General features: G+C 42.5%; 1 protein-coding gene across 1 annotated transcript; it reads left to right on the forward strand.

The window, feature by feature from the left end:
- Window positions 1–48,738: 48,738 nt before the first annotated feature.
- Window positions 48,739–212,030, forward strand: LOC126424739 (E3 ubiquitin-protein ligase UHRF1-like). Its single transcript, XM_050087457.1, has 14 exons — window positions 48,739–48,918; window positions 49,019–49,150; window positions 72,378–72,419; window positions 93,084–94,036; window positions 111,160–111,500; window positions 153,045–153,231; window positions 164,212–164,677; window positions 168,870–169,084; window positions 173,728–173,868; window positions 179,223–179,379; window positions 190,478–190,867; window positions 198,150–198,248; window positions 207,517–207,659; window positions 211,233–212,030. Exons 1-14 carry the CDS (start codon window positions 48,772–48,774, stop codon window positions 211,255–211,257), a joined length of 3,438 nt encoding a protein of 1,145 aa, XP_049943414.1. The 5' UTR covers window positions 48,739–48,771; the 3' UTR covers window positions 211,258–212,030.
- The last annotated feature ends 76,328 nt before the right edge of the window (window positions 212,031–288,358 follow it).

The raw sequence follows: 288,358 nt of genomic DNA on the forward strand, positions 1-288,358 counted from the left end.
ATCAGTGAATCTTATCGCTGACATCCTTTCTCCCTGGATTTTAATCCCACTCTTGAAGTATTATTTTATTTCAGTCATTGCTTCTTTCATGTACAGACTTAACAGTACTGGTGAAAGACTGCATCCCTGTCTTACACGAGCAGTTCGTCGGGTTGGGTTGTTGTGGGGGAGGAGACTAGACAGCGAGGTCATCGGTCTCATCGGATTAGGGAAGGACGGGGAAGGAAGTCGACCGTGCCCTGTCGAAGGACCATCCCGGCTTTGCCTGGAGCGATTTAGGAAAATCACGGAAAACCTAAATCAGGATGGCCGGACGCGGGACTGAACCGTCGTCCTCCCGAATGCGAGTCCAGTGTGCTAACCACTGCGCCACCTCGCTCGGTACGAGCAGTTCGTCATCTACATCTACATCTACATCCATACTCCGCAAGCCACCTGACGGTGTGTGGCGGAGGGTACCTTGAGTACCTCTATCGGTTCTCCCTTCTGTTCCATTCTCGTATTGTTCGTGGAAAGAAGGATTGTCGGTATGCCTCTGTGTGGGCTCTAATCTCTCTGATTTTATCCTCATGGTCTCTTCGCGAGATATACGTAGGAGGGAGCAATATACTGCTTGACTCTTCGGTGAAGGTATGTTCTCGAACCTTTGACAAAAGCCCGTACCGAGCTACTGAGCGTCTCTCCTGCAGAGTCTTCCACTGGAGTTTATCTATCATCTCCGTAACGCTTTCGCGATTACTAAATGATTCTGTAACGAAGCGCGCTGCTCTCCGTTGGATCTTCTCTATATCTTCTATCAACCCTATCTGGTACGGATCCCACACTGCTGAGCAGTATTCAAGCAGTGGGCGAACAAGCGTACTGTAACCTACTTCCTTTGTTTTCGGATTGCATTTCCTTAGGATTCTTCCAATGAATCTCAGTCTGGCATCTGCTTTACCGACGATCAACATTAAATGATCATTCCATTTTAAATCACTCCTAATGCGTACTCCCAGATAATTTATGGTATTAACTGCTTCCAGTTGCTGACCTTCTATTTTGTAGCTAATTGATAAAGGATCTATCTTTCTGTGTATTCGCAGCACATTACACTTGTCTACATTGAGATTCAATTGCCATTCCCTGCACCATGCGTCAATTCGCTGCAGATCCTCCTGCATTTCAGTACAGTTTTCCATTGTTACAACCTCTCGATACACCACAGCATCATCCGCAAAAAGCCTCAGTGAACTTCCGATGTCATTCACAAGGTCATTTATGTATATTGTGAATAGCAACGGTCCTATCACACTCCCCTGCGGCACACCTGAAATCACTCTTACTTCGGAAGACTTCTCTCCATTGAGAATGACATGCTGCGTTCTGTTATCTAGGAACTCCTCAATCCAATCACACAATTGGTCTGATAGTCCATATGCTCTTACTTTGTTCATTAAACGACTGTGGGGAACTGTATCGAACGCCTTGCGGAAGTCAAGAAACACGGCATCTACCTGTGAACCCGTATCTATGGCCCTCTGACGAATAGCGCGAGCTGGATTTCACATGACCGTCTTTTTCGAAACCCATGCTGATTCCTACAGAGTAGATTTCTAGTCTCCAGAAAAGTCATTATACTCGAACACAATACGTGTTCCAAAATTCTACAACTGATCGACGTTAGAGATATAGGTCTATAGTTCTGCACATCTGCTCGACGTCCCTTCTTGAAAACGGGGATGACCTGTGCCCTTTTCCAATCCTTTGGAACGCTACGCTCTTCTAGAGACCTACGGTACACCGCTGCAAGAAGGGGGGCAAGTTCCTTCGCGTACTCTGTGTAAAATTGAACTGGTATCCCATCAGGTCCAGAGGCCTTTCCTCTTTTGAGCGATTTTAATTGTTTCTCTATTCCTCGGTCGTCTATTTCGATATCTACCATTTTGTCATCTGTGCGACAATCTAGAGAAGGAACTAGAGTGCAATCTTCCTCTGTGAAACAACTTTGGAAAAAGACATTAAGTATTTCGGCCTTTAGTCTGTCATCATCTGTTTCAGTACCATTTTGGTCACAGAGTGTCTGGACATTTTGTTTTGATCCACCTACCGCTTTGACATAAGACCAAAATTTCTTAGGATTTTCTGCCAAGTCAGTACATAGAACCTTACTTTCGAATTCATTGAACGCCTCTCGCATAGCCCTCCTCACACTACATTTCGCTTCGCGTAATGTTTGTTTGTCTGCAAGGCTTTGGCTATGTTTATGTTTGCTGTGACGTTCCCTTTGCTTCCGCAGCAGTTTTCTAACTCGGTTGTTGTACCACGGTGGCTCTTTTCCATCTCTTACGATCTTGCTTGGCACATACTCATCTAACGCATTATGTACGACGGTTTTGAACTTTGTCCACTGATCCTCAACACTATCATCTGTACTTGAGACAAAACTTTTGTGTTGAGCCAACAGGTACTCTGAAATCTGCTTTTTGTCACTTTTTCTAAACAGAAAAATCTTCCTACCCTTTTTAATATTCCTATTTACGGCTGAAATCATCGATGCCGTAACCGCTTTATGATCGCTGATTCCCTGTTCTGCGTTAACTTTTTCAAATAGTTCGGGTCTGTTTGTTACCAGAAGGTCTAATATGTTATCGCCACTGCTCAAGGTAGTTTTCAGATAAAGCACTTAAAAAAATTTCACTGGATTCTTTGTCCCTGCCACCCGTTATGAACGTCTGAGTCTCCCAGTCTATATCCGGCAAATTAAAATCTCCACCCAGAACTATAACATGGTGGGGAAATCTACTCGAAATATTTTCCAAATTATCCTTCAGGTGCTCAGCCACAACAGCTGCTGAGCCAGGGGGCCTATAGAGACATCCAATTACCATGTCTGAGCCTGCTTTAACCGTGACCTTCACCCAAATCATTTCACATTTCGGATCTCCGTCAATTTCCTTCGATACTATTGCACTTCTTATCGCTATAAACACGCCTCCCGCTTCACTGTCCAGCCTGTCTCTGCGGTATACATTCCAATCTGAGTTTAGGATTTCATTACTATTTACATCTGGTTTCAGCCAACTTTCTGTCCCTAGTACTATATGGGCGTTGTGACCGTTTATTAATGAGAGCAGTTCTGGGACCTTTCTGTAGACACTCCTGCAGTTTACTATTAGCACATTAATATTGTTATTCCCTGTTGCATTTTGCCTACTCCTACCTTGCCGCGTCTCAGGAGGCGTCTTGTCGGGCCTAGGGAGGGGATTCTCTAACCTAAAAAACCCCCATGTGCACTCCACACGTACTCCGCTACCCTTGTAGCCGCTTCCGGCGTGTAGTGCACGCCTGACCTATTCAGGGGGACCCTACATTTCTCCACCCGATAGCGGAGGTCGAGAAATTTGCACCCCAGATCTCCGCAGAATCGTCTGAGCCTCTGGTTTAAGTCTTCCACTCGGCTCCAAACCAGAGGACCGCGATCGGTTCTGGGAACGATACTACAAATAGTTAGCTCTGATTTCACCCCGCGAGCGAGGCTTTCCGCCTTCACCAATTCCGCCAACCGCCTGTACGAACTGAGGATGACCTCTGACCCCAGACGGCAGGAGTCATTGGTGCCGACATGAGCAACAATTTGCAGTCGCGTGCATCCAGTGCTCTCTATCGTCGCCTGCAGGGCCTCCTCCACATCTCGGATGAGACCCCCCGGCAAGCAGACAGAGTGAACACTGGCCTTCTTCCCCGACCTTCCCGCTATTTCCCTAAGGGGCTCCATCACCCGCCTAACGTTGGAGCTCCCAATAACTAATAAACCCCTCCCCCCGTGTGGCTGCTCGGACCTTGCAGAAGGAGCAGCCACATGTCCACTCACAGGCAGAGCGGGCGATGCCACACGGCCAGCCTCCACATTGACCTTGCAATCTTATCGTTCTTTTGGTTATCACACATGTATATTACTCGCCTTTCCCGACAGCTTACTCCTATTTGTCTCAGAATTTCGAAAATCTTGCACAATTTTACACTGTCGAACGCTTTTTCTAGGCTGGAGATTCCTATGAGTGTGTCTTAATTTTTCTTCAGTCTTGCTTCCATTATCAAGCATAACGTCTGAACTGGCTCCCTGGGGCATTTACCTTTCCTAAATCCAAACTGATTGCCATCTAATAGATCCTCAATTTTCTTTTCCAATGTTCGATATATTATTTTTGTCAGCAGCTTGGATGCATGAGCTGTTTTTCGCACTTATCTGCCCTTGCCATCTTTGGAATCCTGTAAATAATATTTTTCCGGAAGTCTGATAGTACGTTGCCCGTCTCATATATTCTACCCACTGACCAAAGTAGTCGTTTGGTTGCCATTTCCCCCACTGACTTCAGAAATTCCGATGTAAAGTAATCTATTCCTTCTGCCTTATTTGATACCAAGTCTTCCACAGTTTTAAATTCCGACTCTAATACTGTATTCCCTATCTCTTCCATACAGACCCCAATATTTTTTCTTAATCCACATCATCAGACAAGTACTTCCTTTCATAGAGGCCTTGAATGATACTTCTACATCTTCATCTACACTTTTATATCTGCTCTGAAAATCACACATAAGTGCCTGTCAGAGGATTAATCGAACCACATTCACAATAATTCTCTGTTATTCCACTCTCGAAAAGCATGCGGAAAAAGAACACTTAAATCTTTCAGTGCGCGCTCTGATCTCCGTTATTTTGTTATGACGATCATTTCTCCCTGTCTAGGTCGATGTCAACAAAATATTTTCGGATACAGAGGAGAAATTTGGTAATTGAAATTTCGCGAGGTCTTGCGACAACGAAGAATGCCTTTGTTTTAATGACGACCACTCCAAATTCTGTATCATGTCCGTGACACATTCTCCCCTGTTTCTCGATAGAACAAAACCTGCTGCCCTTCCTTGAACTTTCTCGACGTACTCCGGCAATTCTGTATGGTAAAGATCCCACACCAAGCAGCAGTTCTAAAAAAGAGGGCAGACAAGCGTAGTGCAGGCAATCTCTTTAGTATATCTGTTGCATCTCCGGAGTGTTCTGCCAATAAAACGCAGTCTGTGTGTTCTTTCCAATTTAAGTTGTTGATGACTGCAATTCCCAGCTATGCAGTTGAATTTACGGCCTTTAGATTAGATTGATTTATCGTGTGACCGAAATTTAACGGATTCCTTTTAGCAAGCATGTGGATGACCCCACACCTAGCTGGCAGTGGAGCTTGTGGCAATATACACATGAAGTGTTGAGTGCTATTGACAAAGGATTTCAGATCGATTCCGTATTTCTGGATTTCCGGAAGGCTTTTGACACTGTACCACACAAGCGGCCTGTAGTGGAATTGCGTGCTTATGGGATATCGTCTCAGTTATGTGACTGGATTTGTGATATCCACCGGCCGGGGTGGCCAAGCGGTTAAAGGCGCTACAGTCTGGAACCGCGCGACCGCTGCGGTCGCAGGTTCGAATCCTGCCTCGGGCATGGATGTGTGTGATGTCCTTAGGTTAGTTAGGTTTAAGTAGTTCTAAGTTCTAGGGGACTGATGGCCTTAGAAGTTAAGTCCCATAGTGCTCAGAGCCATTTGTGATAACCTGTCAGAGCGGCCACAGTCCATAGTAATAGACGGCAAGTCATCGAGTAAAACAGAAGTGGTTTATGGCGTTCCCCAAGGTAGTGTTATAGACCCTTTGCTGTTCCTTATCTATTTAAACGATTTGGGAGACAATCTGAACAGTCGTCTTAGGTTGTTTGCAGATGACGCTGTAGTTTATCGACTAATAAAGTCATCATAAGATCAAATTGCAATGCTTATAATTATTTCGACAACGAAACTCAGTCTCGGAATCTGGCAGAAATCCCAAAGAGATTCTGGTCATACATAAAGCACACCAGTGGTAAGACGCAATCAATACCGTCAACTGCGCGATAACAACGGTGAAGTCACTGATGACAGTGCCACTAAAGCAGAGTTGTTAAACACGGTTTTCCGAAACTCCTTCACCAAAGAAGACGAAGTAAATATTCCCGAATTCCAATCAAGAACAACTGCCAAGATGAGAAACATACAAGTAGATCCCCTCGGTATAGCAAAGCAACTTAAATCACTAAATAAAGGCAAGGTCTCCGGTCCGGATTGTATACCAATCAGGTTCCTTTCAGAGTATGCTGATACAATAGCTCCATATTTAGCAGTTATATACAACAGCTCGCCCACAGAAAGATCCGCACCCGAAAGACTGGAAAATTGCTCAAGTCACACCAATACCCAAAAAGGGAAATAGGAGTAATCTGCTGAATTACATGCTCATATGACGCTATCGTTTATCGACTAATAAAGTCATTGGAAGTTCAAAAACTGCAAAACGATTTAGAAAAGATATCGGAATGGTGCGAAAGTTGGCAACTGACCCTAAATAACGAAAGTTTGAGGCCATCCACATGAGTGCTAAAACGAATTCGTTAAACTTCGGTTACACGATAAATCAGTCTAATCTAAAAGCCGTAAATTCAACTAAATACCTAGGTATTACAATTACGAACAACTTAAATTGGAAGGAATTCATAGAAAATTTTGTGGGGAACGCTAACCAAATACTGTGTTTTATTGGCAGGACTCTTAAGAAATGTAACAGATCTACTAAAGAGACTGCCTACACTACGCTTGTCCGTCCTCTTTCAGAATACTGCTGCGTGATGTGGGATCCTTACCACATAGGACTGACGGAGAACATCGAAAAAGTTCAAAGACGGGCAGCACGTTTTGTATTATCGCGAAATATGGGAGAGATTGTCACAGAAATGATACAGGATTTGGGCTGGACATCATTAAAAGAAAGGGGTTTTTCGTTGCGACGGAATCTTCTCACGAAATTCCAATGACCAACTTTCTCCTCCGAATGCGAAAATATTTTGTTGACACCGACATACACAGGGAGGAACGATCACGGAAATCAGAGCTCGTACGGAAAGGTATAGGTGTTCGTTCTTTCCGCGCGCTATACGAGATTGGAATAATAGAGAATTGTGAAGGTGGTTCGATGAACCCTCAACCAGGCACTTAAATGTGATTTGCAGAGTATTCATGTAGATCCAGATGTAGATGTATATTATAGGCCATAGTGACGTTATCTTCCAACAAGATAACAGAAGACCGCATGTTGTCCTTTCTGCCCTGATGTACCTCAATACAGACGGTGTAGTAGTGTTTGGCCTGGTGAGAACGCTACCCAGATACCTTACCAAGTGGAGATATCTGTTCATGGTTTCTTGAGATACTGGCACGACAACACTCAGCAGCCACGACAATTGATGAAATGTGGCATACGGTTGAAGCAGCAGGGAATCAGGGACCTGTATTTATCATCCAAGCTCAGTTCTACTCGATGTCCTACTGGGTTAGACTCGCTTTTGCTGCCAGAAGTAGCAGTTCGGCGTATTAAATTTGGCGTTCCATATACACTGAAGTAACAAATGCGATATACACATATACAGATGGCAGTAGTATCGCGTACACAAATTACAAAAGGGTAGTGCATTGTCGGAGCTGTTATTTCTACTCAGGTGATCCATGTGAAAAGTATTCACAGCGTCAAGAGTGGCCAAGAATACCAAATATCAGGCATTACCTCTCACCATGGACAACGCAGTAGCCGACGGCCTTCACTTGACCGAGAGGAGAGACAATTGCGTAGACTTATCAGTGCTAACAGACAAGCAACACTGCGGGAAATACCAGCAGAAATCTATGTGGGACGTACGACGCTTGTATTAGTTAGGACAATGCGGCGAAATTTGGCGTTATTGGGCTACGATAGCAACGATCAACCCAAGGGCCATTGCTAACAGCACTTGACATCGCCTGGAGCGCCTTTTCTGGGCTCGCGACCTTACCAGTTGGACCCTAGACGACTGGAAAACCGTGGCCTGGTCAGATGAGTTCCAATTTCAGTTGGTAAGAGCTTATGGTAGGGGCAGAATGTGGCACAGATTCCAAGAAACCATGGACCCACGATGTCAACGAGAGAATTTGTAAGCTGTTGGTGGAGCATACGAGGGGCGTTTGAAAAGTCCGTGCAAAAATAAAAACTATTTACGTGTTTGGGGTAAACCTTTTTTATTTTTCGACATAGTGTCCTTTTAGACTTATACACTTCGTCCAACGCTGTTCTAATTTGTTGATCCATACTGAACAATAGGAATTGTCCAGGTCTACAAAATAGCTATTAGTTGCTGCAATCACCTCCTTGTTTGAATAAAATCTTTGTCCCGCCAGCCATTTCTTCAAATTGAGGAACAAATAGTAGTCTGAGGGAGCCAAGCCTGGAGAACAGGGCGGATTTGAAACGAATTGAAATCCTATTTCCATTAACTTTGCGACCACAACTGCTGAGGTGTGTGCTGGTGCATTGTCGTGATGGAAAAAGACATTTTTGCGGTCCAATTACCGGCGTTTTTCTTGCAGCTCAGTTTTCAAACGGTCCAATAGCGATGAATAATATGCACCTGTAATAGTTTTACCGCTTTCCAGATAGTAGATGAGGATTATCCCTTGCGAATCGCAAAAGACAGTCGCCATACCCTTTCTGGCTGAAGGAATGGTCTTCGCCTTTTTTGGTGCAGATTCTCCCTTGGTAGCCCATTGTTTGGAATGATTTTTGTTTGGTCTCAGGAGTATAGTAATACTGAACAGCCGCAAACCACCCTTGCAACACTTCACATGATTCCGTTTTTGGTCAAGCGTGAGCAATCACGGAACCCATCTTGCACATAGCTTTCACATGACCAAATGTTTATGCAAAATATTATGCACCCATTCAATCGATATGCCCACAGCACTAGCAATCTCACGCACCTTAACTCTTCTGTAATCCATTACCATATCATGGATTTTGTCAATGATCTCTGGAGTCGAACCTCCACAGGGAGTCCAGAACGTCCAGCATCACTTGTGCCCATATGGCCACTCCGAAATTTTTGAAACCACTTACTTATAAACTGTTCTAATCGAAGGTCCAGAGTCACCATAATGTTTATCAAGCTTCTCTCAAGTCTCCTGGGGCGTTTTGACTTTCATAAAGTAATGTTTAATCACCACACGAAATTCTTTTTCGTCCATTTTTTGACAATAACTCGTTTTCCTTGATTCACAAGAATGCCAAACACAAAGAAATAGACCAATATGGCTGAAACTTGGTGTGCGTTCTTTCGAAAGATGCTACTAACTAAACATGATCTCGATATGCGCCAGTGGTTCCATTTCTCGGACTTTGCACGGACTTTTCAAATACCCCTCGTAATGGTGTGGGCTGTATTTACATTTAATAGACTTGATCTTCTGGTCCCACTGAACCGATCATTGATTGTAAATGGTGATGTTTGGCTACGTGGACAACATTTGCAGCAATTCATGGATTTCATATTTCCAAAAAAAGATGGAATTTTTATGGATGACAGTGCACCGTGTCATCGGACCCTACTGTTCGTGACTGGTTCGAAGAATATTCTGGACAATTCGAGCAAATGGTTTGGTCAGCTGTCCAACATTTACATAATTGAGAATTCAATTCGTGCACAAAATCCTGCACCGGCAACGCTTTTGCAGTTGTGGTCGGTTATAGAGGCAGCATGGATGAATATTTCGTACGACTTGTTGGGTCGATGTCATGTCGAGATGCCACACTACGCTGGAAGTAAAGAGACTCGTCAGATATTAGGAGGTATCCCATGAGTTTTGTTTCCTCAGTGTAAATGTGTGCCAGCCGGAGTGGCCATGCGGTTCTAGGCGCTACAATCTGGAACCGAGCGACCGCTACGGTCGCAGGTTCGAATCCTGCCTCGGGCATGGATGTGTGTGATGTCCTTAGGTTACTTAGGTTTAATTAGTTATAAGTTCTAGGCAGGCGACTGATGACCTCAGAAGTTAAGTCGCATAGGGCTCAGAGCCATTTGAACCATTTTTTGTAAATGTGTAAATAACAAGTTCCATATACAGTACGGTTTGTTACTAAGTCACGAGTATGGGACTCTGGGTTCAGTTCTTGGCTGGGTTGGGGATTTCCTCCGACGGGGCTAGGTATGTGTTTTGTCATCATTATTTCCTCAGTATTGGCACGCAAGTCGCCGAAGTGGAGTCAAATAAAAAGAGTTGCACTGGGGGCCAAACACCACACATGTGGTCTCCCAGCCTAAAATGGCCTACGAGGGGGGACCCAAAGGCAACCTGAATTTTTGTTATTTTGCATTTTTATTGAACAGTTCACAGTGCTGTAGTCTCCTTAAAAGTATTGTCCATGTGCATTAATGGATATTGTAATATTAATAATTTTCGCCTCACAAACATTAATATACGCTCAATAGTAAACGCCTGATGGCCTAAAGTTATCGAACAATTGTAAAGTAAAAGAAATGAATCATCGCATAGCAGCGACAGAATCTATTATTCTTTATCTTTGCCGTTCTTGCGCGGTGCGAGTAAATCTCTATGTACATGTATCGATTAATGGTATAAAAAAGAATTCTGTTGTTTCAAGACAAATGAGGCTTTTGGCGCCTCACCTTTTACTGTTTGTATTCCATGAGAGGCGGACGCGGACTTGCTGCGTTCCACAACTGTATTTTATATTTGATGTGAAAATATTGAGTGAATATGCTAATTGTTATTTTTTCCAATCAGAAAAGATGTAGTTTCTTGTAACTGATATCGAACAGACAGCATCAAGAGGACATTTTGACTGTTATGTATAAAGTATTTAACCACAATGGTCGTCTGTTGTAATTTAATATGAAAAGGTACGTAGCATTAAAAAAAAAAAAACGTGTGTTAAAGATAAGTGTGCTTATTTTCGTAAATTAACCTTGATGAGTCCATCTCCTTATTTACTTAACTGTTAATTATTTTGTGTTACTTCATCATCAGAAATTACGATCACGCTGATGGGCCGAACGCAGCATGAGGCAGAAGGAACATTATCGTTTTCCTATTATTTCTGAACCAATTTTTTTTTAATTGTGTAGTGTTGCATTTCTTTTAAAGTCTATAAATCTTCTGGTCCCTTAGTGTTGATCCGGGTATGACTACATCGCGACTATAAAAATGCACAGAAATGATAATGTTTCTTTCGAGCGATCTCAAATATATATATCAATATGCTGCTCTTATTCAGGTATTTAATGGTCAACGTATGTTATTATAATAGCGTAATAAATCCCTGATTCTGTTGCCAAGTGGCCCACCAAAATATTCACTTTTTCGACATTAAAAAAAAAGTAACAGTTCTTTTTATTTTCGTCCCCCAAGAACAAAGCTACACTTGGCGCCCGAACAGGGACTTGATCAAAAATCATTTCATGTATGTGTTTATTAATTTTTCAGTGCTTGTTCTAGTAATTGTTTCATTTTTTCATGTGGATGCAATTCAACCGAGAAAGAGAAGTGGGAAAACCTTTTAATTAATTCAGAAGAACGATTGATGAAATTACCAAAAAACGCGAGTATCCAGCTGTATCATTATCAAGACAGCCATAGTAAGTCAAATTTTTATACGCAGCAGCCAAGCTTTCGTAGTGACGTAGCATCTTTCGAGTTGATCAGAACGTAAACCTGTCTTTCCTTGCCTTGAAACAGCTGTATTTCAATTTGTCCATAGTCCATTCTTATGTAGTTAAATTCAGTGAAAGTGTACCATTGTTGTCAGTGCATAAAAAAAAATTACGATATGGCGGATAACTACGCTCAAAACTGGTAAAACGTGTGATATTTCATTTGTTTGTAATTAGTACGAACCATCTTGTCTTCTTGGCGTAAATGAACGTCAGTTGTCACCCAGAGTTAAAATTTTATCTTAGGTCCCAGTAAGCCATAGCACTACGTCACAGACAAATGACTGACGACAGTGACAAACAATATCTGTAGCATTTTGACGTTTGACAAATAATTCATGAACATGGCTGACGGTAAACAGCGGACACAAACAAAAGCAGACGACAGCGGTGATGCGAATGGACCTCACTATCCATTACGATCACGTGCGATAGGTACACGAGCGGAGGCAGAAGCAATTTCGACCGAAGTTTTAGAAGCCGGTCCTAGTGTGCAAACTATTCCCGCTTTTGAAAAAAATGACTTGCCTGCAATGATCGAAGCAATAATGGAACGCAAGTTCGAATGTCAAAGACAGAGAGAGGCGCAAAGACAGGAACGTGAAAAGCAGGAAAAATTAGATGAAAAGGCCCGCGAAGAAAAAGAGAAGGCCGAAAGACGGCATAATAAAAATCAGGTCCTTACAAATCTGTGCAACTCAGTAAAAGCAGACATAAATTCAGTAAAAACAGATGTGCAAACGGAGATAAATGACCTAAATACACGGTTAAATTCGGTAAAGGCCGAACTAAAGGCAGACATAACAGCTGATTTAAATACCCTGTTGGGTAAGGTCCAAAGACAAATCAGTAGTCAGATCACGATCATGAGGCTAGAAATTGACACACAAGTAGAGTCAAAAATAGAGGATATTTCAAAACGGTTAGATGAAAAAATCGAAGCAGCCAAGGGAGAGATAAATTCGAAAGTGATGGAATATCAAAAACAAGCTGCGACCTTAAAAGAAGATTATACTGCAATCTCTGATGAGGTCAAAGGAGTTAAAACCGCAGTAGACACGATCGAGAATGTTGTTGATGATCTTTCCAAACAGATTGAGACTCTTAATGTAGAGGATCAAATAAAGAATACTGTTAAGGCACATGCTGAAGCATTGTCCGACCACTACCAAGAGTGGATTAAAAACAAAAACGGATTCATAGAAAACAAGGTCAAGAACGAACTCAGGGAAACGGTCAAAAACGTGACCTTTGAAATATTGGCAGCCCCTGGAAAAACAGGAGACACGGTGATGTCAGAATTAGGCCAGATAAGACGAACGTTAGCTCAAGATTTACCTGAATGGCGTCAACAGATCGTTGATGAAGTTCGTACACTAAAATGTCAAGTTGAAAATTCCCCACCTCCTGTGTCAGGAGACTGGAATAATTCACCACGAAGTAATGAACAACAGAGGGTACATTACCGTTCACCATTTGATAACGCTCAAACTCATAGTTCTATAGAAGCACAAGTTAACCAGGGTACCAGCCCACCCACTTTTGTCAGTTTGATGCAGGAGGAAAGCGTGATCAAACATCGTATTTTTCCGACCTTTCACCCACAGAAAAGAGAAATTCATCCTATAGTGTTCCTCCGAAATTTTTCAGGAATTTTCCCGAATAGCTGGAGTGACCGCCAGCGAATTCAATTCGTTAGTGGATTTATCGTAGGCGATGCTGCCTTATGGGGAACCGAAATGGTCGACTCTTGTAAAAGTTACAAAGAGTTTGAACAGATGTTTTTAGCTAAATTCTGGAGTTCTGGTGTGCAGCAGCGCCTGAGAAAAGAGGTTTACAACGCCGAAGTGTTTAACAGTAAGCGCGCTAGTTTGAGAAGATATTTTGAAAAGTATTTAGCGAAAATCAAGTTCTGGGATTCGCCGATCACCGCCAAAGACGTTATTATGATTCTAAAAACTAAGCTACCGATTGCGATCAGAGAAAAGTTAGTAAACGTGTCTGAGGACGATACGGACACTTTCCTATCTGTGTTAGACTCGTTAGATCTGATTTACGAGGACGCTAGAGTTGATGTTGGCAACGCCCACTTCAGTGCAGGCGGCCAGCACAATACAGAATACGCAGGCAACAATGGTGGCCGAGCGAAAGCGCGTCACAGAGACGGCCAGTACCAACCCCACAACGGTTTCAAAAATAAACACACTACGTACTCCAACAGCAAATACAAAAATAAGTACAATAACGGCCAGAGATACAATCCAATATATAATTCGTCACCACCTCAGTACGAAAATGCACATTATAACACACAGCCCCAGCAATATGGAAACACGCAACCGATCGACGGGAATTATCAAAACGATCAGTCTTACGATTCAAATCGTCAGTGGAAAAGAAATAAATGGCATAATCAAGGTGGAGACCAATGTACACCTTTCAGTAACGGTTACAATCAACACAAGCCACAGCAAAATACCTTTCAGCCACAACATATACACTTCACGCAACAAGCGAACGGACCTGCGGGAACTCTGAAGCCTAAACGCCCGCATAATACGCAAATTTATTATGCGCAAGCAAATACGCCAGGACAACAAGATCCGTTTCCACCCGAGTTCGTACCACAAAACCAACACCAGTTCCAGACAGAAGAAACATTAAGAAATATAAATCAGCAGGAAAGTAAGCGTCGAGCGGAAAATTAAAAGCCTCCTAGAGGATGCTGCAAGTTTGAATGGGGGCACCCTGTCCCTTAGTCCACACGAAATTAAAGCAATTAGGTATGACAAAGAGACAAACTTACGGGATGATCTAGTAGCAGACACTGAGACGAAAGACAATGATGACGTATGGGACGAACAAGTTCAAGCTTCCATAAGAGTATCAATTGCCAACATACCAGTAACAGCCATTGTAGATACAGGAGCTAATATAAATGTCTTATCTTTATGTTTATTTAAGCAAATATCCTCTGTATGCAAAGTTTTATCACTTCTAATTCAAGGTTGCTCCGTATCGGGAGCAATTGGTCCACTAACACAACGTGTAAATCTTCAGACTCAGCTTCAAATCCAGATAGAGTCTATTTCAGTAACGTGCATTTTTCTTATTGTTAAAAACCTATCAGTGCCATGTATCCTGAGTATGGAATTCTTGAGGCAGACGAAAGCTAAAATTGACATCGAGTGTGGAATCTGTACTCTAGTAGCGAGCCAGCAACAAGTAACTGTAAATTTGTTAAGAAGTAAGGTGAAGACAAACTTTGGGGTGCTTCAAATAGCAGTACGGCCATGGACTAAAAGACAACAGTACAGTCAGACAGAAGACATGACAGATCTTGAAAGTGTTAATGACGATGAGTATAAAGACCTAATTCCCGGTCAGAATGAATTATACGGTAAAGCTAGTGAGTCCATTGAATTATCCAAACAACAGAAGAATGAGCTTTACACTTTGTTAACAGATTACGTTCAAGTATTTTCTAAGAAACCTGGACTAATAAAAGGCTTTGAATATCGAATGGATGTCCTGCCCCATTCAACCTACTGTAGAACAAGCTATTCCATTCCATATGCGCGACGCGAAGCTGTCAAATGCGAGATCAAGAAAATGTTACGCTGGAATGTGATAGATGTATCTCATTCACCTTATTCGAGTCCTTTATTGTCTGTGCTAAAATCAGATGGTAGCGTAAGGCTAGTCCTAGATGCAAGATTAATCAATAAAATTATAGTACTCATAAGAACGAGACCAGAGGCTCTTGAAGAGCATCTGCAGAAGTTTCTTGGAGTTAGTTATTAGTCAGGACTCACTTTAAACCATCCCTGTTATTAAAGAAGAATCGTAAGTGGCAACACATTTATGAAGGTCCCTTTGTGATAATGAGGAAACCACACATTGGTAGCTATTTGTGATCTGACCCTGCCACGAATAAAATCAAAGGATTGTTCCACCATCAAGATTTAAGAAAATTTTATAACGCCAGGAATTAAGTTAATTTAAGCTGTAAGAAAATTCTAAGGTATTGGAGATCAGGATTAACCAATGAGTAACAAGAACGGAACTGAACTGACTACGGACGTTAACCGGTGCTGAAAGGAAACCTTATGTATAAAAACAACGCGTCTGGAAAATAAAATACAGAATAAGTTGTAGACAAGTATTTACATGAATAATCTTTATGCAAACAGGAGGACATGTCCTAGAGGCGATTTTCAATTTTAGTTATAAGTTAGTATGTAAAAAAAAAAATGGTGTACTCGAGAGGTATTAATTAGCCCCGAGGTACTAAAATGAGGAAAGAGGAAGGAGCGAATAATGCACTTCTCTCGCTAAATAGTAATTTGAGAATGAGCAGGAAGGAGCGAATAATGCACTTCTCTCACTAAATAGTAATATGAAAATGATGATTATATGTGCTTAGTATTAGTAAGTGAAATTTAATCGAGGACAAATTAATGACCTGTTTTAAAAGGAAATACTTAAACGTCCAGACAAAAGAGGAAAGTTGTAAGAAAAGATTCGATTCCATGAGGTTATTCCCTATTTTCAAATGTGACGTAAATAAGGCACCACCTGTTAGCGCAAAACAGTCGGTAGATTTAACTTGTAAATTCCAGCACAGTTCTGTGCCAGCGATAAAGTAACATCTCTTTGAAGTGAACAGATACCTAGGATTAAGCATGAACAGATTGATAACGCAGTGCAATTGTTCTAAAAAGGCCTGACGTTAACCTTAAGGAAAAGCGTGATGGAATAAAAAGGAAGTTTATTATATAACGCAAAGTAAGATGAGTCCAGACTATAAACAAGCTGAGTAAAAGAAGATATGAGTAACATGGTTTATTATGCCAACTTCACGGTACTATTGAGCATTAGCGATACTGCAAATTCACAAGCTAGCAGCACATAGAATAAGGATCTCGCCCAAGCTTCACAGGTAGTGACAGCAGCAAACAACAACACTCTAGTGAGAGGCTTATATATACAAATGATAATTAATACCCAAATGCGTAATGCATGAACTTGACTTAGTCTAAGAAATGAGCAAAGAGTAGTAAGCAAGCTGCAGCAAGATACATATTAGATATACATGCTTGAAGTGATAGATTTTATTTTAAGTGTGCACTGCAATATTTATTGTTTTCTCTGTGATTATGTGATTATTGAATCCCTTTCCTAAGTGCAAATCCTTTAAGATCCTTGATCCTATCCACTCCTCAGGATCAACTTGTAAAGATGCACGTGTGCTTAGAAAGTGAGGCACTACATATAAAAATGAGTAGGTTCGCGACGCGCATATTGCTTTTGTAATGCGCAAGCTAAATTAAATTTTCGACCTGGTTGAGGAGTAATTTAAATTCTGTCGACGATCAGCGAGTAGGCCCGCTTTTCCCACCTTTCTTTTTTCGACTGTTTGTATTTCTACACGAAACTCAGAGGCGGAATTGCTATTTTCAAATCTGTCCTCGAACTTTCTTTAAATACAAGCACATACGAGAAAAACTTTTGACATAAATGAAGCTTCCCTCACAAGTCACTAAATAAGACGAGCACTAAAAAAAAGTATTGGTCCTACAAAACGAATAAGCAAGCGTGATAAAGATTACTATGAATGAAATTAATTTGAAAAGGAGATTGGAATGGATTTGGTCAAAGAAAAAGGACTTATAATAGCCTACCTGTGACCGTAGGCTTAAATAAAAAAAAAGACTAATTAAGAAACAATTGTTTTGATTCAAAGTGGTCAATTAGATTATTTCTCGATTTAAATGAACTCTTGTAAATATTAGTATGTAAATCAACTTGTAAACACCGTGTGATGTTATGACGCGAGAATTTCTGTTAATACACCGTTCACGCAGACGCTCACCACAGTGCAAGTGAAGTTTTAAAGTTCGACGATTTTCAGTGGCAGTATTCTACTGCACCATATGTGTGAAAATTTCGTTGATGTGTGCAGTGTGTAATAATCAGTGTCATTCCACACATGCAGTTGCAGCGGTAGCTACCACTTACCTGTGAATCCGTAACTGGATAGTGGACAGGAAGTGATGTGAGGCAGTTTCGGTGGCAGAAGCTCCCTCCAGCAATCTAAAAAGCACAAAGCCACGATCCGCCGAACAGAAGCGACGCACGGCACCTCAAGCGCGAAATCAACGCTCTGCAAGAAAGCTCCGGTCACGTGCGCGCGCACAGACTGAATTTCAAGATTGCTCGCAACAGTGGAGGCGGACAGCCACCACGTGACGAAATAATGTAAACGTTCAACCGCCAACACAGTTGCTGTGCGCTACATTCTGTAGCAAAAACATTCACACCCAGTACTGAAAACATTTTGTATGTATCATAAACCTTCCGAGAGACTCTAAGATAGAGAAGTTAACGTAATTATTATAATGACTGATTGTACACAGAGACAAGTCACAAGGTCACCTCTGAACACTGTTCAAATGTAAACTTTAATGAGAGGTCACGATACGAATGAAAATAAGCACACGAAAATACGTCAAAGGATCCGATCCTTCCTATATCCCATCCCACATGTATATAAAATTAGTTTTGTAAGCTATTCTAATATAAGATATTTTATCTGTTTCATATGTGAAATAATTCGGAGAGCCACACTCGTGCCCTGAAAGTGAAAGATATGGACTTCCTTGTCGAAGCCATCACCAGTGGCCGCTCTACAATCCAAGTCTATCATAAATAGTGTATGTGCGACGAAAATAAATGTATAATTAAGTGCGACGACGGACAAGGCAATCAATCGACAAGACGATGACAATATAATGAATACTGTCAAAACAGAAAGTTGTGTACCAGTTGTGATAGTCAAATTACTTTTGCAACGATGAAAAATGAAGTGTGACTCTATTTCCTTATAAATTTTGTAAATATGTGTACTTATAGCCTTAATTTTAAGAATCATCAAGATAGACTGAATCCATACAAACACTGATAGAAACACAGAACAAATTCACAATGATCCACCGTCAGTAATTACAAATTGAAACGTTAATTCTTTTATTATGGAATGAATATGAAATGAAACTTTTAATAACCTGTATGTTACATCCGAAAATTACAAATATTCCAATGGGCATAAGGATGAAAGTAATACCTTCGGTATTCCTTCCCTCCTCATGGGAGGCAGTGTAATATTAGTAATTTTCGCCTCACAAACATTAATATACGCTCAATAGTAAACGCCTGATGGCCTAAAGTTATCGAACAATTGTAAAGTAAAAGAAATGAATCATCGCATAGCAGCGACAGAATCTATTATTCTTTATCTTTGCCGTTCTTGCGCGGTGCCAGTAAATCTCTATGTACATGTATCGATTAATGGTATAAAAAAGAATTCTGTTGTTTCAAGACAAACGAGGCTTTTGGCGCCTCACCTTTTACTGTTTGTATTCCGTGAGAGGCGGACGCGGACTTGCTGCGTTCCACAACTGTATTTTATATTTGATGTGAAAATACTGAGTGAATATGCTAATTGTTAATTTTTCCAATCAGAAAAGATGTAGTTTCTCGTAACTGATATCGAACAGACAGCATCAAGAGGACATTTTGACTGTTATGTATAAAGTATTTAACCACAATGGTCATCTATTGTAATTTAATATGAAAAGGTGCGTAGCATTAAAAAAAAAAAACGTGTGTTACAGATAAGTGTGCTTATTTTCGTAAATTAACCTTGATGAGTCCATCTCCTTATTTACTTAACTGTTAATTATTTTGTGTTACTTCATCATCAGAAATTACGATCACGCTGATGGGCCGAACGCAGCTAGAGGCAGAAGGAACATTATCGTTTTCCTATTATTTCTGAACCAATTTATTTTTAAATTGTGTAGTGTTGCATTTCTTTTAAAGTCTATAAATCTTCTGGTCCCTAAAGCCGTCGGCACACGGACCGTGCTGTCGAACGTTAACGTTGAGCGTGCCAAGTTCAGCGTGCTGCTGAACGCTTAGGAACGATGCGACTTGTGCATACGGTACGTGGGCCCCAACGTGGTATACGCGATCGCAGCGCACTCCAGCGGCAGTTTGAGGGATGTTTCTAGTTCGTAAATCACACTGTTTACTCAACAGGCGCGCGTAAAATTCCCACGTTAGCTCTATTAAAACGCACATTTCCTCTATCGTCCACGAAAAGGAAAGTGCCATGTCCAATTAATAAGTACACAGGCTTGTAAAAGTTCCATCACAAACAGTGCGGTACAAATTTAGAATACTTCTCCGAATAAGATAAACATTATTTCATCATTCCCACATTTTAGTAAAACCCCAAGGTCAGTCTTACTTGATCACTGTTCCTACCCAGCAGCAGAATCTCTGCAACATGTGAATTACGAAGCGTAAAAGAAAAAGGAGCAAAATATCTTTATACAATTAGCGCAAGCTGTCCTGTAGATTAAGCCAATCCAACAGTCACCCCTCATAAAAAGGTGACCTTATATTTACATAACATCAAATATTGTAGCATATTCTTATATTAAACTAATAATAAAGTATCAGAACCTAATAAAAACGCGAATGTTGGGAAACAAAATTTGGAACTGTTCAGACGCGAACCACCACCCCAACAAAAATTCATTAACGGACAGATACGCTACTCATTACACTAAACATGCAACACAGTTCTGTGACTTAAACATATTCTATTACCCCTTGCTAAAAACGTTAATAGTAGATAATTATGTTACTAATTGAAATTTAATTATAACAAATTGTACGAAGAACAATGCGCTTTGGATGGATCTTCAGTGAGTCGCTGCCTTCAAATGGCCTACTCTCATAATACGCTCGTTACAATAATTCTTTTGCCACGACTATGATGTTTCTCATTATTTTATTGGAACGAATCACACAGCTAACAACGGGGTTTCCAATGATTCTCACTTCGCTGGTGCTCAGAAACGGCATATACATGTATAGACTTGAAATGAATGCCAATATGGCGCCTCACAACTCTGTGCTGAAGGGAGACGGCGTGCCTGTGACGTAGGTGGCGTTGTGCCATCTCATTGGTCAACGCTCAGACGCACGCTCAGAATATCTGACACGGCAGATATCGCTCTGCACGTTCGGAAAGACTCCCGAACGTGCTATTCCACGCTATGACGTCAGAAACTGGGCACGCTCAACGCTCAACGTTCGGATGCACGGTCCGTGTGCCGACGGCTTTAGTGTTGATCCGGGTATGACTACATCGCGACTATAAAAATGCACAGAAATGATAATGTTTCTTCCGAGCGATCTCAAATATATATATCAATATGCTGCTCTTATTCAGGTATTTAATGGTCAACGTATGTTATTATAATAGCGTAATAAATCCCTGATTCTGTTGCCAAGTGGCCCACCAAAATATTCACTTTTTCGACATTAAAAAAAAGTAACAGTTATTTTTATTTTTGTCCCCCAAGAACAACGCTACAATATGTCTGAATGCTTTGCAACTGCTGGAAACACTAATGGAACTCGAGGCAGGATACTGTTAAACGCTGTTGGTGTGTTTTCTTTGACATTATCCACATCACTCAATAGTTTTCCCTTCAAAGTTTGCTTCATCCGTGGAAACAAAAAAAGTCAGATGAAGCAAAATTGGGTGAGTAGAATGGATGAGGTGGAAGCATCGTGTTGTTTTTTGCCATGAACTGTTGGACTGTCAAAGCTGTGCGGGCTGGAGCATCGTTTTGGTGGAGCGACCAGTTCCCATTTCTCCACATTTCTGGTCATTTTCGTCTCACACTTTCTCATAATTTTCATAACACAGCCACATAAAAATGTTGGTTCTCTGTTAGGAGCGAACTCCTTGTGGGCAAAGCCATTGACATCAAAAAAAACAAATCAACATTGTTTTCACATTGAATCCCACCTGATGTGCTTTCTTGGGTCTTGGTGATGTTTGACTTTCCCACTGACTCGACACTTACTTTGACTCTGGATTCCACCCACAGCAACTGGATTCCACCCACAGCAACTCTCATCTCCAGTCACATGTCTTTTAAGGAAACTTCTACACATCACTCTTCCAACTCGCATCACTCTTCAAGTCGTGGCAAACATCCATGCAGTTTCCTCTTTGGTCATCTGTGAGCAAGCGAGGAACAATTTTTGCAGGCACCTGTCTCATGTGTAAATCTTTGCTGGAACGTGCTCCACGCCACTTTCGTTTTGTCAGAAATTTACTCAATGATCTTTCGACGATCTTCATCAATTGTATGTTTGGCTGTGGCTATGTTTTCGCTATTTCTTCCTGTTGAAGGAGGACATGGGCGTGGCATGTCTTCAGTTGACATGTTGCTAGATGCGAAACGAGAAAACCACCCTAAGGCTAGTTATTTTCCCAAAGTATCATCACTAAAGGCTTGCCGACGCATCCCAGTAGTATCGGCTGCAGTTTTCCCTAACAGAAAACAAAATTTCACACAGATACTTTGCTCTTTATTGTCGGCCGTGTCATTAATCGCCGAAGGGTCGAAACAGGAATATAAACAACGGATCACCACAACCAAATCACTTAACTCTGACAGACGTAAGCATACTCAGCAAAGCAGGAGACTGTATACTAATACCACATAGCAGCACGACGTGTAACTACAATGACTTCGCGCGCAGCAGTTCCATTCTGATTATTTTTGGGCCCCCCTTCGTACACAAAAAAAAAGTGGTTCAAATGGCTCTGAGCACTATGGAACTTAACTTCTGAGGTCCTTAGTCCCCTAGAACTTAGGACTACTTAAACCTAGCTAACCTAAGGACATCACACACATCCATTCCCGAGGCAGGATTCGAACCTGCGACCGTAGGGGTCGTGCGGTTCGTACACACATTTCGTATTAGTTGTTATGCATCGTTACAATGACCACTGTTATTTGTCACGTAGCTAACAGAATTTTGGATCTAAATATTCAAGAAATTTGTGAAAAGAGTGGCGAATGACGAATGTGGCATGTTTTTTTACTTTCTTTTGAAATGTTTGGGATTCCCAAGGTCTTATATTATGTTACATAGGAGATTGTTTAATATCTTCGCATCAGAATCCATAAATATAGTCCGTATTGTAGACAAGGAGGGAAAATCTACATGATTATTATTTTTATGTCCACTTTTGTGTTTCAGCTGAAACTGATTTCTATCATCAGCAACATAAACCATTAAGGAGTAAATGCGTTGTTAAGTAAGTGAAGTACGCCGTCCAGTGACATTAATGTCGTTATTGCCTGTGTTCGCTGTGTAATAACTACTAAAGGACGGCATGTGGAAGCACCAGCAATGGAGGGTATAAAGCGTTTTGGAAGATGCGGAAAACAGGGCAGTCGTTGTTGTAATGCAGAAACAGAGTGATCTGTCTAACATTCGAAAGGGCATAATCATTGCCTTTCGAAGCAAAGGTGGAAGCGTTTCCAAAACGCATTCCACTGTGGTTAGACACTGTGCCCGGTAAAAAAAAAACGCTATCCGAAACTGACACCAAGGCAATTGTGTAGCATGGGTCATAGATGACAGGGGTGAAAGACAGCTGCGGAGACGTTTACGGGCGAATAGATGTGCAACTGTTGAGCAACCGACCGCCCATATCAACCAAGGGACTATCAACAGTTTCTCCTTACCGTCCATTCAGCAAACGTTGCAGAGTATGGGCATCCACAGCAGGCATTTACTTTATTTATTTTATTTATTTATTTATTTATTGGTCCATTTGATTCATTACATACTTAAACAGTACATTGAATATAGGACAAATCAAAATTGCGAAAGGAACAGAAACACACACACACACAGAGAGAGAGAGAGAGGGGGGGAGAGAGAGAGAGAGAGAGAGAGAGAGAGAGAGAGCACGACAAAATTAATTACAGATAACAATCATAAATTACAAGTGACAAAGATAGCAATTTGAATTTAACCATTATTAAATAATCATTGTTTATAAGGCTGTTTTTTGTAATTTAAAAATTCTTTTACAGAGTAAATACATTTTTCCACTAGAAATGACTTAAGATTATGTTTAAAAAAAATTTATGTTGCTGCGATTTTGTCACTGGGTAGGCTGTTACATAGCTGAACTGTTATCTGTGATACACGCTTTTGGTACAGTGCTGTTCTACACTGTGACATGTGGATATTATTTGTGTTTCTTGTGTTGTGACAGTGTATACGCTTATTTTGTTGAAGATGTCCAGTTTGGTTTAAAAGATACTCATTTGCGAACAGGATACACTCATATATGTAAAGGCTCAGTAGGCTCATTGTTTTCTTCTGGATGAAATGTGGTCTTCATGTTTCCAGTTTTCTTGGGCTGCGGATAGCCCTGATTCCTCTTTTCTGCATCCTAAAGATCTTTATGCTGGTGACTGAATTTCCCCAGAAGATTAGCCCATATTGAAGTAGTGCAGGGAAGTATGCATAATACGCCTGAATAACTGTTGACTTGCTTGCACCTTAACACACGCAGAGCATAACAAGCTTTTGAAAGTTTTTTCTCAAGTTCTTTTATATGACAGTCCCATTTTAAATTATCTTGTACCCATAGGCCTAGAACCTTAGTGTCAGTAACCGAGTTCAGTAACGTATTTTCAAGGTATGGTACTGTAACGAAGTTTTTCACATGTGGGGAAGAGTGGAAATTCATAAGACAGTTTTTTCTTTATTTATTATTATTTTATTTTTTTGAAACCAGCTAGTAATTTGGGACATTACAGTATCTATTGCTATTTCCAATGAGATTTTGTCAGCAGCTGTTATTAATATGCTGGTGTCATCAGCAAATAAGATTAGTTTTCCCAATTTAATAAAGCCATTTATATCATCAATATAAAGGAGGAACAGTCGTGCATCCATGCTGACTGATGTTCATCGGCGACGATGGCCAGAATTTGCACTCCAGTACCGCAACTGGACATGGCGAAAGGTGATCTTTTCAGATGAATCATGTTTTACGTTCCATCGGATACCGATGGCTTTTGACATGTATGGCGTGGAATGTCTGGAAGCTGACACCCTGCCACAGCAATGCGGTCTGGGCAATGTTTTAGTGGTATTCCCTGGTCCATCTCGCCATTCTGGAAGGCACAAGGGATCAAATTTCAAAGGTATGCATCTGTCCTTGGGGACTATGTCCATCCCTTCATGCAGTTTATTTTTCCTTGACACAATGGCATCTACCAGCAGACCCGTATCTCTCCACTCATGCTTTATGGCGGATAGTGGAGAGACACGGAGAGCTACAAGGTGATCTGCATATGGCTTTCATTGATTTGGAGAAAGCATATGAGAGAGTCACAAGGGACGAAATATGGAGAAGCATGAGAGAGCAGTGCGTACCAGAGAAGTATGTGAGGCTAGTAACGGAAATGTACAGAGGAGCAATGACAAAGGTGAGAGGTAGTGTGGGCATGACAAAGGAGTTTACCTAATGAGATTTCCACTCAGCAGCGGAGTGTGCGCTGATATGAAACTTCCTGGCAGATTAAAACTGTGTGCCGGACCGAGACTCGAACTCGGGATCTTTGCCTTTCGTGGGCAAGTGCTCTACCAACAGCTACCCAAGCACGACTCACTCCCCGTCCTCACCGCTTTACTTCTGCCAGTACCTCGTCTGCTACCTTCCAAATTTTGCAGAAGCTCTCCTGCGAACCTTGCAGAACTTTCTTTCAGCAGTGCCTGCGTAGCTCAGTTGGTAGAGCACTTGCCCGCGAAAGGCAAAGGTCCCGAGTTCGAGTCTCGGTCCGGCACACAGTTTGAATCTGCCAGGAAGTTTTTTTTTTTTCAAAGGAGTTTCCATTAAAAGTAGGGATGCAACAAGGGTCTGCGCTTAGTCCCTACCTCTTTGACCTGATTATGAATGTGCTGGTGAAAGATGTGAAGAAGGAAGCACCGGGGAATATGACGTTTGCAGATGATGTGGTTCTTTGTGAGCAGAGCATCGACAGACTTGAGGAAAAGCTGGAGGATTGGAGGAAGGCACTAGAAGAAAGAGGGATGAAAATTAGCAGGACAAAGTCAGAGTATTTAGCACTGAAGAATTTGCAGATGAGGTCTTGCAAGACCCAGGATGGTGAGCTGAAATCGGTCTGCAAATTTAAATACCCAGGGTCGTACATACAGAGGGATGGAGGACTGGAAAGCGAGATACAACAACGAATAAATTGCGGTTGGAACAACGGAGGAAAATGAGTGGAGTGTTGTATGACAAGAAGGTGAGCATTGGGTTGAAAGGGAAAGTGTACAAGTCGGTGGTAAGGCCTGCTATGATATATGGGGCAGAGACATGGCCAATCACAGTAGCCCAGGAAAGGAAGATGGAAGTGGCGGAAATGAGGATGCTGAAGTGGATGTGTGGGAAAACAAGGGAGGACAGGATTAGAAATGAATTTGTTAGAGGAGCTGTGAAAGTGGGACCCATGGGGTAAAGGATACAAAAGAGCAGACTAAGGTGGTACGGACACTTACAGAGAAAAGGGGAAGAGTATATTGGAAACAGAGTTGAAGATATAAAGATTGAAGGAGCGAAAAGGAGAGGAAGACCGAAGATGAGGTGGAAGGATAAGATATCCGGGGACCTAAGGGACAAAGGATGGAAGAAGAAAGAGGCCATGTGTAGAGAACTATGGAGGAGAAGGATCCGGAAGAGCAACGCCGACCCTACATGACGTGGGACAAGGCGACGATAAAGAAGAAGAAGAAGAATGGCATCTACCAGCAGGACAAAGTAACGTGTCACTGAGATCACAGTGTATGTGCGTGTTTCAAAGACTATTAGTTTACAGTATTCCCCTGGCACCTTCGATTTAAACTGAATCGAGAATCTTTGGGACCACCTCAGTTGGGATTTTCGTGCCACGGATCCTCAACCGAGAAACCTCATGAAGCTGGCCCGGCGCTGGAGTCGGCATGGCTCCACATCCCACTTCTTGCACGTCTCGCAGTGCTCCGCACTACAAATATCGATCATTCAGGCTTTTCACTGGTGGTCACGTTAATGTGACTGGACAGTGTAATTCCAAGATTATTAAAGAAGACTTCTCTTCAATGTGTTTGGTTCCCTACTTAATACGATGTTCCCTTATAGAAGACACGAAATTGTTGACAAACTGGAAATGTGAGGAATGTAGGACAAGATCTAATGCTATAAGCCAACAGGAAGTTTACCATGGAGAATTTACAACAGCAATGGATACTCTAAATAACGAAACACCGTCCCAGTCCACAGGGCAAATACATTTTCAGACAAGCAGCACAGGATGGATTATGCCTCGACTGCCTCGTAAAGTAACAAACAACACAAAAGTGAATAGTTATCTTGATCTTTGTAAATCCCTAAACATGAGAATAGATACTGAGCTCTAACTCATGTAAACAATGACAGTGATCATCAAGTGACAGTCCAAAGAAGACATACCCCAGACAAAACTATGATAAATCTCATCAAACGAACACAAAGGTACTATGAAAAAATAAACACTAAAAGTTTTCTCAGACAGTTTCGGAAGAGGGTTAGCTATAAAACTGAAAACAGAAGATGCAGCAGGAAGGTTCAAAATTCAGGGACTAGTAAAACCTAATGCAAGATTAAGCCAAGTTGTTGACAATGTTGAAGAAGAATGCAAGAATCTATCACCAAACGACTATGCAGTAATTATAGGAGGTGCTAATGATGTGTATCACAATGAAACAGTTCCACCAATAAAAGCGCTGAAAGAGTCACTGCATGAGCTAACACATACCAATGTAATAGTGGCTAAAATACCTCAATGTTATGATTTAATAGAACAATCATGCGTGATCAACGAAATTAAAAAAGCAGATAACCTCTATGATTCATGTAAACATTTCAAAAATGTAACAGTGATTGACATGAATGATATTTCAGACTGCTGCCACACCACAATTGTCCCCCTTTGCAAACATTGTCACTGTAACAGAGCTTGTCATACAAGTCATGCTCAGCATCTAAATGGCTTAGGAAAGTCACTTCTAAGCAAAAACTACTTGGGATTGTAAGAGAAAACTTAAGATCTGTTAATAAATCAATTTATAGGCTTCAATTCAAAGATATGATACAGGGAAATTCTGAGTAGTGACCAAATCTAACACAAGTTGGATTTGGTCACAACAGTTTGCAAGGGACAGTAAAGATAACGCAACTGAAAAAGCAACAAGTATTTCTCCCAGTAACAAAAACGATTTAATGTTATTTCATGTTAATGTACAATCCCTAAGACATAAGGTTAATGAATTACAGTACTTGGCATGCAAAATTAACTGTAGCATACTGTGTATTAATGAGCATTGGTTGCATGACTCAGAAATAGATTTGTGTGTGCCTTATGGCTACATATTAGCCACAAAATATTGTAGAACAAATATTGCACATGGTGGAGTTGCAACCTACATCAAAGAAAACTTAAATCTACAGCATTCAGTGATAGACCTACACAAACATTGCATTGAAGATGTATTTGAAGTAGCAGCCCTAGTATTGCATACCCAAAAAACTATCATTGCTTCTGTGTACCGTGCACCAGCCTCTGATGAGGAAGTTCTTACAGATAAACTAAATTCACTAATCAAATTATTCACTAAACACAAAAACTACAACATTTTATTGCTGATGACTTCAATATAGATATAATGAAAAGTAGAAAAAACGTAAATGACATGGTTAACAGCCTAAAGGCACTAAACTGCTACTGTATAAGTGAAAAACCTACTAGACCAGATGCATGCCTTGACAATGTAATTAGTAATGTAAAACAGCATGAACTAAAGCATGATGTGATTAAGTTAGAGTTATCTGATCATGATGGGATATGGGTCAGAATAGCCAGTATGAGCCCAGACAGAACTAAACAGCTAGTCACTTTCAGAATACTAAAAGAGAGCAATATTCTACAATTGAAACATGAACTAAAGGTGGTAGATTCGCCAAATACACTACACAATTTAAAAAGTCTTGATGAATGTTTCTCCATGTTTTTATGTATCATTAAAAATGCAGTAGATAGTCACTGTCCACTTATCACAAAAAGATGCACCCCTAACAACAGAAAAAACCTCAGCACTCTAACAAGTGGTACACTCCAGACCTCAAGCAAATGAGGACACTGCTACTTCTAGTAAAAGATAACAGTGATAAAAACGAGATAGCCAGGAAACATTATGTGACCCTTAAGAAGTTGTACAAATATGAAAGAAAATCAGCTAAATGTAAAGTAAATGATGAATATATTGCAAGCTCAAAAAATGCCTGCCAAGGAGCTTGGAATATAATAAGAAATGAAATCAATATGGGCAAACAGGAAGCCACAGTGCCTATAGATCGCAACAATATTTTATAAATTGTGCCAGTTCTCATTCTTCTTCTTCTTCTTCTTCTTCTTCTTCTTCTTTTGGTAAAAATTATTCTGATAATATTTCAGCTGCTGCAACCCTTCTTAAACAACAAGCACCAGCAACCAAGAAATTCTCTTCGTCAAAAATCACCTCTGGCCACATTATCAAATCTATAAAGAAACTTAAAAAATCAAAAACAGAGGACTATTATGGGCTTAGTAACAGTATTGTTAAACACATAGCCACTGCTATCTTAATGCCAGTAACATATCTGACGAATCACATACTTGAAGAAGGAGTATTTCCTGAATGTCTGAAAATGACAATTACACTCCCAATCTTCAAAAAGGTGACAGAAAAATGCCAAACAATTATAGACCTATATCAATAGTTCCCATTATATCGAAAATAATAGAAAACTGCATACATATTCAAATTTACAATTTTTTGAAAGCAATAAATTATTGAGTAAGAACCAGTTCAATGCCTCCTTAGTAATCTATATGAAGGATATGAAAACAAGGAACTCACTTGTGCTACACTGTTAGATTTAACAAAAGCCTTTGACTCAGTCACACATGAAATAATGATAAAAAACTAGAACATTATGGTATTGTAGAAAAACCATTACAATTTTTTCAATCATACTTAAGCAATAGGTTACAATTAGTAAAAACAAACTATCAAAAGTCAACACCCATCAAAGAAAAGAGAGGAATTCCACAGGGCTTAGTGCTTGGCCCTTTCCTGTTCCTGTTTACATCAATGACTTCTCAAATTATATGCCATGCAACAATGTGCTGTAAGCTGATTATATGATGCTAACAACAGATGGAGAAAATCTGCAAGATGTCATAGAATACAACAAAGTAGTAACTGAAATGAGCAGTGACTGGTGTAGAGCCAACCTTTTATCAATAAACAAACTGGAAACTGAAGAAATTTACTTCGCCCTGAAACCAAATGCACAGAATATAAAAAATGTGAAATTACTAGTTTTACATACAGATCAGAAACTTACATGGAACAGACACACAAATTATCTATGTGGCAAATTTGCTCGAACTCTCTTTCTATTACACAAGCTGAGACACGTTATCAGTAAAAATCTGCTAATCTCCACATACTTTGCTTTTTTTCATTCACAACTGCAATATGGGGTACTTCTTTGGGGTAACTCAGTGGGTTCAAGCACTATCATCAAGTGGCAGAAGAAAGCAGTAAGGTGCATTTTAGGACTAGCACCAAGACAAAGTTGCAAAAATCATTTTAAAGAACTAAGCATGATGACACTACCAGGTATATACATTAATATATGCTAAAAAGAATGTAAAGAACTTTAAATCTGAAGTGCATGTTCATAATACTCGAAATAATAGTAACATAGACCTACCATACACAAGGCTGAAATTATCACAAAAGAGCCATAAACACCTTAGCTTGAAATTTTATAACAATCTCTCAAAGGCTCTAAGTGAACTACTGATGAATAACTTTAAGCAAACAATAGAAGTCTGGCTCAGACGTACGCCGTATTACTCACTTGATGAGTTTGTAATTAGTGACACAAAAGAGATATGCTACATGAAACAAAAAACTGCCAGATGAATTATACCTGTATGTTTGTGACAGTAATGTACCAACAAAGAGTTGTTACATGGATACACAAGATGTACCATGAATATATCTTGATACTATTGTATATTTAACTGTTATGATGTATTATTATTATTATTATTATTATTACTATTGAGAATGAATAATTGTTGTATTATCAATATTACTTTAGCATGTGTATCTGCTTGCCCTGCACAGGCACAATTATATACAATAATAATTATTGTAATTTTTAAAAAATGTATTGAACACACTGACAATGCCAACTGTATGGAAAACATACTGAAGGGCAAATAAAGATTCCATTCTATTCTATTCTTACTAAACATATATTTTTGGGTGGGGTCCGCCTTTAGCAAAACACAATTTTGTTTTTTGTCCCAGACATGTTTCACTGCTGTTGCAGCATCATCAGTGAGTTTTTTATTTTATGGCTGTTAAACATAAGGAATGTTCTTTACTATATATATATATATATATATATATATCGTAATTACAGATTGTTGAAGAGCACATAAAATTATGTAATCATACCATCTCACCACATGGTGTGGTTTTCTTGCTGTATTACGTTTTTATAGTGTCTGTTTTTCTTCATAGTTTGTCATCTGCAACCATACACTACTTAATGTAGATAAAGTATTTACGCAAAAATTACGACTTCTAAACTGTTCTGACTAATCCTGCAATTAATTAGATTTATGTGTAAGGTTTTGTGTGTGTGTGTGTGTGTGTGAGAGTGAGTGAGTGTGTCTATTTACATTATGTTTCACTAACATTTTCTTTTTTCTCATGCTCTTTACTATCAAGTTATACGTATTGAGTTTACACTTACATTTTCTTTTTTCTTATTTTCTTCACTATCAAGTTATATGTATTGAGTTGTCACTGTCACTGTTCACCAGCTGTGAAAACAAGATGGCGAAGGTGGAACAGTTGAAGGTGTGAAAACAAGATGGCGGGCAGTGTAACAGTTGAAGACATCATTGGTGGTTGTTTTGAATCTCTCAGAGGTGTGTGTGTGTGTGTGTGTGTGTGTGTGTGTGTGTGTGTGTGTGTGTGTGTGTGTGTGTGTGTGTGAGTGAGAAAGAGAGAGAGAGAGAGAGAGAGAGAGAGAGAGAGAGAGAGAGAGAGAGAGAAAGGGAGAGTAGGTTTGAGAATTTATCATTATTATTGTAATTATACATATATATTTTAGAGAGTGGCATCTGTTCGAAGTCCCTCAAATTTCACATGTCCAAATTGCAGTAGGGACTGCCACTCTCGAGTGGGGCATTTTAGCCACAGCAGATGCTGCAGACTCTGAACCAAGAATGTTACATCATCATCCCTCAAGGATGGATGGATGCCATATACATTTATTGATTTTTAGTTTTATGTGTGTGTACCTATGTATGTATGTATGTTTCTGTATGGTATGTTTCAGTATGGGGTGGGGGGAGTGGGGTCTATAGGTTGGTATTATCTAATCATTATTTGAGGGCAGAGAACTAATTGATTTCAGGCATAGCCATAACAGTTTAGTAGTCGTAATTTCTGCATAAATATTTTGTAAAAAAGTGACAGAGCAAGAAAACCACACCATGTGGTAGGAAGGTATGATTACATAATTTTATGTGTTCTTCAAATATCTGTAATTACGATTTAAAAACTAATATTTACATATTTATAAACAGTAAAGAACATTTCTTTTGTTTCACAGCCAAAAAAATAAAAAACCCTCTGATGATGTAGCTACAGCAGTGAAACACGTCTGGGACAAAATACAGAATTGTGTTTTGCTAAAGGTGGACCCCACCCAAAAACATATGTATTGTTAAAGCAAACACAGACAAAAGAGCTTCAACCTCAAAAACGTTCTTACTGTTTACTTCTGCTGAATAAACATCTTATTTACTCTGCTTGCACTGCTCCAGAGGATAATTACATAAGGCGACAAGGACAAAAAATATGCAAGCTAAGCCAATACTCTCACCTTGAAATCAGCACTAGATAGATGCTTCCGAGGGCAAAACATGCTGAGTTGAAGTTATTGTTTAGTTTATCTATGTGCCGACTCCATTTTAATTTGTAATCCAATTGGAGCCTGAAGAAATTGACACATTCTGCATTATTTAATATGTGATTATTAATGTCTACTTGCGTGACTACAAGTTGTTTGAAACTGAATATGAATCTTTGTGAGATTAAGACTTAATATTTTAAGCCTTGCACCACATACAGGGAATGATGGTGTACTCATGTAATTCGGGCCACTGGAAGACCTTTGTGTGGGAAAGATCTGTAGATCAACTACATATTCGGTCATTTTGTGAGCCCTACCCTGGAATGACTCAGCTGGCAGTATGGAGAATTTCGATGCGAGACACTTCTGGAGTTACGAGAAGCTGAACTTACAAATCCTTGAGAAACCAAAGCAATAGCTTGGTTACCTATCATCTGCTAAGACTGCATTTGTTTATGTCATTATTACATCTCTTGAACGATACTCTAAATTCATTGTAACATCATGTAGGTTAAGGATAAGAGTGAGCCAATTACCCCATGTGTCATGTTTCCTCTTTCCGAGTTTAGTTTCATGCTTGTACAATACACATTACATGGCTGAAGCGAGAAATAAAGAGCATGGAAGTAAGAAGAGTGGAGTAGAAATAGTTTTTTTCTAAGGTACCTTCCCCTAAGAACAGTTTGCAAATTTGAGACTGTGCAGATCACTAAGTTAACGCATTTTCATTCAATGATAATCTCAAGAAAAATATTTTTGAAAAACTTTTAAATTAAATTAAATCTTACATATTATACCACAAGATACAAAAACTGTTTAAGCAGTTGAGATATTAACTACAGCTGCACTGCAGATTTATTGACTGATGAAATTCGTTGTGGGAAAGACTAACAGTTGGCCTAACAGATTGCTCCACTAATAGAATAATGGAAGGAAAAATTATTTGCATCACCCTCTGGGGCAGTGGCTCCCAACCTTTCTCAGGCCATTATGTCAGGTGTAAACAGACATTAGCCAGGACACTCTTGTCCCCAGCATTCATTTAAAATGAAAAAAAAAATTTCTTTGAACATTTTTGTTTTTAAAGTGACAAAAGGTAAATGAAATTTAATTTTTTGCAGCTTCCTCCCCTTCTTAGAAAAGAAACCTAACTATCCAGATTGAGGGCAGACATTTACTACAAAATATGCATGAATCCTCTAGACAGCAACACTTGCTTCACCGATATCCTGCATTCCCATTTAAAAATAACCATGTTAAAATGTTTGCACAACACTTATTGTGTGTGAATCACTAGTTTACTGGACTCCTTACTTCTGACCTAGCGGAAACTGGAAGACTTCAGACTGCCAATGATTTGGACTGACAACTGCTGCTCTTGGTTATAATAATGACAATAATAAATAATGTTGTGTAGGTCCTACAACAATGTAATACCCATTAAATGGTTACTGTTGTGCTGTCTATTAGTTTATCTACTGTACAGTGAAAAATGAAGCAATTTGTGGTCCATTGCGGGAGCTACCTATAACTTGAAGGAGACATTTTCATGAGATATTTAAGCATATGTGACATTTATGTCTCAGTTTTACTGTCATAGATGCATGCTACAAAATACAATGAGTGGGGTGGGTGGGTTATATAAAGAAGATATTGTTCATACTTCTGTTTCACAAAAAGTAGCCTCCATCACATGTGTCATGTGTTAATGCCTTGTATTTGGAAAAATGTAATTGTTGGTAACTTACGTAATCAGTATTATAGTCTTATAAAATAGTGATAATAGTAATGATTTTTAAAACATAATTTAATTTCAGGGTGGAAACACGGTAAAACACTTTTGTTTTTACCACTCAGAGAATCCCATTTAACCCTCAGGGGCGCAATTACCCCGATGTTGGAAATCGCTGCTCTACGGTATCTAGTTTTGCCACAAATTCTGTTTGACAATCAACTTACTGAAATTAAATGTCTGCAGATAGCAGCAGTGCTGTTAAGTGCAGAATACAGTTGCTTCCCCTTGGAAACTTTATTTGTAGTGTATAAGAATTCTTATACAAATTATAGAAGTTAATTCTGAAACTGTACATTGAAGCCATATATCTTGAACACCCCAGTTATTTTATAAAAAAAAAAAGAAATTAAATACTTTAACTGCCAGTGGGCATTGCCTTATATCCATGGAGCAAGTTAAAAAATTGCGTCGAACCGGGTTTCGAACCCCGATCTCCTGCTTACTAGACAGATGCACTGACTACTACACTATCCAGACACAGTGGTCATAGTCACATGGACTACCCTAGCACGCCTCCCACCAGACCCAAAACTCAAGTCACGACGCACTACTGATGTAGTGCCCCCGCAAATTGACCTTCAAGAGAACACACACCACAGATATACAATTAAGGCAATGGTGGCCATTGATCCCTTCAATGAAGATGAGCAGCAAGTTGAAACTCTTGTTGGAATTGGCGAGATGCTGCAAGTAATGAGGCTAATGAACAAGGGCACTACATCAGTAGTGCGTGGTATAAGTTGAAAATTTGGATCTGACAGGAATGTGCTAGGGTAATATGCCAAAAATCCGCCTCAGCTGCGAAATGTTACTGGTCTTTACCCAGGTTTTGCCTAGAGTAATCTAGCCTTCTTCAGAAGCACAAAGTAAACTAATACATGCCAGAATAAGGCACGATCAATGTAGCGTCCGCGGCTAACCGACCGCATTCCATGGAGTGGGGCTGGGGCTGTTCCTCAGCTAAGTAACGTAGCTTGACATGGTACCTCGGTACTTTAGTTTTTTAAGTTTTACTGTGCCTTATTCTGGCATGTATTAGTTCATTTTATGCTCCTGAAGAAGGCTAGATTACTGTAGCTGAAAATTGAGTAAAGACCAGTAACATTTCGCAACTGAGGTGGATTTTTGACATATTAATTTTTCACAGTTGCTGACAGGGCTGTAACATGTTAAAAATTCTTATATGTGCTAGGGTAGTCTGTGTTGTTATGTTGACCACTGTGTCTGGATGGAACAGACGTCAGTGTGTCTGCCTAGTAAGTACAAGATGCAAGTTCAAATCCCAACGTGGTACAAATTTTCAACTTACCCCACTGATATAAACCAGTGCCCATGGGCAGATAATATCTTTGATTCCTTTGTGTCTTGACTCATAGAAGCTGCAGGATAAAAAATGGTGCTCATCCATTTGGACATGTCTTTTTAACCACATTCAAAAACTCTTGCAATAATTTCAAAATCTGCAGCGAAATTTTTGCAAAAATAGCTGGGTAATTTTTTGAACAGAAGTGCATAGATATATGGCAAAATGTGTTCATCCTGTGTTGAAATAGTCTCAGACCAGTGATAGAAATGGGACTTCACAGGTTAGAGATTTTTAAAAATATGTATTTCAAGTAGTTTTCATTTTTCAATTACAAGCTGAGAGCAGAGCAGATGGAATCCCAGCTAGAAATATTTGAGAGAGTATTTCCAGTTCTTACATTTGCCACACAACTGTGGAAAACCACGGGATTTGAACGATTTTTAATTTATTTCTTGGATGATAAATCTTATACAAAAAACAGAAGACTTGGTGAGTATCCATATATGTGTTTAAGACAGGACTTGCTTGTCATGTGCATTGATCTGATGAGGGACTTATTTTTCTCTATTGTTATTACAACTCCCCGTGAGGGCATGGCTTGACACTGGATAAAATTGCTCTTCTGCTAAAGGTTTTACATGTTAAACAAAAGTTTCAATTACAGTGCCTGACAAAAAAATTGAAGTACCAAGAAGACACAGACAGATGTCAATACATGTGCAGTTCATTTGGACATATGTAAATAGATAGAGTTGCAGTTCTCTGTGACAGGTAGAATGGCCACTGGAGCATTGTTAATCTTTAGCGTTGTTACCAGCCCTGGAAGGGTATACGGGAAATGAACAGTGTCAGATCTTGAGTGATCACAGTGTAGGAAACTGTGATGTTATTTACTCCTGTGAGACAGTACATGACAGAGTATGAAAGGGGCCTCATTGTCTATCTCCATTTGACTGTCTGGTTGAATGGTACAGTATCTACATTAATCTGGCATTGAAATGGGACAGTGGCCCAATATTGGAGAGCATGAGAATGTGAGGACAAACATATTTGTCATCAAGTTTCCGATCGTGTCTGAGAACTAGAAGGGACTCGCCACATTGTGCATGAAGCATATCACAACCCCTTTACATCTGTGCCAATCGACCAAGAACAATTAATGGACTCCCTGCAACATTTTGTATCATCCTGCATGACTGGTTGTTGACTAGCAGCAGCCGTACTAGCAAACTAATGTCCCATGGCATAGCCTGCCATTAACATAACAACACAAATGACTGTATTTGAAGTAGATATTGACTGGGAAGCATGGACTGTTGGTGAATGGCATCACATTATGTTCAGGAATGAAACATAATTCTGCACTATCCCAGATGACTACTGTTGGCAAGTATTTACATGGTCTGTGGGGAGGTCCCATTTTACAGTATTCCAGAGAGGTACTGTGGTGTACTCCTGGCATCATGGTGGAAGGAGCCATTGGGTATGCTTTCAGGTCATGGCTGGTAATGACTGCCAACAGTTCATCACAGACATCCTGCATCCTTATGTGTTAACTCTCATGAGACAGAACAACAGCACCATTTTTCAAAAGGATCACGCCCATTCACACATGGTATGGTCTCTACGGACTGTCTTCATGATGTTGAAGTACTCTCATTGCCAGCAAGATTGCCAGGTCTATCCCCGATAGAATACCTGTGGCACCAGCTCGGACACCAATTCCATACCAGTGCCAGCATTGAGGATATCAAGGACCAGTAGCAACAGCTGTGTGACAGCCTACCTCAGGAGATGATACAATACCTTTATTATAGCATTCGTGAGCAAATTGGTGTGTGTGCCCAGACCAGAGGGGGTGTGGCATGATAATGATGAGCAGACTCATACTGCAAGGTTTTTTGTAAATATCATTAATTTTTTTATAATCACTGAAATAACATCACATATCGTTTCAATCAGTGCTTTTTTTCTAAAAAAAAAGTTTGAGGGTACTCCGACATTGGATATAATGCAGCGAAAATTACTTATAACTGAAGCATGGGATACCACCCATCTGCTTTTAGCCATGATGTCATCAACATGTCAAACTACAAAAAAAATGGTATTGGACTCTTCAATTGACTTTACTACAGCTCAAATGAAGCAGGCGGTACCCAGAAACACCCAAACATACAAGAGAACATGGTATCGAACGCTTCAGTTTCCATCACCTCAAATGAACCATGCGATTCCCATCAACCCCTGAACAATAAAAGAAAATGGTATCGTATACTTCAATTGACCTATAATACAACTCAAATGAAACAGGTGAGTCCAATCAATCAGTGCTCAGGTCTACTGTTTCACCTTCATAATCCACTGATGAACTTCCTGGCTTTTCACTCGCACACGAATTACTGACAGTTTTTGGTTTTTTATGTGCAGGAGAACAAGTAAAATAGTTTGTTAGTTTTCTGCTCATCTCTCACCTCCAACTTAATTTTCAAGTTGCAACGAAAGACAGGACATATTGTAAAACTTTGCACAACTGACAAGCATGGAACAGCAAACGCAAATGAATAAAGAACAACAAAAAAAGATGGCAATGAGTCTAGCAGGATCATGGTAGTGGGACCATAGAGACCTTTATCGGTAGCTCGGCATTTGAGCGTACGCATATACGTTCAGCACTACCATCACCAACTATTAGCGGGTGAGGGCACTACATGCTTGTCGAACTGGCTGCCAGCGTTTCAGTTGTCGAGAATGGTTGCCGCAGCTTCGAAATGCTTGAAACAGTCAATGACATCGCTTTTCCCACCAAAAACTGCACTAGTATCGTTCGTATTGCAATTACTAACACGAAAAAATGAAATAAAACATTTACGTCTGTGAAATGGCACTCGTCTAAGTTCTCAACATCGTAAAAAAATTACTTTGTCGACGAAAACGTTTAGGGGCACGCATCCCCCAGCGTTCCCCCAGAAAAACAGCACTGCTTTCAATCCATAAACTTTCATTTCATTTCCTCCTCCCCTTCTGCATGCTTCACTTTTTTGTCATGCAGGGTATACAAAAAATATGAAATAAATTCTTTTTGTGAAGACATAGATTGGTGAACATTTTTACAGTTTTCAATTTTTAGATGATTTTACATATCACTTAAAATGATGGAGATGATGATAGTGACACTACTATGATATAACGGTGATGAATGAAAATGATAACGTTGGTGTGACAATTGTGTGAAATCAGTAGTGGGGAAGGCAAATAGAAGATTTAGATTTATTGGGGAAAAGCAATCAATCTTTAAAGAAATCTCATACAAGACTCCACCGCAACAAATTTTAGAGAATTCATCCAATATTTGGAGTCACTATCAAGTAGACTACACAAGAGGTAGCCAACAAATTTAGAGACAAGCTTTTAGATCATCACGGAGTGGGACAGCACACACAAAAGTGTAATAGGAATGCCAGAGAGCTTAAAAGGTAATCCTTTAAAATGTGAAATTCTGCACTGCAAAAACAAGAAAGCATGATACTCTTGTCTACGATATCAAAGAGTCTAAATTGGAATTAGTCAAGTCATACAAACTCCTGACTGTAAAAATTTCTAGACTTGCTCAAGTGTGTAGGACCCATGCCAAATGGGACTAACAGGGAATACTGAACATATGCAAAGAAGAGCAGATGTGGAAGGTACTGAAAATTAAACATGGCAAACACTTGAAAATGGACATAAACAACAGACAGTGAAAGCGTAATTAGAAAGTTTCAAGAATCAGTTTTAAGAGACGAACTTAGGAATATACTAAAACCCCCTAACCTTCTATTTATCACTCCCAAACAGATCGTGAAGACAAGTGTAATTTAATTAAGGTGTGCATGCAGATGTTTAAGTAATAATTCTTCCTGCACTCCCTATGTGAAGGGAATGGGAAGAAGCCTTAATAAATTGTACAATAGGAAGTACTTGTGGTGTCACCGCCAGACACCACACTTGCTAGGTGGTAGCCTTTAAATCGGCCGCGGTCCGTTAGTATACGTCGGACCCGCGTGTCGCCACTGTCAGTGATTGCAGACCGAGCGCCACCACACGGCAGGTCTAGAGAGAGACTTACTAGCACTCGCGCCAGTTGTACAGCCGACTTTGCTAGCGATAGTTCACTGCCTACATACGCTCTCATTTGCCGAGACGATAGTTAGCTTAGCCTTCAGCTACGTCATTTGCTACGACCTAGCGAGGCGCCATTACCAGTTTATATTCAGTGTCATAATGTCTAAACAAGAGCGATGTTCTCCAATTGTGGATTAAAGTTAAGTATTCCAAGAACTACGTTCTTTTCTTTATAGGATAATTACTTTACCTTGTTCCAGACCTCACGCCAATCTGCGTGAGCTTAACGCGTGCCTTTCGGCTACCTCCGAGTGGCTTGGCTGTCTTGCCACGCCACTGCAGTACTCTCTGTTGTGCAATTTACCGTGGTTTCCAGAGTATATATGTATATGTAATGTGCCAATCTCAATGCTATTTAGCTTGCAAGTAATTGTAAACTTGTTACTGGAGCTGTTGGTGGCATGTGAGAGTGTCTGTCCTGTATATAAAGGTATTCCTCTGTAGAGACAATGGGATTCTTGGAAGACATAAAGAGCACTTGGAGAAGCAGGAGATGTTCATGGTAGGTAGTTCAGAATGGGATATGATTGGTATTTGATTTGTGATGATGTGTTGTTGGAAAGCAGCCTTAGACTAAAATCATGCCTTTCAATTAGGTTGCAGATTTGAGCACAGTAGGTAATCCGGTCAGCATGTGTATGTCGCCGATTAGTCAGAGTGGATAATGAAGTGGAGGTTATGGGTGGGATCTGGAGAGGGAAAGATAGGTGACCACTCCAAGTAGGCTCCCGGTCTTGTGTTTTGCATGAAGAGGTTTACTATGAGGTTTACTATCAGGAGTGGTATGTACGTCAGGTATGGTGTGGGCATGGATTTGGATTTCATAGCCAGTGAGGATATCAGTCAACTGATACCACCATTGTTTCGCAGCAGGGGGCTGAGAATGCAGGCCAAGATCAGTATCAATAATGAACGTGAAGGTATGTTCTGGAGACTGGGTTTGTGTTATCCGAGGGTTTTGCTAAGGAGTAATTTGTTGGAGTGAAGAGACCGATGTTTTGGTATAAGATGCCGTCTGTCTCTTGCGCCATTTTCAGTCAACGAGCGGGTTTTTGAATGTTAGATTTAAGTTTGTACTTTGAAATGGTTCAATAAGTGGGCTTGATTTTGACGCAGATGGAGAGGGATTTTTTGCTGTTGGGTGTGCGATTTTTTGAATGGATGGATACTCTGGAGAACTATGGTTGTGAAATGGGTGTTATCTTCTTTGGTAGATGGAACAAAAAGGTTACTGGTACGAAATGACATGTCTACTGTAGTACCGTAACATGGGGTTACTTAAAACACTTTCGAATTTGTAATGTTTAAAGATTTCCCGGCGTACTGATTGTTCCATAAAAACATGGGAGAACTGCCGGATATCAGTAACGTCCTGCCACAAAATGTTTCAGAGTTACTGATGTCCGGCAGTTCTCCTGTGTTTTTATGGAACTTTCGAATTTCCTCAACATCTTGCTTTTTCAATTTCACAAAAATAATGAGTTAATCAACTTTAAAGTGCAGGTGACATTGCAGTGAAGATCTTGCTGGCAGAAAAAAAACTATTTCTTAAATTTCTTTATGCTGATTTTTTACAAAAATGTTGGTGTTTCAAGTTCCCCCATACGTGGGTGTTACTAGAAACACCACTGATTTCATACTGAAAACTTGCAGTTTGAACTACTGTGGGGTACTTGCAACAGTGAACTAACTACAAAAGAAGATATGTGACATATTTTCATATACCAAAAATACAAAACTGGGTACAAATTATAAACAGTCTTATTGATGTAAATTTCAACTGGAATACATGAGGGTGAAATGAAGTATAAAATGCAAAATAATGATAGAAGTACCTCCAAATTAAAGTACAAAGTTATATTTCCAATGGAAAACAGTAACGTCCTCTTCCTTCAAATAACCACATGGATAGCGCTTTTTATGGTAATGGAGCCTATATCCTCTTCTTGAGGAAAAATATACAGGGTTATTACAAATGATTGAAGCGATTTCACAGCTCTACAATAACTTTATTATTTGAGATATTTTCACAATGCTTTGCACACAAATACAAAAACTCAAAAAGTTTTTTTAGGCATTCACAAATGTCCGATATGTGCCCCTTTAGTGATTCGGTAGACATCAAGCCGATAATCAAGTTCCTCATACACTCGGTGCAGCATGTCCCCATCAATGAGTTCGAAAGCAGCGTTGATGCGAGCTCGCAGTTCTGGCACATTTCTTGGTAGAGGAGGTTTAAACACTGAATCTTTCACATAACTCCACAGAAAGAAATTGCATGGGGTTAAGTCAGGAGAGCATGGAGGCCATGACATGAATTGCTGATCATGATCTCCACCACGACCGATCCATCGGTTTTCCAATCTCCTGTTTAAGAAATGCCAAACATCATGATGGAAGTGCGGTGGAGCACCATCCTGTGGTACGTTTAGCTCCCTGCTTGTTTTATTCGTCGACTTCCGCGGGCTACGCCTGAAACTTGCCCGCACGTGTTCAACCGTTTCTTCGCTCACTGCAGGCCGACCCGTTGATTTCCCCTTACAGAGGCATCCAGAAGCTTTAAACTGCGTATACCATCGCCGAATGGAGTTAGCAGTTGGTGGATCTTTGTTGAACTTCGTCCTGAAGTGTCGTTGCACCGTTATGACTGACTGATTTGAGTGCATTTCAAGCACGACATACGCTTTCTCGGCTCCTGTCGCCATTTTGTCTCACTGCGCTCTCGAGCGCTCTGGCGGCAGAAACCTGAAGTGCGGCTTCAGCCGAACAAAACTTTATGAGTTTTTCTACGTATCTGTAGTGTGTCGCGACCATATGTCAATGAATGGAGCCACAGTGAATTTATGAAATCACTTCAATCATTTGTAATAGCCCTGTATATATGTATGTTTGATGCGTTTGTTTATTTTCTCAAGAATTTCACATTATATTTGTCACCATTAATGCTCTGTATTTGAGCCACAAAGTGTTTCAGAGTCTGTTTTTTTGTCCCTTCATCATATATAAGACACGTTAAGATGAAATCATTTGGCTTTAGCTGTCTGTGGTCAATATTTCCAGGGCCTGCAGTTGCATGTGTTGTATGCTGATGAAACTGATTCTCATACTTGTCCTGGTAGTAATATTCTTCAGTTTCATGTTCAGGAGAACTACCAGCAAGGTCTATGACACAGAATAATGAACAGCATCACTGCTGCCGTCACTGACAGTGCAAATCACCTTTGGTCTATTCTGTTCCCTCCTTTTATTAGTGTTCTTGACCTGATGTTGTCCAGATTGCATTTGTTGCTCCCCAGATGGGTTATTCAGTCTCCTCTTCTTCTGTTTGCCAGTACTGGAACCAGAGGCTGCAAGTTTTTCATGTCAGTGTGCTGTAGCTACTCGGGTAGCAGAGTACTTGTGGCGGTGCCCATGGGGGTTTTTTTAGGCTAGGCAGTAGTGCGAGGTGTCCTGATGAACACTCACCAGTCGACATGCAGGCAGGGAAATCAGGACGTGCTCAGTGTAAAGATACTTCAGCTATCAAGATATTAGTAGTAAATTTTCAGAGTGTTCGGAATAAAGTTCCTGAATTTACTGCCCTCCAGGAAGCGTGTGGTGCGCAAATTATTGTCAGGACTGAGACCTGGCTGAACCCTGAGATAGGAAGTTCTGAAATATTTAGTGAGGGTTGGAACGTGTATCGGAAAGACAGATTAGACACCGTATGAGGTGGTGTCTTCATTACAGTTGACAAAAATATTTTGTCTACTGAGGTCGAAGTAGAGTGTGATTGTGAAGTTATCTTGACACGTTTAACAGGGCTAGGAGGAATAAAGTTAATTGTTCGGTGTTATTACCGGCCACCAGGTTCCACCGTGACAGTTCTAGAATCATTCAAAGGGAGTCTACACTCTATATCGCAGAAGTACCCGGATCATGCTATATTAGTCGGAGGCGACGTCAACCTAGCTAGTATAGACTGGGATGTCTATGAATTCGTTACAGGCGGTACAGACAAGCCGTCGCGTGAATTACTTTTGAACACATTATCCGAAAACTGTCTTGAGCAGCTAAATCGACAGCCAACGCGTAATGGAAATATTTTAGATCTGGTAGCCATGAACAGACCAGACCTCATCGACTGTGTCAGTGTTGAGGCAGGGATTAGAGATCATGGTGTTTTCATTAGGACTATGGTTACGAAAGTTAAAAAGTCGGTCAAGGAAGTTGGGAGAGTATTCTTACTAGAAAGAGCAGATAAGCAGTTGTTAGCATCCCACTCAGTAAATGAATCGACTACATTTACTTCCGGTACGATGGACGTGGAAGAATTATGGGCAAATATTAAACACATTGTAAATCACGCACTCGACATGTAAGTGCCAAAAAAGTGGGTTACGGACGGAAAAGACCCACCGTGGTTTAACAGGGCAATTCGGAGAATGCTGAGGAAGCAAAGGCAGTTTCACTAGCGGTACAAGAAAGATCGGGAGAATGAGGACAGGCAAAAGATAGCAGAGATTCGTGCTGCTGTAAAAAGATCGATGTGCAAAGCATACAACCACTACCACTGTCATACCTTAGCAAAAGATCTTGCTGAAAAGCCAAGGAAATTCTGGTCTTACATAAAATCGGTAAGCGGGTCGAAGGCTTCCATCCAGTCACTCACTGATTAGTCTGTCCTGGCAACGGAAGACAGCAAAACGAAAGGTGAAATTTTAAATTTAGCATTTGAGAAATCTTTCACGCAGGAGGATCGTACAAACATACCGCTGTTTGAGTCTCGTACAGATTCCCGTATGGAGGACATAGTGATAGACATCTCTGGGGCTGTGAAGCAGCTGAATGGGTTGAAAATAAATAAATCGCCAGGTCCTGATGGGATTCCAATTCGGTTTTACGGAGAGTACTCTACTGCATTGGCTCCTTACTTAGCTTGCATTTATCGCGAATCTCTTGCCCAATGTAAAGTCCTGAGCGACTGAAAAAAAGCGCAGGTGACGCCTGTATATAGGAAGGGTACAAGGACGGATCCTTAAAATTACAGACCAATATCCTTAACATCGGTTTGTTGCAGAATTCACGAACATATTCTCAGTTCGAATGTAATGAATTTCCTTGAGGCAGAGAAGTTGCTGTCCATGCATCAGCATGGCTTTAGAAAGCATCGCTCCTGCGAAACGCAACTCACCCTTTTTTCACATGATATCTTGCGAACCATGGATGAAGGGTATCACACGGATGCCATATTCCTTGACTTCCGGAAAGCATTTGACTCGGTGCCCCACTGCAGACTCCTAACTAAGGTACGAGCATATGGGATGGTGCGAGTGGCTCGAAGACTTCTTAAGTAATAGAACCCAGTATGTTGTCCTCGATGGTGAGTGTTCATAGGATGTGAGGGTATCATCTGGAATGCCCCAGGGAAGTGTGGTAGGTCCGCTGTTGTTTTCTGTCTGCATAAATGATCTTTTGGATAGGGTGGATAGCAATGTACAGCTGTTTGCTGATGATGCTGTGATGTACGGGAAGGTGTTGTCGTTGAGTGACTCTAGGAGGACTTGGACAGGATTTGTGATTGGTGTAAAGAATGGTAGCTAACTCTAAATATAGATAAATGTAAATTAATACAGATGCATAGGCAAAAGAGTCCCGTAATGTTCGAATACTCCATTAGTAGTGTAGCACTTGACACAGTCACATCGATTAAATATTTGGGCGTAACATTGCAGAGCGATATGAAGTGGGACAAGTATGCAATGGCAGTTGTGGGGAAGGTTCATTGGCAGAATGTTGGGAAGATGTAGTTCATCTGTAAAGGAGACCACTTATAAAACACTAATACGACCTATTCTTGAGTACTGCTCGAGCGTTTGGGATCCCAATCAGGTCGGATTGAGGGAGGACATAGAAGCAATTCAGAGGTGGGTTGCTATATTTGTTACTGGTAAGTTTGATCATCACGCGAGTGTTACGGAAATGCTTCAGGAACTCGGATGGGAGTCTCTAGACGTAAGGACGCGTTCTTTTCGTGAATCGCTACTGAGGAAATTTAGAGAACCAGCATTTGAGGCTGACTGCAGTACAATTTCACTGCCGTCAACTTATATTTCGTGGAAAGACCACAAATATAAGAAAGATTAGGGCTCGTGCAGAGGCATATAGGTAGTCATTTTTCCCTCGTTCTGTTTGGGAGTGGAACAGGGAGAGAAGACGCTAGTTGTGGTACGAGGTACCCTCCGCCACGCATTGTATGGTGGATTGCGGAGTATGTATATAGATGTAGATGTAGTTTCTGAACATCATCCACCGAAACACTTCTTCCTGGTGTTATAGCAAGGCACTTCTTCTTCCTGGACTGGGGTTTGGAGCACTGGCTGACTGAAGGTTTAGCACTGGTTTGTGAGGTTTCAGATCTCTTAAATTCCTCCCAAAACTCTTTTAAGCTGTCAGACCAAGATGCAACATCTTCAGTATCTTCATTTCCTTTTGGTACGTTTTTCAGAACCTAATATTTAGTGGCCTCAAACCCTGCCATCAGGTTTTGCTTAGATGAATCATCTTTTTCTAATTGAGTCAAACACTTCTTCAGCAGATGAGGGAAACAATCTTTTGGAATGGGTCCTCTGTGCTTTGTCTTATATCCATCGAGAACCTTCCACCAAGACCTCTTAAGAGGCCTGAAATATGCTACATCAAGAGGTTGACACAAATGGGTAGTGTTTGGGGGAAGAAGAACAAAACGAATGTTGTTCTATTTGCACTCACTGATAACAGTCAAAGAAATGTGGCTGCTGAGATTATCTCCAGTGAGTACTTTAGCGAGTCTTTATCAAACTTCTTGAAGCATGGCAAGGTAACACTTTGAAACCAGTCCTCAAAAACAATTCAATTGAACCACCCATTTTTAGATCCGCTGTATCGAGAGCCAGTAGGGCCCCCTTCAGTCCATGAATCATACATGTGTTAGCTTTGTAACAAACATTGATTGATAGAAGAACTCCTGAGGCTGAAGCACTAAACATTACAGACACACTAGACTTTGAGTGATCAATTATTCGGTCTGGATGCTTATATCCCCTGTGAGTAGTAACTATTTTTTTTCGTGGGTCATCAGTCATGTTGCTCTCACCATAATTTACAATTGCATCTTGAGCCACCCCATCCAGTGATTTTCTCAGTCCCTCAAAATACTCTACAATCATTTCTGCAGTGAGAGCTGCTCTTGCTTGAGTTATATTCTGGCACAAACACTATGACAGTACTGATCGATGTCTATCAAGGAACCCTCTGACCTAATCAACGTCAGGCATATTTTTTGTTAAGCGATTCTCTACAATGCCTCTTCCATCTAAAAACCCTTTCACAATGAGACGAACGTCTAAATGAATCAACAGAAACCTCAATTCACTTGCCAGACTCTCTGCAAGACCTTTTTCACCCTCAGGTGTCAATATTGTTGGTTGGCCAACATTTTATTGCATGTTTTCCACGTAACTTTTTGCTCAGAGTTCCTGCAGAGATTCTGTACTTCTGTGGTGCCTTATTCAATGAAATAACACCACTCTGTATTTCCTTCAAAGCCTCCTGTAAGGTTTCTTCTGAATAATTTCTGTATTTTCGAGAACCAGGGGTAGTTTTATACACTCTTGACATCTTGGACTGAAATAAACCAAAAGAAAAATATAAAATCACCATATTCTGTCTATCTAGCTATGTAATTACAGGGTGAAAAGGTATTTACATTGCAGCCTGGGGGAGCTTGAAATGTATAGGGATACTTGAAACACCCATTCAAGTTACCCCACTCCTGTCATTAAAAATTAAAATGAAATATATATCAAAAAGATGGAGAGCTATTGAAAGATTGATACTGTAGCCATTTTGACAATAAGTGACGTTAGACAGCTTCAGAGTTTCAATAATCTTATTTCTCTGTATTTCGTTTTACAGCAGAAGTTTACAGAGGTCTATTTTTAGGTTAAGAAATGTCCCTGTGATTAAAATTTCTTAAAAAGTACTTAATGTAGTAGTTTATGACAAATTTATTCCAGAAATCACATACAAAACTTCCTTCAACTGTCTGAACACACAACAAATGAAATACACTACAAATCAGTGTTGCCAAGAATGTAGAAGCAAGATATGACACAAGTATTTCAAGTAACCCCACTATTTCAAGTGACCCCATTTGACGATATATGATTCAAGCTTTTGGGGAGGGCGTTTCGGGTTTTAACTTGTGGGAGTAGCTATGTAGCAGGTAGGTGAGAATTTTTAAGTTTGGGCATTATTTATGAAGGTGATGTTGCTTCAGGAGAAAATAAGTATGCACCTTTGGCATTTGCAATTAGTCCCTGCGTCTACCCGCTTATATGCGGGCAGCCGTAATACACTTCTTGATTTCTACCATACAAGAAACCGCGAAGGATAGAAAACTGTGAAGAAATAAATATACGCTTCACGTCCGTTTGAATCATTATTTCAACAACGTTTTACTTATCGCAATATTTTCACAGAATACCACAACATAGCATCGGAAATACTACTTCCTAAAACAAAAATTTATATTAACTAAAGCATTAATAATAGCGCTGTTGACACAAATGATCACCACTTTAAAGACTAAAGACGAAGTGTTGTTCGGCTTGGCTACTTTACTTTACAAACAATGCGATATACAAAATTATTGGTTATGAAATCAAGTACGTTTCTCTTACTCAAGAAAAAACCCTGAAATATAATCTAATAACTGTCATGCTCTACTCATAATCCGGTACCAACTACATGCGCCTCTTGCGTGTGCAATGAAAATAAATTAATATGAGGGCAGGTTTCTTAAATCCATAAACTTACAGAAACGTTGGCAGTACTGTTGTAGTCACCATGTAGTTTCTACTTTTTTTTGTGCTACTTGAGAACAATTGACGTCTAGCTTGTAAACATAATTTTATACGATGTTTGTGAAAGTTAGAGGACCTGGTAAACGAGTCGAAACTGTTACAACCACTTTGTCGATGCAGATAAAAGAATTGAAAGAAAAACTTGCCAATATTTTCTCTGTGGATCCAGAAGATCAACGTCTGACACATAGACGGAAACAGGTACAATGCAATTCTTTTGTTGTGTGCGTATATACGTGTTCTCGTTTGACAGGTGTGTGGTTTTTTTCTAGTTAAAATAACATACCATTGTCCATTCCAGTTAGAAGACCAATATCAATTATTCGATTATGGTGTGAAAATTGGTGACCTGGTGTTGTTAACTGTAAACCGAATAGTAATTCAGAAAGAAGCTGTGACAGAAACCAAAGAACCTCTCAGTATAGAGAAACGTGTAAGTATAGCTTTTAACAGAACGTTGCTTTCGCTTTATTTCATTTGGCAGCGGCAGTTGCGAAACAGCAAGAGAATTCATAAGCGTTAAAATAAGCCTTCACAGGAAGTACCCCCTCCCCGCCAGTAGCAATAGTTATTTTTCGCTGCCATTACCCTGCTATTTGAACAAAAGCATGGACATGTGCTGCTGAGGACCGAAATGTTGAAGATGTTTGTTTGGATTTCATTTTTGTATCTAATTTATTGATGGGCTATAAGCACTGTTGTAGCCTATGTTTTTAAAATGTTTAGTTCTTTGTATTTTGTAGTTGGTTCAGCTAGAATTTTATATATACTAGACTTTGCCCAGACTTCACTGTTTTTCAATGGCATCAATGGTGATAATTTGTGGGAACATGAAAATAAGGAATTATTCAAACGTTACTGACTGTAATGCCCAATGTACCTTGTAGTGAGTGAATGTTGTTTGTCATGTTTCATAGGTTTTTACATTTATCAGGACCTTTTTTTAAAAGCACATGTTATAATTGTAAAATAATATAACAGTTGTGTTCATAGGCTAGGCATACAGCCAAAGGAAAGCATATAGTGACTTTCTGGTAAGCAAAATTCTTTTATTTAATTATGTACACACATATTATTGTATAGCACAAAGCTGGCCGGAAGAAATTACATTCACATTGAGAAGTTATGTATAGCACTGACATGTACTAACTACCACCTGTCAGTTTATGCTGGAAATAATTGTTTTTTGAATATTTCGCAGAAACGATTCTGTCAGTATGTATGTATATTCCCAGATGACACAGCATGTTTTGTGCAAATGAAATACATATCTGTTGCTTACACGCCATGTTTTATGCAAGTGAAATACATTTTTGTTGCTTATAAATCCTCTCCAATAGTGACTGTATGGGAGTAGTTAGTTGCTAGGTGTTTTCTATAGCTTAGCGATGGATATGCAGACAGACCACACAGACAACCTCTGGATTGACTTGAGACGATGTAAGAATTTTACCTCAAGAGACAGAATCATTGCTATACTTGCCTGTATCTGCATTGCACAACATGAGATATTCTTCAATTACGATTGTATTCTCTTAATTTCCCACATTGGAGATGACAATATTGTGGCTAGATATGGAAGTGTGTTAGCTGAAGCACTTAGAGTGCCAGCAACTCTTGTGTAACATGTTGTATCAGGTGATAGTATAGGTAACCAACTAGAACCACTGGTGCTAGTGATTTCTTTCAACAGATGATACAAATTGATTACATTTGTTTTTAATATGAGGAGCAGCAGAGTAGCTTTTACTGACCTGGCTGTTATGAATTTTGAGGTTGGTTACCGATTTTCATATTTATTTGATGAAGGCGAAAGCAGGATGTGCTGAGAGACTGATCTGTATTGACGCTCAAGGCCTAGGCGAGGCTGGAATGTGAAAATTTGCATTAGAGTTGGTGAAGGCAATGAATCTGAACATGACAGTAAGAGTGCCTGAATAGATTGCTGTGTAGAGCAGTCTGAGATATATGTTTGACTTCGCAATTACCTACTTGAATGCCTTATTTCCGATTTTGTTGAAAATTATGACTCTGTGATTAAATTCTAACATGAAAGAACAAAATATATCTACACTTACATGACTGTTCTGTATGTCGTCACCTGAAGTTTTTAGCAGAGGGTTCAGTAAGTCACCTTCTTGATATTCCTATACCATCCAACTCTTAGTCTGCTGGAAAAATGAATGCTTAAGTATTTCTGTCCTACTCCTGATTTTTCTTATCTTATTATGATTATCATTTCTTCCTATGTAGCTCGGAATCAGAAAAATATCTTTGCATTTGCAGGTGATTGAAATTTCATGAAAAGACCATGCTGCAACAAAAAACACCTTTTTATTAGTGATAAACACCCCAACTCACTTATAGTATCTATGACCCTCTCTCCTACTTCATAATAATACAAAAGGAGCAGCCCTTCTTTGAATTTTTACAATGCCCTCCAGCTAACTTGATTTAAGGACTGCAGAAACTTACAAACGAACGTTTTGATTCTCTACTGACTGCCTTGTTCAGTTCCCATTGTTCATCACACAAATTGTTATCAACATTGACATGAAACACAGCAGCTGCCAACCCCGTAAATGCTCTTTCACCAATTGTGTCACAAACGGTGGCAACTTCTGTAAGGCATAATGCAACCTTTCGAAACTCAGAGGCTACAACTTCCGCTTATCCGTGTGGTGGTTTTCTGGTGGGTAGATACTGCCTTCAACAAGCAATGTGACAATATTGATGAACAATGACAATATTTCTTTCCTGCCCATAATAGTTTTTGAGATGTAGGTTGCAGTGACAGACTGATCTGTAGACTAGCCCGAGGACTAAGTTAGGTTGGAAGGGGACAGTTTGATTGTGAGTAGGTGAAACCAACAAATGTGAGTATGAAATTTCAGATGTGACAACTTACTGGAGTGTAGCATTGTCAGAGGTGTAGGTTAGATTGAAAGGTGACAGTTTGGTTGTGAGTTGGCATACCGGTATCGAATTCTGCTGTTAATTCTTCATTTCAGTGCTGCAGATCAGAAAAAATTCCTTCAAAATCTCTATCGATGGGAATGGACTAAAGTTTGTTGTGAGATATGTCATAGCTCTATATATTGTAGAAAGACCTTAGTTTTACACTCTTAATTGTGTGTCAAATGATTGTTGACCAGCTTTAGTTATATGTAATAATCACCTTTAGATTGAGTGTCCGCCATTGTTGATTGTTGGGAATCTTGTTGTAAGTACCTTGTTTGGACCTGCAATATGAATTGATTGTAATAATGTATAATGTATTTACCAAGGATGTGATGTATTAGACTTATTTCTTGTATAATTTTGGGCTGATTATTTTTACCAGAAGATGTTGACCAGTTGCCAGTGATGAGTGCTCAAATCTGAAGATCAGTCTCTCATTTATGGTACACAACTGTAAAAATAAGCATTTATTAACATTTGTACAGAGTGTTCAGTACCTGTACTGATATGACGTGTTTTTTTTGCAGTAATATGTTGTGTAAAATGCTTTACTCACATTTGAGCGTTTTTACTTTCCATTAGTGGCATCCAATAAATCGTTAGTTAAATGACTATAAGCACAATATGTGCATACGTAACTTAGAAATAGATAACCGTGATGTAACCAAGCAACTTAAGTGACTCAGTATAGATAGATCTTCTGGTCCTGACTTTGTTCCATTTGATTCCTTTCGGAGTATTCTTATGATACAGTTCTATTTTTAGCAACCAAGGTGGGACCACTGGCACAGTGAATGATCTGTACCTAAAGACTGGGAAATTGCTCAGGTGACATCACTACACAAGAAAGGAAATAGGAATAAGCCACTGAATTATTGACCCACATCACTGACATTGATTTGTAGTAGGATTTTTGAACTTATACTGTATTCAAACATTACAACATACACCCCCCCCTCCCCCCCCCCCAAAAAAATAAATCTATTGACATAACCAGGATGGTTTCAGAAAATATCATTCTTGTGAAACTCGGCAGGCTCTTTATTCACACAAATTAATGAGGGCTATCAACCGGGGATCTCAAGTTGATTCAATATTTCTATACTTGCAGAAGACTTTTCCTCAAAAGTGACTTCTAATTGTATTGCTTGCCTATGGGGTATCATCTCAGTTGTCGACCGTATTTGTCATTTCCTGTCATCTGGTGGGATGGATGTTATAAATGCAGGCCACAACAATGTATTGACTGTCATATATGCATTATTGTTAATGTTTACTCACTCTGTGCAGTGTTAGCCACGTTATGTATCTTACATACGTCCTCATTTCATGTAATACGATGATAAATGTTATTTCAATTATGATAATGTGTCATGAGGGTAGGTCGGGCATTTTGACATTTCATCTTGCGCTTGAGAAAGGCTATAAAGATGAAATCGTGATTGCATGAAAGAAATGAATTTGAATTTACAGTCAAATGTCGAAAATTTATTTCAAAATGGAAGGTTACAGTTCGTAGTAATCAACAGGAAGTCATAGAGTGAAAAAATGATGATATCTGGGGGTTCACAAGGAAGTGTTACAGGTGCTCTGCTGTTCTTAATCTATGTCAAAGACTTAGGGGACGATCTGAGCGGTCCTCTTACATTGTTTTCAGATGATGCTGTCAAGTACAATCTACTAAAGTCATAAGAAGATCAAAAGAAATTGCAAAATGATATAGACGAAATATCTTTATGGTGTGAACATTGGCAGTTGACCTGGAAGTAATAAAAAGTGTCAGGTCCTACACGTGAGTACTAAACAGGACCCATTAAATTTCAGTTATATGAGAAATCACAAAAATTTAAAATTTGTTGATTGAATGAAATGTTTAGGGATTAAATTGATGAACAACTTAAATTAGCCAGAATGAGATTTTCACTCTGCAGCGGAGTGTGCCCTGATATGAAACTTCCTGGCAGATTAAAACTGTGTGTCGGACCGAGACTCGAACTCGGGACCTTTGCCTTTCGCAGGCAAGTGCTCTACCAACTGAGCTACCCAAGCACGACTCACGCCCCGCCCCGCCCTCACAGGAGACGAGATACTGGCAGAAGTAAAGCTGTGAGGGCGGAGCACGAGTCATGCTTGGGTAGCTCAGTTGGTAGAGCACTTGGCCGCGAAAGGCAAAGGTCCCGGGTTCGAGTCTCGGTCCGGCACACAGTTTTAATCTGCCAGGAAGTTTCAACTTAAATTAGAACGATCATGTAGATAATGTGGGGAAGGTGAACCACTGACTGTGTTTTATTGGTAGAATACTTAGAAAATGCAACAGATCAACTAAAGAGAGTGCCTTCACTGTGCTTGTCCATCATCTTTTGGAATATCACTATGCCGTATTGGATCCTTACCAGACAGGAATGACACGGGGGGAAGTTCAAAAAAGGGCACAATGTTTTGTATGTTACGAGATGGGAGGGAGTGCGTCACAGATGTGATAAGCGAGTTGGTGTGGCACTCAGTAAAACAATGGCATTTTTTGTTGTGGCAAGATTTTCAATCACAAGCATTACCCTCTGACTAGTATGTAAAAATATTTTATCGACTCCCACCTCCATAGGGCGAAATGACAGTTGTAATAAGAAAAATCAGAGCTTGCACAGAAGAATTTGTGTGTTCATTTTTCCCACGTGCTGTTAGAAAATGGAGTAGTCCAAAAACAATATGGAAGTGGTTCGATGAATCTGCCGCCAAGCTGTTAAGTTTGGATTGTGGAGTAGTTGTGTAGATATAGATGTAGACACAATAGTTAGCATTCTGTGTGGATGCAGATACTTGTGGATATATCAGCAGTAGTAATTACTTTGCAGATAAAATCCAACACAGATGTGGATATCCATAGATATGTTTGTGAATATCTGCAGTGATAATTACTATGTGGTTTTTGGAATGGACAGTTTGTTGGTAAACATAGATGTGTTATATATGCAGTGTCTAAACATGGTGACATGCTCTTCTTCCTGCTTTTCCACACCTTTACACATGAAGGTAAATCTTATTATCAGCTATAGTTTTGATCCACAGAATATCCACACATATCGAGTTCACGTCAATCAAGAGCAATTTTATATATAAAATATGCGCTTAGGTTCTTGTTTACTGACATATTAACTTTAAGATAGCACAGTTTCTAAGTATTTCTTGTCAAAAATAAACCTTGCTATCTTCCTGGAACATATTTTAAAGCAAAATATAGACACTTTAAAAAATTTATCACTGAAACAAACAATAATACGCTGTTATCAGAACCCTTCATTACCCTAGGATTTTCACAGATCATAAAGGGTTTTAATTTGCAATACCCTGCAGCGTTTCCTTCAAAAAGATATGTGCATCTGTCCTTGGTCGTCTTAAACCCAAGTGCTGTGTTTTCTTCTATAGAGCAATAGAAATGAGCATGCGGCTAGGCATTGGATTCCAAAATAAGCCTCTTCTTCAATTCCTTGGCTCCAACTTCATTTGCCACAGCTGCCTCTCTTGTCATTTTAATGTTGTAGAAGTCAGAACTATGCATCAATCAATCAGTCCAATCCAACCTGAGCTGGCCGAGAAAGGTGCTGGATTGTCCTCTTTTTTCATCATATCTGCATACAAGCTCGTGGCTTTAGTTTGAATAGCAGCCCCAGAGAGAGGCATATGCTTTTGTTGTGGTGCTCAGTCCAATGGCTTACATTTTTTCCATTCTACTCATCGCCTCCGAGTGAGATTTGCTATCTCTAGTCACACTTCATTTAGTTGAGATTGAGCATTTTTTCGAACTGATACCACATTATCATGACTAGTTGTTACAGTGGAGTCACTAAGTCCTAAAGCATGCGAATATGCTCATATTTTTCATACTGGTCCAGAAGTTCTATCTTCGTTTCTAATGAGTAGGACCCTCGTACGTGCTTTTTTTTTCTCTTGGCAAGCACACTTTCTTTCCTTTTATGTGACATTTTAAGTATAGACCCTGTCAAGTGCAACTTCACAGCACTACTGACCCGAACTAGTAATTTACATTTCATCAAACACTCCAGAAGATGTGCATCAAGACGCGCTAATGCATTATTGCTTCCACATGTTGTTAACTGATTGCAGCACTGGACTTAAATCTAAAATCACATATATGCCAAAATGTGGTTGACAAATCCACACAGTGCAGTCTGCCTGTACCTCCTGTTTCTGTAGTACTAGTATCTCACATAATACTGGCTACAGAAAGCTGGCTGAAACCTGAAATTGATAACAGTAAGATTTTTGGGTAAAATTTAAGTGTACATCAAAGGGGTAGGCAAATGGGAAATGAGGTGGTGTTTTTATCATAGTAGACAAGAAACTCGAATCCACAGCGATAGAAATTGAAGCTGCATGTCAGACTGATTGGGCAAGGCTCACTATCAGTAGTGGGCATAAAATAATAATTGGAGCCTTCTGTCACCCATCAGGTTCATCTCCTGATGTAACTGAAATTTTTAGAGAAAACCTCAGTTCACTTGTATGTTAAGTTCCCCAATCATACTGTAATCATTGATGGAGACTTTCATCATCCAACAATTAATTAGAAAAATTACAGTTTTGTTGGTGGTGGGCATCCTGTGAAACTTTACTAAATGCCTTCTCTGAAAACAACCTGGAACAGATAGTTGGGAACCTCACTCATAGTGCAAATATATTGGGTCTAAAAGCAGCATCCCTTTGAGGATGTCCAAATCGAAACTAGTATCAGTGACCACGAAGCGGTTGTGGGAACAATTACACTAGACTCTCGCTAATCCGGCCATTTCTTGCACGTATGGGTGCCGGATTAGCGGAAGTGCCGTATTATTCAGAGTGTCTTAAATTTAGTGTAAAATAGGTGTAATACTGATCCAGAGACACATTCATTTTCATAGAAAACAAAGTTTTTGAGAGTGTTCTTATATGGTAATATCCCTCACTATGAAACATGTCCCAAATTTTATTTGTCACAATGAAGACACGCGACGGCAGTATGCTTTACCACGCAATGACTTTACAAGCATTACTTCAGTATTGGACATTGGTAATCAAGGAAGATGTCTGCAGCTTTAGCTCCAACAGTGTGAGATTTCTTCATGGCCTCTCCTCCTGCGTCCCCTCCTTCATCACTTTCATCATAACTTTTCTGCACGCTTTTTATCTTTTTAGTTTTGTCGCAAATAGTTACATCGCAGCATTGTACTCAGCAACAGTGGCTTCCTGTGAAGAACCTCAGTTCACCTTATGTCTGATTTCGAGTTTCTATTTGACATCTAACATAAGGTGCTTTTTTTCTGAAGCCTTGACAATGAACGGTAAAAAAGTGACAATTTCAAACATGTGTAGTATTGTTTAACATTGTATTTAATGATAATGTTGTTACACATTAGAACTCAGTATTGTATGCGTCATCATTTCGGCTTGAGCAACTAGAAGCTGGATGTGAGCCGGATTACTGAGAGGCTGGACTACTGAGGGTCGCATTAGCGAGAGTCTAGGTTATTACCAAAGTACAAAGGACAACTAAAACAAGCTGAATCATATATATGTTCAGTAAATTAAATAAAAATATCAAAAGTGTCGTACCTCAATGAGGAACTTGAAACTATCAGCACAAGTCCGGAGCATTTTGAGCAACTTTGGCTCAACTTTAAAAGAAAAGTTGACCCTGCTCTGGCTAGATATATACCCAGTAGAACAGTTCACAATGGAAGGGAACCTCCATGTTATACAGTCACTATAAAGAAACTTTTAAAGAAAGAGACATTATTGTATAATATGTGTAAAACAAAATGTTGAACTATAGATACAGAAATGCTGGATGAAACTTGTTTAGCTGTCAAGAGAGCAATGTGTGGTGCCTTCAATGACCACTCTAGCAGTAAATTGCCGAATGACATTTCACAAAATCCAAAACAATTCTGGTCTGTGTAAAGGCTGTTAGTGGTACCAAATTTAGTGTCCATTCCCTAACGAACGAGGCAGGAACTGAAATTGAGGATAACAAAGCAAGAAATGAGATGCTGAACTCTTGTTTTCAATCATTCCATTACAAAGGAAAACCCAGAAGAATTGCCCCAATTAAATCCTCATGACACTGAAATGATGACTGAAATAAGTATTAGTGTCATGGTGTTGAAAACAGCTGAAATCGTTAAAATAGAGTAAAGCTCCAGGCCTCGATGTAATCCCTGTCAGATTCTATATTGACTTTGTGGCTGAGTTATCTCCTCTGCTAAATATAATCTATCATAAATCCCTCAAACAAAAAATTGTGCCTAGTTCTTAAAAAAGCACAGGCCACACCCATCTACAAGTAGAAGTGATCCATAAAACTACTGTCCACTATCCTTGTCATCAATATGCTGTAGAATCTTGGAACATATTCTGAGCTTAAACATAATGGGGTATCTTGGAACAGAATGACATTGTCAATAGCAACCAGCACGGATTTCGAAAACATCAATTATGTGAAACCCAACTCACATTTTCTCACATGACATACTGAAAGCTTTGGATCAAGGTAAATATGTAGTGTTTCTTGATTTCCAAAAAGCATTTGACTCAATACCACACCTACACTTATTGTCAAAAGTATGATCATATGGCGTATCAAGAGATATTTGTGACAGGATTGAGGACTTTTTGGTACGGAGGACACAGCATGTTATCATGGATGGAGAGTCAGTGTCAAATGTAGAAATAACTTTGGGTGTGCCCCAGGGAGAGTGCTTGGATGCTTGCTGTTCATGTTGTGTATTAATTACCTTGTAGACAATATTAATAGTAAAATCTGGCTTTTTGCAGGTGATACAATTATCTATAATGAAGTACTATCTGAAAGAAGCTACATAAATATTGAGTCAGATCTTTATAAGATTTCAGCGTGGTGCTGAGTTTGACAGCTGGCTCTAAATCTTCAGAAATGTAAAATTTTGCTCTTCACAAACTGAAGAAACATAGTATGAGCCACTGTTTGAATCAGCCAACTCATGCAAATACCTGGGTGTAACACTTTTTAGGGACATGAAGTGGAATGATCACATAGGTCCAGTCATGGGTCAAGCAGGTGCTAGTCTTCAGTTCCGATCCCTTCTTCTAGTCAAGTTATGCCACAAACTCCTCTTCTCCCCAATTCTATTCAATACCTCCTCATTAGTTATGTGATCTACCCATCTAATCTTCAGCATTCTTCTGTAGCACCACATTTCGAAAGCTTCTATTCTCTTCTTGTCCAAACTATTTATCGTCCATGTTTCACTTCCATACATGGCTACACTCCATACAAATACTTTCAGAAGTGACTTCCTGACACTTAAATCTATACTCGATGTTAATAAATTTCTCTTCTTCAGAAATGCTTTCCTTGCCATTGCCAGTCTACATTTTATATCCTCTCTACTTTGCCCATCATCGGTTATTTTGCTCCCCAAATAGCAAAAGTCATTCACTACTTTAAGTGTCTCATTTCCTAATCTAATTCCCTCAGCATCACCCGACTTAATTTGACTACATTCCATTATCCTCATTTTGCTTTTGTTGATGTTCATCTTATATCCACCTTTCAAGATACTGTCCATTCCGTTCAACTGCTCTTCCAAGTCCTTTGCTGTCTCTGACAGAATTACAATGTCATCAGCAAACCTCAAAGTTTTTATTTCTTCTCCCCGGATTTTAATACCTGCTTCGAACTTTTCTTTTGTTTCCTTTACTGTTTGCTTAATATACAGATTGAATAGCTTCGGGGAGAGGCTACAACCCTGTCTCACTCCCTTCGCAACCACTGCTTCCCTTTCATGCCCCTCGATTCTTATAACTGCCATCTGGTTTCTGTACATATTGTAAATAGCCTTTCGCTCCCTGTATTTTACCCGTGCCACCTTTAGAATTTGAAAGAGACTATTCCAGTCAACGTCGTCAAAAGCATTTCTCTAAGTCTACAAATGCTAGAAACGTAGATTTGCCCTTCTTTAATCTTTCTTCTAAGATAAGTCATAAGATCAGTATTGCCTCACGTGTTCCAACATTTCTAAAGAATATAAACTGATCTTTCCCGAGGTCGGCTTCTACCAGTTTTTCCATTCGTCTGTAAAGAATTCATGTTAGTACTTTGCAGCTGTGGCTTATTAAACTGATAGTTTGGTAATTTTTGTATCTGTCAACACCTGCTTTCTTTGAGATTGGAATTGTTATATTCTTCTTGAAGTCTGAGGGTATTTCACCTGTCTCATGCATGTCGCTCACCAGATGGTAGAGTTTTGTCAGGACTGGCTCTCCCAAGGCAGTCAGTAGTTCTAATGGAATGTTGTCTACTCCGGGGCCCTGTTTCGACTCAGGTCTTTCAGTGCTCTGTCGAACTCTTCACGCAGTATCGTATCTCCCATTTCATCTTCATCTACATCCTCTTCCATTTCTATAATATTATCCTCAAGTACATCATCCTTGTATAGACCCTCTATATACTCCTTCCACCTTTCTGCTTTCCCTTCTTTGCTTAAAACTGGGTTTCCATCTGAGCTCTTGATATTCATACAAGTGGCTCTCTTTTCTCCAAAGGTCTCTTTAATTTTCCTGTAGGCAGTATCTATCTTGCCTCTAGTGAGATAAGCCTCTACATCCTTACATTTGTCCTCTAGCCACCCCTGCTTAGCCATTTTGCACTTCCTGTCGATATCATTTTTGAGACGTTTGTATTCCTTTTTGCCTGCTTCATTTACTGCATTTTTATATTTTCTCCTTTCATAATTAAATTCAATATTTCTTCTGTTACCGAAGGATTTCTACTAGCCCTCATCTTTTTACCTACTTGATCCTCTGCTGCCTTCAGTATTTCATCCCTCAAAGCTACCCATTCTTCTTCTACTGTATTTCTTTCCCCCATTCCTGTCAATTGTTCCCTTATGCTCTCCCTGAAACTCTGTACAACCTCTGGTTTAGCCAGTTTATCCAGGTCCCATCTCCTTAAATTCCCACCTTTTTGCAGTTTCTTCAGTTTTAATCTACAGTTCACAACCAATAGAAGGTGGTGAGAGTCCACATCTGCCCCTGGAAATGTCTTAAAAGTTAAAACCTGGTTGCTAAATCTCTCTCTTACCATTATATAATCTATCTGATACCTACTAGTATCTCCAGGGTTCTTCCATGTATACACCCTTCTTTCATGATTCTTGAACCAAGTGTTAGGTATGATTTAGTTGTGCTCTGTGCAAAATTCTACCAGGTGGCTTCCTCTTTCATTTCTTAGCCCCAATCCATATTCACCTACTATGTTTCCTTCTCTCCCTTTTACTGCACTCGAATTCCAGTCACCCATGACTATTAAATTTTCGTGTCCCTTAACAATCTGAATAATTTCTTTTATTTCATCATACATTTCTTCAATTTCTTCATCATCTGCAGAGCCAGTTGGCATATAAACTTGTACTACTGTAGTAGGTGTGGGCTTCGTATCTATCTTGGCCACAATAATGCGTTCACTATGCTGTTTGTAGTAGCTTACCCGCACTCCTATTTTTTTATTCATTATTGAACCTACTCCTGCATTACCCCTATTTGATTTTGTATTTATAACCCTGTATTCACCTGACCAAAAGTCATGTTCGTCCTGCCACTATATCTAACTTTAACCTATCCATTTCCATTTTTAAATTTTCTAACCTACCTGCCCGATTAAGGGATCTGACATTCCACACTCCAATCTGTAGAATGCCAGTTTTTTTTTTTTTTCCTGATAACGACATCCTCTTGAGTAGTCCCCGCCCGGAGATCTGAATGGGTGGCTATTTTACCTCCGGAATATTTTACCAAAGAGGACACCATCATCATTTAACCATACAGTAAAGCTGCATGCCCTCGGAAAAAATTACGGCTGTAGTTTCCCCTTGCTTTCAGCCGTTCGCAGTACCAGCACAGCGAGGCCCTTTTGGTTAGTGTTACAAGGCCAGATCAGTCAATCATCCAGACTGTTGCCCCTGCAACTACTGAAAAGGCTGCTGCCCCTCGTCAGGAACCACACGTTTGTCTGGCCTTTCAACAGATACCCCTCCGTTGTGGTTGCACCTATGGTATGGCCATCTGTATTGCTGAGGCATGCAAGCCTCTCCACCAACGGCAAGGTCCATGGTTCATGGGGGGGGAGTCGCAGTTAGGTGCAACAAAAATACTGTCTCAAATAATAAAGCTTCCAGTGGTTAAGGCCTTTATCAACAATAGACGTGCATGCTGCGCGTGCGCCCACACACACACACACACACACACACACACACACACACACACACACACACGTGCGCTCAAACGCAACTCTCACACGTAACCGCAATCTCAGGCAACTGAAACCACACTGCGAGCAGCAGGACCAGTGCACAGGGGGCATAAAGGAGCATTCTCCTCGTAACTCAGTACCACCCGTGACTGGAGCAACTGAATTACCTTCTCTGCCAGGGTTTAGACTACCTGTAGTCGTGGCCTAAAATGAGAAATATCCTGCCCACTATCCTTCCCACCACTCCCACAGTGGTATTCTGCCGTCCTCTGAACCTACACAATATACTCGTCCATCCTTACAAACCCCTGCTCCCAACCTGTACCTCATGTCTCATACCGCTGTAATAGACCTAGATTCAAGACCTGTTCCATACATCCTCCCACGACCACCTACTTCAGTCTGGTCACGAACTTCACGTATCCGGTCAAAGGCAGGGCTACCTGTGAAACCAGTCATGTGATCTAAAAGCTAAGCTGCAATCACTGTGCTGCATTCTATGCACAAGCTGTCTGTGTGCATGAATGGCCACCAACAAACTGTGGAAAAGAAATGAGTGGACCACCCTGTTGCGGAACATGCTGCCGGACATGACATCCTTCATTTCAATGACTGCTTCAAAGTCTGTGCCATATGGATCTTTCCCACCAACACCAGCTTCTCTGAATTGCACAGGTGGGAACTCTCCCTGCAGTACATCCCACGTTCCCATAACCGTTCTGGCCTCAACCTTCGTTAGTCACTGTCCTAACTCATCCGGCCCCCTCCCTGTTCCCATTCCAACACTACACAACCATCATTCCACCGTTACACTCAGTCTTTTTACTTCTCTCGTTTCCCACTACTTACTCCTCTTTGGCCCCCCCCCCCCCCTCCCGACCTCTTTCCTACCCTCCGTCTAACCTGCAGCACTTCACTGTCCACTATCCCCACCATACTATCCTCCCTCCCTCCTCTCCGCCCCAGCCTCCTCCTTACCCCCACCCAGTCTCCACTTCCATCGTGCACTGGTGCCGCTGCTTGCAGTGTGGTTTCAGTTTCAGTTGCCTAAGGCTGCAGTTTGTGTTGTGGTGTGTGTGTGTGTGTGTGTGTGTGTGTGTGTGTGTGTGTGTGTGTGTGTGTGTGTGTGTGTGTGTTTGTGTGTCTACTGTTGATGAAGGCCTTAATGGCCAAAAGCTTTATTTATATGTGGCAGTCTTTTTGTTGTGCCCATCTGTGACTCAGCACCTCCACTATATGGTGAGTAACAACTTTACGCTTCATAATATTGTTACATCTAGATACAGATGTAGATAAACTTGTCCTCTTTATGACCCCTCCATATTCCTTCAACCTTGTGTACTGCTTTCTGATAGTTGGATGTTATGGTGGTGTGCTTCAGTAACGTGTCCAGAAGTTCTACTGAACCTTTGTGTCAGATTTGGTCTCTTTCAACTGTTCCACAGTGTTCCATTTGATAGGGAGGAAGGAGGAGACATTTAACCTGTAAAAATAGAAATAAAACCTCAGGAGAGTGTGTGAGGGGGGAGGGAGGGGGGGGGGGGGGGGGGGGGGGGAGAGAGAGAGAGAGAGAGAGAGAGAGAGAGAGAGAGAGAGAGAGAGAGAGAGAGAGGACATTATGCCTCTACCTTTCTATCTATGCCTATTTCTGAAATTTACATGATCAAAGTTGTTACCATACTTACTTTTGTCAGGCATTTATATCTATTGGTTCATAAAGGGCTCCTCTAAATTTCTTATACATTACAGTTTTCACTGATATAAATCCATTGATCACCTGTTAGCCACTTTCCATTATGACATGGTCACAGATTTAAGCTTAAGAATTCACTGCTTAAAATGTCACCTTGCTTTTAACCAGTAAACCCCTATTCCTTAAGAAATCCCATCTATAAAACAGCTTCAAACTTCTGATTACTTTACAAATGAGTTAATGTGTTGAATATTTGACTTTAATCATGTAAGTGAAAACAAAATTATGAAAGATTTCAAATTACGCTTAAAGTTTGTTGGAAGTTGCTAAGTGCTCTCATTATTAAACACTGGAGGAATATAGTCTCGGTAATTTGTTCTCCATCTTAAGCAAAAGCTAGTTTTTCATGCATCTAAATTTTTCTGACTTCATAAGTCCAACACTATGAGGGTCTTTTAATAAGTAATGCAACACATTTTTTCTTTTCTTGGCTTGTTTCGGTTGAAAAAATATGGAATTTGTTGTGGTACATCCTGAAATATTCCCACTTCAGCCCCTATAGTTTCATGAAGTGCTGATAGATGGCAATGCTATATGTAACATTCAAAATGGTGTCTGTAACGGAGGTCCTTTCCAAGCTGTCATTGAGTCTCTTTTGGTGGAAAACCAGAGCATTACTGATATTCTTTGGTGCTTGCAGAATGTCTGCAGAGGCCTGACAGTGAACAAATGCACGGTGAGTCATTGGGCAAGGTGTCTTTCATTATTGCAACAAGGTCACGCAAACCTGTCCGATGTCCCATGTGCTGGCTGGTCACACACAGCTGCCTGCAGTGTTGCAGTTATTCGAGTTAACCGGTGGTTTACAATGGAACACCTTGCTGCTCAACTTCTCCTTCTCCATGGCAATGCAATGTTTCACACAAGTCTGTGCACTCAAGAGGAGTTCACAAAACTTCATACAGCCCAGATCTTACACCGTACGACTTCCATCTGTTTGGCTCAGTGGAGGATACACTCCACAGGAAGCAGTGCATCGATGATGGTGAGGTTATTTATGCAGAAAGATGATGGTTCAGATGTCAACCAACAGGGCGATACCATATGACCATACAGACCTTCCCAGTAATGTGGTGTAAGGCCGTTGATATTGAACGGAGGTTACGTTCAAAAATAGGGTTTTGTAGCCAAAAGAGTGGGGAATAATATGGTGTAATGGAATCCTGAATAAAACCAACATACTTTCAGAAAAAAATGTGTTGCATTATTTATTGAACATACCTCATAAGTATCGTAGTGTATATACTTCTGGAGGTACATTCTGCCTGATATGTAGATACTGTCTACAAACTGCATTGTGAATAAACTTAGCAGTATAGAAGTCATAAATTAAAAATCATGTCTGATGCAGTAGTTTTACTGTGTGAAGAGCAAAAGTGTAGCATGTTATAAACATTTTTCCTTTCATCAATTTGTGTGTGTGTGTGGGGGGGGGGGGGGGGGGGGGGACTGACAATGAGAAAAAGTTTTGAAAAGGTTTGAAATTATGTCTTAAATTTGTTGGGCATCAGTAAGTGCTCTCATTCTCAACTACAGCTGTTTACTTACTGCTGCTTACGCCAAATTTTTCGAGTGTGCATATTTCGCGTTATACCGCAGTTGTAATTGCATTTGCTATAACTGATTAAATATGTCCATTAGGGTGCTTTTGAAGCTCACCATTAAAAGTTTTTCTTTTATTTGCGTATTGTTCCAGTAATCGCGAAAAGTTCTTTTCTTTACATTTCGCGGCTTTGCCTTACTTTCCGAGTGTGCGTACTTAGCGTTATACCGCAATCTTAAGTGAATTTGCTATAGATTAACTGACTAAATACGTTCATTAGTGTGCTCTTCAAGCTTGTCATTAAAGGTTTTTCTTTTATTTTCATATTCTTCCAGTAATTGCAAAAAGTTCATTTTGGTTACATTCGGCTGTTTAGGCCTAGGTTTTGAATGTGCTTATTTAGCATTATACCACAAATTTAAGTGCATTTGCTAATAGTTTACTTACATATTAGTTTCCAAAACATATTTAGTGTCCTTTTACATCCGTATTTAATATATTACCGTTATCACTTAGTAAATCTCTTAACTAATTTCCAAACTACCATGGATACTAAATGTGTGAGCTGCAGTAGGAAAGTTAGTTCAGGGGTTTTGTGCACCTGTTGTGACAGGTGGTTTCATTGGGGAAATTGTAGCGGCATGGGAATTGGGGAAGCAAATGAGACTCTTTCATTATTTTGCAGGGTTTGTTAAAGAGATAGGATTATAGCTGAACAGGAGGAGAAAATTAGAGCTCTTCAGGCTGATTTGGACAGAGTGTGGGAGGAACTGAAGAGGTTAAGGGGGGGAGGAGGGTAAACAGTGGTGGGAAGTGGTAGCTGGGAACAGGGGCCACAGAAAGAGAACAGTGTCTGACAGTTTCCCAATTGGCACAACCAATAGATTTATCTTGCTACCACAGTTAAGTAAGAAAGAGGCTCCAGTAGAAGTAGATGATGATAAGATGCAACAAAATCTCACTAGGAAACCAACTGTATCAAAAAGAGTAGAAAGTAAGAGGAAAGCTCTGTTGCTAGGTAGCAGCCATGGAAGAGGTGTGGGCCAGATTTTGCAGGAAAAATTAGGTGACAGGTACCAGGTCACAAACTTTTTCAAGCCAAGTGCATGTCTTACCCGGGTGGTAGAGAATATAGGTTCCTTGTGCAAGGGTTTCTCAAAGCAGGATCATGTGATGACAGTGGGTGGAGTGGGAAACAGTATTGATAGGGATCAGGGCTACAGTATTGGGTGTGACCTGGTGAAAATAGCCTCTGCAACGACCCATACCAATGTTGTGCTGGTGCCCGCTTTCGTGCGGCATGATAAGCCCCAGTGAACCACTCTGTTAGGAGGGTAAATATGGAGTTGGATCAGTTGTGTAGGGCGGCTACTCTGTCAGACATTGGATCGGTTCCTGTCGAGGCTATTGATAGGGGGGATTTCACAAGGCATGGCCTAAACCTCAGTAGAAAAGGAAAGGGTAAACTGGCAGGGTTGTTAGCGAAATCCATAAGGGGGGATACTATTACTCAAGGATATACCTGTTTTTTAGACTAATATCAGTGTCCAATGAGAAGTTCAGGCAGGCAGGTGCTAAAGAGGTCCAAATCTCACAAGATTCTCATGACAGTAAAGTAAATAATAATGTTCCCATATTTAACCAAAATATTGGTAGATTAAAGAAAAAGTAGATTCTCACAAAAGTAAAGTAAAAAATAATGTTACCATTTTTCACCAAAATATTCCGGGATTGAAGAATAAAGTAGATGAGCTCCTGGTTTGTTTAGATGACATTGAATCTGATAATATAATAGATATACTATGCCTGTCTGAGCATCACATTGTGTCTGATATGGAAAAGGTAAATATCAGTGGTTATAAACTAGCTGCACGTATGTGTAGAGAGAATAAGGTGAGAGGAGGAGTTGCCATGTATGTCAAAAATTATCACTGTGTAAAAAGCTTAGATGCAAAAAAGTTTTGTCTAGAGCAACATATGTAAGCATGTGCTTGTTAACTTAAACTGAAGGAGGGCTCTTTGATAATTGTAACAGTATATAGGTCCCCTTCAAGAAACTTTCATTTATTCCTGGAAAACTTGGATGCCTTGTTGTGCTATTTGTCAGATAGGGGAAAGCAAATTATTATTTGTGGGGACTTCATTGTTGATTCACTGAAAGAGTGTAATAGGAAGAATGACCTGCAAGTCTTGCTCGGTTCTTTCAATTTGACATCTGTCTTGATTTTCCTACTCCGGTAGTAAAGGACAGCAGCACATTGGTAGATAACACTTTTATAGACCAAGATAAGTTTTAAAACATAAATTCATGTCCTGTTGAGAATGGCCTTCCTCATCATGGTGCTCATCTAGTTACAGTATATGACATAGCTCCATTCAGTAATTCAAAACTACTCTCCAAAGTTGTGCTTAATTAATGACTCAACAATTAGAAATTTCAGACAAAATCTTCAGCGGTTAGACTGGGATGAGGTGTACAAGGAACCCAATGCTAATTTAAAATATAACTTATTTCATGATACACTTGTAAGAGAATTTGAAAACTGTTTCCCCAAGAAAGTAGTCGAATCTAATTATAAGAAACCATGCAAAAAACCTTGGCTTACTAAAGAACTAAAAATATATTGTAACCACAAAAGGGAACTGTATCTAACAACAAGAAAGATTAATGACCCAGAACCAGCCAAATATTATAAAAACTACTGTGCTACATAAAGAAAGGTTATTAAAAAGTCCAGAAGCACATGAATCATGTCTGAGATTAATACCCCTGATAACCGAGCGAGGTGGCGCAGTGGTTAGCACACTGGACTCGCATTCGGGAGGACGACGGTTCAATCCCGTCTCCGGCCATCCTGATTTAGGTTTTCCGTGATTTCCCTAAATCGCTTCAGGCAAATGCTGGGATGGTTCCTTTGAAAGGGCACGGCCGATTTCCTTCCCCATCCTTCCCTCACCCGAGCTTGCGCTCCGTCTCTAATGACCTCGTTGTCGACGGGACGTTAAACACTAATATCCATCCATCCAATACCCCTGATAACAAAATCAAAACAATTTGGAATATTATTACAAGGGAGACAGGGCAACCAAGAGTACAGGATGATGGCATTACCATCAAAACGAATGGAAACTTGACAGACAACAAACCGGAAGTCAAAAACATTTTGAATAATCCTCTTTTAAATGTTGTAGGGAAAATAGGATCTAAATATTCATTAGAAGATGCAAGGCAGTTAATGGAAGACGCCTTACCCACACCATTTGATACAGTTGAAATTCCACCCACCTTTTCTTGTGAAATTAGGAAGATAATAAACTCTCTCAAGAATAAGAGCCCACATGGAATTGATGGCATTTCCAGCAGGATAATACAAGCTTGTTCCCAAGAAATAAGTGGGATTCTTAGCCACATATGTAATAGCTCTCTGAAGCAGGGTATTTTCCCAGATAGACTGAAGTATGCCATTGTTCAGTCACTGCATAAAAAAGGGGATATGTCTGATGTCAACAACTATAGTCCAATCTCTCTTCTGGCTGCCTTATCCAAAATTCTTGAAAAAGCTTCACACCTTTGTAAAAATAAAGTTTTAACAAAATGTCAGTTTGGTTTCCAGAAAGGTTTTTCAATGGAAAATGCTATATATATTTTCGCTAATGAAATATTAAATGCTCTGAGTAACTGGAAGTCACCCGTTGGCATTTTTTGTGATCTCTCAAAGGCTTTTGATTGTGTAAATCATGGAATACTTCTAGATAAGCTGAAGTACTATGGTATGAATGGGACAGTGGTCAAATGGTTTAAATCATACCAAACTGGAAGAGTGCAGAAAGTTCACATAATATGCAAAAAACTGGTGATTTCTCAATCTGGGGAACAATCAAGAATGGGGTGCCGCAGGGTTCGGTCTTGGGTCCTCTGCTGTTTTTAATATATATTAATGACTTACCATTCTATGTTCACAAACATGCAAAGCTGGTACTTTTTGCCGATGATAAAAGTATAGCTATCACACCCAACATACAAGAATTAACTGATGAAATTGTAAATGATGTTTTTCAGAAAATCATTAAGTGGTTCTCTGCAAATGGGCTCTCATTAAACTTTGACAAAACACAGTATATACAGTTCCACCCAGTAAATGGAATGACACCATTGATAAATATAGACTTCGATCAGAAATCGGTAGCTAAGGTAGAATATTCAAAATTTCTCGGTGTATGCATTGATGAGGGGTTGAACTGGAAAAAACACACTGAAGATCTGCTGAAACGTCTGAGTTCAGCTACTTATGTTATTAGGGTCATTGCAAATTTTGGCAATATACAGCTCAGTAAATTAGCTTACCACACCTATTTTCATTCTCTGCTTTCGTGTGGCATCATATTCTGGGGTAACTCATCATTGAGTAAAAGTGTGTTCATTGCACAAGAGTGAGTAATCAGAGTAATTGCTGGAGCTCATCCAAGATCATCCTGCAGACACTTATTTAAAGAGCTAGAAATCTTCACTGTAGCCTCACAATATATATATTCACTTATGAAATTTGTTATTGACAATCTAAACGAATTCAAAAGTAATAGGAGTGTACATGGCTACAACACTAGGAGAAAGGATGATCTTCACTACTCAAGGTTAAATCTAACTTTGGCTCAGAAGGGGGAAAATTATGCTGCCACAAAAGTCTTTGGTCACTTACCTAATAGCATCAAAAGTGCGACAGATAGCCATATAACATTTAAAAGGAAATTAAAAGAATTTCTGAATGGCAACTCCTCCTACTCATTAGATGAATTTTTGGATATAGTAAGTGGGTAATCCCCCCCACCCCTCCCAAAAAAAAAGAAATTAAAAAATATTAAGTGTCATGTAATATTTTGTGTAATGTAATATCTTGTATAGACACCTTTTATTAACCTGACACGTTTCACAACATTATGAAGTGTTGTATTCATGATCTATGGAACAAGTACTAATCTAATCTAATCTACTGGATATATCAGGTTTGCCACAAAACAAACACAGTTTCAAACTGTGATATTTGCCTTTTTGTGTTAAACTTTTAATACAAGATTATAGCTGTTAAGGAGTAGATTATAACAGCATTTTTAAATTTGGTCAGTAATCATATGAAATATTGAAAATCAAATTTTTGTTGCCAGTGGAAGCCATTAGATAGATGCCCAGCAACTGGCACTAGATTCTGGGTTCTAGGGTAGTCGCTTAGTAATTACACTGAAGTGCCAAAGAAACTGGTGTAGACATGTGTTTTCAAATACAGAGAGATGAAAACAAGCAGAATACAGCATTCCGGTCAGCAACACCTATATAAGAAAATAAGTGTCTGAAGCAGTTGTTAGATCAGTTACTGCTGCAGCAATGGCAGGTTAATCAAGATTTAAGTGAGTTTGAGTGTGATGTTACAGTAGGTGCATGAGCGATAGGACACATCTTCAAGGTACTGATGAAGTGGGGATTTTTCCGTGTGACCATTTCACGAGTGTATAGTGAATATCAGGAATCTGGAAAACATCTAATCTCTGACATCGCTATGGCTGGAAAAAGATCCTGCAAGAATGGGACCAACAATGATTGAAGAATCGTTGAATGTGACAGAAGTGCAACCCTTCCGTAAATTGCTGCAGATTTCAATGCTGGGCCACCAGCAAGTGTCAACGCCCGAACCATTCAACGAAACATCATCGATATGGGCTTTCGGAGTTGAAGGCCCACTCATGTACCCTTGATGACTGCACGACACAAAGCTTTACACCTCACCTGGACCCATCAACATCGGCATTAGACTATTGATAACATGAAACATGTTGCCTGCTTGAACAAGTCTTGTTTCAAATTGTGTGGGTGTGGAGACAACCTCATGAATTTGAGGACCCTGCATGTCAGCAGGGGATTGTTCAAGCTTGTGGAGGCACAGTAATGGTAATGGTGTGGGGCATGTGTAGTTGGAGTAATATGGGACCCCTGACATGTCTAGATAAGACTCTGACAAGTGACACATATGTAAGCATCCTGTCTGATCACCTACATCCATTCATGTCCATTGTACATTCAGATGGACATGGGCAATCCTAGCAGTTCGATGTGACACCCCATATGTTCAGAATTGCTACAGAGTGGCTTCAAGAACACTCTTCTGAGTTTAAACACTTCAGCTCGCCACCAAACTCCCAAGACATGACCATTATTGAGTATACCTGGGATCCCTTGTAACATGCTGTTCAGAGGAGATCTCCACTCATTCGTACGCTTACAGATTTGTGGACAGCCCTGCAGGATTCATGGTGTCACTTCCCTTCAGCACTACTTCAGACGCCGGCCGGAGTGGCCGAGCGGTTCTAGGCGCTACAGTCTGGAACCGCGCGACCGCTACGGTCGCAGGTTCGAATCCTGCCTCGGGCATGGATGTGTGTGCTGTCCTTCGGTTAGTTAGGTTTAAGTAGTTCTAAGGGACTGATGACCTCTGAAGTTAAGTCCCATAGTGTTCAGAGCCAACCAACCAACTACTTCAGACATTAAGTCGAGTCCATGCCACATCGTGTTGCAGCACTTCTGTGTGCTAGCTAGGGCCCTACGTGATATTAGGCAGGTGTACCAGTTTCTTTGGCTCTTAAGTGTATATGTGATTGATTTAACATTTCCAGCTTTAATAATACAAATTTACACAAGATATCATTCATTTTTGACAAGGTTTATATTTCGGAATAAAAACGGCCTTGGTTGCAAAATGATTTAATATAAGTGACATGTTTCACCCTTTTGGGCATCATCATATTGTGTAAAAATAGCTGGATATGTAACTCATCCATCATAAAGTCATACAAAATGGAGAATGGATGTAACAGTATGTGGATATGTAATCCATCTATCATGAAATACAAGGTCGACCTTGACTACACTGACTGACTGCACCATAGCAGTACAAAATAGGGCCACTCTTACAAAGCACATGCAGTATTAATTGCATGCAGCACAATGTCCATTTATATTACTGAATTTATTGCTTAGTTATAAATAAAAATTTTTATATGGGATATCAAAGCTGTCGCGTATTATTAATTTTTGTGTACCACTTTTAATTCTTACCGTACTTGTTTTGTTGCAGTTGAGGGCTTTGCCTCAGATATCAGAGAGTAAACACTTCAAGGTGAGTGCTGTTACTTGAATTTTGCTAGAATGTATTTTTCTTGTTGTTGCTGTAATTGGTGGTGGTGGTGGTCTGTACATTAATCTGTTCTGTGGAACAGATCCACTTCATCAGTAACTCGAAGATGATGTGTCCTATCACTCGTGCGCCTACTATAACATCACACTCAAACTCGCTTAAATCTTGATAACCTGCCATTTCTGCAGCAGTAACCGATCTAACAACTGTGCCAGACACTTACTGTCTTATATAGGTGTAGCTGACCGCAGTGCCGTCCTATTAACAGCTTCCTTCTTTCAGTCAAGTGTGCTGTAACACTCCTTTTCCCCCAATTTGATTTAGTACCTTTTCATTAGTTACATGATGTACTCATCTAATTTTCAGCTTTCTTCTATAGCACCACATATCAAAAGCATCTGTTCTATTCTTGCCTGAATTACTGACTGTCTGTGTTTCACTTCCATGCAATCCTACACTCCTAACAAATACCTACAGAAATGACTTACAAACACTTAAATTTATAATAGATGTTAAAAATTTTATAGTTTCCACAAATCAAACGATGGAAACTCCAGGGTGGAATATCAGCGGTGTAAGGAAAAGATTGCTGCTTACCATAAAAATGACAAAGTAAGTTGCAGACAGACACAACTAAACGACACATGCATTCATAAAAGCAACCACATCTCACACACATGACTGTCATCTCCATCAGCTCAGTCTGGAGTTAGGTAAGAGCGTAGGGAAGGAGATAGGACAGACAGGTACACTGGAACAGAATGGAACAAAAAAAGAGGATGAGGGAATGTGGAAGGTGTCGGGACAATAGGTTGCAGTGGGTTGAGGCCAGGATAATTTCAAGGGTGGAGAATTTATTCCTAGGACAACTTCCATCTGTGCAGTTCAGGAAAGCTTGTGGTGGAAGGGGGCCACCTGGATCTTCTGCTCCACCACCAGCTTTTCTGAAATGCATAGATGCGAGTTATCCTAAAAAAACATTCTCCACTCCTGATATTATCCCTACCTCACCCTACGGTAATCTACTGCCCCCACACCCTCCACCCAACAGTTTCTGCCCCTTTGTCATATCACCTCCTCCCATCTTGCATTCCCTCATCCTCTTTGTGTGTGTCACCCTCCTCTCCTTTTCTGCTCCAGTCCACTCCACTCCCTGCCCTTCCCCTCCTTTTCCGCTGTCCCCTCCTTTTCCGCTGTCCCCCTCTTTTGCTCCCTGTTCCTTTGTCTTTTTCTTAAATGCTTTTCTTGCTATTGTGAGTCTGCATGCTATATCTACTTCAGTCATCATCTGTTATTTTGCTTCCAAATTTGTAAAAACTCTGTTATTTTAGTGATTAAATTATATATCCTGATATAATGTGACTGTATACTGTTACCTTTCTCGCATTTTATGAGCATTTCATATCCTCTTCTAACTGTTCTTCCAAGTCATTTCCCACATCTGATAAAATTACAAAGTTGTTTGTAAATTTTAAAAGTCGTCCCCCCCTCTACCTACCCCAGTTTCTCCTAGGTTTCTTTCACAGCTTGTCCATTGTAAAGATTGAATAACACCAAGGACTGTCTACAAACCTGTGTCATTCCCCCTCCACTACTTCCCTTTCATGTCCTTGACCCCTTATAACTGTAGTCTTGTTTGTGTACAAGTTGTAAATAATGTTTGACTCCCTGTATTTTATCCATGCTACCTTTACAATTTCAATTAGTGTATTCCAATAAACAATGTTAAAAGCTTTCTCTTAACATACAAATGCTATGCGCATTTGTTTGCATAGAATTCTGCATGCATAACATCTGCGCTGGACAACAACAAAAGAGTGGAATACACTGAAGGGAAGGAGGAAACTAAATTCAACTTCCAGGGTTGAGAGGGTATGGGATGTTATTTCAGTGGTTACAAAATTGAGTCAGTTTGGCAGTGAGCTTGGCAGTATGAGCCCATTTATTAATATAATGTCGCACCCCTCTGTCCTGGATGCACGGGCTGGTTTGGTTGTGAAGGGTCTCATGACGCCATTTTAGCCTCTCGTGAGGCAAGCTGGCCCACAACTGTTGTAACTTTTCCACAATGTCCTGGGGATACTGGTACAGGGATGGAGTTGATGTCCAAGCTGGCCCCACCTCAACATCAAGGAAACAGTCCAAGGCAAAACTTGTCATATGTGGATGAGCATTGTCCTATTGAAAAATATATTATGATACTGTCACACGAGAGGTAAGACGTGAGGATGCGGGATGTACTCGACATACTGCTGTACCATCAGAGTTCCCTTAGTCACTACCAGCCGTGACCTGAGGTCATACCCGATGGCTCCCTACACCGTGATGCCAGGTGCGACTGCAAATCATTGGAACACTGGGACCTCTGCCCGGTGTCACTGTCATACTCACCAACGATGCCGATCTGGGGTAGTGCAGAACCACAATTTCTCACTTAACACAATGTGACACCATTCACTAGCAGTCCTCACTTCCCATACTTCCCGGTCATGACACCGCTCCAAACTCCTGCCATTTGTGTTATGGTGCAACGGGACCTATGCTAGGGATAATAATTAACTAGTCTGATAGTATCTAATGGTGGTGTGGGGTGACACAGAATGTTGTGTGAAGCTTCCAATGACTACCATAGTAGAATATTACCAAATGATCATTCACAAAATCCAAAGAAATTCTAGCTATAGTTAATGGCTGTTAGTGGCATCAAAGTTAGTGTCCAGTCACTCAAAATGTTCCTTTACAAAGCTGTGTTGAGAAACAGCTGAAAGTGTTAAAATTGAACAAAGTCCCAGGGCCTGATAGAATCCCTATCATATTCTACACCCAGTTTGCGGCTGAGTTAGCCCCTGTCTTAACTGTAATCTGTTGTAGATGTGTCGAACGAGAATTTGTGCACAGTAGCTGGAAGAAATGATAGGTTACAACTGTCTACAAGAAGTGTAGCAGAAGTGATCCGCAAAACTAACGCCCAATATCCTTGACAGCTTTGTTGCAGAATCTTAGAACATTTTTAAGGTCAAACACAATGGCCTCATACATGCCAACATCGTGCGAAACCCAACTCACACTTTTCGCACCTGGCATTCTGAAAGCTGTTGGTCAATGCAGTCGGGTAGATGCAGTATTTCTTGATTTCCAAAAGGCATTTGACTCAGTATTGCATCTATGCTTATTATCAAAAGTATGATGATGTGGGTTATCAGATGAAATATGTGAGTGGATTAAGGATTTCTTGGTAGGATGGACACAGCATGTTATCTAGGATGGAAAGTCATTGACAGATGTAGAAGTAATTTCAGCTGTACCCCAGCGAAACATGTTGAGCCCCTTGAGCCCCTTGATGTTTGTGTTATACATAATGATCTTGCCAACAGTATTAATAGTCACTTCAGACTTTTTGCACCTGATGCAGTTATCTAGAATGAAGTGCAGTCAGACTGAAGCTGTACAAATATTCAGTCAAACCTTGATAAGGTTTCAAATTGGTGTAGTGATTAGCAATTTGCTTTAAATGTTCAAAAATGTAAAACTGGGCACTTCGCAAAATGATAACATACAGTAGCCATTGAATATAATATTAATGAGTCAAAGTTGGAATCTGTAAACTCATACCTCATTGTAACACTTGGTATGGACATGAAGTAGAATGATCACATAGGCTCAGTCGTGGGTTTATTGGTAGGTTACTGGGGAAGTGAAATCAGTCTACAAAGGAGATTGCTTACGAATCAGTTGTGCGACACATCCTAAGATATTGCTCGAGCATGTGGGACATGTACTAGGACTAGAAAGGCATATTGAGTGTATACAGAGAAGGGCAGCATGAATGGTCACAAGTCTGTTTGACCCATGTGAGAGTGTCGCTGAGATGTTGAAAGAACTGAACTTGTATACTCTTGAAAATAGACAGAAACTATACCAAGAAAGTGTGCCAACAAAGTTTCGGGCTCCAGCTTTAAATGTTGAGTCCAGGAATATACTAGAAGTTCAACATATGGCTTCCATAGGGATAATGAGGGTAAGATTAGATTAATTACAACATGCACAGAAGCATTTAAACCATCATTTTTCCTGCCCTCCAAATGTGAATGGAACAAGAAAAAGCCCCAATAACTGGTACAGTGGGCTGTACCTTGTGCCATGCACTTCACAGTAGGTCATAGGATGTGGATGTGGATGTGGACATAGATGTAGAGGTAGATATAGAGTCCATTACTGGCTCATGGATGGCAAGCAGATTTGGAGGGGTTACCATGTGCTCAGTGCATAATACAGTGATCTTCCCTTGTGGTGGTCAGGGATATTCTACTGGAACCTCAATGATGAGTTTTCCTGCTGTCAATATCCCACACAATATATCTTAAAGCCACTGTCACATCTGAATCCCCCACAAGTCTGAATATTGCACAGTTAAACCTGCCAGCCAAATGGAGGCCCACAATGAAGTCCTTTTCAAGCTACATCAGCAGTTCTGTCTCACAAGAGTACATGAAATCTCTGTCTCTCTCACAGTAATCACTCGAGGCCTGATGCTGTTCACACCCTGTATATATCCTTATGGGCCTGGTAGCAACACTAAACATGAACACCACTAATATACTCCAATGCTCGTTTTACGTGTTATGGAAAATTGCACTATTTATGGGCATTGGTTGGCTTTACTAGATATACAGGGAGCAGTACCTCACAATAAACTTAGTTTCGGTGCGGGCAGTGGCAAGTTAGACGTAAGCTGTTTTAGCTTCCCTGTTAAAATCAAATCACCGTTCTAGACGGGTCAAGTCCACTTGTACCAGACAACAGACTCAAGTGGTGAGTTTTCCATTACAATGGGGAGGGGAGAGATTCGTGAGTCAAGGCTCCGAGCACCCTGCAACAGTGAGTTCAGAGATAATGTCACAGGACTCTCTGGTAAGTATATGGATCTCACTTATGTATTTATATGATTTAAACACACAATATGACTTAAACACACACACACACACACACACACACACAGCTACTGTCATCTCCGGATGTTGAAGTGGAAATGTGGTGCACAGGTGTCAGGTTTGGGGTGAGTAGTATAGGGTACAGAACAGAGTTGGGGCGGGGAGGGATAGCAGGTAGAGGTTTGGGAAGGCACTGTAGGGCTTGCCTGTAGTAGAGTGCTTGGACATGACAGGGATCTGTGAGAGAGGAGACAACTGGAGAAGAGGTAAGGGCTGTGCAAGTGAGTCAGGGTGATAGCAGGTGTGGGTGAGGCTGGATTGGGAGCAGGGAAGGAGATAGAGGCAGTTGGGTACAGGATCTGGCGAAGTTTGAAGCCAGGAAGGTTACTCGAATGAATCGTGTGTTGTAGGGAGAGTTACAACTGGTGCAGTTCAGAAAAGGTAATGATAGTGGGAAGAATCCGGATGGCACACAGGCTGTGTAGCAATTGTCGAAGTCGTGCCCACCGTGCTGTGCAACATACATCTACATATATACTCCGCAAGCCACTGTGCAGTGCGTGGCGGAGGGTACCCTGTACCACTACAAATAAAAAGAATGTTGGCAGCCTTGGAATTGTTCTGCAGTCAGCTTCAAATGCCAGTTCTCTAAATATTCTCAACAGTGTTTCTCAAAAAGAAAGTCACCTTCCCACCCATTTGAGTTCCCGGAGCATCTCCGTAATACTTATGTGTTGTTCGAACCTACTGGTAACAAATCTAGCAGCCTGTCTCTGAATCGCTTTCATGTGTACCTTTACGAGGTGGCATCCAAAATTTTCGGGACTGGTGCTGCCATCTGGAAAGTAGGAGTAGTAGATCTTTTCACTGCTAAATGGCGCAAGCTGCATATCTGATGGGTCAGTGTGTGGAGTGGTATTCAGCTGGGAGGACGTGTTGCATGTCCACAGTGATTTCTGTAATAATCTGTGTTTGGTGTGTGCGATTTTACAATGGATCTGCGTACAGAACAGCGTGTGTGTATCAAATTCTGTGCGAATCTCGGGAAAAGTGCTACGGAGACCCTTGCAATGACTCAACAAGTGTTTGGGAGACAGAGCATGAACTGTACGTGTGTGTTTGAGTGGCATGCTCAGTTCAGGCCGGCAGTACAGATGTCAAAGATGATGCTCACACTGGAAGGCCCGTTAGCCACACAACACCAGACATTGTTGCCAAATTTCTACAACTGGTTCGTGCGGATCGACTTCGAACGATTCGAGACCTTGCGGATGAAGTGGGTATTTGTTATGGGACATGTCAACGAATGTTGACTGATGAATTGGGTGTGCATCGTGTTGCTGTTTGTGCCAAGGATCTTAACTGCCGATCAGAAGGCACAGCATACTGGAGTGTGCACGGACCTTCGTCAGACCACATCTGATGATCCAACCTTCTTGTCATGGGTTATCACCAGTGACAGGAGCTGGATTTACGGTTATGACCCAGAGACAAAGCAACACCTGGGATCAGTGGAAGAGCCTGGGCTCTCCAAGACCCAAAAAAGTGAGACAGGTGAAGAGCAAAGTGAAGAGCATGATCATAGTTTTCTTTGATACCAAGGGAATTGTGCACAAAGAATTCATCCCACCCAACCAAACGGTGAATTCCGCGTACTACTGTGATGTTTTGCAACAGCTCTGTGAAAATGTGTGGCAATGACGGCTTGAACTTTGGCGTCAAAGGAACTGGCTGCTGCATCACGACAATGTACCCTGTCACAGGTCCTTGCTCACCAGGACCTTTTTGGCAAAAAACAATATGGCGGTTGTACCTCACTCACCGTACTTGCCAGATTTGGCACCTTGCGACTTCGCGCTATTCCCAAAACTGAAACTCAAGTTGAAAGGCCGCCGGTTTGACACTCTAGAGAGGATTCGAGAAGCATCACTGGCAGTGATAAACACCCTCAAAGAACAGGACTTCCAGAAAATGTTTGACCAGTGACAGAAGTGTTGGGACCAATGTGTACGTGCGGATGGGAACTTCTTCGAGGGTGATGGTGACCATTAGTCCAAAGGTAATGTTTTCAACAAATGGCAGCACCAGTCGCGAAAATTTTGGATAGCACTTCGTAATTCTATTGGGCACTGATCCTAAATGCTTGAGCAGTACTCACAAATAGGTCGTAGTACTGTCCTATGTGCTGTCTTCTTTATAGATGAACCACACTTTCCCAAAATTCTCCCAGTAAACCCAAGATCATAAACCATTAGCATTCCCTACCACAATCTTCACATGCTCGTTTCATTTGATATTGCTTTCCAACGTTATGCCCAACTTTGTAAGTGTCATGACTGTGTCAAGCAGCACACTGACAGTGTTGTATTCGATCATTACGGGATTGTTTTCCCTACTCATCTGTATTAACTTACATTTTTCTAGGTTTAGAGCTAGGTGCCATTCGTGACACAAACTAGAAATTTTGTCAAGTCATCTAGTATCCTCCTACAGTCACTCAACTACTAAATGTTCGTGTACACCACAGCATCATCAGCAAACTGCTCCAGATTGCTGCTCACCCTGTCCAGCAGATCATTTATGTTTACAGGAAATAATAGCAGTCCTTTGACATTTCCCTGAAGCACTCCTGATGATAACCTTGTCTCTGATGAACACTTGCCGTTGAGGACAACATTCGAATCACTCACACATCTGGGAACCTAATCCATACACTCACACCTTTGTTAACAGTCTGCAGTTGGGCACTGTATCAAATACGTTTCGGAAGTCTAAAAATATGGGATCTGCCTGTAGCCCTTCATCCATAGTTTGCAGGATATTATAAGAGAAAAGGATAAGCTGTTGGTGGTGGCCATTCTTAAGGACAGATAGGTCGTCGGTGGTTGTGCCCACATAGAATTTCGCACACTGTTTACTGATAAGTTGGTAATGTTGTAGCTGCTTTCACAGGCAGTCTTGCCTTTGATGGCAGTTGTGGAGTTGGTGGTAATGGGAAGATGGCTGGGACAGGTCTTGTATGTAGGTCTCTTGGAGGGATATTAACTGTAGGGGCAGGGTTGAAATAGAGACAGGCAAGGATATTATTTGGGTGTGGTTTGTGGTGGAATGCCACAGTCGAAGGAGTGAGGAGGATATTTCTCATTTCAGGGCATGACGAGAGGTGGTCAAAATGGTGCCAGAGACCATGATTAATTTACTCCGGTCCCAGTTGTACTGAATCGCAGCAAAGGAGTGGGGCTGGGGGACTTCTTTGTGATTTGTGGCTAGAAGAGACAAAGCATGAGACTTCTGTTTCTGGATGAGGTAGGGAGGATAATTGTGACCTGTGAAGGCCTCAAGGAGACCCCCAAAATTTGTACCGTGTAACACATAGGCTAGCATTGATGATGGTCTCAAATCAGCGAATACATGAGTTCACAAGTTTCTCAAGATGTACCACATCCAGCCTGACCCAATCATTATTCTTAGATTGCTTAGGGCCCCACCACACTGGGAACATTAGAGCAACACTGCAGTCTGGTGTTACAAGACACCTGAGGAATTTATAAGTTTGTGCACAGTTGAAGATCTAGTAGCTTTGTGTGTGACTTGGTTCATCCATTAATTGCTGATCATGACGTAAATTGGTTATTTCACACTCTACAATTATTTAAGAAATTACAGTGTTAGATTCTTCATTTTTGTGAGTGTGTCAGTATATTAATTTGACAAATTAATGGAGATCTCCCAAAATGAAGTGAAGAAAAAGGACGCTGTTTTAAGGAAAGTCATCTAATTATTTGTTGTTTGCAGTAATATTTACAGTTTCAGCTGTAGCTGAAAGTTATAGTTAGAAGTGACGTTTCAGTTTTTATTTGAAAAGAACCTTGTTATAAACTCAAATTCAGTTTACATATGTTTTAAACCAAAAGTAGGAAGCCTGCTTCAGATGTTTATTTCTTAAAACAATGCTACCGTATTGGACTCATTAACATCACTTGCTGCAGCAGGAGATGTAGCTGTGTTGTTTCAGTTTGCGAGTAGGTTTTGAGGAAAAATTTTCTGTCACTGATAGTAAAGTGCTTCATCTGTGTTATAAAGTTCTTGTGACTGGAGTGGATCACCCAACCAACTAGTGTCCTGAAAATGCATTATTATAAGTATTTAGAATGTGATAGTAATGTGGAGGGACATGTTCTTGAAACTGGATTTCATTTATATGGCACTCATGATTCCTACTGCATATTACCCCCCCCCCCCCCCCCTCCCCAATTCCCCTCCCAATCCCCATTTGCAATTTGAATAGATGTGAGATGAACTGTCACAAATTTCTAGTGCCCCCCTGCGGGTTCGGGGGTTAGAATAGGTCCGCGGTGTTCCTGCCTGTCGTAAGAGGGGACTAAAAGGAGTCTCAAATGTTTCGGCCTTATGTGATGGTCCCCTCTCGGGTTTGACCTCCATCTTTCTAAATTGTTCCGAAGAGCGAGCCGATTGGGGAAGGGCGCCTTACTTGGTGCATTGTGTCCATCTTGCGTTGAGAACTTTCGCCAACTTATACGTCGTTGCATTGCAGTCCTGCCCGCTATCCATCTCTTGGGCATGGATCCGTTCCTGCGTGCACTTTCCGCCATGCGATGAGCAGTGCCAGTTTCTGCACAGATGAAAACCATGAACGACGTGTCACCTAAAATCCAGCACGGTAGCCAGTCCGTTGTGGTGGGGCCGCCATGTACCCTCTTGGTTGTAGCCCCCTGACAACACAGGGATTGCTCTGCTGATGCCTGCGCTGTTAACTCCCCACGTATGCCAAGGAGTAGATGCCCATCTCCCTGGGGCATCGGGACTCCCGGCAATGGCCATCCTGCCATGTGGCCTTTGCTGTGGCTGGGTGGCGCCTGTGGGGAGGGCTCTTGGTCAGAGTAGGTGGCATCAGGGTGGATGACACGCAATGAAGCGTGGCACATCTTCTCTTGCTGGTGGCCAGCCACCAGCAGTCTCTAAGCGTTCGAGGGCCCATTTTAAAGGTAACGTTTATGACCCCAAATCGTTCCCCTCCCTCGCCACACCATGGGAGGAACGAAAGGCATTACATGCATGTGAGCCGTATTCGCCCAGGTATCTTGTGTGTACTCGAGCTGATGGGGAATCCTTTATATCCGTGAAGCCTCAGTTCTTTGTAGAGCATTTAGAGGACAAGTTTGGGGAGGTGGAGGGCTTGTCCAAGATGCGGTCCGGATCGGTGTTGATAAAAACGGCGTCCTCCGCCCAGTCGCGGGCCTTGCTCGCTTGTAATAAGCTGGGGGATGTATCTGTAACTATCACGCCCCATAAAAGTCTGAATTTGGTCCAGGGCATTATCTTCCACAGTGATCTCCTTTTACAGTCTGATGACGAGCTGCGCGCCAACTTGGAGCGACAAGGTGTCCATTTCGTCCGGCGCGTCCACCGGGGTCCGAGGGATCATGAAGTTGCCACCAGTGCCTTCATCTTGGCCTTCGAGGGTGACACGTTACCTGAGAAGGTCAAGGTGATGGTGTACCGTTGTGATGTCAAGCCATATATCCCTCCCCCGATGCGGTGCTTTAAGTGTTGGAAGTTCGGCCATATGTCTGCACGCTGTGCTTCCGACCTCGCATGTCGCGATTGCGGTCGACCATCCCATCCTGATCATCCCTGTTCCCCGCCTCCCATCTGTGTGAACTGTGGTGAGTACCATCCGCCTTGCTCGCCGGACTGTCCGATTCTGCAGAAGGAGCGGAGAATCATGGAAATCAAGACCCTCGACCGACTGACGTACACTGAGGCGAAGTGAAAATATGATCGGCTTCATCCAGTGCATATGACATCTTCTTATGCCGCAACTGTCACTCCTGCTACAGTTCCATCAGCTCCAGTCAGCTCTCGGAGTCGAAGGCCCACACCTGCCCCTTGATGGTGGGGGGCACTAAACTCCCCGTTACTCCTGCTCCATCTACTTCAGGAGCAACACCCCCCAACCAACGGGGACATCAGTTCCCCCTTCCCAGCCGGCGAAGCATGAGACTTCTTCGGCTACTCTCGCAAGGAAGGGGTCCCTTGGGGACCTCCCTCCGCCAGTTCCGGCCAGCGGCACAGCAGACACCCGCAAGTGGCTTAAACAACCACCAGTCCCTGGTCGTAGGGCCTCACGGTCATCGTCCGTCCCTGAGACTGACCCTGTGAAGCCCTCCAAGCCTGAACCACCAACGGCACACGGAAACAGAAGAACGTCCCCAAGAACACCGACATTGCGGTGGCACCCGTCCCACCGCTTCCTACAAGCTCTGCGTCTGAGGACGAGGTGGAGATTCTGGCGTCCGCTGAGGACCTCGATCTCGCCGGTCCCTCCGACGCCATGGAAAGCACTAGCACAGGTGCTCACTCGGAGGCAGCAGGTGACCCAGCGGCGTAATCTGCCTTCCCAGCCCCGTCACGCCTTTCCCAGCCATGGACAACACCATCCTCCAGTGGAACTGCAGCGGTTTCTTCCACCATCTAGCTGAGCTCCGCCAACTTATCAGCCTTCATCCTTTCCTCTGCATTGCTCTGCAGGAAACTTGGTTTCCAGCAATGCGAACCCCTGCCCTCCGTGGCTATCGGGGTTATTATAAGAACCGAGCGGCTTATGAGAGGGTGTCAGGTGGCGTCTGCATCTATGTCCTTAACTCTCTTCACAGCGAGACTGTCCCTCTACAAACGGCTTTAGAGGCTGTCGCTGTTAGGGTGTGGATGCCGAGGGCTATTACCGTCTGCAGTCTTTACCTTCCACCTGATGGTGATGTCGCACTGCATGTCCTGGCTGCACTGATCGCCCAATTGCCGCCACCTTTCTTGTTGCTGGGCGATTTCAATGCCCACAACCCTCTATGGGGTGGGACTGTCTCCGATGACTGCGGTCGTGCTGTGGAGCATGTGTTGGCTCAGCTCGACCTTAGCCTCTTGAACACCGGTGCTCCCACGCATTTCAGTGTGGCCCATGACTCGTTCTCGGCCATTGATCTCTCTCTTTGCAGCCCCGGACTTGTCCCGTCCCTCCACTGGAGAGTGCATCCTGACCTATGTGGTGGTGACCATTTTCCCATCTATTTGTCACTGCCACAGTGTTGTTCTTCTGGGCTCCTGCCCCGCTGGGCTCTCCACAGGACTGACTGGCTGGCTTTTACTTCCGCTGCAACCATTGAGTCTCCCCCACAGGGTGACATTGCCGAGGTGATCCGTGTCTTAACCACGTCAATCATTTCGGCGGCCGAGGCTGCCATCCTCCGCTCTTCTGGACTCCCTCGGAGGAAGGCTGTCTCCTGGTGGTTGCAGGAGATTGCTGAGGCTATTCGCGACCGTAGGCGGGCTCTCCAGCGTCATAGGCGGCACCCGTCTCTAGAGACCCTCGTCGCCTTTAAGAGGCTCCGTGCCTTGGCCCGTCGCCTTATTGCACGGCGTAAGCAGGAGTGCTGGGAGAGGTATGTCTCATCCTTGGGCTCCCGTGTCTCCCCCTCGCTCGTGTGGTCCCGGATCCGGCGGATTTATGGATACCAGACCCCTATGGGTGTCCCTGGGATCTCCTTGGATGACGCTGTCTGCACAGACGCTGCTGCCATTGCTGAACACCTTGCTGCGCACTTTGCTCAGAGCTCTGCGACTGCAACTTATCCCCCCGCCTTTCGCTCTCTAAAGGAGCGAGCCGAGCAGACGCCATTATCATTCCACATGCATCGTTCTGAAAAATACAATGCTCCTTTCAGCGAGAGGGAATTCCTTGCTGCCCTCGCCGATTGCCCTGATACAGCACCAGGACCAGACTGCATCCATGCGCAGATGCTGAAGCATCTCTGCAGGGACTGCCAGAGACACATCCCCACCATCTTTAACCGCATTTGGAGCGAGGGCGTGTTCCCGTCGCAATGGCGAGAGGGTCTTATTGTCCCGATCTTGAAGCCCGGTGCGGACCCACTGGCGGTGGACAGCTATCGTCCCATTACCCTCACCGTTTTGTGCAAATTGCTCGAACGTATGGTGGGGCGGCGTTTGTGTTGGGTCCTTGAGTCGCGCGGTCTCCTCGCTCCATCCCAGGGTGACTTCCGTCGGGGCCGGTCTGCTGCGGACAATTTGGTGCAGCTGGAATCTGCTATCTGTACAGCCTCTGCCCGACGTCAGCATCTCGTTGCTGTATTTTTTGATCTGCGGAAGGCGTATGACACCACATGGAGGCATCACATCCTTGCTACGTTGCATGAGTGGGGTCTTCGTGGTCGGCTCCCGGCTTTTCTTCAAACTTTTCTATTGCGCCGCACTTTCCGGGTGCAAGTCGGTGCCGCCTCTAGTTCATCTTATACACAGGAAAATGGGGTCCCGCAGGGTTCGGTGTTGAGCGTCTCCTTATTTCTCGTGGCCATTAATGGTCTGGCTGCAGCCGTGGGGTCGTCGGTGTCTCCTTCTTTGTATGCCGACGACTTCTGCATCTCCTTTAGCTCCACGACTACGGGAGTCGCCGAACGCAGGCTGCAAGTAGCCGTTCGCAAGGCAGCATCATGGGCTCTGACTCATGGTTTTCAGTTCTCTGCAGCCAAGACTCGAGTTACGCACTTCTGCAGGCATCGGATGGTCCACCCTCATCCTGAACTTTACCTCGACGGACACCTGCTTGAAGTGGTGGACACTTGCCACTTCTTAGGACTCGTCTTTGATGCCCGGCTCACATGGGTTCCTCATATTTACTCACAAGAGAACCTCCCCATCGCACCCCCCTCAGATTTAGTTATAACTTGGCACAGTGGATAGGCCTTGATAAACCGAACACAGATCAATTGAGAAAACAGGAAGAAGTTGTGTGGAACTGTGAAAAAATAAGCAAAATATACAAACTGAGTAGTCCATGGGTCACATATCCAACATTACGGAGTTCGTGGGTTCAGGAGCGCCGTGGTCTCGTGGTAGCGTGAGCAGCTGCAGATGAAGAGGTCAGAGGTCCTTGGTTCAAGTCTTCCCACAAGTGAAAATTTAACTTTCTTTATTTTTGCGTAGTTATTATCTGTCCGTTCGTTCATTGACGTCTCTGTTCACTGTAATAAGTTTAGTGTCTGTGTTTTGCGACCGCATCGCAAAACCGTGCGATTAGTAGACGAAAGGACGTGCCTCTCCAATGGGAACGGAAAACATTTGATCGCAAGGTCATAGGTCAACCGATTCCTCCACAGGAAAACACATCTGATATATTCTATACGACACTGGTGACGGCATGTGCGTCACATGACAGGAATATGTTGTCGACCGACCTAACTTGTACACTTGGCGAATGGGTAAAAAGACTCTTCTACCTTGCCCGATTTAGGTTTTTTTGTGGATGTGTTAATTACTCCCAAAAAAGTGATGAAAACATAAGAGTTTGTCACATAAACTGGAAATAAAAAATTAAAATTTTCACTCAATTGAAGTTTGAACCAAGGACCTTTCGTTCCGCAGCTGCTCACGTTACCATGAGACCACGGAGCTCCTGCTGTCCCAGCGTCCTTGATGTTATTTATCTTCCCATGAACTACTCAGTTTGTATATTTTGCTTATTTTTTCTCAGTTCCACACAACTTCTTCCTGTTTTCTCAATTGATCTGTGTTCAGTTTTTCAAGGCCTATCCACTGTGCCAACTTATAACTAAATCTGAGGGGGGTGCGATGGGGAGGTTCCCTTGTCAGCTGAAGCAAAAGTGCTGGTAGCACCTCAACGCCCTCCGCTGCCTGAGCCACACATCTTGGGGTGCGGATCGCTGCACGCTGTTGCGATTATACAGAGCCCTTGTGCAGTCCAGGCTTGATTATGGGAGCCTGGCCTATGGGTCTGCATCACCCTCAGTGTTGACGTTGTTAGACCCCATACACCACTGTGGGGTTCGGCTTGCAACTGGCGCTTTTCGTACGAGCCCCGTGGATAGTCTACTGGTGGAGGCCGGGGTTCCCCCGCTGCGGATTCGCCGCCATCGACTGCTCGCCGACTATGCTGTCCACGTGCATTGCTCGCCGGGCCATCCCAATCGTCGCCTGCTTTTCCCTGCCGTGGTCCTCCATCTGCCAGACAGGCGACCTAGGTCTGGGCTTCCCATAGCTGTCCGCTTCCAGTCCCTGCTGTCGGAACTAGGGTCATTCCCTCTTCTGCCTCCCTTCCGGGTCCGTGCACCTACGCCTCCCTGGTGTTTGCCCCAGCCGTCCATCCGTCTGGACTTGGCACAGGGACCCAAGGACTCAGTTCCGCCTGTGGCCCTCCGTCGCCGTTTTCTTGCGCTCCTCGCCTCATTTTCGGGCTGTGAGACTGTCTACACTGATGGTTCCCTGGTTGATGGTCGCACTGCCTACGCTTTTGCTCACGCTGCCCATGTTGAGCAGCACTCCTTGCCGGCTGGCTGCAGTATTTTTACTGCAGAGCTGGTGGCCATATTGCGCGCTCTTGAGCATATGCGTTTCTGCTCAGGTACGTCCATCGTCATCTGTAGTGACTCCCTGAGCAGCCTCCAGGCCATCGACCGCTGCTATACCTCTTCTCCTCTGGTGTCCTCTATTCAGGAGTCTGTTTCCGTCATTACCCGCTCTGGTCGTTCGGTGGTCTTTGTTTGGACGCCAGGTCACGTTGGCATCCCGGGGAATGAATGTGTTGACAGGCTGGCCAAAGGGGCGATCGACGTCCCAGCTTTGGAGATCGGCCTCACGGCTCGCGATCAGCAGCTGGTGTTGCGCCGTAAGGTGCTTGGGATGTGGACTGCTGAGTGGCATGGCATGACATCCCCGAATAAACTGCGGGCTGTCAAGGAGACGACCGATGTGTGGTGCTCCTCCCTGCGGGCTTCTCGCAGGGACTCTGTCATCCTGTGTCGGCTCCGCATCGGCCATACCTACCTGACGCACGGCCATCTTTTGCGTCAGGGGGATCCCCCCCCTGTGTTGGTGTGGGTCCCGGCTGACGGTCGCCCACATTTTGTTGGAGTGTCCCCGACTGCGCACCCTCCGGCAGTCTTTTAATCTCCCGGGCACTTTGCCTTTGGTTTTATGCGACGATGCCTCCATGGCTGATGACGTTTTAAATTTTATCCGTGGTAGTCCTTTTTATGGATCCATTTAGGGAGGTCCTGCACCTTTCCCTTTCTGTGTCTCTTGTCCTCGAGTCTCTCATATTTGGTTGCAGATTTTAGTGTGTCGTAAGATGGTTGACTCTTTCCCTTTTTTTTTTGTTCTCGTGGTCAGTCAACCAGTCTCCGGCCTTCTTCTTTTCTTCTGTTTCTTTCTGTCTGGTGTTTATCTGTACTCTTCTTGTCTGTAGTGTTCGTTGCCTAATTTGTGTTCTTTTAGTGCCTGGGGGGGAGTCTCCTTCCCCTTGGGGTTTTACCTGCTCCGCGAATTTATGTATTGCCTGTTTTTGGAATGGGGGACTGATAACCTTCGCTGTTTAGTCCCCCTTAAATATCCCAACAACCACCACCACCCAAATTTCTAGTCTCATCTCAATCTTACAAATAAAAGATTCAGTGTCAAAACTATCTATAGCACAAATGGAGAAATGGCTTTTGAAAGTGAAATTTTATCAAGGGCACAAGTGTTTCACTGGCAAAAAATGTTTTCTGAAGACAGAGCCGGTGTCTAAGATGAACATCGCAGTGGACAACTGTCAAAAGCATGATCGGATGACAGCAGAACCGGTGCAAGTGAAGCTGTATGAGCTGATCAAATGTTAACCATGAAAATCGTTGCCCCGAGATTAAAAGTCAAAGTTGGCAGTGATGTTTGAAGGAATTGTGGAGACCAAAGAAAGCGTGCATGTCCAAGTCGAAGGTGAAATGTGTGATTGTGTGTTTCTTTGAATCCATGGGCGTTGTGCCCAAAGAGAGGCTACCTCATCTCCAGATAGTAAACCAATACTACAATTGAGAAATTCTCAACAGACTTTGAAAATGGATCTATTGTGTTCGTCGACACATGACTAATGACTGGAACCCAATTCATGATAATGAACTGTCCTATACTGCATTATCTATTGGGCAGTTTTTGACATCAGAGTCCATTGCAGTGCTACCATGGCCCCATGTCATACTTTATTTGTTCCCGAAAGACAGTCGTTAAAGGGCACCATTTTTTGCCAGAAGATGAGTTCTAGAGATGCTACCGACAATGGAAGCACTGGTGGAAAAAGTGTTTGCAGACACAAGGGAATTGCTTTGAAGGTGATAGAAATGTAGTTGGTTGAAAATGTAAGTAAAGGTGTGTTGTGTGTTTTCCTAGCCAGTCTAGTTACTATATTGTTGCATGCCATTCCTCTGTGGTCATTATTGACTCAAATTCAAGTGACAACCTGATGCCAGTTCTGTACCATCTAAACTACCAGTCAAAAGTTTTTGATCACCTATCACAACTCTGGATTTGTGCTTAAAAGAGGGATTTCGTTTTGAAAATTACATCATACCTGCATTCTGATAATAAAATAAGTATAAACATGTAAAGACTAAGCACCCCTGTTGGGTATTTGATGGGCTTTTGCCTAGAGGGGTACTAAAGAGTACCCACAACAACACTGACGTATCTCTATGTAAGTCGGCTCAATTGAAACAAGCCTCATTCATTATACTGTATAAATCAGTTTGCTTTAGTTTACAGTACATTGTATGCATCTGACAGTGTTTGTATACCTGATCAGAATCCTACCATATTACGTCCTAACAGGAGACTGGAACTGAAAAATATGCTGTAATTGTATATTGGCATCAGGAAGGCTATTCTAGTAAGACAATAGGAACAAAAGTTGGCATAGCCCAATCTGCAACCAAATGAGGTGGCTCAGTAGTTAGCACACTGGACTCGCTTTCGGGAAGACGATTATTTAAATCCTCATCCGACCATCCTGGTTTAGGTTTTTTGTGATTTCCCTAAATTGCTTCAGACAAATGCTGGGATAGTTCCTTTGAAAGGGCATGGCCAACTTCCTTCCCCATCCTTCCCTGATTTGATGGGATCAATGACTGCGCTGTTCGGTCCCTCCACCCGAATCGACCAACCATCCAAATCTGCAGGGGTGTGCACATTGCAGCAATTCAAGCAAACTGGTGCCAATGCAAGTGTTTCATGATTTGAAGACAGCGAGTAACACCGTACAATGAAGACCGGTTCATATGTATACAGAGTAAATGTCAGAGGACTTGCACTGCACCTGAAATTCCTGAGGAAGTAAGTAGTATGCAAGCAGTTTCAGTCTCTGTCTCAACAATGCAATGCTGTCTCTGTGAGCAAGGTTTAAAGGGATGGATATTGGAAAAAAAAACTTTGTTATTCAAACAAAATAAGATGAAACAATTGCATTGGCACAGCAACATAAAAACTGGAGTGTACAGCAATGGCCTAAGGTGTTATTCATGGACAAATTTAGGTTAGATATTTGGAAGCCGTCATCAAATGTCTGTCTGTTGACTTTGCAGAGAACGCGTGAAGAATCAGTGTGTGACACCAATGGTGAAGGACGGTGGAGGGCTAGTCACGGTTTAGCGATGTTTTGTGGGTGACAAAGTTGATCTAGTGAGAATTAATGGAACATTAAAGAAGGAAGGGTATCACATGACACTGATCAACAATGGTTTTCCATCTGGTAAGAGAATTATTAGTCATGAGTTTGTTCTGCTTCAGAACAGTGATCCCAAACATGCTTCTAAATTGTACAGTGTGTATGTTGATAGAAAAGGGTCCGAAGAATAGGATTTGGCCAGTTCGGTCACCCGACTTAAATCCCATTGAACTCTTGTGGGCTGAACGTACCAGGAAAGTCGGAAAACTCAGGTCGTCTGATATTTGAAGATCTATGGAATAATTCATTGACGTGTTTGGTTGCAATAGCTACAAAAAATGCTACAAAATCATGTATCCAGAATGCCAAGAGTTCGTGCAGCCGTATTGTACTAGTTGTAGAGGGGGAAAATATTTATTTTGTTGGTCTTTTTAGTTTGTATGATGTGTTTGTATATTGAAATAAAATGTACAGTTTTATTTCGTGGGTGATTGAAAACTTTTGACCAGTAGTGCGTGATGCTGCAATATGATCTTTGTGCTCATTTAGGGACGCGACTCATATTTTGTCCAGTGAGATTTTATTGTTATTTACTAAGACAAGGAATAGCCATACTAATGAAAGGGTAGTATGCAGAGAAATAGGGGAGTCTAAGGCTAGTTGCTGAAATTTTTTTTCTGATAATGTTTTTGTACAAGAAGGTTTTAGAGGTTTTTTTTTTTATGCTCGGCTATCAAGAATATCACTGACTTGATATTATTTTTGGTCATGCACTCTGTAACAGTTTACACACAGTGGGACATGGTGGTACAGTGTGTGGGGTAATTTGTTATACATTGTGTAGCCCATTAAGTATTGATAAAAAGTATTATATAGTTGTTGTTTTCTCTTACAAATAATTTATCAATATCAATGTTTTGTTTTTAGAAATTACTGATGCAGAAAGTTAAAAATTTTCCTTAATAAATTTTTTAATAGTCAATATTGGAATTAAATAATATTATTTACATACTGTTGTTTACTTGTGATCTTGACTATTAAAAGATTTTAAGGACAATTTTTTTAAACTTTTTGTAAAATATTTAGATCATTTGTCCCCATCTTGACTATTTCAGGAATCAACAAGTTACTGATAATCTCAAATGTTCAAGATCGCTTTTTCTGATACACTAACATAAATTTCATCACCACATCGCAACTGCAGTTCTTGCAAATGCAATACTCATCAATATTTGCACAATAATCATGATCCCATTCTTCACTTGTCGTACACTGAAACCATTTTGTTGGTTGCACTGATTTAGTATAAGGCTCAACCAACGAGTTTAAATTTCGTAGAGTGAGTATATATGTCTGCCATGTTTGAAGCAAATCAAATACTCATTCACCACTTTTATCTGTAGTCAGGTATGTCGTTTGCTATGTCACCCCCCGCCCCCATTGAAATTGACTTTAACTAACTTCATATAGCTCATGCTAGCTTTATTTTTTTCTGAAAAAACAGTAAAGGGTCATGATTTGTGTGTACACTGGCAGCAACGAGAAATGTTTAGTAAAAATATGAATAAACTTTTCGATGTAGATAAAACTGCAAAAGACGACTGAAAACATTTTTGTCCATCCACGATAACTTCTTGTTGCTCACAAACTGAATGTAAAGCAATGCAAAATGAGCAGCTACCACCTAAAGATTACATAGTAAACTTTGATATGTTTTGGTTAACTGATAGAATTGGTATTTTTTTTAATGAAAATGTGTATAGCGCTGTAATTATTGAATTACCGGCTTACAGTGCGCTACTGCTGATTGATTAAGAGTATTATTGATCATATTGTTGACAGTTCATTTTCTGGTGGGTTGGTTGGTTTTTGGGGAAGGAGACCAGACAGCATAGTCATGGGTCCCATCGGATTAGGGAAGGATGGGGAAGGAAGTCGGCCGTGCCCTTTCAGAGGAACCATCCCGGCATTTGCCTGGAGTGATTTAGGTAAATCACGGAAAACCTAAATCAGGATGGCCGGACGCGGGATTTAACCGTCGTCCTCCCGAATGCGAGTCCAGTGTCTAACCACTGCGCCACCTCGCTCGGTTCATTTTCTGGGCTGTGGTTGTGTGATCATTGTAGTCTGGTCTCACCTAATATCACTTTGTAGTTCTGTATTCTGAACTTGTTTTCCTCTTTTTGTTTGCAGGTTGGCGAGTACGTTGACTTTCTGGACACACATTTTGGAGCGTGGTTTCAAGGCAAAGTTAAAGTTATTTATGTGGAGGACCAGGCACGTTTAGATGCTATTAGTGAGGAAACTATCCCACCGACCCAGAGGAATGGGGAACGGGAAGCTGACTACAGCAACAAAGGTGTTGGTGACAAAACCAAAGATGCACCAGCTCCAAGTACCTTACATAGAGACTCACCTGTGGAAATCTCTGATGATGAAGTAATAGATGTCGTGACAGTTCGATCGAGTAGCCCCGAATCGGTAATTTACATCCCATCAGAAGAAGAACCGGTAATTTACCTTCCCCCAGAAGATCCAGATGTTCAGGTAATATATGAACCAGAAATTTACGTGCCTCCAGCAATCTATGTTGCTCCATACCCACGTGGTGTAGAAACAGTTGACTCGGTTGCAAATACACCAATGTCAAATGGAAATAAACAAGTAGAACTGCAAGAAATCACTTGTGACCAGTCTTATCATAAAATATGTGCAGTGAGTGATACAGGTGGTAAAAGAACAGTTGACTCCGTTGGTAATACACAGAGGATGAATGGAAGTAAAAAGGGTGTGCCGCAGAAAAAGACGTGTGGCCGACCTTCAAATAAAAAAAAATCAGTGAGTGATACAAATAGTAAGATAACAGGTGACACCATTGGAAATACTCCGAGGCCAAATGAGACTAGACAAGAAGCGCTGCAGAGAGCGCTGCATGAAGCACTGCAAGAAATGACTTATGACTTATCTTCTGATAGAATGAATGGAGTGAGTGATACAGATCATTCTGAAAGTGGTGACAGTGGACATTCTTCTCATATGTCACTCAAGAACACTTCACAAAGCAATGGATGGGCAGAATGTGAGGAAGCTTCCAATCAGCAAGCACTGCCAGATGATGGTTGTTTGTATGAGATAATTAATCTGAAGTTAGTATGAATTATTTTTATTATTATTATTGTTGTTATTATAATCTTTATTTTCATAATGATTAATTACTCACTACACTGTTTGAAATTCTGAAGTTGCAAGGGATGAAATACAGTGAGCAAAAGCTTACCTACTGCTTGTATAGAAATCATACTGAAGTTGCAACAGTTGAAGTAAAAGCAAAAGAAGCAGTAATTGAGAGACTAGTGGGTTAGAGTACCAGCCTATGCCCATGTTATTCAATAAGTACAGAGAGCAAGTAGTACTGGAAACCAAGGAGAAATTAGGAAGAGGAATTAAAGTTCACCGAGAAGAAATAGAAGCTCTGAGGTTTGGCAGTGACATTGTAGTTCTGTCAGAGACAGCAAAGGACATGGAAAAGCAGTTGGTCAGAACAGGTAGTATCTTGATAAAGAGGCTACAAGATGAAAATGAAATTTATGGCCTGTAGTCAAATTAAATTAAGTAATGCTCTGGGGGGAGTAGCTGCTGGATTTTGCTATTTGGGTAGAAAAGGAAGTAATAATAGAAGAAATAAAGGCCAATTTGCACTGGTCTTCACTTCATGTCACATCACCTCTAATCATTCCAGAATGCATTTCAAATGACAGTTTTCACACAATTAGTCAGCCAACATTCATTTCACATCAAGGTTCCTCCGGAAGAAAGTTTGAGCTTTTAGCCCAAAGGCCTTCTTGTAAAGTAGAAAGTGTACACGCACACAGCCACACGACGGTTGTCTCTGGCTGCAGAGGCCGGGTTGCATACAGCGACTGCACTCGATGGAAGAAGCAATGAGTGGTGGGGATTAGTGGCTGTGGCAGGGAGGGGGGGGGGGGGGGGTCGGTATAGATCTGACTGTGGGAGCATGCAGGGACATGGTGGCGATGGGGTAGCACTGCTAGGTGCAGTTGAGTTGCTTGGGAGGGGGGGGGGGGGCAGAAAGGGAGGAAGAGGAAAAGGCTAGTAGGTGTGTTGGTGGAATAGAAGGCTGTGTAATTGAGAAGGGATAGGTGGCTGAAGGACAGGGACTAATGAAGGTGGATTAGGGACTAAGAAGGTGGATGCCAAGGTCGTTCCAGGAACATAGCATATATTTCAGGCAGAATTCCCACCTGTGCAGTTCAGAAAGGCTGGTGTCGATGAGAAGGATCCGGATTGTGCAGGCAGTGATGAAACTGTAGCACATTGTCTAGGGCAGCATGTTCAGCTGCTGGGTGGTTCAGCTGTCAGTGGCCATTCATGCAGATGGACAGCTTGTTGGTTGCCATGTCCACAGAAAATGCAACACAGTGGTTGCAGCTTGGTTTATAGATCACATGATTGCTTTCACATGTAGCCTTTGATGGAATAGATGATGCCTGTGACTGGACTGGAGCAGGTGATGGGAGGATGCATGGGGCAGTCTTGCATGTAGGTCTGTTACAGGAATATGAATCATGAGAAAAGGGGTTGGGAGTGGGGGTGGAGTGGGGATGGACTAGGATATTGTGTAGATTCAGTGGACAGTAGAATACCACTACGGGAAGAGTGGGAAGGATAGTTGGTTGGATATATCTCATTTCAGGGCATGATGAGAGGTGTTTGAAATCCTAGCAAATAATGTGATTCCTTTGCTCCAGTCCTGGGTGGAACTTAGTCATGAGTAGAGTGCACCTTTGTGGGCAGACAGTGGGTGTGTGAGAGGTGGTAGGTGACTGGAGGGAAAGCCACAGGAGATCTGTTTTTGTATATGGTTGTGAGGTAATTTCAGTCAGTGAGAGGGGAACTACTCTTTACTACAATTGCTACAGTCACTAGTGGCTATACTGTATGGAAGGGATGGGTGGCAGCTGTTAAAGTGGAGGTATTGCTGGTGGTTGGTTGGTTTTCTATGGATTGAGGTACTGATATAGCCTTCTTTGAGGTGGAGGTCAGCATCAAGGAAGGTGGCTTGTTGCAATTGAGTGGGACCAGGGGACAAGCAATGACACTGGGGTTCCGGAGGAATGTCGAGAGGGTGTCAGCACCCTCAGCCCAAATCACGAAGGCGTCATCAATGAATCTGAAACTGTTGAGAGTTTTGGGATTCTGAGTGTTTACGAAGGATTCCTCTAGATGGCCCTCGAATAGGTTTGCGCAGGATGCTGCCATGCAGGTGCCATTGCTGCACCGTGGATTTGTTTGTAGGTAATGCCTTCAAAGGTGAAGTAAAAAAAAGTACGTGGAGATATAGTTGGTCACGGTGACCAGGAAAGAGGTTGTAAGTTTGAAATCAGTCAGGCGTTGGGAAACGTAGTGTCTAATAAGGGCAAGGCTGTTGACATTAAGGATGTTAGTGTAGTGGAAGATGGCATCAGTAGTTGTGAACAAGGCACCATATGGTAAAAGAACAGGAATTGTGGAGAGGCAGTGGAGAAAATGGTAGTTGTATTTTATGTAGGAGGGTAGGCTACAGGGAAATTAGCTGAAGGTGCTGCCCCCACAAGAACAGAGATTCTCTTAGAGGGGGCACAATAACTGGACGCAATAGGTTATTCTGGGCAGTTGGGTTTATGAATTTCAGAAAGAATGTAGAAGTTACGAGTGCTGGGAGTGGTATGGGTGAGGAGAGAGATACTTGGGAGAGGTTCTGTGGTGGGACTAAAGATTTAAGGAGAAACTGGGAATGCTGTTGGATTTCGGAATGGGGTCACTATGACAAGGTTTGTAGGAATCTGATAGCTGACAGAGTCCCTCTGCCAGGTAATCCTTGAGGTTCAAAACCACAGTGGTGGAGTCTTTACTGGCAGGCAGGATTGCCATAAGCAATGTGGCCCCAGCAGCCAGAGACAGTGGTCATGTGTGTGTGAGTTGTGCTTGTGTGAATGTGTGTGTTTTCTACTTTAGAAGAAGACCTTTTGGCGGGAAGCTGAAATGTATGACAAGTCTTTCTACTGTTTACAAAATGGTTGTAGGTTGCACAGTACTTTTATTAACTTAAGAACAATGCATTTTGCCTGGATAAGGCATCATCAGGTTGTGTTAAAAAATCAGAAATTTTCTGCCAAAAAGCATCTGTCAAGGAGGCAAGATACTAGATAAAATGTATTGAAAGGCAACTTCGTGGATACAATGACAGGCTTTTAGTATGTTTTATTTGGTGTCTTGTCTTCTTGATGGATGCTTTTTGGCAGAGAATTTTCTGGTTTTATAACAACCTGATGATACCCTATGTGGGTGAAATGCATTGTTCCTAACTTAATAAAGAATACTGTGCAACCTACAAATTTTTTTTTTAAATAATAGCCATAGAAGGTTGCTGTACCACTACACAAGATGTAATGGATAATTTTTATAACAATCTTTTTGTTGTGCCTGTGTGTGACTCAATGTCTCCTTCACACTGAGGTGACAAAAGTCATGGGATGGCAATATGCACGTATACAGATGCCAGTAGTATCGTGTGCACAAGGTATGAAAGGGCAGTGCATCAGCAGAGCTGTCACTTGTACTCGGGTGATTCATGTGGAGAGGTTTCTGATGTGATTATGGCCACACAACGGGAATTAACAGACTTTGAATGCAGAATGGTTGTTGGATCCAGATGCATGGGACATTCCATTTCAGAAATTTTTAGGGAATTTAGTATTCCAAAATCTGCAGTGTCAAGAGTGTTTCGAGAATACTAAATTGCGGGCATTACCTCTCACCAAAGACAACTCTGTGGCCGATGGTCTTCACTTGATGACAGAGCAGTGATGTTTGCATATAGTTGTCAGTGCTAACGGACAAGCAGGACTGCAAGAAATAACCACAGAAATCAATGTAGGATGTACAACAAATGTATCCATTAGGATATTGCAACAAAATTTCATGTTAATGGGCTATGACAACAGATGACTGACGTGAGTGCCTGCAGTGGTTCTCCTTGGCTCTTGACCGATACAGTTGGCCTGGTCAGATGAGTCCCAATTTCAGTTGGCTAGAGCTGATGGTCGAGTTCAAGTGTGGCCAGACCTCACGAAGCTGTGGACCCAAGTTGTGAAAGAGGCACTGTGCAAGCTGGTGGTGGTTCCGTAATGGTGTGTGCTGTGTTTACATGGAGTGAACTGAGTCCTCTGGTCCAACTGAGCCAATATTTGACTGGAAATGTTTACGTTTGGCTACTTGGAGACCATTTCCAGCTGTTTGTGGAGTTTATATCCCCAAACAATGATGGAATTTTTACGAATGACATTTTGTCATTTCACTGAGCCACAATTGTTTATGATTGGTTTCAAGAACATTCTGGATGGTTTGAGCAAATGATCTGGCCACCCAGATCTCCTTACATAAATCCCATCGAACATTCGTGGGACGTAATCGAGGGATCGGTTTGTGTGCAAAATCCTGCACTGACAACACTTCCACAATCATGGACGGCTGTAAAGGCAGCAGGGGATTTCCAACAACTTGTCAGAGTCCATCCCACGTCGAGTTGCTGCACTGTACTGGACTAAAGGAGGTCCAACACAATATTAGGAGATAACCCATGGCTTTTGTTTCCTCAACATGTATGATGAGTAGCAATCTGTCCTTTTTATAATATTATTGTTATTCTGTCCTGGATTTTACATTGTTTGAAAAATTATTTAGGTTTTCCAATAACAAACAGATCTGACATCCATACTGTATACAAATAAGAACACAAGTTAATGAAGCAATTGTCATTGAATAACATTATAAGTGAAAAAGTCAGTGCAAGTGAAGGAGAAAAATACAGTCGTTTGTGACATTATTAGTTATCTAAGGAAGAAAAAGATGTGGATGAGGTAAACAGGCTCTGTTTATTCCCTCATAAGTATTGTTTGTATAAGTTTTTTCCTGCAAATAAATGTTGATGTATTGAAAAGTTGTTTCAATTCTCAGCACTTCACTACGCGAAAAGTTATGGAGGACATATGTTATGAGATTTGCTTTGGTGATTAATAAACTTAATTGTTGTTAGTTCCTCAATTCCGAAACTATACTCTGACGTTGTGTGTCACAGATGATAACTCGTAACAACACTTTCACTGTTCAATAATGGGTTAAGAGAATTAATGTGATTTGACATGATAGACAGTGTGAACACACCGCGATGTGACGGCCAGTGTGAATTGGCGTTAAGGAGTGGCAGGGGTGGAAGTGGAAGAGGGAATGGGGGGGGGGGGGGATTGGGAGGAACACAGCCCGTGAAGGCCCAAGGGATATCTACCAGCTGCCGTATCATCCTCTGCATTGCGGCGTCATGTTGATGAGGTATGGAGGGGTAGGTGCTCAGCGCACCACTCTCTTGGCTGTTTCTCAGATTGTGAGCAGCTGCTACTCAGTCAAGTAGCTCCAGAATTGGTATCACAAGGCCGAGACCAGCAAAATAAGCTCATCTGAAAATAAGAAATATGTTAACAGTAAATATAAATTTAAGTGTTAGGAAGTCTTTTCAGAAGCAGTTTGTCTGGAGTGTAACCTTATAAAGTGAAACATGGATTATAAGCACTACGTACGAAAGGAGAATAGAAGTTTTTGAAATGTGGTGGGACAAAGAATGATGGAGGTAGGTGGATAGGCTGGGTAACGAATGAAGAGGTATTGAAACAAATTGGGGAGGAAATAAATTTGTGGCATAGCTGAAATGAATGAAGGTGTAGGTGCAGAGAACACTACTTGAGGCATCAAGGCATAGTTACGTTGGCGAGGGGAGACCAGGGCTCAAATACAATAAGCAGCTTGGAATAGTTATTTACAAATGAAAAGCGTAGGCTGGCGGGGTTAGCTGCATCAAACCAGTCTTCGCACTCATTTGGACTGGAGGTGGGGGGTGTTTAGGTCCCAACACCTGGAAAGATTATTTGATCTGATGACAGCATATGCTACCTGGGGGATAGTAGATGTACCAATAATGGTTTCAGTGTCATCTGCAAGTGGGCGGCATTTAGCATAATTTTCAAAACATCACCTTCGTCTCTTCCTTGCGGATTAAAATTGTGCCAAACGGAGACTCGAACCTGGGACTTTTGCCTTTTGTGCGCAAGTGTTTTACCAGTTGAGCTATGTGAGCATAATGCGTGATGTGCCCTTACAGCTTTACTTCCACCTATACCTTATCTCCTATCTCAAAAAACTTCACATAAGTTCTCCAGCATACCTTGTGGGACTAGCACTCCTCAAAGAAAGGGTATTGTGGGGACATGGCTTAGCCACAGCCTGAGGTATTGTTTCCAGAATGGGTTTTCACTCTGCAGTGGAGTGTGCAGTGATTTGAAACTTCCTGGCAGATTAAAACAATGCGGTGGAGCTGGACTTGTACACGGCACATTTGCCTTTGCGAGCAGGTGCTTCCTTCCAGGAGTGCTAGTCCCGTGAGGCAGGCCAGAAAACTTCTGCGAAGTCTGGAAGGCTGGAGATGAGGTACTGGCAGAAGTAATGATGTGGGGGCGGGTAACGAGTAGTGCATATTTTGCTGTATAATGAAAATTCCTTTTGCTAGAGGTATAGTCCGAAAATGTTCTATGCACCCTCTGCTGCACACTTAAGGGTAAATTGTAAAGTGATTGTATAAATGTAGAAGTAAACGGAATGTTTCTCACAGAGTGGATACAAGCATTATGTCCCAAGAAATGTCAACACAAACCATTGGAAACAGGTTACTAGTGGTGGGACTAAGGGCTTGTCCATCTGCAGCATGTTTTCTGCTCATACATACACGGTTCTACTGGTGCATCAGAGGGGATCACTCACACAGTCAGGGTGGCTGATGTCTCACAGTGCTCTCATCTGAGGCACGGTGATCCCACCCCAAGCCTTCCAGTGTAATCAGCCCTCAGTATGTGCATTGTTGTTAGACTAGCTCTTCTGCTGTTTTTACAAGGCATTGTGCAGTTCCAGTAGTATGATACCTACCCACTGCCTGTGAAACTCTGCAAGAAGTGCAACAGTCTCCATGTCCAGTATGATTGTCAGACGTGTTTCCAATGTAGAGAGAGAGGTCTGCATCTTGCCTTTATGTGTGCTCAAGTTGCTTGACCCATGTAATTCTGCAAACATCCACCAGATATGTAGCCACTTTCGGTGCTGGCAGCAGCTGCATTTGCCTTTGTTTCCAGTCATTTGGACGTCTTGTGCTCAAATGGTCCAGCTGTCTAATCACCTGATAACCATTCAGTTGCGCTGCGCAGTATTGTGGCACGACATTGTGCGACTAAAGTATGAAAGCTAAGCCTGTCTCCAAAGAGAGTATCCTGAATACGAAATATAGCACTCGTAGCAATATTAGGGAAAGATTTACACTAGTGACTAATCTGGATGGAAGTGAGGTTTTTTGTGTGTTCTGTGCAGGTGCTCCGCTCTCCTCCCATTCAATTTCATTACACCACATCTGAAGTAAAATGTCTGCAGAACAAGCTAAAGTGTGAGCTCTGCAGTGTTGCCAGCTTCAGTGGAAGGTATTATAACTACGTGGCCCAGCCACATTAATGTGACCACCACTGTATGTAAAGTGCCTCAAAGGGGACTCTGAAACATTAGTTGTCATAATGCAAAAGGGCATAACCATTGGCCTTCGGGTCAAAGGTGGAAGCATTTCCAAAATGGCTAATTTTGTAAACTGTTCGTATGCTGCTGTGGTTAAAGTATATCGTGCATAGCAAAGTGGCGCTATCCAAAACCGGCACCGAGACAACTGTAAAGCAACGTGGGCCATAGATGACAGTTATGAAAAATGGCTGCATGTACAGGTATTTGTGGAACTGTTAAGCAACTGACCACCCAGATGAACCAAGGAGCTACAAAGTGTCTCTTTGACAACCATTCAGGCGTTGTTGCGTATGGGCCTCAGCAGCAGGCACCCGAGTCGTGCACTTATGCTGACTGCTGTTCGTTTGCGAGGAAGGCTGGAACTTGCGTATCAATACCACAACCAGAAGTCCAGTGAGAGGCAGCAGGTGGCCTTTTCATATGAATCATGTTTTATGCCCATCAGACATAAGGTTGTGTACAGTGCTTCAACAATCATTGGAAGGGTCCAGGTCGGAGGAGGGAGGATTATGATGGGAGAATCGTTTTTGTGGCATTCCCTGAGTGATCTCGTCATTCTGGAAGGCACAATAGAGCAATGCAAGTATGCATGTGTCCTTGAGGACCGTGTCCACCCCTACACACAGTTTGTTTTTCCTCGGTACAAAGGTGTTTACCAATAGGACAATGCAATGTGTCACATAGCTCACAGTGTATGTGCGTGGTGTGAAGCCCACTATAATGAACTTACACGAGTCCCCTGGCCGTCAAATGCCATCATTTAAATTCATTCGAGAATCTATGGGACCACCACATTCAGGCTATTTGGGCCGTGGATCCTCAGTCGAAAACCTAGCTCAGCTGACCACGGCACTGAAGTTAGAATGGCTCCACATCCACTTCAGTACCTTCCAAAACCTCGTTAACTCTCTTTCTTCGTGACTAGCTGCAAAACGTGGTTATCAAGGCTTTTAACAGGTGGTCTCATTAATGTGACTGGACTAAATAAAAAGTACATAAAGTGCGTCATAAATCTACGTACATTTGCATAGATAGCAGATTGAGGGTTTCACACTTTATGTCAGGACCTTGTAGACATCAGTTCATGATTTGGACGAAAGGATATCTGTAACAATCTGCCTCGTATTACAGCAGTGTCACACAACATAGGAAGCCAGACCAATAAAGTACGAGTGAAAATGAAACCCAGCATTTTAGGCTAATGGCGAGAATACCAGTTCAAGTATTGCAGATTCGTGAGCCTGTCCATATCAGAAATAGGTTTCCCGTCTGTAATGGCACATTTTTTTCACAAAAATTTGAAGTTGTTGTTGACAACACACTTTGTGAAGAAGTAAAAGTGAGGGAAATAATTAAGAATGATATTGTGGAAATGTTGTTTATTTATTATTATTATTTTTTGTAAATCCCCGTAAATCATAGAATTCAAAGTCTCTGTCACATTTTATTCTGTTTTAACACACACCTGATTTTGGCGTTACAACCATTCTCAAATCTATAAGAAAAAATAAAAAAATAACATTATTTCTAAGTTTAGGAAAGATGAATGTGCAAATAGCTTTTTAACTTGTAAAGCAGTAACAAAGGGAACACAGTAATGTGACTGAATTGACAATAATGTACACGATGCTTCAGTAATGGGTAACAGTTCCAAATCTTGGCACTGGCAGTACCAGCTGTGACAGATCTTTAATACATTGTCTGATCAAAAGCTTTTGAACACCCCTATGTATTGTGGAATTGAGCACTAGATGTCACGAGAAGCGGACCTGCCAGTATAAAACGAGACAGGGAGTGTTGTGTTGTCAGCAGAGTAGCAGTAACAACAGAATAGGTCAGCCAGGAGAGCTTCGAGAGTTCAATTTGGGCTAGTCGCTGGATGTCACCTGAGTAATAAATCCATCAGGAACATTATAACACTTCTAAAGCTGTGCAGGTTGACTGTTGGTAATGTGATTGTGAAGTGGATAGATGAAGAAACAACACAGCCAAAACAAAAGTCAGGCAGACATTCCAAAGAGTGGGTGTGTAAAGTCAGATGAAACCAGCCACCAGCAGTCCAGTTAGCATAATGACCGTCTACAGGGAGTTAAAAAGAATGGGATACAGTGGACGAACAACTTCTGAAGTTAGTGCTAAGCAGTGCTGTTGGTGGTGTGAAGAGGGATGTCTCGGGACAGTGAATGAATCGCGGTATAACTTGTGGCAATCCAATGGAAGGGTTTGGGTTTGGCAAATACCTGGAGATCATTAGCTGCCATAATTTGTAGTGCCAACAGTGAAGTGCAGAGGAGGTGGTGTTAGGCTATTGAGGTGTTTGTTTGTGGTTAGGGTGTTGTCCCCTGTTTGCGCTTGAAAAACCACTAAATGGGAAAGGATACGAGCACATTTGACAGCATCATGTACTGCATACAGTACGGGAACAATGTGGGGACTAAGATTGAATCGGCTTGACAATGCACCCTGTTATAATGCAGCATATGTGAGGCAATGGTTTGTGGACAATAACATTTCTGAAACAGACTGGCCTGCCCAGTGTCCCAATCTGGAACCCAATGGAACACCTTTGGGATAATGGGATGAGTTACAAAGTCAACCTGGCTTCAGAACCTAGTGGCCAGGCCAACATCCCTAGCTTCTTTGGTTTCAGCTGTTGAGAGAGGATGTGCTGCTGTTCATGTACAGACATTGGAAATCTATCAAAAGTGTCGTCAGCAGAGTTTAGGCCGTCATAAAAGTGAAGGGTGGACATACTCCACATTAATGGCCACTAATGGGTGTCCGGATACTTTTGATCAGATAGTATAGAGTTCAAATGAGTTAATTTGGCTTGTCCTGTGAGAGCGTGGAGTACCTGAAGAGCTCGTTTGGTGAGTCAGACTGCTCTGCCAGAACCCAAAGTCAGCTGCTGGACCATCTTACGGGAAGTATTTCCGTGGGAGTTCATCGGGGATCTGCTCTCCGCTCCTGTCATGGATACCATCACTAGAAACCTGCAGGAAACCTCACCCTGGACATTACTGTATCCTGATGATGTGCTACTGGCCAGTGAAGATAAGAATGATCTACAACTTTAAATCCAAGCCAGGGATGACCGCTTTGTAGATGCAGGGCTGCGGCTCAATGTGTCCAAAACATATTACCTTTCCACAGATTTGAATGACTCTGTAACCATCAGAAACAATGATGTTGACTTCCCAACAGCAAGGACTTTTAAGTACCTGGGCTTGACAATTGCTGCCAATGGAAATCTCCAGCCACCTTAGCAGCGTGTGGTTCAAATGGTGTTCTTTTACTGGAGTAGTATGCAACAAGAAAATTCCAAACAGGCTCAAATCAAAAGTAAACTGATCGGTAATCCATCCAGTTGCACTGTATGGTGCTTCAACAAAGGAAGCAGAGCAAAGACTTGCTGTTACAGAGACGAAAATGCTTAGGTGGACGTCAGGATTAACATTGCGCAACCATGTCACAAATAATGTTCACAGGCTGTATGGTATTGCACCAATAGTAGACAAAATGAGAGAAAGCAGCCTATGTTGATACAGGCATGTCCTTAGAACAGACGAGACAACAGTGGCAAAGACTAGTTTCAATCTAAATGTAAATGAGAAACAGCCAGCAGGGCGGCCAAGGCAGTGATGGCTTGACACCCTGCTTGAAGACCTCACAGTCTAAGGCCTCCGCCCTGATCAGGCACAAGATTGCAAGAAGTGGTGACGAGTGAAAACAGTTGACCCAGCCAGCACGTGGGACAAACGCTGAGGAGGAGGAGGAGGAGGAGGAGGAGGAGGAGGAGGAGGAAGAGGAAGGAGAAGAAGAAGAAGTATGGTAAATACACAGTTGGAAAAAGATCACAACATCAGAATATAATTAATGGAAAGTAATGAAGTTTCAGGAATACATTTGTCTAGGTACCATATTTTAGTGATTGACATTGCAAGGTCACAGGCTAGTGCAGGCGTGAGATAGGCCATTGCAAATGTGAGATGCTTGTACATTAATAATCGGTGTAACTGCCAGAATATTAAGTGTAAGCATGCCAACTTATATGCATTGTGTTGTACATCTGCCAGATATCAGTTTGTGGGATGGAATTCCACGCCTGTTGCATTTGGTCAGTTCAGTTTGTGGATCATGCTGGAGACATAAGCTGATGATGTCCCATACGTGCTCAATTAAGACAGATGTGGTGTTCCAGCAGGCCAAGGTAACCTGCAGACACCCTGTAGAGCACATTGTGTTACAACAGCAGTCTTCGAGCAAGTGTTATCCTGTTGGAAAACAACTTATTGTATGCTATTCACGAATGGCAGCAAAACAGGTCAAGTCACCAGATTCATGTACAGTTTCATAGTCAGGGTGCACGTGATGATAACCACGATGGTGCACCCCGGACCATCGGACCATAACTCCAGGTGTAGGTCCTGTGTGTCTAGCACACTGACAGTTTGGTTGCAGGCCCTTAACTGGCCCCCTAACTGACACGCGGCCATCACTGGCATCAACTTTCATCAGAATTCCACCCTGCCCTCCATTGATCTCTTGCTTGACACCTCTGAAGTTGCAAATGGTGGTGGTTTGGGGTCAGTGGAATGCACGCTGCAGGGCATCTGACTCGGAGCTGTCCTTGAAATTAGCAGTTTGTCTTCTCTCTCGGTAGTGCCACACGGTCATCCAGAACCCGGTCTTCTTGCGACCGTACATTCGTGTGACCACTGCAGCCAGCAGTTGTGTACAGTGGCTACATCCCTGCCAAGTCTTTCTCCAATATCACAGGAGGATCATTCAGCTTCTTGTAGCCCAATTACACGATCTTGTTCAAACCCAACAAAGTGTTGATAATGGTGTTTTTCTCACTGAAAGGCTTTCGTGACTAACATCATCTCACCACATCCGGTCGTAAAGGTAACTAACGCTCAAGACCTTTACAGCATGTCTTAAAAGCAAACCTGATTTGCATCCTCATAGTGGCACTACTAGAGGCACTCTCGTGTGACTGCTGTGAAATTTGAATAGACATCATCTTTCAGATGTTAGAAACACGCAGTCGTGTCACACAGCTCCTTCTTGGTGTTGCGAATTTTTTTTCTGTCAGTGTATTTATTGATAGTAATTAAAGTCAGAAAAAGTAGTCAAAAGAGAGTTTCTTAACATTTACGGATCATTTTAGTAAAATTAAATAAGGAAGTGTGGTCCAATGGTCAACATCTGGATGTAATAGAGTCTGAATTAATAACACTTAAAACAAACTGATATGCAATAGCGGTAGCAGTACTGTAAAATGAACCTGAAAGTGCAAAGGATATGAACTAAAACATGTACAAAAGATAACACAGTTTTGAGGATTTGGCCATCTATGTAAGTATCGTGTACATTATTAATCCATCCAGTTTCTGACTACCCGTCCTCTGCATTGCTGCCTTTATAAGGTAACAAGCTTAAGAAATTTTTCTGTTTGTGTATAACAGAACTACCTTCATGTTTCAAAAATCTTAATCTTTCATTTTACTCTAATAGATCTGATGGTGGCTGTACAACCAAAACTGGTTAATTGTAGAAATAATAAAATGTGACCCAGATTATGAGTTTTATGATTTATTAAATTTTCATTTGTTATTGACTGAGGAGCTAATATATAAAACATTGACAGTCATTTTAGCATTATGGATTACACATTTAAATGCAATCTTCATGCATGTTTCAGATGATAATTATCTGAAAAATGAACGTGCAATGGTTTTTTCTATGACTCATGTTGTTTAAAATGCTGGTTTTATTGCAAAGAAAACTGGTGACTTGCAATCATTAGGGACAAACATGAAACAAGAAACTGAGATTCCACGAGAGCGCCTTTTTACAATCCAAGAGCGTGTGTTTAGATAGTACATTTGAGTCTTGAAAATACTTAAAGAGAAGATGCTCACTGAAAACTTCATTGTTGCAACAGCACTGCAAGACGCACAGTAATATTTTTGATGGCATTCAGAGATACAGTAGAAAGCCTCAAAAGGAAGAAACCGAGCGAGGTGGCGCAGTGGTTAGCACACTGGCCTCGCATTCGGGAGGACGACGGTTCAATCCCGTCTCCGGCCATCCTGATTTAGGTTTTCCGTGATTTCCCTAAATCGCTTCAGGCAAATGCCGGGATGGTTCCCTTGAAAGGGCACGGCCGATTTCCTTCCCCATCCTTCCCTCACCCGAGCTTGCGCTCCGTCTCTAATGACCTCGATGTCGACGGGACGTTAAACACTTATCTCCTCCTCAAAAGGGAGAAATATTCAACTGTAAACTGAAAGGTCATTATATCACAGGTCTCACCTACATAGACGATCATTTGTTTGAATTAGTCTTTTCTATAGGCTACATGCCTAACCATGTGAAACAGATGTTAAACTTAAAAGTTTTTTGCCTTGCAAAAAAGGTAGTGTCCATTCCTATAGGATGATGATGTCCCACTCAATGCCTGTGAAATTCGACAGTAATGTGCAAAATTCATATTGCTGTCTGTATTTTTTAGGCAATGAGAGTGCTGAAAGAGTTTTGTTCATCTGGTGGAGAAGAAAGGTGAAATTCAGGTGCCTCACTAAACCACATATGCTCATTCAAGTACTCGCATTTGGACATGTGGTGTGTCAGAGTGGATGCAACCGAGTGAGTATGAGGAGGAAAATCTCATGTTGGTTGACTTCTACTTCAACGAGAAGCGTGTGGGCACTGTGGGATGAAAAGTAGCTTGTGTGTCTTGTCCACCCACAACTCTTAACAGAGCTACACAAACACATCTACATCCTTACTCTGCAAACCACTGCAAAGTGCATAGCAGAGGGTATGTTCCATTGTGCCACTTATTAGGGTTTCTTCCCATTCCATTCATGTAAGGAGCACATGAAGAAAGATTGACTGAATGCCTCTGTGTATGCTGCAATTATTCTGACCTTGTCCTCTTAATCTCTATGTGAGTGATACATAGGGGGTTGTAGTGTATTCCTAGAATCATCGTTTGAAGCCAGTTTTTGAAACTTCGTTAGTAGGCTTTCTCAGGATAGTTTAAATGTATCTTCAAGAGACTGCCAGCTCAGTTCCTTCAGCATCACTGTAACACACTCCCATGGTCAAACAAACCATTGACCATTCGTGGTACTCTTATCTGTATAGATTGAACATCCCCTGTTAATCCTGTTTGGTACAAGTCCAGAACACTTGAGCAATATTCTAGGATGGCTCTTAAGAGTGATTTATTAGCAGTCTCCTAAGACTGAATGCAGTTCCCTAAAATTTTAGCAATGAACTGGAGTCTACCACCTGCTTTACCCACAACTGTGCCTATATGATCATTTCATTTAATATCCATACAAAGTGTTACACCCAGGTATTCACATGTGTTGGCCAATTCCAGCTGTGACTGATCTTAGATTTATAGGATACTATATTTTTTCATTTTGTGATGTGTGCAATTTTAAATTTGTGAACACTTAAAACAAGTTGCCAATCTTTGCACCAATTTGAAAGCTTACCAAGATGTGACTGAATATTTACACAGCTTCTTTCAGACAGTAGTTCATTATAGATAACTACATCATCCACAAAAGTCTGAGTTTACTAATATTGTCTGCAAGCTCATTAATATACACATGAACAGCAAGGGTTCCATCATACTTACCTGGGGCACACCAGAAGTTACTTCTACATCAGATGATGACTCTCCATCTGAGATAACATGCTGTGTCCTCCCTATCAAAAAGTCCTCAATCCAGTCACAAATTTTGCACGATACCCCTTATGATTGAACTTTTGACAATAAGCATAGATGTGATACTGAGTCAGATACTTTTCCGAAATCCAGAAATACTGCATTTACCTGACTGCCTAGAGCCAAAGGTATCAGTATGTCATGCGAGAAAAGTGCGAGTTGCGTTTCACGTGATCCAAGTTTTTGGAATTCATGCTAGTTGACATTGAGAAGATCATTCTGTTCAAGATATCTCGTTGTGTGTGAACTCAGAATATTCTGTAGCAAATCAGTGTCAAAGATACTGGACAGTAGTTTTGTGGATCACTTCTACTACCCTTCTTGTAGACAGATGTTACTTGCACTTTCATCCAACTACTGGTCACGGTTTTTGCTCTACAGACCTACAATTGATTATAGTTAGAAGAGGGGCTAACTTAACTGCAAATTCAATATATAATCTGATAGGCGTTCCATCAGACCCTGGAGCTTTGTTCAGTTGTAACAATTTCAGCTATTGCTCAATGCCATTGGTACTAATCCTGATTTCACTCTTCTTTTCAGTGGTACGACTATTAAATTGTGGCAATTCTTGTGGGTTTTCCTTTTTAAAGGAACATTTGAAAACACATTTAAGCATTTCATCTTTTGCTTTGCTACCCTCAATTTCAGTTCCTGTCTCATTCGTTAGTGACTGGAAACTAATGTTGGTAGCACTAACAGCCTTTACATATGACCAGAATTTATGTGGGTTTTGTGAGAGATCATTCTGCTGCAATAACCACTGAAGTCTGCTACAATAATCACTGAAGGCTTCACACATTGCCCTCATGACAGTCAAATATGTTTCATTCAGCACCTCTCTATCTATGGTTTACGCTCTGTTTTGCACCTATTATGCAGTACTCTCTGTTTCCTTAGAAGTTTCTGTACAGTGATTGTATACCACGACCAGTGATTGTATACCAAGGAGGGTCCGTGCCATTACTGTTCTACTTGGTACATATTTATCCAGTGCATGGTCAACTATTCTTTTAAACTTGTCATAGTTCTTCTACATGCTCCTGTCCTGTGCTGAAAGTTTCCTCATTGAGATACGATACTACTGATTTTCTACCCAGTTTACTGAACATGTATAACTTTCTGCTTGTTTTAGTTGCTATTTTGTTCTTTGGTAATCATTGTTGCCACAACTGCGTCATGAACACTGATACCAATTTCCGTGTGGACGTCCTCAAAGAGATCAGGTCTGTTTTTTGCCATTAGATAGATTCCCCTGCAAGTCAGAGATTTTTTCCACTCGGAGAGTGAGTTTCATGTCGCCGTCGTAATTTCGTCACCGCCGATACACAAGTCTCCGAATTAGTGTAATATAAAAAGACTTGCACAAGGCAGCCAAACTCCCTGAAAGTGGACTCCCTGCCAAATATGCCATACACACATTTCAGTTATTCTCTTCTTATCAGTACTGTTTATTGTCCATGCGTCACCTCCATAAAATGGTACACTGCAGACAGACATCTACAGGAAAGACTTCCTAACACTTAAACTTGTTTTCAGTGTTAACAGATTCTTGTTTTTTTTTTATATTATTTTATTGCTAATCTCAGCCTGCATTTTGTCCTTTCTTTTTCGACCTTTAGAATTTCAAAGAGTGTATTGCAGTCAACACTAGTTTCTGTAAATCTGAATAAATTGGTCTTTCTTTTATTTACTTTTTTATTTTCTGTGTGAAATCACTGTAATGACATTATCTTACATGCAATCAGTATTTTGTTTTTGTAAATTGTCATTTGTTGGGCAGGACTTGTACATTTTTTATGTAATCTTTTAAAGAAATTTGCTTCCTTAAACAACATGTTACCCCCTTTACAGCACCATCGATCAGATAGACATGTTGTGTAAGCTGTCACAAGTTCGGCCAATGTCGCGTAAACTTCTGGACATTACAGAGATTGAATGTGGCCAGACTGTTTTGGTTAATTACAGTCTGGATGGAACAGATAAATTGGGTCACTGGTTTGACTTCAAGGTTTCGAAAGTTGTGAACGGTAGTAAAAAGAAGTGGCTCGAAGGTATCATTCACGTGCTTAACTGGAATCCTTACGAGGTGACTGGTGTGAAGATTACGAAAGTGGACATGATATGGCAGATTGAGAAACTAACATTGCGGAAGCAAAGAGAAGATTTGTGCAGTGCTCATAATGTACAGAAACGTAAGTACCTATGTTCAGTGTTTGTAACTTTAGTTAAAATATTTGTTACATACTTTCATTCCTCATAGACTTATCTTTTGGGATAGTGCATATAAAGAAAATAAAGTATGTGCTTTGGAATGTATAGTGTATTCTAGCCTCTTCCCCACTACAGTATCTCTCTCAGCCTAGGACAGCTGAGTGACCTAACCTTTGTTTCTAACCTTCCACCCAATATATCCCATTCCCCTTCCGAAAACTAGTAGGTAGGCATCTTACCCTTTTACACACTATCTGATAAAAATAGATTGGTGAGCATTAATATGAGATGTGTCCACCATTCACCTATATGATGTCTTGAACTCTGCTGGGGACACTTTCAGTAGGCGTCTAAATGTCTGTACAGGGATGGCAGCCCATTCTTCCTCAAGTGTCAAAACAAGAAAAGGTAATGGTGTTGGAAGGTGAGGTCTGGAGTGAAGCCAACATTTTAAACCCTCCCAGAGATGTTCTGTTGGCTTCAAGTTGGGCCTTTGAGCAGACCAGTCCATTTCAGGTCTGTTATTGTCTACAAACCATTGTTACAGATGCTGCTTTATGGTAGGATGCAGTCACACTCGTGCACTCAGTTTTTGCCTCTGAAGTGTTCCTCTACTGTAAACAGTACACAATGCTGTATAATGTTTTCATATCATTCTGTGTTTAGCATTTTCTTTACTGCAATAAGGGAACCACACCCTAACCTTGAAAAACACTCCATACCATAACATCATCTTCTGGTACTTCACTGTTTGCACTACACATGATGATAGTTCACATCTTCAAGTATTCACCAAATCCTTCCATCAGATTGCCACAGCTTATAGCACGACCCATCACTCCAAATCACTCATTTCCATTTATCCACTGCCCAGTGGCATCACTATTTGCGTCAACTCGAGCATCACTTAGAATCGATGACAGAAATGTGCAGCTTACGATGATTTCCTCGACCGTTGTACCCCTTTCTTTTAGCTCCTTATGCACAGTCACTCTGTTAGCAGAGTGTCGGTAGCATTTCAGAACTCGTGAGTGATTCCTTCTGCTGATTTCATGTGTTTTCTTGCAAGCACTCTCTGCATTGCTTGACGGTCTGTATCCATCAGTTGGTAACATCTGCTTGGTCTTCCTTTAACTGTGGATGTTGTTTTGCATTTCCAGTCCACAGTCACATCACTAACAGCCAACTTGGGCAGCTGTGAAAGGCCTGAAATGTCCCTGATGTAGATGTTATACAGGTGACATGCAATGACTAATCTGCAGGGTGATTATAATTAAAGTTAAACTTTAAGCCCGCTGTAGAAACACCACCACTGGTCAGAATGATGTCAAATTGCAACGGAATGTTATCAGAGAAGTGGGAAAACGTATGGCAGTAGAAAAATAAATAGTTATCAAATTTAGCAATAGATTGGCACTGTAAGCTTTATATTTTAATAGTGGTCAACTGCAAATGATAACTGAATCGTACAGCAATGCCTATGATGTATGTGTGATGTTAAAGTAACTTACTACTCAGTGTGCATGGGTGTACAGGTGTGATACTGTTAGTTATGTAAGCCCATCCATCACAGCAAGGTCATATCATGTCGGATGGGAAAAATCGGTTTTTAATTGTTCTGAGGCCAAAAACCGCATAAAAAGCATCAATGGCATCGGTTTTAAATTGTCCTGAGACCAAGAACCGCATAAAAAGCATAAATCAAAATCAAATTGGATTATTAATTTCTGTGTGACTGGTGCAAAACATGTTCAATATGCTGTCCACCATTTTCTGCAACAAGTTGAAATCGAGAAACAGCATGATCCATGACTGATCAAAGTGTTTCCAGAGTTACATTCAGATTGTGTTGCGCAATGCCTTCCTTCGATGCAGCCAAGTTTGCAATCGGAACACTGAACGCAACATCTTACAGCCCCACAGCCAGAAGTCACACGGATTAAGATCAGGGGATCGGGATGGCCAGGCTTTAGGGAAATGGGGGCTGTTAATTCTAGGATTTCTGAAATGGCGCTTCAGCAGCTGCTTAACTGGTTTTGCAGTGTGCGGAGATGCGCCATCTTGCATAAAAATGATCTCATCCACGCTGTTGGTGAGCTGGAATGACGTGGTAGCGCAAAAGACACTCGTAGGGCTTGCCAGTGACGGTACAGGTAACAGTACCGGAAGCACCTGTCTCTTCGAAAAAATATGGCCCTATGATAAATGATGCTGTAAACCCGCACCACACAGTGACCTTTTCAGGATGAAGTGGTACTGGTTGATCCTGTCAGATGGAAGTGGGCTTCGTCTGCCCACAAAATCTTCCACAGCCAATCATTGTCCAGTTCCATGCAAGCAAGAAATTCTAAAGCAAGGGTCTCTCTAGCTGGCAGGTCAAAAGGAAGCAACTCGTGCACATGGGTAATTTTGAATGGATAGCAAAGAAGGATGTTTCATATGATTTTACGCACCGTGTTCACAGGTGTGTCTAATGGTCGGGCAATTCTCTGTGCACTACACGTTTGCACACCACTACTAATCTCCTTCAGCATAGCTGTGGCCACTGCTTCCACTGATTTTGAATGAATTCGTTTCCTCCTCCTACCAGGTTGCACACCAAAAGAACCCGTCTTTTCGAATTTCTGAATCATTTTCTCCAGACCCACAGCAGTCGTAGGACTAACACCTTTTTTCAAACTCTTCAGTGTCTGAACTTCTGCAGAGCAATGCGGCACAGTCATAATTCTTGTAATACAGCTCTACAAGCAGAGCTGGAGCCTGTATTGAGGCAGCCATGGTGAATGTTGCAGACACGAAAGGAGGAAAAGCTGTGTATATGGCATATTTATACCAACTTTAATGGGTCATGTGCACGACAGGTGGTTTCATTTACATTTTCTGACACATACAGCATCATCTGTTAATCAATTTTCACACTGTTTTTTTTCTTCTGCCATATGTTTTCCCCCTTCTCCGATAATATTACATTGCAATTTGATGTCATTGTGACCAGTGGTGTTATTTCTACAGCGTTTTGAAACTTTAACTTTAATTATAATCACCCTGTACATTCAAAGTCACTGCACTCTCCCGACACACACTCTGCTGTTATTGTTTCTCAACTGAGAATACAGTACTGCTCACTGCCTTTTGTACTGATGGGTCCTCCTCTTGTGACATCCAGTGGTCAATTCCACATTACACAGGGGTGTCTGAATACCCTTGATCAAATAGTGTGTGTGTGTGTGTGTGTGTGTGTGTGTGTGTGTGTGTGTGTGTGTCGATCAGCAGTAGTACTCATTTCACCTACTGAAGGTAAGTAGCAGCCAGCAATTCTGCCTACCAATTTATTAGTTTTCTCAACTGAATTTTCCTTCGATAAATTTACTCTGTTCCAACATTATGGAAGAAGATATCTTCCTAGTGAAACAGAACTAGCTCTTTATTCTCATGGTTTAATCAGTGCTGTTGCTGTGGGATCTTGAGTCAGTTAGATTTCTACATTTCCACAAGACTTTTGACACCATTCCTCATAAAAGCAGGTTCTAATCAGATTGTGGGTGTATGCAATATTGTCTCAGTTCTGTGACATCTTGAGATTCCTGTCAGAAGAGTGACAGTTTGTAGTAATTGATGGGCAGTCACCTAGTGAATCCAGCTGAATGTGGGGTGTCCAAAGGCAGAGGTCTAGGCCCTCTGCAGTTCGTATTCTTTATAAATGATTTAGAGTACAGTGTGAGCAGCTCACTTATATTCTTTTCAGGTGATGCCATGTGTGAAGCCACAGCCAGTCTAGGGGATACCAGGATTATTTTATTGTTAATTCAAAATTTTTCTACACTGAAATTCTCTCCTCCAGTATTTATGCATTAACTCTTGCATCATAAGTGCTGGATTAATTCATTACCTCATCAAAACGGCATTTCTCTCTGGAAAAGGGTGCTGACAAACAGAGTTCTCCCACATTTCTCCCACATTGCATTGGTCTGTCTCATATAGTGTGCAAGGATGTGACCAGAAGTGTCAGTTTGCCCCCCCCCCCCCCCCCCCCCCCGTCCCTCCCATAATGATCATTCAGATTGGCTGCTGGCGTTTGTTCACCGACTCTATGATGCACCCATCTATATTCCAAACTGAAGAGTATAGCTTAATTTTCCCTATTACTCCTCCTTTTTTTTATTGCTGTTGGCCTGGGATATCCACAAATGTTTTAGACAAGATAGCTACTGGATGATAAAGTTATAGTGCTTCCTGAACAAAAACTATGTGATATCACCTCACAGTTTTTTTTAGAAAATAGGTATTGTGCAATTCGTTTAAATTTCACAAATTGAAAGGTTAATGATTGACCTAATTGCCTAGGGACTACAAGTATGAACGACTTAAACTGGAACAATCTCGAAGAAAATGTTGTGGGTCAAGGGAAACCAAAGACTGTATTCTGTTGACAGAATACTCGGAAAATATTTCTCAGCATCATAATTACCATCCCTGACTGGTACCAAAATAGTGAAGTGTTGTATCAAAACTTCCTTGAAAATGGTGATCAAGAAATATCAGATGAATTCCTACACAGGCTAGGTGCAGCAAAATGGCAAAAGTGAATGGACACAGCAGGAAGTCTGAATTTTGAGACCACTATGTAGATGAGCCTGAACTTTGTTAAGGGAACTAGGAATTGGTGTCCCCATACCAAGGAATAAGACAACAGTTAAACCAAATGCCATTGTTTCACATCTAGTAGTGACATCCAGAGCACCAAAAGACAAAGCACCTACATCAAAGTAAAACAAGGACCCAGAACCTGAAAAGGCAAAGCCATAAAACCAAACAATCCTGTTCCTTTACTCGTGAAGTTGTCTCAACGGCACTTAAACACGTTAAGCTAGAAAAGGCTACAGGTTTTTACAGTATCCATGCTGAATACCTAATAAACTGTGGCAGATACACAAAATAAGGATGACTCATTTCTTCGTAGATATTATGCAAACCAGCAATATAACACGAGAATTAAAAATACTCTAAGGTAATTGCTGTATTAAAACATGCCAAACCAGCTGATACCCCTAAAAGCTATAGACCAATACACCTACTATCTGTGGGCTACAAGCTGCTAGAACAGCTCATCCATAATAGAATAAGTACAAGGTTACTTGAAGCAGTCCCGGTCGAAGAAGCATGTTTCCAAGCAAAACAAAGCTGCACAAATCAAGTTCTGTCACTCACCACTTACATCAAGGCAGGATTTTAAAGAACTCTTAAAACTGCAGCTGCAATCATTGAGTTATTAGTGGCCTATGATAGTGTCGGGAGACGGCACAATTCCTTGCAGACCAGTCACTTGCCTGATTGACAATATGTTAAATGACCGGGTGTTTGGATCCAACATCAGCTCCCTACGAAAATTGATTAATGGTCTACCACAGGGATCAGTCTTTGTTCCTCTTCTTTTCAGCTCGTACATACCATAAACAGAATCGAGGAAGTTTGGTTACACTCTTGATTGGGTACTTGCAACAAGATGTAGCTCAATTGAAAAGTCAGAAGAAATTGTAATGGAGACCTAGTTGTAGTGAGAAAATAGTTCCTTAAATGGAGACTCCAACCAAACACCACCAAAACTGAGGTTTCCTGCTGCCGTGTAAATAATAAAACTTGCCAGGAGAAAACTCAACATACAGTTTGGAACTACTTCAGTCATAATAAAACACCAAGGTACCTAGAGATAATGCTAGATAGAATTCTGTCTTTCAGAAGGCATTTAACAAAAACAGCTACAAAATTGGAATGAGACACACAGTCATTCAAAAGCTATATGGAATAACATGGTGAGCATCAGAGCATCATTATCCACCACACGTTCTTTTGCTCTGGGTCTTATCTTCTCAACTGCTGAATATTGTGCTAGTTTGGCTAAACAGTCGATTTGCACAAAAGATAGATGTCAAACAAAATAACAACTCGAGAATGATTGCTGATGTTATCAAATCAACATCTACCAAATGGCTAAGAGTACTGGGCCCTATTACACCTTGCCATCTCACGAATGAGTACAAAAAGATCGTGGGTAACAAAAATCTACCAGTTCATCAAGGTGTTGATGATGAAAATGATAACCGACTCCACTCTACATCAGCAACAGCAAAAGTGATAGTTGCTGTGGAAGCTGAGTTTAGTATTACTAGAGCATGATAATAGTGTCCCATGTATCACCCAAAAACTGCTGGGTTTTGACTTGCCATGAAAAACATGGTCAGTACTAAAAGAAATGCGCACACAAATGGGATAAATAACCATCCCCACATTGTGAATGTGGGTGATCCACAGACCACCAGACAAATCGCAGAAGAATGCCCCCACAAGATCATACGATGCTAGGCAAGGAGACTATATGCTGCTGACTCCAAGTTGATAGGTTACATAAATGCTCTAGACGTTTGTTTATAAGATTTTGTGTTGTAAATATTATGCACAAAAAATTTGTTTCTAATGTGTCAAAATGCAATACAGTAAATAAATAATTTAGAAAGTGCAACAAATCCACCAAAGAGAATGCGTCCACTATGCATGCTTTTCTGTGATCAACTGAACCTACCAATACCAGATGTTGGCTTTGTCCTCTAACATAAGTGTTGCAGCATATGATTGTTATAACACCAAGTTGAACAAATATATTTCAAGGACGACGCAATACATGAAAGTCGCAGATCAAGTAAACAGAGTAAGACGTGTGTCACTTTAACAGTCAAATCATAACTGAGTCAGAGTCTAGCAGCCGCTGGCTGGCTGGCTGCTTAGGTGGCGCTGCTGCTGCTGCATGGCTGGGAGACAGTGCCGCATGTAGAGGGCGCTCGTAACTGCGTGGCGGCACTTTGAAAGATCGGTGAGTCACAACACTTTTCCCCCCTTTGAAGTTTTTGCACAGATCTTGATGGAGGTGGCCTGTAGATAACTAACGTCCATAGGAGGTGTTTGACTGGCCGTAAAGTCTCGAGAAGGAGGCTTCCCGTACGGACGGAAGTGCCCCCGATGATAACGGGTCGAGACGACTGGAGACGTGGGGATCGAATCTGCTGGATCCCCGTGCAACAATCTGCCCGTTGCGGCAAGTCTGGTTGTTATAACAGGAGACATGGGTGATGTGTCCGTGTCCGTAGGAGAAGGAGGCGAGTAGAGTTGCTCCGACAGATGGTGGTCATCTGGTTCCTGCATGGGCACGTCTCCTGTTGGCGTCAGTTCTTGTGCTGGCACCGATGTGATGGTGAGAGGACTGCGTTGTGACTAATGAGAGATTCCAGTATCCCGAGCGTCAGGTAGAGTCGAAGATGATGTAGCGGCATCCGGAACAGGCGTTGCCGGCACATGAGGCTGAAGCTGGTCCGAATGACACACTGCAACATCCGTGTCCGTCTGGATTTCATACAGGCGTCGGCCATGGTGTCGTAAGATGCGGCCAGGACTCCATTTTGGCCGCCTGCCATATCCCCGTACCCATACAAGGTCGTCGGCGGTGAACCGGCCAAGCGAAGGCACCCGTGGCTGTGAGGTGGAAGGCCGCAGAAGATGAAGTAGCTTGCGGTGCTGTCGGCCATGTAAGAGCTCAGCTGGGCTGTGGTCACCCATGGGGGTGAAACGGTAAGAAGCCAGAAATTGGAGAGGCACATCATCATCAGCAGCAGAAGAAGTCAGGAGTTTCCTCATCTGAGCTTTAAATGTGCAGACTAGTCGTTCAGCCCCACTGTTTGACTGTGGATGGAATGGAGGGGCCGTGACATGCATGACGCTGTGATGGGCACAAAAATCCGCAAAATGGGAAGAGGAAAATTGCGGACCATTATCAGTAACAAGAGTAGAGGGAAGGCCATCCAAAGAGAAAATGCGAGCTAGAGCATTGGTGGTTGCCGTGGTGGTAGGCGACATGCAACGGACAATGAAAGGAAAGTAAGAGTAGGCGTCAATAACAAGAAGCCAATAAGTACCTAAAAAAGGTCCCGCGAAGTCAGCATGAATATGCTCCCAGGGCTTCTCAGGCGGAGGCCACGGTGACAAAGATGACTTCGGGGCGGCGGCCTGTGACGCACAAGGGCCATGTGTGCGATTTCAGAGTCGATGCCGGGCCAATACACATGACAGCACGCGCCAGAGATTTTGTGCGAGGGACACCCCAGTGCCCTTGGTGAAGGAGGCGCAAGACCGAAGCACGCAAAGACGCAGATACCACAACACACGGTGAAGCATTTTCGGTGGAAAGGAGTAGAACACCTTCCCTAACCGTGAGGCGGTAACGTAAAGCGTAGTAGTTCCACAACGGATCAGAAGTCTTAGCAGGTGGACGATCCGGCCAACCCTTCTGAATACAGCATTTAACCTGGGAGAGGGTAGGGTCAGAACCCGTAGCGGCTGCCAGCCGGTCCCCGGTGATGGGGAACCCATCCACAACCCGCTGCTCAGCAACATCCAGGTGGAAACACAAAAGTTCGTCCCTGTCGAATGCCAGATCAGGATCCATGGGAAGGCGAGACAGTGCATCAGCATTCGCATGTTGAGCCGTCGGCCAGAAATGAATCTCATAATTGAAACGAGACAAGTAAAGAGCCCAACGCTGGAGGCGGTGTGCAGCCTTGTCGGGAAGTGACGTTGATGGATGAAACAAGGAAACAAGTGGTTTGTGATCCATAACAAGATGAAATTTGGATCCATAGAGAAAAACACCAAACTTATGAAGAGCATAAATAATGGCCAAAGCTTCTTTTTCAATTTGAGAATACTTTTGTTGGGTATCCGTGAGCGTTTTGGAGGCATAAGCAATGGGTTGTTCAGAGCCGTCTGAAAAACGGTGTGCAAGGACTGCACCGACCCCATATTGAGAGGCGTCCGTGGCAAGAACAAGATGTTGGCCAGGTCGATAAGTAGCCAGGCACGGGGCCTGTTTCAGCATAGTCTTCAATTTCTGGAAAGCCGCATCGCATGACGTGGACCAGTGAAAAGGCACGTTTTTATGCAACAGGCGATGCAACGGCTGAGCCACTGAAGCAGCAGATGGTAAAAACCTGTAATAGTATGCTATTTTCCCCAAGAAGGCCTGCAGTTCCTTAGCAGATGTAGGGCGAGGAAGGGCATTGATCACAGTGACGGTTTGTTGAAGCAGTCGAATACCATCCCGAGTACGTGATACCATCCCAAGTACGTGATAGATGCCTGAAAAATTGATTTCTGAAGACTACACTTGAGACCGGCAGTCTGCAAGACATGAAAAAGTGTGCGGAGATTCTGAAGATGTTCTTCAGTGGTGGAGCCAGTGACAACAATGTCATCCTGGTAATTTATACACCCAGGGACAGTGAACAATAATTGTTCCAAGAATCTCTGAAAGAGAGCAGGTGCACTGGCAACCCCGAATGGCAATCGTTGGTATTGATAGAGGCCGAAAGGCATGTTAAGGACCAGAAACTGCTGGGAAACAGCATCAAGAGGAAGTTGATGATAAGCTTCTGACAGGTCAAGTTTAGAAAAATACTGGCCTCCAGCAAGTTTAGTGAACAATTCTTCAGGTTGAGGCATAGGGTAAGTGTCGATAAGCCATGGAGCATTTACAGTGGCCTTGAAATCGCCACAGAGACGAATAGCACCATTTGGTGTAGCAATGACGATGACAGGAGAGGATCACTCACTGGAAGTGACAGGAAGCAAGACCCCTGAAGCAGTGAGACGATCTAGCTCCCGTTTGACCCGATCACGAAGGGCCATAGGAAAAAATTTAGACCGAGCACTGGGTTTGAGAGTGATATGAGCTTCCAAGTCGTTTGCACGGCCTAACCAAGGAGAAAAAAGGGATGAAAATGTCATCAATAATTCAGCATAAGGAATAGCATCAGAGACGATATTGACAGAGTCATCTATGGAGAACCTAAAAACGCGAAAGGCATCGAAACCAAAAAGATTCTCCGCATTACTATGGTTGAAGTGGCAGGTGGCAGGAGGAACAAGACTTCTGGTCAGGTGACTACAGGGTTATAAACACAAAATCAAATAGGGGTAATGCAGGAGTAGGTTTAATAATGAATAGGAAAATAGGAATGCGGGTAAGCTACTACAAACAGCATAGTGAACGCATTATTGTGGCCAAGATAGATACGAAGCCCACACCTACTACAGTAGTACAAGTTTATATGCCAACTAGCTCTGCGGATGACGAAGAAATTGAAGAAATGTATGATGAAATAAAAGAAATTATTCAGATTGTGAAGGGAGACGAAAATTTAATAGTCATGGGTGACTGGAATTCGAGTGTAGGAAAAGGGAGAGAAGGAAACATAGTAGGTGAATATGGATTGGGGGACAGAAATGAAAGAGGAAGCCGCCTGGTAGAATTTTGCACAGAGCATAACTTAATCATAACTAACACTTGGTTTAAGAATCATGAAAGAAGGTTGTATACATGGAAGAACCCTGGAGATACTAAAAGGTATCAGATAGATTATATAATGGTAAGACAGAGATTTAGGAACCAGGTTTTAAATTGTAAGACATTTCCAGGGGCAGATGTGGACTCTGACCACAATCTATTGGTTATGACCTGTAGATTAAAACTGAAGAAACTGCAAAAAGGTGGGAATTTAAGGAGATGGGACCTGGATAAACTGAAAGAACCAGAGGTTGTACAGAGATTCAGGGAGAGCATAAGGGAGCAATTGACAGGAATGGGGGAAATAAATACAGTAGAAGAAGAATGGGTAGCTTTGAGGGATGAAGTAGTGAAGGCAGCAGAGGATCAAGTAGGTAAAAAGACGAGGGCTAGTAGAAATCCTTGGGTAACAGAAGAAATATTGAATTTAATTGATGAAAGGAGAAAATATAAAAATGCAGTAAGTGAAACAGGCAAAAAGGAATACAAACGTCTCAAAAATGAGATCGCCAGGAAGTGCAAAATGGCTAAGCAGGGATGGCTAGAGGACAAATGTAAGGATGTAGAGGCCTATCTCACTAGGGGTAAGATAGATACCGCCTACAGGAAAATTAAAGAGACCTTTGGAGATCAGAGAACGACTTGTATGAATATCAAGAGCTCAGATGGAAACCCAGTTCTAAGCAAAGAAGGGAAAGCAGAAAGGTGGAAGGAGTATATAGAGGGACTATACAAGGGCGATGTACTTGAGGACAATATTATGGAAATGGAAGAGGATGTAGATGAAGATGAAATGGGAGATACGATACTGCGTGAAGAGTTTGACAGAGCACTGAAAGACCTGAGTCGAAACAAGGCCCCCGGAGTAGACAATATTCCATTGGAACTACTGACGGCCGTGGGAGAGCCAGTCCTGACAAAACTCTACCATCTGGTGAGCAAGATGTATGAAACAGGCGAAATACCCTCAGACTTCAAGAAGAATATAATAATTCCAATCCCGAAGAAAGCAGGTGTTGACAGATGTGAAAATTACCGAACTATCAGCTTAATAAGTCACAGCTGCAAAATACTAACACGAATTCATTACAGACGAATGGAAAAACTAGTAGAATCCGACCTCGGGGAAGATCAGTTTGCATTCCGTAGAAACACTGGAACACGTGAGGCAATACTGACCTTACGACTTATCTTAGAAGAAAGATTAAGGAAAGGCAAACCTACGTTTCTAGCATTTGTAGACTTAGAGAAAGCTTTTGACAATGTTGACTGGAATACTCTCTTTCAAATTCTAAAGGTGGCAGGGGTAAAATACAGGGAGCGAAAGGCTATTTACAATTTGTACAGAAACCAGATGGCAGTTATAAGAGTCGAGGGACATGAAAGGGAAGCAGTGGTTGGGAAGGGAGTAAGACAGGGTTGTAGCCTCTCCCCGATGTTGTTCAATCTGTATATTGAGCAAGCAGTAAAGGAAACAAAAGAAAAATTCGGGGTAGGTATTAAAATTCATGGAGAAGAAATAAAAACTTTGAGGTTCGCCGATGACATTGTAATTCTGTCAGAGACAGCAAAGGACTTGGAAGAGCAGTTGAATGGAATGGACAGTGTCTTGAAAGGAGGATATAAGATGAACATCAACAAAAGCAAAACAAGGATTATGGAATGTAGTCTAATTAAGTCGGGTGATGCTGAGGGAATTAGATTAGGAAATGAGGCACTTAAAGTAGTAAAGGAGTTTTGCTATTTGGGGAGCAAAATAACTGATGATGGTCGAAGTAGAGAGGATATAAAATGTAGGCTGGCAATGGCAAGGAAAGCGTTTCTGAAGAAGAGAAATTTGTTAACATCCAGTATTGATTTAAGTGTCAGGAAGTCATTTCTGAAAGTATTCGTATGGAGTGTAGCCATGTATGGAAGTGAAACATGGACGATAAATAGTTTGGACAAGAAGAGAATAGAAGCTTTCGAAATGTGGTGCTACAGAAGAATGCTGAAGATTAGATGGGTAGATCACATAACTAATGAGGAAGTATTGAATAGGATTGGGGAGAAGAGAAGTTTGTGGCACAACTTGACCAGAAGAAGGGATCGGTTGGTAGGACATGTTCTGAGGCATCAAGGGATCACCAATTTAGTATTGGAGGGCAGCGTGGAGGGTAAAAATCGTAGAGGGAGACCAAGAGATGAATACACTAAGCAGATTCAGAAGGATGTAGGTTGCAGTAGGTACTGGGAGATGAAAAAGCTTGCACAGGATAGAGTAGCATGGAGAGATGCATCAAACCAGTCTCAGGACTGAAGACCACAACAACAACAACTACTATGGTTGACCACAAATATGGGAACAGTGCGAATGACAGATTTGTAAGATACCTCAGCATCAAATTGTTCCAAGAGAGAAATCTGTTTATTGTACGTCCGTAATTGCCTAGTGACAGGTGACAGGATTGGAGAACCCAACTGAAGATACGTCTGAGACTGATGATAGTGGCAGCAGAACCAGTATCCACCTGCAAGCAAACATCTCGACCAAGTATTTGGACAGTGAGGAATAACTTCTCTGAAAGGGAAGAAGTGCAATTGACAGATAACTCGTAATCAGAATCAGCGCCATGTTCATGAACATCATGTACACAGTCGGATTTGCAAATGGATGACACATGACCCTTTTTTTTTGCATTTGTGACACATGGCCCAACGTTGTGGACAATCTTCTTGTAAATGTTTTGTAAAACACCGCGGACATGAAGGAAGTTGCCGTGGGTTTTGCTGCAGTTTCTTGGAGGTTTGTTTACGGTTAGGCTGAGGCTGCGCCTGGGAGCGTACTGCGGCCACGTCGTCCGGCGGGGACACGCCACATGCTTCAACAGCGCACAGAGGTTGTATTTCCCCGACGTCACCCCATGCCTCTATGTGCACTCCAGTGGTGCGATAAATTTCAAAAGACTGAGCGATGGATAGGACTTCATCTAGAGTCGGATTTGCCAACTGAAGGGCACGTTGCCTAACTTCTTTGTCGGGCGCCGACCGGATAACAGCATCCCGTACCATGGAATCGGTGTAGGATTCTTTGTGAACTTCAGTAACAAATTGACACTTTCTACTGAGGCCATGAAGTTCAGCAGCCCAAGCGCAATAGGATTGATTTGGTTGTTTTTGACAATGATAAAAGGCAACCATGCGTTTGCTTTTGAAAATATACGGACAGAAATGAGCACATTTCAGCAAAGGGCAAAGATGCAGGATCTTTCAAAGGAGCCACTTGCGACAACAACTGATACATTTGAGGTGAAATCCATGAAATGAACAGAGACTTACATGTTTGGTCATCCGCAACATCAAATGCCAAGAAGTGCTGTCGAAAACGTTATTCGTAATCAGACCAGTCTTCCGCTGTCTCGTCGTAAGGAGGAAAAGGAAGGAGAGACAACAACAAGAGACGCCTCACATTTGATGCCACGACAAAATCACGAATCGCGTTTGTGAGAAGTGTTTCCTGTTCTATGAGACCTTGCAAAAGTTGCTCTGAAGTAGCCATAGAAACATGTGGGTCAACGATGAAAATGAAAAATTCACTACCTCTTCGCCAATTGTTATAACTTCAAGTTGAACAAATATATTTCAAGGACGACGCAATACATGAAAGTCACAGATCAAGTAAACAGAGTAAGACGTGTGTCACTTTAACAGTCAAATCATAACTGAGTCCGAGTCTAGCGGCTGCTGGCAGACAACGCCACATGTAGAGGACGCTCGTAACTGCGCAGCGGCACTTTGAAAGATCGGCGAGTCACAACAATGATGTCAAATGTGTGCAGACAAGAAGAGAACAGAACAGTAACAATATTTGTTAGGAATGTAGGTAGTGGTGTCTTAAGAATCTGTAGTGTTTCACAATGTCTATTTTATTTTGAAAGGTGAGTTTGTGAAGCGGTATTGAAGAAATCACTTAATACCTTTTTCCATTCTCTTCTAGTGCATTGCAGGATGGTGTGGGATTCACCACAAAGCATTGATAGGAGACACTGAAATGGTTCAAATATGGTCAGCTCATTTTGTATTGGTGCAATATAGGGGAGAGAGTATTAGAGTATTACAGATATAATTAGCAAATAGGTGTAGAATTGTTAAAACAAAGATATTTTTACTGTGGTGAGACCTTTCCACAAAATTTCTCCCCCAAATGCCAAAACATTTTGTTAACTCCCACGTACATATGGAGGAATGACCATCATAGTAAGAGGAATCAGAGCCTGAATGGAAAGATTTAGCTGTTCATTTTTCCCACATGCTATTGGAGAGTGGAAATCATTCATTCATTCCTACATGAAAAATAGAAAAATAGTTTGCGAGTGGATGTATAAGTCGTCAGCCAAACACTTAAATGTCAAATGCAAGATTAATCAATAATGAAATTTCCTCGTTGGAGCAGTATGTAAAATAAGGAAATGCAACCATCACCTACAGCAGATCAATGCGTGGGGAACAGAAACCCATAACAAAAAACAGCATTCACACTAGCTATCACGGACTAGCTCTTTTCCTAGTAATAACCGCGTGCGTGCGAACACACACACACACACACACACACACACACACACACACACACACACACACACACTGAAATGAACCCGTGGCATGGCAAAACTCAAAGTCTTGCCCTGAAATCTGGCAGCTGAAGACTTGCTATCAGTACGTACTTTATAAATAATGTGGAAATTTAGCATGCACGTGTCTAAGGAGTGAAAACAGAGGTGGTTTTTTTTTTATAACTATTCCAGGGTTTTGCAAACACATTCAGTAGAGCTAAGTAGGATGTTGCATTTGTCCACTGCTGGTCCATATTTCCCCACTGATTTAATTTCAGCTCTGTGGCAACATGCATATATCTCTTTTGTCATGCCATTTTAAAGCCTCCGAAGTTTTTGTTGGTCTAAATTCCATTAGTCCTCTTCGTAGTTTGACTTCAAGTTTTGGCATACCTTTCCAGTTCATGCATATTGTACCTACTGTGTTTGTTCCTCCTTCATGCAAGTAGAGGAAGAGAGAAGAACTTGTGTACCAGTTGTCCACATGCAGTGTGTGCCTCTCCCCACATAAGGTACAAAAGTGTTCTCACAATATTGCCTGTAATTCCCAAATAGTCCTCACTGACTACTATGTCACACTTTGCACAAGTATAGACTAATAGTCAAATATAAATCCCATTTCACAATCATGCAGAACAAATATTTTTATACCAAAATGACTTGTTTTTGATGGAATGTACTGTTTGAAAGGCAATGGTCCCTTCAACAGTAGGAAATTTTTGTCTATATAAACGTTCTGGAACAGAGTGAATGCTGTTTTGAACTTCGCTTTGAGGTATGAAACAACTGATCTTATTTTGTACAGCCTATCATCATTAGCTAGAGCACTGACACTGCAAAAAATGTGGCCTTCGAAGTAAGAAAAAATATCTTCCATTAGACATTATTTCCTTATTCGAAGTTTTAAGGAGAGGATCACATGAGCAGTTTTCAAAATATGTCAGATTTTTACTACTTTCCATGAGAAGTGTTACTGCCAGGCAACAGTACATTTCTGCTGTATCCGTGTCCTTCCTTGCCGTCAAATGGTTTTCCTCATAAATAGCAGTATTCTGAACTGCGTATACTAAATATTAGTCTTGTCTACAATAATTGAGACCAACTGCTCTGTGAACAATGTCTAAAAAAACATATAGGGAAGAGTAAGGTTCACACTTGAATGTGCTGTATCAAGATCATGAACCCCAAAAATTCAGTTTTTTTCTATACCACTGAAATTTGTCCACAAAATGCCCTTTCTTCACTGTGGGCATGCCATCTTTGCCATCAGTATAACTGTCAGTCATTCTCCTGGAAGGGGCAGATATGCAACGAATTGTCAAAGGACAAGGATCGAGAGGCCCAATGTCCTCAGATTCGGGTGAAGAAAGATAAATCTCTCTCTCATTATTACTTTCCATAAGAATGTGTTCTATTTCATCGCCATACAGCACATGCTTATACATTTTCAAACACAATTAAACAAAAGAAAGGAAGCCACAAAGCAAATGAATTGCCACTTCTCCATCTGAGTTACATCAAGGAACCATCAGTAACTGTACAAACTGCTTGGGACACTACAAGTTATGCCATGTTACCATGTCACTAGCATTCACTAAGAGGACCTTGTAACATATGTATCAGACGTTAATGCTCCTGCCACGCTCAGGTCCTGTCCTGCTTGTATGAAGGTGTACCTCCAAATGTTTTATGTGGAAACTCTTCAAGCTTTTTAAATAAAACAAATGCTGTTAACATTCTACATCTTCATTCTCAAGGCCAAATATTTGCACGTCTCTGCTGCTAGAGGATTCCAAGTTGCAGCCGCACGGTCCGTGGCTCCTTGCCACGGTTCGCGCAGCTCACCCCTTCGGAGGTTCGAGTCCTCCCTTGGGCATGGGTGTGTGTGTGTGTGTTGTCTTTAGCATAAGTTAAATTAAGTAGTGTGTAAGCAGAGGGGCCATTGACCTCAGCAGTTTGGTCCCATAGGAACTTACCACAAATTTCCAAGTTGCAGCGTGCAACATGGAGGTGTGTTACATAACTATGTCGGTACATGAGAAACAACATGCTGTAATTGAGTTTCGAATTGGAAGAGTTTGTCCACCCATGGGGAACACACTCTTTCGGTGTGACAATGGGACCACACACAAGTGCTGTGACACCTGCAACAATCTGATGCCTTGGATTCACTGTCATCACTCATCCTACATACAATCCTGATTTGGCCCTATCTGATTTTCATCTGTTTCCAAAACTTGGTCATCTTTCTGGACTTCACTTTGAAAGTGCCGAAGCAGTGCAACCAGAAGTTACAGTGTGGCCCTCAACAGGGTCAAGCGTTTTACAGTGGCGGTACCAACAAACTGGTCTCTTGTTGGGAGAAATTTTGTCACCAGTGTGATTATGTTGTGAAATAAATATGTAGACATGAAAAATAAAGATATTAAGCATAAAAAATTTGGAGACATTACTTTTCAGCACATGGTCAGTAGCAGTGAGGGGTTAACCAACACAAATTCCAAGATTCGGGGAAGAAATTTCAAAAGATTTCACAGTAAAAAAAATGGTCTTAGACCAATGTGTTCCTCAAGTACATAATTAGAATTTGGCAAAAAGAATATCTACTGAAAACAAATTTGGAGCAAAACCCTTAATAAAAACAGCCTACCTTGGGTTTGTGGATGACATGGAAAAGGTTCATGCCCAGATCACCCATCTGCAAAACATTGCCTTAAAAATAGGATTACAGATATCCTTTGAGAAAGCTGAGATTGTGCCCATGAAACCATTGTATCATTATTCATAGTCAGTCAGAAAATAAACATAATTAGAAATTGAAAATTAATCAAACAAAAAGGGAAATCTAGGAAAGAATGTAACAATATTACGAAAAGGACTGTGTTCATGTGTGTGTGGGTTGCTATTGCGTTTGCGCACACGTACATGCGAGTGTGTGTGTGTGTGTGTGTGTGTGTGTGTGTGTGTGTTTTTTGTGTGTTGTGTGTTTTTGACAAAGACCTTGCTGGCTGAAAGCTTATTTTGTGACAGAAAATTAACATAGTTCTACAATTTAAATATCGTGAAGAACTCAACAAGCACAACTTATGTGAAAAAGAAATGTGGATAAACAGAAGCAGGAAAATGAAAAAAAAACTCAGTTTGTAACATGGTCAGTGTACAATAGAAATGATTGTGTATAACAGAAATGATTGTTAATAGACACTAATTTCTAACACGATAAAATTGTAGTTCTCTTGGAAGCCACTTATTCTAGCAAAATCCAGTTCCAAATCAAAAATGAAAGAACCAATCAAGTCCTTGAAACTGAAAGAAGAGTAAAAACTACCAGGGTGAAGGAGTCTGGAGGATCTTGCCCAGTGAGACTTTCTGTTGAGAGATTGACCCAGTCACCAGGATAATGAAGGAGAAAACCACCTCTGATTTCTGTCATACCAAGCGAATACAAGGAAACAGCATTTCACTATAACTTATGAAGGGAAATCTTAGAAGTAAGACAAGAGGAAAATGGATCAGAAAAATTCCACATCTTCTAAAAGCGATTGTAATCCCGAAAACAGACGGAGAACAAAAAAGATAGAATTATTAATCTTCTTGAGAACCTCAAATTTTCAGCAGAAAGGACACACACAAGGGTTTCAGACAAATTGAGAAAATTAAAAAATTATGACTGGAAAGAATGAAATGGTATTGAGCGGATGGCAAGAACCAAACAGTACGAACTTCAAAGAGAAATTGAGTGTGGAATGTCTCAGGTGGTCTAATGTAACCAATAAACTTAGTAATAATAATGTTATTAGCAGTAATAATAATAAATAGTAATAATAATAATAATCTTAATAATGATGATGTAGGTTTTATCCATCTGATACCTTTGTTGTATGTTAATGTATGCTTTATTTCATTCCACATCGAAGAGGGTTCTCCTTCTTGATGAGATCTGTTTAACACAATGAATGAATTAATGAGTGTAGTTCATTAATTTGTAAGTTATTTGTATGCTCCATGGATTGTGTTACATATCACCATGGAGGAGAGATGTATACCCGTATGTATTCCCATAGTTATTGTATTTGCATGTGGAAAAACGTGCTGAGGGATGACACGTGTCTTCAGGATGGGATGGCGATTGTAGTAACTTCGTGGCAAGAAGTACCTCCCTGGATGCAAACGTAGAGGCTCCTACCATCACTGGCCTTCTTTGGAGAAGTGCAAACTTCTCTTAGAATATATATATTTTTTACAGTAGTTATGATGTTGGTCAGACAAATGAAATGTGATGTTCATATTCATTCTTTCTTTGGATAGTCTTCTATATAGAGGTTTTGTGCTGGACGTTACGATTTGACAGAAATTTGATTTTATCCAGTTGATGTTGTATATGTTTATTGACATTATGCAGATTATAAATATGAAAGATGTCTGTATTAAACAGTGGAAAGCCCACATTGGAATGTCAACAATATTACGAAAAGGATAGATTGCTACTTACCATGAAGATGAAAAGTTGAGTTGCAGATAGGCACAATGAAAAATCTGTTAGGTGTTGGCTTTTGTCCAGAGCCTTCTTCAGAAAAGAAAAATGAGCACACACATGCCTCATGGACACATGGCCACTATGCATGTCACATTGAATGAAAGCAGCAACCCTTGGTAGGACAGGGAACGGGGAGGGATAGCAGGATACGGGTGGGGAGATAAATTAGCTCTGTTTGGCAGAATGTTTGGAGACATGTGGTCTGGAGGTAGCATCTTCGACTAGTAGTCAAAATATCCTTGGTCTTGGGTTTGAAACCTGCCACTGCTTAAATTTTGATTGATAATCAGCATTTGAATCCAAAGTCTTCCAGCATAAGAAGTCACTCTCTTTCTGCCAACGACCTGGTCAAAGATGGGTGAAGGAGCAGGCAGAGGTTCAGGGCACTCTCTTGTCCTTGGGGTGGGAAACTGCCCCTAAAGGCAGAAGAATTAGCAACAATTAACGGTATGACAATGCAAAAGGCAATGGAACCCATCACATTAAAGATACATAACATGTATCCACAGGACATGTGGCCTGTAATTGAAAGAAGTGTCACGACGACCTCTCCATTGGTGGAAGATTCCGGAATAGTCCCCCCTTCGGGAGGGGACTGCCAATGGGGGTTGACCATGAGAAAAAGATTGAATAACCAACAAAAGGATAATGTTCTACGTGTTGGGGCATGGAATTTCAGAAGCTTGACTGTTGTAGAGAAGATAGAAAATCTGAAAAGGGAAATGCAAAGGCTCGATCTAGATATAGTAGGGGTCAGTGAAGGAAAATGGAAAGAAGACAAGGATTTCTTGTCAGATGAGTAGTGGGTAATCTCAACAGCAGATTCATAATGAATTGTATTGCATAAGGGGAGTGGGATTGATTATGAAAAAGAAGGTACAGCAGAGAGTGTGTTTCTGTGAACAGTTTAGTGATAGGGTTTTTCTTATCACAATCGACAGCCAACCAACACCGACAACGATAGTCCAGCTTGTGCCAACATCGTAAGCTGAAGATGAAGAGACAGAGAAAGTATATGAGTATATTAAAAGGGTAATACAGCATGTATAGCGAGATGAGAACCTATTAGTCATGGGCGACTGGAATGCAGTTGCAGGGAAAGGAGTAGAAGAAAAGGTCACAGTAGAATATGGGCTTGGGACAAGGAATGAGAGAGGAGTAAGGCTAATGGAGTTCTGTAATAAATTTCAACTTGTAATAGCATATACTCTGTTCAAGAATCACAACAGATGGAGGTATACTTGGAAAAAGCTGGTTGATACGTGAAGATTTCAGTTGGATTACATCATGGTCAGGCAGAGATTCCGAAATCAGATGCTGGATTGTAAGGCATACTCACGAGCAGATATAGACTCGGATCAAAATGTAGTTGTATTAACACAATTCACGTTGTCCGTCACCCTTCACCTAGTGTAGACCGGGAACTGTCTGCTAGGCATGCCCGATGTAAAACTGACAGGCAGCAGGAGCCGTGCCCGAGTTGTTGTTGTTGTTGTTCCGCCGGCAGAAGATGCAGCCGAATTCTCGCGTGCCCTCTGGTGGACGGGACTTTACTTGCGGCAACTACTGTCCGTGACGTGCCGTGCCGATGTGCGCCTCCCACAATCTTTCTAGTGGCTACTGCACTCCTCCTCCTTCAGGGGGTGAAACCACTGTGATCCACTGCGTCGGAAGGTGGAGCGTCGTGCAGTAGCAATGACCTCGACGTCCATTGGAATGCTGGAGTCGGCGGGATCTGCCAACCCTCGAGCCGGAACCTTCGAATACGGTTGGAAGTGACCCACAGGAAGAGGCCCCCATTGTCTCACCACCAGAGCCCGGGACACAACGGGCGACAAGCTGGCGAACTCCAGATCCCGTTCCACCTCGGGAGGGGCAAGACCCACTGGCGGGGACGATGGGGAAGGCTCGACCACAGGTAAACCAGCCTCCTGAAAAACCGGGCCTGCGAGGAGGCTGGCTCTCGCTGGGGCATCTCTAACGATGGCGATGCTGGTGCTGGAGCTACTGGAGGCCGCCAAGGCTGAGAACCATCACAGTGTGGCGGAGTCGCAGGTGGGAGGGGCGGTAGCGTCCCCTGAGAAAACAACACGGGTGCCGGCAATGCGGAAGCCAGCGCCTGAGGTGTCGGAGGGTGGGTGCCCAAATGTGGACGTAGCTGATTTTGGTGACGACGTACCTCCCGGTCCCCCGCCTGCAAGGTATAGAGCTGGCAGTCATTGCGGCGCAGGACCACCACCGGTATCCAACGTGGATTGCGACCAAACCCACATGCCCAGACCGACATATGCAGTGGAAAGCCAGGTACCTCATTTTGCGAAGACTGGCGAAGACCAGGCTGGAGGAGGTGGCGGCAGAGTCCTTGGTTGGTGCCCGTGGAGGAGCTCTGCGGTGCTGTGTTCTCCCATCGGTGTGGTCCAGTATGCCGTCAGGAAAAACGTCAACACCTCCTCCGCAGGAAATTCGTGCACATACTTTTTCATCTGCGTCTTATGTGCACACCATGTGCTCGGTTTCCCCATTCGATTGTGGATGAAAGGGGGGAGAGCAAACGTGCCGAATACCGAAGCGCCTACAGAAATCCAGGAAGGTCTGCAAAATAAACTGAGGCCCATTGTCCGATACCAAGGTGACTGGCAGACCTTCCACAGAAAAGGTTTTTGCGAGTGCCTGGATGGCAACTTCTGAAGTGGTTGAGGAGCAGCGAACCACATATGGGAATCAGGAATAAGCATCAATGACAGTGAACCAAAAGCCATTGAGTGGGCCCGCAAAATCTATGTGAACACGTTCCCATGAATGGGTTGCAGGCGGCCATGAAAAGAACGCTGACGTGAGAGACACCTATTGGCTCGCACACTGGGAACAGGTGACCACCAAGTGCTCAATTTCTCTGTCAATACCGGGCCAGTACACGTCTGCGAGCCAAAATTTTAGTACAGGAAACACCCCAGTGCCCCTCATGTAATAACGTGAGGACCTCCCTTCGCAAACTTGAGGGAACAACCACACGAGGAGCTGTATCATCAGTAGCCAGAAGGAGAACTCCTTCCAAGACCGAGAGGCAGTCTTGTAGAACAAAATAATCACGAAGAGGGTCCAAGGCCCGGCCTGGAGGTCGGGATGACCACCCCTGCTGAACGAGGCGAACTACTTGCCGGAGAACCGGGTCAGCTGCCGTTTCCCTGGTGACTCTTGAACTAGTGATCGGGAAGCTATCAACCGCTTTGTGGGACGCCGCATCCAAATGAAAACACATAATCTCCTCGCGATTGAACTTAGGATCCGGGCCCACCTGAAGACGGGAAAGAGCGTCAGCATTGGCATGCTGTCTGGTAGGGCCAAAATGAATGTCATAATGGTACTTAGAGAGGAACAAGGCCCAGCGCTGCAGTCTGTGGGCCGCCCTATCCGGAATCTGAGAGGCGGGACCAAATAACGATATTAATGGCTTATGGTCGGTGATTAACTGAAACTTCGTGCCGTACAAGAAAGGGTGAAACTTGGTAACAGCGTAGACAATGGCCAAAGCATCTTTTTCCACCTGGAAGTAATGGGCCTGTGCGGGACTAAGAGTTTTAGACACAAATGCCAGTGGCTGCTCGGAGCCATCCGCGTTGCGATGGGCCAGGACCGCCCCCACCCCATACTGCGAAGCATCTGTAGCCAGGACCAACGGCTTATTGGGGTCAAAAGTAGCCAAACAAGGTGCTGACGTGAGGAGGCCCTTCAACGAGGTGAATGCGTGCTCGCATGCAGGCGACCAATCAAAGGAACACCCTTACGCAGAAGGCAGTACAGGGGGCGGGCTATGGAGGAAGCCCTGGGAATGAACTGGTGGTAATAGGCAATCTTGCCTAAAAAAGCTTGTAACTCCTTCAGCGAAGCGGGCCGCGGAAGGTCGACGATACCTTGGACCAAACTTCCTAGCGGCCGGACGCCGTGTCGAGAGATGGTGTAGCCCACATACTCAATGGATGGTTGGAAGAAGTTTGACTTACGTAGGTTGCAATGCAGGCCCACGGACCTGAATTTGAGAAAGAGGGTTCGAAGGTTATGCAAGTGTTCCTTTGTGCTGCAGCCGTGACAATTATGTCGTCCAGGTAATTAATACAATGAGTGATTGTTGACGTGACGTGCTCAAGATAACGCTGAAATATCGCCGGGGCACCGGATATTCCGAAGGCCAACCGCTGGTATTGGTAAAGGCCAAACGGGGTGTTGACGACCGCCAGCCGTTTGGAGTCTTCATCAAGTGGTATCTGACGATAAGCCTCCGAAAGATCGATTTTCGAAAAATATTGGCCTCCCGCCACGTCAGAGAACAAGTCATCAGAACGAGGCAAGGGATAGGTGTCCACCAATTAGGAATTAATGGTGGCCTTGAAATCGCCACAAAGACGTAATTTTCCCGAGGATTTCCTGACAATAACGAGGGGCGTAGTCGACTCACTAGAAGAAATGGGAAGAACGACCTCGAGGGCTGTCAGCCGGTGTAGATCTGCTTTTACCTGAGGGCGGAGAGCCAAGGGGATCTGCCTCGCACATAGAAAATGCGGGTGGCCGACGCCGTCAATGTTAAGTGAGCTAAAAAATCTGAAATACGCCCCAGGCCCTCCTCAAAGATATCCTTAAAGTCAGAGGTCAAAGATTCCAATGATTGATAGGGAACATCTTTGGAGACCAACTGTATGGTGTCTGCGATAGAAAAACCGAAGGCTTGAAAGGCATCCAATCCAAAAAGGTTAGCGGAGCTCGCATCACTGACAACAATAAAAGTAAGAGGCCGAGTGAATGATTTGTAAGTAACATCGGTAGTGAATTGACCTAGTAGGGGAATGAACTGTTTACCATAACCGCGGAGACGCCGATAAACTGGCGCCAATGGGGGCGACCCAAGGTCGGAGTAAGTTTGTGCATTCAGCAAGGAAACTACTGCAACCGTATCTACTTGCAGTTGTAATCGGCATGACCGAACTGACACATCGATAAAGAGTTTGTGTGCCGATGCGTCGGGAGCCTGGCCCGATGAAACTTCCTGAATGTCAACATCCATGTCCTCTGTACCTGCTTCCTTCGATTATTTTGAGGCTGAGCGGCAAACTTTAGCAATGTGTCCCTTTTTATTACATGTGCGACAAACGGCCCAACACTGGGGGCACTCTGACCAATCCTGATGTATATAGCATGACGCACAGGACAGTAACAGGGGCCAGCGGCCAGAACTCTGTTTACACGCCATGCGGGAGCGGCCATAACGGCCGGATTGTACCGCTCGCACGTCGTCCACCCCGGACGCAGTGGACCCGGCCGCGCCGCCCCGAACTGCCGCGACATTGCACCACACTTTCAACTGTTGACCTGCGGTGTGACAGACTTCATACGATTGAGCAATGGACAGGACTTCCTCGAGGGAAGGGTCTTCCAACTGCAGGGCCCGTTGCCAGACCTCCCTATCAGGGGCCGAATGAACAATGACGTTGCGCACCATAATGTGGGCATACGACTCTTGCGACTGCTCCGTGACAAAATGACACTTGCGACTAAGACTGTGCAGGGTAACAGCCCATGCCTAGTAAGACTGGTGGGGCTGTTTCTTGCATTGATAGAACTCGACCCTAGCCACCACAACATGCGTGCGGCGGCGATAATATGAAGACAGCAATGAACACAACGCGTCATAAGACAAGGACGAGGGTTCCTGCAACGGCACTAGCTGCTGCAAAACTTAATACAGCGAGGGAGATACCCAAGACAAGAAAAGAGCACGACATACCTCCGCATCGGCAACATGAAATGCCTGGAAATGCTGCAGAAGGCAATGTTCATATCTGTCCCATTCCTCTGCCATCTCGTCACACGGGGGAAAGGGAGGAGGGAACGGCGCTGGAGCAGACTGTGTGGAGAGCAACGCCGGAAGCGCTTGTTTCATGGTGGCGATGAGCTCCGTCTGCTGCTAAGCCAAAACCCGCACTAAATCCTCCATACTGTGGATAAGCTGCGAAACTGGAACGATGACGCAACATGCGAAAGAACGACCCTACTCGTCGCCAATTGTGTATTAACACGATTCACGTTGTCCGTCGCACTTCACCTAGTGTAGACCGGGAACTGTCTGCTAGGCATGCCCGATGTAAAACTTACTGGGCACGGCTCGTGCTGCCTGAGTTGTTGTTCCGCCGACAGAGGGCGCGGCTGAATTCTCGTGTGCTCTCTGGTGGACGGGACTTTACTTGAGGCAACTACCATCCGTGACGCACCATGCCGATGTGCGCCTCCCGCAATCTTTCTGGTGGCTACTGCAGTAGTAGTGATGAAGAATAGGCTGAAGTTTAAGAGATTAGTCAGCAAGAATCATTACGTAAAGAAGTGGGATGTGGAAGTGCTAAGAAATGACAGGATATGCTTAAAGTTCTTTAAGGCTTTAGGTTTGGCCAAGATTCTCATGTGACCTTTTCTTCTACTCCTTCCCTGCAACTGCTTTCCGGTTGCCCATGACTATTAGGTTTTCATCTCCCTATACATGCTGTATTACGCTTTTAATATCCTCATATACTTTCCCTGTTTCTTCACCTTCAGCTTGCGATGTTGGCATGTATACCTGCCCAGTAGGCAGTACAGTTGAAGAGGATTGGACGTCTCTAAAAAAGGCAAACATGGAAGTTGGAAAGAAAAAGAAGGTAACTGTGAAGAAACCGTGGGTAACAGAAGCAATACTTCAGTTTATCGATGAAAGAAGGGACAAAAATGTTCAGGGAAATTCAGGAATACAGAAATACAAGTTGATGAGGAATGAAATAAGCTAAGACGAAATGGCTTCATGAAAAATGTGAAGAAATTGAAAAAGAAATTATTGTCGGAAGGACAGACTCAGCGTATAGGAAAGTCAAAACAACCTTTGGTGAAATTAAGAGCAAGGGTGGTGACATTGAGAGTGCAATGGGAAATCCACTGTTACCCCTCTATGAAGGGGAAGATTTGCCTGGTGTGATGGAAGAAGAAACGGGAATCGATTTAGAAGAGATAAGGGATCCAGTATTAGAATCAGAACTAAACAGAACTTAGGACGACTTAAGAACAAATAAGGCAGAATGGATAGATAACGTTCCATCAGAATTTCTGGAATAATTGGGGGAAGTGGCAACAAAACAACTATACGTGTTGGTGTGTAGAATGTGTGTGTCTGGCGACATACCATCTGACTTTCAGAAAATATCACCCACACAATTCTGAAGGTTTCAAGAGCTGACAAGTGTGAGAAGTATCGCACAATCAGCTTAATAGCTCATGCATTCGAGTTGCTGACAAGAATAATATACAGAAGAACAGAAATGGAAACTGAGGATATGTTATGTGACGATCAGTTTGGCTTTAGGAAAGGTAAAAGCACCAGAGGCAATTCTGACAGTTCAGTTGATAATGGAAGCAAGACTAAAGATAAATCAAACATGTTCATAGGATTTGTTGGCCTGGAAAAGGCGTACGACAATGTAAAATGGCGCAAGACTTTCAAAATTTTGAGAAAAATAGGAATAAGCTATAGGGAGAGACGAGTAATATACAATATGTACAAGAGCCAAGGGGGAATGATAAGACTGGATGACCAAGAATGAAGTGCTCAGATTAAAAAGGGTGTAAGACAGGTATGTACTCTGTCGTCGCTACTTTTGAATCTGTACATTGAAGAAGCAACAATGGAAATAAAAGAAAGATTCAGGTGTGGAATTAAAATTCGAGGTGAAAGGATATCAGTGGTGTGATTCACTAATGACATTGCTATCCTTAGTGAAAGTGAATAAGAATTTCGTGATCTTCTGAATGGAATGAACAATCTAATGAGTATAGAATTCAGATTGAGAGTAAATCAAAGAAAGACAAAAGTAATGAGATAACTGCGAGAAATTTAGCATCAGGATTGATGGTCACAGAATAGATGAAGTTATTCCGCTATCTAGGCAGCAAAATAACCAGTGATGGATGGAGCAAGGACGACATAAAAAGCAAGCCAGCACTGGCAAAAAGGGCATTCCTGAGCAAGAAATGTCTACTACTATTAAACATAGGCCTTAATTTGATGAAGAAATCTCTGAGGATGTATGTTTGCACCACAGCATTATATGGTAGTGAAACATGAACTGTGGTTAAAAGTGGAACAGAAGAGAATCAAAGCATTTGAAATGTGGTGCTACAGACAAATGTTGAAAACTAGGTGGACTCAGAAGTTAAAGAATGAGGTGGTTCTGTGCAATATCAGAGAGGAAAGGAATATGTGGAAAACACTGACACGGGAAAACACTGACACAGAAAAGGGACAGGATGATAGGATGTTTGATAAGACTTAAAGGAATGACTTCCATGGTACTAGAGGGAGGGCAAGGACTGAAGAAGAAGACAGAGATTGGAATACGCCCATCAAATGATTGAGGACGTTGGTTGTGAGTGCTATCTGAGATGAAGAGGTTGGCACAGGAGAGGAATTTGTGGTGGGCTGCATCAAACCAGTCAGTAGACTGATGACCAAAAATATTCAGAGAGTAGATGGTGGCAGGACAAGACTGCCAGATGCAGCATCGGGAGGCTGTGGGAGAGACGGGGGAAGGGGAATGGGGAATGGAAAAAGAGAGGAGCAGAGAAAGGTAAAAGACCAGTTGGTGCATTGGCAGAGAGTGGCACACAGTGAGGGCTATAACACTGGGTTTACTGTTGCTGAACTAAAGTCTACCAAGTGAGGTGGCACAGTGGTTAGCACACTGGACCCGCATTCGGGAGGATGACGGTTGAATCCCGCTTCCAGCCATCCTGATCTAGGTTTTCCACGATTTCCCTAAATCGCTCCAGGCAAACGCCGGGATGGTTCCTTTGTGAGGGCACGTCTGACTTCTTTCCCCCTAGTCCGATGAGACTGATGACCTCGCTGTTTGGTCTCTTCTGCCAAAACGACCCGACCGACTAAAGTCTAGAACGGGACAGGAACTATATCCAAATGAGAAGATAGGCCAAACCAGTGCTGATTTAAAGGCTCAAAGCATTAAATTTCAAATAGTTCTTTCTGAAGCAACTACTGAATTAAATGCCAAATTAGATACAACTAATGCTAAAAAACAGGCCAGCGAGTCAATAAATTAGAGGAACATACTGTTGAATCTCACAAGGAAATGATTCAAATAAATTAAAAGATATCAGATTTAAAAACAACCATACTTAATTTACAGGCTGAATTATATGCTAAGATAATTGAACAGTGTGATCTAGTGAGGAACAAAGTATATTAATAATTTAGAGATCTGAATGAAGGTGTAAAAGAGATTATGGCATTTACTGAGCAAGGATTTCCTGAAGCACATAAATGTCAAGACCTGATGGTGAGATGTAATGTTTTAGGACAAGGCAAAGAGTCATCAGATGCAGCAGTCTGATGTTCTACTTTCACAACTTTGGAGGAAGAAGTAAGTGATTTAATGTATCAAAAGTCCAAGAAAAGAGAGATTCATCTGTCAGTGAACCTAAGTTGATAGTTGACAGTAAGAAAAAATGAAAAATATGCCTCTGACAGGCACTTAAATGTGATTTGCAGAGTATCGATGTAGATGTAAGTTTAAAAGCAGAAAATAATTTTAATTATATTGTACATGAGGAATCAATATGGGAGAAATTGTGTAAATTTAGTACACGGCTGCAGCTGAACTGTTGGAAGATATACACAGGGAAGTTCTTGGATAATTTAGAACTAATTAAAATGAATTTTGTTGTCAAATAGTATTTGATGTGTTTGATTTTGATATAAAATTACATGAAATTAGGAAATAAAATTACTGATGCAAAGCAAAAAGAGATGGGAGCAGTAACTGAAATCTCTCTAAGAAAATAAATACATTATATTTAAAAACAAAGATGATGTGACTTACCATATGAAAGTGCTGCCAGGTCGATAGAAACACAAACAGACACATACATACACACAAAATTCAAGCTTTCGCAACAAACTGTTGCCTCATCAGGAAAGAGGGAAAGACGAAAGGAAGTGGGTTTTAAGGGAGAGGGTAAGGAATCATTCCAATCCCGGGAGTGGAAAGACTTACCTTAGGGGGAAAAAAGGACGGGTATACACGCTCGCTCGCGCGCGCGCGCCCCCACACACACACACACACACACACACACACACACACACACACACACACACACACACACACACACACACATATATACAGTCACAACATAAATACATTGATAGAATAAATACATTGATAGAATTACATGCAGTCACTATCAAAAATGTTTCCCTTGCTATTCTCTGAGCTATCTTTCATATTACCTTATCGTAACCATACTGCAGTTTTTTCTCCAATGTTGTAAACACGGGTATCATTGTTTTATTGTGCACTGTAGTAGGATTTATTTTTTTGGATATTAGCAATGGTGAGAAAGTTAGGTGCTAAGTCTATCTCAATTTAAATGAGAGTAGTAATGTCATCAGCGAATCTTATCATCGCTGTCCTTTCACCCTCAGTTTTAATATCAGTCTTGTACATTGGTTCTTTGGTGTACAGGTTGAACTGCATGGGAGGAAGACTGCATTCCTGTCTTAAACCCTTTATAAGCTAGTACTTCCCTATCAGTCTTCCATTCTTATTTTTTCCTCACAAGTCTTGTGCATGCCGTACATTACTTGCCTCTCTCTGTAGCTTATCCATATTTTTATGAGAACTTCAAATATCTTGCACCATTTTACATTGTCGAATACATTTTCTACATCAGAACTGCCTCTCTGGTACCTTTACGTTACCTGAAGGTGAACTAATTTTGTTGTAACAGACCATCAGTTTCCTTTTCCATTCCATATACTAACATCTGAAAAATTATCTACTGCAATTCATCCTTTTGTGTCAGACATTGTAAGGCTCGGCATCTATACTGTGACCATAACAGAGGCAGTGCGTGATACTTGTACTTCCGTATGTCACAAAAGCTGGCACTGCCGGCTGTGTTTTTTCCACACATGTGGCTTCTTTTCTGCCCACTCCTGATACTGACACGTTAAAGGCATAAACAGAACCAAAGTCATCCTGAGCTGGAATAGACACCGATAGTGGGAGGAAGAAAGTCGGTGACCAAAACAGGTTCATTATCCAAATAGCAGCGAGGTGTAACTGGTAGTAACTCATGGAACATTCTATATGTAGCTGTTCTGGTGCCTGCTTGCCTGACCTTGTCCCCACAAGACTGTGTGATATTTTGTATGTGCCTCTAGCGGTGATCGTCGATCACGAGATCGGTGCCTCTGAGCTGCGATAGACTTCTACAGTTGGCACAGATATTTTATTCCCCCCCTCCCTCCTTTGAAATCAGCATGCAGGGCCAAAACTGTACAGGCTTATTCTGGTGAAGGCGAGAGGGGGTTGCAGGAGGTGCAGCAGAACTCCCTACTAACAGATCGAGCTACAAGGGCTCGGGTCCGTCCTACCCAGACAGCCCAGCCAGTGACTACTGGCGTGGCAGAGGTGGCAGCATGCCAGAGGTGACAGTGTGCCACAGGCAGCAGGCTGCACCACTGCAATATGGGTGAGGGAATGCTGAGGAGGAAGCAGTGGTTCCATCCTCACAAGTTCCCACACCATTAGTGGGTGTATAGGTTGCATTGCAGTGTAGGTGGTGCAGTGGTCGGTGGCCCTGGCATTTGACTGGGCAGTGGGAGGCGGCAGTGGGTGCGAGAATGCCAGTTGCAGCTGTGGTTGCTGCTGGAGCAGATTGTGGTGGCGGGTCAGAAGTCTCGCCTGTCTGCGGTGTCATCGAGCTAATGGCCCCTGTGGCCTATGGTGGCCCCAAAGGTTCATCTTTGACACCAGCCAAACTAGTGTACTCAGACGTAGGCACCTGCTTGTAGGTTGACCTGTACGCAGGCTGGGTACGCTGCACAGGACACGTGTGGTCTAACAGGGAACAGTGACAGCACTCGTGCCGGCGGTGGACCGATACATAGTAAGGAAGCCTTGTAATGCTTCCTCATTAGACAGTGTCGGCAAGACCTTCTGCACCTGTTTTTTAAAAGTATGAATTGTCCTCTCAGCCTCTATATTGGGGGTGGAGTAAATTGGGGTGGTGGTCAGTTGTTCAATGTGGAAAGGCTATGACTGTGATGGTGAGAATTCGGGACTGTGGTCCGACACTAGGGTGTGCGGCCCTCCCTCTGTGGTGAATATCGAGAGGGCACGGACGGCAGCAGGCGTGGTAGTGGGCAGCACCTGCACCACGTAGGGGAAGTTTGAGAGACTGTCCACGACCAGCTGGCACGTAGCTCCCTGAAGTGGCCCCGCATAATCGATAAGGACTCTCTCCTACAAATGGTTAGGGTTGGGTCTTGGCGAGAAACGTTGCGCAGTAGCCGTCCGATTGAGGGAATGGGTGTGACCCGTCACTGAGGCTTTTGCAGCAAAGGGGAGCTGAAATGCCGATGTGTGTCCTCATTGGTTAATGAGGTGGCAGATGCGCTGTCCAGCTGGAACTCTACTGACTGTATGGCAATAGGAAAGGCCAATGTCAGTTTCTGTGGTGCTGGTGGAACTGCCTGGTCAGCTGCCATAACTGCGCAGAGCTGTGCACTGTCACTGGGCCTTCTCGGCACGGGATGTCAGTGAGTAGCTTGTTTACAAACAGCTGTGAGGTGCTCGTGTTTGCCCCACACCTGACACTGCACAGTGAGGTGTGAGTGAAGACATCAAGAATAGTGGCTGCTGCAGTCCCATCGTGACCGGCACTTCGTCATTTTGCTTGATGGATGTTTCAGTGTCAATAAGAGAAGGCGTTTGTGACATGCCCATTTAGTATTAAAAGAAGTTACACTTGACGCAGTGGGGGAGCATTTAGATTAACATACTGAAGTCTCTCAGAATACACTGGCAATCCAGGTGACCATGAACTTGGCTGAGCCTTAAGGCATGAAAAGGTGGCTGTCACATCTGATGGTGACTGAAACTACGCTGAGCAAAGATAACAATGTTAAAACTTCACTAAAACAGGGATCAGATCCGACCAACCGTTTGGCCTCGATGTCCCTATCTGAGGCTAGATGCACAATCACAGCACGAATCAATCATTCTGCTTAGGAAACTTTAGAGTTCTGATAAGTGAAACTGTACTGACATACAAGATCCCGCAACTCAGCAGTTCACGCTGTGTAAATGTGTTCAAACTGTTTATCACACTGATTAAATTGGAGTCTAGCTTCAGCAGGGTAAATTAAGTACAACTGTAGCATTTAGTTAACAGAGCACTTAGTTCATCGAAATACAAATTGCTGGGCATCGAAATACAAATTGCTGGGTTTCATAAGTGATCGTAACTTTTGTGCCGATTTGCACTAGCGACTGCTAGAAGACGAGAATAAAGATTATGCTGCTTACCAGAAGTTCTATAAGCAAAACAGTGTAGTGCTCTCTGAAGCCTCATCAAAACAGACAAATGGCAGTGTGGACTTAGCGGTGATCACTGACATTGTTACTGCTATTGAGACGAGAGTTGCAGGAGGGCAGCATGCTGTTCTTGCTGTTGTGGCTACTGTTCTGGTGCTACTGCCGTTGTGGTGACAGTGGTTGCATTTAGTTGCTGCCATTGCTGGTGTTGCAGTGACAGTTCCAGAAACATAGGATTCATTGCACTGACACTGAGTGTGAATGGTTCACTGAAAGCCCAGTATGGTAAGACCTGATTGCCACTTTTCTGTCTGCTTCCGATACTAACATGTAATCTGTAAACAAAGCCAAATTCATCATAAGCTAGAAGCGAGGAAATCAGTGTCCAAAACAGAGTTCTCGTTGTGAATGGCAGCTAGGTCTGCTGCTAAAACTCGTGCATTGTTGGCTCTGACAGTGAAATAGCAGCTGCTTGCCTATGCTTCTTGCAGCGATCATCATCAATCGCAAGATGAAGCACCTCTTAAGCTGCGATCGATAGCTGCCATTGACTTGAATACTAAAGTTTTTCAAAATCGATTTAGACATATGTTAGTTTTGTTCCATTGACAAGTCCTTTCGCATTCTGAGCTGATGCTCCATCTCTGATAACAGGATGGTAACCCCTAAGCTTTCTTCTGTTTAGGACTGAATAACCACTGCTTTGTGTGATCCTTGTCACAGCTACAGTGTTCCGTATCAGTTCAGCGGAGTAATGTGTAATCTTGTGTCTACCTAGCCAGCGAATGATGATTGTGATCGTTAAACCACATAATAATTTAGTGGTTAAAAATTGGTAGCCATTTTCAGGTTTTTGTTACCTTTTTCACATGTGATGCATATTCAGATGAACACCGTGCGCCTTCAAGTTGGAATGGCGATCGCAGTATTACCATGAGCTGCTCTACCTGTGAGGGCTTTGTGCTTTCTCCTTGAGTCATAGTTCCATACTTGGAGTAGCACAGTGTACCACCAAGTAAAAACACATGCCATAACGATGCGATGTGGCATCGGGGTACAACAGAAGAAGTCATTTGTAATGTAAAAAGTGTTTTTTCTTTTTCTAATGTCAGATCTTGAGTCTTATACTTGTGTAATGTTCCCTGTGTTATGAAATACTGTATGGAAGAAGTCAGTGCATATTCAGAAGATAGTATAAAAAATTGTTACAGAATATAAAGTTAAATGCTTTTTAAATTTTATCAGTTTGATCATAAGCAAAACTGCAAAGGTGATGAAGTCCACGAAATCTGCACCAGTCCTGTTGAAAGAGAATTTGATTTTCCAGGTGCAGATGTTCAGAATGAAGAGGAGACAATAAACTTGAATCTGAACACAATTATATTTAAAAGGGAAACATTGCACAGCCTATATCCAATGCCTTTTTACAGTAACGTGCGGTTGAATGAACTTCTGGTGTTTCTGCACGAGTAAGGTCACATTTCAAGTTTTAACATACAATCACTAGAAATTGCTATTCATATAACATTAATGTTGTTTAACATTTGCTGTTAAACAGCAGTAGCTCCAAAATAGGCAGAGTCATTTGTTTGCAGTGAGTGTGTAAAGGAACAGGGTTATGAAAAAAAAGGAAATGCCCATTGAAGGTTTTGATTGGATGACTATTGTATGGTTTTTGTAAAGACCTAATTTAACAATAACATGGTGAACATTTTGTTCAACTTTTGGTAATCAGTTGTCTTTAGAAAGGTGATCTCCAATCGGTTTGTAGAATCTCGTCAGGACCGTTGAGGCGTGGCACCTTATATTGCCCCTCTCTAGAGCCTGTGTACCAGGAGAATGACTCATGCAAGCACAGTGACAGATGGTCTGAAGCGAGTTCAGTCAAGTGCGTAGCTCAAAATGGTTCAAATGACTCTGAGCACTATGGAGCTTAACTTCTGAGGTCATCAGTCCCCTAGAACTTAGAACAACTTAAACCTAACAAACCTAAGGACAGCACACACATCCATGCCCGAGGCAGGATTCGAACCTGCGACTGTAGTGGTCGGACGGGTCCCGACTCTAGTGCCTAGAACCACTCGGCCACTCCAGTCGGCAGTACATAGCTCTAATTTTTATCTGCTAGAGGACAGTAGTGCACACACATTCAAGAGACAGGTAAAGAGAATGTGATTCTTCAGTTTCTCCCAGCGTATTTCTTGCCTGAACCGTCCACGGGTGTACTGCTGGTCCATAGTGTCCAACAGGCACAATATTTCGGTGATCAGATATGTCGCTATCGTCAGGTGTGCTGACAAACTGAGCTCCTGAAGGCAGGAGGCCATATTAAATCCCCTCCCCTCACGATGCGTTCTTTCCACGGTCCGCGACCACGCATCAGAGGTCGCTGAGACGCGGGCGTCAGCATCTGTGGTGGCGTCGGTGTAATTGCCTCGTCCGTTCTAGGCACCCATTCATTTCCTTTGCTGAGTGTCTTTTTAATTAGACTCAGTGCTGGTTCCCATGCCCTGCTGAGGTTGTAGCTGTAATCTTGGTTGATGAGTCCGTCCCTGGTACAAATTTCAGTAGCCTCTCTAACGATGCTCTCCCAGTATTTAGATGTCTATGCCAAGACCCTGGTATGTTGGTAGTCCATTTCGTGATTTTTGGACAAACAGAGCTCTGCGACTGCCGACTTGTTGGGGTACCAAAGTCGAGTGTGCCTCTGATGTTCTCCGCAATGATCTTCGATGGTGCGCACTCTCTGTCCAGTATAAGTCTTCCCACGTTGACACGGTGGTATATGCCGGCCTTCCGCAAACCGAGATCGTCTTTGACACTTTCCAATAATGCTCATGTTTTATTTGGTGAGCAAAAGTCAGTTTCTACTCATGGTTTCCTCAATATTCATCCTATTTTCCCTGATAGTGTGCCAGTATGTGGTATATAGGCAGTGGCTATCTTTTTCTCTGTGGCTCCTTCCGTCTCCACATGCTGTACTGTAGAGGTAGGGCGGAGAGCACATCTGATCTTCCATTTTGAGTACCCGTTTTTCCGGAATACAGTTTTGAGGTGTTCCAGCTCTTGGGGCAGACTCTATGCGCCGTAGATGGTGCGCGCCCTGTGCCCCAGTTTTTTTAGCACCCCATTCCTCTTCACCGGATGGTGGCAGCTATCCGCTTGCAAATAAAGGTCGGTGTGTGTTTTATTCCTGTATACCCCGTGGCCCAGGGTGCCATCTGCTCTTTTGACCTTGACGTCCAGGAATGGTAATCTTCTCTCTGCTTCGGTCTCCATAGTGATTTTGATATTCGGATGTATGGAGTTCAGGTGTGTAAGGAAGTCTAGGAGCTTGCCCCTTCCATGGGGCCAGATCACGAAAGTGTCATCCACATAATGTACAAAACAAGTAGGTTTCCATTTGGATGAAGCCAAGCTCCTAGTCTTCCTTACACACCTTAAATCCATACATCCGAACATCAAATTCACTATGGAGACTGAAGCAGAAGGAAGATTACCATTCCTGGATATCGTGGTCGAAAGAAGAGCAGGTGGCACCCTGGGCCATGGGGTGCACAGGAAGAAAATGCACACCGACCTTTATTTGCATGTGGATAGCTGCCACCACCATGTGCAGAGGAATGGGGTGCTAAAAACACTGGTGCACAGGGCGAGCACCATCTCGGACGCAGAGTGTATGCCCCAAGAGCTGGAACACCTCAAAACTGTATTCCGGAAAAACAGCACTTGGAATGGCAGATAACATGTGCTCTCCGCCCAACCTGTACAGTACAGCGTGTGGAGATGGAAGAAGCCACGGAGAAAGAGAGGGCCACTGCCTATATACCATATACTGGCACACTATCGGGGAAAATAGGATGAATATTGAGGAAACCCTGAGTAGAAACTGTCTTTTGCCCACCAAATAAAACACAAGCATTATTGGGAAGTGTCAAAGATGATATCGGTTTGCGGAAGGCCGGCGTATACCAGATTCCGTGTCAAGTGGACAGAGAGTGCGCACCATCTAAGATCGTTGCAGAGAACATCAGAGGCACACTCGACTTGGGTACTCCAACAAGTAGGCGGTCGCAGAGCTCTGTTTGTCTGAATATCACAAAATGGACTACCAACATACCAGGGTCTTGGCACAGACATCTTAACTACTGTGACAGCATCAAACCGAAATTTGTACCAGGGACAGACTCATCAACCAAGATTACAGCTACAACCTCAGCGAGGCATGGGAACCAGCATTGAGTCTAATTAGAAAGACGCTCAGCAAAGGAAACGAATGGGTGACTAGGGTGGACGAGACAATTACACCGACGCCACCACAGATGCTGACACCAGCGTCTCAGTGACCACTGACACGCGGACGCAGACATGGAGAGAATGCCTCGCAAGGGGAGGGGATTTAATACGGCCGCTCGCCCTCAGGAGATCAGTTCGTTAGTGCACCTGACAATGGCAACATGTCTGATCACCGAAGTATTGTGCCTGTTGGACACTATGAACTGGCAGTACACTCGTGGACTTTTTGAGCAGGTAAAGAGAATGTTTTTGTGAATTGTTCTGTTTATTTCTGGAAGTGTTTTTGTTTATTTATATTTGTACAGTTTTGTATATGCTTTTAGTAGTGTGAATGATGCATGAAGGTGGTCTAAAGCAAATATGTAGATCATTGTTCTTCTAATGAACGCTGTAGTGTGAGAAAGTTTTAAGACAGTGTGAATGCAGATGACGGGGAATTTTGTATCCTAATATGTTAAGTAAGTTTACGGTAAAAGGAAAGCTCATTCAAGCGTAAATGAAAATAGTTAGTAATGTAAAGTATAAACAAAATATCAGAATGTTAAATATTTATTTCAGGAAAAAGTACAGTTCGAAAGCATGTTATTTGTTGATGGGTTAGTCACGAAAAATGCAGACTAATGCAGGAGAATAATGTTTTTCTATTGGCTTTAAAGAAAACTGACTAATCAGAATGGAGTATTCTTCGCCCGTCTTTTCTCTTGGAGATATAGAATGCTTACAACAGTCTAAAGAGTTAGAGCCGAGCCTTTCAGTGGTATGTCCGTGTGTAGTATGAGCTCCGAAAGAAGTTGTAATTGCCAGTTTTCATTGTGCTGCATGTTTCAAATGTGTTCTAAAGTGAGGACATATTTATTTGTTGATGAGAAAAGACAGTAATTCCAAGTGGCGTATTGAGCAGATCAGTGACTAAAAACTTGAGTGCATTGGACACTGATGAACTTAATAGTATGGTGTGCATTTTCATGTTAGAACAATTCGTGCTTAGTAGCTGTTCAGATTTTGGGAAATACATTACCATAAACTTGCTAATATCAATGAAAGGGTTTGTACAGACTGTGTTAAGATTAGCACGGGCGTGGCAGTGAATGTGTACATTATCAAGGTTCAGAATATAGTGAAGTTTTGCCAGTATTTCCACCTTTCATTCAAAATTAAGACCTTTTCCCCATTCTTGGAAATGTTATGTTGTACCCAGCATAGTGCGAGTTGCAGTACGATAGGTTTCTGCCCGGCTTTCCTACTGACAATCTGCTCCAATGAGTTCACAGGTAGGTGCAGGTGATGGACGAAAGAAACCGTGCCGCCACACTGTGCTTCCATCAGCAGTGAAATTCGTGAATGTTTACGTAAAAATTTTGTTCCAAAAACCAGCAATGCTGAGCCCGATTTAATGACACAGGCCACAGCCAGAGCCCAGTGCCATATACAGAACACGTAGCAGAGGTAGCCATCGCGGCATTTCGACATCCACTTCCTGAATTGCAGCCCAAATCTGCAGACAGCGACTGACCTTCAGAAAGTGTCAACGGCACTGAAATTATGTGGCAGTGGTTGCCTTCCGCATTGCTGAGCTCATTTTTGGCGGCATATATATCCTCGGACTAACAGCGTGGGTCATGTATGACACCCTCCACACGTCAGCCTCTGCTGCAGAGTGGACGATGTCCTCCTGATGCAGCTACCCGTGCTGCACCTGTGTTGCAAAATGATGTCCGCTGCCTTATGGCCATGTCATTGGGCCACTTCATCCTGCTGCTGCCCCGTGATCTGAGGCACAAAGAGAGACCCTGCCAGCTTCACACTGTGAATGTCAGTCGTCGTCTGATACGGTACTGCAACTTCCGGTCGCAGGTTAGTTCCTCATGGCAAATACGTGCATTCGCCCTGCAAGTATCTTGCCTCTTGGCAGTTTGCGGGAACTGCGAGTGTGACTGCCACTCCTGCCATACTGTTGGGGGGACATCCGAGGCTGCACCCGAAATGAGGATGCGCACATATAATTTTTAGAGTTTAACGGAATAATAAAAAATTATGTTTACCGATTGTTTTGCTGCAACCACCTCTTACGCACTCTGGTTTCTCTCACCAGCATACAAACCCAGCCTCCTAAAAAACACAAAGATGGCTCCTACTATCCACTAGCAGTTTTCACACCCCATCCCGCTACATTTCTCTGTCAGTGCTGAACAATCGCCACGCACGCATGTCTGCTGTGCCGATTACTTGCTCTGCCGTCCCCGAATGTGGCCAAAACGAGGTCGTCAATGTGGAATACAAGCAGTGTTGCATATTTTCAATTCCGTAGACACTTGCTGAAGATTATTCACTGCCCAGAGAAATGGGTCGTATTCCAGAAAGTGGCCATTATGTCAAAGTGGTGTGTTGGCTAGCTGCTACTAATGCCCCGGATAATGGCGTTGGGACCTGGCTGTTGCTTCTGCCATTACAATAACATGATTGCTGAAGCTCGGCATGTGACTTACTGTGAGACATAGTCGTTTTTAGGCATGTTGAAGACTGCAGTATATTAGAGTTAGCTTGAACATTTACATGGATGAACTAAAACATTATGACCACTGCCCACTGTGAGATTGAATGCCTCCTGGTGGTGTGATGCAGTAAGGAAGGAATGTCAGTGGAAAAGAGATGAATGGACAGTCATTATAGTGAAAATATGGGCCGCAAATGCGTAAGTCCACTGATACGTGCAGTTTTGACAAAGGGTGCATTTTTGTGGCTCTGCTGCCGCTGGAAACGAGAATCTCTGAAATGGCAAAGTGGTCGCCTGTTGGCGTACTCCTGTCATGAGCACCTAAGGAAAGTGATTGAAGGATGGTGAAGCATAGTTATCAGAGGATCCCCCACTCTGTAATCCAGGATAGGCAGCAATCTGTGGTGGATCTGATGACAGACAGAAGTGTTTCAGAGCACACTGTTCAAATGCCATCGTTGAACATGGAGATCCACATGACATAACCCCTATGTGTTCCTGGGCACAGCATAATTGAGTTTCCACCAGGCTGATGGTTGGGTCCTTACACAACATCCAGGCGAAAGGTGCACGAAACGTGTGTCCATGTCAAAGCTGCAGGTAGGAAAGAGAAGAATCATGCTATGGGTTACACTGAGTTGGGCTTCCATGGGATCTGTGGTGGAATCATGACAGCAGCGAACTACGTGAACATCATTGTGGACCACCTGCATCGCTTCATGCTTGAAGTCTCTCTCTGTGGCAGTGACATTTTCCAGCAGGATAACTGTCTATGTTGCAAGGTTAGAATCATGCTGCAGTGGTTTGAGGCGCATTACAGTGAACTCATATTGATGCCTTGGCCAGCAAATGTACTTTATCTATACCCATTGGGATACATATAGCGTGCCAGTAGCATGCCTGTAAACCATTTACTTGATTTGTGCGTAGACATCTGGAGCTGCAATGTCTGGAATCCTGTCAAGGACACGTAGAATCCATGCCAAGCAGAACCTCTGTTGCACAGTGTTTTGAAAGTGGAGCAACATGCTTTTAAACAGGTGGTCATAATGTTTTGGACCGTCCTTGCAGCTGCATGATAGATCTGTTCATGACGGGCCTTACAATATTTCACTGAAACTCAAAACTGGGCTTGTGTTAATTTGTGTCAGGAAATAATCAGAATGCTGGCTGGGGGGAGGGGGGGGGGGAGGAGGGGAGGAACCCTTACATATATTCGTACAAGCTGGTAACTATGCCGCAGTTGATTGTGTAGGTGTTCTGAGCTGAATCGTAACCGTTGGAAGGAGTTCACTTGTGTGTCATTCCCAAAAAAGATGATTACCTGTTTCTTTGGTTACCCTGGACAGGTCATGACCAGTACTTTAGAGGATCAAATAGCAGTTCATGGCAAATGATAGATGGCTTGTTTGCGACAAGACATCGACAAAATGAGGAAAAATGGCTAAAGTTCACTTATGCTGTCAGCAGCTCTCACTTTGCATGACGATGTTGGCAATTCATTGACATCGATCATAGCCAATTGCGTGGTGGTATATGATAGCCAATGAGAATCACTGACCCTAATGATTTCATTCAGCAGAAGATATGAAGTGATGTCATTTGTTTTCGATCTGATGTTGTTATGAATTTTAAGCTTGGGTACTGAGTGTTGTATATGATACAGCACAGTCTGACAGCATATAACTCAGATTTTGCTGTCCTCTCACAGTGCATCTGACAGCCAGCAGGCTATAGTCCTTCAGAGTACAGTTTAGGAGTTTCTGTACCCAGTGTGATGTCTTTTGTGTGTATTAACTGCACAGTTTGCTTTTAGGTCCGGTTCGTGCCATCTGTGACAATTGCAATGACAACCCAGCTGCACAGTGTAGAGCTTGTAGCTGCCGAGTGTGTGGCCTGAAGAGCGAACCATCCAAGCAAATCATGTGTGACGAATGTGACTCGCCGTACCACCTGTGGTGTCTTACGCCTCCACTGGCAGAAGTTCCGGATGTGGATCAGTGGTGAGCAAATATAGTTCTTCTTATATTAATGTTATCAAATGAAAAAGTCAGTCATCCAAGCAGTTTTACCAGTTGAGACATTTATCCCACTAGTGGAAAAGATGTTCAATCTCTTACCTGTAAAACTCTTTAGGTCTCCAGTTAAACCTCATTTACATTAGGGCAAATGGAAAATTTAACTGCCTAATGTAGATATTGCATCAATACAAATGCAATGAAATTGATTTCGATATCTTGTTACATTTGTTTAAATATCACCATCATCATCATCATCATCACCATCACCATCATAATATTTGGAACAGCCTTGCTTATATAGCCTTTTGTAGTATTTCAAACAATGGGAGCTCCAAGATGGAATGTAACAATATTATGAAAAGGAAAGTTGCTACTCACCATGCAGTGGAGATGCTGATTTGCAGATAGGCACAACGAAAAAGACTCTCACAATGTAAGCTTTCAGCCAACAATGCCTTTGTAAAAAAATAGACAACAGACATATACACACAAATGTAACTCACACACGACTCCAGCCTCTGGCAGTGGAAGCAACGCTGCGAGCAACAGTAGCAGTGCATGATGAGAGTGGCAACCGAGCTGGGATAAGGAGGAGGCTGTGGCAAGGGGTGGTGGGGGGTGGGGGGTGGATAGCAGGGTAGGGGTGGGGGACAGTGAAGTGCTGCTGGGAGCACGCAAGGACGAGGTGGAGAGAGGGTAGGGCAGCTAGGTGCAGATGGAGAGCAGGGAAAAGGTGTGTGTGTGTTTGGGGGGGGGGGGGGGGGGCTTACGGAAAAAGGAGAGAAAATGACTGGGTGTGTTGGTGGAATGACGGCTGTGTAGTGCTGGAATGGGAACAGGGTAGGGGCCAGATGAGTGAGAAAAATGGGTAACGAAGGTTAGGCCAGGAGGATTACGGGAACATAGGATATATTGCAGGGATAGTTCCCACCATTGCAATTCAGAAAAGCTGTACGCTCTAGAGATGGACAGTTATCGCCCAGTAAATCTCACCAATGTTCTTTGTAAGTTGCTTGAATGAATACTGAGCCGGCAGCTGTGTTGGCTCCTTGAGTCTTGGGGTCCTCTGGTTCCATCCCAGGGTGGTTTTTGTCAAGACCATTCCACTACTGGTAATGTGGTTTACCTTGTGTCTGCCATCCAAACGGCTTTTGCCCGACATCAACAGCTTATATATGTCTTTTTTGACCTGCAACAGGATTATAACACCGTATGGCGATGCCACATCCTTGCTACCTTACATGAGGTGGGTCTCCAGGGTCCGCTCCCGATTTTCATCAAGAACTTCCTGTTATTGCACAGGTTCGAGTCGGTGCTTCGCACAATACACCCCCCCCCCCCCCCAACACCACCCCCACCACCACCCCCTCCATCGCAGAGAATGGTATCCAGCAGTGTGCTGTCCTGAGTGTACCTCTCTTCCTAGTAGCCATTGATGGTCTAACAGCAGATGTAGGGCCCTCAATATCACCCTCCTTATATTCTGACGAGTTTTGCCTCTATTATTCCTCCTCTGGTGCAGGTGTGTTGCTGAATATTGACTGCAAGGTGCCATACGAAAAGCGCAGTCATGGGCCCTCATCGACGGCTTTCAGTTTTCCACTGCCAAGACGAGTCGTGCACTTTTGTTGATATCGTACTATTCACCCACAACCAGAACTTTACTTCAATGACCAGCTACTTTATGTGGTGGAGACTTGTCACTTTTTAGGGCTGGTCTTTGATTCTCGGTTGACGTGGGTTCCACATCTTTGCCAGGTTAAGCGAAAGTGCTGGCTACACCTAAATACACTTCGCTGTCTGAGTAACACCAACTGGGGTGCAGATCACACTACCCTTCTGCAGCTTTACAAAGTCCTGATACAATTTTGCCTTGATTATGGGAGTCCGGCATATGGTCTGGAATTGCATTGCAGGTACTGGATCCGATACTTAGTGTGGGATTCGACTTGTGACAGTAGCCTTTCGAACTAGCCGTGTAAACAGGTTATTCGTGAAGGTTGTGGTCCCTCTGTTGCAGATTAGGCACCAACAACAGCTTGTCAATTATGCTACCCATGTCTGCAGCTCCCCTAAGCGTCCGAACTTCCGTGTCCTCTTTCCAAACACTGTAATCCATCTCTTGCAATGGTGGCTCCTGTCAAGGATTATGATCGCAATCTGCATCTAGTCTATCCTCTCTGAACTTTAGTTGTTTCCTCTTCCACCCCTTCTCTGGACCCGTTCCAAGACACCTCCTTGGTGCATCCGTCTGCCACAGCTTTGTCTTGACCTGTCATGAAGTCTGAAAGACTCAGCTCATCCCGAGCCCCTCTGCCACCAATTTTTCTCCATCCTTGGTGCATCTTAGGGTTCAGAAGTTGTCTAAACTGATAGCTTGATGGTTGCAGGTCGTGTAGACTTTACTTATACTCATGCAGGACATACTGAACTGCTCTCCTTGCCAGATGGCTGCAGTGTTTTCACTGCAGAGTTTGTAGCCGCCCTCGAGCTCTTGAGCATATCCATTACTGCACTTGTGGGTTGTTTCTCACCTGCAGTGGCTCCTTGAGCAGGTTGCAAGCTCTCGGCTAGTGCTACCCTTGCCATCCCTTGGCCATTGCTATCCAGGATTCCTGTATGCCCTTGAACAGAGTGGATGCTCCGTGATCTTTGTCTGGACCTTGGGCCACGGTGGGAACCCGGGGAATGAACTCGCTGATTGCCTGGCCAGACAGGCTACTTGTAAAGTGACTTGAGATTGGCATTCCAGAAACGGGACTGCAATTGGTATTACACTATCAAGTTTTAGGTGCCTGGAATATGGAGTGGTTCACTCTGACTTCACCAAACAAACTACGGGTGGTAAAGGAGACTATTAACCTGTGGAGGTCCTCCATGCAGGCCTCGCGCAATGACTCTGTCATCCTTTGCTGTTTTGGCATTGGCTGTACTTGGCTGACTCATGGTCATCTCCCCCATAGTGTTGTCATTGTGACACCCATTTGATAGTGGTCCACATTTTACTGGACTGTCCCAACCAAGCCACCCTGTGGCAGACTCGTAATCTCCCTGAATCGCTACCCTTGGTGTTAGGAGACGATGCCTCAGTGGCTGAAGCAATTTGATGTTTTATTTGTGAAACGAGGTTTTACCAGTCTCTTTAAGGGAGGACTGTTTAACCTTATTGGCCCATTGAGGGGTTGGCAGCACACACTGTTGCCTCCTGTGCCCAAATTGGGCTGCAGTTGGCTGGGCATGGTGGTCCAGCCAGGTCCTCACCCTACCTGCTCTTTTATTCTTCTTCTTCCCCCCCCCCCCCCCCCCCCCCCCTTGCAACTCCCCTCTCAAGTGGGCAGTTTGACTTGTTCCTCTTTTGTATATCTCCACTTCCCTTGTCCTGTCTGTGTTGCTAGTCTTTCAGTGACAACCTCGGAGTAGAAAACCTCTGGTAAATGGGTGGGGCTGGGGGATGTATGTCCCCTCATTGCTGTCTGGTTTCAAGGGCTTCCGACTGCTCCCTAGATGGGACACCTCGCTTGCAGTGTTTAATACATCAAGTGGGTCATTACTGTACGATACCACTTGTATGCAGCAACAGAATGATATAACGAAAGTTTTTTTACTACAGTGGTTTAGCTCATATAATGTAAGTTTATTTGATCATTGTTTAATTAAACTAAGAGTAAACTGTGATTTTGCTCATAAATGTTTACCTTGATAACAGAAAGACAGCTATTCTTTACATGTGGACAAAGTATGCCACACACCCACTTGTGTTGTTAAAAAAGGGCAAACCCGCTCAAGGGTTAAATTTAGATTTTTAAAGATAGTCAGCCCTTGGTGGAAACTTGCCACAATTAAAAGTGTGTTACTGTGATTGAGTAGAAGAAAGAAGAATAAAAAAAAAGTATTTAACTCATGTTAGCCATCTTTCTCCACACTATGTGATCAAAAGTATTTGGGCATTCTTGTGTAATATGGAACTGACCACTACATATCATGGGTGGCAGACCCACAAGTATAAAAGGAAGCAAGGATTATTGTGTTGTCAGTAGCGAAGCATTAACAGTATAACAAGTCTGTCAGGAGAACTCAGTAACTTCAAACCGGAACTTGTCACTAGTTGCCATCTGAGAAACAAAAACATCAGGGAGATTTCAACCTCTCTAATGCTGCCCGAGTTGACTGTTGGTGATATGATTGTGAAGTGAAAACCTGAAGGAAAAATCTCTGCTAAATCAAGATTAGGCAAACCATATGTTTTAAGAATAGAAATAATCAGTCATCAGCTGCACATCTTTTTCTTTTTTTTATAAATTAACTTCTTGACTAGTTTCGGCAAATTAATTTGGCATCCTCAGATCATCATACATTTAAGCTTAGATCAAAAAGCAGTCAATCAAACTCTGGAGAATAGTGTCCTACAAAAATGGACATAGAGTAATAACTTAGTGATTACCAAGGTTGGATCACAATTAACAGCAGATTAATAACAATAATCGTACAGTAATAAACAAATTAGAAACATATCTTCCTTAAAATTTTTACACAGTGGTGTCAAGCAGTTAAAAAGTAACGTAAAAAATGCGGAGATGTGGCGACAAAAAAAAATTTGCTTCATAATTAAAATATTGAAAAACCACAATGCATATGATGATTAGCACCAGCAGGCTGATAGTTTGACTGTAAAAGGTTTCACTTATATAAGAAGCAAGAAGTGCTACTGAGCCTAAAAACTTATGAAGATAAGCATAATGAGGGGACTCACATCTATTACATATCATGATTTTTCAAAAATAGTTAAAAGTGTAAATCATTACCTCCCCAAAATGATGCTCATAGAATACACAAACTCCCCTTTCCTCTCGCACACATACAAATTCTTTTATAAATTAATGTTAATAGAATTGTAGTATTAACTTCTTCGTTTTATTTTCATTGTAAGTGTATACTTTCAAACTTGCAGTTTATTAGAAAAAAAGTGTTCACAGAAAATGTGTAAAAACTGAAGTGGACTGACAAGGCAGCCAGTCCACAGTGACGGGTAGCCGAAAGAAAGGCACGCGTACACACACACGCCGACGGGCGTCAAGTACTGGAACAGGCTATGTAATTAATGCTATGAAGAAAAGTACGTAGCTGGATTAATACTTATCTTTAATCAATCATTGTGGTACATCGCTCTTGACTATACACAGGAGACTTTAACTACAATCACTGTAAGGCTAATGGCGCCTTGCTAGTTCGTAGCCATTAACTTAGCTGAAGGCTATTCTGTCTCTCGGCTAATGAGAGAGAAAGGCTTCGTACATCTAGTCGCTAGCTAGGTCGTCCGTACAACTGGGGCGAGTCCTTGTTCGTATCACGAGACCTGCCTTGTGGTGGCGCTAGGTCTGTGATCACACAGTGGCGACACGCGGGTCCGACATGTACTAAATGGACCGCGGCCGATTTAAGCTACCACCTAGCAAGTGTGGTGTCTGGCGGTGACACCACATTCCTCCCCCGCAAATCGGCGAACGGTCGTGAGATAAGGCTTCCGCCCGCCATGGGGAGGACCCCATGTTGACGTATGCGATGAGGTGGGGAGCCTAACAACAGGCGAGGCTGTGCCACCCGCACCCGGCCATTCGGTCCGAGGGGAGCTAGGAAACGCCTGAAAAGCTAGTCCAGGGTGCACGTCAACATGCGGTGTATGCGCCCGTAATGAGACAGGAGGGGCCGAAGGGTCGACCTCATGTTGACGTATGCGATGAGGTGGGGAGCCTAACAACAGGCGAGGCTGTGCCACCCGCACCCGGCCATTCAGTCCGAGGGGAGCTAGGAAACGCCTGAAAAGCTAGTCCAGGGTGCACGTCAACATGCGGTGTATGCGCCCGTAATGAGACAGGAGGGGCCGAAGGGTCGACCTCCATTGCGTCGGGGTAGCCAACGCGCGATGACGTCATGTGGTCCGGAGCGGGCGGGAGTTCCACGGCGGAGGACAGCTGGTCACGGGAAGCGATCGGCGGCGCGTGACTCTGGGAGGCGCTTGGCGGCTGCAGCGAAGCGTTGAATGCGGGCGGCGCCGGCGAGAGAACAGGCGGCGGCGGCGGCGGCGGCTGCTGCTGCTGCGGCGGCGGCGGCGGCGCGTCGCCATGGGGCAAAATGGAAGGCATCGTCGGTAACATCTGGGGATGAGGCGAGCCAGTAGATGGGTCCCCAGGGCGCTGACCGGACGGCACCGTCGCTGAAAGCAGACGGGGAGCAGCAGAACCCGTGCGACGACAGAGGCGCAGCTGATTGAGATGCCGACGCACCTCACCAGAGGCCCCCAAAACCAAATACATCGCGTGGCTGAGGCAGCGAAGAATGCGCCCTGCAAGCCAACGCCGTGAACCTCGATAGTGGCGATAAAATACAACGTCGCCTGGAGCAAAAGCAGGAGTCCGCCGCTGCAAAGGAACCTGATGCGGCGGATGCAGCAAAGACATCAAGGTGCGATGAGGACGACCATGGAGCAACTCAGCCGGCGAGCGACCATCTCGGGGCTGAGAGCGATACGAAGACAAAAAGAGCAACAATGCGTCCTCCCGAGAATGCGACTCTTTCAATTTCAACATCTGTGACTTGAAAGTCCGGACCAATCGTTCAGCGGCACTGTTTGACTGAGGCGAAAACGGCGCGGATGTCAGATGTTGAATACCATTGGCCTGGCAGAATGACTGAAATTCTGCGGACATGAATTGTGGGCCATTGTCGGAAACAATAGTCTGCGGAAGACCTTCAATGCAAAAGATAGCAGACAACGCTTGGATGGTGGCGGAGGACGTCGTGGAAGACATCCGGACAACAAAAGGAAAATTACTGAAGGCGTCGACCAGAACCAACCATCGAGCATTCCAGAATGGACCAGCAAAATCAATGTGCAAGCGTTGCCAAGGGGAAGTGGCTTTTGGCCACGCAAAGACTTTCCGCGGCGGTGCGGAGTGTTGTTCGGCACACGCCATGCAAGAAGAACACATATTCGTAATCGCAGCATCGATTCCGAACCAAGTACAGTGCTGACGAGCAAGTTGTTTCGTTCGCACTATACCCCAATGTCCTTGGTGAAGAAGCCGTAAGACAGAGGACTGTAACGAACGTGGGACCACGACTCTGGACTGATCATTATCAGAACGCAACAACAAAACACCACGTCGAACAAAAAGTCTCTCCTTGTGAGCAAAAAATCGGCGAACCAACGGATCCGCGATCCGAGACTTTGACAAAGGCCATTGCGTAGCAACAAAACGCAAAACAGTAGCAAGGACAGGGTCAGCAGCTGTGGCTGTAGCTACACGACGAAAATCAATCGGAAACGATTCAACCACTTCATCGGTTTCCGAATCAATGAACATGCAAGCAAGTTCGGAAGAATCGAATGCTTGATCCTCAGCAACAGGCAAACGGGACAACACATCGGCGTTTCCGTGCTTAGCAGTGGACCGATACAAGATATCGTAGCGGTACTGCGAGAGGAAAATAGACCAGCGAATGAATTTCTGCGCTGTACGCGGAGGTACAGGCTTGTTCGGATGAAAAAGCGATGTCAAAGGTTTGTGGTCTGTGATGATGGTAAAGTGACGACCATACAAGAAATCGTGGAACTTAGTAACACCAAACACGAGAGCCAAAGCTTCTTTCTCTATCTGGGAATAATTTCTTTGCGCAGACGAGAGCAATTTGGACACAAAGGCAATAGGGCGATCATGCGAGCCAACTTTGTGCGCAAGCACAGCACCGATCCCGAAATCCGATGCATCTACCATCAACAAAAGGGGTTTCTGGGGATCGAAAGGCGTGAGGCAAGTATTAGAAAGCAACGCCGATTTCAACTGGCGAAAGGCACGTTCGCATTCCGTCGTCCAGACGAACGGAACACCTGTACGGCGTACGCGATGAAGCGGAGCTGAAAGAGAAGAGGCATTGCGCACATTCTCTGACACCATGTGATTCTACATTGTTCAATGTTCTTGCGACCTCATCACGCAATGCGTGGGGAACATTGCGCGCTCTGAAAAATTTCGGTTGCGAGTTTACTTTCAGTTCCAAATGTGCTTCATAGTTTTTAGCGCAACCTAAGCCTGGTGCAAAATTGTCTGCAAATTCGTCACATAAGCGAGAAACACTGTCTGAAGGCACAGTCTGATTCACTGATAGGACCTGATTTACAATAGACATGTTAAACAACTGAAATAAATCTAGACCAAACAAGTTCACTGCAGAAGAAGAACGAAGAACGTAAAATGACACAAGTTTTGTTTGTCCTTTATATGTTGCAAAAAGAGTGCACTGTCCTAACACAGGTATTGTCTGTCCTGAATGACTATGTAACTTAACATTTGCGGCACGCAACGGAGGGGCGCCCAGTTGTTTGCACGTATCGTGATTGAGCAATGAAACTGCCGGTATCGAGCTGGAATGGTATCACTTTGCCTTCAAAGTCTAAGTCCACAAAAAGTTTATTGTCCTGCTGACGACAAGAGCGACTGTTTCGTGCAATTTGAACAGACACTGGTACAGAATCACTTGCTAATGGACGTGATTTCCGGCGACGTTGACGCACTCTTTTTGTGGGACGATCACAGTCACTGTTAGAGAAAGAGTCACTGGACGAAGTGGAATTAACGACATGACTGTCCATGGGCGAAGGTCCACGAGCCTGAGTGTCCTTGGTTCGATTCCGGCGCGAAGCAAAGGGCCTGGAATGATGAAGAGTGTCTGATCTGAGCTTTTTCTGGCAAACACTTTGAACATGTCCTTTCCTATTGCAGAAAAAGCAAATAGCTTGGCGTGACGGGCAATGTTCACGCGAATGTCTAGTAGCACACCGCGGGCATGATTTCACTGCATTTGTGTGCTGGCGCGGCACACCTGGTTTATAACGCTGCGGCAGCTGCGTTTGTTTGCGCGAGGGCAGTTGACCGGGCCGCGCAGCTCGCCCGGCGGGCCGGTTAATGTTACACACCGCTGGCGAAGTTTCAAAAGATTCCTGAGCACAGTCAAGTGTGTCTTGTCGATCCAATATGTCTATCACTTGTTGAAGGGAGGGATTAACTAGTTTCAAAATGTGCTCCCGTATGCGAACATCAGAAACGTTCTTTGCAATTGCATCACGCACCATTGTATCGGAATAAGAAAGACCAGAGTCACAGTCAAAGGCACAGTCCCTAGTAAGTCCTTGCAATGTTGCTACCCACTCCCTATTAGTTTGACCGGCCGTACGTTTTGTACGAAAAAACGTATACCGCTTTGCAACCACATTAACTGTTTCTTTGAAATAGACATCTAAAGCAGACAAAATTTCCTCGTAGGACAGAGTTGCTACGTCGCGTCGGGGAAACAATTTCACTATCACACGGTAGGTGGACACACCGACACAAGAAAGCAAAAACGGCTGCCGCTCATTACCTTGAATTCTGTAGGCGGCGAGGTGGAAGGCAAACTGGCGGGACCATTCCCGCCAAGTCTCTTGGATTGCATCAAAACTTCGAAATGGTGGTGCAACGGCAGGTTGTGGCTGCGGTAGTGGTGAAGCGGCGGCGGCCGCATCGGTTTGAATGGCACGTTGACCCCGGACGAGCTGTCCAAGGGCATCCAATAACGCCTGCGTCTGCTGATTCTGCAAGCGATAAAATTCAGACAGTACATCTGTAGATTGTGGCGAAGCCATGACACAAATAAATGTAAGCAATCAGAAAGAATACTTTAACTCATCGCCAATGAAGTGGACTGACAAGGCAGCCAGTCCACAGTGACGGGTAGCTGAAAGAAAGGCACGCGTACACACACACACGCCGACGGGCGTCAAGTACTGGAACAGGCTATGTAATTAATGCTATGAAGAAAAGTACGTAGCTGGATTAATACTTATCTTTAATCAATCATTGTGGTACATCGCTCTTGACTATACACAGGAGACTTTAATTACAATCACTGTAAGGCTAATGGCGCCTTGCTAGTTCGTAGCCATTAACTTAGCTGAAGGCTATTCTGTCTCTCGGCTAATGAGAGAGAAAGGCTTCGTACATCTAGTCGCTAGCTAGGTCGTCCGTACAACTGGGGCGAGTCCTTGTTCGTATCACGAGACCTGCCTTGTGGTGGCGCTAGGTCTGTGATCACACAGTGGCGACACGCGGGTCCGACATGTACTAAATGGACCGCGGCCGATTTAAGCTACCACCTAGCAAGTGTGGTGTCTGGCGGTGACACCACAAAAACACCGTTTTCATGCACTCAGTTGACAACATGAGCATGCGTATTACTTACTCCGTCTTGTAGCTCACGACCGTGTCAGCAAAATGTGAGATTTCTCAATTATATAGAGGCTTGGAGACTGTCATTCTTCCCTTTCAAACAATGTGTGAATCTTTTTATTGTGCCTATCACGGCTCAGCATCTCTGCTGTATGGAGAGTAGCAACTTTCCTTCTCTCGTATTGTTACATTCTTCTCTTTCACCATTTTGTGGATGGAACACAAGAGTGGAATGTTCTACGGTTGTGCATTCTATCCCCTGGCACTTTCAGTAAGGTGTGCACATGTAGATATGTAAGTGAGGATGCTGTCCTCTTCTCTCCTCATACAACATACCACATCCAACGAGACTGAACTGTGGCCTTGCAAAACGGATTACACAGCAAGCATATGGAGGCGGATAGTGAACGCAATTAAGATACAGCTCGCCCTACTGCTCGAGTTACTGAAGTGTCAATCATATAGTTATTTTGATTGATGTGTGGAATGCCATCAGCAGGTTAGAGACTCAAATCCAAACAAGGTGACTGCTTTGTCCTCTAGAGTGATAAATGTCTGAACTGATACATTGGTAACCATTGTTTTAAATCTTAAGTAACATTATCTGACTGACTGATTGTCATTTGATTGCACTGATGTCCTAACTGTTTCATGACATGTTCCATTTTATGTCTTATAATAGAATAAGATGATATTTGGATAGGTTTTGTCACAACTGCAACGCCATCGCAAATGAGATTCTCAAAGCTAGTGAACAGCCGAAAGTCAGCAAAAAGAGGGGACGCAAGCCCGCAGTGACGAATATCTCTAGTGAAGTGACGAGCACTTCTCCTGAGGCGATCAGCACTGCTCCTAAGGTGAAGACGAGCACTTCTCCTAAAGTGAAGGGCACCTCTCCTAAGGTGAAGACGAGCACTTCTCCTAAAGTGAAGGACACCTCTCCTAAGGTGAAGACGAGCACCTCTTCTAAGGCGATGAGTATCTCTCATAAGGTGTCAAGCCCATCTCCAAAGAAGTCGGATATCTTTCCTCAAGTTAAGAGAGTCCACACCATTAGGCGGAGCATGGCGAATGCCTCAAGGACAAAAATGTGTACAGTAGTGCCGTCTAGCCACTTTGGACCTATACCGGGGGTGGAAGTAGGAACAACATGGAGATTCCGGATACAGGTTAGTACAGCATATGTTAAAACTCTTTGTAGTAGTAATCTATTTTATTCTTTATTTTTGTTGTTGTTGTTGTTGTTGTTGGTGTTGTCTTCAGTCTAACGTTGGTCTGAAATACACTAATCTTTTTTTGTGAAAGCCTCTTCATCTCTGCATAACTGCTAATGCCTACATCCATTTTAACCTACTTGCTGTACTTAAGCCATAGTCTCCCTCTACAATTTTACTCCACACAATTCCCCCCGTTACCAAACTGGCAGTTCCTTGATGGCTCTGGATGTGTCCTTTCAACTGATTTCTTCTTTTAGCCAGGTTGTGCCATAAATTTCTATTTCCTCAGTTTCATTCAGTCTCTCCTAATTAGTTATAAAATCTGCTCATCTGTTTTCTGTGTTCTATTGTAGCATTAAATTTAAAAATCATCAGTCCTCTTCGTGTCTGAACTGTGAATCATTCGTGTTTCACTTTGGTACACGGCTACATTTCAGACAAACACATTTAAAAAACTTCTTTCTAGCACTGAAATTTGTGTTCAGTATTAGCAAATTCCTATTTTTCAGAAATACTTCTGATGCAGTTGCCAGTCTGCATTTTGATTACTCTTTACTTTGGCCATAATCAGATGCTTTGCTGCCTAAGTTGCAAAACTCATCTACTATTTCCGTGTCTCATTTCCTAATATATTAGGTTGGTGCATAAGTTGGTAACATTTTTCTTTTGCATATTAGTATTCCAGTTGCTATGGGTTTATTTGTTGATTGTCATTTTTATTTGTATTCACTTTTGCTATTTGAGATAGTGAGTGGAGCTGTGGATACTATAAAATTGAGTGCCAAGTGGAGAAATCAAAACATTTCCGACGTATTCTTCTGTTGCAGTTCAGTAGAGGGGAGACAGGAGCAGAGGCAGCCAGAAACATATGCACTGTGTATAGAGATAATGCTATTGGGAAGAGCAAGGCAAGAAAATTGTTTTCTCATTTTAAGGAGAATTGTTTTGACATTAACGATTCTCCACATTCGGCAAGACCTTTAGGAGGATCGTTTTGACATTAGTGAGTCTCCACATTCAGGGTTTGATGAAGGTTATTTAAACACATTAGCCCACAATGATACTTGTCAGTGTGCTCGAGAACCCTCAAATGTGATGAACTGTGATAATTCCACCATTGTGTGACTTCGATATACAATGGGAAACGTTCAGAACTCCGGCGTACGGGTACCGCATGCTCTATGCCATGGATGGCTATATGTGTGCATCTCTGCTTGCTCGTCAGCAATCTTCTCATGAACACCACCATACATTCCTACCCTGCATTGTTACTAGTGACGAGAAATATTGTCTTTACGCTAACGTAAGGAAAAGAAAGTCCAAACAAAGCAGCAACTCCCCGTACAAAGACCCATGCACATCCACAAAAAGAAATGTTATGCATCTAGTAGAACAGTGACGGTGTGGTGTACTATGAATTGCTTCCCTCAGGTGTAACAATCACTGGTGACATTTATTTTCAATGACTGAGATGTCTCGCAGATGCAGCCGAAGAACAATGGCCAGGAACACTGTAGGAAGTGATACTATCCCATTGATGCCACTCCATGAAAGCACTTCCCCACATTCTGACAGACTGGCAAAAAATATTATATAGTCTGGTTGGGAAATCATCCCACACCCGTCTATTCATCTGACCTTACGACTTCAGAAGTTCTCACCTTTTCTGCTCTCTGTCAAATAACCTTCAAGGAGCTTTCTCTCCGATTTAAAATGCAATCCAAATGTGGCTTCGTGAATTCTTTGCTCTTAAACCATGTGATTTCTCCGTTTGCGGAATTGAAAAGTTTCCCAGCATTGGCGGACTGTTGTAAATAGTGAAGGAGAGAATATATTATGATGACTAAAGTCTCTGTTATGTCTATCTATTGTGTTTATTAAACATATGGAAAAATGCTACTAACTTGTGCACCAATCCAATAATTCCCTCAGAATCACCTAACTTAATGTGACTAAATTTTGTTACTCTTATTTTACTTTTGTTTGTGTTCATCTCATAACTTCTTTTAAAGAGAACAATGTGTCTACAATTGTGAATACAATTAGGCTTCATCTTCACAATTTATTAGCGAAATATGGGAATTTTTTGCTAGAACAGGACTTGAACTTAGCTTTTTTGCTTTACATGAGCTGTCACCTAAACAACTTCAGCTATCTGAGCACAACTCCCAGACAGGCCCAAACCTCCATACATCACCATGTGTCCACACCCTGCACTTGCACAGTTGATGTGTTTCCCACACATAGAGTTACCATCATTGTGATACAAACTAACATACAGTCCCTCCTTAAAATCTCATACCCTTTACAAGAGCTAACACTGCAGTTCACAGAACTTCCTACCCTATTCAAACCACGCACTTCTACCTTTTACCTTTTTTCTAACATCCACAAACCCAATCACCTTTGACGCCCCATAGTAGCCGACTTCAGAGCACCCACTGAATGTATATCTACCTTAGTTGATCAACACCTGCAACCTGTACTACAAGGATTCTCCTCCTATATTAAAGACACCTACCACTTCCTAACTCATCTGAAATATGTGCCCGTTGCACTCCCATTACACACCTCGGTTGTCAATATTGCTGGCACCTCACTTTGTACCAATGTTGCCCATGTACAACGTCTGTCCGCTGCTGAACATTACCTCAACCAGCACCCACCTGATTCCAAACCTACGACATCCTTCCTGCTCACCCTAATCAACTTTATACTTACGAACAACTTTTTTATCTTTGAGCAGCAAACTGACAAACACATCAGGGGTCAACCATGAGAACTAGAATAACTCCTTCCTATGCCAAATATTTCATGAGTCATTTGGAACGGATTCCCTGGGATCCATAATCTTTCACCCACTGGTTTGTTGTAGATACATTGATGACATATTTGCCATGTGGAATCATGGTGAGGCTGACCTGTTAACATTTTTGGAATATCTAAATACATTCTTCCAATTAGATTCCGTGTGGTCCTGTTCTGAATCTCATGTCACTTTACCTGATGTTGACCACATCCTCACTGAGTGTTAGCTGCATACTTTCGTTTACAGTAAACATACTAACAAGCAACAATACTTACTTTTTGACAGTTGCCTTCCTTTCTTTATCAAATGTCCCCTTACTGTACAGCCTTGGCATTCAAGGCAAACGTAGTTCTTCAGATGTAGACTCTTTAGAGCAATACACCACCACTCTTGCGTCAGCCTTCACTGGGTGTAATTACCCCACCAGCCTAGTTCAAAAGTGTATTTCCTGCTCATCACTTCTTATACTGGTACTGCTGACCCCTCCAAAAAAAAGCTTCATAGTACACCACTTATAACTTAGTATTATCCTGGTCTTGAATGTACTAAACAGCTACTTTGAAAAGAACATGACTTCCTAAAATCATGCCCTGAAATGGGGTCCATTCTGTCTGACATTTTGCTCACCACACCTAGAAAAGCTTTTTGTGACTCCCCAATCTCCACGGTATACTGGTCACACCTTTTGCTCCTTCTCCACCCATTTCCCTACCCCGTGGCTCCTTCCCCTTTGACCATCCCTGCTGTAAGACTTGCGCTATGCACCACCCTACCCCCACCTATACCAGCCCTGTAACTGACAAAACATATACTATCAAAGGGAGAGCCACCTGTGAAACGACATGTGGTGTACCACTTGTTTTGTCAACACTATTCAGCTTTCCACATTGGTGTGACTACCACCAATTGTCGGTTAGGATGTACGGGCAAATGTGGATGATCTATACAGGCACCACACAGTATCCTTTTGCAGAGCATGCTCTACAACGTGACAGTCATGACGTCGGGATGGACGTGTCAGTTTTATTGTACCTCAGTTTTGTTTTTGGTTTAAAGTCAAATAGTTTTGTCCCACACTTACAACATACTCACTATGTAGGGAATGATAACTATAGTAGTTCAGTTCCTTAAAACTACATAATCTATCCTTATATTCACACACTTACTGGATGTGGACACTGACACTCGCGTGTCACATCGTGACACTGGTTTCCTCACTATCAGAGCCTGTGACATTTATTTGCAACTGTAGTGATAATTTCTGTGTATATTGGAATTATTTTTCAAACAGTTGTGGCGTTATTTTTACTAATTCTGTCACTAACTGCACTGAAGGCATCTGAAGCAGGAGTTCATAGGCCACCTGTGGGCGGAATGCACGGACGCGAGGACATTGGTGCCTTCAGCATCGTGCTGAGCGGAGGCTACGAAGACGACGAGGACTTCGGAGACTGGTTTTGGTACACGGGTGCCGGCGGTCGGGACCTCTCCGGCAACAGGCGTACGACTAATAGGCAGACGTGTGATCAGACGTTCACACATACTAACAAGTAAGTCTTACTTTTCTTACATGTCACTTTTGCTGTTTGTGAGACAATTCTCTGCATTTTAAAATTTTCGTGTGTGGTTTTCTTTTATTACCTATTCCCTCGTGGTCCTGTAAGAGCTTGTACAATCAAAGTAGTTTCTATTCGAGAAACTTCATTGGATGTCTACACAGCTGTACCTTAACAACCAATTTACATTCATATTTATGACCATCTTCAAGTTATCTGTATCCACAGAAAATACTATTACAAAGAATGCTTTCATGTGTGCTACTGCTACGGCCGGAGGAGTACTTATATACTCTGCCAGCCACTGAAATTCCAACACGATGAAGACAGCATGCAACAAATGTCAAATTGGCACAGAGTGTACTTCATGTTTGGATATGCAAATGATTAGCATTTTCAGTGCAACTGCACGAACTAGGGTAATGCCATCTACATTCTGTATTGTAATGAATTAAATGGTGCCTTTAACTTTGTGCTGCATCACTGACAACGCCCCTGCAGCACGTGACCCCTGCCAACACAGCACTCGTGGCTGTGAGCTGCTTTCATGCTCCTACCTGCTTCCTCATGGAAGTGACAGTCCTCAGATGCTGAGCATCCTTCGAGAACCAACTTCCATGTGATGGAATAATGTGGCAGGGCTACTTCTTCTGCTTAATCAGCTACCTGACAGCAGTATTTGTCCACCCTCTATCCTCCACCTCCCAATGGGGCCAGCCTGCCCCGTATTGGACTATGCCATTAGACGACAACGTGCCGATGACGTAGTAGAGCCGACACTGTCGATGGTTTGCCTGACTGCTCGGGCTCTTAGCACCCCTGAATTCTCGGGCGCTAATGACCGTAGCACTTTTGCGCCCTAAAACCATAAAAAAAAAAACCACCCGGCATTCTCACTCCACCACAGGGCTACTTGCTGGGGCCCAACCACTTTCCCACTCTTCAGCGCTCGCATTAAGGTGCCACAAGTCACTGAGGCCTGACACAGCCATCCATTCGTCCATCCTCTGGTTCAGAGTTTGGGACACTGAGTCACCTGCCATAATTTGGTAGTCTTTGCTGGGACAACAGAAGCCACCACAGATGTCCGCCGGGCCTCACACATCGTCAGCACGCACTTGCTACGTGTCACTGCTGATACGGATGACACTGCAAGGACAGCTATATCGGCACATGCTGCGACAGTTTATTTTCTGCTCTCTCCGAGGTTGCAGAGACCAACACCTGTGGTCAAGAAGACTGAATAGTTATAAATACACAGTCCAGTCACATAAATGCAACCATCTTGTATGTTTGACATCAGTATGCAATAAGCACTCACAGACAGCAGGTGGCTGCACTAGCAGTGGATGACACACAAAGTATATCTGGTGGGGGGGGGGGGGGGGGATGAGGGAAACAGTGCAGTTGTTGTCATAATGTGGAAACAGAGCATTTTATCTGGTGCCCAGAAGGGCACAATCACTAGCTATTTGGCCAAGGATGGGAGTATTTCTGAAACAGTCAAGTTTGTAAACTGTTTGCATTCCGCAGTGATTAAAGCATATCGTGCGCTGCAAAAAGGTGCTATATGAAACTGGCCGTGAGGCAACTGCGGTTCACCCTGGGCCATAGATAATAGGGACGAATGACAACTGTGGAGGTGTGTACGGGCAAATAGATGTGCAACTGCTGAGCATCTCATCACCCAGATGAACCGAGGGGCTACCGAGAGTATTTCCTCAATGACCGTTCTGCGAACATTGGTGCGTATGGGTCTCTGCAGGAGGTGTCTAGTTCGTGCACCCTTGCTGATTGCTCCTCATTGGCAACAAAGGCTGGAGTTTTCACACCATTACTGCAACTGGATGTCCACCGAGTGGCGAAAGATGGCCCTTCCAGATGAATGACTTTTTATGCTCCATCAGACAGATGGCCGTCGGCATGTACCGGGTGAGGTGTCAGAAAGCAAATTCCCTGCAAGACTCATTGGAAGAGTTCAGGCCAGAAGAGGAAGTGTGATGGTCTGGGAAATATTTTATGTGGCATTCCTTGAGTAATGTTGCCAATCTGGAAGACACTATGGGTCGACACAAATATACACCTCTCCTTGGGGAGCATGTACACCAACAGCTGCTAGCTACCCTAAAGCTTTCTAATATTTTTAAAACTGTTAAACAATCTTTCGTAAGTTAGCATCCATTTGGTCCAATGACTTTGATATATTTTTCTTGTGAAAGAATACTTTGCAGCTTGTCAATTTTTTTGGTTTTATCCTGACTTTGCAAATTGTTTCGGTAATCAGCAGCAGCAGCAGCAGCAGTAGTAGTAGTAGTACTAGTAGTATTAGTAGTATTAGTATAGTAATAATTGACAAAGTAACCAGTTGTATTAATTGACACAAAATATGCACGGCAGATTTCAAATAACAATATATATAACAATTTTTATATGGACATTTTTGTATAGAAATGTGGGTGTCATGTAAATAACATCAGCATTGTACATCTAGATGTAAAAAATAGGCTATTGTGTGAAAGATTTTATTGGATTGTTATGCTTATGAGTGCTGTGTATAGTGTCTTCAATAGGGAATCATTGGCCAGTTTCATTACACACTTCTGCACATCTCCACATCGTGCTCATGTAACAAAAGCTTGCACCCACACACGTGCTCATCAATCAGACTCTGAAGGTGAAAATCATTTGGAGCTAGGTCAGTACTCCATCAGTTTGGGTTGTTTTCCCAGCTATATGAGAGAGCCATTACCCCGATGCACAGTTACACTTTTTAAATCTTCCCTGTCCTTGTCTCACTTTTGGGTTTCAGTGCACGCAGTAGCTGTCATTATTCGCAATTAGACGTTTAGGAGAGTAACGAATCAGCAGTGAACCTTTTGTATCCCAAAACACTATCATCGTCAGCTGTCCTGAAGAAGCTTGCCTGCTGAGCCTTATTGCTGTAGGTGAAGGTGATGTTTCCTCATCACACTCTGCTGCCTATCTTATGTTAACGTATCACTTCACAATAGTGATAAGTTTCTATCTGTACATGTACCAGTTTCTGGCAAGTGATGATCATTACCTGCACATAGAAATTTCGTTAAGTGGGTAAGAAATATGGATGTGCATTTGTGCAAAAATTTATTGATGTATGCATGAAATCAGAAAGCTGGATGCTACATTTCTATGAGATGGAGCAGCTTTGACTGGTGTTTTACAGCGATTTTGTCACTTGCTGGCTCAGTGGTTGTTTCATGGATGGGCATCCCCAATGCTTCGGAGAATGCTTAAGCTTGTGACAATAGAAGGATGAGATGTCAAGGGCACAACAGAAGAGTCACTCTGTCTTCGTCCCTTGAAGTGGGAAGTCTGTTCAATGTAATGAATGTTAATGTTTATCAACAGAAATGTGTTGGAAGAAGTGTTTCCTATGGCAATATTCAGTTAATATTTTACAGTGTTTCATGAAAAAACTGTATCTCTTATTTTGTGGATTCGAGAGACTGAAGTTTTGAGACTCAAAATTTCAGTCCATGGAGATGAAGTCAGCAATAAGTATAAGCATAGTACATACGTACGGCAAAGCAAAAGGGGATCTCAGATGGTCATATTATGGTTTCTGTACCCTTCTAACTACAAATTATGTGAGGCAAAACACAGGTAATGTTGTGGACTGGCAAGACAGCCAATCCACAGTGACGGGTAACCGAAAGGCACGCGCTTAAACTCACGCAGGCTGGCGTGAGGTCTGAAACAGTATACGTAATGAATGCTATAAAGAAAAATACGTAGCTTCTGGAATACTTAACTTTAATCCACAATTGGTGAACATTGGTCTTGTTACTGTACATGCTTCATTAGACACATAGCAAAGGATAAATGGCGCCTTGCTAGGTCGTAGCAATTGACTAAGCTGAAGGCTATGCTAACTATCGTCTCGGCTAATGAGGGCGTAATTCTCAGTGAACCATCGCTAGCAAAGTCGGCTGTACAACTGGGGTAAGTGCTAGTAAGTCTCTCTAGATCTGCCGTGTGGCGGCGCTCGGTCTGCAATCACTGACAGTGGCGACACGCGGGTCTGACGTATACTAGCGGACCGCGGCCGATTTAAAGGCTACCACCTAGCAAGTGCGGTGTCTGGCGGTGACACCACAGGTAACACCTCACTTACGGTCCGTAGTGGTGGATCCACCTGTCATCGATGGCTATTACGCCAACAAGGAAGTCTTCATCTTCGTCTTGAAAACCCTGTAAATGTGATTCTGATTTTTCCAAACATTCCTATTTCTTTGCGTGCTTGTTTGTATGAACAGACATTATTGAAGAAAGACAGCCATCCGAAATAACTTTTAAATACAGTCACTGAACGCGAATAATTTGGCTTCATCTGTGTTAGGTATAGACGTACCACATACAGGTGACGTGAAAATTTGTGCTGGATCAAGATTTGAACCTGGATTTCCCACTTTCACAAACAGTCACCTTAATCATTAGGCTATCCGTGCATGCATGTTTCTGAGAAACACATTTCCCAAAAGTTTACCTATGAGGTCTGTTTTGTTTAGGTGCTTGTCTATCACTCAAAGCCTCAACTATAGAGTGAGTGGCTACTTTTGCATCCTCTGTGGTTTACATTGCTTATAACTGTGTTTCAGGGCTCTCGCACTTAATTGTAATACTGAACTGAGTGAAGAAGGAGGGAAAGCTGTTGACTGGCGAGCGGGGAAACCAGTACGTGTACTTCGAAGCTACAAGTTCAGGAAACGCTCCATATATGCTCCTGAGGAAGGCTTGCGGTAAGATATCTTCACATATTTATTTTAGTATTTTGTGTAGTTTATTCGAGTTCCTTGGAACTGCCACTAAGTACTGTGCTATGGAGCATGTATAAAGATCAATTGAAGCCAATAACTTCTAACACTTCATCTTTCTTATAAAATTACTTGCGATATTCTGTTCTCTACGGATCCATCATTTCGTGTTTCTATGTTCAGGTTACTTTATACGCATATTTTGGATAGAATCCCCTCTAATATAGAGCAGGCAGTTCTGAGATTTAGGACACCAAAGATGATTGTAGTATATTTTGTAGGTTCTGTAAAGGTGGAATGTAGGGCTTGCTCCAAATGTTGTTGTTGTTTTTTTTTATATGTGTTAAACACAAGTATTTCACTAAATCTATGACATGTACAACATGAAAATGATATTAATGATGTACAATCTCATGAACTTCAACCGCAATTGTAACTGATTGTCTAGAATACTGGCATAGTTATGAGAGACTGGGATTAGTATAATAGGAATTAAATGTGGGACCAAGGCTATGTACAAAACAACAAAGGGAGCAATTCAAAACCATTAGAAAAAATTTGCGTGTTCCCCAAAATGTGATTATTCTAAGTGTGTAGTGGGACTGTGTTATAAGGAAGTACCATAGCATTGTGCGCATACCTGTGCAACCACAGGCATAAGGTAGAACATAGACTGTCTGACTCTGGATCACAGGGTCCCGGGTTCAATTCCTGGCCGAATTGGGGATTTTCTCTGTCCAGGGACTGTGTGTTTGTGTTGTCCTCATCATTTCATAATAATAATAATAATCATCATCATCATTCGTGACAGTGGCTAAATTGAGCTGTAGAAAAGAAATTGGGACTTTGTATGGGCGCTGATGACCGCACGGTTGAGTGCCCCACAAACCAAACATAGACTGTCTGACAAAAATAGTGAAGAACCCAGATGGGAGGATGAAATGAAATAAAACTTCACAGGTTGAGAAGGTATGTGATTTTATTTCGATGGTTAAAACTCAAGTGAAATACATAAAGAAATTGCCAGTATGAAACCACTTTTTAGTATGACATTACACCCCCTGTGACCCAGATGGACGCACTGATCCAGTTGGAAAGGGTGTCGTGCTGCTTTTGTGTCTTCTCCTGAGGCAAGCTGGCCCACAACTGTCATAACTGGTCATCCGTATTATGAATATTGGCACTGGGATGTAGTTGAAATTCGAGCTGGACTCACACATTTTCTATTGGGGATAGATCAGAGGATCTTGCCAGCTATGGTAGCACATCCACATCATGGAGACAGTTCATAGAGACATGTGTCGTATACGGATGAGCATTGTCCTCTTGAAAAATGGCACCACGATACTGTCATATGAGATGTAACACATGAGAACACAGTATGCCCTTGTGTAAAGTATTTGTACCATCAGAGTTCCTTTAGTCATTGAATTACCAGCTGTGAACTAAAGTAAACGACAATGCAGGCAATAACAGTGATGTGCTTTTCAAAAAAACCTTGGAGAAATCTGAGATTTTCCAGGTCATCAACATTCTTGCAGATGATGCTGTCTGGAGTAGTGCAGAATCACGACTCATTGCTGTATACAATGCGACACGGTTGATCACCGGTCCGTGTTTCCTGGTCGTGACACCAGACACAGCCGTTTGATGTGCTTATGCTTGGGACGACAATTCCCTAGTCCTGCTGCTGCTGTTAATCTCCGGCCAGTGGTGTGTGTTGATACAGAATGTTGCAGGGAGTCAATCACTTGTTTTCAGAGGGCATATGCAGATGTGAAGGTTTTACAATGTGTGGTATGCTTGGTGCACAATACGGTATTCCTGCCCTGTGGCAGTGAGACATGGTCGATCGGAAATTTGATCACAATTATGCCTGCCCTCACACTTTTACGCAGGCTGACATCGGCCCACTACTACATCTAAATGCCCCACACATCTGGATCTTCCATTATTCGACCAGCTGGCCAAATGGAGACTTACAGTGAGGCCCCTTTCAGACTCTACCAGGTGCTGATAATGCTGTCTCACATGTGTACATGATATCTCTGTAGCCTTTCACAGTGATCACTCACAATATGATGCTCTTCTTGACCCTTATACAACCTACCAGTCTGATAACAACACTAAACACGAACAACACTAATGCAGTCCATTGGCCCTCCTGCCTGTCTGCAACTCTAATCATTTACGTACCTGTCGACGGCATCTGAAAGTATAAAATTACTTTGACATCTGATTCACTTGTTTTGTCTGGAATGTATAAAAATACTTAACAATGAATCATAAATTGAAATAAAATGTAGAAGTAAAGGCTTCCAAGTGTTGGGAGACACTGGACTCGCATTCTGGAAGACAGCAATTCAAAACCTCAAACAGTTATCAGGAATTGGGTTTCCATATCTCCCTAAATTTATTAAAGTGAATGCTATGATGATTAGTTTGCAAAGAATATTCCTCCTTAACCACCACCAGTCTGAATTTGTGCTTTGTGTGAAAGTTGTCAGTAACTCACAGTACAAAAGTAGCAGAAAACAGAGTCTGACTTACATATGGGAGACGTGTGAAATTATAAGAGAGTGAAATGTGCTTGCAAGTGCTTGAAGAACAGCCTACTGCTCTGCACTGATTAATTACAAACCTTTCCAAAGGAGCCCTCTTGTGGAAAAATCATGAGGAGGAACAGTGAGGTTTAAAAATTTTTTGCTTGCATTGTTGCCTAAACACGTGACTTGTCTCTGTATAGACAATGCAAAATCTAAAAATTCCATAAATGAAGCAGGCAAAATGAAATGTTTTTGAGCCAACACACTTTCTTCGATTACCAAATCGAAACCAACTCTTGTGTGTAGTGGAATTGTGCTATAACCCGTAGCCTAGTTATTATTATTATCAGATAATCAAATGTCACAGAGTCTCTTGGAACACATTCACAGTAGTGAGACAAAGGTGCGATCATTTGGATCTCATTCTGCAACATCTTATGTCCCTTGCTAAGACAGGAGTCTGCCACTGCGCATTTCTCTGGCTGGAGTAAAGAAGTGTGATGATGGTGTTCTACACATTGGTTCTGAATAGTACAGATTGTTTGGCCTTATAAGTCATCCCACAATGACAGCAGATTTTGTTTTATCCACGTTTCCTCAGTCTGAAGTCATCCTTTACTGATCCAAGGACAGTCCTAATCTTAGCAAGTGGGATGAATACACTTTTGATGTCATATCTTCTTAAAATTCTTGAAATTTTCGAGGTTCTACTCACAACAAAAGGTAGAGAAGCATCAGGTTTACGATTATCCTCTGGTGATTTCACTGGCAGCCTGAACTGAACACTATCGTCACATTCGTTTGCTCCAGCCAGAGTAATCCACAGTGGCAGAATGCTGTCTTAATGAAGGAAACAAGATGTTGTATAATGAGATGCAAATAATCATTCCTGTGTTCATGAGGAATCTGTTGAGACTCAATTATAAGATAATATTATTAATGGGAATAAGGGTTTCCCTTTAAGTAAGACATTGAATCCAATTTGTTCAATATTAAACAACAGTCTTCATTTCAACCAGAATATTCTTTTAATTATTGTTCTGCTAGCAACATATCATTTTGTCTATTTCTACTAGTTCATGGCGGTGCTGCACGTGTGTGCTTGGTGTGCAAGCCGCGGTCTGTAAAGGAGCCACTGATTCTGTTAGAAATTCAGTTCCGGTGAGATTTTGCTTCAGCATACTCGCCTGAAGATGACGGGCTGTTGGTCCATTGAAATATCATGTCGAGATGGCTACAATATCCGGCTGCGTACCTGAGAAATGCATCCTCAGTCATTATGCCAGAAAGTCTACATAATCAATAACATCTTAGTTTCAAAACGTTCATATATGTACTATTTGTATATGTCTCACAAGCTGTTTATGATGATACAATTAAGGAGTGTAATTCATTAACACTCCAAGATCACTACTGTACCTCAGGTGCTAGCCAGCTAAAAACTTTGCAGGGAACAGTCGCTCGATCTCTGTTGGTGTTGTCCACATTCCAACTGAAGAGTGTAATTTCATATGCATTACTTGCGAAAAGTATACTGATTGAAAATGGTGTCTTGGGTGGGATATGTTTTGGAGTCTGAGCAGTGAGTGGTGAGGGTTTGCAGCTAACTGATTGATTCATTGATCGCCCCAAGAGCGTGTCCTGCTGCTGCAGTCCAAAGGTGCAGTCCAGTGGCCCATCAGGTTGCCACAGTTAATGGCCCAGGCTTCAGGTTTATTGTTGGCTCCAGAAGAGTAGTATTTTGCATAAAAATTACAAAGAAATACAAATGCAAAAAGAAAATAAGATGAAATCGTAAACAGAAAGAAGTAAAATCCTGAGTAAAAACTAGCTTTTAAGCTGCTTATAAAGTAACTATCAGAGTGATTCATCATTTCAATTCTTGCCCTCATGGATGACTTGTTACATCTAGATACAGTGCATACCTACTAGTAGTCATTTCTTTCCTGTGCCACTTGCATATATAGTGAGGGAAAAAATCTGTACAAGCCCTAATTTCTTGTGTCTTAGCTTCGTGGTCCTTATGCGAAATGTACATTGGCAACAATGGAATCATTATGTAGTTGGTTTCAAATGCCAGTTCTATAAATTTACAAAATTGTGCCTTGTGAAAAGCGCGTTGTCTTCCTTCCAGGGATTCCCATTTGAGTTGACAAAGCATCTCCGTAATACTTGCGTGCTTATCAAACCTACTGGTAACAAATCTAGCAGCATACCTTTGAATTGCTTTTATGTCTTCATTTAATTCGACCTGCTGAGGATCCCAAACACTCGAACAATACCCACGAATGGGTTGCACTAGCCATCTGTACACTGTCTCCTTTATGAATGTATTACACTTCCCCAAAATTCTTCAAATAAAACGACGCCGAGCGTATGCCTTTACTACTACCAACTTGATGTGCTCATCCAATTTCATATCCTTTTACTTCTTTATGCCTAGATATTTAATGGACGTGGCTGTTTCAGAAAGCTCCTACTAATGCTGTATTCGACTTTGCATGATTGTTTTCCTACTCGTCCACATTAACTTATATTTTTACAAAAGTGACACTTTGGGTATCGACTCAACCGTACTTTGCACAGTCAAAACAATAGTTGAGGAATCTTTTCATCGTATCACTGCTGGTTGTTTTCTATGTTGACAACAGTTGCCAATTTGTGACTTCCTGTTGTCTTTCTGACCACACTACATACAGAAGATATCCCCCTCTTCACTTCTTCCTCTCAGTGTTATTGTCAGTTAATTATTGAGATCGTTTTTTTCTTACCTATAATGGTGTTGTGTTTCAGATACGATGGCATATACAAAGTCGTCGAATATCTCCCACATAGAGGATGTTCTGGATTTATTGTCTGGCGATACTTGCTGCGTCGAGATGATCCCACACCCGCCCCGTGGACAGAGGAAGGAAAGAGGTTAATAGAGTCTCTCGGCCTTCAAATTGAGGTCAGTAAATAAAATTGGCTCTGAGCTGAATCAGTTCCAGTGACTTTACCATTTATTCTATTCATTTGTTTCTTCATCATAATTGTGAGAGAGCAGTCTTATCATGTCAACCCCAAACTAACAGGTCTTCCAGAAAGAATGCAACTTTGGAGTGCACAATAACATACAAATTGAAGAAATGAAGTAATTTACATATTACTGCAGTGTATGCTACCTGTGGTTATATGTGAAGTATGATGCTACTCAAATGCCTGTGATGACTCTGCAGTCACACATTCGTTTGTTTGATCAAGTTCTCCATAATGTTTTGGCATACTTGCATCTCTATTTCTGATATTACATGCTGCATCTCACCGTTGAGCTGTGGAAGGGATCCTCATTAGTTGGCGTACACATGAAATTTCAAGTACAACCACAGAAGTAAATCACACAGTGTCGACTCAGAAGAGCTGAGCGGTCAATTAGCATTACCATTGTGAGGAAACACCCAGCCGGGGAACCTCTCATAACAGCTCCTTTGTTGTAATTGAGGTGTGACAGGCTGCCCAACTTTTTGAAACCAAACTACTTCAGTACTCACTCAGTCAGAGATCAGACCAAAAAAGCTTTAACATTTTATGGTAGCATTCACCATCCACTGTGTATGCATGTGCAGTGCCATCTTAAGACGTATGGCCCAATTGCACCATCAGCCCAACTGCCACACTACACAGTCATTTCTACAGGTAACGACATCTCCATAATTACTTGAATGAATGTTTTCTGTGCCCCAAAGCCTGCGATTGTGTTTGTTCACGAACCTATTCAACTCGAATGTGTGCTTCATCAGTAAATGTTATTTTCTGGATGAAATTTTTGTGCATTATTCATTTTGGAAACACCTAATGGACAAATTCTCGGTGCTTTACATGATTGTTTGGATTCCATTCATGTATCAGTTGAATTTTATAGGTCCAAAGGTGCAGATTTTCTTCAGCATTTGTTGCATGCTGGTTCTGCAGATATCTAATTTTTGTGAATTTTGTTGTATAGAGTTCACTAGACTAACAGCAACATTATCACTCCCGACAGTGACGTTTTACACTTAACAACTAACACAAGCATGCCCAAGTGTTTAATGTCCACAAACAAACCACTTTTCTCAAATTTAACAATCAGTCTCATCACAGACGACTTACTCAATGCATTGTGTTGACCAAACATTCTACAGAGTTTGTGAACATGTTCTGTGCAATGTTCACTGTAAGTAGAGCCCACATTTCCCCCCCCCCCCCCTCCCCCCCTCCCCCAACATGTGAAATACATTGGTATTTATTTAAGGAAAATAGTAGAAGTATGTACAAAAAATGTAATATCATGAAAATATTTTGTTTAATATTTAACATAAACGGTAATTCCAACTGAAATCAAATTCTCAGTTACACTATGCACTTAAAATACCAGAAACATGAAAAATACATTAAGGAGGTAAATTTTACATTACTTAATTTTTTATTTTGAAAATCTGCGACTGTGCTGTTAAAATAAAGTTACATTGAATCATATAACTTTACTAGAATGTCCATCTACACTGAAATTACTAAGTTACTCTACCTTACCTCTCATTTTGAAGTGCAATGAGCAGCCAGGTACTTCTCCAAATTCTCTGACAACCAGAAAGAAATGTTTCGCAGGAGGAAAATGATCCTTGCATATTACAGGACAGTGTTGCAAATTTTAAGATATTAAATATTCCTGAAGAGATGTGCATTAGAGTGCCTTCATCTGCGCCACTGAGGCTATTTCAAATAGTAGTAAAAGTCGAGTAACGTGGAGACCTTGCCAAAGTAGCATCAAACTTATTCTTCTTTGCCCAATATCATCTCTAATGTTAGCCCACATTTGACAGTGTTAACAGTTCCTAAAAATATAATGTAATTGGTTAGACAGAAAATCTACTCACCAAGCAGCAGCAGGAGAACACACATATAAAAGGCATAATATACACAAGGGTTAAAGGGGACGGAAGAGGGCTGAAGGAAAAGGACTGGTGATGTCTAGGAAAAGCGGTATAGTTCAGTAAAGTCACCCAGAACCTGCGTCAGGGGTGACGTACTGGGTGGGATGAGGAGGACAGGCTGTCCTGCAAGTCTCCTCTGACCTAGAGTTCTTGGTGACTTTTCGGAACTATACCCCTTTTCCTAAATCCCACCAGTCCTTTTTCTTCACACCTCCTTCCTTCCTGTCCGCAGCTCGTGGCCTAGTGGCTAGCATTGCTGCCTCTAGATCACGGGGTCCCAGGTTTGATTGCTAGCCGGGTTGGGGATTTTCTTTGCCTGGGCGTTTGTGTTGTCCTCCTCCTCCTTATCCTCATAATAATCATCATAATCATTCGTGACAGTGGCTATATCGGTCTGTGAAAAAATTGGGACTTTGCACGGGTGCTTATGGCCACACAGATGAGCAGCCCCACAAACCAGTCATCATCATCATCATCATCATCATCATCATCCCTCCTCTTCAACCCTTCCATCAGAAGGAGGAGTCACTGGCTCTGAAAGCTTGTATACATCATACGTCTTTTACATGTGCTGCTGTGTGGTGAGTAGATTTTTTTATGTACCCCATTACATTATATTTTCATAAATTGATTATTTTTATTGACATGTTAACAATTTGTAATGATTTCTGCAGAGGCAACTGACAAATTCTTATTCTCTTACACTGCTCGCAAATAAGTCGAAGTTGCTGTGAATGTATGCCAGAGAATTTTCAATTTTAGATTCAGTGGAAGCATTTTATGCTTTTTGTACTGATACTGAAGACTCTTTTGGAAATTGATTAGTCACAGATTTAATGGCTCGAAAAATTGTCATTACAAAAACTGACAGCTACAATCCAGGTGCTGCATCTCGTTAGGACAGGCCCAGGTGGCAACACTAGGTTCAGCAGCAGTTCTCTCGAAAGTGGCACGATGTGCACCTTTCAGACACACCTTGGTATATGAAATTATTTTATTTTGTTTGGGTTAGCTGCTGCACACTTCTTCGGAAATACGTTGCAGCGCACAGAGCAAACAAGTGAAGGGCATTAAATGCGGATAGAATATGCAGAGGGCAGTTGCTGCTTTTGGCATGTATGCTTCAGCATCCAAATACATAACAGGAACTTCTCTGCTTGAATTCTCCCAGGCCACAGCAATTGAAGACCGTTTGGCTTTTACAAAATGAGCTACTGTTGAATGAGTCATGCATTCCAGTCCTTTACAAGAATCAGTAATGGCTTTGAGGGTTTTTCTCTGTCGAGATTCCAACAGTGGGATTGCCAGTGGAATGTCCACATACTTCCTTTGTTTTGTCGATGGCTGTCCACCTGTGGTGGTTACTTGTATAGTGTCTGCCCCCTAAGCCTACTGTTCAGTGTGTCTGGCAGCCATACAGCGGGCCCGGGTTTGATTCCCAGCCAGGTCGGAGATTTTCTCCTCTCGGGTACTGGGTGTTGCATTGTCTTCCTCATCATTTTATTGTCATCGAACCGTAAGTCACACAATGTTGAGTCAACTGAAAAGACTTGTAACTCAGCAGCTGAACTGCCCCAGGTGGGGTCTCCCGACCAACTACGCCATACGATCATTTTATTTTCATCTGTATACTGCCACACACTCTTTGGAGCCCACTGATAACAAAAATCGTATTAATTTTTCCTTAATGTTGACTTATCAGAAATCTGTTGCCCACACCACTTTTGTAAAAACGCGCAATATTCAGGCAAATGAAGTTTGCACCACAAAATGTTCTCAGCCACCCTGGAAGAGTACATATAATAGAAAAATTCACTTGTTGAATTCTGGAATATTTTGCATCTGTGTCAATTACATTTTCATCCTAGAAAATTGCACTGCTTTTTGTTTTTGGTTTGCTCATCAATACAAACAAACTGAAGTGACAAGAGTCATGGGATAGTAATATGCGCATATACAGATGGTGCTAGTATCACCTTAACAAGATAGAAAAGTGCAATGCATTAACAGAGCTGTGGTTTGTACTCAAGTGACACACTTTAAGGGGTTTTTGACGTGATAATGGCTGCAGGAATTAACAGACTTGGATGCGGAATGATAGTTTGAGCTAGATGCATGGAACATTCCATTTTGGAAATCATTAGGCAATTAAAGATTCTGAGAATATCCACAGTATCGAGAGTGAGCCAATAATACCAGATTTCAGGCATTACCTCTCACCACGGACAATGCATTGGCGAGTGGCCTCCACTTAATGGCCAAGAGTAGTGGCTTTTGTGAAGACTTTTCAGTGCTAACAGACAACTGCCCCTCCATTCAATAACCACAGAAATCTATGTGGGACGTACAACGAACGTAAAATGTATCTGTTAGGAAAGTGCAGTGAAATTGGGCATTAATGAGCTGTGACAGCAGACAGGTGGCATGAGTGAGTTTACTAATAGCATAACTTTGTCTGCAGCACCTCTCTGGGCTTTTGAAGGTATTGGTCGGACCCTAGACAACTGGAAAATGATGGCCTGGTCAGATGAATCCCAATTTCAGTTGGTAGGAGCTGATGGTACGGTTAAAGTATGGTGCAGGCCCCATGAATCCATGGACCGAAGTTGGCAACAAGGCACTGTGCAAGTTGTTGGTGGCTCCATAATGGTACGGGCCATGTCTACACGGAATGGACTGGGTTCTCCGGTCTAACTGAACCAATACTGTGCAAGTTGTTGTTGGCTCCATAATGGTATGGGACATGTCTACACAGAATGGACTGGGTTCTCCGGTCTAACCGAACCAATCATTGACTGGAAATGTGTATGTTCAGCTACTTGGAGACCATTTGCAGCCAACAATAATGGAATTTTTACGGTTGACAGTACACCTTATCACCAGGCCACATTTGTTTGCGATGGCTTGAAGAATGTTGTGGACAATTTGAGCAAATGATTTGGCTACCCAGATCGTGGTACATAAATCCTGTCAAACGTTTTTGGGCCATAAATGAGAGGTCAGTTTGTGCATAAAATCTTACAGCAGCAACACTTCCGCGGTTATGGTTGGGTATAGAAGCAGCATGGCTCAGTATTTCTGCAGGGGACTTCCAATGACTTTGAGTCCATGCCACCTTGAGTTGCTGCCCTATGCTGAGCAAAAAGAGCACCAACATGATAGTGGGAAGTATCATATGGCTTTCGTCACCTCAGTGTGGGCTATCTGATGCATTTATTGCATGCTCAATGTGGAGCAATGACACCACCAGTAGTGAAAGCACCACCCATCATAGCGCAAGATCTTAATTTAGATAAAAACATTGATGCACCAGGAAGCAACAATAACTCAAACACTTGTGAAATCTGGACATGGGTGTGAGTGTTATTTTTAGCATAAGTTAGTTTAAGTAGTAAGTCTAGAGACCACTGGCCTCAGTAGTTTGTTCCATTAGGAATTCACACACATTTCAGTATTTGAACTTGTGAAATCTTTAGTAATATTTGGCATTCTTTTATTGATACACACACTCTGTGGTTGAGGATCAGTGGCAATTGCTAATAGTTGGAAACATTTTGGGCCAAAAGTCTTTTGTATGCCCCACTTTGTCCTGAAAGCACATGAAGCCCTGTACTGCACATAATAACGGATTTAACAATGATATAAACAATACTGACATTGTGTCTGCTTTGCTTTTGGGAACTGAAATCCTCTATCGTAAGAAATTAGTCAGAAACATGTCCTAGATGATCCAGCTCAAAGTGCAGTTAAGCACAGTTTATTCCATTAGAACTGACTGTAGATTAGATTCAGATATTTTTCTAGGGGAGAGGTTTGCCAAAGGTATGACGAAATATGAAAAAGGGTGAAAAAGCAATAACTTGTAATTTTATGTAGCATAAAGTTAAAAAAACACGTAATTATAGTGAAATGTTTAAAAAAATATGTAATGATAAATTGAAATACATCGTAGTTGATGATATAATTCATGAACATTTACATTTTTCACATGCGTAGGAGTGAAGGAAGAAAATATATAATTACACAAAAATCTAGCTTCTAGTAATAAATTTTGACTATGATAACACACTGTTCTGTAGTAATGAAGCACTCCATTACTCACCACACACAAACAGATGAAAGATTTACCAAAAATCAGAAGTAGTGGGTATTTCAAAAGTTGCATTTTTTGTGGGATACTCTTCATATTTAATTCCTAGTACACAGGCTACCTTTGTTAAAACACCTTTAATATTTAAAGGCAATTTACAGTTAATGTATAATTTTACAAGCACAAAATAAAATATCAGTAGTAAGATTCTGAGTCCACTATATGGTCAGTAGCAACTTTCCTTTTCATAATCTTGTTACATTCTGGAATTTTCATTGTTTGATATCAGTAGTGTGTGTGTGCGTGTGTTGATGGCTGATGATCCCTTCAGTGTAGATGCACCCTAAGCTGGAACACTTACTGGAATCGGCAAGATACTGTGAGTAGTGAAGTTAACAATCAGGGGCACTACGTCTGCAGTTTGTGGTGTAAGTTGAGAGTAGTTTGGGTTTGATGGGAGATGTGATAGGGTAGCCTGTGCAGGTGAAGTGACCACATTGTCTGGATGGTGTAGTGGTTAGCACAAGTGCCTAGTAAGCAAAAGATCCGGATATGAATCCTGGTCTTGGATAAATTTTCAATTTGCCTCATTGGTATAAATCAATGCACATTGGCAGCTGATGTCTTTAATTCTTTTCTGTCTTGCTCAGTAGTCAGTATTTTTTCATTTGCTATTTCCTCCTCAAAGCATTTTACTTTGTAATTCACTTCCCATTCAATAAGCTGATGTTCTATGGAATTTACAGCACAGCTGACAGATGTCTCATACAATACTTTCTGATAAGAATACAGATAGGTGTGTTACGTAATTCAACAAAGGCAGAGAAGATATTGCTATCTGGAAAGTGAAAGAAATCGTTACTGGAGTTACACAAAGTTCACACACTGCTCAACCACTGTTTCTCATATGTTATGACCTCCCATTCAATATGCAACAAGCAGAGATCATGTTTTTTTGTAAGTGATCAGGTGCGTGTATTGTATAGTACAGTGTCTTTGTTTCGGACATGCATGTCTGAAAGAACAAACACCATACCTATATATCTGACAGAATATAGATCTTTCATTGCAAATGTACAGAAATGTCTGATGTATCACATAAAGACATTAGGGCTGCAAACAAAGAGGAAGAGTAGTTGTGGACTCTACTTTCTAGTGTGCAGCATTTGGAAATTTGGATCAGACAGGAGACGAGCTCAGGTAGCTGAAGCAGTAAAGGCAAATGCTTGTATAAAGCTGGAAATCCAAGTTCGAATCCTGCTCCAGCACAAATTTTCATCTGTCGCTAGTGATTTATTTCAGTGCCCCAGTGCAGCTGTAGCCAGAAATTTCTTTCATCAAATGTGTGTCAAATAACAAGAAAGGTTAACAGTTGTGGCCTCACATAGGTTGTTGCTAAGCAGAATATAGGTTAAAAACAGAATAAAATAATTGATTATTGCAGTGCAGGCATTAACAAATGTCAACTAAAGACGTGTTGAGCAGCAGTGATGATGTTAATTGGAGGTTAAGTGTCAATGAAGTAAGTTAAAAGAAATTTGTTAAAGAGATGACAGGGAAATGAAAGAAACATGTTGACATTAAAACAAAAATTAGAATTAATTAGAAGATTTGAGGAGAGGGAAACTACTGCAAGACTTGGAACACAGGTTGTTGGAACATTAAAAAGAATAAGCAGAAAATCCAGAATTTTACCAGGAAGTGTAATTCTAGTTGTGGACCATCTGCATGGAAAAGAATGAAGAGATCTACATTTGATGAATCAGATGCTGATCTCTTGCCATATTTTAGCCAAAAGCAAACATAAGGTGTCATTGTTTCAGGCACAGGCAGGTGTGCCAAAAAAGCTGAATTTTTTCATGGAGCTCTAGGATTAGAGGCAGAATTTAATGCCGCATCTTGATGGTTAACCAGACGGAAACAATGGGACTCACGAACTTACTGTGCAAGGAGAGTGGCTTAGTTCAAATGCTGTGGCAGCTGGTTCCTTCTGGGAAGAGTTCCAGGATGTATGAAAGGAAATAATTTAACATCAGATAACGTTTATAATGCAGACAAAAGTGGTCTATATTGGAAATGTTTAACAACCAGCACTGATGATTTAAGAGTGAAGTTGGTGCTCCTAGATACGTCATCTAAAGAATGCCTAATAGTTTTGTGCACTGCTAATGCTTCTGGGAATCACAAAATGAAGCTACCAGTGATTGTAAAATAAAAAAAATGCCTGAACATGCAAGGATATCAGAGAGCTAATGATCTTCCTGTGCACTATTGCAACCAAAAAGGAGCATGGGTGAACAGTCAAATTTTCAAAAACTGGTTCTACAAACATTTTGTAACATAAGTTTGGTGATTTCTAGAAGAGAAAGGTTTTTCACAGAAGGCTGTTCTATTGCTTGATAATGCTCCTTCACACTCTATGAGAAGATTCTCATAATTGATGGTGGTCTCATTCTAACAAAGTTTTTCTCTCCCAGCATGACTGCCACTGTGCAGCCAATGGACCATGGCGTAACTGCATCGGTAAAGCAATAGCCTACTTATAATGCTAGTGGGTGAAGATGATTTGGTGCTGTTCTAGAAGAAGTTGACAATTCTAGATGCCATTTGTGGAAATTTTTTTGATGTCTGGCAGGAATTCAGACAACGTAATACTAGTTCAGTCGAGGAAAATTCTTCCCAGATATTGGAGGAAGTGATTTGCAAGATTACCATGATGAAGAAATAACAAATGCACAAGTAATGGATCTGGCAGCAGTTTTAAATGGTTTTGATGAAGAAAACTTGAATGATTGAATATCAACACATGTGAATCCAGCTTCCAGTACAGGAGTGATGCCAAAATTGTGACCACTGCTTCACAAAAAAATAAAAGAAAAGAATGAATGTGGAAGTGATGATGAAGAAGTGACCTTGTTAGTCATTGTACTGCATTTCAGTATGTTGGTACTCTTCTAGATTATATGGACCAGAGGAAGTCTCTGTAGAGTGGTATTATTGTTGCAAGAAAAATTCAAAACACCTTGCAAGAAAATGTCGACTTCTGTCAGAGGCAGACCAACATCACAGACTATTTTAAGAAATAAACAGGCCTGCAGTATCTACGCACAGAAGTTGGATTAACTTTTTAACAAAGAATATATGTGTGAAAATAACTAAATTATTTGTGTCTTTTCAATTATTTGTGCATATTCGTCCCCAGATTATCCCGAACAGTCAGCTGTGTACTGTGTATGGCAAATACTCGTGGTTGATTAGCAACTCCATATTACTTTATTCTTTGTTAAACGTAGCATAACTGGCTATATTCAATTTTTATTTGCCACAAATGGAACTGCGATAAAACTAGTCAACATAGGAACTTTATAAAGCTTATCATTGCAGTCCTAACATTAGTGAAGCTACAATCTTGCATTTATTAAGTTACCAAAATCTTTTTTAAAAAACATGTACATGAATAGGACATCAGAGAAACTCTCGTGCTGGCAGTACTTGTGGAATAATCTTTGGTTTGGCCTCATTATTCAATAAATAATTTGTAATTATTTATTTGACAATAATAAAAATATACAATATTATGAAAAGGATATAGCGGAGATGCTGAGTCGCAGATATGCACGAGAAAAAGACAGTTAGAAAATGAGCTTTTGACCAACAAGGCCTTTGTCAGAGATAGGACACACACACACACACACACACACACACACAGACTGCAGTCTCTTGCTGCTGAGGCCACAGCAGCCAAAGAATGCAGTCGTGTGTGTGTGTGTGTGTGTGTGTGTGTGTGTGTGTGTGTGTGTGTGTGTGTGTGTGTGTTGGCCGAAAGCTCATTTTCTGACAGTATTTCTGCTCTGTGTCTGTGATTCAGCACCTCACCTATATGGTGAGTGGCAACTACCCTTATCATAATACTGTACGCTTCATCCTGGGTTTTCCATTGTTGAATTGTAGAATTGATCTGCCAGGAAGTGTCATATCAGCGCGCGCACACACACACGCACACACGCACACACTGCTGCAGAGTGAAACTTTAATTCTGGAAACATCCCCCAGGCTGTGGCTAAGCCATGTTTCTGCAATATCCTTTCTTCCAGGAGTGCTAGTTCTGCAAGGTCTGCAATAGAGCTTCTGAAGTTTGGAAGGTAGGAGATGAGATACTGGTGCAATTGAAGCTGTGAGGATGGGTTGGGAGTCGCATTTGGGTTGCTCAGATGGAAGAGAACTTGCCCGCAAATGGCAAAGGTCCCGAATTTGAGGCTAGCTTTGGCACACATTTTTAATCTGCCAGGAAGTTTCTAGTTCCAATAGAAATACAGTTATTCACTAGCTGACGTCAGACATGATACAATAGTGTCTCGTGTGAAAATACTTGTCTGTATAGTGACAATGTTAATAACTTAATTAATAATAATGTTGTGCACATGTAATAATTTTAGTGAGATCATTTCGTTTCTTTGTTTTCGACACTGTCTTTAGGTTTTTGTAGGGTATCTATAAACATTTTTAGTGGGTGTATTAGGTTTCATTTTTAACACTGTTTCTGTCAATTCTGCCCCATTCCCGCAACTACCGTGACAGCACATTCTCCTCTTTGGGATTTACAAATCACTGAGCCACTGTAACCTGCTGTGTGGCCCTCTCCAACTGTTCACAGCTTGCTGCAGTGGCCCGGTTACTCTACCCGGCCCCATGTGTGACTTCCCTGGCTCATCCACATCTCGGCAACTAGCCAGCCGTACACCGATTGACCAAAAAATCTGTATTTACATACAAATCTTAGCGGACATGCCGGTTGTAATGTCACACCTGATACCAAAATACTTAGAAAATATTTGTAGACAACTTCTAAAATTTTATCAGGGGTGTACTTTTGCACTCTGTATGTGATTTAAATCACCATCTGCTGTGGTGGTGGTGGTGGTGGTGGTGGTGGTGGTGGGGGTGGGGGGAGTCTGGAGTAACCCTTTATACGTGTAATGTAATAAACTCGAATTTACTTTCTGTTGCAGTATCCAGAAAATTACAATCCGACACTGTCCGAGAAGAAGTCGGAGAAAAGTTCCAAGAAGTTAGAAAAAAGTTCCAAGAAGCCGATAGAAAAACCTGTGACGAATGAGAATGAAGAAAACAGTTTGCATATGAGTGTTAGAACGGAAACCGTGATGAATGAGACTGAACAAAACAGTTTGCATATAAGTATTAAAACTGAACTGTCTGAAAATTATGCAAGCATAGAAGAAAGCCACATGATGGATGAGAATGAAGAAGACAGTTTGAATAAAAGGATTAAACCTGAACCGTATGAAATTGATCCGAGAATAGCAGACATCATTGCTAAAGATGAGCAAAATGAGGAGCTGTGGCAGCACTGCAGCTTTTATGTTAGAGATGGAAAGATGGTAAGGTCTAGTGTAGCACTCTGTCACATCATTTGTTAACACTGATTGCCACGTGTGCCACTGAACTGCCTTCACTGTATACAGTTTTTGTAATCATGTATGAATTGTAATAAAACTGCTCTTGTTCTGGGAATCTGTTTAGGTACCAGGTGCTGAAATTGTAAGTACACTGGTGAAAATGGAAAGTATTACAGTTGAAGCAGCAGTCTGAGATATTTCTGAGATTTTGTGGAGTCGTTCATCACACGGCAGGTGTTGCGTGATTAAATTGCCTGTATTCAATGTGGCATGAAAGCAGGCAGCTTTCAAATGTCATCTTGAGGAATCTCTTGCCATTTCTGAAACACTTGTTGTATAGATTCATAAAAATTGCTGGCTGGAGGCTAGTATGAACTTGTCTTCCCATTGCATTCCAGATGTAGTCTTCTTCTTCATCTTCAGCGTTTCCTGTAGGAGTTAGCCATTTTCGATCTCCACAGGCCTCTTTTGTTCCAGCCACCTGGTTCTAGATTTCAGTGTTCCATTGATTCCCTGTGTGTATTTTCGCTGTCTTCTCTCCTCATTATTCTGGGTGCCACCCAGTTTAAAATCTTCTGTGGGAATTCTCTCTACCTGCTGTTAACGCTGAAGCATTCTTCTTCTCCAAAGGTTTTGTTACGCTGCATGTTATCTCTGTTTGTCTCCACACTTCTTTGTTTCATATCCTATCTTCTCTCAGTAACTGTGGACATCTTCTCATTTCGTCCATTTCCACTGTTCTAATTTTCTCCCTAACTTTTCTTGTTTGAGGCCATTCCCTACAGTACTAATTTCTCCACCACACTGAATTATCCTTTTATGTAAAGGAAAGTTGACCCTCACCATATAGCGGAGATGCTGAGTCGCAGATAAGCCCAATAAAACGACTGTCACAAATAAAGCTTTTGGCCTTCATCAGAAATAGATCTCTCTCTCTCTCTCTCTCTCTCTCTCTCTCTCTCTCTCTCTCTCACACACACACACACACACACACACACACACACACACACACACAAATGCGCACGCACAAACTCACCTCATACATACGACTGCAGTCTCAGGCAACTGTAGCCACATTGACACACAGAGAAAAAGAGAGAGAGAGAGAGAGAGAGAGAGAGAGAGAGAGAGATAGAGAGAGAGAGAGAGTGTTGTCTGTTTTTGACGAAGGCCTTATGGGCCGAAAGCTTTATTTGTCACAATCCTTTTGTTACGCCTATCTGCAACTCAGCACCTCCGCTATATGATGAGCAGCAATTTTCCTTTTCATAATATTGTTGCATTCCATCCTGGATTTTCCATTGTTTGAATTATTATTTTCTTAGTGTCTTGCCAAATATTATTATTCCATGTTATATCATGCAAAGCTTTGGTAACACACTTACCTGTTACTACTCTGAAACTAATATCCTCATCAATGCACCAGAGTTTCCTGTTATTGCTCCCAAATATTTGTAGCTTCTGCAGGGTTCTGTTTCCCTTCCTACATATCAATTTTCACCAAATCATGTCCCAAACACACAAACTCTGTCTTCTCCTGAATTATCTCCAAATCCCATTTGCTATACTCTTCAAGCTTTCTGGGCATTTATTTCATATCCTCTTCATCTTGGAAGAATATTACGTGCGATCCTCAAATAAAAGAGAGTGGAGAGTATTGTTACCGATCTTTATTCCCACTGCTGAGTATTTGCTATACCAGCCATTCATTACCTGTTGCAAATAAATGCTAAACAAAATAGGTGACAATCCACAATCTTGTTTTAGGCTTCTGTCAACAAAGATGTTTTGAGATAAAGTTGTTTCGCATTATAAACATTACTTTTGTGTTCTTGTGTAACTTTTTAACAGATTAATTCATTCTTCTCTCACATTAACCTTTTAATTGCTTCCCATAATTTCATTCTGTGGACATTGCCATACACTTAGGTCCTCAACGAAAAGCAGAAGCATTGAGTTGTCAACAGGCAACTCGCACACACATAGGTGTGCATGCGCACACACTTAGGTGTGCGTGCATGCGCGCGCGCGCACGCGCACGCGCCCACACACACACACACACACACACACACACACACACACACACACACACACCTCTGTTCCCCCATGTAGGGGGTTAGGTGTACGTATACTTTTTTTTTTTAGCTCGTCAGAGAATAATTCTGAAAACTAGCAAGTTTTTTTTCTTTTGTGTGTGCCTATTATTCCTTACTTATCACTGGCATCTGGAATTTTTTGAAGCTGTGTATGCCTTCTCTATGGAGGGGGCATTGTCTCGCTGTCAACAATGCCCCAATGCTATTGGTCACGCACTGAGTTAGTGTGAGAGAGCCATTGGGCTTCACCATGCAGTGGTTACGCACAGCTGCATCTCATGTAAATAGTATGAAGCACTTCTTACAAAGTTTAAGTAAGAGTTGAAGTGTTATTTTGGTTTTTAGGGGAAAAGTGTTCGAATAGTTCAGTTATTTTGTGGAAAGGCTTGCAGGATCACTTAAAGCGTTTGTTAATGATTCTATCAACAGTGCAGTATTTATACGGGGTATTCAAAAAGTGTGTCTGCAGTGCTGTATGATTGTTTGTCGCACGTGCCGTATGCTGCAGTGAATATACCGAAATGAAACTCGGTGAAATACAAGTTATTAATTTATTGAATATTCGTTTTTACTGAGGTAAACGAAACAGTGGAATGTTGGGAGAGTCCATTTGTAGGGAAGTAATCCAGGCAGGCGAACAATCATACGGCACGCGCGGCTAACAGTCATACGGCACTGTGGAGAGACTTTTTGAACACCCCATATTAGGTGACTAGTTTCGAACCTTACATATTCATTTTCAAGCCTGGCTTGCTAGTCGCCTAATATAAATACTGCAGCTGTTGACAGAATTGTTAATAATAACTTTAAGAAGTTTAATAACGTTGCTGGTTCCTGTCAACAAAATGTTGAAACTGAAGGAATATGCTGTATTAGTTATGAAATTTATGATGGAAGAAATATTGTGTTTCGTAATAAATAACTTTTGTGGAGGAACATGTTGATAGTAAAATGTAAATGAAAAGGCTTCCATGATCAGTGATTATCTCTTTAATTAATATAGAAATATAGAAATTAATATAGAAATTCTTACTTCTGTGTGAATTTGAAACGAGTGTAACTATTAAGAGAAGACTGGAAGAATTTAGCCATTGAAAGGGAAGTGTGTGGCATACAAAATGGACAGTAAAACAATGTAATTTCACCCGTAGTTTGAAATTCTCCATCTTCAACTAAAAAAACATAATATTTGAAAAATAGGACACATGTTTGTATAAGGCAAATGGTCAGGTTTGTTTCGTAACCTAGTGTGTTATCTCAGTAAAGCCACTGAACTCTTGTCGAATAGCTTCAGGAAACGCTGTATATCTTCTTACTGTAACAACAGACAAGATGAGTAATATTACAACCTCAGTCTTTTTTTCCTTCTTTCATTTCCACAATGACAGCCACTAGGAGGTGGTGTGTTTTCTCGAGTGTTTGGTCTCCTGATAGGTTCTGGCACTCATAGAATATCTAGATAATTTTTGCTGTGGCCGCAATGTTGTAGAGTTTCCAGTGACACCAGGAGAATTTTTTCATTATAATATAAGTAATAGTAACAGTAAATCATGTCAGGATATTACATACTCATAACACAGCTTGCCTAGTGTTGCATGTAATCACTGGCTAACTGCAACTTACCTAAAAACATGATTATAATTGTAATGAAAACACTGGCCAATGATGGAAAACTTTTTATAATAATGTGATTAATTCTTTTGGTTTTTAGTGTGTTGAATGCTAGTTGTTGTTGTTGTGGTCTTCAGTTCAGAGACTACTTTGATGCAGCTCTCCATGCTACTCTTGGTGTGCAAGCTTCATCATCTCCGAGTACCTACTGCAACCTACATCCTTCTGAATCTACTTAGTGTATTGATCTCTTGGTATCCCTCACCAATTTTACCTTCTGCGCTGCCCTCCAATACTAAATTGGTGATCCCTTGATGCCTCAGAACATGTCCTACCAACTGATCCCCTCTTCTAGTCAAGTTTTGCCACAAATTCCTCTTCTCCACAATTGTATTCAGTATCTCCTCTTTAGTTACGTGATCTACATCTAATCTTCAGCATTCTTCTGTAGCACTACATTTTGAATGTTTCTATTCACTTCTTGTCTAAACTGTTTATCATCATTTCTTCACTTCCATACATGGCTCCACTCCCTACAAATACTTTCAGAAAGATTTCCTGACACTTAAATCTATACTCGATGTTAACAAATTTCTCTTCTTCAGAAACACTTTCCTTGCCATTGCCAGTCTACATTTTATATCCTCCTTACTTCGACCATCATCAGTTATTCTGCTCCCCAAATAGCAAAACTCACCTACTGCTTTAATTGTCCCATTTCCTAACATAATTCCCTCAGCATCACCTGATTTAATTTGACTACATTCCATTATTCTCATTTTTCTTTTGTTGATGTTCATCTTATATCCTCCTTTCAAGACACTATCCATTCCGTTCAACTGTTCTTCTAGGTCCCTTGCTGTCTCTGACAGAGTTACAATGCCATGAGCAAACCTCAAAGTTTTTATTTCTTCTCCATGAATTTTAATTCCTACTCCATGTTTTTCTTTTGTTTCATTTAGTGCTTGCTCAGTACGTAGATTGAATAACATCGGGGATAGGATACGACCCAGTCTCACTCCCTTCCCAACCACTGCTTCCCTTCCGTGCCCCTTGACTCTTATAACTGCCATCTGGTTTCTGTACAAATTATAATAGCCTTACGCTCCCTGTTTTTTACCCCTGCCACCTTCAGAATTTGAAAGAGAATATTCCAGTCAACATTGTCAGCAACTTTCTGTAAGTCTACAAATGCTAGAAACATAGGTTTGCCTTTCCTTAATCTGTCTTCTGAGGCAAGAGTCGTATGGTCAATATTGCCTCACATGGTCCAATATTTCTAAAGAATATAAACTGATCTTTCCCGTGGTCGGCTTCTACCAGTTTTTCCATTAGTCTGCAAGGATTCGTGTTTAGTATTTTTCAACTGTGACTTATTAAACTAATAGTGCGATAATTTTCACCTCTGTCAACACCTGCTTTCTTTGGGATTGGAAGTGTTCTTCTTGAGGTCTGAGGCTATTTCACTTGTCTCACACATCTTGCTCGCCAGATGGTAGAGTCTTGTAAGGGCTGGCTCTCCCAAGGTTATCATTAGTTCTAAAGGAGTGTTGTCTATTCCTGGAGCCTTGTTTTGTCTTAGCTCTTTCAGTGCTTTGTCAAACTCTTCACGCAGTATCATATCTCCCATTTCATCTTTATCTACACCCTCTTCCATCTCCATAATATTGCCCTCAACTAAATCGCCCTTGTGTAGACACACTATATACCTACTTCCACCTTTCTACCTTCCTTTCTTTACTTAGAACTTGTTTTCCATCTGAGCTCTTGATGTTCATATAAGTGGTTCTAGTTTCTCATAAGGTCTCCTTAATTTTCCTGTAGGCAGCATCTATCTTACCCCTAGTGATATAAGCCTCTACATCCTGACGTTTGTCTTGTAACCATCCTTGCTTAGCCATTTTGCACTTCCTGTTGATCTCGTTTTTGAGATGTTTGTATTCCTTTTTGCCTGCTTCATTCACTGCATTTTTACATTTTCTCCTTTCATCAATTAAATTCAATATCTCTTCTGTTACCCAAGGATTTCCACTAGCCCATGTCTTTTTACCTACTTGATCCTATGCTGCCTTTACTATTTCATCTCTCAAAGCTACCAATTCTTATTCTACTGTGTTTCTTTCCCCCATTCTTGTCAGTCGTTCCCTAATTATCTCTCTGAAACTCTCTACAACCTCTGGTTCTTTGAGTTTATCCAGGTCCCATCTCTTTAAATTTCCACCTTTTTGCAGTTTCTTCAATTTTAATCTACAGTTCATAACCAATAAATTGTGGTCAGAATCCACATCTGCCCCTGGAAATGTCTTACAATTTAAAACCTAGTTCCTAAATCTCTGTCTTACCATTAAATAATCTAGCTAGTATGATAGCAAAAACCTATTTCACCCACCATTTTATGTAATAAAGACTCAATATATTATTTTAAAAACTTCATTTTTAGTGATTTCAATTTAATCACATGCTAGTGGTTATTAAACTTTCCTATTATGCACCATTGGCATTGCTGAGGTGATGTGGCTTGCAGGTCTCAACAGTACAAATAGCTGCACTGTATCTGCAACCACAACCGAGGGATATCTGTGAATGGGCGAGACTAACCAGTCATTCCTGAAGAGTGGCAGCAGCCTTTACAGTATTTCCAGTGATATGAGATGATAATGCCTCTTGTTTTGCCAGTTATACTATTTCTCCAGATCTACACATGTCCTGGTACCCAGCAAAATCCCACCCCATCTGCCTTGGTTTTGGATCTGCTGTAAGGCATCTTTGATGCTCCAAATCATGTTTCCTACTGGATATATTTGTTGTACCATTTGCAGGCCACTGAGAGGGCCAGTGTAGATGAGAAACTTCGTACTGCGAAGGTGTCCCGCTGTACCATTGCCTGTAGGACTCTCTATGCTTTGGCATCATAATTTGTTAGTTGTTCTGGGAGGCAAACTCTGAAGACCCTACCAAGGAAAACAGCTTAACGAGCAGATGTATTACCCTGTGTAGATCCATCTGTAGCTTTCTCTCGTATATACATGTGCGAACAATAATAGCCTTATAACATTCTCTCAGAATACTCCAAATGTGACTTTTACATCTGACAACTTTACACCATTAAGAATGACATGCTACATTCTGCCTTGTAGGACATTTTGGATCCACTCACAAAGCTAGTCTAATATTCCATAAGCTAATATTTGGTTCACTGCAGAATACTATTTAAAGCCTTCTGGGTTTGAAGGAATAGAATATCAACCTGAATGCTGTTGTCTGCATATCTCCGGATCTTGTGGACGAATAGAGCAAACTGTTTTCTAAGATCTCCATTTTTGGAATCCTTGTTAATATTTGTAGAGAAGTTTTTCTTTCCCTCTGTCATTTGGTTTTATACTTTTCCAATGTATACTTCCTCCGCCTTTGTGGTTCTTCTCTCCAGTTCCATGAAAACTGCCCTCTCCCTTTACCACATCGTGCCTGAATTGTTTCATGTTTAGTAATCTCCTCCAGGAATATAGACCTCACTGCACTTTTATTTCTTGAATCTACATTTGTGCTTTATTTTGCAGAGATACCTCAAAGCTATTCAGGAGAATTTTACGTGCATCTGTTGCCAAGAATTGTTGTACCTGCCAATAACGACTCCGTGCAGCCACAATGTATGTTTGGTAAGCGACAAAAAGATTATGGTGGAACAGTTAATTCTTTTCATTTTCTGTCTATGGATTCTCTTCACACTATTTATTTATGGTGTGGTGCAAATCGGTTGATTTACAAAAATTTTTCATTTTTCTCATTGAGTTTTAGAAATTATATTTAACTTAAGACTTTATATGCAAGGAGTGTATGGAAATCAAACAATGGAAAATCTAGGATGGTATGTAACAGTAGTAGAGAAGGAAAGTTGCTACTCACCATATAGCGAAGATGCTGAGTTGTGATAGGCACAACAAAAAGGTACTCACAATTAGAGCTTACGGCCATTAAGACCTTTGCAGCAACACACACACACACACACACACACACACACACGCACACACACACACACACACACACACAATTTGCACACATGTCTGCAGTCTCAGACAACTGAAATCACACTGCGAGCAGCAGTACCAGTGCATGATGGGAGTGGCGACTGGGTAGGGGTAAGGAAGAGGCTGGGGTGGGAAGGGGGAGGGATAGTATGGTGTGGGTGGCAGACAGTGAAATGCTGCAGTTTAGGCAGAGGGCAGGAGAGAAGGTGTTTGGGGGGGGGGGGGTGGTTAAGTATCAGAAAGGAGAGAAATAAAGACTGGGTGTGGCGGTGAAATGAAGGCTGTGTAGTGCTGGAGTGGGGACAGGGAGGGGGCTGGATGAGTTAGGACAGTGACTAACGAAGATTGAGGCCAGGAGGGTTACAGGAACATAGGTTGTATTGCAGGGAAAGTTCCCACCTGCACAATTCAGAAAAGCTTGTGTTGAAGGGAAGTATCCATATGGCACAGGCTGTGAAGCATTTGCTTCAACTGGTCCTACTCAAGCCAACAAGCCACCCTCCTAGATGTTGACCCCCACCTCAGAGATGGCTACATCAGAACCTCCGTCCATATCAAACCAACTAACCACCAGCAATACCTCCACTTAGACAGCTGCCGCCCATTCCATACCAAGAAGTCCCTTCTGTACAGCCTACCCACCTGTGGTTGTCACATCTGCAGTGACAAGTAGTCCCTCTCAAAATATATTGAGGGTCTCACTAAAGTCTTCACTGACCATAATTATCCTCCCATCCTTGTACAAAAGCAAATCTCCCGTGCCTTATCTTTCCAGTCTCCCACCACCTCCCAAAGTCCCATAGTCCAGCCACAGAGGAGCATTCCCCTTGTAACTCAGTACCATCCAGGACTGCAGCAACTGAATTACATTCTCTGCCAGGGCTTCGATTACCTCTCGTTGTGCCCTGAAATGAGAAATGTCCTACCCACTATCATTCCCACCCCTCCCACAGTGGTATTCCTCCGTCCACCAAACCTACACAATATACTTGTCCATCCTTACACAACCACTGCTCCCAATCCCCTACCTCATGGCCTATACCCCTGTAATAGACCTAGATGCAAGACCTGTCCCATAAATCCTCCTACCACCACCTACTCCAGTCAGGTCACTAACATTACCTATCACATCAAAGGCAGGGCTACCTGTGAAACCAGTCATGTGATCTACAAGCTAAGCTGCAACCACTGTACTGCATTCTATGTAAGCTTGACAACCAACAAGCTGTCTGTCCGGATGAATGGCCATCGACAAACTATGGCCAAAAAAAAACAAGTGGACCACCCTGTTGCTGAACATGCTGCCAAACATGATATCCCTCATCTCAGTGACTGCTTCACAGTGACTACTTCACAGCTTGTGCCATATGGATCCTTCCCTCCAACACCAGCTTTTCTGAATTGTGCAGGTGGAACTTTCCCTGTAATACATCCTACGTTCCTGTAACCCTCCTGGCCTCAACCTTCGTTAGTCACTGTTCTCACCTGTCTAGCCCCCTCCCTGTTCCCATTCCAGCACTACACAGCTGTCATTTCACCACCGCACCCAGTCTTTTAATTTCTCTCCTTTCTGCTATTTCCCCCCCCCCCCCCCCTCACGCGCTTTCACCTTCTCTCCTGCCCTCAATCTAAACTGCAGCACTACATTGTCCTCCACCCCCACCAAACTATCCCTTTCCCTCCCCGCCCCAGCCTCTTCCTTTCCCCCTCCCAGCACTGGTGCTGCTGCTCGCAGTGTGGTTTCAGTTGTCCGAGACTGCAGACATGTGTGCAAGTTGCGTTTGTGTGTGTGTGTGTGTGTGTGTGTGTGTGTGTGTGTGTGTGTGTGTGTGTATTGCTGACAAAAGGCATTAATGGCCGAAAGCTATAATTGTGTGAATCTTTTCGTTGTGCCTATCGTGACTCAGCATCTCCTCTATACGGTGAGTGTTTGGAAATATTGTACAATTGCATTGTTTTACAAATACTGCCCTGACTGCGGGCACATCCTCTTGTAGGTTGGTGAATTGATTCTAGTACTCTGCACAGACTCTATAGATGTGAACAGTGCATACGAAAAGCAGTGCTCGTTTGTAGTACGTAGAGAAAGATATGGGAAAGATGGAAAGTGACTGTCACAGACAAAGGTGGACCATATGATTTTTGTGGAATGATGGAATCAAAACAACAGATACTCATAAACATTTAACTGTGGTTAGTGATCAAGAAACTCCCGCACAGAGGACTGTTTACAACTGGATAACTGGGTTCACTAGTGGAAGGGGATCTGTATGCAAAAATGTGAATACTGGTCACCCATCAACATTGTTGTCTCTGTGAAATATTAAGGTCATGTTTCAGTTGATTATGGTTGATAGGCATATAACCTTTGTTGAACTGGAATGGCAAACAGACCTGAACTGCCCATCACCACACACTGTTATTAGTGACAAATTAGATGTGAGAAAGTTGTGTGCATATTTGATTCCGTGGGACTTGATGCGGGCCTAGTAGGAGCACAGAATTGAAGTTTGTTGTCAACTATTGGAAATGAAGAAGGAAGATCAAATCCAAATTTTTTTGAGAAACTGGTGACTGGTGACGAATCATGGTGTCGCTACCATAGACCTGAGGAGAAAATCCAATCCATGCAATGGAAACACCCTGGGAGTTCTCGGCCCAAGAAATTTCATGCTGTTGTGTCTGCAGGTGTGCAAATGGTCTCCGTCCTTTGACACACTTGTGGCATTCTACTAATGGACTGGCTTCCACAAGAACAACTGTCAACAGCAGGGTGTACTATGACACCCTCACACAACTCAGAGACAGAATTTAGGGAAGGTGACAGGGAAAGTGGTTGAAGGGAGTGCTCCTGCAGCACAACAGTGCACAACCCCACATCAACAATGCCATGGCTCCAGATTTGACATCACTGGGGTTCATTGTTGTGCCATGTCCCCCATATTCATCAGATCTCGCTCCATCTGATTATGCCGTATTCGATAACACAAAGCATGCACTACGAGGTAAAATATTTGTTATCAATAAAGATTTGCAGGCAGCTTTCTATGAGTGGGTGCATAGTACCTCCAAACAGTATTTCTGTGATGCAATAGTGAAGTTGCAAGGGAAGTGGCAGCAGTGTATTGGTTTTGATGAGGAGCACAGGGTGTCTCAAAAGAGTGTTTATATTTAGTGTGCCAAATAAAGTAGAGGTTGAAGTCTATTGACATAATCTTTATTTATTATTGAAATATACAGTTTAGGAATTTACTTTTGAAAAGTAATGTCATTGAAATGCATTCCATGATGCCTATGGCACTCATTTAAACGATGAACAAAATTTGGCATAACAGCTTTGCGTGTGGACACTGGGATGGCTGCCACTTTGCTACAGATATTTTCTTTCAGTTGCTCCAGAGAAGTCAGATTATTGGCAAACACTTTAGATTTGCCATATCCCCAGATGAACAAATCCACAGGGGTCAAATCTGGACAGCAAGGAGGCCAATTTATGTCACCCTCCTATAGATCAATCTGCCCGGAAAAATTTTGTCAACTTGCAGTATAGACACATTGGACGTGTGTACTATGGCTCTGTCTTGCTGAAACCATGTCCTTAGGTTATAACCAGGAAAGTTTTGCGATTCAGGCACCAAAAACAAACAGTGGAAAATCCAGGCGTGCAGGCAAGCATCTGCCACAGCAAAATATGTCAAAGACTTTAGGATGAAGACTATGGAGTACTTTTTGACAACAAACTGCTTTCGATGAGCGCTACTTAAGAGTGATTTTGCTCTTGGATGACTGCATCGCGCGTCATATGCTCTGGGTATTTGCTGTCACTGGCTAGCGAGGTCACGTGACATGAGCTGTGATTGACTGACAGAAATGCATCATGCAGGGCAGTCTTGATTTCAGTGCTTCGGAAGTTACTGTGCTGTGTTTGGTGGAATTTTTATTTATAGCTTCCTAATACGAAAATATGCAGTTTACATGTTGCTGTGCATGAAATACTTTCCAAAACACGTTATTTTTTGCTGTATTCTTTTCCTAAAATGACATCAAGTTCTACACTGGTGTATAAAACCCTTAACATTCAAAGGATTGATAAGTTTTACAGCTCCAGGGAATGTATATTGTCATATGACATGGAAAAGAATGTGCTTTCACATGGGGTATAGTGTATTTTCACCTGGGAAAAAAGTGTATTGTTAACTGGGAAATCTAGAAATTCTTTTTCCTTGCAGTGACTTACCGAACGAAAGCGCTGGCAGGTCGATAGACACACAAACATACACACAAAATTCTAGCTTTCGCAACCAACGGTTGCCTCATCAGGAAAGAGAGAAGGAGAGGGAAAGACGAAAGGAAGTGGGTTTTAAGGGAGAGGGTAAGGAGTCATTCCAATCCCGGGAGCGGAAAGACTTACCTTAGGGGGGAAAAAAGGACGGGTATACACTCGCGCGCACACACACACACACACACACACACACACACACACACATATACAGACACAAGCAGACATATTTAAAGACAAAGAGTTTGGGCAGAGATGTCAGTCGAGGCGGAAGTGCAGAGGCAAAGATGATGTTGAATGACAGGTGAGGTGTGAGTGGCGGCAACTTGAAATTAGCGGAGATTGAGGCCTGGTGGGTAACGGGAAGAGAGGATATATTGAAGAGCAAGTTCCCATCTCCGGAGTTCGGATAGGTTGGTGTTGGTGGGAAGTATCCAGATAACCCGGACGGTGTAATACTGTGCCAAGATGTGCTGGCCGTGCACCAAGGCATGTTTAGCCACAGGGTGATCCTCATTACCAACAAACACTGTCTGCCTGTGTCCATTCATGCGAATGGACAGTTTGTTGCTGGTCATTCCCACATAGAAAGCATCACAGTGTAGGCAGGTCAGTTGGTAAATCACGTGGGTGCTTTCACACGTGGCTCTGCCTTTGATCGTGTACACCTTCCGGCTTACAGTACTGGAGTAGGTGGTGGTGGGAGGGTACATGGAACAGGTTTTACACTGGGGGCGGTTACAAGGATAGGAGCCAGAGGGTAGGGAAGGTGGTTTGGGGTGGTTGTCTACCAACCCAAGTTCACCACAGGATCAACATAGCCCAACTTTATCCAACACTTTTTCGCCTTTTTTCACAACAGATCTCCAGTTACTTTCTCCAGTTATTTTCTCCAGTTATTTTCATTTTCATTTCAACCTCATGTTACACTTCCCACCTTCTAATACCATGTCACCCTCACAACATCCCCACAACGACCCCATTAAGTTTTATTTACATTCCCTCCGCAAACATGCCTTCACCCTATCCAGATTACGCTCGCATATTTTATTTTCTCAGGCTTGTCTGGCATTTGGCATTACCCCCAAAGGCCTCACACTTAAAGTTCCCATCTCTGGCTGCAACCCTTCTTTCCATCAGTCCCTATACCAGTTCCAAACTGAACAATCCATTGCCCTCACCCACCTAATCCTTCACCTACACATCAACTCAGCCAATGAACACACCTGTCAACTCCTATCCTTAATAAAAGTCCTCAATCTTTCCTCTCCCACATCCACACTGGCTATTCAGAGCATCCTCCTACAGGCCAACCGCAAATTAGAACAGCATGCCACCCTTCACCTCAAAAAACTATCCAATCTCCTGGTTTCCCACCTCCGGAAAGGCAACTCACTCACCCTTCACAACCTTTCCAGCAAACCTCAACCTCCCCTCATTGCACACAAACCCAGTCTCTCCCATCTACTCAACCTCCCACTTCCAGCTCCATTCCCTCCAAAACCTCAAAATTCCAATTAACACAATCTGGAACCACAACACCCCAATTCAGTAGTTAACCTTTCCTCCAAACCTCTCTCCCAATCCGAAACCTCTGTCCTATCCAAAGGCCTCACCTTCAGCCCCACTCCCAGATTCAACCAAACAGCCCTCGTCAAAGATTTACTGTCCTACACTCGTACTCTCTGCTGGAAGTATCACTTTGCCACGAAGAAAAATGATCCTAATCCTACTCCTAATGATCCAACTCCCCAAGACACTATCCAAATTGAACCCTGCCTGGAACAGTTCCGTCCTCCGACACAGCGGGACCCACCTCCTCTTCCTCAAAATCACCCTCTCCAAACCTTCCAGGAATTTCTGACCTCCAGCCTTGCCTCCCAATCCTTCTTAAAAAACCTTAATCCTACTCCCAACATCACCACTACTGAAGCCCAGGCTATCCGTGATCTGAGGGCTGACTGGTCCATCGTCATTCTTCCGGCGGACAAGGGTTCCACGACCGTGGTACTTGATCGTAGGGAGTATGTGGCTGAGGGACTGCGTCAGCTTTCAGACAACACCACATACAAAGTTTGCCAAGGTAATCCCATTCCTGATGTCCAGGCGGAGCTTCAAGCAATCCTCAGAACCTTAGGCCCCCTACAAAACCTTTCACCTGACTCCATCAACCTCCTGACCCCACCGACACCCCGCACCCCTACCTTCTACCTTCTTCCTAAAATTCACAAACCCAATCATCCCGGCCGCCCCATTGTAGCTGGTTACCAAGCCCCCACAGAACGTATCTCTGCCTATGTAGATCAACACCTTCAACCCATTACATGCAGTCTCCCATCCTTCATCAAAGACACCAACCACTTTCTCGAACGCCTGGAATCCTTACCCAATCCGTTACCCCCGGAAACCATCCTTGTAACCATTGATGCCACTTCCTTATACACAAATATTCCGCACGTCCAGGGCCTCGCTGTGATGGAGCATTTCCTTTCACGCCGATCACCTGCCACCCTACCTAAAACCTCTTTCCTCATTACCTTAGCCAGCTTCATCCTGACCCACAACTTCTTCACTGTTGAAGGCCAGACATACCAACAATTAAAGGGAACAGCCATGAGTACCAGGATGGCCCCCTCGTACGCCAACCTATTCATGGGTCGCTTAGAGGAAGCCTTCTTGGTTACCCAAGCCTGCCAACCCAAAGTTTGGTACAGATTTATTGATGACATCTGACTCACAGTGAAGAAGAACTCCAGAATTTCCTCTCCAACCTCAACTCCTTTGGTTCCATCAGATTCACCTGGTCCTACTCCAAATCCCATGCCACTTTCCTTGACATTGACTTCCATCTGTCCAATGGCCAGCTTCACACGTCCGTCCACATCAAACCCACCAACAAGCAACAGTACCTCCATTATGACAGCTGCCACCCATTCCACATCAAACGGTCCCTTCCCTACAGCCTAGGTCTTCGTGGCAAACGAATCTGCTCCAGTCCGGAATCCCTAAACCATTACACCAACAACCTGAAAACAGCTTTCACATCCTGCAACTACCCTTCAGAAGCAAATAACCAGAGCCACTTCCTCGTTCCCTAAAACCCAGACCTTCCACAGAAGAACCACAAAGTGCCCCACTTGTGACAGGATACTTTCCGGGACTGGATCAGACTCTGAATGTGGCTCTCCAGCAGGGATACGACTTCCTCAAATCCTGCCCTGAAATGAGACCTATCCTTCATGAAATCCACTCCACCAAGAGTGTCTTTCCGCCATCCACCTAACCTTCGTAACCTCTTAGTTCATCCCTATGAAATCCCCAAACCACCTTCCTTACCCTCTGGCTCCTACCCTTGTAACCGCCCCCGGTGTAAAACCTGTCCAATGCACCCTCCCACCACCACCTACTCCAGTCCTGTAACCCGGAAGGTGTACATGATCAAAGGCAGAGCCACGTGTGAAAGCACCCACGTGATTTACCAACTGACCTGCCTACACTGTGAAGCTTTCTATGTGGGAATGACCAGCAACAAACTGTCCATTCGCATGAATGGACACAGGCAGACAGTGTTTGTTGGTAATGAGGATCACCCTGTGGCTAAACATGCCTTGGTGCACGGCCAGCACATCTTGGCACAGTGTTACACCGTCCGGGTTATCTGGATACTTCCCGCTAACACCAACTTGTCAGAACTCCGGAGATGGGAACTTGCCCTTCAGTATATCCTCTCTTCTCGTTATCCGCCAGGCCTCAATCTCCGCTAATTTCAAGTTGCCGCCGCTCATACCTCACCTGTCTTTCAACAACATCTTTGCCTCTGTACTTCCGCCTCGACTGACATCTCTGCCCAAACTCTTTGCCTTTACAAATGTCTGCTTGTGTCTGTGTATGTGTGGATGGATATGTGTGTGTGTGTGTGTGTGTGTGTGTGTGTGTGTGTGTGTGTGTGTGTGTGTGTGCGCGCAAGTGTATACCTGTCCTTTTTTCCCCCCTAAGGTAAGTCTTTCCGCTCCCGGGATTGGAATGACTCCTTACCCTCTCCCTTAAAACCCACATCCTTTCATCTTTCCCTCTCCTTCCCTCTTTCCTGGCGAAGCAACCATTGGTTGCGAAAGCTAGAATTTTGTGTGTATGTATGTGTTTGTTGGTGTTTCTATCGACCTGCCAGCGCTTTCGTGTGGTAAGTCACATCATCTTCGTTTTTAAATATATTTTTCCCGCGTGGAATGTTTCCCTCTGTTATATATGCCCCGAGTCAGCACTCGCATACATGTAAGATGCATTGACTGAATGTCATATAGTAAATCCTGATTATTGTGTACACCCCGAAAATGTCTTCATCTTCTATTCTCCCCAGTACATTCACCCAAATTACCTACACTCTTCCTTTTCTTCCAAGAAGACTAATCAATTATATTCTTGAAAATTTCATTTACTTTCTATTTTGTTGGTGAAATTTTGGGCTTGACTGTCATGCTTGTAAGAAAAGAGAGTTAATACCACTTTATCAGTATGCTGTTACTATTATAATAAAGCTGAGTCATTGCGGATTTATTGAAAAAACAGTAAACTGACATGATAATTATTGGTGTTGATCATTTTGCATTTATTTCTTTTCAGGGATGTCTACAGAACTCTTTCCAGGCAGAAGTGTACAAGTGCCCAACATGCAAGGAAGACTTGCCTGACAGTTTCCCATTTGTTGTGAATGAACACTTGTTTGAAGCCCTGAAAGCATTCTTTCCGGGATACAGACCCAGCAAGTAGGTGTTTGCTGTACAGGCTCTGTGCGGAGCTAAAAAAACTCATTCCACACTTGGAAAGTAAAATGTGACCATATTTTTAAAACTATTTAATTATCTTTTCCCCTCTCTTTTCCTCGTACACATTCATTTGACACCTTGTAAGGTAGAAATATTTAGTCCAACCTATAAAAGGCATTTCTTACACTTAATTCTCATTCCACATATTCTGTGTGTTTCTTTGTTTGTTCAGTGTTGTTTCAGTTCCTTTTGTCCTTATAAGGTGAAACAGAAGGACTTTTCAACTGTGGAACAATAAACAAATCTATTGAGCTGACTTACAGAATTGGTAGATGTCTCATTTTGTAGCAAACAATCTCAAGTTTCACATAAAAATATCAAGTGTCATTTTAGTTCAATGTAATTACCATTTGTGATGCAGCAGACATCCCACTGGTAATTAATTTCTTCCCACACTTGTAGCAGCAAATTGGCCATAACTTGTGCAATGGCAGTGTAAATTCAGTTTCTCAGGTTGGCTAAGTTGTTTGTTAGGGAAGGAACATACACATGGTCTTTAATGAAACCCCAAAGAAAGAAATCCAGTGGTGTCAAGTCTGGGGAGCGAGGTGGCCATGCGATTGGCCCTTCTCGGCCAATACAGCGAGCTGGGAAGTGATTGTTGAGAGACATCAAATTTCCATGAGTAAAAGAGGTGGTGCACCGTCTCAGTCATTGATCTGTAAAATTAAAATGTTTCCAAGCATATCTAGATGCACAATACGCCCTGTACAAGAACTGCCACCTATAACTTCATGTAACTAGCCCTGTTGCTAGCAGACACAACCCAGCCCCGATAAGAGGAAAAATTGAGGAAAAAAAATAAATTTGTAAATAGTCTTAAAAATAATGATTTATAACGTGAAGGAAAGCGGTGGTAACTCTCTCACTACACAAAAGCTCAGGTTCTGGGAAATTACAATCAAGCACACAAATGGCTGTTATTTACGTAGATTATGATTGATGTAGTTTTTAAATACTTTTTCCATTTAGTTTTGTTATTGATCGAAATTAATCTGAAATTATTTTGTCTAAACATGTATGTAAGAGGTTGCACTCTAGAACTGTTCCTGTAACAGAAAAAAATTAATTTTTTTACTTGTAATCTTTTAGAGTAGCCAAGAATCACTACTAACAAAACACAACTCAGATCACTTGTTAACATAAGTCACAGACCTTCAGTGCACTCACCTCCCTATTGAGCTTTTAGTAAAATCACAGTAAAGGTAGTTATATTTTGCTACCTTCTTATTTACGCATAATACCTTCACCAAAAATCCAAAGTACTTTAGATGTATGAATTTTGATAGGTACAGTTGGTGATCTATTTTGTTGCTATGGCATCGCCCGTCAATAATATAAATAATGTCTGTCTTTATGATACAAAACTGCATTTGTAAACTATCAACTTTGGAACAAAAAGAAACCAGTCCTTCGTATTTTCTGTACCTTTAAATAGATAACTGACTCTTACATCCTTACTGGTAAATACTTTGGATTGCCTATCTTGCATTCATTTGTCACTCGGGAATCACTTACTTTGACAGGTCTTTTCTACTTGTTAATATTCACAGTTTAAGACCTCGCTTGTTTCTGCTGTAAGTTATTATTTCTCTCAAATAACAATTATTTAGTAACTTTGGGCTAAATGAGAATGCGGGGCTTTTGACTTTTAAACAAAATAACAGTTTATTCTTTTCTTTTTGCTAACTCTGTACAGACAAAACTAATCCCCACTGTAAGTGAAATGAAGTAATAAAAAAAAATCAAACAAAAATTGTAGATGCTACCACCTCAATTTAAAACACATTTTACAGAACTCTCAGCCACTTCAGATGTTAGCAGTCCTCGATCCTACTAACAAAACCTCAATGAAAATGTCACTCGTCTCTATTTATTACAAGAATAATGGTTACAATGGAATTCCACTTAAATATGGTTCAACTAGTGTCTGGATCACCATGAAATGTTACAATCACAACTCTGAGTGAGGTAAACTTTAAAGAAAAAACTACCGGTCTGGGTGTTCCAGTAACAACCTTCAAATCTCTTCAAAAATTGAGAACTCCTCTCGACAATAAAATAATTCAGTATCCACAAAATCCTACTCACCTATCACCTCAAATACCAAATCCATCCAATACATTCATGACTGTTACTCTATACCTCAGAGAATGCCTTCATAAACTTTTACATTTAATCACACCATCTAATTTATAGGTATGCTACAAATACACCATAACTGGAACCCCAACTTAAATAACTTCAGTCAACTCACTGAAATAAAATAATATTTCGTCGATTCATGACTCTCAGTCCTTAAATAGTTCATAACTGTATTACAAGTACAAACTTAAAACCCCATTCAGCTAATTGAAGAATATGTCACTGTGATAATTCTTCAAATCAAGGAGCATAGTAAAATTAAATTATTTCCAATCTTTAATATCCATCCCTATGTCAGATGCTGCAATCTTTCACCAAAGTGCAGGCACTTTCAGTCATATTTCTAAAATTGTGGAAACTTTCCAATTGTGGAAACTTTCCACTTGCACCATAAATTGAGACAACTGTCCAATTAAATAATATTGATAGCTAACCACATCAGCTCAAGTTAACGAACAAACAGCAACTACATGACTGGTCCTTCTGACCCTCTACACATAATCTTAATCCCTCGTGTCTTTCCCTGTTCCTCAATAGTAACCGCCTTTCCTCAGGCATAAAACCATAGCTGAACCATTGACAAATGTACAGCATCACCATTATTTCTCAACAATTACCAATAAGCAATAAATGGCCATCGATTGTTTTTGTAGCAGCTAGCTGGTGCACAATGGTCTCTAGCTCCACTGCTCTGCAGTTTTCTTTGGGTTCACAGATGATCTTTGCTGCAATCTCCTGAACATGCTGTACAAGATACTCGACTATCTGCACAAATACACAAGACATACATTACATAAAGAAAGGTAAAACTTTGTTACATAGAGAAAACCGTTTCAATACAGTGAAAGAAGCTTAAAAAACTTACATCACCAAAATGTGCGAAATTATTCCATCCCGGCACAAATAATAGTGATAGTTTTCTCTGTAGAGAAGAAAGTGCCATAGCTGGTGATATATCATGTCATAGTGAACAACCCATCTCAACAAAGTTCTTGTGCCAAGGGTAAATTGTAGGCCTGCTTGGAGGTTCTGTAGCGTATTCAGTGTGAAATTCACACTGAACAGCTGTTGCAGAGCTCGTTGTATGAAATCGAAACACACAGTGAGCACATTCCTCACCAGTGAAAGTAGACATCTTAACTGTGCATTACGCTGACGCTCCTGGTGGCAGAATGGGGTACGGATGTACTACATGAATCAAACTTGAGACTGTAGCTACAAAATGATGAATATACGGATTCTGTAAGTTATTTCTATATCATTCCAAAGTTGTAAAGTACTTTTTGTTTCACCTTGTATTTATCTTTAATTTATTATTATTATTATTATCTTTATTTATTTATATTATTTTATTTTTTATTTTTTAAGTGGGACAGTGCTGCACTACAGTTGAGCTTCAAAGAAGGCCACGAGCAGGGTAGAATCATCAAGTATTAAAAGGGCTGTGTTGTATAGCTTAGGAGATTTTGTGCTTGACTATACATTTAGTTGTAAGCATTTCGTGTCATTTATATTGAATTTTAAAACAAATATAAAACCAACTGTCCCTTTGAATGTGTTGCAAGTGCTGAGAATTTCTTTCTCATGTTGTGTACTTCTCAGATTTTTAATGATTTTAGTTCAGATTTGCTATGTTTGTATGTGTTACTGTCCAGTTATATGTATACTTGGCTATCCATTGTACCAAGAAATGCCCTATTCTGTACAGGCAGTTCTATATTGAACAGTGTAGACACTAATTACCAGTACATTGCTTATTTTATAGTTGGTGGTTTTTTGACTTACGTACCAACTGTTTCTATTGTTCATTACTTAGTTCTACTGTACTCACGTCGGGATTGCTTTAATAATTAGTTATGAAGAGATCAGTGTGTTATCTTTCATTAATATTCTGTTTTGTAATGAATTTATTGCTAAAGAAGCTTGAATCAAATGTTACATTGTTTTTAATGTATACATCTTAATTATCAGTGTTCATATAACACACGTATTTTTGGTTAATATTGTGACTGTGATGATAAGTATATTGTTAATGCTATATTGCTGTACGAAAGGCATTGTATGCATCATAAATTTTGGAAATGGTGGTACAAAATAGCTAGTGTGTTTCCATGGATCCTTTTAACTTCCTTGGTAATATAAATAATTTATATGTATAGAGTTTTGTGTAGCATTGTGAAATTTTAAAAAATCTCTTAAATGAAATATTACTTGATAGTATGTGTGTAGCAATAATTGTAACTACATAGTATTTTAATTGATATTACTGATGTATATTCATTTTTCTTTATGAAATATTGAGTAGCCATTCTTCCAGTATGCTTCATTCTGAAGAATTACGTTTTATTCTTCCATTTTGATGTATCAGTAACTATGATTTGTAATCAAATTTTAGCACCTTTCTTGCCATAGTTTTCCTTTGGTCTGTAAAAATAGAGTGGCAGCTATATCTACCACCTCTCATATTCCAGGACTGATTTTGAAAGCATACTTTTTAACAGACTAAGTTGTCACCTACTTAACTTTCAATTTATCCCTATTTGTACTCACTACTCTACATAGATATATTATGGTTGTGCCAACCAGGAGCATATTTTCCCTACATATGTTTATAAATATGATAAAAATATTGCTAATTTCATACAGAAATCTCTCTCTTCCCCCTCTCCCCCCCTCTCTCTTCCCCCCCCCTCTCCCCCCTCTCTCTGTCCCCCCCCCCCTGCGCTCTCTCTCTCTCTCTCTCTCTCTCTCTCTCTCTCTCTCTCTCTCTCTGTGTGTGTGTGTGTGTGTGTGTGTGTGTGTGTGTGTGTGTGTGTGTGTGTGTGTGTGTGTGTGTCCCTCCTTTTCTCTTTTTCTTTGGATAAAAATTGTGCTGGTAATAGAAAACAGTGCTACATACAATGTTTCAAAAGTGTTATATTTATTCGTGTAGTAGCACAGTTGCAGACACTGAAATGATATTTATTACATAGCTGCAAGATCATATATACACAGTGATTTAACAATGATCTGATATTTTTGATTTTTTTATTCTTTGATTTATATTGTAGGTTATTTAAGAAATGTATTGACACGACAATGAGTTATCTTAAATATTCACATGTTCTAACTCAATTGCACAAGGGAAGGGACTTAGTACTTAATATTTTTGATAGAGAGAATTATTTTAGCATATATGTTATGATAAGAAACACATTCTGTAGAATGAAACTTGTAGATGGCTCAATTACTGGGTGTACTGCTCTGAATGTTAACACATGGGACTGACTGCTGTTATTTTTGGTATATATTATATTTCCATGGTTACATATATTTGTTTAAAATATATTGACAACAGTGTGGTAGTTTACATCTGCTAGTGTAAAAGAATCGGGCAGATTTCAAGTAAAAATACTGAAATATGAATTTAAATTCAGAGTATGCAGTTAAAGATGAATAGTTCCACAAAACAGAATAGTGTATCAACCTACTAATTTCTGAGACAGGAATGACTGGAATAAGGCCAACGTACATGTAAATTTAAAAACACATAAACTCTAGCTTTTGAAACTTCTGAAAATTGCCCTACTCCAGTTGTTCCTGTCAGTGTGCAGAGACAGTTTCTCTGTTCCATACTGTGATGCTGACTTTTACCTGTGCAGAAGATACTGACTTGAATAAGATGAACTGCTGCTTCGATTGTTCGTTATCAGCAACGATCTATTGTACATAATCCTCAGACTGTACCATTTACGAAGGGTAGTCAGAAAGTGAGTTACACTTGCATATTATCGGCCTATAACAGTTTATTGGTAAGAGCATTATACCACAGATGGTACACATTCACTAATCTGTTTCTCTATGCACTGTCAAAAGGAAAATTCACTTCAGAAAACTGTAAAATTTGGCACTAGTCTGTAAGTTCAGGAGGCAAAATTCTTAGTATGGCCTAAACACACACAAAAGTGAAGAAACTATCACAGCTTTCAGAAATATGTGTCTGTAGGGAGTGCTAAGAATTTCTTTCCCTGAATGCAAGGACTAGTCCAAAATTCTATCCTGAAATTTTGTGTTTCTCTATGTAATCACGCAGGTTCAGTAATTAAACGTGTGCCGGAATGTAGCACTGAGCATTCCGTGCCCTGCCAATAGAAATCTGTGCAATATTGTAGGTGGCAATGGGGTCCACATCCACCGTAAACCATGTGAATGGTAACATTCTCCTGCGCTGGCATTGGTTGGAGTAAAATAGCTCTCTACCTTGATTTCATTGCTCCACATTTTCTGTTATCGAGGCATTTTGAAATTTTTATGTAGTGAAACACATCAAAATGGTCACACTCCGGTTTGAGCCCAAGCACCCACGAAACAAAATGGTTCTAAAAACATAGGAGGTTCAGTGGAGCTCACAAATGTAGGCATGGCACCAAGTGTATGTAGAGCTAAAGTGAAAGAGTATGCCACCCCCGAATGTAAGAACTGATCGGACTGCATATAGAGATGTCTTGCAAATCTGGATGCCCTTGATGTCATGTCCTTAATTGTGAAGTCTGGCGGACCCTTGTGCTTTTACCATTGTGAGATTTTATGGTAATTATGTTCATCTTGATGAGTTGTACTGTACAAAAATTTGAAAATGGCTTCACAGCTGAAAGTTTGCAGCAACTAAACCAAAATAAAGTGACATGCATCTTCGTGTTTCCTCGGTGCATTGACTGATCCTTAGATCGTGGCGTCACCTGCAAAAAGCTCCATTTCTTCAACTGGGATATCAGCCTTGTGGTCATCTTTTGTGTGAGCCAAACGAATAAAGCTAAAGCACTTGCACCCATCCTTTTAAAGCCGAGTGCCGTACCACTGCGCTTGCAGTCACAGATACGTGGAGATCAGATGTATTGCTCGCCAGCAAAGAACTTTCTACGAATAGAATCTGTGGGTAGACACTCGATCTGCCAATAGTACCTGAGCTGTAGCCACATCCTAATTAAATTCTTTGGCAAGCTAAATTCCACTGCTTTATTGACCACAGAGTCCCAGAATGGTGAAGTTTGTGCTAGAATTTTTACTTTGTGAAATGGTATAGAATGGCCAGTATCAATGCAATCGTCTGCCGCATGTGATTCGGTGGGTTGTAAGAGCCGGGTGTACCTACAGTTTTCTGAGCATCTCTCTCTCACGGGCTGTATGCATCAGCTGCTCGATGTATCAAAATGGGCTACATGTTTCGTCTGCCCAAAGTGTGAAAGGATGTGGCAGAAAAGTGCATCAACACTGAACACTCTACACTGTTTGACAGTGTCGAAATTCTGGTGTTGACTTCACTGTTGAGGAACCCAGTGGTGAAGTAAGCAGTGGAAATTCATTTGGTGGATAATTTAGTTTTTAGTGCCTGGGCAGTGTGTGGAACCCAGTAGTTCATTTGATTAACTCACAGAATTGCTGTTACAGTGGAAGTTCTATTGGTGCATTGATATCCAAACGTGGATCGAGTATCTAGCCATATGGTCAACTTGTACTAAGCTTTTTGCCACCAAACGGTATCTCTGGCCCTCGTGTATCTGTGATCGCATACATAGTGATCCGGAAGTTGGGTTTAAACAGACTGAGGTGTGTGCAATAACTTCAGATGGCGGCACACTCGAAAGGTGGCCAAAAGATATACAGCCAAAATATTGGTTGAAAAAAAGAAGTTTGTACATATGGACATCCTCTGGAAAATTTAAACCTTCCAGTAACGGGGAGAATGGCAGAATATTATCATTCAGAAATCTGTACCTCGATCATGGAGCTAGCGTAAGAAGATAGATTGCTACTGACAAATTGGTGACCACGCACCTATGTATTATTTCAATTTACTCCTGCAAGTGGGAAATCACACCTATCAAAGCCTTTGCTATGCTGGCCTTATAAGGGGATGCTGCACTGTCTTGTAAGAGAGCAATGCTTCTGTTTGTCTTTCTACACACCTTGTTCCACAGAAGTGTGCACATGGCCTTTAGTATATCACATTATGATACACAATTAATGAGTTCCCCTTTCAGGATTAACTCACTGTACGTAACACATTCACAGTCATAGAAAACTATTCCCTGTGGGGAGTGGGACAACTTAAAATTTTATTTCTATTGGTAGTGAAATGTGTCTCTCTCTCCCTTGCCATTGTCTCCCAACGGTTATGATGCAGCTTAAGAACACATTATCATCCACAGCATATTGTCTCAGGAAATGCATGGTAGTCTCAGACCTTCTCAACTTTGCACATCCGGCACGTCTGTCCAACCACTTTTTTATGGTGGTGACTGTTTCACTACAGCGGAACCTCATATTTTTACATATTATGTAATACACTTTTGGCACCACTATGAGACAGGTGTGACTCACTTTCCAGACACTCTTCGTATCTGTTTTTATACTATATATGTTTTGTTATGTTAGTAATCAATATCATCATCTTATGTATATCAGGTGAATAAAACATGTTTTTGTACATAAGCATTCATTCTGTATGTTTGTGTGAGATATATGTCTGTTCATTGTATGTCATAATAAGAAGTTACCCTACATTTTCACTTTGAATAAAAAATGAGAGGAACAGAAACTTTTATCATTTTGTTGAACTGGATCCGTATGTAGAAGAATGCTAAAGACATAAACACTTGTGGTAGCTACTGTTGTTTGGCTTTTTCTACCTTAAGTGTACTGGTAATTAAAATTGGTTACCTTCAGAAGTGTTTCACTTTATGGTAAAGCATCATCAACAAGAGTTTTGTAAACATTTTGCAAGCTTAATCCTTTTTAACATTTTGAGAGTTACAAAAAAGTTTTGTTTGTGTATATGTTTTGTGCACAAGACTTGTGTTTATTGCTCCTTTTCACATGTGTTTTGATTACTACTGGAATTTCTCTTACCTTTTTTATTTTGCAGTCATTATGAGACATATATTGTTGGCAGTAGTATCATATTGCTTCTTGTCACTAATGACAGTTCTCTGAACATTCTCACTAGTGTTTTGCAAAAAAAGTCGTCTTCCCTCCGGGAGTTCCCATTTTATTTCAAGGAGCTTTTCTGTAGTACTCGTATGTTGATAGAAGTTATTGATAACAAACCTAGCACCATACCTGTGAATTTCTTTTAACCCAATGTGATGGGGATCTGAACACTCAAGTATTAGTAAAAAATGTCCCATATACAGTATCCTTTATAGATGAGCTACACTCTCCTAGAATTATCCCAACAAGCTCAAGTCGACCTTACACTCTCATTCCATCTTATGTCACATTACAGCATTACGCGTAGATAATTACTTGCCATAGCTGTGTCAATGAGCACATTACTAGTACTTTATTTGTGTATTACACTATTGTTTTCCCTTCTCATCTTCATCAGCTTTGATTTCCACACATTTAGAGGAAGTTGACATTCATCATGTCAAATAGAAAGTCTGATCAGATTGTGCTGTATCCTCGTACAGGCACTCAAAGATGACACTTTCCCATACACTACTGTGTCATTAACCAACAGTCGCAGATTGCTGCTCAACCTGTCCATCAGTTCTTTTATTGGAATAGGAAACAATAGCAGTTCTGTTGCACTTTCCTATGGCTCTCCTGATGATACCCTTTGTCACAAAGGAAGACTTGTTCAAGAGAACTTACTGGTTTCTGTTGCTTAAAAAGTTCACTGTATGTGTGTGTGTGTGTGTGTGTGTGTGTGGGGGGGGGGGGGGCATCTTATTTTAATATGTGTGAAAATTACAGCAGTTGTTTTAGCAATGACAGTGGGTATGCTCCAAACTGGGAGGCTTGCAGGAAGAAAGGAGTGCATGAAAGGCTGAATGGGTATGTGACAAGGAGAAGAGTATGTGTTTGATTTTTTAAATATGCACTTCACCTGAATTTCATAAAACTTTGTGCTATAGGGGCTTCATACTAATGCTACTGTATCTGATTAAACTCTGTACTAATCAAAATGTAAAAAAATGTGATATGGATGCAAAATGTTAACAGTGTCACCTCTTGTGATGATGGTTTACCTATAGCAAAGACACATACGGTGAGTAGCCTTCTTAATCTGTAATATGCATAAGAAATAAAAAGCCAAATAAAACTTGTTGTATAACAGCTGCTGTGAAAGATGACCATTTAATCAAATGTAATGATTAGTAACATTTATGATTAAAGTCAATAAAAATACACGCATGCCTGTCCAAAATTTCATTTGCAGGTGGGTCAAACAGTTTGAGGGCTAGGAAAAGCATCGCATGATATGCAGATGTAATAATTTTAATTTTGAAAATCAATTTCAGTCAACGCTGACTATTCTCAGATAATAAAAGACATATAGGTATTGCTATTGTGCAACGCACCGTTAAATGTCTTTCCTGCCATGAGAACAGAGTGTAACTGAAATTGATTGTCAAAATAAAAATAAGTTCAGCTGTGTGTTACGCAACACAGTTCCTACTATATATGTTTTTAAGAAAACAGAAGTAATAATTTTTCACCTCCCAGGAGGCTTACCACTCTTTGCTGAGTTCATGCTTGGCTACCACAGAGCCCCAGCATTTGCAGCACCTCTTCACTTTCCACGCTGCATGTCTATCCTCCTGCTATTCTTTTTCCCCTCTCTTGGGGAAAATGTCAGATCTGGGAATGTGTTCTGAAGTTTCAGTAGCCTGACATCAGAACAGTCACTAAACCTTCTGGTAAACCTTCCGGGATGTAAGGTCGTGGTCCATGAAACTCTTCAGCTCCTAACGTTTCATCCAGAGCTGCGCTGGACATCTTCAGAGGGGTGTTTCTCCTCCAGTGAGTCTTGCCGGAGGAGAAACACCCCTCTGAAGATGTCCAGCGCAGCTCTGGATGAAACGTTAGGAGCTGAAGAGTTTCATGGACCACGACCTTACATCCCGGAAGGTTTACCAGAAGATATGTCATCTGGTCGTGAAAGCCTTCATACTATGAGTCACTAAACCATTTTTTTTTTTCTTTCCTTCTTTCTTCATCTCCATCTCCTACCCTTCCTCCACTTTAGCATTTGAGTTTTCTCTTTGTTTCTTCTTCGTCCCTGTGTGCTCCTGATGGTTGACCCACACGTTTGACGTGTAACAGGCGGCTAAGTAATACATCATTCGCATTTGTGTGTCAACAGTTAGGGTTCACACGTGGAGTCTGTGCAGGATATGGCAGCTGATGCGCAGTGACCCATTTTTGTCCATGCCCTGCAATATCTCTCAAACAATTTTACAGAATCCTACTATTTTGTCAATGGTCGTAGTTATTATAATATTTACGTAGAAGTAACACTGCACGAAATTTGAAAAAGTTTTCAATGAAAAAATAGGAGTCACTATGATTTTGAAGTTGATGCATGTTATTTTTTAATGTGTTATTGTGTATGAAATTAATTAACATATCAAATTTTTCTTTAGAATTGAGTGGATGTTTCAGTCCATCACCAATCTCGAGAAAACTGATATAGAACATTCATTTGCAGTCGTGCTGTGCCAGCGATAAAGACAAAGTGAAATACCCACAACATTCCTCATATTTCATAAATGGTTTGAGATACTCAAATGAGATTTTGGCAAATGATAGCATGCAAAGAGGAGAGTATTTTGCCATATGGCTATTATGGAAAAATTCATTATGTACAGTGTTATTCCTCAAACTACAGTCTTTTTTATTGAAGAATGTAATTTTTAGGGACTATCGATAGCTGGTGGAATGAGAAATGCTAGGATTTTTGAAACAACATAAGTGAAGACATCACACATTTATTTTGTACTGAGGATATGCTTTTCCTTCAGTTCCTCTCTTAATAAACTTAACAAATCACTATTTCAGAATTCTTTCACGATTGCATCTCCACAACATGTTAGTGAGGTGAAACGGTGTAAACTCAGCCGTGTTTTGGCAAAATAAGCAAATTTTAATATGTTAACAAAAGAAATGTGTAGGTCGTGCTCAAAATTCACCAATTATGATACTTCTTTGAAAGCTACAAATGGTTAACAAGCCAAGCGAAAATAAATTGCTACATTTTCAGTGGAATCCTTTTTAGATACTAACCAAAGCAAAGGTGACAGACATTTTTGAATGGTCACTGCTACATTTTCAGTGGAATCCTTTTTAGATACTAACCAAAGCAGAGGTGACAGACCTTTTTGAATGGTCATCGCACAAGTGTGTGTGTGTGGAGTGGCTCTACTTAATTTTTACAACTTGAGTACAGTCTTCAGTTTAGAATGGCACTTCTCCTAAAGCGCTTGGCATTTCTATTACGGTATCTGACCATAAGCCGCACCACTGCCACTCTCCCCACACGATCCATGCCGACTGTGAATTTACCGGCCACAGTATTCCATTCAGACTCTACGCCCCAGTACTGGCCAGGCCCAGGGAGGCGTGATTGTCTGAGCTGTTACCTCCCCAAATTGCCAATTGTCCCTATGTCAGGAATCCAGGGGGGTGTGGGCTGAGGTGTGAACAATCAATCACAACCTCTGAGGGGCCCCCAGTTCGAAGGAGTGTGCCATTGGAGATGCTGGCAATCATGGGGGACTACTACTTTTTTTTTTTTTTTTTTTTTTTTTTTTTTTTTTTTTTTTTTTTTTTTTTTTTTTTTTTGTGCTGAGCCATTCATCTTCATCTTGGTCTACATCTATTAAACATAATGAGGCTAAAGATTCACTCTCCCATCTGAACTTCGGTCCCTCAAAGTATCATGTACTGAGGTTCAGTCCCTTGCTATGGTTAATCTGTTCATTATTCAGAAAGTTGTTAATGCAGTTGCAGGCCCCATGAAACCCTGCTCTCATTTATGTAATGGGACTTAGTTTCTGGAGACCAGTTGTGGTTTTCAAGCCCAACAGCTGCTTACAGCTTCGCTCCTCCATAGCAATCCTGTTCGTGTCAAGTCCTACCGAATGCTAATGCTGAATTCTTTGCATGATGTTGTTTACATTTGGCTGCTTGATGGTCAGATGGAGGGAGAAATCCAAACTTGTCTCTCTGATCAGGGCATCACTGTTATCGATTGGCTAATGAAAAGGCTGATGCAACTTTAGTTCCTCCCCCCCCCCCCCCCCCCACCACCACACACACACACACTCGTTTTCTCACTTTTGACCAAGTAGTGCTTCCATTGAAGACCAAAGCAGGCTATGAAGTCATCACAGTCTGATCAGTGTCAATGCACAACTACACTCGCATGCTCTGTCAAAACACGGTCAAATGTGTTGCTTGTAGTAGGGGTGCTCATGAGAATGATTGCCCACCTCCTCTTCATCACTTCGTCAGTTATAATCGCAACCATGCTGCCACATCCCAAGAATGTCCTGTGTATCTCGGTGAATGCCCGTCCAGGAGATCCGGGTGAAGGAAATAGTACCTTACTCTGTCACTCACAAATTGTCAGCTAGTCAAAAGCCCTGCATCTTACTCTCCGGCACTTGCAGTACTGTTCTTGCTACACCTTGCTTCATGGAGGACATGGCCACACAGATGTGACCTCCATTTCAGCACTGCAGTTGTAAAATTGCCCAGTATCGTGGTAGTGTCCCTGTCTCCTCCTCCTACAGCTGTGCTACAAGCCAGCCTGTTGATGATGATATCTGCTACACAAATGGCAGGCCAGTAAGGACAAAAGGAATACTCCTGCAAATACTTTTTATGTCCCTCCAGCCAACGAATGTGAGTATTCATCCGCCAACTGCAAGGGCTCTAAGAAATCAATCAAAACCAAACGGTCTTCGTCACCGAATTGGAGATCCTTGTGAAGGGTGTTGCTGTGTAATACCCACAGCTGGCCAACCTCCACTTTGCCAGTGCACACCACATACTGTTTTTCTGCACCGGAATCTGCAAGCTGACCCAGGGAGAATGCCGACACCTCGAGATCTCGTGGGAAAGCATCCTCCGGCCTCTAGGCCCTGTAGCGGTGAGTCATTGAAGGCTGGCACTTGGCAGCTGCCATGGTGACTACCTTTCATTTGTTCCCTCTTTCTCATTTCCCATTATGACTCTTCACCAGTGGAACATTCGTGGCATTAGACCCAACACAAAGGATTACGGCATCTCTTAGAATTGTAGCATCCACTTGGTTTCTGCCTTTCTGAAACAAAATTGCGTTCTCGCAACTGCTTTGACCTCATGCATTTCCTTCTGGGCTGCTTTGATCTTCCACCTGAGAACAGCATTCCATCTCATGGGGGAGTCATGCTGTTCATCTGGGATGATGTTCACAGTCACTGAATGCTCAGCTGGAAACTGTTGCAATGTGCATTTTCCTTCCTCACTTCACCTTTCCTCTTTGCAACATCTACATCCCTCCATTCACGGTCACCAGGACAGATTTCCTCCAGCTTATTGGTCAACTCCCTCAGCCCTTTTTGCTGCTCGGTGACTTTAATGAGCTCAATCCTCGTTGGGGCTCTTCGAGAACCTTTCTGAGAAGTGCCCTCTTGGCTTAATCTCGTATGTCTTAACATGTTCCTTTCAGACTCTGAGCACATTTATTCCCATTTGGACCTCTCATTGTGCACTACCCAGCTTTCCTGTCATCTCGAGTGGTCTGTTCTCTCTGACTTTGTACTTGAGATACCATTTCCTGTGCACTATCTGTTTGATTAATCATATCCCACCTATGTGGAAACCCAATTGGCAGCTTTCTAAGGCTGACTGGAGTTATCATGACCAGGTAGGTACCTTACAAACTTGGATAGTGCCACAGAATGTTCCATATCTCGCACTTCATCTTTACCGTGCTTTGTCCTAGACCCCCCCCCCCCCCCCCCCCCTTCTACTGGACTGAGGCATGCCGTGACACGATTTGCGAGCATAAACAGTTGCAAGCACATTGTTGTCACATTCTTTGGGATAGCAAAAGAGCTAGCTGGATCTTATTTACTATTCCTTTCAATAGTTTCACTCGCTCTTCTGTCACATGGAGCAACCTCCATTGGACTGAGGTTCATTCATCGATTTCCAACCTGACTGTAGTAGATGATGTCATTGTGGACCCTATTGCTATCTCAACACCTTAAGCTGCTAGTTTTGGGGGTTTTTGAACTCTACCTACTACCACCCTGCCTTATTCACTTGTGAACGAGTGGAGGAGGCTCAGGCGATATCCTACTCCTCTCAGATTAGTGAATTCTACGTCGACTTTACAATGAGGAAGCTGGATCGTGCTCTTAGTTCATCTGAATCTTCTGCCCCAGGGCTGTGAAATGTTCACATTCGGATGTTGCAGCTCCTTTCTCTTGCAGGCAAGCAATTGCTCCTTCACACATACAATCACATTTGGGCAGGTGGAACATTTCCCAGATGATGGTGTGAAGCCAGTGTGCTAGCCATACCTAAGCCTGGTAAGGACTAACACCTTCCTTCTACCTACTGCCCCATTTCTTTCACCAGCTGTGTTTGCAAGGTGATGGAACATATGGTTCATGGCTGACTGGTATGATGGCTCGAATCTCACAATCTACTAACCACTGAACAGTGTGGATTTCGAGCATGCTCATCCCTTTTTCAACCAATGTCATGAACAGTTTTCTGTGGACCCTTTTTCAACCAATGTCATGAACAGTTTTCTGTGGAAATACCGGACTGTGGCCATCTTTTTTGAGTTGGAGAAAGCTTATGACACATGCTGGAGGACTGGTATCCCCATACTTCGTACACATCGGGCTTTTGAGGCCACCTGCCCCATTTCCTTCAGGAATTTTTATAAGACATTTTTCAAGGTCCATGTGGGTTCTGCCTTTATCCAGGAACACGGGGTGCCTTAGCTCTCTTCCTGTTCACCATCCTCTTGCTATAGCCGTTAACCCTATTGTGGCCTGTGCCCCACCAGGCATCTCCGGCTCACTTTTCGTTGATGACTTTTTGATCTACTGCAGTTCTCCACAGACTTGTCTCCTCGAGCAGCTTCTTCAGCAATGTCTCGACAGTCTTTGCTCATGGAACATCGACTATGGCTTTTGCTTTCCCACTGACGAAACCGTTTGAATGAGTTTCTGGTGGTGCCATGGGCTTCTTCTGCCATCTCTACATTTTTGGCCTACAGCTCTTCCATTCGCCGGAACTACAAAATTCCTGGTGCTCACGCTTGATAAAAAACTTTCTCGATCCTCCCATGGGTCTTGCCTGGCCACATGCTATACACAGTCCCTCATTGTCATACATGTTCTAAGTGGTACTTCAGGCAGTGGATCGGGCCACCCTCCTCAGTTTCTATTGATCCCTTGTCCGTTTGAAACTACACTACTGGCCATTAAAATTGCTACACCAAGAAGAAATGCAGATGGTAAACGGGTATTCATTGGACAAATATATTATACTAGAACTGACATGTGATTACTTTTTCTCGCAATTTGGGTGCATGGATCCTGAGAAATCAGTACCCAGAACAACCACCTCCGGCTGTAATAATGGTGTTGATATGCCTGGGCATTGAGTTAAACAGAGCTTGGATGGCGTGTACAGGTACAGCTGCCCATGCAGCTTCAACGCAATACCACAGTTCATCAAGAATAGTGACTGGCATATTGTGACGAGCCAGTTGCTTGGCCACCATTGACGAGGCATTTTCAATTGGTGAGAGATCTGGAGAATGTGCTGGCCAGGGCAGCAGTCGAAAATTTCCTGTATCTAGAAAGGCCTGTACAGGGCCTGCAACATATGGTCGTGCATTATCCTGCTGAAATATAGGGTTTCACAGAAATCGAATGAAGGGTAGAGCCACGGGTCATAACACATCTGAAATGTAATGTCCACTGTTCAAAGTGCGATCAGTGTGAACAAGAGGTGACCGAGATGTGTAACCAATTGCACCCCATACCATCAGGCTGGGTGATACTCCAGTATGGCAAATACGAATACAATGAGCGTTCACTGTGATGTAGCCAAACACAGATGCAACCATCACAATGCTGGAAACAGAACCTGGATTCATCCGAAAAAATGACATTTTGCCCATTCATGCACCCAGGTTTGTTGTCGAGTACACCATCACAGGCACTCCTGTCTGTGATGCAGCGTCAAGGGTAACTGCAGCCTTGTCTCCGAGCTGATAGTCCATGCTGCTACAAACGTCATGGAACTGTTCGTGCAGATGGTTGTTGTCTTGCAAAAGTCCCCATCTGTTGACTCAGGAATCGAGATGTGGCTGCGCGATCCGTTACAGCCATGCGGATAAGATGCCTGTCATCTTGACTGCTAGTGGTACGAGGCCGTTGCGATCCAGCACGGTGTTCCGTATTACCCTCCTGAACTCACCGATTCCATATTCTGCTTACAGTCATTGGATCTCGACCAACGCGAGCAGCAATGTCGCGATATGATAAACTGCAATCGCAATAGGCTACAATCTGACCTTTATCAAAGTCGGAAATGTGATGGTACACATTTCTCCTCCTCACATGAGGCATCACAATAACGTTTCACCAGGCAACGCCAGTCAACTGCTGTTTGTGTATGAGAAATCAGTTGGAAATTTACCTCCTGTCGGCACGTTGTAGGTGTTGCCACTGGCACCAACCTTGTGTGAATGCTCTGAAAAGCTAATCATTTGCATATCACAGCATCTTCTTCCTGTCGGTTAAATTTTGTGTCTGTAGCATGTCATCTTCATGGTGTAGCAATTTTAATGGCCAGTAGTGTAGACTATGGGTGTTTCATTTATCATCTGCACATCTGTCCCTCATATGCCATCTTAATACAACTGACCATCATGGAATCCGTTTGGCCACTGGTGCCTTTTACACTAGCCCAGTTGAAAGTCTCTGTACAGAGGCTGCTGAACAGCCAGTCATACTGTCGTATGTTCTCCTCAGAGGATATGCGCACTGTTTATCTGTCACGTCTGGCCACCCATCCGATGCTTACTTTTTTGACGACTTCCTTGACCGCCAGTATGGGGTGCGCCCTTCTTCTCTGTTACCTCCCACAGTTCGCTTTCAGCTGCTGCTCTGGTAGCTTAACTGCACACTACCTGTCACATTCCCAGTGGGTGTGAATCCTTCACCACCTTGGCTTCATGTGGCAGGCTGTGTCCATCTCGGACTTCATTCACTTCCTAAAGAAACTACTCTGGATCCGATCTATCACTGTGTGTTTCTCGACCTTCACACACGACTTAGTAATAGCACCTTTGTGTGCACTGATGGTTCTAATAGTGACTGTGGTGTTGGGTGTGCCTTCATCATTGGCACTGTCCTTTCAGAACACTGCTCTATACTCACAGCAGAGCTCTTCGCCCTCTATGGGGCCACCCAGCACATCTGGCGACACGGGCTTCTTAATTGTGTCATATGCTCCGACTGTGTCAGTGCCCTTTACAGCCTGTGTGTGCTGTACACGGTCCATCCCTTAGTGCAACAGGTCCAAGAAAGCTTCCAGACACTGCTGAGGGAGCCACTCTGATGTTCATGTACGTTCCTGATCACATTGGCCTGATGGGAAATGAGGCTGCTGGTGCTGCTGCTGCTGCCGAGGCTGCAGTCCTCCTACCTCGACCCACTGGCTCTTCTATTCCTTCGTATCGTCTCTGTGTTGCCATCTGTCAGCAGATGGTGTCACTTTGGCGTCTCCACTGGTCTTCTCTTCATGGTAACAAACACCAGGAAATTAAATTTTTCCCAGTGGTTTGGCTGACCTCCTCTCAGCCCTCTCACTGAGAGGAGATCATTTGAGCTAGGTTGTGTATTGGGCACTGTCTTTTTAGCCATCGTTATTTGTTTAGTGGTGATCATCCCCCACCTCTTTGTGATCACTGTTGTGAAACCTTGACAGTTCACTATTTATTGTCCAAATGCCCTTTTTTTTTTACTGCTTACAGTCTGGTGTATGTTTGCCACATGAGTTATTGGCCCAATTAGCTAATGAAATGCAGGCTGTCAACTGCATTTTACTTTATGTGTTGTAGCAATATCGCAAAGGACATTTAATCTTTGGTCGGGACCTCTGCTGTCTCTGCGGCATATCTTGTGGACATTTCTTCTTATGTCTCTTTCCTTCCATCAACTGGGCGTAGCAGGTAGTCATTTTCAACTTCTTTTTCATATTAGTGTTCTAAGGTTGTGACATGGGTGATTATGACCTCAGTTGTTTTTGTGCCCTAAAACAAAACAAACAAAAAATTGGGTTTGTAGGTTTCTTCATAAATGCAAAAAATATGGAAATGAAGGGATGCAGGTCACTTGGAAGCCTTTTCAAGAGGGACCCATGAGGTATAAGGAGGAAAGAAGGCAATGAGGAAAGTGAGGAAATGTTAATGGGGCACAGAGATCTAAGTTACTACATTAGTAAACAGAGGACCTGCATAAACTGAAATTTTACAAATACAGGGCAGCCCAAGAGGAATGATCAGTATTCAAGGATATGACAAAAACAATCATTTGAAGCAAAAAGGTCTGGTAAACATGGGCTCTAAAATGGACACCTTAAGAGATATGAATAAGTCAATCATACCTGTGGCAAGGGGATGTCATCCTTCATCCCCCCAATCCTCTCCATCTCTCAGGGAAAGGAAAAAATATAGTGTAGTCATGTGTTTTTCTTTCAAGAAAATTATTTAAAAGTAGTTGTTATGCAGGTTTTTGACAATGGCTGAACTAGATCAGTTTTATGCCTACTTGCAAGTCATCATTCATCTTCCAAAATATTAGAAATACTCTATACCCTCAGGTCTAGAGCACCCCATAGATTATCTTATGGGGATCCTCAACTATGAGCACTTATTAATCTTAACTACTATGAAATATGTCTCTTCTACTGGGAGCTCTTAAGCTATTCATTTTAGAGCCCATGTTTAGTAGACATTTTGCTTCAAATGGTCTTTTTCTGGTATATCCCTGAATATTGACCATTCGTCCTGGGTATCTTGCGTAAGTGGTAGACCTTCAAGTGAAGATGAAGAGAGACAAATACAGGAGCAGTCAATGAAATCAAGTACAGCAGTAAATCGATGTTCAGCTTATCTGTGCATAATCTGGTGATTTTTGAAAAAATAAGAAGGAAACCTGAGCTGATTTGATGTAATTAGAAAGAACATTTTCATTCAGAATGCACTATATGATTCTTATTTTACTGCTGGAAGATGATACAAGCCACAGTTGGACGTACTTAAAATATTTTTCCATTGTTTCCAATTTAATCTTTGGCTAAACGTTGGGATTTTGTAAATAAGTTGTCAGATTTTGACTAGAAACAATATGTAATGGAGCAGGCTTTGAAATATAAACAGCTAAATCCATTCACGGTGCATTATTCTCGTTGCATGTTGTCTGTCTTAACAGCTTCCAGTGGCAACAAAAAGTTGATTTTTTAATATTTCATATAACTACTGTCCACATTTAAAAATTCTGTCATGATCTTCCCATTAAGAGGTACATATAATCTTATGTTTAAGGTTTGACACAGTAAGACAAGTTTTACATTCATAAACTTTTGAGACATCTTAACTTGTGTTGCAAAATTTAGGCAGACTATATTCATCCAATACTTAAGAACGAGAGCACTCGGAGACTTTCAATAGACATTACACATAATTTGAAACTTTTTCCCATTCGCAGCCCCAGGGGAAAAAAAAAAATTATGACTTGCTACATTTTCATTGTTAATGTCGGGAAACATCAGCGTCAAACATAACATTATCACTTCTGTAGTGATTGGCTTGTTGGCCCTCAAGATGGGTGGCAGTGATGGGAAGATTTAAGGTGGGAGGTCGAAGCACCACCACCCTCAGGGCGAGGGTGCGCAGTGGTGAGGTGAGTGGGTGCCTGTTATACACCCAGTGACACATCATGTTAATGCTGTTGACTACATAAGCATTTATTATTCAGAGTACAAAAGCAGTTGGTGTGTTGCTCCAGGCAGGCAGGCAGCCAGCCAGCCAGCCAGCTAGCTCTCACGGGTCAGAGCAGCACATGCCCAGCCGGAGGGTTGTCAGTGGGTGGCCAGCATTGTCACAGTTGCCCACTGCACTTCTGCTGCACTGCCTGGTGGTGGCCAGACCTCTCTGCAAAGTGTGTCGAGGCACACCCAATCACACCGTGGCCCACCAATGTAGGAGAGGCAATGTTCAGCAGTAGAGTCTGCCCACAGGAGCAGAAGTGGACAGCGGAGAGTGTATTCACCTATACGATGGCAGATGAGTGCTGCGTGTCTCCGGGTTCATATAAAGCCACCATAAAGTCCGCTGGTTATGAGTCAGTAAATTCACCACATCGGATGGGGGGTACTGCTTTCTGCATTTGTGGAATTTGATACGCTGCATGTGCCCAACCCCCCCACAGGCTAAATAGTGTGCACCTTAGGGAATTCAGGGTTACTTTGCTGGGTACTGGCGTGGTGAAGCCAAGTGTCCTGAGCTGGGGACTGGTAAGCACCACGAGTCCCTTTCACTGTAAGCTCTGGATAGGCCTCAGCGACCACCATACGGCAAATGGTGGAATGTTGAGTCTCACGAGGAATGGGTATCTTGACTTGGCCAGTGAGGATTATATGGATGGTAACAAAGCCTATAATAACACCTCTGTCCCAAAGTGTGCTGAGTGCTGATGAGATACATGGCTGTTGAGGCAGAGTAGTTGTTAGTGGGCAACTGTTAGGGAAACTGCTGCACCTCAGTTGTGTAAGGCTTAACTAGGCTAATAGCACTCTGGCTGGACCCCTTTGTCCCTAACTACTCTTGGGAAGATTATGACAAATCTAATCAACACTTCACTCCAAATTTAGTGTGTGTACCATCTGGGAACATTCCCATTCACTCACATAGATGAATTAGGGAGGCTAGTCCTCTTGATAATCAATTTGTCTTCAATAACGAGGCTCAAGGACTTCCGCAAGAGTACAGTGCCCCGCAGTCGTTTAATGAACAGTGACTGTCAGACCAATCGTGTGATTGGATTGAAGAGTTCTTAGATAACAGAATGCAGCATGTCATTCTCAATGGAGAGAAGTCTTCCGAAGTAAGAGTGATTTCAGGTGTGCTGCAGAGGAGTGTCATAGGACCATTGATATTAACAATATACATAAAAGACCTAGTGGATAACATCGGAAGTTCACTGAGGCTTTTTGCGGATGATGCTGTAGTATATCGAGAGATGGTAACAATGGAAAATTGTACTGAAATACAGGAGGATCTGCAACGAATTGACGCATGGTACAGGGAATGGCAATTGAATCTCGATGTCGACAAGTGTAATGTGCTGCGAATACATAGAAAGAAACATCCTTTATCATTTAGCTACCACATAGCAGGTCAGCAACTGGAAGCAGTTAATTCCATAAATTATCTGGGAGTAGGCATTAGGAGTGATTTGAAATGGAATGGTCGTGTAAAGTTGATAGTCGGTAAAGCAGATGCTAGACTGAGATTCATTGGAAGAATCCTAAGGAAATGCAATCCAAAAATAAAGGAAGTAGGCTACAGTGCACTTGTTCGCCCACTGCTTGAATACTGCTCAGCGGTGTGGGATCCATACCATATAGGGTTGATAGAAGAGATAGATAAGATCCAACAGAGAGCAGTGTGTTTCGTTACAGGATCATTTAGTAATCGCGAAAGCGTTATGGAGATGATAGATAAACTCCAGGAGAGACGCTCAGTAGCTCGGTATGGGCTTTTGTTGAAGTTTTGAGAACATACCTTCACCGAGGAGTCAAGCAGTATATTGCTCCCTCCTATGTATATCTCACGAAGAGACCATGAGAATAAAATCAGAGAGATTAGAGACCACACAAAGGCATAGCGACAATCTTTCTTTCCACAAACAATACGAGGACTGAAATAGAAGGGAGAATCGATCGAGGTACTCAAAGTACTCTCCGCCACACACTGTCAGGTGGCTTGCGGAGTATTGATGTAGATGTAGATGTAGATGAATCAGTGTGTTTTTCTAGAGATCGAGAGAAAGGAGGGCACATTTGAAAAATTGTCCTCTTTTTCATATTCGTAAAGGATTAGAAGGGCTTGCTGGTACCTTAAAGTCTATTAAACGGTTGCAAAATGGTTCATTGTTGGTTGTAACTAATAGGTCAAAGCAGTTGGGACTGCATGGGAATTGTAAAAAACTGGGTGGCTATGACACAGTTGTTGCAGTGCACAACTTCTACAGCTTGAGCATGAGTGTGGTCGCATGCTGCGATATTATGGATATAAACATCTCAGAACTGAAATAAGAATGGGTATCTCGCTGTATAGTTGACATGGAACAAATGACAAGAAGGTATAATCGAGATATTGAGAAGGCTGCCACCTTCATTGGAATATTAAATTCTCCAACCCTGACGGAATATATAATGCCAGGGTTCCTCCGACTTAGGGTTAAGTCTTATCTATGTCTAACTCTACGAGATGCTTCAGATGCCAGCAATTTGGCAACACAATGCTGTGTTGCAGTGGTGTAGCGACTTTCAGGAAATGTGGAAAAGCAGCACGTGAATCTGACACTGTGTGCACTTTTCCAGCAATAGGCACCAACTGTTCTGATAGCCACCCAATCTGGAATCAAGGCCGTCCAATTTTTGCTGAGGAACAAAAAATTCAGGAAGTAAAACTAACCAAGTGGGTGTCCTATGCAGAAGCCTATTACGAGTATGGAGAAATTGCTTTTGCAGTGCAAACACTGCCAAGCAAGCATCTCGGACCAAGCTGCGTAGTTGTATACTGTAAGGCAGGCCTGCCATATGAGAATAATGTTGTATTTCCTCTTGAGCAAGCTTATGACCTAGATGCAGGTTCACATATGAATGCTGTATGTGAAACACGACATAGGCTAGAATTTAGCACATCACGAAGGGCTTAGGAGAACTATTTCACTTTTGCGTATCCTCCCAGATTTACGTGAGCTGAAACAGACAAATCAATTGTTCATTCTACAGAAATAAAAGAGTTCTTTTATGCTGCAAAAAGCAACTACTGTATTAAATTTCTAAATGTCAGAAGGAAGATTCGACCTCTCTTTTTCCCATACGTTGCTGTCTCCTTCTTAGAAATAAAATACGTGCTGTTGGACTACCATCTCTACCTATACTGCTCTAAATTATAGCATTTGAGCTACATTTGTTGATCTAAACATTTTAATAAAAATACTTTGGTGACCACCTGTACACCACAGAATAAATATTCATCTTGCCGAAATGTCGTTTCATGCTGAACGTAAGCAGTTAAGTGTAGCTACTTGCTGTACATGCTGTCGACTTATTGCAATGCAGTTTCATACACACATAAATGAAATAAACAAGTTACTAACAATGATTTGGTAACCACTCAAATCACATAACATGTATTTTGTCTTCCAAAAACATAACTTTATCCTTTATTTAAGCATGTGTTCAAACTGTTGACCACGGACTGAAAGGCACATTAGCAATCGCCATTCGAAGAATGATGAACAGACACAATTAAGGTGGATGATATGGTTGAGCATGCACTGGCGATTCGATGACACGTATCATCTGGTGTAGTTGGGACTTTGTCATAGACTGCGTCTTTGAGTTCTCCCCAAAGAAAGAAATCAAGAGGAGTCAGATCGAGGGACCTCATGGGCCATTTGACAACAGAATTTCATCCTATCCATAGCCGAAGAAAGTTCTTATTCAGTATTTGCGTTGCAACACAGACGAGTGATCTGGACAACCGTAGTGTTACAGTCGTGTACACTGTCGAATAGCCAGTGGTGCCTCTTCTAGGAGAGCTGGCAGAATGTTCATAAGAAAGTTTGTGTACCTGTTCATTTAGAATGCCTGAGATGAAGTAAGGCTTCACAATGCAATTTCCTATGATGCCGCACCATACGTTTACCCTCCGCTGCCGTTGATGTCACATCTGATGAAGCCAGTGTGGATTTTCAGCTCCCCAATAGCGCATTTTATGCAAATTTACATTAGCGTGGCTAATAAATGTTGTTTCATCAGTACAGGGCACACACTGGGAAAACGTAGGGTTGCCTTTCAGTTACTGAAGGGCAAAGTGACAAAATTCTGTACGATGTTCGAAATCATGATCGAGTGCCTGATGTACTGACAGACAATAGGGATGCAGGAAGCGAATGACACTTGTCTGGCTGATACCACATTCCTTGGCAATACATACCACAAAGCGGATTCATTAGCGTCTTAACCCAAACAGCTTCTTTATGTTCTCTGTCAGTTGCTGTCTTCTTTCGTGTCCTCTTTTTGATATTCAAACAGCCTGTCTGCACTAGAGTCTTAATAATTTGTGCAATTTCCTGGCACGTCAGACATTGGTGATCCAGATGGATAGCCCTAAACCGCTGCACTGCTTTTTAATGGCATTTTTTTTTACAGTCACCATATAAAAGCAGTATATCCAACTTCTTAGTGGTGTACATTTCTGCACCCAACGAATGTTGAAGCATAAATTTGCAGCCCACAGTGCAAACAAGTAAACAGGCGAATGTGCTGGCATTCTTACACAGTGTAGCATGAGAGCTCTGCTTGGCGGTGTCAGGAAGTTGTTTCTGAAAGTATTGGTATGGAGTGTAGCCATGTATGGAAGTGAAACATGGATGATAAATAGTTTAGACAAGAATAGAATAGAAGCTTTTGAAATGTGGTGCTGCAGAAGAATGCTACAGATTAGATGGGTAGGTCACATAACTAATGAAGAGGTATTGAATAGGTTTGGGGAGAAGAGAAATTTGTGGCACAACTTGACTAGAAGAAGGGATCGGTTGGTAGGGCATATTCTGAGGCATCAAGGGATCACCAATTTAGTATTGGAGGGCAGCGTGGAGGGTAAAAATTGCAGAGGGAGACCAAGAGATGAATACACTAAACAGATTCAGAAGGATGTAGGTTGCAGTAGGCACTGGGAGATGAAGAAGCTTGCACGGAATAGAGTAGCATGGAGAGTTGCATCAAACCAGTCTCTGGACTGAAAACCACAACAACAACAACAACAACAATAATAATAATAATACTTTATTCAACATCAACTGATTCATTGCATATGTATAAAAACGTGTTACAATTCTCGATACATACCGCAATAATACATTCTTCTGAATACGTCATTGATTAACAAAATGATTAAATTACAAATAAAATGGTTTGCTTAACACTATTTACATTTTTTTTTCTCTTGAAGCACTTCTTATCCTGCATGTAAATATGGCATTCTTTTAATGTATAATATGGACTTTGTAACAAGAATTTTAGCTGAAATTTAAGCTTCATTGTGTGTAGGTTCATAACTTTACTGGGCAGTGCATTGGCTATCTTTAAACCTGCATGTTGTGGACCCTATTCATAGAGTGTTGTTCTGTGGCTGCTGGTGTAAAATTTTTCTTTGTTTCTGGTATTGTACTGATACAAATTGGAACAAATGTTGGGCTGCAGTCTCTTAACAAGTAATAAGGCTTTTAGAATGTACATGTTTACTACGGTAAGTACATCAGTTTTGGAAACAAGCCATGGTATGATTCCTTATACTTTGCTCCACAGATCATTCTTATAGCCCTTTTCTGATTTAGCTTATTTAGATTTGCTATGGTTGTTGCTCACCATATTTCTATTCTGTAATTCAGCTGCAAGGAAAATAGAGCTAGGACAACAGTGTTTTTGCAGAACTTGCTAATCATATTAATTGCAAATGTATTCTTAAACAACTTATATGCTAGAGCATCAACATGTGTGTCCCACTTTAGATTGCTTTGAATTGTTAAACCAAGGAATTTTACACTAAACTATTTTTTTACTAAATCATTTCCTATGTATAGTTTAATTTCATCATTAAAACTACTGTTGTTAAACTCCATGAGACATGTTTCACTACTGCTTACATTTAAGTGGCTTTCATTAAAGTACTGTACAATTTCATATGTCACTTTATTACACTGGGTCTCTAGTTCGTTAAATGATTCCTTTTTACACACAATGGATGTGTCATCTGCATAAAGAACTATTTTGGAACTCTGGGTGCAATATATTATGTCATTTACACTACTGGCCATTAAACTTGCTACACCACGAAGATGACATGCTACAGACGCGAAATTTAACTGACAGAAAGAAGATGCTGTGATATGCAAATGATTAGCTTTTCAGAGCATTCACACAAGGTTGGCACCGGTGGCGACACCTACAACATGCTGACATGAGGAAAGTTTCCAACCGATTTCTCATACACAAACAGCAGTTGACCGGCATTGCCCGGTGAAAACGTTGTTGTGATGCCTCGTGTAAGGAGGAGAATACCATCACGTTTCCAACTTTGATAAATGTCGGCTTCTAACCTATCACGATTGCAGTTTATCGTATCATGACATTGCTGCTCACGTTGGTTGAGATCCAATGACTGTTAGCAGAATATGGAATCGGTGGGTTCAGGAGGGTAATACGGAATGTCGTGCTGGATCCCAACGGCCTCGTATCACTAGCAGTCGAGATGACAGGCATCTTATGTGCATGGCTGTAATGGATCGTGCAGCCACGTCTCGATCCCTGAGTCAACAGATGGGGACATTTGCAAGAGGACAACCATCTGCACGAACAGTTCGACGACATTTGCAGCAGCATGGACTATCAGCTTGGAGACCATGGCTGTGGTTACCCTTGACGCTGCATCACAGACAGGAGCGCCTGTGATGGTGTACTCGATGACGAACCTGGGTGCATGAATGGCAAAGCATCATTTTTTCGGATGAATCCAGTTTCTGTTTACAGCATCTGTGTTTGGCAACATCACGGTGAATGCACATTGGAAGCGTGTATTCATCATTGCCATACTGGCGTATCATCCAGTGTGTTGGTATGGGGTGCCATTGGTTACACATGTCGGTCACCTCTTGTGTGCATTGATGGCACTTGGAACAGTCGACGTAAAATTTCAGATGTGTTACGACCTGTGACTCTACCCTTCATTCGATCCCTGCAAAACCCAACATTTCAGCAGGATAATGCATGACCGCATGTTGCAGGTCCTGTACGAGCCTTTCTGGATACAGAAAATGTTTGACTGTTGCCCTGGCCAGCACATCCTCCAGATCTCTCACCAATTAAAAATGTCTGGTCAATGGTGGCCGAGCAACTGGCTCGTAACAATACGCCAGTCACTACCCTTGGCATCATGTTGAAGCTGCATGGGCAGCTGTACCTCTACATGCCATCCAAGCTCTGTTTGACACAATGCCCAGATGTATCAAGGGCATTATTATGGCCAGAGGTGGTTGTTCTCGGTACTGATTTCTCAGAATCTATGCACCCAAATTGCATGAAAATGTTATCACATGTCAGTTCTAGTATAATATATTTGTCCAATGAATACCCGTTTATCATCTGCATTTCTTCTTGGTGGAGCAGTTTTAATGGCCAGTAGTGTACATAAATCAAAAACAAGAGAGGACCCAATACTGAGCCCTGGTGCACTCCATATTTTATGATGTTAGGATCCAAAGCTATCCTGAGCGCCTCCAGACATCTTTCTGGCATCTCTGACTGATGAGAAGGACATCATCATGGAGTTAGATGCCTCATTACCAGACCCAGAAAGCCCCCTAACTTCGGTCCCACTGTAAAAGTGTCTAACCACCAAAATTTAAACCACAATGCTGAAACAGCGCTCTTACTTTAGGTACAGAACTCGTCTGAAAGAATTGAGACTACTTGTATGGGAAGACCCATTTGCCTCTGTCTCCAAGAGACTCATTTAAACAGACTAGCACACCTGTACGTGGAGGCTATCACCGCCACAGCAATGACAACTTCACTGCTGACAGGGTGAAAGATGGGGTGATGATGTTCATCAACGACACACTCCACTCCACACCTGTTCTCTAAACCACTATATTACAAATTTTCACTATTAGGAAACTGGCCCATGTTAATGGCACTGTGTGCTCTGTGCACCTAACACCCTACAAGCCTGTTGACAGTGAAATCCTTGCACAGCTTATTATTGAACTCCCCTAGCCCTTTCTTCTTTTAGGAGACTTTAATGCACACAACATACTACAGGGCTCCAACACCACTTCTTCCAGGAGTTGGATACTTGAGGATTTGACATGAACTACAGATATCATGAAAATGAAATGAAATGATCGTATTGCATTTATTGGCTGGGATATCCCTTTTCGGGATTCGGCTCCCATATTGCAAGTCTTCTAAGTTGACACCACTTCGGCAATTAGCGTGTCAATGGTAATGAAAATGATGATGAAGGTCACACAACACCCAGTCCCCTGCTAGGAATCGAACCCGGGCCCCCTCATGTGGTAGACGGTAATGCTAGCGCTGTGCTACGGAGGCAGACTACAGACATCATGATAAACATTGATAAAGTTATGCATTTCAGCATTACGGAGTGGTCTACAGCCACAGACCTCTCGTTCTGCTCATATGACAACATTCTTGGCAGTAACTGCTACCCTACCTGGATCCACCTGCCAGATGGAGCAGATCCCGAAAGGAGCCACTGAGATGGCTGTTCAGAAAAGCTAAACTGATGCTTTACAGTCAGTCAGCTGTTTTCTAGCAGTGTGAAAGTGTCCAGAACAGGATGGATCACATTAAAACTGTGATTCATCATGACACTGATGCATCCATCTCAAAACCAAAGGGAGAACTTGGGAGGCAGCCTACCTCTTTGTGGAATGCTGAGTGTCATTCTGCAGTCAGGGACAGGAGGGTGACTATGCATAGATTCAATTGGTGCCCTGTGGATTTGAATCTTTCAAAATTTCGAATGGCGAGAGTAAAGGTGTGGAACATAATTCAACATAGTACGCAGAGGTCTTGGTGAGAGTTCCTGAACTCCATCAGATGTCCACACCCACAAGCAAACTATGGGAAGCCATTAGGAGGCTCTCACAACCGCCAATAGCAACTGTACATGAGCTGTGTATTTGCTAACATCACCAAGAGACACTGTTCAGGCAATGGCTTAATTGTAAAAGACTGTAATGGCTGATTCTAGCCAGAATCCAGCTTTCTGTTGTTATTGGGAGACACAGGAGAAGGTTGGTTCTGATTTCCATTTCACCAGCATGGAGGAATACTGTATGTAGCAAGAACATGATAACATGCAGCATGTTGATAGATTTAAATCCCTGGACGAAGGAGGTCCTTCAGCTCTTTAATGTGGTTTGCATGACAGGAGACTTTCCCTACTTGTGGAATGAATCTGTTTTAGTCCTGATTTTAAGGGGTTCCGGAACGCCCTATACTTGCAATGTTAAAATAACGCTTATAAATTACATCTTTCCTCACAAAGTATTTGAGGTAGGAAGTTGAACTTTTTACAGATTATTTATTGGAAGATGGGCTACAACTTAACACAGGGATTTTACAAAATTTTAGTTCAGTTATTAAAGATGATTTTTTTTCAATTGTAATGAAAATTCACAACATTTTTTTGCAATTTTTTATTTATATATTCAAAAATATACAGTTTTTTGGAAAAAGGCTGTGTTAAATTATGCAGAAGGTACTGTGTAACATTTACTGAAAGTTTGAAACAAATATGTTTGGAAGATCCTTAGAAAACATGTAATTAGTATGAGAAAATAAAAGTTTTGGGAATCGAGCGACAAAGATTGGATTAACTTTTTAGTGCATTCCAGGTCCATAGGATGGATTATCTTCATCCTCTGCAAACTCCTCCTCCAGCTTCCTCCTGTTTACTCTTGCTTGTATTTCTAGACTCTTTACAGCCCTGTCTGCAGCCCGAAGGCGTTCCTTGTCTAAAGGAAGCATCGCTCGTACCATGTTAGAACCTATCTTCATTCCCATATTTCTAAATACCTTGCACCTTACAATGTTGCCATCATTGAAAGTCGCAACAGCATCATACACACCAAAGTGAAGTGTTTCTATTCCAACACAGTCTTGGGGATTCTCGACCATATAACACTATTTACACTTTCATTGGGGTTTTGAGTTTTTCCGTGAATACACTTTTTCAACAGTTCAGGTGCTGCTAAGTCTCTGAAAATAGGTTTTGTCACCTCCATTATTGCATGAGGCAGACTATGCTTATGAGTGTACACTTCACCAATTAGCAATCCTTTGTTATATTTACACCAACTGTCTTCTTCTTTGGGACACAAGCTATGTTGGGGATTTTCATCGGTTGAAGAAGTATGAAAAAAAAAGAGCCCAAACAGCTTTCTTCACTTTGTCGACACTTTGTGTATTTTGCCTAATAGCCATTCCGTAATAGTTCTGTATTTTGTCAATTACACTGTCAGTTAACCTTCCCTTCCCATCCAACCCTTTACCATCACTGAGTTTTTGTTTTTTGTACGAAGCTTTCAGTCGCCAAAGTCTTGTTCCCATTTGCTTCTGTATGTGTCCAATACACTCAAATTTCTGCACTACAACATCATCACCATAGGGCTTCAGTCCTTGAACATGTTTGAAACTTTTAGAATCACCGTCACCAAGGTAATTAACATATCGCACTTTATCACACGCCTGAGAACGCTGGAATATACTGGCAACACCAGCCACTTCCATTCCTCCACTACTGCCACTATAGTTAGCTTTGCAATTATTTTCATGTGTACCTTTATATTTTTGTGGACATCTACAATACTTTGATATTACTGCTACATCTAAAACTTTCCCTGTATACATACTGGTGCAGATACTACACCATGAAGAGATGTGTGTCCCCGTTTATGCCAGGTACCATCGAACACTGCAGTCAAATCTCTGTTACCATTATTTTCCATTACTGCCTCTTCCACAGCGTTCTTCATAGATTCTATACAGACATCTTCTACTTTAGATCCTATTAATTTATTGTAGGTCGTAAACTTGGTTGGGGGATTTGGAGGATTCATGATGCCACAGAAAATTGCACCTGCAGTAGCACCCTTACCAACTGAACGCAAGGAATAAACAAATCTAATGTTGTGTTCGTAGATTTTGCTACCATTTTCTTCAGTTGCAGTTACTGCAACGCTGTTCCAAAAGGTGGTCATGTATGAACACTTATCACATTTCAGTTGTATTTCACTAGCAAGTCCTACGTGCTTTATTATGGAGAGTTCCAGACCAACTTCACTACAATGAATACATCTTACACAGTTTGAAAAAATTCCTTTGAGAACCGACATATCAAATATTTCATTCACATCCGATTCGCCCATAAAACATTCATAGTTTTCACTCATTGAACCAAGCTTCTTCTGTGAAGTATTTTCTTTCCCACTGACTGCTATGAGCAGGTGTACTTGAGAGGTTAGGTTCACTCACTTGGTTATCGTCTTTATTGTTTACAGTAAAAACACATACCTTTGGCTTTCCAACATTTCTCCTTTTCTTAAAAGCCTTCAGAGGATTTCTAATAACTTTACTTTTACTCATTATTATACTTCAACAAAACAGAGACTCAAGAAACAGAATTAATTACGAATATTTTCGAGATAACGACAGAGTAAATAAACATGAAACAATCGACAATCACACCAGTGATATATATTGAACCATCACAGGTTAGCCACAACACATACTTTATCTCACATCACTAAAATGTACCTGATGAACACGGACGTTAATAATAACACCATTTGACAGCAGTTTAACAGCGCCACAGTGGGTCACGCCCATGTAGAACACATTTCAAAAAAAATTTAAAAATAGTTGTAGTCTTCGGAATTGAATAAATTATATATCTATTAAAAGGTAATAGTCTGCAGATTCAGAAAACGCAAAAAAGTAAAAATTGAACTTTTCATGATTTTGAGCCTTTCTGGAGCCCCTTAAAACAAAGCAGGGATCCAACTAACCCCAGTAATCGTCATAGCACCAGTCCCACAAGCTGCATGGGAAAGACACTTGTGTGTGTGGTCATGCAGCTCCTGGTGTGGATTCTCAAAACAAGGTCACTACTCAGTCATTCCCAGTGCAGGCTCAGGAGGTATCACCCCACACTTGATAAACTGGCCCTATTTAAAACAGTGATTCAAAAGAGCTTTCCTATCTAAGCAACAGCTTGTCAGTGTAGTCTTCGATTTGGGAAAGGCCTATGATACAACCTGGAGGCATAATATTTTGTTGCAGCTCTTCAACAGGAGTTTCTGCTGACTTGTCTCCACATTCATACCGTCCTTCCCATCTAAAAGGTATTTTTGATATGGGGTCAAAAATGTCTGACTGACTGTTCTAAGCAGGAGGATAGCATCTCTCAAAAGAGTATTGTAAGTGAACAGCATCTGCTCAGATTCCCAAAGTACTCTTCTCACTGTTGGCCCAATATACCCAGAAGATCATGTGGTGGAAGAAGTGCAGGATGCTCATCTTCTCTTGCACAGACAGAACAAGGAAACAATTTTCTGCTAGGTTCCAGGGCGCATAAGGTTCCAGAGAAATGAACTTGCTAATGTGGCTGCCAAGGAGGCTTGCTCTCTTCCATCTCCTGCTCGCTGTTCAGTCCCCCTGCAGGCTGTTACCTCACTTGTGACACAGAAGACCATGTGTTGGTGGGATGCCAATGGCAGATCTGGATCTCCTACAGAATCAAAAATGGTTCAAATGGCTCTGAGCACTATGGGACTTAACACCTGAGGTCATCAGTCCCCTAGAACTTAGAACTGCTTAAACCCAACTAACCTAAGGACGTCACACACATCCATGCCTAAGGCAGGATTCGAACCTGCGACCATAGCGGTCGCGCGGTTCCAGACTGAAGCGCCTAGAACCACTCGGCCACACTGGCCGGCCTACGGGATCTGCCCCCTATTTTAACTGATAATTAGGCAAGTGCGATTTGGGTTTTAAGATTTTGTGTGATGTCCAGACTTCTTCTCAAAATATTGGGTGGAAGATTTTAATGTGTTGCAGACTGGCTCGATCACTCATTGTGTGGAAGTGGTCACCCAGCCAAAGTTATCTGTCCTTTGTCTGTGTCTGTACTGTTCTGCTGTGCTTTTTCTGACTTCTATGTTTGGTCTTTTACGAATACTACAGCACCAGGGTTGTACTTTCAATACTTGAGTGATGATGCAACTTGATTTAGAAATTTAATGTGGATGCTTAATAGATTTTCACCATTCTCATCTGTATTTATTTCAAACATGGACGCTGTTGACCTCGCCATCTAGTGTCCTAATTTACTAATCATCATTGGACTTGACACAAAAGACAGTGCGCAGCATCCATGTCCCAAGAGTGGGACTTGCAGGTCCATAGATGCTTGTAGACTGCTAGATGAGTAGACAGCATGCCAACATAGGCTGCTCCTATGTCTTAAAAAACTGAAAATGTTATTGGAAAAGTTTGACTGTATTCGCAGTCTTCTCAGTTTTACTTGATGTTTGGCACTCGTTTTAAGTTCTTTTCAGACGTGTTAAGACTCCCTTTAGCAGCATTTTTTGTCAGTGCCACACCTCTGAGCATATTTGTACACACACGAAGTGCACATTATATAGAGACAGCGCGTCCTTAAGTTTATTGTTGAAAAAATGTTGACTAAAAACAATATAAATATAGACTGGGACACTCAGATGTTTAGGACGGGTGGTAGGGACAGAGCATCGAGTGACATTATACTGAGTGCACTATCCGAAAATTACCTCGAACAATTAAACAGAGAACCGACTCGTGGAGATAACATCTTGGACCTACTGAAAACAAACAGACCCGAACTTTTCGACTCTGTAAGTGTACAACAGGGAATCAGTGATCATAAGGCCGTTGCAGCATCCCTGAATATGGAAGTTAATAGGAATATAAAAAAGGGAGGAAGGTTTATCTGTTTAGCAAGAGTAATAGAAGGCAGATTTCAGACTACCTAACAGATCAAAACGAAAATTTCTGTTCCGACACTGACAATGTTGAGTGTTTATGGAAAAAGTTCAAGGCAATCGTAAAATGCGTTTTAGACAGGTACGTGCCGAGTAAAACTGTGAGGGACGGGAAAAACCCACCGTGGTACAACAACAAAGTTAGGAAACTACTGCAAAAGCAAAGAGTGCTTCACTCCAAGTTTAAACGCAGCCAAAACTTCTCAGACAAACAGAAGCTAAACGATGTCAAAGTTAGCGTAAGGAGGGCTATGCATGAAGCGTTCAATGAATTCGAAAGTAAAATTCTATGTACCGACTTGACAGAAAATCCTAGGAAGTTCTGGTCTTACGTTAAATCAGTAAGTGGCTCGAAACAGCATATCCAGACACTCCGGGATGATGATGGCATTGAAACAGAGGATGACACGCGTAAAGCTGAAATACTAAACACCTTTTTCCAAAGCTGTTTCACAGAGGAAGACCGCACTGCAGTTCCTTCTCTAAATCCTCGCACAAACGAAAAAATGGCTGACATCGAAATAAGTGTCCAAGGAATAGAAAAGCAACTGGAATCACTCAATAGAGGAAAGTCCACTGGACCTGACGGGATACCAATTCGATTCTACACAGAGTACGCGAAAGAACTTGCCCCCCTTCTAACAGCCGTGTACCGCAAGTCTCTAGAGGAACGGAGGGTTCCAAATGATTGGAAAAGAGCACAGGTAGTCCCAGTCTTCAAGAAGGGTCGTCGAGCAGATGCGCAAAACTATAGACCTATACCTCTGACGTCGATCTGTTGTAGAATTTTAGAACATGTTTTTTGCTCGAGTATCATGTCGTTTTTGGAAACTCAGAATCTACTATGTAGGAATCAACATGGATTCCGGAAACAGCGATCGTGTGAGACCCAACTCGCTTTATTTGTTCATGAGACCCAGAAAATATTAGATACAGGCTCCCAGGTAGATGCTATTTTTCTTGACTTCCGGAAGGCGTTCGATACAGTTCCGCACTGTCGCCTGATAAACAAAGTAAGAGCCTACGGAATATCAGACCAGCTTTGTGGCTGGATTGAAGAGTTTTTAGCAAACAGAACACAGCATGTTGTTATCAATGGAGAGACGTCTACAGACGTTAAAGTAACCTCTGGCGTGCCACAGGGGAGTGTTATGGGACCATTGCTTTTCACAATATATATAAATGACCTAGTAGATAGTGTCGGAAGTTCCATGCGGCTTTTCACGGATGATGCTGTAGTATACAGAGAAGTTGCAGCATTAGAAAATTGTAGCGAAATGCAGGAAGATCTGCAGCGGATAGGCACTTGGTGCAGGGAGTGGCAACTGTCCCTTAACATAGACAAATGTAATGTATTGCGAATACATAGAAAGAAGGATCCTTTATTGTGTGATTATATGATAGCGGAACAAACACTGGTAGCAGTTACTTCTGTAAAATATCTGGGAGTATGCGTGCGGAACGATTTGAAGTGGAATGATCATATAAAATTAATTGTTGGTAAGGCGGGTACCAGGTTGAGATTCATTGGGAGAGTGCTTAGAAAATGTAGCCCATCAACAAAGGAGGTGGCTTACAAAACACTCGTTCGACCTATACTTGAGTATTGCTCATCAATGTGGGATCCGTATCTGATCGGTTTGACGGAGGAGATAGAGAAGATCCAAAGAAGAGCGGCGCATTTCGTCACAGGGTTATTTGGTAACCGTGATAGCGTTACGGAGATGTTTAATAAACTCAAGTGGCAGACTCTGCAAGAGAGGCGCTCTGCATCGCGGTGTAGCTTGCTCGCCAGGTTTCGAGAGGGTGCGTTTCTGGATGAGGTATCGAATATATTGCTTCCCCCTACTTATACCTCCCGAGGAGATCACGAATGTAAAATTATAGAGATTAGAGCGCGCACGGAGGCTTTCAGACAGTCGTTCTTCCCGCGAACCATACGCGACTGGAACAGGAAAGGGAGGTAATGACAGTGGCACGTAAAGTGCCCTCCGCCACACACCGTTGGGTGGCTTGCGGAGTATAAATGTAGATGTAGATGTAGATGTGGTGCCCTCAGAAGCCTTACAACGACGCTGTAACCCCTGCCATGTGTTTCACCATGTCAGTTAAAACTGCATTTACGCCTCAGTCCGGATATTACATGTATAATTTACATGCATAAGTATGATAAATTTACACCTCTGGATCTTGATAATGGATAAAGACATCAAAAAAATTTCAAGGTCCCCGGAGAATATCGTCTGAAGAACATATCGTACAAATTTCGATTTGCCATGAATGGAAATTATAGAAGTGGCATTTTTGGTACCCTAAGAATGCATGGAAAAATTTCGATGAGGAGGGCAGAGGAGCAGATCGACAATGAGGTCATTGAAGACGGAGCACAAGCTCGGATTAGGAAAGGGTGGGGAGGAAAATCGACTGTGTCCTTTCAAAGGAACCGTCCCAGCATTCGCCCGAAGTGATTTAGGGAAATCACGGGAAACCTAAATTAGGATGGTCGGATGCCAGTGTGAACCATCGTCGTCCTAAGTGGTAGTCCAGTGTGCTAAATTCCGACGACCTTCCATGAACAGAAACACTACAAGCGGCCATCCTCATAATTGCTGCTTATCATTACCAAAAATCATTGTTTTTCGGAGTTTTCTCTAGAAAACACTTATGAAAAAATGGTGCTTTTAGAAGATGCGATTGGAAAGTTGTAAGAAAGGAAATGATAAGTAAATGGATACCATAGCTGCAAACAGGCGTTGATGTACTTCATTGGGGACATGTTGAAAATGTGTGCCCCGACTGGGACCCGAACCCGGGATCTCCTGGTTACATGGCAGATGCTCTATCCATCTTTTTTTTTTTTTTTGTATTTGCTCTGGGCGGACGTCGAAAGACACCCGTTTCAGTTCGTTGTTGGTCCATTAACTCAGTTTTTTTATTACAGAGGACAGCTAGCCCTCTGACCGAACACGCTGAGCTACCGTGCCGGCTAAAATTTAGGCAGTGGCGGGGATTGAACCCGGGACCGAAGACGTTTTGATTATGAATCAAAGACGCTACCCCTAGACCACGGATTTGGGGTTACCAGGGATTTATCTCTTGCACACTCCCGGTGAGACACACATTCCCGGTCTAAGGTGCTGCAGTCATTGACTGTGTGGCTGGTCCCGGTGGAGGTTTGAGTCCTCCCTCGGGCATGGGTATGTGTGTTTGGACTTAGGATAATTTACGTTAAGTAGTGTGTAAGCTCAGGGACTGATGACCTTAGCAGTTCAGTCCCATAAGATTTCACACACACACACACACCACATTCCCAACATGTCCACACCACTACATTCGTAGCACGCCTAATAGATGTCTGCCCATCATACTCATTACTCGTGGTGTGGACATGTTGGGAATGTGGGTCTCACGGGGAGCGTGCAAGGGATAAGGCACTGCAGTCGTGCTGTTAATCTGTGTTCCCGGTGGCTCAGATGGATAGAGCGTCTGCCATGTAAGCAGGAGATCCTGGGTTCGAGTCCTGGTCGGGGCACACAATTTCAACACGTCCCCAATGAAGTACATCAACTCCTGTTTGCAGCTAGGGTGTCCATTTAATTATTATTTCATTTCTAGCAAAGCTGCATGCTCATCTACGATAGCTGTTCTTTCGAGAACTGATGCTACCGTCATATATAGTTAAAATATGGCTGCCTGGCCATTGACCTTCTTGTGCGAACGCACAAGCTATGCCTGAACTCGTACGGGACTTGGTAGATTAATCTGCCACGAGTAATGAGTATGATGGGCAAACATCTATTAGGCGCACTACGAATGTTATGGTGTGGACATGTTGGGAATGTGGGTCTCACGGGAAGCGTGCATGGGATATGTCCCTGCAGGCGCACTGTCCTCTGTGCCCTCGGTGGCTCAGATGGATAGAGCGTCTGCCATGTAAGCAGGAGATCCTGGGTTCGAGTCCTGGTCGGGGCACACATTTTCAACACGTCCCCAAAGAAGTACATCAACTCCTGTTTGCAGCTAGGGTGTCCTTTCCAGTCGGCCCTCGGCGGCCGTGGCGAGCGGACGCGCGCTGCTGTTTATCTCTCTGCTACTGCCGGTGAGTTGACGCTCTTGTAGCGTACACGGCTAAGGGTTATTGTGTGAAAAATGTCAAGAATTGACTATGAATGAACTAGCACGAAAATATACTTTGAAATTAAGTTTCGATCCGAAATATGCACGACCTAAAGCTTACGAACTCGAAGCATGGATTGAGAATGTTTTGAAACGATCTTTTGACGAAATAATCGGTGTACATCTTTCGATCGTTAGCAGTACTGCGCACATAAAGTTTAAAACTGCTGAAATATGCAATCAAATTGTTCAGTCATGCGGTGGTAGCCTTAAATTTACTCACAGCGATGGTAATATTGGCGACGTTCATGTATCTCGTGCAGGATTTAGTGTCCGCACAGTTAGAATTTTCGAACTACCTTTTGAAGTTCCTGCCGACGAAATAAATGCAGTTTTGAAAAATTGTGGCACAATTATCAGCAATATTGAGGAAAAATGGATGTCCTTCAAAGTTCCTGTCTTGAAGGGTGTTCGACAGGTGAAAATAGAACTGGAGAAACACATTCCATCATATATTACGATCTGTGGATACAGGGCAATTGTTATATACGATGGACAGCCTCGCACTTGCTCTGGGTGTGGTGCTTCTGATCATGTTCGCGCACAATGCGTACAGAGACGAGTGACACAGTTGCCACGGGGCGAAAGTGTTCCTAGTAACAAGATGTCATCAATGCCTCTAACTTATGTGGCGGCAGTCCGTTCGACCATGGCAGCGGCGGAGGTCACTCATATGGACACAACTGTCAGCACCACCGAAGCTGACCAGACACCAATGGAGACTGCCACCCCAGAGGGCAACGCTGACACCACCCCCGACGTGACGATGAAACTGAACGATCCGGAGACTACGTGTTTGGTTAGCGCCCAGGTTGGCGAGAAAACCCAAGACGTTGAGAATGATCCACGCACCGACAAAGGAGCGGATTCCAAATCAATGGGAAGCGACGACAACACCGGATTACCAATCTGCAGGTCTTCCTCAGTGACAGTGGCAAATGAATGAAAGGGCTGACGTTTCTCCTAAAAAACACAAAAAGCGACGGATCGCTCACAAGGATGCTGAGAAAACAGCTCCACTGCTGCGCGAGAAAGGTGCGCAAATTGCCCGCGAATTAACGGACGCAACTCTTGGCAGGACAGCTGCGAAGAAACCGAGTGGCGACGACCAGGCGGTAACCGTGACCACGCCGAACTCTGGGGTTGGAAATCAAGCTGCAGCAGACGAGGATCGGGTCTCTCAGCAGCTCCTGAGAGAGGGGCGAAAAGAACAATGTCCAACGGGAAAGGATTCAGATCAGAAGGTGGACATGTCAAATGCAGGCAGCTGGGCTGATGATATCGAGGACATGTCGGTGGATCGAGGGCTGACTACGTCTGAACCACCAAAGGAGGCTATGCCAGCCGGGAGAGCAGAATTACTTGTGACACGACAGCTTTCAACGAACCTGAGAAAAGATGATGATTCGGATACGTATTAATTTCTTCACCGACATCATGCTTTTGCTGACTGGTCAGAGACTTTTAACATAGAGAACTTCATGCCTCCTTTTCAGGACTACAAGATAGTCACTGTAAACATAAACAAAATAACTTCAGAGCAGAAGATACACAGTCTCCGCGATTATTTGTATAGCTGTGATGCGGACATCGCGATGCTACAAGAGGTGGCTCACCATTTCCTACCTGACTTTTCTGGGTATGACGTACTGACAAATACCTTCCCAGATAGCTCCTCAGGCACAGCTCTGTTATTCAAAGAGGGTATTGTTGTCTCGGACGTGGAAAGACTAGAGTCTGGCAGAGGAATTTCGTGCCTTATTAATGGAGTTCGATTGATAAACATCTATGCTCCCTTGGGGAATCAAAATAGAGCTGCCAGAGCACATTTTTACTCTACTGACTTACTGTATCTTTTACGGAGGAATGAGCAGGACGTGATCGTCGGCGGGGATTTTAATTGTGTTTTAAAGACCAATGGCCGAACTTTAACGGTTGTGCAACACTTGCCGAAACTGTCCGACTGACGGACCTAGAAGACACCTGGGAAATCCTGAACGGGGACCGAAAGTGTTTTACGTATTTTACCGCTCAAACTGCCAGCCGAACAGACAGAATTTATGTAGGAAAACGCCTGCGGGACAAGTTCTCTGCAACGGAGACGTGGCCGTTGTACTTCTCCGACCACGAGGCATACCACAGTACAATCCGAATGGTACGGCAGGGAAACGTACCGTGGCAGAGCAGGCTGGAAGCTGAATGTTTCAGTACTCAATGATCAAGGTCTAAGAGAACGGGTGCAGGAAGTATGGGATCTCTGCTCACGGCGCCAACAAACTTTCCCGTCGATCACGCTGTGGTTGTGCCGCTGCGCAAAGCCCAAACTAATTAATTGCTTGAAAGGTTACAGCTATGAAAGGAGCCGGCAGCAGAAAGAGCTTTTCGAATTTTATTTCCGATGTCTCCGTGAGCTGTATTCTGCTCCTCATGTCACACAGGAGAACTTTGTACAGATCAAAAGGATTAAGGCGAAGCTAACGCTATTGAAACGAAGACAACTGGAAGGAATTAAAATACGTTCTCGCGATGGTAACAGCGCCTATGACGAAAGCCCATCCTCCTTCCATCTTGCGAAAGAGAAACGCCGCGCAAGACACAAATTGATTCACAGATTAAAAACAGAAGATGGCAGTGTCACCACAACCCAGAATGAGATAAAGGAATATATAACCGACTATTACCGACGGCTGTACATGTCAGAGCCCACGAATGACGAGGCAATTACGACCATGAAAAACTACCTTACAGCGACCCTCGACGAGACGGACAGACAACTATTGCTGAGTGATGTCACTGAGGAAGAACTTGGGGAGGCTTTGAGGAAGGCTCAGGGTAATAAATCGCCCGGGGCAGATGGCCTACCCATTGAATTCTACAAACAAATCTGGTATTTACTCGAACATTGCTTTCTGAACATGTGTAACGAAATTAAAGGAGGTCGGCAACTACCGGCAGGATTCAGTGGTAGTCTAATTGTACTCGTCCCCAAAGAATACCCACCAGATGATGTCAATAAATTTCGTCCTATTTCCCTCCTCAACTCCGATTACAAAATTGTGGCCCGCGTTCTAGCAGCTAGAATTAAACATGTTTTACATAAAATCATACATGATACCCAGACAGCAGCCGTCCCTGGTCGAACGATCTTTAGAAGTCTCGCAGATTATAGGGAGATCATCTCCTTTACTGCTATTACCCAACCGGAGGCTGCAATTTTAGTTCTAGATCAATGCAAAGCCTTTGACAGGATCTCGCACAGCTACATTTTTCAAATTATGAACCATTTAGGTTTTGGTGGCGGTTTTATTGCGATGATCAAAAATATGTGCACCTCTGCTTGCTCTAGGATCGTCATCAATGGGCAACTCTCCCGGCAAATAACTATTGAGCGATCTGTACGACAAGGGTGCCCCATGTCAATGCCTCTTTTTGTCATTGCCATTGAGCCACTTGTTCGTTTGCTGAACCGTACACTTGAGGGCTTAACCCTGTATTCGACGACTGTAAAATGTGTGGCATACGCGGATGACGTAAATGTCATTGTACGTTCGGGGCGAGACCTACAAGAAGTCACTAATAGTGTACGGGAGTATGAAAGAGCCTCATGCTCAAAGCTCAACTATCGCAAGACTAAACTAATACCGATCGGTAGAGGGTTTAGAATCGATAATAACTGCCCATATGTAGCACACGAGAGTATCAAGCTGTTGGGAATACGAATGAGCCGCTGCCCTCTGAAAACTACTACGGACAACTGGCAAGAGCTTCTGGCTATGACGAGAGGTTGTCTCCAGCAAAATAAAGGCAGAGAACAGGACCTCATACAAAGAGTGCAGTTTATCAATAAAATGATACTTTCGAAAATCTGGTATGTAGGGCAGACAATCCCTGTGGTCAACAGCATTTCCAAGCAAATAGTGACGGCAATTGGTTGGTATATTTGGAGGGGCGAGATATTCAAAGTGGGAATTAATGTTATTACTCTCCCACCAGAGAAAGGGGGCCTAGGGCTAATAGATGTTGAAATTAAATGCAAGGCCCTTCCTATACGGAGAACTATTCAGCTGTTTCAAGACTACCCAGACAGCGCGTTCCATATGGCCCTACGGATGTATACACCTACTAATATGGCAATACCGATAAACCTGGGGGAAACCCACTACAAAGCCAACCACATCAGGATGTTTCTGCTCGAAGTTAGTTACCTCCGAGTGAAACTGAGCGCACCAATACAGGACCTTACAACCGCCCAACTATACCGGATAATGAATACTGGTGGAAGAGTAAACCGCATGGAAACGAAATATCCCCTACGGAATTGGGCTCAAATCTGGAAGAACATCCACAACAAAGTGCTCGGAACAAATATCAGATCAACGTGGTATAAAGTAGTTAATGAGACCATACCTACGAAAGAAAAATTACACAGAATACGATTGTCGGCAACTGACAGATATGGCGAGTGTGCCCTCATGGACAACTTGCTACACAGATGCTGGGAATGGTGCAGAATGAACGTTGCCTCTATCTGCAGGACAGCTAGACAGACAATCTCCATCACATCGGTGTTGCAACCTGATGGCGCTTACTGCCCCATCACGAAGAAAAATATATCGACATGGCTGACAGGACTTACTCTGCGTTACGTAATTCAAGCCGAAGATGCGCCATTGTACCAGGGCTACAGAGTATATCTAGCCACACAAGCGCAACTGCAGATGAAGGATGACAAATACAGACAAAAGTTCGCGAACTATATACCAGCATTGAGAATAATGACACTATGAACGACGACGACGATGAAAAAAGAAAAGAAAAAGCGAACAAGGAACGACGAAATAGATGTATGCACTGCGTCCGACTGTTAATAACGTTGATGGCAGTGGTTTTTTTTTTCTTTTTTTTTCCACATCACAACCAGTGTGTGGCGTCCGGCAATTGGGCACTCAGTGCTAAGAGAAGACAACTGCCGACATAGGAGATCACAAACAAACGGGGAAAAAGAAACGAGACTAAGCTATATGCTTGGGGTATACCATAATAGGCAACCCTCGAGAAGACGAGCGTTGAGTGCCGTCAACAAGCCGAGATGTCTCACGCAAAGAATAGTGGTAACAAACAATTTAAAATTTTTTTTGTATATTAAAAAAGTAAAAAAAAACAAAAAAACAAAAAACCAACAAAACATGATGAAAATAAAAGTTTTACAGCGAAGAGTCATCAACAAGGAATGAAACGTTTCCTTTGCTGCAGAAGCAACGCACCTTGAACTTTCCACCGCAGTGACAACACGTTTTCCTTTCTTGATGCAGAAGAAGCGTCCTTTGTGTTAAACGTTCTTTTAATGGCATAGGAGCCAGGCCGAGAAGGCTGAAATTGGCGAGCGCAAGGAAGGGTTGAAGAATAGGAAGGAGACCCAAAAAAAAAAAAAAAAAGATGGATAGAGCGTCTGCCATGTAAGCAGGAGATCCTGGGTTCGAGTCCTGGTCGGGGCACACAATTTCAACACGTCCCCAATGAAGTACATCAACTCCTGTTTGCAGCTAGGGTGTCCATTTAATTATTATTTCAATTCTAGCAAAGCTGCATGGTCATCTACGATAGCTGTTCTTTCGGGAACTGATACTACCGTCATATATTGTAAGAAAGGATCCGCTACTGCTTACTGGTTTGACCGGCAGGTACATGGAGGGTGGGGAGTGAGTCATTGCCTTGTCCTTGAACGCCCTCTGACAGGAAACTGCGTTTCCTTTATTTAGTTCGTTGTGGTAGCTGGTTGAGTGCAGGTCTGTTAGGACTTGTTGCTAGATTCTATCTGTGTGAAAATGGACATAAAAACGGAGCAACGAGTTTGTGTGAAATTTTGTTTTAAAACCGGGAAATCAGCTTCTGAGACTTACGAACTATTAGAAACAGCTTTTGGGGATAATTGCATGAGCCAGTCAAATGTTTTTGTCTGGTTCAACAGATTTAAAAATGGCCTCGAATCATTTGAAGATGAACCATGGTCTGGCCGTCCTTCCACCTCAAACCGAATGAAAATGTGAAAGTTCACTGCTTAGTGCCCTCCAATCGTAGACTTAGAATTAGGCAGATGGGCGATGAACTTAATTTAAGTTTCTATGCAGGTCAGTTAATTTTAACTGAAGATCTGAACATGCATCGAGTGTCCATAAAATTCATTCCAAAAGTGTTGTCAAGTGACCAGAGGCAATACCGACTTGAAATGTGCCAAGAACAGATTAATCCGACTAAAAATGACGCAGATTTGTTAAATAGGATAATTACAGATGACGAATCGTGGGTATATGGATATGAACGTGAAACAAAAGTGCAGTCTTCGCAGTGGAAGACTCCCCCACGAACGAAAAAAGCATGGCAAAGTCGGTCGAAGGTGAAGACAATGTTGTTAATTTTCTTCGATTCTACCGGCATTGTGTATCATGAATTTACCCCTGGAGGACAGCCAATTAACCAGGAATACTACAAATGTGACCTTGAGCGCTTGAGTGAAAAGGTGGGGAAGCAAAGGCCTGCATTGTGGAAAGACAGGAAGTGGATGCTACACCATAACAATGCTCCAGCTCATTGTGCCTTCTCCATCGTTGAATTTTTGAGCAAATTCAAAATTACTGTGCTTCCACAACCGCCATATTCCCCTGATTCCTAAATTGAAACTTTCACTGAAAGGGGAGCGATTTGACTCGATTGAAGACATCCAGGCACATACAGAGAGCGTCCTTAACACATGTCAGAAAAAAAATTCCAGTAATGTTTCCAAAGTGTTCAGTCAGAAGGGGACTATTTTGAAGGTGTGCATGACAGTAGCACGGAAGTACCACCATTCTACAATTACAAGCCATTCTTACAACTTTTGAATCACACCTCATATAAGCTGCCTAAGATCCATCCAGGATCACACCTAACACAAAAGAACCAATCTATTTGCTCAGTTTGCTTGGGCTGGAGGAAGTGCATAATGTTTAAATTTTGAGCCCGTACTGTAGGGTAACTATAGTATGCCTGTTCTTCCGACAGGTATGTAAATGGTCACTAGGGCAAGGCCCTTCCAAAACATTTAACTCCTTACTCTGCCATCAACAGAACCCGAGATGTGATTGCCTGAAAAATCGCATTTTCGAGCGCGTCTTTTGGGAACGTACTGGTACCGTGCGCTGTCGTGCACGGACTGATACACAAGTGGAGTTTTTTTATACTTCAGTATTGTTCACTGTTCTTTCTAAAACTGCAAATCATATTTTTACTCGTTGTAATTGAGCTCACCACACAAAATGTTAGTCACCCTGCTTAAAAACAGCACGCTGGTCAATTTGGAGTGCTGTAGATGATGTAAAACTGGTACCAAGCAGTTATGTAACCCTCTAACTCCATAGTACTGAAATAGTGTGAAGTGACAGTTGGTTGTATGAGACCAGCGCAGTGACGAAGGTCAACGTGGAGACAGGAGTCATCGTGTTTTGATGCGCCCGTGATCTCACTGTGAATGAAATTGCCCGGTTTATCGGTGTATCAGTGCAGTCTGTCAAACGTTCTCAAGGAATGGTGTACCCATTGAAACGCTTATTTATAAAGCAGGAAAACTCACGTTTTATAAATTATTCAGGAGGAAAGAAAATGTTCCACAAACATGGGCTGACAGTTTCATGGTGCGTTTCTTTCTGCTGCATGAAACTATGCATTTTCTCGAAAGTGTAAGACTTATATTACATAGTTCGAAAAATGTTTCTAGCTGCTATCCTGACTTTTATCCCATGAAGTTATCCCCTAAGTGAGGAAAGAAAAAGACATTGCTGGAAAAAAAAATTGTACACCCTTTTAGAGGTTTCCAGTTCACTCAAGATTTATTGTTGCAAGAGTGCATATGGAGTACATGAAATTATTACATTTGCAGATCAATAGCACCAGCAGTTCTGAGGTACCAGATACTGAGTGCTGAAACGCACAGGAAACGTACATGGCGTAGCGTCCGTGGGCAGCAATGCAGGCACTGACTCGGGTATCCAGTTGATCGTACATATGTTGAACACTGTCCTGGATACGTCATGCCACCCCTGTTCGAGCTGTTCATGTAGGCGAAGGATGGTAATTCCACGTACAGCTGCTAGTCTCTGACCAATGATGTGGGGCGATACAGAATGTTGGAGGGGATGCATTGCTTATTCCTGGATGGCAGATGTGAAGAAGTTACCATGTTCTTGGAGCACAAAACAGCTATACACCCTTGTGGTCAGACGTGCGCGATGGCGACCTTGACAACTCGTACGTGTGCCTACCCCCACGTTCCCTGGCAGCCCAACATACAGTCACTGTCACATCCGAATGCTCCACAAATATGGACGTTGTACTGTTCGAGCAGCTGGCCAAATGGAGATTCCCAAAGAGGCCCCTTTCAAATGATCAAGTGCTGGTCCACTGTCCCACATAAGTATGCAGCATGTCTCCATCTACACTACTGGCCATTAAAATTGCTACACCACGAACATGACGTGCCACAGACGCGAAATTTAACCGAAAGGAAGAAGATGCTGTGATATGCAAATTATTATCTTTTCAGAGCATTCACACACGGTTGGCGCCGGTGGCGACACCTACAACGTGCTGACATGAGCAAACTTTCCAACCGATTTCTCATACACAAACAGCAGTTGACCGGCGTTGCCTGGTGAAACGTTGTTGTGATGCCACGTGTAAGGGGACGAAATGCGTACCATCACGTTTCCGACTTTGATAAAGGTCGCATTGTACCCTATCGCGATTGCGGTTTATCGTATCGCGACATTGCTGCTCGCGTTGGTCGAGATCCAATGACCGTTAGCAGAATATGGAATCGGTGGGTTCAGGAGGGTAATACGGAAAGCCGTGCTGGATCCCAGCGGCCTCGTATCACTAGCAGTCGAGATGACAAGCATCTTATCCGCACGGCTGTAACGGATCGTGCAGCCACGTCTCGATCCCTGAGTCAACAGATGGGGACTTTTTCAAGACAACAACCATCTGCACGAACAGTTTCACGACGTTTGCAGCAGCGTGGACTATCAGCTCGGCGACCGTGGCTGCGGTTATGCTTGACATTGCATCCCAGACAGGAGCGCCTGCGATGGTAAACTCAACGACGAACCTGGGTGCACGAATGGCAAAACGTATTTTTTCGGATGAATCCAGGTTCTCTTTACAGCATCGTGATGGCCGCATCCGTCTTTGCCGACATCGCGGTGAACGCACATTGGAAGCGTGTATTCGTCATCACCATACTGGCGTATCACCCGGCGTGATCGTACGGGGTGCCATCGGTTACACGTCTCGGTCACCTCTTCTTCGCATTGAACAGTGGACGTTACATTTCAGATGTGTTACTACCTGTGGCTCTACCCTTCATTCGATCCCTGCGAAACCCTACATTACAGCAGGATAATCCACGACCGCATGTTGCAGGTCCTGTACGGGCCTTTCTGGATACTGAAAATGTTGGACTGCTGCCCTGGCCAGAACATTCTCCAGATCTCTCACCAACTGAAAACGTCTGGTCAATGGCGGCCGAGCAACTGGCTCGTCACAATACACCAGTCACTACTCGTGATGAACAGTTGTATCGTGTTGAAGCTCCATGCGCAGCTGTAGGTGTACACGCCATGCAAGCTCTGTTTGACTCAATACCCAGGCGTATGAATGCCGTTATTACGGTCAGAGGTGGTTGTTCTGGGTACTGATTTCTCAGGATCTATGCACCGAAACTGAGTGAAAATGTAATCACATGTCAGTTCTAGTATAATATATTTGCCCAATGAATACCCGTTTATCATCTGCATTTGTTCTTGGTGCAGCAATTTTAATGGCCAGTAGTGTACATACATAATCCACAAGCCACTATTTCGTTCATGCTGGAGGCATCCTTCACAATGATAACGCAACATCTGATGCTGTTCACGCCCCTTATACAGGGTGAGTCACTCACCATTGCTACCAAGTATGAAAGGAGCTGAAAAGTTTGTCGCACAAAAGTTGCATAGGACATAGGGGTCCATAATATGACGTTGGCTTTTGGTGCTAGGTGGGGTAGACTCAGAGATATGAAGCTCCGTTTTTTTAAATGGAATGCGATAGTCTGGTACTTATTTTCTGATAGCGGCTATCGAATACAACGATGTGTAACAGTAAGGTTCTTGAAAGTCAACGAAGGTCACAAAGGTGGCGTTTACAGAAGGCGTTCGAAATGATGACCATTGGTATCAGTGCAGTGCTGCAATCTTCTTATCGTGGACTGAGTGGTATTCCTTATCACTTCGGCACTTATCGAAGCACATGCTCTGACAATTCTCTATCGTATATGGTGAAAGAATAAATATTCACCGAATACGGAATATCTGTTTAACGTGCCACTGACATGTAAACACCATGTTATTTGCACTAAAATCCGAATGAAGGAAATTTTTTGAAAGTGACTTTTCACTTTTATCGTAAGAATACATTTTTTATTTATTTGACTCACTTTAAACCGTGTCCGCACTTTCAATTTACGTGAGATCGGACTACATGCGCTACATCTGACTCGGTCTGAAACCATCGTATTGCGGCAACGGATAAAGATTATTAGATAAAAAAGTTCATTTTGACTTTATCCGTTTGACCGCATTCACGCAAAGTTATTGCACTTAAAATCCGATCGAGGGTGACTGTTTTTTCATGTAAAAACCGAACGGCGCACATACAAATGGTGCCATTACCTGAGCATTATTTCAGCCCAATTAAAATCCTCTGCAACAGGAATTAATCGATTCGCACAATTTTCCTAGGCGCCAGCTCTGGTTCGTCGCTGAAACCTTGCTTAATATGCTATAACGCAGCTACAGTGAGGCAGATATTCGAATGGGTATACAAGTGGCGGCTGGTCCATGTTCCATATTTATATCTCAAATAGGAACCGAGCACCAAGACATCCCCCCTCCCTCTCCGCCCCTCCCCCCCCCCCCCCCACAAACAGTGATCCTGCGTACGACCTTTTTAGATTTATTTGTTACAGCGCTTTTGCGCTTTGACGATGAGACACTTGTGAGCTATCCAATAGGAAAACAGCCTCAAATTGACCTACACTACTGGCCATTAAAATTGCTACACCAGTAACATGACGTGCTACAGACGCGAAATTTAACCGACAGGGAGAAGATGCTATGATATGCAAATGATTAGCTTTTCAGAGCATTCACACAAGGTTGGCACCGGTGGCGACACCTTCAGAGTGCTGACATGAAGAAAGTTTCCAAACGATTTCTCATACACAAACAGCAGTTGACCGGCGTTGCCTGATTAAACGTTGTTGTGATGCCTCGTGTATGGAGGAGAAATGCGTACCGTCACGTTTCCGACTTTGATAATGGTCGGATTGTAGCCTATCGCGATTGCCGTTTATCGTATCGCGACATTTCTGCTCGCGTTGGTCGAGATCCAACGACTGTTAGCAGAATATGGAGTCGGTGAGTTCAGGAGGGTAATACGGAACGCCGTGCTGGATCTCAACGGTCTCGTATCACTAGCAGTCGAGATGACAGGCATCTTATCCGCATGGCTGTAACGGATCGTGCAGCCACGTCTTGATCCCTGAGTCAACAGATGGGGACGGTTGCAGACAACAACCATCTGCACGAACAGTTCGACGACATTTGCAGCAGCATGGACTATCAGTTCAGAGACCATGGCTGCGGTTACCCTTGACGCTGCATCACAGACAGGAGGGCCTGCGATGGTGTACTCAACGACGAACCTGGGTGCACGAATGGCAAAACGTCATTTTTTCGGATGAATGCAGGTTCTGTTTACAGCATCGTGATGGTCGCATCCGTCTTTGCCGACATCGCGGTGAACGCACATTGGAAGCTTGTATTCGTCATCGCCATACTGGCGTATCACCCGGCGTGATGGTATGGGGTGCCATTTGTTACACGTCTCGGTCACCTCTTGTTAGCATTGACGGAACTTTGAACAGTGGGCGTTACATTTCAGATGTGTTACGACCCGTCGCTCTACCCTTCATTCGATCCCTGCGAAACCCTACATTTCAGCAGGATAATCCACGACCGCATGTTGCAGGTCCCGTACGGGCCTTTCTGGATACAGAAATTGTTCGACTGCTTCCCTGGCCAGCACATTCTCCAGATATCTCACAAATTGAAAACGTCTGGTCAATGGTGGCCGAGCAACTGGCTCGTCACAATACGCCAGTCGCTACTCTTGATGAACTGTAGTATCGTGTTGAAGTTGCATGGGCAGCTGTACCTGTTCACGCCATCGAAGCTCTGTTTGAGTCAATGCCCAGGCGTGTCAAGGCCGTTATTACGGCCAGAGGTCGTCGTTATGGGTACTGATTTCTCAGGATCTATGCACCGAAATTGAGTGAAAATGTAATGACATGTCAGTTCTAGTATAATATCTTGTCCAATGAATACCGTTTTATCATCTACATTTCTTCTCGATGTAGCAATTTTAATGGCCAGTAGTGTATAAAAGAGCCACATAAGCTACAGCGCGTGTTTATGTTCTCTCGTTTTGATATCCTGTCGCCCTCCTACGCCTCCGACATAGTCTAGTACTTTCAAATCGTAAAACAGACGCCTGTGAAAATTTTACCTCACAATTTTGTGAATTACACAGCGTGAAATTAACAAATCGTTGTTTTCTTGTGTCCTTCTTACTCCAACTCTGATTGCAAAGGTTTAATTTAGATCCAATTGGAAACTTAATTAGTTTTTGCATAACTTTTTCAAAAGCTCAATATAATTAAATTTTCCTCAAGATATACTACTGGCCATTAAAATTGCTACACCAAGAACAAATGCAGATGATAAACGGGTATTCATTGGACAAATATATTATACTAGAACTGACATGTGATTACATTTTCACTCAATTTCGGTGCATAGATCCTGAGAAATCAGTACCCAGAACAACCACCTCTGACCATAATAACGGCCTTAATACACCTGGGCATTGAGTCAAACAGAGCTTGCATGGCGTGTACAGCTACAGCTGCCCATGCAGCTTCAACACGATACAACTGTTCATCACGAGTAGTGACTGGTGTATTGTGACGAGCCAGTTGCTCGGCCGCCATTGACCAGACGTTTTCAATTGGTGAGAGATCTAGAGAATGTGCTGGCTAGGGCAGCAGTCGAACATTTTCTGTATCCAGAAAGGCTCGTGCAGGACCTGCAACATGCGGTCGTGCATTATCCTGCTGAAATGTAGGGTTTCGCAGGGATCGAATGAAGGGTAGAGCGACGGGTCGTAACACATCTGAAATGTAACGCCCACTGTTCAAAGTTCCGTCAATGCTAACAAGAGGTGACCGAGACGTGTAACAAATGGCACCCCATACCATCACGCCGGGTGCTACGCCACTATGGCGATGACGAATACACGCTTCCAATGTGCGTTCACCGCGATGTCGGCAAAGACGGATGCGACCATCACGATGCTGTAAACAGAACCTGCATTCATCCGAAAAAATGACGTTCTGCTATTTGTGCACCCAGGTTCGTCGTTGAGTACACCATCGCAGGCGCTCCTGTCTGTGATGCAGCGTCAAGGGTAACCACAGCCATGATATCCGAGCTGATAGTGCGTGCTGCTGCAAACGTCGTGGAACTGTTCGCGCAGATGGTTGTTGTCTTGCAAACGTCCCCATCTGTTGACTCAGGGATCAAGACGTGGCTGCACGATCCGCTTCAGCCATGCGGATAAGATGCCTGTCATCTCGACTGCTAGTGATACGAGGCCGTTGGGATCCAGCACGGCGTTCCATATTACCCTCCTGAACCCACCGATTCCATATTCTGCTAACAGTCATTGCATCTCGACCAACGCGAACAGCAATGTCCCGATACGATAAACCGCAATCGCGATAGGGTACAATGCGACCTTTATCAAAGTCGGAAACGTGATGGTACACATTTCTCCTCCTTACACGAGGCATCACAACAACGTTTCACCAGGCAACGCCGGTCAACTGCTGTTTGTGTATGAGAAATCGGTTGGAAACTTTCCTCACGTCAGCACGCTGAAGGTGTCGCCACCGGTGCCAACCTTGTGTGAATGCTCTGAAAAGCTAATCATTTGCATATCACAGCATCTTCTTCCTGTCGGTTAAATTTCGCGTCTGTAGCACGTCATCTTCGTGGTGTAGCAATTTTAATGGCGAGTAGTGTATATGAGTATCATCTTTATCTACGAAGCTGAAGAAATGAATTAAAATTCGTGCTATGTCTGGGACTTGAACCCTTGACTACTGGGTAGGTGTGCTAGCCATTACACCAGCACAGCACTGTAGCTAACATAGCTGTACAGACTACGTTAGTCCAACGCGCTCCCCTGTCAAACTTCATTTCTTCAGCTTATTTTCCTCTTCTGAAGATCTGAGTTGAAGTTTGTGACAGGGAAGGCGTTGGAATAACGTAGTCTGTACAGCTATGTTAGCTACTCGTATAATGGTGTGGTGCTGTAATGGCTAGCATACGTACCCAGTAAGCAAGGGTTCAAGTACCAGACATAGCACGAATTTTAATTCATTTGTTCAGCTTCGTAGTTGTTCAAAAGCCTCTTCCTTTCAGAGGTAAGGTTAGCTTATTCATGTTAACGAAAGACAATGGCGTAAGAGGGCGAGAGGATACTACTAAACTAGTGTGGTGTGCATGTACTGTAACGTAAATTTTTTTGTAGGCGAATTTGAGGTTGCTTCCCAGCTTGACCGCCGTAGGTGGTCAAAAGGTAGAAGCCCAGGTATACAATGAACACTATGTTTACTGAATTAAGAGGACACAATTTTCCTTCTTCGGAACAATAATTGAAATAGTCCCAAAGAAATAAATTCTTCTGGTTTGGATACCAACAGTACTTGAAGCAGAGGGCCTATTAATACACTCCTGGAAATTGAAATAAGAACACCGTGAATTCATTGTCCCAGGAAGGGGAAACTTTATTGACACATTCCTGGGGTCAGACACATCACATGATCACACTGACAGAACCACAGGCACATAGACACAGGCAACAGAGCATGCACAATGTCGGCACTAGTACAGTGTATATCCACCTTTCGCAGCAATGCAGCCTGCTATTCTCCCATGGAGACGAACGTAGAGATGCTGGATGTAGTCCTGTGGAACGGCTTGCCATGCCATTTCCACCTGGCGCCTCAGTTGGACCAGCGTTCGTGCTGGACGTGCAGACCGCGTGAGACGACGCTTCATCCAGTCCCAAACATGCTCAATGGGGGACAGATCCGGAGATCTTGCTGGCCAGGGTAGTTGACTTACACCTTCTAGAGCACGTTGGGTGGCACGGGATACATGCGGACGTGCATTGTCCTGTTGGAACAGCAAGTTTCCTTGCCGGTCTAGGAATGGTAGAACGATGGGTTCGATGACGGTTTGGATGTACCGTGCACTATTCAGTGTCCCCTCGACGATCACCAGTGGTGTACGGCCAGTGTAGGAGATCGCTCCCCACACCATGATGCCGGGTGTTGGCCCTGTGTGCCTCGGTCGTATGCAGTCCTGATTGTGGCGCTCACCTGCACGGCGCCAAACACGCATACGACCATCATTGGCACCAAGACAGAAGCGACTCCCATCGCTGAAGACGACACGTCTCCATTCGTCCCTCCATTCACGCCTGTCGCGACACCACTGGAGGCGGGCTGCACGATGTTGGGGCGTGAGCGGAAGACGGCCTAACGGTGTGCGGGACCGTAGCCCAGCTTCATGGAGACGGTTGCGAATGGTCCTCGCCGATACCCCAGGAGCAACAGTGTCCCTAATTTGCTGGGAAGTGGCGGTCCGGTCCCCTACGGCACTGCGTAGGATCCTACGGTCTTGGCGTGCATCCGTGCGTCGCTGCGGTCCGGTCCCAGGTCGACGGGCACGTGCACCTTCCGCCGACCACTGGCGACAACATCGATGTACTGTGGAGACCTCACGCCCCACGTGTTGAGCAATTCGGCGGTACGTCCACCCGGCCTCCCGCATGCCCACTATACGCCCTCGCTCAAAGTCCGTCAACTGCACATACGGTTCACGTCCACGCTGTCGCGGCATGCTATCAGTGTTAAAGACTGCGATGGAGCTCCGTATGCCACGGCAAACTGGCTGACACTGACGGCGGCGGTGCACAAATGCTGCGCAGCTAGCGCCATTCGACGGCCAACACCGCGGTTCCTGGTGTGTCCGCTGTGCCGTGCGTGTGATCATTGCTTGTACAGCCCTCTCGCAGTGTCCGGAGCAAGTATGGTGGGTCTGACACACCGGTGTCAATGTGTTCTTTTTTCCATTTCCAGGAGTATATTAAATATACAAACAGTTCTAACTGAAGTCTTCGCACACAAAGTGTCAGGATTAGAGTCCAACAGGGACTAGCAAAAGCTGTCAAATCTGTGTTTCATGCAACTGGTGACAATAAAGAATTGACATGAACACAATCCGCAGGCAGAAGGCCTCTACGAGTATTTCTGTACGAGAGTACAAAAATTTAACAGGTCATTGAGGATGCTCCACCGAACAATTTGTGGTGGGGAACCTGGGGTTGAAGAAGCCAGCTTAAGGAGATAATAGGAATAAAATCACGTTACTATGTGCTTTTTATATACATGAGTTACAGTTAACTGCATCAACACAACGAGCATACCATTTGTACTTTATCTGGCAAAATGTGCTGAAACTGATGGCTATCAACCTCAATGCAAGTCCAACATTTGGAATCAAGATTCTAACGCACCCTGAAAAATACGCCTAATGTTTTTCGAATCACATTACAGGCAGCTACAATTCTGGTAACTAATTCCATCTCTGTATCCATTCCGAAGGTGGCAGGGGTAAAATACAGGGAGTGAAATGCTATTTACGATTTGTCCAGAAACCAGAAGGCATGAAAGGGAAGCAGTGGTTGGGAAGGGTTGTAGCCTATCCCCGATGTTATTCAATCTGTATATTGAGCAAGCAGCAAAGGAAACAAAAGGAAAATTCGGAATAGGAATTAAAATCCATGGAGAAGAAATAAAAACTTTGAGGTTTGCCGATGACATTGCCATTTTGTCATAGACAGCAAGGACTTGGAAGAGCAGTTGAACGGAATGGACAGTGTCTTGAAAGGAGGATATAAGATGAGCATCAACAAAAGCAAAACGAGGATAATGGAATGTAGTCGAATTAAGTCGGCTGATGCTGAGGGAATTCGATTAGGAAATGAGACACTTGATGTAGTAAAGGAGTTTTGCTATTTGGGGACAAAATAACTGATGATGGTCGAAGTAGAGAGGATCTAAAGTGTAGACTGGCAATGGCAAGGAAAGCGTTTCTGAAGAAGAGAAATTTGTTAACATCGAGTATTGATTTAAGTGTTAGGAAGTCGTTTCTGAAAGTAATTGTATGGAGTGTAGCCATGTATGGAAGTGAAACATGGACGATAAATAGTTTAGACCTGAAGAGAGTAGAAGCTTTCGAAATGTGGTGCTACAGAAGAATGCTGAAGATTAGATGGGTAGATCACATAACTAATGAGGAGGTATTGAATAGAATTGGGGAGAAGAGAAGTGGCACAACTTGACTAGAAGAAGGGATCGGTTGGTAGGGCATATTCTGAGGCATCAAGGGATCACCACTTTGGTATTGGAGGGCAGCGTGGAGGGTAAATATCGTAGAGGGTGACCAAGAGATGAATACACTAAACAGATTCAGAAGGTTGCAGTAGGTACTGGGAGATGAAGCAGCTTGCACAGGATAGAGTGGCATGGAGAACTGCATCAAACCAGTCTCTGGACTGAAGACCACAACAACAACATCCATTGGTGCCTCAGACACAAGTGACTTTAGACATCCTGATAGGCAAGGCTTTTGGGACAAAGCTTTTATACTTTAAAGAAAACTCTCTTTCCTTATACCCAAGTTCTGTTAGTATCATATGCACAATTTTTTGCTGTAAGTAATAGGAGTGGTAGTGGAGGTTTCTACTAGGCTGGCGTATTTCGTACACTTGTGTCTCTAGCCAACATATCACTAATCCTTTGCAATTTGTAACAGTAGCTCTTAATGATGAGCCCGCATGTCGTGGTCGTGCGGTAGCGTTCTCGCTTCCCACGCCCGGGTTCCCGGGTTCGATTCCCTGCGGGGTCAGGGATTTTCTCTACCTCGTGATGGCTGGGTGTTGTGTGCTGTCCTTAGGTTAGTTAGGTTTAAGTAGTTCTAAGTTCTAGGGGACTTATGACCACAGCAGTTGACTCCCACAGTGCTCAGAGCCATTTTTTCTTAATGATGAGTACGCAAAACGATCTCTGCATCCACAATGTGCTTTTAAAACATTCGGCTTTCATAATTATGATGATTTTCTTAAATTAAGCCTCAGGAACAGCTATAATGTGTTAACATGTCCAAACGGGACGAATGAGATGTATGTATCATCATATCGTTAAATACGATAAAAAATTGTTAGTCTGCACCCTAAAAAAATTGTTTGTAAAGAATATTGTGTTTCATGACATTTTGATCTGTTAAATCGTGGCATATATTGTACAATCACCACTATTTATGTATTTGACTTCTTGGCTTCAACGTAATATTTTACGTAAATTAAGAACTTTGCACCTCTGACTTCCCACGCCAGATGGCGGTTACTGCTGTATAACAAATTCTTTTATATGTGATGTCATGTTATTTGTATATTTTTCTTTTCTACTAGCCCCATAATCTGACACCTTATAATTCGCCTGTTGATTTTTGTTCTTGCATGTTTCTTTTTGAAGTTGTTTTGAAAATAAGACGCCAGTGTATGTTGGCAAGATGTGCATTTCTCCCTTCCTTTTTGCTATGCGTTTTTAATGTACAGCCGGCCGATGTGGCCGAGCGGTTCTAGGCGCTACAGTCTGGAACCGCACGACCGCTACGGTCGTAGGTTCGAATCCTGCCTCGGGCATGGATGTGTGTGTTGTCCTTAGGTTAGTTAGGTTTAAGTAGTTCTAAGTTCTGGGAGACTGATGGCCTCAGACGTTAAGTTCCATAGTGCTCAGAGCCATTTTTTTTAATGTACAATTTCAGATTTGAAATATTCAGTTAATGGCCCAAATGGCTCTGAGCACTATGGGACTTAACTGCTGTGGTCATCAGTCCCCTAGAACTTACAAGTACTTAAACCTAACTAACCTAAGGACATCACACACATCCATGCCCGAGGCAAGATTCGAACCTGCGACTAGCGGTGGCGCGGTTCCAGACTGCAGCGCCTAGAACAGCTCGAGCACTCCGGCCGGCTATTCAGTTAATGACTTGCAAGTGCACATTTGGTATTTTCTGGTAATTCTCTAGGCAAATAAAGTAATGTTAAGTCTTCGCGTGACACATGTCAGAGAGAGGGCGTTCCAAACCCCTGTCACACCGAGGTCTGTTTTATAGGTGAATGTAAACAGCGGCTTCAGTTCTTATGATCGTTTCATAGCTTTTGTGACTGCAAATAACTAGACACCAGTGCCTACGAGCTCTAATTTGTACGCTAAAGGTATGTTCTTACCGACAGTTGGTTTACACTCAGGTGTACTTGTGGTCTTTTGTTTCTTATTAACTGATCGCTGTGTGAAATGTTTAACTTCTAGCACTGAATATGATCATTATGTGATCGAAAATCGAATTTGCTGTTAATAAATCATAAGAATTACGGCCAATGCGACCTTCCTTCTAATTTTATTTATCATATGGTCGTTGTGCACACAGCACTCTATGGAGTCGCCAATCAATCCCCATAGGAAATAATCATGGGGATTCTGGTCAGGTAACCTCACAGGCCATGGAATCCGACCACCCTTCCAATCAAGCGACCAGGAAATACAGCACTGAGATGGTTGCGGACAACCACAATGAAGAGAGGCTTTGCACTGTTTTGTTGTTGATTCATAGCACATTCTGTCATGGGACAATATAAATACGATACAGCCACCTTATGGATAAGTAAAGTCAACAAAACCTCCATCATAGCGTCCTAGTAGTCAGGCTTGTCCTTGTTTCCTTACAGGAAATAGAAAATGTACATGCAAATAAACTGCACAGTACGTGTAAATTTGTACGCATCTTAGTTGTAAATAAAATGGAAAATAGTAATGCTAGACAAAGCGGTAGACAAGTTTACTTCCATACCTCCATAAGCTGGCTTCCCGACCCCAGGTTGGCTACCTCAAATTGTTCAGTGAAGCATTCTCTATGTCCTCTTGCATTTTTGCACACTCTTAGGGAAATATCCTGCAGAACGAAAACAAACACTGTTAGAAGAAATCACTAACTAGTAATTACACTAATCACTGCGCAACGAAAAAGTTGAAGTCTCGGCAAGACAGTTACAAGTTGAAATACATGAAATGTTTTCGCAGTTGCAAATATAGACAATCGTTCTTCTAAACAACACAGCCACTGCGATATTGTATCTCCAGTTAAGAGGCTGAGAATTCACACTCAGCTCAAGTTAAACTGCCCAGAGTTCCAGTATGAGGAAAACATAGTCAAGTTTGGTGTACCGCAAACGAAAACGAAGTCTGGAAACCCTACAGTTCACTCGCAGAGACACTAACTCGAAGCTTTGCGTCGTCGTTGCGACAACTCCCAAGTGAGTTCCTGATTGAATAAATGCATAAGCATTCAGCGCCTGGCCCAGGGAGCTCTCGCGGAACTGCCTCTCCCAGTGCCCGTGCACCGGCCTAAGTACAGCCTTCGGCGCCAGGATACAGTCGATTTTGCCTCCTGTCACGTGACCGGCATAGGAGAAAGGTCAATGGGACCTGCAACTTCCGCTGGTGCTTCAATCGCCATCTGGTGGCCGTCCGTAGAATGGCAGCATTCAGGGGTTGTCTATGAGGATTTAGGCTTCCTGCATAACTTGGTTGTAATGTGGGTTGCTGGCAAAATAAGCATAAGCCCACAATACAGCAGATACACTGCAAGTGTCCTGTGTCAAACTGTTCGTCAAGACTTCCCCTACACCAAGTTTCCTTTAATTTACGTCAATGGTCACAAGCGTTTTGCTAACAGATTACCGGTTTCGGTCTGTAATGACCATCATCAGATCTGCAGCAAACAATGGGAAAAAACAAAAATACACTCGTAGATTGTCTACAGCTTAAAAACAATAAATAGACCCTAATGAAAAGTACTACTGACATATATATGCATTTGTGCGCTTTAAGTATGAAGAGGCATATTTGTTTTAATAAAACAAAGTCCTAATGTACTGCAGCCATAGTTAAATGCAAAATCAGCACCAGTATCGTCAAATATATATAAATAACATCATATGCACGAGTCATGTTGTCAATAGTAGTACTGTTCAAAACAATCTGCCGTACAGTAGCCACAAGATGTTTGTGTTGCAAGTTCACCAGATGTCACCAATGTAGGCATACAATAGTTTTCAATGATTAATTGAACAGCGTAAAATGGTTCAAATGGCTCTGAGCACTATGCGACTTAACTTCTGAGGTCGTCAGTCGCCTAAAACTTAGAACTAGTTAAACCTAACTAACCTAAGGACATCAGACACATCAATGCCCGAGGCAGGATTCGAACCTGCGACCGTAGCGGTCGCTCGGTTCAAATGGCTCTGAGCATTATGAGAATTAACTTCTGAGGTCATCAGTCCCCTAGAACTTAGAACTACTTAAACCTAACTAACCTAATGACATCACACACATCCATACCCGCGGCAGGATTCGAACCTGCGACCGTAGCGGTCGTTCGGTTCCAGACTGTAGCGCCTAGAACTGCACGGCCACTCCGGCCGGCAACAGCGTAAAATAAAAAGGGATACAATAGTTGAAGTCTGTAATGAGCTCGTAACGTATAAAAGGCATTACAGTAATAAAAAGCGATGAAATAAAACACAACATAAGTCGGATTGTTAAAAAGAGGAAGAGTTAAGAGACAGTAGTTGCCATATGGTCAAGTGCCAATAGTCTAGATAATGACATAAGTAATAAACACCTTTGATAGTGCACAGAATAAAAAAACTATAAAACAAATCGCTAAAGAAGCCACAATGAAAGAAGACGTAGTGCTGTACAAAATCAGCGGCCTCTGTTAGCGCTAACAATCTGCGAGTGTATTTATGTTTTTTCCGATTTTTGCTGCAGATCTGATGATGGATATTACAGAACGAAACCGATAATCTGTTAACAAAAAGCTTGTGACCATAGACGTAAATTAAAGGAAACTTATTGTGTATACACTGTTTTATTCGCGACAATGTCGCAGCTTGTGGTTCCCCTACGCCATTGTGGTACGCTGTAAACAGTTATCTTTTACATCATATAAAGTTCTGCGTTTGAATTCTTGAGTTCAAATCCAAGAGAGGTGGTACTTTTTAATTTTATTTTCTAATTTCATTCTGTGTAAGGTGGTATCTGAGCCAACCGGCTTGCCGCAGTGGTAACACCGGATCCCGTCAGATCACCAAAGTTAAGTGTTGTCGGGATTGGCTAGCACTTGGATGGGTCACGGTATGGTCTGCCGGGTGCTGCTGGCAAGCAGGATGCACTCAATCATTGAGAGACCAATTGAGTAGCATCGCCAGCCACAAAAGTTGAGCACGGCTGGGAGAGCTGTGTGGTGCTCACGTGGCCCTCCGCATCCACGTTTGCTGATGCCTGCAGCTGAGGATGAAATGGCAGCTTGTCGGTACCATTGTGTCTTCAGGGCCTGTTCAGACGGTGTTCGTTTGTTTGTTTTTGACGTGGCATCTGGCTTCTTATCGTTGCATCATTACACAATACAGCATTTTTCAAAAAGGACTTTACAACTACACATATATTTCACATAAATTAATCCATAGTGCCTACAGAGGTGATTGTAGTGTTAATTTGCAGGGAAATACATCGAGGGGCATGAAAGGGAAGCAGCGGTTGGGAAGGGAGTGAGGCAGGGTTGTAGCCTGTCCCTGACGTTATGCAATCTGTATATTGAGCAAGCAGTAAAGGAAACAAAAGAAAAATTCGGAGTAGGTATTAAAATTCATGGAGAAGAAGTAAAAACTTTGAGGTTCGCCGATGACAATGTAATTCTGTCAGAGACAGCAAAGGACTTGAAAGAGCAGTTGAACGGAATGGACAGTGTCTTGAAGGGAGGATATAAGATGAACATCAACAAAAGCAAAACGAGGATAATGGAATGTAATCGCTTTAAATCAGGTCGCCCAATGGGAATTATATTAGGAAATGAGACAAAGTAGTAAAGGAGTTTTGCTATTTGGGGAGCAAAATAACTGATTATGGTCGAAGTAGAGAGGATATAAAATGTAGACTGGTAATGGCAAGGAAAGCGTTTCTGAAGAAGAGAAATCCGTTAACATTGAGTATAGATTTAACCGTCAGGAAGTCGTTTCTGAAAGTATTTGTATGGAGTGTAGCCATGTATGGAAGTGAAACATGGACGATAAATAGTTTAGACAAGAAGAGAATAGAAGCTTTCGAAATGTGGTGCTACAGAAGAATGCTGAATATTAGATGGGTAGATCACATAACTAATGAGGAGGTATTGAAGAGTTTGTGGCACAACTTGACAAGAAGAAGGGGCCGGTTGGTAGGACATGTTCTGAGGCATCAAGGGATCACAAATTTAGCATTGGAGGGCAGCGTGGAGGACAAAAATCGTAGAGGGAGACCAGAAGATGAATACACTAAGAAGATGCAGAAGGATGTAGGTTGCAGTAAGTACTGGGAGATGAAGAAGCTTGCACAGAATAGAGTAGCATGGAGAGCTGCATCAAACTTGTCTCAGGACTGAAGACTACAACACAACACACATCGAGTTTTTTCTCGCGTTTTTCGCTAGTGCGAAATCGCACCGTAAGAAGCGCTAACGGCAATTGCGTTTAAAATGGCTGCCTTGCTGTGTGTTTTGGTTTGAAGAATCAAAGTCGGCGACAACACTTCAGCGTTTTTTTCTGTACCAAGTACGCTAAAGATCCACATGGTAGGTCTACAGTTTATGGGTGGCATAAGTGTTTTGTAGAAACAGGGTACTCGGTAAGACATGGGAAATCATCGGGTCGTCCTAGCACATCTGACGACGTCGTTGAGGGAGTGAGGCAACGTTTTGTCAACAGCCAAACGAAATCGAGCAGGCGTGCAACTCGCGAATTGCAAATCCCACATATGACTGTTTGGCAGTGTTGAGAAATCGTTTGCTTTTTAAAGAGTACAGGTTGACGATCGCACAAGCAGTAAAAGATACTGATAAAATTGCTCGCAAGAATTTCTGTGCGGACACATTAATTCGATTACATGTGGATGAAAATTCCTTGGACAAAGTCATATTTTATGACGAGTCGACTTTTCATTTAAGTGGCAAGAGTAACACACATAACTGTAGGATTTGGGGCAGTGAAAATGCACATCAGACATTGCAACATGTTTGTGATAGACCTAAACCGAACGTTTTTTGCGCATTGAGCAAGAACAATGTCTATGGCCCCTCTTTTTCTGTGAGAGAACCATCAATGGGATAGTGTACCTGGCTATGTTACAACAATTTTTGATGTCACAGATCGATGAGGATGACCAGGAAGGAAATGTTTACTTTATGCAAGATGGAGGACCATCCCACTACTGGTTCACGTCCAGGATTTTCTCAGTGACCGCTTTCCAGCTCAATGGATTGGCCATTACGGCAAATGGCATGGCTTCCACATTCCCCAGACCTGACACCACTCGATTTTTTTATGGGGATTCATCGAGGATATCGTGTTTGTACCTCCTGTGCCCGCTTCTCTACCTGAACTTAGAGCAACAATTTACGCCGCAATGGAGCAAGTTACACCTCCAATGTTACAGCGAGTTTAAGAAGAAATTGACTTCCGATGGGATCCGTGCAGGATAACCAACGGAAGATACATCCAACATCTTTAATTTAAGGTAAAAAACCTTGATGTGTTTCCCTACAAAATAACACTAAACCCAGCTCCATATCTTCTTCCAATAAATTTATATGAACTTTTAAAGTTGGAAAGTCCTTTTTGAAACATCCTGTATAGCGTAATTATTGAATACTGACACAGAGAAGACCGCAATCGCTTTTATTATTCCGCTTTTAAAGAAGTAGATATTTAAACGCTTTTTTCTGTTTATTACTCTCTGGTTATTACTGTTCATGAACACTTCTGACATCTCTGACAAATTATTGTTATTTTCAAAAATAGAAAAGCTGTTGTTGTAATAAATGAAATGCTTGAGAAGCAGAGTAAAAATCTAAGAAACTCTCTTTTGGATATGCATTCTGACATTTAACTACACTCAATAATACACACACCAAAAAAAGTTTTGCTCAACCCGGTTCACAGAACTCCTGAAGATAGATGTCGACTGTGGATATTGTATCACAGACACAGTCAGTTTCACTATTCAGAGATGTTACTTAACCCGTCCAAAGATGTAAGTAACCATGCATGAGGAGCTCCTGTCAAACGGAGGGGGTCCGACAGCCGATCAGTTCCAGTCATTCCACCAGGAAAGGAGGTGCACGGCTCGTGTTTTCTGTAGTTTAACCACGCCTAGACGGTCAATACCGCGGTTCGATCGTGACCGCATTGTTACTTTGTGCCAGGAAGGGCTCTCAACAAGGGAAGTGTGCAGGTGTCTCAGAGTGAACCAAAGCGATGTTATTAGGATATGGGGGAGATACCGAGAGACAGGAACCTGCTTCGCTAATGTCGCCAAGGGCTACTACTGCAGTGGATGACCGCTACCTACGGATTATGGCTCGGGGGAACCCTGACAGCAACGAACCATGTTGAATAATGCTTTTCGTGCAGCCCAGTACGTCGTGTTACGATTCAAACTGTGCACAACAGGCTGCATGATGCGCAACTTCACTCCCGACGTCCATGACGAGGTCCATCTTTGCAAACACGACACCATGCAGCACAGTACAGGTGGGCCCAACAACATGACGAATGGATCGCTCAGGATTGGCATCATGTTGTCTTTGATGTGTCGACAGAAGTGCCGACACAGTGTTATTTTGAGGGGGCCGATATGCACGCTATAAGCTCACGCAGATAGTTAGAATAGCCGTCAGCTAAGTCCATGGCTACGACCTAGCAAGGCGCCATTAGCCTTACATAGCAATTGATAATTATCGTCTAAAGCATGTCTCAACAAGAACGATGTATACAACAAGGATGGATTAAAGTTAAGTATTCCAAAAGCAACGTACTTTTCTTTATAGCCTTCATTGAGCCTCCTGTTTCAGACCTCAATCGCCTGCTTGCTTAATGACCGCCTCCCTTAAAAAAATGTGCGTAGTGTTGGCAAACTGCCAACACTACATATGGCGACGAGGCTTAAAAGAGGTAGCAAGAACATTACACGATTTGGGATCACACGGTGTGATTGAATGTGTGCAATGCCTCTTCCATTTCAGCTCCGCTTCATCGCTTACGCCGTACCGGTGTTCCGTTCGTCTGGACGACGGAATGCGAACGCGCCTTTCGCCAGTTGAAATCGGCGTTGCTTTCTAATACTTGCCTTACGCCATTCGATCCCCAGAAACCCCTTTTGTTGATGGTAGATGCATCGGATTTCGGGATCTGTGCTGTGCTTGCGCACAGGGATGGGTCGCATGATCGCCCTACTGCCTTTGCGTCCAAATTGCTCTCGTCTGCGCAAAGACATTATTCACAGATAGAGAAAGAAGCTTTGGCTCTCGTTTTTGGTGTTACTAAGTTCCATAATTTCTTGTATGGTCGTCACTTTACCATCATCACAGACCACCAACCTTTGACGTCGCATTTTCATCCGAACAAGCCTGTACCTCCGCGTACAGCGCAGAAATTCATTCGCTGGTCTATTTTCCTCTCGCAGTACCGCTACGATATCTTGTATGGGTCCACTGCTAAGCACGGAAACGCCGATGCGTTGTCCCGTTTGCCTGTTGCTGAGAATAGAGCATTCGATTCCTCCGAACTTGCTTGCATGTTTATTGATTCGGAGACCGATGAAGTGGTCGACTCGTTTCCGATTGATTTTCGTCGTGTAGCTACAGCCACAGCTGCTGACCCCGTCCTTGCTACCGTTTTGCGTTTTGTTGCTACGCAATGGCCTTTGTCAGTCTCGGATCGGGGATCCGTTGGTTCGCCGATTTTTTGCTCACACGGACAGACTTTTTGTTCGACGTGGTGTTTTGTGGTTGCGTTCTGATAATGATCAGTCCAGGTTCGTGGTCCCACGTTCGTTACAGTCCTCTGTTTTACGGCTTCTTCACCAAGGACATTGGGGTATAGTGCGAACGAAACAACTTGCTCGTCAGCACTGTTCTTGGTTCGGAATCGATGCTGCGATTACGAATATGTGTTCTTCTTGCATGGCGTGTGCCGAACAACAATCCGCACCGCCGCGGAAAGTCTTTGCATGGCCAAAAGCCACTTCCCCTTGGCAACGCTTGCACATCGATTTTGCTGGTCCATTCTGGAATGCTAGATGGTTGGTTCTGGTAGATGCCTTCAGTAATTTTCCTTTTGTTGTCCGGATGTCTTCCACGACGTCAACTGCCACCATCCAAGCGTTGTCTGCTATCTTTTGCATTGAAGGTCTTCCGCAGACTATTGTTTCCGACAATGGCCCACAATTCATGTCCGCAGAATTTCAGTCATTCTGCCAGGCCAATGGTATTCAACATCTGACATCCGCGCCGTTTTCGCCTCAGTCAAACGGTGCCGCTGAACGATTGGTCCGGACTTTCAAGTCACAGATGTTGCAGTTGAAAGAGTCGCATTCTCGGGAGGACGCGTTGTTGCTCTTTTTGTCTTCGTATCGCTCTCAGCCCCGAGATGGTCGCTCGCCGGATGAGTTGCTCCACGGTCGTCCTCATCGAACCTTGATGTCTTTGCTGCATCCGCCGCATCAGGTTCCTGTGCAGCGGCAGACTCCTGCTTTTGATCCAGGCGACGTTGTATTCTATCGCAACTATCGAGGTTCACGGCGTTGGCTCGCAGGGTGCATTCTTCGCTGCCTCGGCCGCGCGATGTATTTGGTTTTGGGGGCCTCTGGTGAGGTGCGTCGGCATCTCAATCAACTGCGCCTCTGTCGTCGCACGGGTTCTGCTGCTCCCCGTCTGCTTTCAGCGACGGTGCCGTCCGGTCAGCGCCCTGGGGACCCATCTACTGGCTCGCCTCATCCCCAGGTGTTACCGACGATGCCTTCCATTTTGCCCCATGGCGACGCGCCGCCGCCGCCTCCGCCGCCGCCGCTTGTTCTCCCGCCGGCGCCGACCGCAGTGGACGCTTCGCTGCAGCCGCCAAGCGCCTCCCTGGGTCACGCGCCGCCGATCGCTTCCCGTGACCAGCCGTCCTCCGCCTTGGAACTCTTGCCCGCTCCGGACCACATGGCGTCTTCGCGCGTCGGGTACCCTTCGGCCCCTCCTGTTTTTTTACGGGCGCATACACCGCATGTTGACGTGCACCCTGGACTAGGTTTTCAGGCGTTTCCTAGCTCCCCTCGGACCGAATGGCCGGGTGCGGGTGGCACTGCCTCGCCTGTTAGGCTCCCCACCTCCTCGCATACATCAACATGGGATCCTCCCCACGGCGGGCGGAAGCCTTATAACACGACCATTCGCCGATTTGCGGGGGAGGAATGTGGTGTCACCGCCAGACACCACACTTGCTAGGTGGTAGCTTTAAATCGGCCGTGGTCCATTAGTACATGTCGGACCCGCGTGTCGCCACTGTGTTATCGCAGACCGAGCGCCACCACAAGGCAGGTCTCGAGATACGGACTAGCACTCGCCCCAGTTGTACGGACGACATTGCTAGCGACTACACTGACGAAGCATCTCTCATTAGCCGAGCAGATAGTTAGAATAGCCTTCAGCTAAGTCCATGGCTACGACCTAGCAAGGCGCCATTAGCCTTACATAGCAATTGATAATTATCGTCTAAAGCATGTCTCAACAAGAACGATGTATACAACAAGGATGGATTAAAGTTAAGTATTCCAAAAGCAACGTACTTTTCTTTATAGCCTTCATTGAGCGTCCTGTTTCAGACCTCAATCGCCTGCTTGCTTAATGGCCGCCTCCCTTAAAAAATGTGCGTAGTGTTGGCAAACTGCGAACACTACAGTCTTCGCTGATGAGTGTCGCATATGTCTTCAACCAGACAATCGTCGGAGACGCCTCAGACGCACTTTCCAGCGAGTGTAGCAAGGTGGAGGTTCCCTGCTGTTTTGGTTTTGGGGTGGCATTATGTGGGGCCATCGTACGCAGCTGGTGGTCATGGAAGGCGCCGTAACGGCCCTACGATACGTGAATGCCATCCTCTGACAGATAGTGCAACCATGTCGGCAGCGTATTGGTGAGGCATTCGTCTTCATGGACGACAATTCGCGCCCCCGTCGTACACATCTTGTGAAAGACTTCGATCAGGATAACGAAGTAGAGTGGCGAGCATGTTCTGCAGACATGAACCCTATCGAACAGGCCTGGGATAGATTGAAAAGGACTGTTTATGGACGACGTGACCTACCAACCTCTCTGAGGAATCTGCGTCGTATCGCCGTTGAGGAATGGGACAATCTGGACCAACAGTGCCATGATGAACTTGTGGATAGTATGCCACGACGAATACAGGCATGCATCAATGCAAGAGGACATGTTGCTGGGTATTAGAGGTACTGGTGTGTACAGCAATCTGGACCACCACCTCTGAAGGTCTCGCTGTATGGTGGTACAACATGCAATGTGTAGTTTTCATGAGCAATAAAAAGGGCGGAAATGATGTTTATGTTGATCTCTATTCCTATTTTCTGTACAGGTTCCGGAATTCTCGGAACAGAGGTGATGCAAAACGGTTTTTGGTTGTGTATTTACGTACACTACCTAGTCAAAAGCAGCTGGACACCTATCAGCAATGTAGGGTGTATTCAGCCTTTGACATTTATCACAGTTTGAACTCTGCTGGTGATACATTCAATGAGGTGTCTGGTTCAAAATGGCTCTGAGCATTATGGGACTCAACTTCTGAGGTCATTAGTCCCCTAGAACTTAGAACTAGTTAAACCTAACTAACCTAAGGACATCACACACATCCATGCCCGAGGCAGGATTCGAACCTGTGACCGTATCGGTCTCGCGGTTCCAGACTGCTGCGCCTAGAACCGCACGGCCACTTCGGCCGGCGAGGTGTCTGGATGTCTGTGGACAGATGGCATCCATTCCTCCCTGAGGCCGAAACCAGAGAGGTTAGTAATGTTGGATGCTGGTGTCCGGAGGAACCGTCGACGTTGTAACGCATCACAAAGGTGTTCCACTGGGTTCAGATTGGGACTCAGGACAGGCCAGTTTATTCTTGGAATGTCAACTATCTACAGACCATAGCCTCACAAAATGCTGCTTTGTAACAGGTTGTACCATCATGCTGATACGATCACCGCATCGTATGGAGTACACAATGGTTTAAAATGTTTTCACATCTCTTCGCGTTTAGCACTTTCTTAAGTACAATAAGAGGATCACACCCTAACCACGAGAAACGCCCCATACCATAACTCCACACTCGCCATACTTAACTGCTGGTAGTATGCATGATGCCAGCTAACGTTCTCCAGGGTTTCGCAAAGACCATGACCTTTGCATCGCTTCACCACAGGGTACAGCGTCATTAATCACTCCAATTAATTCATTTCCAGTCGTCCACTGTCCAGTGGCATCGCTGTGTACCCTACCTCAACCGTCGCATTGCATTGTCTCTAGAAATGTCTGGCCGGCGATGGAGTGCTCGAGCATTGCACTCTGTTTCAACTCCATACACACAGTCGTCGGGCTTAATAGGTTGCTGGTAGTATTTTGGAACCCACGAGTGATTCCTTCCACTGATTACCTGCTGACTTTTAACAACTATCCTCCGCAGTGTTAGATGCTCTCTGTCACTCAGTACAATGGGTCTTCCTGGTCTTGTTTTAGCTGTGATTGTTCCTTCGCGTTCAGCTTCACAGTTACAGTCACAACAGGTGACTCGGGCAGCCTTAGAAGGGTCGAAATGTCCCTCGTGGATTTGTTACTCTGGTGACCTCCAGTGACCAGTCCAAGTTCGAATTCAAGTCTGGCGCACGAGCCGCCCACGATACATCTCCTCCGCATCCCGTCCAACGATTTGGGAATTACCTCTGCAACTCATTTCTAGCCATCAGCGAAAAATGTGCCGGACACACATCGTATTGATGTCACATTCTGTTCCTTGTTCCTAAATGTATTTCTTCCATTAACAGGCCTAATGTTTCTTGAAGGAAAGTGGTGTACTTCCCACCATTAAGATTTGCTTAGATGAAATAGGGACCTATAATTCTGTCCTCCAGTACCCCACACCATACATTCACTGACCATTGGGTGCAACTTGCCGCAGCCAACAAGGATTTTCAGTAGCCCAATAATGCATGTTATGCAAATTAACATCTCCATGGTTCGTGAATGTATCCTCATCAGTAAATAAAATCAAATTAATAAATGTGTCATCCCTCTAATCTGGAGATGAGTCAATGCGACGCATACAACCCATACCAGATAATTCTCGGTGGAGATTGATATGGTAAGGATGATATTTATGGCGATGTAGAACACGAACAACACTACTCTGGCTCATGCCAGATTCCCTTGCGATTTGACGCTAACTAACACAAGGATCTAGAACCACAGTGGCAAGAGTACCAATTTCCGTTTCCCCATTAGTAACTTTCACCAAATGCGACATGGTCGCGTATACAGACAGTGATCCAATACTGTCAAATGTTTTTTATTCTAGTCTTTGATCAAAACATCAATTATTTAGACGATGACCGGTTTCAGTCGGTAATGTCCTTATCACTTTAGGACATGGTGTAAAAAAATTCTGAGGATGGTCATTACGGACTGAAACCGGTCATCGTCTAAAGAATTGATATTGTGATCAAAGACTGGAATAAAAAAACATTTGATTAGTAACTTTCCTTTGTCGTATACATGTTTCCGATGCGTTTATCATACACATATTTAAATGTACGACTTATAGGGTGAGTAGGTTGAGGATTTCTTTCAGCGTATAAGTCTCTAGCTCTCACTGAATGTCGTTGGCATTCTCCGTAAATGAGAAGAATATCGACTTGTTCTTCGAAGGAATACATTATTCACATTCGCTTGATTCGACGGCACTAGTCTCACCATTCCTATTAGTGTGGTACTGCGAAATCGTCGAATGGTATTTACATGTCAATGGCACGTTAGATGGATACGCCGTATTCGGCGAATATTTACTATTTGCACGATATACGAGAGAGAATTGTCAGAGCATGTACTTTGATAAGTGCCGAAGTGATAAGTAATACCACTCAGTCCATGATAAGAAGACGGCAGCACTGCATTGACACCAATGGTCACCACTTCAAACCTCTTCTGTAACTGGACGTTCATGCCACCTTTGTGACCTTCGTTGACATTCAAAGACCTTACTGTTGCACAACATTGGATTCTTCTCGATAGCTGCTATCAGAAAATAAGTACCAAAATATAGCACCCCATTTGAAAAAAAAGTTGACTTTTATATCTCTGCAGCGACCCCATCTAGCAACATAAATCCAGCGTCATATTATGATCCCCGTTGTCCCATGCAACATTTTTCCCACAAACGTTTCAGCTATTATCATACTTTCGGAGTTATTCTAGCTGGCAATAATTAGTGACACCCTGTACGGGGTTATTACAAATGATTGAAGCGATTTCACAGCTCTACAATAACTTTATTATTTGAGATATTTTCACAATGCTTTGCACACACATACAAAAACTCAAAACGTTTTTTTAGGCATTCACAAATGTTCGATATGTGCCCCTTTAGTGATTCGGCAGACATCAAGCCGATAATCAAGTACCTCCCACACTCGGCGCAGCGTGTCCCCATCAATGAGTTCGAAAGCATCGTTGATGCGAGCTCGCAGTTCTGGCACGTTTCTTGGTAGAGGAGGTTTAAACACTGAATCTTTCACATAACCCCACAGAAAGAAATCGCATGGGGTTAAGTCAGGAGAGCGTGGAGGCCATGACATGAATTGCTGATCATGATCTCCACCACGACCGATCCATCGGTTTTCCAATCTCTCGTTTAAGAAATGCCGAACATCATGATGGAAGTGCAGTGGAGCACCATCCTATTGAAAGATGAAGTCGGCGCTGTCGGTCTCCAGTTGTGGCATGAGCCAGTTTTCCAGCATGTCCAGATACACGTGTCCTGTAACGTTTTTTTCACAGAAGAAAAAGGGGCCGTAAACTTTAAACCGTGAGATTGCACAAAACACGTTAACTTTTGGTGAATTGCGAATTTGCTGCACGAATGCGTCAGGATTCTCTACTGCCCAGATCCGCACATTGTGTCTGTTCACTTCACCATTAAGAAAAAAATGTTGCTTCATCACTGAAAACAAGTTTCGCACTGAACGCATCCTCTTCCATGAGCTGTTGCAACCGCGCCGAAAATTCAAAGGGTTTGACTTTGTCATCGGGTGTCAGGGCTTGTAGCAATTGTAAACGGTAAGGCTTCTGCTTTAGCCTTTTCCGTAAGATTTTCCAAACCGTCGACTGTGGTACGTTTAGCTCCCTGCTTGCTTTATTCGTCGACATCCGCGGGCTACGCGTGAAACTTGCCCGCACGCGTTCAACAGTTTCTTGTCTCACTGCAGGCTGACTCGTTGATTTCCCCTTACAGAGGCATCCAGAAGCTTTAAACAGCGCATACCATCGCCGAATGGAGTTAGCAGTTGGTGGATCTTTGTTGAACTTCGTCCTGAAGTGTCGTTGCACTGTTATGACTGACTGATGTGAGTGCATTTCAAGCACGACATACGCTTTCTCGGCTCCTGTCGCCATTTTGTCTCACTGCGCTCTCGAGCGCTCTGGCGGCAGGAACCTGAAGTGCGGCTTCAGCCGAACAAAAGTTTATGAGTTTTTCTACGTATCTGTAGTGTGTCGTCAATGAATGGAGCTACAGTGAATTTATAAAATCGCTTCAATCATTTGTAATAGCCCTGTATATTTGGGTCACTGTTCGATTCGTGACCATGTCGCAGGGTTGTTCTGATTGAACGGGTAGTGTATGTATAGATGTACATGCCTGAGAAAACAATGGATCCAGCCTCTCCACAATTACTACCCTGTGGCGAATAACAGTGGCAGCTACAAAAATTTGCGGGTGTTGAATTCTGCGCTCTCACCACTGATTGGTTGCAATTTTACAGCCACAATTCCACCTTATTGCAAATTGTAATCGATCGCACTCCACTATTCTGATCTGATCTTCTATCAGTTTTTTTTTTCTGCAACCTATAAATCGCCGGTGAAAGTGCATGGCTGTCAAGATTGGGAGAACCTTAATTCTTTATCGATGTTTACAGTTAATGTTTGCTGGGTGATAACGGAGCCATGATGCAGCATGTGATCCTGTTATCTCGGATGGGCGGTCGTCAACAAATGCAGCACGTAGTCTTGTTATCTCTGATGAACCCTCATCAAAAGATGCAAAAGTTACTTCAGGTGTGCCCCAGAGAAGTGTGTTTTAACGCTTACTTTGCATTTCTACATTAACGATCCGACGCAGATCGTGTAAACACACGGTCCAATCACATTAATGTGACAGTGTAATGACTTGTGCATTGTTGAGCTTAAGCCTATTGGTAGCCATCCACTTAACCAAGAATGGGTTAAAGCCAGACCCAAACAAGTTACAAGCAGTGGCGGAACATCCGCAGTCCAATACAACGAAGGTGTTAAAACGTTTGCTTGGGTTAGTCAGGTATAAACGCGATTCCTAAGTGAATTTAGTACGGTGGCAAAACCCCTACATGAGTTGTTGAAGAAAAGTGTTAAGTATTAATGGGGCGTTAAGCAAGGAGATGCATACCAAGTGCTAAAAGAGAAGGTGCTCGACCCCTTATATTCCAGTACCCATATTTTTCAAAACAGTTTATAATCACGACTGACGTCAGCCAGGATGCTATTGGCTCGGTTCTTAGCGAAGGGCGATATGTAAAGACCTTCCAGTTGCATATGCGTCCGGAACTCTGAACAATGCAGAGGGAAATTAAAGCACAATTGAGAGAGAGTTGCCGGCCGGGGTGTCCGAGTGGTTCTAGGCGCGCAGTCCGGAACCGCGCGACTGCTCGGGCATGGATGTGTGTGATGTCCTTAGGTTAGTTAGGTTTAAGTAGTTCTAAGTTCTAGGGGACTAATGACAACGGCTGTTAAGTCCCATAGTGCTCAGAGCCATTTGAGAGAGAGTTATCAGCCGTAGTTTGGGTGGACAAGCGTTACATACCATACGTGTCTAGTCGTAAGTTTACCATTTTTACAGTTCATAAACATTTAGAGTGGGTTGGAAATATTAGCGATCCGTTCTGCCGTTTAAAGAAGTCCAGATTGAAATTAGAGGAGTATGATTATGAAATTGTATACAAAAAGGGCAAAGTGCAAGAACAGCTGTGTAACAGATGCATTGTCGAGGCGCACAGTCAGCTGCTACTGAAACTGGGGCAAATGAAAGAGGAAGGGCTGGCAGTCAAGGAAGACGAACAGCAGGAGATAACTGTCGAAGAAAAGGCGGAAATTTTGGGGGAAATCCATGACACACCCGTAAGTGGTCATCAAGGGCTCTTGAGAACGTATGGTCGAATTAGAAAATAGCGAACTTGGCCCGTTACGAAGAAGGATATTGCGGACAATAACAGAAAATGCGTTAGTTGTAAAAAATAAACGCAAAAAAGACAAAAATGTCGTTGATTATTACACCAACGCCAGAAGGGTGTTTGATAGCTGTGATATTGATCCTGTCTGTCCCCTGATGGTAACAGACAGAAATAATAGTCATATACTAACATTCCAGGCGGCAGAACCGGTAGAAGAAAAGAACGCAGATACAGTGGTTCGAGTTCTGGTGGAAAGAGTAATTCCAGAATTTGGGAGACACTGTAAAGAGAGTGTGCAGGTTGTCATAAGGCTGGCAGAGCATTGACCTCCTGTTACCCTCGCCAATCGAATGGAGCATTGAAGTGATGACACCGAACTGCAACAGAATTACTGAGATACTGTATCGATAGGGCTCCATCAGATTGGGATGAATGTCTTCCATTCGCTGTATTGGTGAGCAATACCACACTCCATTGCGCCCTCGATGATACACCACAAAAGTTATTTTTCGGTAAAGCGTGTAATATACCTACTATCTTCTAAAGAGATTCCGCAGATGTTACTCATAATTACGATGATTATCTGCTCGAGTTAAAGGAGAAAATGAGACAGACGCACCAGTGTCCAGGAATTATAATAAACAGTGTCAAGAGAAGAACAAAGAGAACTATGATGGAGATCAGAATCCGAAATATTTTAAAACAGGTGATCAAGTTTCTAATAAACGATGAAAGTGTTAGAAGGGGCAAAAACCGTAAGCTAGACACGCAGTGGCGTGGCCCATATTCTGTAGTAACGATAAAGGGCCCAGATGTGGTCGTTCACTTGGTGAGAAACAAATTTTTAACGGCGCACGCCAATAAGTTAAAGGAGTTCTACTGAAGTAGAACTTTTCTAGAATTTCAGATGAGGAAAGAGACGGGAGTTTTGGGCCTGGTCAGCTTTCTTGCAGCAATGCACAAACGTGGACAATCTCAAGATTTTAGTATAGAGAAGTTTCCTTCGTCACCTTGGCTTATATTGTGGTAGTACTGACAAGGCACAAATCTACAACGTGACGTGGAATATCGTTAGCTGTATTAATCTGGGACAACTTTAGGGAAATGCTGATAAGACAGAATGAGTTGCACATTTGTCTGTAAGATATTATAAACAGAAGTTATCAAGGGATCAAGAGTTTACAGCTGTAGAGCAAGCCTCAGAACGGCATTTTAAAAAGATCCGGAAATCGCAAGATCTAACTGGACAATTAACAGGACGTGAGACACGTAGGAAACGAGATGTCTTAAATTTTGTGGGTGTAATCAGTAACATATTGTTTGAGATATTAGGTGAACAGGATGCCTTCTATTTAAATCAAAGATTGACTTAACTGAAAATAAACAGAGGCAATTGCTTAAATTGATCTAAGAGCAAGTAACAAAAGTAAAAGCAACTTCGGCGAGTTTCAATCATACAGTAGCTAGTCTTGCACACAACGTGGAAATGACTATTGAAAACACGAAACAGCTTCACAGATACAAAAATGAATATACTAATAGTACTGATTAGAAGATAAAGACTTCAGTTATGATCACTACTGTTAATGACCAGTTAATGCAGTTGATACTGATTTACAGTAAGTTAGAAAGAGAATACGAGATTTAATTTCTCCTATAGTACATGCACCAAAAGGAATACTGGTACCTCATGTAATTAATACGGTGCAAATAGTTAAATACTTGCATTTTATTCGAGATGATATTAAAGACAGAAAGTTCTCAGTTGCTGTCATGGAACAGAGCGGATACAAGTATTTACGCTTTATATGTTGGTGTGTTTATGTCTGGACATATATTAAGCTATGTACTGAATGTCTCATTAGTAGAAAAGAGCTGTTTAATTTGTACAGAATATTGCTTCTATCTACCGAAGTTGATGGAAATCAATGTTTATTTGTGTACATACAGCCAGAGGAAGGTCACCTGTTAATTGTTCAAACCAAGCAGCACTATACATATCTGACTCTCAACTGTTGTGTAAAGAGACAGATCACGATCGCAAAACTTGTTAACAAAATTTTGTTTTAATGTCCACATCTGATAACTAAACGTGTGAAGCTAGGATGTTGCAACTGGCGAGGGAAATTCCCAAGGATTGTGTTAAGATGACTGCGAAACAAAATGATAGTGTTTGGAGTCCACTGAGTCATTCGTTGCCCCAAAAGAGGAAGGCTTGACAATTTTGTGTAATGACAACAAGCCAACAGATATTCTGGTCAAAGGTACTGGGAAACTAACGTTTTGTGGAAAATGTGAAGAGTACAGTACACAGATGTTCATACATCCCGAACAAATAATAAGAATTAATGTGACCACTGAAGATATAGTGCCACCTTTAAACATGGAGATAGATTGCCGTATTAAAATGGGAACATTTCTGAGTTAAAATTAGACATGTCGTTGGAACACGTAATACAACATATAGATGTCCTTAAAGGAACAGGTCATAAAATAGCATAGTTTCTTAGAAGTATCTTGGTATCATTATTCATTCTGATCTTACTTATGAGGTGTAATACTTACAATTATGTTTATACGTTGTTTGTGCAGAAACTGCGTTGTTTTACGTACATACGGAAAGGCATGGGCGATGATTGTTATGGTTCAAATGTCTCTAAGCACTATGGGACTTAACATCTGAGGCCATCAGTCCACTAGACTTAGAACTACTTAAACCTAACTAACCTACGGACATCACACACATCCATGCCCGAGGCAGGATTCGAAACACGTGGTTCCGGACTGAAGCGCCTAGGAACGCTCGGCCACAGCGGCCAGCTGATTGGTGTGGCAGTGTGTATGTGGGGGGCGGGGGGGGGGGGGTGAGTGGGGGGTGAGGGAGGACCATAATAACTCTTGTGAAGGGTCGGAGATGAGATGAATTTGCAGTAGACGGCCTCTCAGGTCAAGCAGAAGAAATACTGAAAAGCGAGATGAAATCACCATTACGTTTGAACACATTGAGGAAAAAAGAGCCTTGTTATCTACGCCAGCTCCATGCAGAGATTAAAGATAATGCAAGGCACTGCAAAACTCACTTAATACATAGGAAATTACTATTGTGAATCATATAAGAAAAATATAAAAAAGAATCTTGTGTGTTCTTTTTCAGATTTATTATCATAATCATGATATGTAATGTTGTTTATCGAAGTGTTTATGTACATAGAATGCGAAGAAAAGTAATATAATTATAGATAGGTATATGTAATGTGATGAAAAGGAGAGACAAAAGTATTTTATATTTGTTGTGTATAATATTTATCTGTAATGTGAAAAAAAAGTTATTTTATCAATGATTTAAATTGATGTTTCTACGTATCTGTAAGCTACAGTGAAAAATGAAGCAATGATTTACATTAATGCTTTTATGTGTATGTGTCTATGTGTGTATAAGTGCAGTGTAAAATGAAATTATGTTTTATATTGTATTTTATATGTGGGCAAAAGTGCAGCGGAAAATGAACTTTACAAGGCCCGAAATGCAAAACACGACCAAAGTGATTAGTCAAGAATGTATATAATGCCATTTTTAGAACTTTGACGTTTTTTTCACAACAGAAATTAAATTACAAATGTGTCGTCAAGTGACTGACAACAAATTTTTCCCAAGGGGAGGGATGTCATGTATTGACTATGTAATGGCTTGTACATTGTTCAACTTAAGATTGTAGGTAACCAGCTAAGGTACTCCAAGCTAGGAAATCAGAGACATAATGCAGAGGGGAGGTAAAAGTGGTAGTGTTTAGGTTACCAGAGTAGTAGTAGTAGTATGGTATTCTGCCTTACGGCAGGTCTTGTCAAGGGTTAAGCCTCTTCCACTTTTGTCTGTTCAAAGCCAGTCTTTTCATTTCTGAATATTTGTCTACTTTCATGTTGTCCAGCATTTGATATCTTCTTTTTCCTCTTCCTCTTTTTCCCTCCACCATTCCTTCTATTCCTTCCCTCAATAAACAGTCCCACCTCAAACAATGTCCAATCCAGTTCCGTTTTCTCTTTCTGGTAACTTTCAGCATGTTTCTTTCTTCTCCAACTCTTCTTAATACTTCTTCATTCCATACTCGGTCTTCCCATTTCACTTTTTCCATTCTTCTCCATATCCACATTTATAGTGCCTCCAATCAAGTTTCATCTTCCTTCCTCAATGTTCAGATCTCCACACCAAATAGTGCAACGCTCCAGATGTAACATTTGGTCTTTTCCTCAGATCTTTGTTTGGTGGTCCACAAAGTAATTTCTGTTTCTTCTTGAATCCTCCTTTTGCCATTGCAATTCTTTTCCAAATTTCTGTTGAGCAATACATATCATCCATTATTACACATCCTAAGTAATTGAAGTTATTCACTTGCTCTATTTACTCTCCCCCTATTTTCAAACGTTATTTCCTCCCCTTTCCTCCAGTTACCATGCTTGACATTTTCTTCATGCTAATCTTCATTCCATTTTCTTCTAATTTTGTGTTTAGATCATCTAACATTTGTTCCATCTCTCTTAAAACAGTAAAGCTAGAGCCCTGCGAATTGCAGACGCTCTGGGCAGCTGTCCCAGCAGAGAAGTTTCACTTGAGGGAATTAACCGGTAATTTCATCCACCGTCTAAACGCTATCGTAATGCGTCACAGTAGAAGATGACCACAAAGAGGCACGTCTAAGCAGAGGCGATAAGCTTGATACTTGACCCTAACAAGGGAACCTCCGCATCGCACCCCTCTCAGATTTAGTTACAAGTTGGCACAGTGGATAGGCCTTGAAAAACTGAACACAGATCAATTGAGAAAACAGGAAGAAGTTGTATGGAACTATGAAAAAAATAAGCAAACATACAAACTGAGTATTCCATGCGGAACATAGGCAACATCAAGGACACTGTGAACTCAGGAGCGCCGTGGTCCCGTGGTTAGCTGCGAAACGCAAGGTCCGTGGTTCAAGCCTCCCTCGAGTGAGAAGTTTTAATTTTTTATTTTCAGACAATTATCAAAGTTCAGGCACTCAAATATAATCAACTTCGCTCTCCAAAATTCCAGGACATGTTCAGATTTGCTTGGACACATGCAGGATTTGACGGTCTCCACACGGAAAAATTTGAAAACGTTAAAAACATATGTTTTGACAGAGCACAGGGAAAACTGTGCGACTGTGAAACTGTTGCATTCATTTGTTGCAGTTTATTTGACAAACTCTTATATTTTCATCACTTTTTGGTAGTGATCATCACATCCACAAGAAAACCTAAATCGGGCAAGGAAGAAGAATCTTTTTACCCATTCCCCAAGTGTATTAGTTAGGTGGGTCGACAACATATTCCTGTCACGTGACGCACAGGCCGTCACCAGTGTCGTATAGAATATATCAGACGTGTTGTTCTGTGAAGGAATCGGTTGACCTATGACCTTGCGATCAAATGTTTTCTGTGCCCGTTGGAGAGGCACGTTCTTTCGTCTACTAATCGCACGGTTTTGCGGTGCGATCGCAAAACACAGACACTAAACTTATTACAGTGAACAGAGACGTCAATGAACGAACGGACGGATCAGAACTTTGCGAAAATAAAGAAAGTAAAATTTTCACTCGAGGGAAGACTTGAACCGAGGACCTCTCATTCCGGCACTGCTCACGCTAACCACGGGACCACGGCACTCCCGAGCTCAAAATGTCCTTAATGCTGCATATCTTGCACATGGACTACTCAGTTCGTATATTTTGCATATTTTTTTCATAGTTCCACACAACTTCCTCCTGTTTTCTCGATTGATCTGTGTCCAGTTTTTCAAGGCCTATCCACTGTGCCAGCTTATA

This window comes from Schistocerca serialis, chromosome 10, assembly GCF_023864345.2.
Source record: "Schistocerca serialis cubense isolate TAMUIC-IGC-003099 chromosome 10, iqSchSeri2.2, whole genome shotgun sequence".
In the NCBI taxonomy this organism is placed as follows: Eukaryota; Metazoa; Arthropoda; class Insecta; order Orthoptera; family Acrididae; genus Schistocerca; species Schistocerca serialis.

Coding starts and splice junctions, on each gene's coding strand:
- LOC126424739 (XM_050087457.1), top strand. CDS start 48,772: ATGTTTGTGAAAGTTAGAGGACCTGGTAAACGAGTCGAAACTGTTACA. Junction 153,232..164,211: donor GTTCCGGATGTGGATCAGTG/GTGAGCAAATAT, acceptor ATATTTGGATAG/GTTTTGTCACAACTGCAACG. Junction 179,380..190,477: donor CTCTCGGCCTTCAAATTGAG/GTCAGTAAATAA, acceptor TTTCTGTTGCAG/TATCCAGAAAATTACAATCC.